The sequence below is a fragment of the Rhopalosiphum maidis genome, chromosome 1 (assembly GCF_003676215.2).
Source record: "Rhopalosiphum maidis isolate BTI-1 chromosome 1, ASM367621v3, whole genome shotgun sequence".
Classification (NCBI taxonomy): Eukaryota; Metazoa; Arthropoda; class Insecta; order Hemiptera; family Aphididae; genus Rhopalosiphum; species Rhopalosiphum maidis.
In genome coordinates this window covers 43,748,520-44,036,627 of record NC_040877.1, presented here as the reverse complement: position 1 = coordinate 44,036,627, position 288,108 = coordinate 43,748,520, and the positions used below count along the sequence as shown (strand labels likewise).

Here is a 288,108-nt window from a genome sequence, read left to right as displayed (position 1 = left end):
AGGTTTTGTTGGACATCCAGACCATCCAGTTAATATATAATTTAACAACATATTATATAGATAAATGCTGAGGTACGAGATTAGGTTTTGCGAAGAAACATTAACTTTGCGTGGAGTGGTTGATTTTAACCATAAGATGGGTTGGAATGGAAAATAAAGAATAGCTTCTCGTAGAGTGCGAAAAAACACGGAAAGATACCGAAACAAATAAATTGGAGTTTCGAGGGTACTATTCAGAAAGAACGAGATAAATGTGTGGTTCACAGTAATATGACGGGAAGCTAGTGGGGTAATATTAAGAATTGAGTGGATGAGGGTTTAGTAATGTGGTGGATATTCGATTTTTAGGAGATAAGCTGCAAAAGAAAGAAAGTGGGTTTGAACTCGTTCGTGTAGTTGGTCGCAAAATAACACATAATGATGTTAGATTACTACTGTTCCATACTTTAAAATCGACCGTAGTACCGTACCACACAGGAACAGCGGTAATAGCGTAGACACGCTATTATAGTTTTTTGTTTAAATATACATTTTTAAATGTATATAATATTTAATAATCTAAACGAGTAAATGTATTCTATAATATATGTACATTTTACTGCTTAGTTTTTGATTTGTACCGTCTGTTATTTGTTAGCATATAATTTACCTGGGTTTTTAAATTTTCATTAAAAAATAAATATGACGTACAATGATTTTTTTACACCGGGATTTTAACCTTTACTATGAATTTTCAATAAGCCAGTATTAAATAATTTAATAAAAAAATATGTCCTACTGCACGCGATACACATGGCATATCGATGCAATTACGAATATTAAAATAGCTTGGGATGATTATACGTGTATCGATAATTATTATTTGTACATCGTTAGTGGTATATTGATTTTCATTGTAGATCAAAGACGTGTAAAAAAGAATATTCAATTGGAAAAAAAAATTGAAACATATTATTATTATATTAAAATATAATACGAGTTGACCTGCAGTTGCAAAATGTCGTATGGATACACCATGACGTTTAACCCTTTTTTTCTGTTCACCAGTGAAATTGTATTGAATTATAATTTTCAAAGTGAATACAATAAAACGTTTCAAATACCTTTGTGTCTTCAATTTTAATGCGGATCATGTAGTATTAGTATATTTGGAAACATTTAAATAGAACGGATTAAGTGATACTGTAGCGCAATAATTAGTACTTATATAATACACAATGACCTAGCCATCTTTAGGTACACTGTAATGTAGTAGAATGCATCTTGCTTATTTAACATCTATTATACATCATATAGTTGTTATCTACGCTCTTGTTAAAGAATATAATACTATATATTTAAGGTGACAGGTTTTGAAAAATGTAACGGGTGCCTTAGGTGTTATAAACTCCAACTAATCTCCCCTAAAAAAGGTTTTCTAGTACCTATGCGGTCTACTAAAATAACAAGAACGTATGCATCGGATGAATAAAAACTATATTTCTGAATCAAAAAAGCAATATCATAGTAATTCGGGGGTGGAATTTCAAAATGTACAATTTTACTATTTAAGTACTTTTTATAGGAAAATATGATTTTTTTGTTCTGAATTATTAAAAAATAATAGAACCATTCTAAAATAGTTGAACAATTTATAAAAATACGCTAATTTAGTTTATAATATAAATTATTGATAAACTTGTAATTTTAATGCTTTAATTCGTAAGTTTAATTACTGAATTACATCATAATGCTCTACATTTTCAACAAATAGTAAGTAGATACGTTTTGGATATACTATTAATTTATTTTGCTTTCTATTTTTTTATATTCTGTAAGACAAAATGATTTTAACTGTATAACTTAAGCATCTAATATATACGTGTTAGTAATGCATAAGTATCATAATATATTATGAAAATGTGTCGGTCTGGTTCATGATTGGGCCATAGCCCATTTATTTTTAATAAATCCTGACGCTCTATACCTAATAACTTAGAAAAAAGTGCCTTTCAATACATTCATAAGTATTTAAAAAATGTATTATTTTATAATTATATTTATTAAAAACAAATTATATTAGTGTTTTTTTAATATATTGTTAAATGATCCTAAAATATTAATAATATAGTTTTTGTTTATAAATTTAATGATGTAATGTTTTCTTCAACAAACCGACAAGAATGCAAATATTGTTGACTTATCAACTATTTAAGTTTAGTTATTAAAATTTTAAGTTTTGAAAATACTCATTCACACTTATATTTTGTAATTTCTGCGTGTTACCGATTCTTTAATAAATACAATATAATATATAATTTATAGAGAGAGATAGAGAGACAGGTTTGGTCATTAATATTGGTGAGTAAATTAGGAATTGTTATTTCATGTAATAATAAGTTAATTAAGTTATTGAAAACGTTTAGTTTTATTCTAATAATAGACCAAAGTAGAATATGAACTCAATTCATTTTTAGTCTTTTATGTATAATAATCGACACAAAATCAACGCAAAGTTTTGGGTAGATAATAGACACTATGGACTTTTTTTTAGTATAATCATTAAGAAGTAACTAAATCCCTATTTAATTTAATTTTAACTTTGTATAGGTACATAATAATATATTTTATATTCTTAAGTTTTAATACCCAATTATACATACGACGTGTTAATGCAAAATTATGTCCATGGCTGGTTCATTGTAATTTTTTTAATTATAGCAATAAATAAAATAAACAAATACTAAATATAACTAGTTATAATACCTATTATAATCAACGAAACATGTGTTAAAGTCTTGCATAGCATAACAATATAATATAAATTATTACGTTCTTCAAGTTTATCCTTTCCCAATGTTTAGTAAATAATTTGTAATGGTTAATAATTGTATATAGTAATATAGATGAACTAAATTCTATAATATAAATTACATATTATATGTTAAATTGTTTAAACTTAACTTTCCCCACAAAAAAAAAAAAATAAAAAATAAAATAATGAATAGTTTAAGCACCAATGGTTGTTGAATTATAAGATAATAATACTGATATATTCATTACATTTAGCCTTTAGATTATGGTGGTTATGCATTGTAAAATAATAATATGGGGTAATGTGTGTTTTGTGTTAAAAAAAGTAAAATTTAAAAATTTCTTAGTACATTATAACTAATTGTATATATTTAAATACTTGTTTGTTAAGAAATTAAATTTACAAATGACATGCTCAAAAGATTATTTTGTGTAAATAATGAATTATTAAACTTTAATTTTTTCAAGCGTTTCAAAAACTGATTACATTGAATTAAAAATGTAATACCTATCGGAAATTCGTAGTAGCGCATAATATACATTGTTTATATTAGTCATTATACTTGAATTTCACCCATATTATAATTGTTCGCAATTATTATTTATAAAATTATATGTTTACTTATTGAAGATATGTATCAATATGTTTAAAAAAATTGTAGATAATTTTGGTTAAAAACTTAAAATAATTGAAAATTCGAGAAAATTATGATATTCAATATTTGTCAATACAAAAATAAAAAACATTAGATTTCATTTTTTTTTTCATATTTAATTTTATAATATATTCACAAGTAAATTGAAAATATCCTTCGATATTGCTACGCAAAACCACTTCGGGTTAGGGATTTTATTTTCTGAGAAATAAAATTGCTTCATTTTTTTTCGAGGTTACTTTTTTCACAAAATGTATAAAATATCAAGATTCTTGTGGTGGGTATATAGGTAATCCCGGTTTAAATAGAATATAATGGTCACATTATGATAGACACAAAAATAAAACAGTCACATCACTGTAAAATCGCTCCGCTCTGAGACTAAAATATGAAAAAATTATTCAAAAGTTTTTAATAATTTAAAAATTCAAGTCAAATCAACAGTTTTTTATAATGACGATAAAATCTTTTTATTCCTAAAAAATAGTTGTCAGTGACCACATTAAGCTACTCGAAATATTGCTTTAATAATTTTATATTTTACTTATTGAATATTTATGACAAAATATATGTTATTATTATTTAATTTTATATCGACTAGGATTATTTGATAACAGAATAGATTCAATTAATTAATATTATACGATACCGAAATCTGCGGTACACCATCGACATAAAACAAACGTTTTTAATAACAAATTCGTTATCAAAGCAATCGTATTATCGCTTGTCAGCAACAGCTAGTCAGTTTATTAATAAATCGCTTGCCAGAAACTACAGTCAATTTACTGATTAACATTTGGTTCTATTTTCTGTTATAATACCTATCATCTAAGTGTGATGTCAACAACATTGATACTCAGCTATTTAATAATAAAATAATGATTGTATGCTTTTCGAGTTACCCTGCGGTGTCCGATTTTTCGGTATTTCAAGAATATTATTAATTGTATACAGTTGAAATCGGATCGACTTTTTTTCGTTGTAGTCGATAACTTATTGTATACGGTTAGAACGAGTACTTATTGTAAATGTAAAGGCTAGGAAGAACACAAAAAAAAGAAAAAAAAACCGTCAGTAGGTATATATTATACCTATTAAAAACCATACCTAAGCTGACGACACGATATAGTCGGAAGTTTCACACTACTGACGATACTCGTAATCGTTGTAAACTTAAAAACTCCAGAACTTTTAAAAACATTTTTATAAATAGGTACACATACAGTTTATGTATATACATATAGTAATACGTATAATAAAAGATAACGACTTGCTCGTAGTATAGGTAACTGATAGTGGCTATAATGTTTTGCTCGTTGTATCCGATATATCTGGCTAACTATACTCTTTTTAAACGTATATTTTAATGTGCATAATGTGCAATTATATAATGGACTCGAGCAGGTTCTAACCAATTTTCGTTGTTAAAATTGTTTCTACTAAAGCTTTATGAAAACACCGTTTTCGTAAAGTTTTGTGATTTCGAAACTCATCTATGTGTAGACGTACAGACTACATTTATTGTATTAATAATAATTATTTTTCTAATTTTCTTTACAAATATATTACTTTCTTTTAGATGTATTTTTTTTAATTTAAATCGTTTTTTAGAATGTTCTATATTGTTATTATTATCTATATTATATCTCTCTCAACTACCAAAAAAATAAAAGTTACGCTACTTATGTATTCTTAAACTCCAGATTCGTTTTCGTATAATGTTCAGCTGTTACCAAACCTTAATAATTAATATTAGAGGTAGAACTATTAAGTGAAGAAAAAAAGTTATAAAAATAATTAAAAATTTGTATTTAAATATTTTTCTATGGATAGTTTAATGTTCGTTTGGGATTGCGATCAGGTTAGTTTTTTTCAGGCAAATTTCTAACCTTTTTACATAGAAAATACTACACAATTACTCACCAAAAAATGTACATGTTTTTTTACTTACTGCAAATAAAATATCAACCAGAAAAAAATTATTTATGATAATAAAATAATAAAAATGGTATATATATTTTTTTATGGTAAGTATATATTACATATTTTAAATAATGATTTTTATACATTCATATTAAAAAATTAGTATACATATCATAGATATATTACACCAGAGGATATGTGATTGTATAATAAAAATCAAAAATACCTAAGATATTGGTAAGAATATTTTTTCGAAACTTAATACGATTCTCGGTCGGAAAGTTGTCAACAACTGCAGGTAGTGTAGAAATGATTGAAAGAAAAACAATTGTTAAAACCCAATATTTTTCACACAAACAGATTTAATTTCGACAGTCATACTTACAGAGTTACACATTGATTATTTTCTTCGTCGTAAACACATAGCTAAGATTATTCAATGGTATTACAAAAATTGTTAGGTAATAGGAGCCAATCTTAAATTGTTATTTCCCATTTAATTGAGTGTGTAATTTATCAATTTATAATTATAATAATAAAGAAAATTCTTAATATTACATTTTAGCGTAAAGTTTACTTACGTAAAACAAATTCCTTTTGAATTATAAATTAAATGTACACAAACCGAAATTGGGATATTTATGTGGAGTGTGTGTGTTGAACTGTCAGCTTTACACAGTCGACGATGACGAAGGCATCGTCACCACCAGTTTATATGATAATTCATATTATTTATAAATAGCACTCGGCATTCGAAATACCTCTGGGTAAAACAAATCGAAATTACGAGAACACAGCCGTCAAAATACTAAAATAGTGTAGGTGTGTATCGGGCATAAATTTAAAATTTAGAAATTGATCAAATTATATTATTTTTATACAAATCCAATTTTAAGATTTTTTCATTCGAGATCTATATTAAAACATTTCAAGAAAAAAAATGTAAAATTATGATATTTAGTAAAATGTAATTTATATGAATTTGGGGCTTTCCGAGTCCATGACTTAGACGGCACTGGTCTTGTCAGACCTTTTTCTATTACCGTTTAAGCTTATTGTTTAAAATATTATGTAAAAATTATCGATTTAAAACAAAAAAATTTTTTTTTTTTATATTTTGTTGATTCTTTCTAGTATTTTTTGATGTGTATAAAAACATTTTGTAGATTTTTTCTAAAAAAAAAAATAAACAATGTAAAAAGTAATAATTATGACTAATTATGAAACCTCCATAATGGCAAAGTTTAAGCTGCTTATTATAAGATCAAATAAAATATATACAATAATATGTTTATTGTTATTATTATTTTTAAATTCCTATTAAAGCTTAATTAGTGTTGTTGGAAAATATTTATCATGCTTAATATATATATATATATATATATATGTATTTATTATACATAAAGCGGTCTAAATTAGAATTTTAAACGGACTGGCTAAAAGTTTGTTTATGAAATATACGTCTGTAGTAATGTTTTCGAACGCATACAAATGAAGCGTATAATAATATATAAATATACGACGTGAGACCAACTGTTATACAATAATAATGATAATAATAATAATGATATTATATTATAAATCGCGACGAGTGCGGACCACTGTTGTAGGGCGGCTACAGTGGCAATCATTCGGTAGTTGAAAAGTTCTCTGCATTATATTAATATGATTAAAGAAATGAAATACGGCCGGACGCAGCGATTTATGGCCGTCGTGAGTTCAACGAAAGCGTTTTGTCGAAAGTCGCAAATAAACTCCTTGTCCGTAAACTCTGTTTTTGTTCCCATTTAAACAAATAAAATATGTACGTAGCGTACAACGATTGTAACTCGAATGGTTATTGTTGGACGACTTGACATTTTCGGGGATTAAATTAATTAATTTTGGGGCTGTGTACAGAATATTGATAATTTGTCATTGATTCTTTTGTTTTATACAGAATTTTATTCTAAATTAAACACAGGATCGTTCATATAAAATTATGTCCATGTAATTATATATTATTTTATTCAACGTACGTTATTCTAGTGAAATTCTTTTCATAATTAAAATAATTATACATTTGTAAAATAATGAGTTAGGTTAATTATTTGAACTCGTACAGCATCTACAGTAAGATAATAAATAAATATAATTTTAATATTTTAAGTAAACAGGTGGTTATTTCTAAGCTTAGTTTGGTGGAGGCTGAGGCAATAACTATGCCTACCCCTTTAGAATTATTTCTAGCAACTCAATTCATTTAAACCATCTAAAATATAAAAATTTTAATATGAAACAATGAACGTAAATACGTAATTTTTTTCTAGAACAAAAAATATTATGGTTTTGTATGAATGGTATAAAATACTTAATGTTCGTATAATTTTTATTTTAAAGCATAAATAATATATTTTCACTAAAATTTAATAATTTACATTCTTATTGTGTATCTTAAGAATGAATTAATTAAATAAACGTTAAAAAAAGCATTTTATTTGATACTTTATTATTACGATCTCTGTTGATACAAAAAAACAATAGAGCAGTTACCTCTTACATAGATTAGAATACCTCTCCGAATATAATATGTAATATTTATTATATTAATTTGTAACATAAAAAATATAAGCTGATAAACCATATAACAGTCATTTGAATTTTATTAAATAGATATAAATTATGATTTAACGAGTCAGAATGTGTAAAGACAGTAAAGTGACAGTCGCAATTTTGCGGGCGATAAAGATAGCCATCATCGACTGTCGGTCGCAGAAGTCTATTCTAACGTCACTACGGTATTTGAAACCATATCCCCCACTCAATGCAATGCTTCAATAATTTTTTGATTTTGATATTATAACATATTATAGAGCAGTTTTATTAATACATTCAATATATTTTGATTTTTAGTACATACTAAAAATGTGGCATATCGCATATGCGTATTTAAGCCAATGAATATTTAAATGGTACCAAATATTTTGATTGCACAGCATAGACAGTGCCTTGTGAGATGGATTCTAATGGACATTGAGATTTAAGATACCAATACCTATTTAGTTTTTGAAATCATTTTAAAACTGTTTTTAAATTAAATGAACTCTATTTTACATAGAATCACATGCAATCCGTTACTTAATATATAAGTACACGTATAGGTACCATTTTTATAATAATGTTTTTTTTTTGCTTTACTATTTCTTGCTATTTAATGAATTTTCTAATTTATTTACATTAGGATTTTTATTGGGGATGATTCATATTATTCAATATATATTTGTCTGATCGCCCGAGTATCGATTGCAGCTTATAAAAGATAGTGAAATCGTGTGTATTGCTAACAATTCGTTGTTTTAGATTTGAACTTTGGATTTTAATATTATTATTTTGTTCGTTTTATTCGTGTGTTTATTTATTTATAATACATTTATTTTCGAATCACAATTCATAATTATCTATTAGTTAATAGTTTACTAATTACAACATATTTCGATAAAAAGTTAAAAGACAGTGTGCGACAGCTTGAGTCAAATTAATAAATGTCTTGTTAAAATATCGAAGTGTTATTGCAATAATAATACGCCAAACGCTTTTCAAATACCTAGTAAATTTCTACAGTCTACACACAGCGTGTCAACATTAATGTAAATATAACCGATTCAATCCCGATACTTCGTAGAAACATTTCGATCTCTTAAGACGTGTTTCATATACTTCTATAATAAATTATAGGTGACATCAAAACAAATTTCTAGTCGAAATGCGTCGCTTGTTTACAACTTTGTTAGCCTTAATCAGTATATAAGCACCGGCCATAAAGGTATACTCGAAAATTAAAATAATCACATTGTAGATGGAAAAGTATAAAACAACATATATATTATATATACGTATACGTTCCCTGCATTCAAATTGACGGCGATAACAACTTTTGCACTCTGTGTGATATTAGACCATTATATTATACGTTATGGTATTATAAGTTATAACATAACGACTACGCGGCCACGTTCGTTTATTTTTAACGTCGACGTGTTGAAAATTATAATTACATAAGTATACGTTTTGAAAAACTTTGACTCGTGTAGCGGGTCGGAAATAATAACCGTAACGGCATGATTTCATTTATATTGTACGTATATTATTGGTAACGCAGTCATATTTGCGGAATACAAAACACGTATACCATGGGTACCTTTCACAGTCTATAGTACAAAAGTGTAACAAATTATAATGTAATATATAACTAACTTATTGATGTCTAACTTCAATAATTGTCGTTCTATATAATATAATATGCAATTAGTCAATCCGATTGTTCGGATATAAAAAAAGTATCTATACGACTGTCAAAGAATAATAAATCTGTTACGCGAAAAAAAATCCACTCATTTTCGATTACCTATACATTATTGACATTATTATTATTATTATTATATATTATTGATTTTTCTATAGAATATTTAAATTTTAATAATATACGTAGGTATACATAGATAGAACTTGACAGCATGCGACTTATCTGTTCGAAACACAATTATGTATATATTATTGAATAACTAAAGAATCCCTTAAATACGACATAATTGTGTACTCAAATAGGCTTATTAGCAAATTTATCTTTGAATAACTTTAAAAAAAACACATTTAAATTAGATAGGTTTTTTATTAGTTAAAAAATTGTTTTAACAGTGTTTTATGAATAAAAAATAATTAATTTTTATTTTATTTAATAATGAATCTCATAATACTGTAGTCATAATTATTATAGTAATAATAAAACATTCAAATTTAAGTAAAGATACTGTGTATATATATATATATATATACTTGGGCTGGCTAAATTCTTCATAATAATTTAAAATACACATTTTTCTTGGAGTGTAATAATTTAATAAATTGTAGATAAACACATTTTTTTAAATTTTATATTAATTACTTATTTTAATTTTATTACGTTGCTGATTAAATATTTCTAATTTATGAAGATATTTTTTTATGTATCCCTCTTGAGACTGAACCCAGTGTTGTCATTGTTTTGAATCTCTCTAATAACATTTATGTCACTAAAATCGGCCGTGACTGAACACTATATGCGATTGGCTGTTGTCCATTGTACACAGAAGTTCTATGGATTCCATATTTTGTTCTTCTGCAGGTTTATAATAAACGAAAAAAATAAAAATGTTGTTAACGTTATGGCATATGACGACATAGGTACTCGTCTCGTCAAATTAAGCAACATCACTCAAAAGTAAAATTAATTTAACGCATGGAAGCGCTCGGTAAACCTACCACTGTCGATAAGCAACTACCGCAACCCTATAGAATCCTGTAGAATAGTAAGTAAGTTCTATGCATAACATAATTACGCGCATAGGTGAAACACGGCTCGACCATTACGGATATAGGCTAAACGTCATTGTATTACGCCGAGGCCGTATAGAAATCTATACAACCGTTAATCGATTAAATATCAATTATACCGTACGCAGGTTTTCTGCGATCGTTCTTGGCCGTCGACGACGTGACGAATGGATTTCTGTGAATGGTCTGCAACTGTATTGGACGCACATATTATTTTAAGCGATTGACAATGGATAATGATAATATTATTATGATCACGTGCGGGTGCTGCAGTTTAATTTATATTAGTATACAATCAATTACCCGACAAAACCACCCGTTAGGATAAGCGACTTTCATTGTTCAGAGTGCAGTCAGTGTGGTCCGGTGGGGAATGACATCTTCTATTGATTTTTTGGTTTTATTAATTATTTGTTTGAGAATATAAACATTATAAACAGTATAAAATATAATATATTATATATTATATAGTTTCTCGTCAGTTGAGCGCGTTTTCTAATAAAAAATATACCTAATACACCCATCATCTTTCTGCAATGTCACACCATATTGTAAACACATTATAATATAAATATATTATGTATAATTTAACGCCATAGGTGTGTGCAGATCTTCTTTCTGGCAGTGCGGGAGGGGGGCAGAATTATATTATATCAAAGTTGGTGATCTTGTTTTTTCGCATTATTTTTCGTTTATACTTTAATTTCGTTAGGTCGAAAAAATAAAATGTTTTTACTCTATTCTAGGAAATGAAAAAAAACCCGAAAACAAACAAAGGTACTTTGGCGAGGTGTCGTAAAATCGAAATAGGTACCCTGAAACCACCCGCGCATAAAAAAGTACACGGATAAAAAAAGTCAAGGCTAACAATATATATCTACCATCCGATTTTTTAATGGTAAGCGGGTTTCCTCATCCAATTTGGGCAGAACCATTAGGCTGCAGCTGAATTGCAGTAAAGCTATATAGTATTTACACCTGCCGTTCGCCATATAAAAATACAGCGCATAAATAAATTATAGTACAGCACGAAAACATCGGGGGAAACGTTTTATGACTGGAATAGACGATCTGGGCGTCTTCTGGTAGCATAATATAATATATGTATATGAAGTTAACCAATATACATAACTGTTTACATTTTAGTCGTTCTTGTAATTAAATGTATGTAGAGAAAAAGTAGAAAAATTCATCCTGACCTAACTTTCTGAAAGGGGCCAAGGGCGACGGATTTATTGGTTTTACAATGATAGGTGTTTTTTTTTCGTTTGTGTCTGTAACTTTTTACAACAGTAAAAATGCTCTAATTTTTAACTTTATAGTTGCTTTTTAAAGCAAATTGAATTTAGTTGATATTTGAAAGGAGAGTAGTGGAGTAAATTTCTAATATTTAAAAAAATAGCTAGGTAAAAAAAAAGTTTTCCACAAAATCATTTTTATATTTGATTGTAGCTCAGAAATGAATAACTACAAAGAATTTGAATTTTCACCAAATATTAATATGATAATATTATTTAAAAGACATTTTTACAAAATTCATCAATATTAATACAATTTGTAAATCGTTTTGTATAGATATTTTATTATTTTTTTTTAATTTTAAGATTTTAAATTTTAAAATGTAATAAATTATTCTTAGTATTTTTTTTATTATATAAAATTTAAAAAAAAATGTTAGTTGTAAGCTGCGTATTCTTTTTTTTTATAGAAGTTTAAATTTTGACGACATTGTATATTAAAATTAAAACGTATAATAATAACCATTTTAATTGTTATAAAGTTGTAATTACAATTTTTTTTATCGTTAAAACTTTAAACATTTAAAAATTACTAAATTATAATTTTTTACACATAATGAAATTTTAAAAGTATTTAGAATAATGTTAAGCTATATTTATATATTTTGTTATACCTCGTATGTTGGTATGTTTTTTTTTCTTGAAGGATAAGGAAATTTTGTATTATTAAAAAGGGTCGTTAGATCAGTTATTAATTTTGTATAAAATACAAAATATAAATAATTATTTAGGTAAAGTCGTACGGATATATGAGACAATTGAATTCGTTAAAAAAAATTCACAACAAAATGTTCACAAAGAACATATTATAAAAATATACTAGGATATTGTATCATGGTGACAAATATTTTATCACTAATATAATATAATATTAATATTATATTTTACTGTATGTATATTAACAAAATCATTAAATAAATCAATTATGTATAATAAGAGCTAGTTTTTCTTGAGGGGACAAATTGTATCGATAACTCGAAACTAAGTTTCGCAAAACCGACTATTAAAAGTTTTCCAAAACGACATTAGTTGAAGACTAAACCATTAGGTTTAATAATAATATAACATATACACCTAGAATTTAGATACTATACTATATAACCTATATGTATCCTGCTTCGTTGATTTTGACAGTGTATACCTTAATAATACATAAATAGGATCCGGTCGAAATCACCGCACCGGAACCAAACTTAACTAAAAGCTGTAAGTAGTTATAATGTTACATAGGCGCATATAAGTTTTATTCTAGTTATCCTTTATACGAGTACATCACATATTTATATATTATGCATAATATATGTAAATATATACGTGTTATATGGTTAGGTGAGAACTGCGTCAATGTCACTTACCGGTTAAAGTTTCATGAAAGGTGAATCATCGGTTTTATTTCTTCCGAGTGAGGTTTTGATATTATCATTTAAAGTTTGTAATACTGAAAAAATGCATATATTTTTGAAAATATGGTTGATACGACGCATACCAAAGTTATAAAACCTATGAATAATCTAGCATTACTGAATCGACTATAAGTTATAACATATTAACATATAATAATGCACCGTGCATTATATTTTATAATACTAGCTATACTGTGTTTATGTATTAGTTGAATATATTACTAGTACTACTTATATGTTGTATCTCGAAATACTATAGGGTGATAAGCAGCATTTAGAGAAAAAACTAAAGGTCTTAAGACTTAAAAACAAGGCTCTCAAGTATCTATAAAATATTATTTATTTAGTGTGTGTGCAAATTTGTTGCCTTATGAGTTTGCAAAGAAAAAATATAAATTATAAACGATTATTATTATTATTGCTAATATTATACAATTGTAATTTGTTTAATAGGTACAAATTTAAACCACTGCTTTGCAAAAAATAAATTAAAATATCATAAATTCATACAAATTAAAACTTTTTAATACCAATGTATTTTTTATACAAATCATATAAGAAATGTTTTATACTTTGAACGGAGAGATGAGGATAATTGTTTTTTCTAAATTTTTTATCGCCTGTCTAAATAATTTTAAAATAAACAAGTAAAACAAAAAAGAAGCAATTATCGACAAAATGGACTTTTTTTTAATTGTAACTCAAAAATGAATAATCTTAAATACTTGAAATTTTCAACAAATGTTTATATTTATTTTTACTTTTTTATACAAATTGTTTATTATTATTATTTTTTTTTTTATAAATGTCGATACAAGGGTATATACAATTCCATAGGGTAAAAAAAACTTGAAACTTTTATACAAAGTAGTTCGTCTACCGGTAATAAAATATTGAAAATTAATAGTTATAATATTTTTCTATAAGCGTTTGGTCTAAAATGGTAAGCTTTTGCAAGTTAGAAATTCATAAATATATTTTTTTTATATCTAAGATTTTAAAATGTACAATATTTCTCACATGGTTTTCCACCTTTAACAAAAAAAAAAAAAAAAATAAAATGTTCATTGGGAAGTCACATTAATTTTTTATGGGCGTTTGCAGTTAAAATTTTTACGATATTGGTTATTCATCCGTAAAATAACTATTTCCTTTCAATTGATTTTTGATATTTTGTTGTAATCCGAAAAAACCACTGTAGATATTTGAAATATTTACCAAGTTTTTATTTTATAATTTTCTATACGCTAAAAAGTTTTCCAAATATTTTGACTGTTATATTGTGCTATATTTAGGTATAAGAATTTTTTTAAATTTTATTACCCAGTTTTTGGACAGTTTGTAATACGTATTTACTGTCTTTAATATAACTACAAACACAACATAAACTGAAAAAAATTCTTAGCGTCAAAATATGCAAAAATATGTATTAAACTGTCAAGATATTATTCTCAGCGTATTTTTTGCTTACCTGGCTAGGTACAATCAACTATAAAATATTAAAATGTATGTAAATGATGTTTCTTTTTTCTTCTTATGATAAATAAAGGTTCACTTTTCAAGAGTCTACATATCTAGCACTCTAGCAGCAGCTAGCGCATACTACAAAAAACAATGAATTTACAAAAATATTAGTAGTTTGCAAATATAGACAGGTTTACCTATTTATTTTGTTCAATCGTATATCTATAAACACAGCGAGCCACAAGTTTACCTTTGTTTAATTATCGTATAACAAAAGAGAATTACATAAAAAAATTAATCAAAACGAGTTAGGAAAAGTAGGTACAACGCGATCATTCTGAATCGCATGTGATCATCTTTCGTACGTGGTACATCATTGAATTTGCACCGTAAATCCGTCAGAACATTTTTATGTTACCTACGTATACTTTCAGGACATAGAGATATATTACTATAATCTAGTACGATGTTCGGACTGGTCTGCGTAAAATAATAAAAAGACGGCTAAACGGAACAAAACGAAACGGATCAAAAGGATAACAATATACATACATATAATATCGAATGACGAGCGTGACACGGATCATTTGAATTTATTATGGTTTTGCATTTTTAGTACCGAAAAAATAAAAATAAAAACGTGACATCGATTGTGGTCCATAAATTTTTAATATAAATATTACATCATAATAATGTTTTAAAATAATTAACCAGAATTGCATTTGAGTAACGTATAATACTTTATTCTATAAATATAATATATTACGTTCGTTTTTCACAGTTTTTCGAGCTGAAAACTACATTATTATTTTGATATGCAGTGTATAATTTGTACTAAGAAAAATTAATTTAAAAGTCAAATCTTTGAGTATAATTTGCATTTTTAAATATTTGTATTTGAGCATACAGCATTAATAAATAAGTTTTGCTACCATTAACTATATAGCACGTTTAAGTATACTGTAAATAATTGCGTTGGTATACGCATTTCGGTTTGGTAAATAATTACCTAACAAATACAATTACTAATCTGTTGTTGTTTGTTTTTTCGAATAAATGTTTAAATGTATACAATATTATAATATATAATATAAGTTCAAAATTGTTCCTGGTATTTGTTTAAAATATAACGAATCGTTGGATGTATAAAAAAAAAAATTAAAAGTCGATACGATATAACAAAAACAAAACGTAGACAAGTGGGTTAGGTAACGCTTTGCTGTACATTAGGTGTCGAGTAGGTCACCATTATATGGGTATTTTAAATTTGGATTCAATGATATATCATTGTATACGATATACAAAAAACAATTGTGAGCGGAGACGGTCTGTCAACCTATATTACTAAGTATATTTCGTGATATGTTTTTTTTGATATAAATCATTTATTTTATTTTGAGTATTATTATTAATAGATTGATAACATTTTTTCCGAAAAAGTTGCATTTATTATATCATTAGTATTGTTACATTTTTAAAATAATATTTATACTATATTTTATCAATTTATATAACATACAATTTAATAACATCTTTATGTAAATACCGTAAAACAGTATAAATAGATTCATTCATCATTGTATGAACAGATAATAATAATATAATATACTAAATTATATCAAAAATGTCATTGCGTATAGTAAAATTAATAATAATATAAAATATATAAAAGCTTAAGTTCACACGAATAATGTTATTTTAAAAATTACAACAGAAAATTAACATTTTTTTATGCATATAAATAGCTCAAAAATAATAAAAATATTTTCAATTTTCAATTAATATAATATATATTTTCCTATATTTGTTTTTCCTAATTATAAATTTTACTTTTAGTAGTTTTATATTTTTGACTCTCTAAAGGTTAGGATAGGTAAACATTTTTAAAAATTAAAGCATTTTAAGCATTTTTTCTGCTCTAAAAAGTATTTATTGGCACATGCGCAAAAAACAACAATTATCGTTGTAAAATCAATTCATTCAAAGCTTAGGATCACGAGGCAATACAAATATTGTTGCATAAATATAATATTATAATTAAGTAATATTTCATACAATATATCATGATGAATCTTCTCACTATAAAGAATCAACTACAAATTGTGTGGAAATGATATTTCCTCTGCAAATCTACAAAATGTAATAAAGTAAATCTAAATATCTAAGTTAATCACGTCAGCGGAATATATTACCAATATGTATACGATATCGAGTTGGTACATTATAATATTATTATCATACACCCAATGATATGAATAATGCAATGCTTAGACTTAACCAAATGGTTTTTGTCTGCATTAGATTAATTTAGTAGACGAGTGAGAAATCTTCATATGATAATAATAATAATAATAATACCTAATAATAATAAGAATTATGATAATATAATATGCAAACATCAAAGGCTCGTATGTGCCTGGGTATAATATCATACACAGCCACATACGTATATATTCTGCGATGACTGTGGTGCGGTTTTCTAAAAGCGTGTCAGATCATCATGTGCGGTTATACAGTTACCTGAATAACTCTAACTTTTTTTTTGTACACGAAAGTAATGGCTTTGATGTGAAAAGTAACTGAAGAAATAAAAATCCATAAATAAATAAAATTGTGTCCACAAATATCTTTTTGCGGGAAACCGTAAGAGATCGAACCATATTATAACAACACAATATAATATACCACGTATACCATATAACACGCGCACATTATTCACAACATAAGTTACATTAATATCAGTAATATCACATTATTATTGCGTTAGAGTATACATAGAATTATAGCTACCTTATTAAAAATATAATATGATGGAGAAGTCACAGATTTTTGAATTTACAGTCAACAACTATAAGTGGTTGAATGACAAATATTATCAATTTTTATGCATTTTATAAACCGATATTCAAATCAAATAATATAAGAATATAACTTACCTTTTATCTATCCATATAATATTATTAAACCTAATCGCTATAAGCCAATAATCCTTCTCCAGCCTTTTAGTTTACCAATAAATATGTAAACGTAATATTGAGTCAATGGAATTAATTGCATTTTTAAATAAATCTTTATTTTAATTTATATAAAATTAAAACATCATAATTTCTAAAGATTGCAATACTAACAATAGTGTTAAAAATATTGTTTTAGTAGCCTGCTTCGTGTTTTTTATCTTTTTATTATTATAATCTGCATTAGTACCACAAAAAATATTTTATGTACATAAGTACCTACTCATTTCAGAAACAACAAAACTAATTCTTTGATTTTTTAAATTTGTGTTAGTGGTGAATTCTAGTATAAACAATAGTCACTATTGGTTTTAGTTTTCCGGTTTTTTAGTGTATTTGTATATATCTTATTTACTTTTTATTTTATTTTATAAATAATAAGTCTTATCGTGTGCTATATTTTATACTTACAAGGCGACTGCAAGTTGATACACTGGAATTCGTACAATTTTAATTAAAAGTTACAATAAATTAACTATATTAAATCAGATTTTATTAACATTATGTTAAGCTGAATATTTTAGCTTCACGAATGAATTTTAGACTTAAGTGCCTGAATAATTACTTATGTTTCTAAAATGATATTCTCCTGTAAGCTTCAGAGTGTTGATTAATTTTATAGCAGTTTGCTGTTGATGATATTATACTATATATAGGTATTACTGGCAAGTCAGTGAATATATTTATAAACTCATAAGTAATATAATTGTAATATCCACTTTACATGTGTCACCCTTTCCATTTTTGTCTTTTTTCGTAGTTAGATTACTTTAATGGCGTGTTCAGATCAAAATGTAGTATAGACTGTTCAATAATAACAACAAATATTTGAGTTTTGTTGAAACATATTATACTTACCAATCTTATTATTATTGCAAGTTGTTTCGGTAAATAATTTAATACAATATTAATGTGTGTAGTATACTCTTTCATGTTGTTCATTGTAAGTCACGTATTTTGAAATAGGTTTCATCATCGTCTGAAGCTGCACCATTTGTCTTGATGTCTGTTACTTTGCTGTTTCATTTCCTGTTTATACCAACCCAATGTCAAATATTTCAAATTAGAGATAGGTACATTACATTATAAGAGATTTATAATACACACTCTATATATTATTATAGCAGGTAAATAAATATAGACATTTATAATCGTAATACTGTACAGTTTGTCGTACGGTTTTACTAAGTGGTAATTTTATATGCCTTTCACTTTAATTTTTTTTTTTTAACTAAATATATGTAGTTGTAGATAGCGTAAGGCATCATTTGTCGAATATGATTTTCGTAATAATAATAATATGTTATATTAGTATAACTTTTTAATAAAAAAAAAATAAATACTATAGCACGAGTATAATATTAAATTAAACGAATTTATAAAAATGGTAATCAAAACGTAGATACATATATAATTATATTTAAAAAAATAGGAGGTACATGTTATCTTTTTACCGTTCTCTTTTGATTTCAGTACGATATTTTCAAGTGTCTACCGTCGTCAGCTGAAAAATGTCACATGAAACCTGTCGCCTGATCGTTTACTTTCTATAGTTTTCGAGATTTAATAGCGAAATGCGACAGGTGGTGGTCGGCAGAGACGCCCCAATTTCTTAGAATAAATAAAGCAAAAAATAAAACGATACAATAGTTTCACCATGCAACTACGGTTAATATTATGGTATACTATTATATATTATTATGATGAGCGTGTAACTCGCGATATTTAACGTAAAAATTCCAAATAGTAAGAAAATGTGATCTCGAGTGGTGTCTAGAGTTTATTATTATACTCCTATTTTATCTTTACACTATACAGAAAACGTCACAAAGGTCAATGAATTTTTTAACGAATGAATTCGATCGAAAGTAGATGATTCGTTATAATATGTTGTGTGAATTAATATTTAAAACTTTAAAAAGTGCCTATGCTATAATAAAATGAGTACATCATACTAATATATATATACCTAGTCTATAACTTATACACAATAACCATCACAAGTCTAAAGTTTTAGGAAAAAGTACGACGAGTATCAATAATATATTAATATACATTGGATTGTGGATATGACATACATTTATGAGTACAAAACTAATCATATACATATTTAAACGATAATCGAATTTTATCGATGCGTTAAAGTTTAGATGCTAATTTTTTTTTAAATTACTCGAAACAATTGTTTTGATAGTTTCATGTTTTTGACGTTTTGTGAATATTTTAACAGCGCAAAAAATGTAGGATTTACGCAATGAATGATCGTATAATTGTGATGAAAAAAAAAAAAAGATATAATAATAATAAATTGCAACTTTTTATTAAAATTTAAAACTAATTATGTGTATATAATATAAATGTATATGGATTTATATTTACAAAATGGACGTCAATTATTTTGATTTAGTTTTTGAAATTAATATAGTATTGTATCACGAGACATCACGAGGCGGTCTCCAGCACTCCGTCTCTCGATTACTTTTTCGCTCTATGTATATACAACCTTTTGGTTTTTTCGTGTATAATATATAATATTATATATACAACGCCTCGGGGAGCTAAGGTATAGCAATATAATATTTATGTACATAATGTTTATACATATATATATATATATATATATATTTATGTACAAGAGGCCGAGTTTTAAAAATACATAATATCATTATAAATACAAAATTTAATCTAGAGTTTGACAGAAGTGAATGTAAATTTACTGGATTACCTATGTATGTGTATGTGTGTGTGTGTGTGTGTGTGTGTGTGTGTGTGTGTGTGTACCTAGCTATTATATGGGGAGGAAAAAAATCAATATTACCGTGAATAAACTTATTATAATTTGATAACACATCGTGACCGTGGTTTGGCTGAAAGTATTTATTATTAACTGTATATTAGGTGTAGGCCCGATTTTTCAATCATTCAGCATTGTCAAATGACTATTCATCGAACACATACTTCCAAATAAAACAAAAAAATTTAACAAGTGTTTTTCAATATTAACCAGTAGATGATGATAATAATTATATATGTTAGGAGTTGTGCATTGTGGAACAAGTTGAAGAGTTCTGCCCTAATGCAATTGATTGAAATGTTTCATCAGTGATAATGACAATGTTATTATCACAGATCAATATTTACACTATTGTCACAAAATATAATACTATATATTCTGTGCTATTATTATAAACACTTAACTGCCATAGTGCCGTTATAAAATTCTGTGTTTCTACAATTCTGTATTATTCATCATTATGTCATCCAATAAAATGAGTAGGGCAACTAACTTTTCCTTTGAGAAAAAATAATTATTATTAAAATATGAAATTGAAAATGAATATGTACTGGAAAATAAAGTGTCCAACTCTGTGTCCACTGTCCCAGAACGTCAAAAACCAGGGCTAGTTAAAAATTAATGAGACATATTAAATTCAACTACATCAGACTGTGTAAATACTAAGTAAAAACTATAAACAGTATTTATTATTCTTCAATAAATATGAACTATAAATAGCAGCCCAGAGATGCTACGAGAATGTGTTTTAAAATACGGAAGAAACTTAACTTTAGAAACTTGATCATCCAAAAACACCTTAAACACCATATAATTAATTCGTAAACAAATTGTGTATACGTACGTTGTTGTGAATTTAAACACTCGATAATTTCAACATTGTTGTTTCTGACAATTTTCAGTTCAGTAATATTAATAATTACATAATTTCAATAAAATATCAATAATTGTGATAATAATAAACAAAACAGAAGACATACCTAACGAATATTTAAATATTATTATAAAAGAGCATTATCATTTATTATAAATTGTTGATAGTTATTAGTTAAATAAGTTTTTATTCAATAGAAAAAATACCGAATTACTCATTTGTGATTTATTCTTCGAATAAGACTTATTCCGACACTGAAAAACCGGAAAATAACATATTTTTATTATCCGGCAAGTAACTTTAGTTATTCGACGAATAAATCAGATTTAAAGCCGGGCATATGGCCTATATAGTTAGATATTATATTATTAATTATTATAATATACACGCGTTTGCTGTTTTGAAAGCTTTTGCAAAAATAATGATTCCCATTGTCGATATCCATGCGACCATGCAATGTTCTTTATAACGTTATTGTTATATTTTATTTTCGTAAACAACATCGTTATTATTCGACATCGGACGAGCTAAACATTTTTTTTAATTTGGGCTTGCAATATGTCACTCTAACCCTATCAATTTTTTTTTTATTAATCTTCTAAAGTTATCATAAAGATTCTAAGACTTATTGAATAAATACGTGCAAATTAAATATAAATGAATAGAAAAAATTGATTTAAAAAAATTGAAAATCGAGATGACTGTTTTAATGTACGTGGTTATTATAATAATACGCCTTCTACAAGCTCTTTGTAGTTTATATTTACCGTCATAATCCACGAAGTAAACTATATACTGTCTATTTGTAATTGAATGCTTAAATAAGCTAGACGGTTTAATACTGCAAAATTCAAAGAAGATATCTATATATTACATAAATGTAGATTTTTAGGTATTTATATAAAAATAATATACATACATATATATATATATATATTATATAGATATTTTCTTTGAAAGGATAATTATCATTTTTTAATTACTGTATTTGAAACATGGTAAGCACGTTAATGGTAATTGCATTTAAGTTTGAAAGGGAGCAATCATATTTTAATTAAAAAATCTTTTAGTAAATCATATTTGGGAAATTTAAATTTATTACAGTACCACCATCACCTACAAGTTTAAACTAAATCCCTGTCCCCTCATTGTACAGGTTTTCATGAGGTTTATTTCTAGAGTATGTGTATACGATGATCAAGTTATCTGTTTTTAACCAATCAATTTTTCCAGTTTTTTCACAGTGTTTTGTTCCTCTCTCTCTCTCTCTCTCTCACACACACTCTCTCTCACTCTCTCTCACTCTGTCCCATTCTTTAGCTATATCCCTTAATCTTTCTCTAGTACACCTTTGCGCATCGTGTGACGCGCACATCGTTACCGAGTCAGCCGCAGTCATGAAGATTCATTAATGAACACCCATTAAGGCTCTTTAAAAATTCAACGATATAGCTCCGAAGTATAATCTTATAAATTATGTTTATATATACATTATATAGGTATCACGTATATATTTTTTTCGCAGATTTTTTTTGACCCTCTTGTTTTTTTTTTTTTATTGAATGTTGCGTATTCTGTACTTCGTACTTGTTGTATACCACGTTAACATCAAAATGTTTACACGTTAAACTATATGTACAGTGCTTATATTATAATGTATACAAATATACGTACCGTTATTTACGGCTATAGTAAAGATTTATAAATAATCAAAAAAAATCACCGATACTACTTAATATATAATAGTTTAGTTATTTCCGTTTAATTTGGTATGTACAATTGATAAGGTTTTAAAAGTATAGTGTAAACAAATAATTATTATAATATTATAGGTAATGATATGTTCTTAATTAAATGGGTAACATATTCTGTGTGTGTATGATGTTGCGCACGCGTAAGTAAACAATCTATAGCCAAATCTATTGCACTAATGATTATACAATTTGGTACATATATAGTTAATCCTATAATCAAGGATATGTACCTCGAATGAGATGCCTAGCATTTAGTATGAAATATAAAACTAAAGTATATAACATAATGGTTTTTATATTAATATAATTGTGGTCAAAATGGTATTATTCATATAATAATATTAAAATGTTTTGTTTTTGTATCATCACAACATTTTAGTAGAAAGTATACTATATTCATAAAATATCATAAATTCTAAAGTTAAAGTACCATTTTTGGTTTTTAGTCATCCATAAAAAAATTTAAGTTCATTGGTTTTATTTTAAATAACGTCAAAAATGTTTATGGTTCATTAATATTTATTCCAATACACTTAACAGTTACGCGATTAAACGTAACACGTAGTTTAGAACATATATATCATTATAGAGAATCGAAAACTACGAGGTCAAGATTTCTGTACATTTATATTTCATGATTTTAGAGTTTATTTAATGTTCAATAATTCCATTTACATAAATTTGATCATTAACTTTGCCGTAATTTACGGCTTTATGTCATAATAAATTGAATATTATTAAAAGAAAAAAAGGAATTGCATTTAACGTTGAAAATGTATATATGATGTTGAATTGCTTATATTTCGAAAACGATTAAAACATATAATTAATATTCGAGGTACAATAAAAAATAAATATTAGATCTAAGCAAAGAATATATTTTATATTAAATATAAACAATTACTATTGTACTAAAATTATGTTTAATTATTTTCGTAAAATAAAATATTATGTGAATACTGAATATTTTGTCGGTGTACCTATATAATTAATTGAATTCAGAGTAAAATATAAATATGAATACACAAATATTTAATCGGAGCAATAAGACCACCACTTGGAAATGAAAATGAACATAATAATTATGGTTAACAGTTGAACTAAAAAACAGACGTTAATTTCTCTGAGATACTGATAGAAAACTATTTATATAGGTACTACACATCCAGTCAGTTGAAATAAAAAATAGAAAGATCTCGTTTCGGCATTCAAACGAACGTGTTTGGCAGGCGTGTAGCCAGGATTATGTGATGGTGAAATCTGAAGCGTCTATAATGAATATATTTTTTGCATAAATACGGCTAAGTGGGGTGTTTCAACGTTCAAAACACTTCCCTGTTAACGCTACTGGTGTTCGGATGCAAACAGATAAAGGAGTCTACTCAGGGGGAGGCAATAATAATGCCGCAATAATCTCAACGACAAAAACTGTACGATAGTGTGCGTCGAGTTGTTGACAGATATAAATATATAAAACTAACAACCGCTACACTAAATGCAAATTGTTCGAAAAAGTCGTCCGTTACGACCTTCTAATAACAAACAAGGTTGAACTTTGAGCGTAGTATACGACCCAAGATAACTAACTAAGAATGATCGTGGTGGGCAGAGAGAGACAACGATGCACAAGGTAAATGTTTCACTAGTCGAATTTATTTCTTTTTAAACAAATAACTATAGATACACAAATATTAAAATGTATGTACTATGCACACAGTTCTGCGACCTGCAGTATTTATAATCCGAAGCGTAATTATTTGTATATTTAAGGGTGACTATACCGGTGTTGGTGCCACACAATAATGTATAATGCATTACATAATATATAATATTATATAAACATCAGTGACATCACAATAATTTACATTGAAAAAAGTATTTAAAGTGATTTACTAAATTAATTATTAATATCGACGGACTTCGAACAGGACACTTCTTTTCCTGTGTTTAGAAAATAGTCCTGTTTTAATCTCAATGTCTTCATCATAGTTTATAATATTATTATGATTATAATCAGTTACACGGACCTTAAAGAACAACAAATCATACATTTTATAAATTTTACAGTTTTAAATTGAAATATTGAAATCATAGTTTAGATTAAAAAACACTAAATTTTGGATAACGATCATCGGGTATTGACACAAGCAATTGTCATTCCAGCAATAACCATGAGAATATAAGAGTATATGACTAGTATGAGATATGTTGTATTGGTATATTGCACGGTGCTATTATGAATTCACACGACCATTACTTTTTTTAACGACTCACCTTATTTAACTTTAAAATGCAAACAAAATTATAAACAAAATAAAAACAAAAAATTATTTAACATTTTTTAGAGGTACTTTTTTTTTATAGAGTTTAGCTAAAAATGGTTTCTTGTTTTTTTTTTTGTCATATAAATATGATCACTTTTGAATATATTATATTAATAGTGTTAGTGTATCATATTAATACAGCTGCAACCAACATATTATATTGGTGACTATAGACATCTTCGACAAATTGAAAAAAAACATCACAAATAACGAATCCCTTATGGCCTAAGCTGAGATTTTCTTATCATCATCAATACGTCATTTTAACGTCATCTCACGATGTAATACTTCAACAATTTGGATTTTTATATCCCTATAGTTATAGTATATTGCCCAATATTAATATGATTTTACGTTTTACCATCTATCATCTATCATCAGTTAAATTATATACTACTATTAGTACTTATATAATATAATATTATGTATAAATAAATTACATGTGATATGATTGAAATTTAATCTAATTTAATTAGAAAAAATTACATTCAGTTCATGTACAAGTTTACGTCAACATTTTATACCTATAAAACCCCTAAAAATTCAGGTCTAAGTACGCCACTGGTCGGCCCACTGCGGTGCTTTTGCTTAGAACAAAGCATGATCTGTTAATATTTACAATAATGGGTTCTCATTAATAATAATATTAACTTAAATTGTCAAAATGTTTCAATTGTTTTGAGGATATAAAACCATAGAAGACGAAAATATATTTAGGGCACATTATGACAAAGATGTATGTATCTTATTATTATTGAACTTTTGTCTACAATGTATACATTTATATACCGGACGATTCTTTTTTATTAAAGAACAATTATCATTTAAAAATCTATTAATTTTTTATAAAATATTTTATTTACATGATTTCTAGTCAAAATAATAAAACATTTTAATTTTTTTTTAATTTTCTTAATCGATATCATTTTAATTTTATTTAATGAAAACATACATTTTTAAATTTTTAATTTCATAATCTGAAGCAGAATATTGTTTGGAGTATTTCGATGTATACTGATCGAAATTTTAACAAGTAGTTAATATGTTTTAAATGTTCAAAATGTTAATCTATTACTCTTCTTATCTAAATTTTAAATACTGTAACTCGTAAATTAAAGAATATGAAATATAAAATGTAGTTGCCATTCAAAAAAAAATTAAAAATTATATTTAATGATAAAGATATTAAAATTTTGTCTTATTTTGACAGTAATTAAACTAATTTAAGTAAATATATTTTTTTAAATAATGAGTTTTGTTTAATAAATGAATAACCCGATATTAAGTTTATTTGTTACGCAATATGGATATTTATATAAAAATTTAAAAATATAAGATAAGAAAATATTTTTTTTAATAGCATCGTAGGTGATGACGGAGATAAGTGCAGGGTAACAGGTGTCGGCAGCAACCACTGCACCGTATGGGAAGAATAACAGAGGAGTTGAGTGGAAGTGAAGGGAATGAGATTCTTGAATTATTCTCAAATTTATCTTACTTGCTAATTGCTTATGTAGTTTTTGAATGTTAATATTTTTTTGTTATTGTTATTGCTTGGTTTTTTTGGACATGATTTGAATACAAAATATGAATAGCTTATCAAAAAACTATATAAATTTTTTTATTTGTGTTAGTTTTGTATGTTGAATGTTTAAAGCTCATTATTTTCACGTACATATATTTTTCATTTTAATGAAACCTTTTATATACCTACGAACTTTGTGTGAAACATGCATGTGAACTAAACATGAATTATAAACTCATTAATTTATACGTACAATTTTGAAACTTAAAAGGACGTAAATATATCAAATAATAATTTGTTTGACAGCTATTTAAATTTACAATTTATTTTTGTTTTATGTAGATTACACATGGTGTATAAAACGATTAAATGACTCTAATCATACGTAAAGCTTGAATGTGTAACTGGTCACTGTGTTGCCTAAGTGTAGTAGGTACATATAAATAAATTATATTATAATTATAATATAGGTATTTACATACACACGTATATTATTTACAAACTGTCAGAGGACGTGCAATATCAATAGCAATTAAATTGTACAATATAAATATAACATAGTGAATTTGTAAAATGCAATTTTAGTTATTTCTGAAACACTATTTTGTGGAAAAGTACACCAACATTTTGTCACTGAATAGTTTGAATTTATTATATCTTAAGACGTCATACGATGTAATTTTATAGAATATTTTTATATTAATGTCCAGTTTCGTTATACTGTTTTCTGTAATGTTGTGCTGTTAAATTTGTATTGGCGTTTAAATGTTTTAAGATTTAATCTGTCTCAGAACATATATATACTTAAATGTATTAAAATGTATATCTATAGATATTTCCCATTATCTATAGTTATTAAGTCTTACAAACAGTTATATCAAAAGCTTCGTTAAGAAATTGTATTAATTGGCATTAATTATTATTATTGTATTAATTTGATGTTATATTTTCATTAAAAGTTTTTAATAACTACCTCTATATGCTGTGAGGTAAATATTCAACAAGCTTTCGTTAAATGCTATTTTAATGTAAAAAATATTAATTAGACGTATAATATAATAAATTAGGTTTATTTTAGAATATAAAGTTAGTATGAAAACATGTCGTTTATAAAATATTCGTTAAGACCGTTAATATTTGTCAACTTTCCAACAGTAATTTTGTTTAGATGTAATGCTATGTATATATGGTAAAAAAAAAACTGCAATAAGAAATCACTACAACACAATTTGTTTATGTGAGTTTATAATAAAAATAATGAAGTATTCAAAACATATAGTCAAAACCCTAATTGAAATTTGTAATAGTAATATTTTAAAATTAAATTAGTTTTTAATTTTTTATTAAATTTATTTAAGCAGAATAAAATATACCTAATCGTTTAATAGTGATGCGTATAGATTAACAAAATTAATTCACATAACTTAAGCAGACGACGTTAGCGTACAAAAAGTTTTTATATACGATTAAGGCTATTCTAAAACGACTGAAAGTTAGTTCGTCGAAGATAAAAATTTATTACGCTAATCTTCATATTGTGGTGAACTTGAACTTGTAAGCGTTTTTTTTAGTATTGAATACAATGAATTCTACTCAATAACACTAACAGCCAATATTTAACGATTTCGGGATTTTTCAGACGTTATTTATTGAAATTTATCACTCGAATGTCCAATAGTAGCGATTTTAAAATCTCAAGATAAGATTTGACTCATTTTGAGTTCCTTCTTAGAGATTGTTTTTTTTTTTTTTTAACTCCATAAATAAGTAAAAAAAGAAAATATCCAAAGTATATTATTCATAAATCAGAAATTATATTTGAAGTATTTGAATACTTTTAAAATGTTCAGGATAATTCTTCAATTATTTAAAAAGTATTTAAAAGTATATCCGAATAAATGTTTAAAAAATAATCAATTTTAAATTGCCAATGGTCATTTAATTACCTAAGTTTTAAAACTCAGAAATAAAACATATTTTTTTATAAAATTATGAAATTATTTAATGAATAAAAAATATATTTTAGTTGATTCTTTCTTTTTAATTCTCTTTAAACCACTTTTTTATATAAATAGTTTCATAATTCCAATAAATTAAAAAATATTCAAATACTTGAAAAAAATACGTTAATTCAATATTAAAAATTTTCCTATCAAATGCTCAATTTTAATACTTTTTATTATTATCAACTGTAGCACATAAAATATTTTTGTGAACAGAAAATTATGTCATATTATATAATTCGAGAATAGTCTTCATGCGATAGGTCTCATAGAAATTGACTCAAGTAAATTCACAGCATATTATGCTGCATAATATAATATACAAATTAAAAATTATCTAAAATACTAATGTTCATATTATTTTTTATTATGATTTAATTTTTTAATAAACTATTTTTGATAAATAAATTATTAAAAACAAAAAATAAATAACAATTTTGAATTTGTTTTTAAATGGTTAATCAAAATACTGTTTTCTGGTAACGCAAGCTATAGTATATTTTATATAAATCCAGCTAAAATCATTTTAAATGTTATAAAAAACTGTGGGAAACATATGTATTTTTAACTAATAATTTACCACAATATTATTGTTTAGATATATAAATGTATATAGAGCAAAGGGTTATTTTCATTTAAAAGTGGTTGGTAAAATATAATACATAAAAAGCGGTAATATACGTATTATATATTTATGTAGATATGAACCAATGGTAGAGTAAAATTTTAAATGGAAATTAAAAGGAATGATTAATACAATTATTATACAAAACTCTGCCAAATAAAAATATTTGTAAATATAGTTTATATAAATGTATATATTTCAATTAGATATAATTTTAACGATAGTCATAAACAGTAAATAAATTATTTAAAGTAGTTCAATAAATGAAATAATTCTATGCAATGATATGGTATTTACTTCAGTTGTACTTCGATCTGTTATTAGTACATAAATCAAGTCATTGATCCTTCATTATTTTACTTAAAGTTAGTTATAAGTATACCTTCTGTGATTTTTTTCCCGTTTGTTAAATAATATTATATATAATTATAATTATTGTAAATTTTTGATTTAATTTAAACCACATAAATTATTATGACTTTACATACAATAACTTCTATGAAAAATATCATCTGATAAAAAAAAACCTAAATTGTTTAGGCTATTTTGTAACTTAAGATTTCTGACTATTAAATAATTTAGATTTAGGTACCTATTATATATTATTATAGTTATTAAAAGGAGACACACGCAATTCAATGCGTATACAGTGCAATTTTAATTATTTTTTATATATTATATTCATATATTTTGTATATAAAAATTAAATAAACGGTTTTTTTTTTTTGCTAGAATAAACAATTTATGTTTGTGTTAAAACTTAATTAAAAATATAAAAATACTATAAAATATTTATACATCGAATAATATAAAATAATATAATGTAATATATTATATATTTATATGGAATCAAATTGTGTTAACTGTTAAAATAAGATAATAATTTATTATTATATTAATTGTTATTTATCTTAAGTGTTAGGTAAATCACCGAATTAAAAATGCATGAAAAGAACAATACAATTGTATTATTTTAATTAAAATTAATATAAATATATTTATTAATTAAAATTTTCAATGTCTGATGTATGGCCTAAGCCATTTTACTAGTTAAGATTTTGACAAAACAGTAATCAAAGAAAAAAAACGCGATCAAATTTAATTTTCTCGGTACAGAAACATGGCTTGTTTTTCATTTGAGTCAAGATGTTTCACATTATACATCATTTTGAAAATTCTTTTAAAGTATTATTGTTAAGGAAGTATTTGATGAAAAATAAAAAAATGTTATTACCAATTATAATTTATTTCAAAATTGCATGGATTGGAATTTTAGACAAGAATGATCGACTTAAAGATGACCCACTGAAAAATAATAATAGTATATGGAATTGCACAGTGTTATTTTTATGGAATTTTCATAGTTGATAAATAGTAAGGAATTAATAATTTAGATTAAGAGATAAACGCACGTATAAAAAAATTACAAAATAACAATTTAATCGCAGAATATATGTATTGATATTTAAAAAACTTAAAGAAGTATGAATTGTAATCTTTAAAGAATCTTCAAAAAAATTATTATGAGTGTCAGTAAATAAGTACCTATTTTAATATTCAAATTTACGGTAGTTGAAGTGCTTTAAGATAATGTCTTTGATTTTAATTTTATAAATAGCTAATTTTTGAAATACTTAAAACATTCGATATTATTATTATTATAAATGTAGAGTTATATTTGAAATATATATTTTATATTATTATTACATATCTAAATATTTAAATTTATTTATTTATGCGTTAAATGTTTGTATGTCGAAATGTAAATACATAAATATATTGCAGGCGTTTATTATTTTCAAAATCACTGCATTGAAATTACAAAACACCAGCATGATAGTTAATGCAAAGAACTTATTTTCAAAAAATGAATATACTTAAATTTTTTTATATTTCAAATATGATTATTTTAATTTTAAATGCATACAAGTTTTAATTTATGAATAACTATATATGGCTAACTGTGAATAACGTTCATGAATTATATCTTGATAAAATAAGAATACAAAATTATTGGAAATTATAAGAAGTAGCGTTTAATAAGTTTAAAAGATTAAATAGTATAATATCGTTAATTAAAAAGACTGTAATAATGAAAAGTCTCTGAATTGCTTTAAAATATATATGAAACTTAATTCTTTTGATAGAATAATGGTTGAGATAGAAAACAATATGAAATATAGGAAGTGAAAGAACTGTAAGGTTTACACTGAAAATAAGACTAGGAGAAACAATATTATAGAAGAATTGATAGTTTTATATTTATTTATGAAATAATATTAAATTATAAGTTTAATACAAAAATATTTATTTTACGACGTTATTTGCAAGGTTTTCCTGTTTCTAAAATCATTTATTTAATTTTAATAACCTGAGAAAATAAATAAATTTAGTATCATATTTTTTTTTTATTTTTTTTAAATATTTATCATATTTATGTTGCAGGGATTGCATATTTGTCTATACACCAAGGTGTAAATTAATGTTTATAAATTTAAAATCCAAATAATCCTCAATTTTTATTTTATTTTCTATGTATTTTGTACTCAATTATTTTAAGTAACTATAGCTATTTTTATTATCTAAAAATGTGTACAAAGTAGTAAATAGCTCATTTTTGTACTTTCGTAAGTCTTTTTGAATATAATATGTATATTATACAATATACCTTACCCTGTATATTTTCTTGTTATACACCATGATGACGTATTATTTTTTTGTCAGATCACTTTTCCACCACTTTTTTTTATTAAATTCGTAGTTATTTTGGATAAAAAATAATAAACTACTATACTATTATATAATTAATAAATAGTAAGTTTTATATTATGTTCATGTTTGAATCTTGAATATTTTATTTATACTTAGTTAAGATTTATTTATACAATAATGATATTGTATGATAATTATTATCAACTTTTATAACTTTTAAGCCATAGGGCATAGACTAATTGAATAATAATAAATGTAAAACTAAGACCAAAACCGCTCAGACCATTGATACTTTTAAAACAATCTATAGGTACTCCACATTCTATATGGTCATATGAAAGAATTTTTCCTATGTGAATTTAATACAAGTACATTATAATATTATATTATACTGTGTTGTAGAGTTATGTGATAGTTAATAATGAGTTTGCACGTTATAAACACCCATAATATGTATGTTCATAATCTGAATTCTTATGCGATACGTTGTTTATAATTATAACGTATAATTTATATATAAACAAACTTCAAGCTTCATAGACTTAACTGTGTGAAATAGACCTAATTCTGGATTAAAAAGTAATAAATTATGAAACCAGTTCCGGGGTGAACATATTGTTTGAAACTAATATACCTATGTATGTGCATCGATGATTATACGTAAGTACAGCGAATCGCATAAAGGTAGTTATTTCGATATAGAAAAATTATATATTATATTATCAACGTAGACTGATTTTTTGTACAACTGTACAATGTAAAAAAATAATTAGATATCTTATCCACCTCGTTTTTCATAGTTAACGATGATGGAAAATTAATACAAAACATTGTATAACACTTAATAATTGAAGTTGTAACAATTTTTTTAGTTGTTATTTTTTTTTTTTATATAATAATACAAATCATAAAATATTTAGTTAATCAATGAGTGATATATTATTTTTTTTCTTATAATTAATTTAAATATTTTATTTGGTAAGATACACCGAATCAACTAATCCAAAAAAATATGCATACGTGAATAACCAAGTTGTACAATAATGATCTATTCTACAATTTAAATACCAACACAGGTATAATAATATAAAAGTAAGTAAATCGGGTGATCCATATTTTAATAATGTAAGAGATTCATGTTGATTAATTTATTATTTTAATAATCATTAACGTTTTTATGTATATTTTTTTACATAGTCTCAAGAGAACAATATTTTTCTAAGAAAAATTTAAATGTTTACTATTTTTTAAGTTATAATTTTTTTAAAACAACATTAATTTGATATTTGATATTTCAAAGCAGATATTATTATTATTATTTTTTTTTTTTTATGACCTCGATATATAAAAATTTGAACAAGTAGTTATAATTTCTATATAAGCATTTAAAGTTTTAAGAAGCGGAGTGGAGTTATGCAGGGGTTTCTGTTTAGGTATATACAATTAAAAATGAAATTTATCATTCAAAAGAAGTAAACACTTAAAAATGAAAACAATAGAAATTAGTTTAAAATTTAATTTTTCCCAAAAATATAATAAAAATATTATATGTTTATATTTATATAATAAAGATTAATACATTCATTGAAATAAAATTTAGATACACATATAATATGCGTATTTTATATTCTGCAGAACAAATATAGCAGTAGTAGAAATACACGAATCATCCATAACAGTCTAATAAAGTAATAATGTACACGTTAGAATTTTAAAAAGCGATTATTGATTTGTAGGTAGGTAGGTAGGTAGGTAGGTATAGGTTCCACGTATTATATGCACGGCACCTCGCACAGTCCCTAGCGAGTGATTTTATCCAAAGCTGTGCGCGGACGATAGTGCTCTAGTTCTCATTTATTTCGGTCTCCCGGGACAAATTTATCTGACCAAAAAGTTTGAGTACATTAATCATTTTCAGAAACCTACTGGCGCCCTGTTTGTCACTATTTGCGCCCGCGTATATATACATATTATGTGGCATATATGGCGTATGTATATAATACATGGCTGTATGTGTAATGTACGTCCTTTATTTCGACAACAATCTGGTAACAGACCGTTGGATTACGTTGTCCTCGGATAAGTGTGTTGTTCATGCCAGGTAAACAAAATAGATGATATTGCCCCGGGGCCGGGTAGGGCACGATCGGATATTATATTCGAGTGTGTGTTGCGGGGGTGGGGAGGGGTGCCGGACGACCGGAGAGACGAAAACTGCGGCGCAGTCCGATCGAGTGGTACAGTTGCGGCGGTGGCGCGATTATATATATATTGTGACGATGGAGGAAGAAAATATATAGGATTCGAACGTATCATGCTAGTGCGTGCCAAGTTTCGTTATTTTTCATCGAGTTGTTTACCCCGCTTTGGCGTGAGGACTGCGGCCTGCGGGCGCGTACTGACGAAAAAATAAGGAAAAAATACGAGAAAAAGTAAGGGGGAACGATACACTGCGGTGAACGCTGGCCGAAGGCAATTTGATTTAAAAGTAAACAAAAATAAAAATATGAAAACTATATCGTTTTTATAAAGACAGTGCCCTCGTCCGACGGGGTTCACTCTTGCCAATTAAACAATATAATGTTAATTAATTAATATTATGAGATTAATTATTTTGGGTATATTTACACTGTTATTTTTACACTAAACAATATATAAGTCAAAGAGATAGGTAAACGAGTTTAGTTTATTAGAAATTAGAAATAATAAATAATATAAGTACCTATATATTACTCAGTCTCATTATTTTAAGTTTTATTTATATCGATGCATACCGGCCAGTTTATATACATCTCCAATCGTTTGTTTTAATTTTCCACAATACGTATGTATGTATGATTAATTTTTTTTTTATTACTATTGTATATTTTAATATTTAATTGAGTTACGCCATCATTAGATAACATATTATAATAATGATTAACGTACAGTAGGTAATATAATTTCTGTAATTCTGTATTCTCAATCATTCCCGCCAAATGTTACCAGAAATTTCCCAGCACTTGATAGAGGAAATTTTAGTTATTTTCAAAACTAATTTTGGAGAGTATGTCATTTTTTAATTTTTGTTTGGAATATATGAGCTCATATTAGAAATGCATAGGTATTGTTGATATAATATATATATATATATATATATAGGATTATAGTAGATTAAATCATCTGCTGGGTTGAGTTGAGATAAGGGGTGTAGGGTTTTCATCCTTATGTATCCTTGGTCAAGTTTTTTGTTAATGTGGATTTTTCAGTTAATTTTTTGTAAAGTTTATAATTTATTTATCAAAGTTATCCTTGCGTTAGGTATAGGAGCAATAAAGAATATTTTTGTGATGACCTATAAATAATAGTACGAATTTCATTTGTATCATTGGAGTTTAGTTTTATCTTGTTTTACTTTAGGAACGTTTTGTGTTAGATTTTTATTTAGACTATATTGTGTATCAATTGTCGGCTGCGACGGATAAAAAATACTATGATAATAGTCAGTAATTGGTGATTGACATATATATATAATAAATATAAATAATATTGTTTTATACAAAATTCTTTGAAATAATTGTATTATTGTTGAAAGATAAAAAGATAAACAAAGATAAAAAAATATTATGTAAACGTTAGAAAACAAACCGCCTGAGAGTAAATTATAAAACATTTCAGTATTTCCCAGCTATAATAATATCATTATTGTTCTATATTTATGCATATCAAATTGAAAATTAATATAACCATAAACGTCTGCACGACTGACATGACAACATTATAGTTGCGCTCTACAATGTGTAACGGCGATAACAATAACTTACTAAATACAGATATAGTGCGGTGAGTATACTCAATCATCGTAATGTTATTATGGATATGTGTTGTGTATGATAATTTGCTGTTGGAATTTTACGTCATATACCTAAGTGCGAGTTCGATGTTCAGTAATCAGTAACATAATATACGGAGTTGATAATAATATAACCCGATGACAAATTCGATCTTATTCATCATATCTATATTAAAAAAAAAAGAAAAAGGTTAAAAGTCAACTCGAATAATATACACAAAGCCTGAAATGAAATTTTTGTTTTCCTAAGGGAAAAATAGCTTTTAGTGATAGAATATTTTCGGCAGAAAAAACCTCCAGTCTCGTGACAGCTTGAGCGTTCCGATTAATTTCCAAAAGTGTCACATTTTCTCGTGTATACTCGTCGGTCAGTCGTGGCACGCCGCTACAGTATAATAATATACCTTTGTCCTTTATGTATTATTTTATTATGCATATTGTACGTAATTGTTTTACATAACGGATCACTATACAGTAGCCGACGACTAAGAAGGGGTGACGAACGAAACAGAATAAAGTCCAAAAACAGAAATGTCCGAAATTGACGGATCTCGAGGACCCAAACAGAAAAAAAAAACTGTGCGATACGGTAGGGTTAAAAAACAAAAAAAAAAAAATCCACTTAGATTCGGGTTCGTGCGTAGTGAAAACAACAATGGACTTTTTCACGAGCAGTATTGTTGTTGTGCTACACACACACGCATTCGTTTATTGTATATAGGTATACGCCGTCTTTTCCGCCCCTCGTCTCGAGTGTTTTGTGTGCGCCCGCGAAATGACAATATTCTTGCGAAATATCCGCGTTACAGCACAAAGTTCGCGAGTCACGTGATTGCGTTTTCAGCCAAACGTAAACCACGTATAAACGCACGAGTCATTATATTATACAATGACGCGGAAAAGTTTTGCACACCCTACAGCAACCCCGCCGTTCGACCGAACCGACTCAGCCACGCACGCGTATAGCCAGCACTGTGCACGTACGCATATATACGTATAAAATAATAGTAATAATAATAATGCTCGTAAGTCGTAACGCGCGCAGATCGACCTGACGCGTTGTCGTCCTGTAATAGTTTCGAGTACAGGTGGCTCGTTAAAAATTCAACGAAACTTTTATACCGTTTGTTGTTTCCTCTTTTTCCTTCGGTTTTTTTTTATTATTATTATTATTATTATTATTGTCTCGTTTCAGCCCGTCCGTCCCTGCCGTACCGATGTCCTGCACCAGTCTATTAAGCCGTCAGTTGTTTTTGTACGGCGCGCGTTTTAAATTACATCGTTGCTACAATCGATTGACTGCGGAAAAAAAAGTAAGATTACGTCTTCAAAGAAGTCAGTGGGGACCGCACGTTGCCACCACCGCTGGCATATGAATTCACTGTCGGTTTTATTATTATTATCATCGTCGTCGTCGTCGTCATCATCATTGTTTTAAGAAGATGAAATACAATCTTAACGACATGTCTCGTGTTCATCGTGTACACCGTAACAAAAATTGAAAATACATCTCATAACAAATGTTACAAAGCATCGTTATGTTTAATATATTATTATACATGATATCACAACGTAACACTCCGGGTTTAGCATCCCGGCAAAAGTATAATACGGACTCGTGGGACCCAACATAATATAGTAATAATAATAATAATAATATATTGGACATAACACGTGTTTATATGTTTGATATTGTACTTCGATGGTTGAAATTTTCTTTTTATACCACCGTTGTTTATGTATTATCCTACCACGTCGTTGGCCATGACAAATTTGACTTATCTCTTTTTAAAGCCCATAAAATGTAAACTGTATAGATTTTTAACACGATCATTTGGATTGTTTTGACCGAATATAAAATACCGGTCTAATCATATCCAATCATTATAACTATTTCGTTTTCTATAAAGAATGTGTAAATGCAACACTATACAAAAAAAAAATCCTTATGCAAACATATTTTTAAAAGCCAAAATTAAAAAAAAATTGACTTAATGGCGTATATATATTTCACTGTATAGAGGATACCTGTGTACCTACCAAATTTTAAAACCGCGAGTGCGATAGACTTAGCTGTGTGGATCGTTTACACACAAACACACGTACACACACATACAGACATTGTCTTTTTTATTAAAGATAGATTCTATAGTACTTTTTTTTGTACTTAACCAATCGACTTTTTGAACACTCTCATATTATTTTATAATATATTTATGCACGTAACGTGTGGTTGGCAGTAACGACGTGCTAGCATCGTGTACACTATGGTGATAGAAACGCACGCGCTCAGTTTCCGCGGTGGATATTTATAACGTCGTAATAGGTGCGGCTTCCACGATAACTCTTCGATGGGTAATTTGGTGGATTAATTTATTAAATATAGACCCGAAGCTGCAGTGTTCTAGTATTGGCTTTCAATCTTCATTAACCAGACGGAACGTCACAAACCGATTTGGTACAATATAATATGTGTGTGTGTGTGTGTGCATATATATTTATATACTATGCTGTTTGTATAATATTATATTATAACATTATTATTATTATCCCGAATCCCGATATCCGATTCAACGATTTCCGAATCAGTCTAAACCGCCATCGACAGGTTTAACAATTCTAAATCAGTCACAGTTTATGAGCTATATTAAATTTAAATTAATATATTTTTAGTCGTGGTTCCTAAAAAGGAACGGTTCTTACCAATTAGCAATAAAAATATTGAAAATCTTCCAATGAAATATTATATATTTTAATTTTTAACACACGCAAGAATAATGATCGCCTCAGTAATATAGATATGTATATTGAAACGTATAAATTGTGTCTCGGGATATCTGTTTATTTCCAGTCAGCTAAACTTGTTTTAATATACAAACAAGAAAAAAAAGTACGAATGACAGATAAAAAAATGATTTAGTTAGAAGAGAGAATTGTCTTACACATTTTCAGCGTATTCAAATTGATCCCCCCCCCAAACACAAAATTTTGAAATCCATCTAAGTTGAGTCCTCAGTTTTATAATCCTTTGTCTGAGTTATGTCCTGACTTTTAAAATGAAAAAATAATATTTTTAGTTATACCGAAATTTATAATAACATTTTAGTCAGTCCCAAGTCTGAAAAATCGAAATGAAAATATTGATTTTGCAAAAATATTCGTAGACGTGATTTACGTGAGAATAAAAATATTTACGTCGTAATTTACACAAAAAAATAAAAATATATTACTCAATTTATAGCGATCCATTTAAAACACGTGATCAATATTATCGTTACATACTTTATCGGTCCAAATTTTAAAATATATTTATTACCTACATATTTTCTGCGCACTCGGTCATTGTGTTCGTTTCGTTGTCAGTTTTTTATGAGCAATTATATCTGTTGTTACGTATAATGGCTGCCAAATAAACGCGGTACAACAAGTAAAAATTCAACTTTATGTAAAAGAAATTTATAGCTTTCACCCAAGGTAGAGGATAAGAAACAAAAAATATTCATAGGTTAAAATTGATACTCAGTTTTTGTTAAACACAATAATATGCCTCAAATGAAAGCACACTTATGAACAAGACCTAATTTCACATTCATACAATTTTTCAAAAACTACCACCAATTTATATTAAATGCATGAGTTATTTTTCCAGTTTTATTACCTCAAACTTGATGTTAATTACTAACTCTACAGAATTTATCTGTAAAATCACCATCATCATACTGGATCGTTTACACTAATTTATATGATCATTACAGACTACTTATTACATATATAATTGAGAACTTAGTTACCATTTTCAAACTTAACACTGTAAGCAATAATATGTTAAAAGTTCATTACGGGTGGTGATTCGTAATCTGACTTTTCTGCCAGATGTGCACTGTACACTTTGTCATCTATGTCACGGTAGTCACCCAGCTAATTATAAATGCTGCTTTGCTGCTTAGTTAATAAAAAAACTTGGACTTTCTAACAGTCAAACTTGGCGAGAACGTGTCATTCCTATTTCCAAAACCAATGATAATTTTCCTAAATCCATTTTAAACTTCAATCCCAATATGCTCAAGTTACGTCCTCTAATCAAAACCATCTTCAAACATCGAAACATTATTTACTTCTTTTATTTCTGAGTTCACAGCTATCACGAAGCCCTTCCTGTCTCTTCTAAAGACTTTTTAAATAAAGATCAATTATAATAAAATTATGTATACTATATTGTATGTCTTCTCCAAAATATTATTATCTTTATTTCATATAGTAATAAAAACCTATTCTACTCTATAAATATCTATGTTGTGCTATTATATTTTAATCGTTGAATTATCATAGTTTTATACTAGTAGCAAACAAAAAACCTACATATTTTATTGTTTTATTTTTATAATTATTAATACCTATTTTAATAAAAAAAAAATAAATAAATAAAAATGTATGTTTATATTGAAGTTATATAAGTATCAATTACTATTGTATACGAGTTTTTTTTATTTATTTTATGAATCGTTGTTTGTTTTAAATGAAGTAAGTAGTTATTTTATGAAATGAAATGAATAATGATATTTTTTTTTTCGTGCACGATTTTAAAATTAAGTAGAATGAAAATAAATATTCATAATATGCGCAAATTTAATAAAAGTTTTGAGTAGGTAAGAAATTGAACATGTATCATATGTTCATATGTTATTTAAAAGTTGATTATAATTACACCTAAAAAATTTATCAAAGCTTTATGAAAATGTTTTTCAAATATAACATGTTAATGATAATGCTCACAGTGTAGGGAATAGTATATAACATGTGTAAATTTAGTGTGCTCAAATAAATTATGTATAACATATTACGTGTATTTGACTTTAACCCAAAAGTTTAATAAACGCTCACTTATATTACATAATATGTAGATTGTAGGTATACAGTTCACGTTAAAACATGAGTTATATACAGGCATAATTCGTACTTCCGTATATAATACGACGGTAGCGACGCGGTAGTTTACTTTAAAGGACCGTCCGGCAAACAAATCTACAGAAACATAATTTGCGCGATGTATTAGAGCTTCGTGTTGTGATTTATTTAGGTGTAAATCAGCCCACCTGTACAATAATCGAATCGCGTAAAATGTGTATGCCTGCAGTGAATAGTCGGATGGAGATTTGTATTCATTTATTTAAGAAACGTCTAAACAACAAAGTAGTATAAAATGTCGATGCCTACTCGCCCTATTCCCAATAAGTAATGGTTGTGGAGGGACTAGGAATTCTAATAATTTTACAACTTCAAATCAATTTATCATTCAAATGAAAAATTAATACTAACTAAAAAATAAATGTACAACAAGTAAATAAAATAATAAAGATAATAATTAACCCAGTACAGATTTGATTATTATAATGTTATTATGTTAATAATGTGTAATTCATATACCTATTTATATAACAATAATGAGATAACTAACAAAAAAGTGGATTATATATATTTTCAATATCCAGTTTAAATTCAAATTTTTAATTATTTTCAGTTAATTCGACACTTATTGATAAAATGATAAGTTACCTATTGTATAGTTGTATTGCTTTATAAACACAAAATATTTTAACTATTGTAGTATTGAATTAAAATAGTAGTAGGTTACCCTCATTTGTACTTCTATTGATGTTTCATATTATTTAATTTATGTTGATTTTATATTTAAATACATTTTAATTATTGATTTTTTTTATCATAGTGTTGCATAATAGTTAATATTTTAACGATTTTAAACGGATTTTAATGGAAATATTCACTTTAGATAAGACGTTATTCATCCGAATACAACGTTGAATTTACGGTATCCAAGTCGTTCATTTAAGTTATTATATTTACTTATAAAATAAATAGTGAAAACAACACATTTTTATATTCATTAAAAAGTGGTTATTAGAATGATTTACTGATTATAGATATTATTTAAAAAGATATTCGATAAGTAAAATCTTAGATTAATAGAAAAATTAAAATCAATATGGATTTGCTGCAGTTTTTTCGATTAAAACTATTCGGAAAATTACGAAATTATATGGGTAAAAATATGTATTGTTAAATCTTTACCTCTGAAATTATACAGTATTTTAAAATCGTGTTTTGAATATTGAAAATATATAAATAGGAATATTATAGGATTTGGTGTTTTTAAATTTAAATTAATTAAAACGAGGGTCAAACTGAATTTGTAAATAGTTTTTTTTTTAAATTTATTTTCATATTTTTATTTCAACTGTACTGTTAAATTCTAAAGTATAGATAATCGTTAAGTATTCTTTCCAGTGGTTATTTTATAATTTGTGTGATATTTTTGAGGTTGTTGCAAAGATGTGGAATACAACAAAATATAAATTATAAGACATTGTAACACATTTGGGACACAAGGATACTATTTTTCTCATTGTACCCACAGATATCGAGTCTTTAATCTGTCAATTATTGGCAAATTTCTGTTGTGGTAATGGAAACTAATGGTACGAAATTGATGTGAATTATGGGCATCTATATCACATAGACTATTCATCAACATTGACAAAGGTCTGTGGACAGAGCCGTTACTGACAAGATGCTATCGGAATGGTTTTTTTCCTCTTGATTCCTTTACTGGTATACAAGTCCTTTTAGGTCTTCCCACCCTACAGCAAACTAATTAAACTCAATATACGTGCGCTCACGTAAAACGCCAACTCGAATTTCTCCTGGCATAATACCAAACCATCGTTCAATTATTAGATATTGGCTAAAGATTTGGCTCGATTATTTGGGGTCTAACATTTTTTGAACGAAATTGTGGTGTGTGTGTGTCTGTGTGTGTGTGTGAGGAGGGTAATCGCCATTAAAGACAATTTTTAAAATATTTTACATTAATCAACGCATAAAAAACAATCATATCATATTAATATTTATTTAATAAAATATACGAGTATTTACTATTTAATAGTAAATGTATTTAATCCGTTATAGTATTAAGTGTTACGACTACTCATACTATTTTAACGACATTAAAATATTTTTTGAACAAATAATAACCAAAAATATAAAGTTGTATTTAACGTTACATTTTATACGATTGTTTGTGTGTTATGACTTATGGTTATGGATGTAAAATTAGTGAATATTCATTTAACAGAGTAAATATTACACATTTATCAAATCATGACTGATTTTGTTTGCTAAATCATTGTTTTTTCAAAACATTTTTATTCAAATGGTATTGGAACCTGCATGATTTCCATTTAAAATTTTTATCAAGATAACATAATTATATTTTCAAAGACGTGATTGTGTAATATTTACTTTTTGTATTTGAACATGTTTTAAAACTTTTTATTCTAGCAAACGTTGATTTGTTTATTCACGTTTTATCCGTTAAAATAATTTTAGAAATATGTAATTTAATGTTCAATAATGTAACGAACTGCCTGCATATTAATTATAATTTTGTTTTATTTATATTTTTTATAGAATACTAAAATCACGTATAATTTTTGGATATACTATTTTAGAATATAAACACGACTAAAACATATATTATAATAGTTATAATAGTTATTAACTATTAAATTATGTTTTTGATTGAAAAAGTTTCTGAACAGTTTTTCAGTTTTATACAAAATAATTTGTGATTATATTTTATTTTACGTAGGAAATTATGTCAAAAGAAACTGTGATAAATTTCAATACACTCATACCCGACCGTGGGCTATGTATAATTATATGATGATGTAATCTGCGAATATTTATATGGAAAGCAGACGATAAGTATGTATAACACATTTATTGAACTAATGAAAATAAGCTTATATTATTTAATATGAGACATTTGATTATGTATATTGGCTAAAAAACGTTAGAAATAATAAACTAAATATAATTTGTTGGTGACTTATAGAACGTAATTCAATATTATACGATGTGCGATTATACAATTATTGTTGATATATTAACTATATTAAAAAAGAAAAACACAGCTGATAGCTTATAATATATAATATATATATATATGAGTATAATTTATATATATATATACACACACGTATGGAGTATGAACTGTGTAGAATTTACATTAAATATTGTCTTACCCAACGGTTAGCTGACGTTGTAGATCAATCGATATAATTATGAATAAAAAGTTTCTGGAGAGTTATTAAATAGTTTGTATATTCTAATACATTCACCCTATACATTTACTATGCCTTGAAGTACTCGTATATAATTCATACACTATTTTATTATTTATATTGTACACACAATTTTTATTTTTGTATTTTAGATTCTGAGCGGGAACCATGAATGTATTGACTTTAAAATGGTTTGTTTTTTTTGTGTATGTGCGTTTATATACCCGATAAGTTGTCAAAAACAGGGTTTCATTTTCAACTTTGAGGGTTGTTTTGGAAAACAAATTGGATCTAAATTATATTTTAGAGAAGTTAAGTATCAGTATTTTTTTAAATAATTGGAAATAACGAACAAACAATCAAGGAAAAATGGGAAATTTTACACAAATCTAGTTTTTGACAAAATAATTTTTTTTGTTTTTTTGTCTAACTCAAAAACGAATTACTATTAGTAACTACTTTAATTTTTCACCAAATGTTTATATAATAATCATTTTCTATACAATGATATTTTTAAATATGCAATGTTTTTTGGCAAAACGTATTTAAACCTACTGTATTACTAATAGTAATATAAATTACTTTACCTGGTTTTGTAACATCGATGAAAATAAATAATCTCAAGGCGGGTACATTTAACATTCAATCGATTACGGCTATCCAGTGTCTGCAAGTAAAACAAATGATTTATTATATCTCAAGATGAGAATTTAGTATTTACTTGGTAGTAAATACTGCAGTATTTCATACAATCCAGATTATGGAATGGAAAAATAGGTAATATGATTTCCATTATACAGGTTTGAAACAAAATGTACTGTTATAATTGGTTGATCAGTGATTCTAAATATCAAAGATTTCGTTTGTCTATAGAATTTACTTATTATTTAAGTTTAAATTGTATAAAAATTATTTGAGCAGATAAAAAATATATTTTTTTTCTAATTTAGTATAATATTAGTAAAGGATAATGTTCATATTTATAGATATACATTTTAATTTAAAGAGCAATACAATGATGTAGTGCTCAATGTCAAAATCATTAAAAACTTTATAATACAACTTTAATTAGGAGCTATTTAAAAAAAATAAAAATTCAAAGTATTATTTTATAATTTTAACAGCAAGCGTTTATTTTTATAAGCTAAATAAAAGAAAATTTCATACAATGCGCGGCGTAGATCTGAAGAATAAAAACTACTAAATAAGTAAAAGAACTATTAGTAAAGTAATCACTACCTAAGTAAGATATTTAAAAAAAAACTACATTTTTTAATTTATTTTTGACTATTTCGTGGAATAAGACTTTTAGATCAAATATTAATTTACAATAAGTATAATTAATAAATATTAGAAAAAAAATGCTTAAAAAAATACGGTAAAAGGAAATTAAAAAAATTATAAAGAACATAAATCAACGTTATATACTTATTATGTATCCATGTTTCATAATAATATGCTTAATTTATAATTAAAAAAATGTCTCAACATTTCTATCATATCACTATATTAGTCGTATAAAATATTAAATTATAATATTCAATAATGATTAAGATTTTAGCATAACCGTTGGAAATTAGGTGTATTTATAAAAATAAGCACATATAGAACTTAATTTTCAAGACTGATATATTATTTGCTACATGTTTTTATGGTAATACTGTATCGTAATTATTAATATTTTTTTTGTATTGAGAATAATTTTGTATTATTATATACCAATATACTATATAGGCATGAGCCCGCAGACCACATGTTTGATAATATTATTACTTATATAGTATAAAATAACTTAAAATATTTCTCGAAATAAAATATTGGAACGTGTAGAAAAATAAACCCTATAAAATGACAATCATCGTTTATTATTTTTAAATAATTAAATACAAAATTATTCTTCTTAACTTTTTTTACCAAAACATTAAATTAAATTGTTGTAATCCTTGTACCTGTGATGAGTCTTTAAGAAAACACATAATTATGATATCTCCATTATTTCAGTAGATATCGCCATGGGTAAATTCTTACGGGACATTCTGTATACCTTAGAATTAACTAAGTAACATTTTTATCTCACTTTAGTCTATCTCTACATCTTCAGAAAAGAATTGGTTTGCTGTTTTAATTTACGATGTAAAGAAAATTGTGTGAGCTTGTGAAATAATTGTCACTGATAAGTAATACGCCAGTTAAAAGAACCGAACACTAGAAATTGATTATTTTTATAAAGCAAAATAATAATGATAAAACAATAATTAAATCGCAAGACCGAGCAATTGCGCCTAATTCAATTACTTTTTATTAAAATCTAAAATAAATACAACTCAATATCCAGTGAGTTTATAAGCAGATTATGTTTAACTGCAGCAGTGTAAGCCTATGCACATTATTGTTATTAAAATAAGATGTAAATAATATAGTAGAATATTGAAAAATAGTAATCAGAAAATTAATTTTAAATGAAAATACGCATAGAATGCGATTATTTGTTTTATTTGGATACAAAGAATAAACTTACGTAAAACATGAATAATTACGTAATTATATAGAATAAAATATATTCTTAGAATTTACGAGTAATTAAGTTGATTTAAAGCTAGATTAAGACTGTAGTTAGCACTGTGTGTTGATTTATAGAAAATAAATGAAAAAATTATCAATACTATCTCTGCTTAGGTTCATTTTATAGAGAATTTTATTTAACGTTTCCAAAAAGACATTTAAAATTATAGTTTTTGTTATAAATGTTATAAAAAAAAAAAATAAAAAATACCCAAATAAAAACTTGTAGTCATAACAATACATTAAATAAAAATTAAAAGGTATTTGAGAAAATTAAAATTTTTTTTAAGCGACAGGATTTAGATAAAGCGTATTATCTATAATCCATTCGTGCTCGACAACGTAATTTCAGAAAATAAATTGCATGCTGTTTTTATGCGATAAAATGAAATTGTTTTTTCATAAAACTATTTTATTTGAAGTATTTTTATACTTTTATGTTATATTATATTATAAATAAAGTGACAAGCTAATATTTTTACTCTTTATGCTTAACGTAAAATTGATTTAAATAATTAAAAACATTTTACAGAGTTTAAAAAAATTGTTGCCAGAAGGATAAATAATTAAGTATAAATAATAACAACTCATACATGGAATAATTAATACCAAATCAGTTTCACAGAATCTGTAAAAGGGGCCTAGCATATTGACTTACTAAACTTCATCTTTAATATAACCCGTCAAATGTGTCTAACTTAATTTATTATAACTATCCTAAGTTACATTAAATTAGAATCCATTAAAATTTAAACATACCAACTTTCTGATACAAACTTTCAAATATTTAGCAAAACTATAAGCATTTATTTCCCTTAAGAAGTGTGTTAATTTTGAATATCGAAGGACGTTTAACTATTAGTTAGTTAGCATCAAATTATCTTGAGAAAAATGACAGTATCAGGTTTCTCTAGCCATCCATTACGTTTATAATTTATCTATTTTTGTAATTGACGCTGTTTACTAATGCTTGAAATATATTTTAATCGTGAGAATACGAGTATATAAGACAAATAAAATAATCAAAATATGTGTTATGTGTGTAAGTGTGCGTGTGTAATCAAATAGTAAAGAAACTTTTTAAACTAGAAAAAATAAATCAACAATTTTTAATATTTAAGGTGATTTCTAGCGAGAATTGAGTAAAGTTTAAAAATCAAATGAAAAGACATAAAAGACTTTAAAGACTTTTAAAAATAATCAGGAAAAATTACGTAAAAACGAGAATATTAATTTACGAACTCCATAATTGATTATGCAGCTTACAAGATCAATTTTGTTTTAATTAATATATATATTATACTATAATATGCATATGCGTATATACTTTGAATATTTATATTAGTAAATATATTTTTAACACTTAATTTTTAAAATATTTTGACTATTTTGGTCTTTTTCAATTATGTTCAAATAATAAGTTAACATATTATTATTATTTTCATTAAACGCATGCGTTCATTATTTAATATTTTTGTATAATCGTGCATTTAACTATATGCTGTTTATACTAATAGAAAATTATTAAGTATTAATAGGTACTATACTTAAATCATATAAATAAATTTCAAAAAATATCTTTAGAAATGTATAAATAAATAACAATTTATATTATTCACATTAAACATAGGTATGTGTAAATATATGGATTTGTATGGATATAGTAAATTATTAGTGAATTTATTTGCCCAGTAGGTAGGTACGTAATGCAATACACATGCAACGTATGTTAACTGTTAAGTCACTTAATTTATATAATACTTAAAACTTATTTATTTGGTAAATGTTTACAGATTGGGTTAAATAATTCAACAAATCATAAATAATTAGTCTTATTTCATTTATGACGATTGCATCTGTGTAAACCAATACAATTTGACGCAACGTTTTCTCGGCGTATTTCATTCCATGACGCGTCTTCTAAACTTTCTATTAAGTTTATTTGATGTACATTTTTAAGTCAGTTTGATTCAAAGACAGTTAATGTTGCATTTGTATGTATACTAAGACGACTAAGACGAATGTATAAGCAAGTTTCGTGTGGCGCATATACGTTATTTTACATTGAATTACGTATATAGGTATATACGCGGAAGTTTTCTCGTCATATCTGAGCAATGGACTATTTCTATTGTCTGTGGCCATTCCACCTAACTTTGTAGATCTATATATCACATAAACTCTCTTACCATGTTGACGTACTAGAAATCGTAGTTGTGCGACAAGTGTAAAAATCGATAAGTGCTCGGTCGAACGACGGGATGTAATCTGTAATGAATAAATGTTCGAAAACTCAAAAGGGATTTTGTAGTCATCGTATAGTATTTTATCAGCAATGATGATAATTGACGTTTATGAGATAAATATATGTTTATCGAAAAAGAGGACATAATTATATAAGATTATTTTTCACTTTTATTAAATTTGAATTTGAATTTTCTTTATTTTTTTTAACTGGAACTAAAGTTTTGTATTATTTATTTTATTAATGTAAGGTTTTTATTTTTATTAATTTTCTTCAAATATTTATTATAAGATTAATAATTATAATATTATTAGGTACTTTTTATTTTTAATGCAAATAAACAAAACCAAATACATTAGTTTCGATACGTCTTGCTGCATAAATTAGTGTGTGGTAAATTTCATGTGTCAACGTATAGTTAATTATTTCGTTTATACCGATATAATTTATAACAAAAAATGAGTAAAAGTACCCAGTAATCAATGCTACAGAATAGATATTATATTTTATTGAATGAAAACCGATTTGTTGGGAAAAAATCCAAAATTGCTAAAAGCACTAGTCAACTATAATATCTTTTTGATGACTATATATTTTATTAACTTTTAAATCTCAATCATTATAAAAAAAAAAATATAAGAATTTACCTAAATATAGGTAATTATACTTATTGCGTTATAAAAATTTAAAATTATTCATTCCTTTAGCTAATTTTTTGCAGTGTCATCTTATTTCTAATCAAACATCTTTGGGCTTATAGTTTTAATTTTTATAAGAATACAAACTAACGTCGCTAAATTACGATACCATAAATTATTTTTAGATTTTGATAAATATAAATATATTAATTTTACAAAGATGTGTTTATTTTATTTTGTGGACGAATACACAACAAGTTGTTGATGAAATGTTTTAATTTTCAAAAATTGGGGTGGTTTTTGATATAAAATTGAATCTAGTTTGTACTTTATAATAGCTAAACTTAAACATCCCCAGTACTTATTTTTATAATTGAGAAAAACATACACAGATTTAATGAAAATAAGAAGTTTTCCGAAAATCTAACTTTTAACAAAATAGATTTTGTTTTTGTTTTTTTGTTGAATAACTACAGAAACTTGAAATTTCAACCAAGTATTTACATTGTTTTATATATATATCCCACATGGTATAATTTTAAAAATATTTTGAATTTTTTTGAAATATTTATTGACAATTGAAATGTTTGATTATTTTTATTTTTTTTTTTTTTGCAAAATTATTAAAAATCGAATTCAAGATTCCTCATAAGTTGTTCTTAAATCTATATACCCATAATTTGTTTTATATGTAATTAAAGTTAGAATTTTGACGAAATTTATCAAAATTGTAAATAATTGTAAACTATTTCGTATTAATAACTATTAAGTAGTTCATATTAAACCCATAAAATCTAAAACATATATAAAAATTTATTTTTTATATGTATTTTAATTTCAAATTTGAACAAAATTACTTATACCTATTTAAACCATATATAACGATGATAATTTTATTATTTTGTCATTAAAGTTTAAAAATATTATTTGTGAGACCTTACGTATATTACTTTTATGACATATATATTATATATTATTATGAACTTTACTATACGAAATGACAGTTTTGATTTATTTACTGCAAAAAATTAAGATAAATTACACCATAACAAAAATTGTTTTCTTTAAGTCTATAATTTAACTTATTACATTTATATAATATTATACTATTAGAATATATTTTGTATTATATTATTAATTTACTATATTGTTAATATACTATTTTTAAAATAGCACTAATTTTAAAACTGTTAACTATTGTTATGATAATAAGATAAGTATTGTTACCCATAGACGATTATTATTTTTATCTGATAATAAAGCGTATACTTTACAATTAACAATAGTATACAGTAAAATCCCGTTACAACGAACTCCAGGGGATTGAATTTTTTTTCGTTATAACGGAAATTTCGTTGTAACGAAAATTCGAATAAGCTCTTTATAAGCCCTGCTTTTTGGCAGGGGACTTCTATGATTTTCGTTATAACGGGATTTTTCGTTGCATTGGTATTCGTTGTAACTGGAATTTACTGTATTATCGATGAAACTATAATATATATGAAAGAGTATAATTATTGTTGTATCAAAATACTAAACCAACATGGTTTGATGTTTATATGAAAAGGTTTTTTTTCGTATATCTCAAAAATGCCGACGATTATACCGACTTTTTATTTATTTATTATTGTTCTAACCGCAACTTTTTCACCATCATGACGTCTGGCTAGAAAACAACAGGCTCTCAGTAGGCAATATTAATGACCGAAGTACACAATAATTTCAACAACTACCAAAATAACCAACGTCTCAAATCTTAACGTACCAACATTTCTCTTCCCAATCCATATTCTTATAATATATAACCCCACGAGGCCACGACACGTTTTTATTTTATTATATACAGTTTCCGTCTGAACCCCTATTTCCTTTAATTCCAAATACTTTACAAAAATAACGAAAAAATATTTTAAAATCAAAATATTTATTAAACATCAAAATTATTATTACTATTATAACATGGTTGGAAGCCCCTTGGCGGAGTCTCAGACAAAGAGTAAAATTTAAAATTGTTTTCAAAAAAATCTCCCCCATCATCCTTTATATTAAAACAGAATTACGCTTGAGCTGTATAATATATATTCAACTTATTTATCCAACTATAGAAAATCACTTTTAAAATATCATTACATGTTCTAAATTGTATTTATTATACGTCTCATACGATGTGTGCCAACTTATACATTTTAATTAGACGTATTGTTATTTGATTTTAATTAATATTCTTATGATTTGTTATAAATTAAATAAAAATTTACAATTTATTATTATTATTTATGAACATGTAAAATATAACAATATAATTGTACTTTTTTTTCTCAAAATTATCTATTTTACTTTATTTTATTTTATTTATTATAATATACTTATTCATTTTTTTTTTTCAGTCGACTCAAGAGTCAAGAACATTAGCTTTTAAGTTACTACCAGTCAGGGTTCTTTCTACATAGAGCAAAATCAAAAGTAGGTAATTTTATAACTATACAATATTTGTCTGTAATTTTATAAATGAATTTGGTCTTATCTATTTATCTTAATATATATATATATATAAGATTTATAATTTATTTCTGTAAAAACATATTTATTTTTACAATAAGGTCTTAAGACTAATATCCTAATATCCACAGTAGCTACTATTATTATACTTTATAAGTTCCAAAATGTATTCAAATGTTACTGGACATCATAATTTAAGTAGTCACTAGACATTATAATTTTAAATTTATTAATATTTTTTATTATTTTTAGATACCTGCAGTGTATAAGAAACTTATATGTATAAATTATTGTTTTTATAATTTTCACGAAATCATTATAATTTATCGTATAATATGTTATTTATAGTTTATATCCCGGTTTATATGAATAAAAATGTACAAAAAAAAATATTAAATTTATTATAACATATAGACATATAGTATAACACATAATATAGTACATACTATGCCCTATGAACACAGGGGTGTATTATTTTTGCTAGTTGCTGGACATTTATTTAACGGTTATTCATCAGTATAACCCATTATAGATATAGCAGGTACTGATAAATGCTCGGAACATGATATTTATTGATAATACGTTACTGAACAGTTAGCAACATTCGTTGGTCATTAATGTATTATATTTCTATAGTGACCTGTCATTTATATTTATTACGAGTTAATGGATCAAGTAAAACATTTTGAAAAAAATAAATAGAACTTCATTACTTAAAAAAAATAAAACTATATTATAATGTTGCTTTAAACATTTTTACTCTGTATTTTACCATACTACAGTGTTGCATAATATTGATTAAATAATTTATCTTTATAATTAATATAATATATACTTATGCACGGTGTGTAATATATAAATAATAATAATTGCAAATATAATAAAATAAATTATTTATTTCAAAAGTGATAAATTTAAAATTTATAATAGTTTAATAAAGGTAATTGGTATATTATTTTATTTCAATTCTACGACTAACTTTCAGCAAAATTAGCTGAATTTGTTAATTCATCCAATCATAATATGATTTTTTTTTTAATTTTTTGATTGTTTGACCATCAATAAATATTTATTTAGAAATGTTATCATAAATTGCATCATGTTGATATATTATTTTATATATAAGATATAATATTATACTGCAAGAGCTAATATATGTATAATTATAGTTATTACTATTTTAATTTTGTTTCATTATCATAAATTAGGTTAAGAGAGATTCATGTAATATTCACAAAAAAGAAAAACAATTTTACATGAAAATGATTTCATTATTTACAAATTAAAATTATCTATTGAAACTATTAGCTAATTTTTATTTGAGCTTTTAAAATATTTATTTAGGAATAGTCGTCTAATGGGCTAATTTATAATACATAACTGGTATTTTAAATTAATATTATTACAAGCATATTATTATATTGATGAAATGTTTTTATATCTGACCTATACAATTACGCAAGACAGTGTCTTAGGTTAAAATTTAAAAACAATCAGCACTCTGTATTATAGTGTAGAATACGCGCTGAATATACTTTTATTATTATTAGATGGGAGGCGATCGGCCGACGGTATAATATAATGATATAATGATAGTTAACGGGGTGATTCATTTAACGTAAAACACTCATTGTTTCACAATACACTAACGGTTTTGAAAATATTTGTTTTAGCTAACTTTAAGAGGTTTAAAAGCAACATTTTCGGGGAAAAAAATATAATATTTTTAAATTTAAATTTTAAACTTTTTTTTTAATGAAAACATACTTGCATTTTTAATATATTGAAGTACTTCAAAAAATGTTCCGCTTTGGAATATGGAATTAAAATGCTAGTATCGCCGAAAAATTAATAACAATAAACTGTACGAAAAAAAATCTTTTTTAAACGACTTGAAACTATGTAAAAATAATTATATTTTAAAACGTAGCGAATAATATTATACAGTGTCTTACTGCGTTTAACGGACCGCTCCGCATAATATCATATTAATATAATATTATATCTATACACATCGATACCGGTACAAATATCGCATTTTATTTAATATAAAAATAATGTGTGTTGTGTACGTCGAGGGTTGCGCAGAATCCGCGAGTGCCAACGCCGTCGCCGCCACCGTCGCCGCAGATGAACCTCACGTACACGGAGACACACACACGAGTGTGTGCGTGCGGCGCGAGCGGACCGGAGCGACGGCAGTCGGTACGCGGACACTAGACACGTTGCGCGCTCGATCCACCACCGGCCACCACCCCGGCGTCGCGCCAGACATCGTGTCACAGGGTCGAAACGATAAATTAACGTCGCGTTGACAATATATACATTCGTTGTCGCGTCTGGTTAGTATAGTATGCAAATATTATATTACGTACGTATATATTAAAATATGTATTATTATTATGATTTGCACGACGAAATTCCGTTCTCCAATAATAGTAGCAATATTAATATTAATATTAATAATAATAATAATAATAATAATAATGACGATGACGATTACGACGTATTCAGTATAATATAATATTTGAACATGTAATAATATCATCATATAAATATTATAGTGTAATAAACAGTTAAAGTTGGCACGTTTCATTACGATACGATACTATAACGATACCGTCAAGCGCGTGTAGGACATGTGATGTGTGGGTAGAGAGCTGGTATAGGTATTGTGCAAAGCCGAAGACCATAAAACGTGATACCATATTTTCAATATCATATTTTTCTCATTGCGGTCTACAAACGTGTTATTCACGACGTCCACTTGATGTATTATCGAAACGCTGTTAATATGATGTTTAGTTATTAGATATGTGTGTGTGTGTGTGTGTGTGTGTGTATACATAGTGATACGTTTTTGATTATTTGTAGCTATCACTGTCTATGTCTATCACATTTTTACACATACATATATCATAATTCATAATATATCTGTCACTGTTGTTTTTCATATTTCAGTTCTTTTTCTCCTTCTCCACAACGTATTTATAATATGATATGTATATGCATGTTCGTTTTGATATTTAAATCGGCCGAATTTGGCGAACGAATCACGCGACAACAGCAATGCTGCAGAACAACAGCCATCCGTATTGTCACCGAACGTCATGTCGCGGTCAGCGGGTTGCGCGTATACGATTTTAAAATCGAATAACTTACTGTCGGTGAGTGTTTCTGTAATATAACGTTTCGTTATTTTGTTGATTTTTGGTCACGGGCACACCTTTTATACGGTAGCTCGTATAGCCGTATGCTCGCTGTTGTATACGAGAGAATCACGTTCACATTGTATAACATAATAATTCGTGATTTTTTTACTCAACTTTGTCTTGAAAACAATTCAATAACCATTAGAAATAGCTAAATTAAAGTTTTACACTTTGTTTTCTTACGTGCAGAATTAAAACTAAACAGATCACGATGGAAATATCGTTGTTTTTACAACAAAAAACCAATCAATCGTCCCATTACTTAACTTTGGTAAACCCTCGTGGGACATTCTTATTTATTTTATTAAATATAATATATTTTAATAAACTGTTTTAAAGCATATATGGTGGTGTAAATCTTTAAATTTTCTTTGAGCTTGATTCAAAATGCTATACCTCTAAAAATTACAAAAAATTACATCACAAAATAAATTAAAAAAAAAAAAACAATTATAATAAATTGAAAATCTACTAGGTACATTATTTATTATTGAATTTTACTAATATCGGAACTTTTAATTTGATTTAAAACAAAATAATATTCAATAACTACATACTTTAAAACGATATCTTATCAATAATTCTAAGCCTATAATATATCTTTACATTTTCGTTTTTCATGTAACGGTACTAGTAAATAATGATAAATTATAGAGCTAAGATTTATTTAGAATATAAAATACTAAAATATGAATATTCTGCAGGATTTAACTTTGTTAAAATATATACTAAAATATGCAAAATGAATATGAATAAATAAACAATGAAATTAATATAAGTTTTATTTTCATGCAATCATTGTGGATGTGCAACATCGTCTAATTTAAAAAAAAGATTAATGTTACTGTTTATAATATAATCTAATTCGTTTTTTTAGACTAATTTAGAATAAATGCATGTATGTAATTTTTAATACGTTTAATTTTTTTTGTTTAAGATAAAATCTCTAATTTTATGGAATTTAAATTATTTGTGTAATATTAATAAAAGTGGATAAGTAGGTAACCGGTATTCTGTAGATTAGATGTAGAGTATACCTCGTAATAATTGAGTAAGTCATATTGTAATGGATGTATTAAATTTGAATTCAATGATAAATCACTTCATACGAAAAATGGTTTCGAGCGGAGAGTATCGGAAATGGTCTGTCAGTCTATATATTCCAAAGCACATATTTTTTTTATATATAGTAATATATTTTCATATTATTAGTATGATGGGTTGAATTAATTATCACCAAAAATATAATATTTATTGTATTATTAAATATTTGAATAGTACCTATCTATATAATATTTATATCACATAATATTGTTATCATCGTTTGATTCAATAGTAATTTTTTTAGTAGGAATAATTTCGTAGTATAAATATGCAATGGCTTAAAATATATATCTAAATATTTTAAAAATTTCTATCTTTGCGTGTAGTAAGTTATAATAATATCTATAAACAATTTTGCCAAAAATAAGTTTGAATTATATTTATATCATTGAAATAATTAATATATTCACTAGTATTCCAGTATCTAAAATAGTAACCGCAGCTAATTGTCTATAGGTAAATTGGATAATATCAAAAATAAATAGTATTATTTAAGTTTTATTTTCATTCATCATGTTAAAGTATAAAAAAAAGTAACTAGTTAACTGGCTTTAATATCATTAAAAAAAAAAAAAAATTGACGTAGAAGAAATAATTACTATATTCTTGTGGTTTATTTAACTTCATTGAGAAGGTGAAAGACTGTGTAATTACATTATAATTTAATATAAGAAAGCTGACGGTTTTGAGAAAGGAATGTCTACAGGAAAAAGCTGTTTTCTCGACCATTATTATTTCATAACGTATTTCTCTAGAGACATGGAAATTCCTGAACGAATTTCATTAGCAGACCTCATAGGATTCATAACAGGAAAAAAATTATGGGTCAATTTTTGCTCAACAATAATGCAACAAAAACTCTAGTATGATTTTCTTAATTGTGTCTTTCTTATACTTTTAGATGCAAATTACATCGGCTTATGAGTTGTAGTTTTATCTTTACTTATTATATTGTAGTATTTTTACAAGAAAAAAACCCTTAAAGCTAAAGAGTACATAATAGACTTTTAAAAATTCTACTGTGTGAATCCTACATTTACATATAATACATTTTCTGTCGCATCACAATTTCCGGAATCAGCCAGTCATACGACTGCACTGTTGCCATTTGAGGTACTAGTTTGCATTTTTTATAATATTTCCTAACCGCCTCTTTAGTCTTTGGTTCATGAAATGTATTCTTAAAATTTTTAAGCTTAAAACTATATTTAATTATAACTTTAAACGGTTTTTGAACAATTTTTATTTACATTTTTATCAAAACTTAACTCACAGTTTACTACTAGCCATGACTATTTAAAGTTTAGACAAGATGGAAAATACCGAAGAAGTAATTTTATCTCTAAACACATTTTCTATTTATTTGCCTTCGTTTCAAAAGTTTAAATGGGTTTAACTACATAAACTATTTGTTCAACATACATGAACATTTTTAAAAATTATCCTGTACCTACTTAAGTATTGAAATTAAAATCCGCGATTTTAACTAAAATGATTATTTTGTTTTGTTTTTTTATTAAATATTATACTCGGTAGATAAAATTGTACATATTTTGTATTACGGACGTCTATGATATTTATATAAATGTATAGTTCATTGATAAACTCTAAATAGCTTTTTGATTTACTTAGCTACTTACATTTTTTTTTTTTTTTTTCATAAATCGTAATTGCTTTTCAATAACATAATATTATATATAATGAACAAGTCAAATATATTTTCAATATATATTCTATGAAAACAACGGAAAGTTCATGAGTATGGAATGTGAGCTATAAAAAAGTATAAAATAACCGGTCACGTATCAAAGCGTCTTTGATACATGAACAATACAATGTAAACTTGGCACCATCTATGTCTTTTGTAGTTTTTTAACGCCCAGTTTCTATAAAAAAAAAATAGTCATTTATTCACATGAAGTTTGAAATAAAAATCATGAAAGCGTAAACTTTTGATCTCACTATATTGAATCGCGATACAATAACGTTTGTAGTATAAATATTGAGAAATTTAGAATACAAACCATTAAATCATTTATTTTTTAAGCAATTTGAATGAATTAAATATATTTTATAGAAAAAATAGTTAATTAATAAATTAACATCAATATTTAAAAATGTTATATATTTTACTGATATATTTTTTTTAAATTAAGTGTATTTATATTGACCTTTAATAATATGGTTAAATTTGCTGTGAAGATTATGAGTACGTAACAGAAACAATTTAAATATTATTATAATCGTGATGAATAAGCAGGGCTATACTCAGACCGATTTTTTCATGTCATTTTTCCAGTGCACACTAGCCATCAAGCCTATTTTTAAGTGGCTAGTGCTTAGGTTAATTTTTTTATATAGTTTTGATAAAATTACGAATTAGTGTTTGGTTTAATTTTTAAATAAAACAATTCCTTATATTTTTACACATAGTTACAATAAACTATTGTTGTCACTTCTGTAAATATACCGCCTGTAACTACATGTAGATCAATATGTAAAAATATCAATATTTTGTTTTAAAATTTGGTAACTACTAGCTATATGTGGTAAATCAGAGTTCTAATCGTATTAGATTTCTCATTTTTCGGTCAATACTTAAAATATTTCAATACCTAGGGAGGGTCACTAACAGTGAAGTATAGTAAGTGTTATACAGGTATACATTATTGTCAATAGTGAACATTTGAATAAATAAAAAAAAGTTTACTGAAAGGATTTGAAATTAAATTATTACTGCGCCGAGTCTCCATAAGAAAGTTTTATCGCACGAACAAACTTTTATGATCACATTTTCCAATTGCTGTGCTTTAAACTTTGGTGTAATGTAGATGAATTCGTATGCATTTTTGAAAGTTATGATAGCGTTCCGAGGGAATGGAAAAAACACTGTTTATCGAGCACATATTATTTTGTTTAGGCACCCTACTCGTTATTTTTCAATAATCAAAATATATTTAATTCAGTTTTGTTTTTCTAGTTTTCAAACACAACATTTATTTGATTTATATTTTTACCGACTGAAATATGCATGTGATGGATGTGAGAAGTGTTGTAGTTGGTGTGTGTTCATTTGTGTACGTGTGTCAATGTGTACATTTTACGCATACGTATGTACGACTAATCCCGAAATGTCCTCTGGGATCCGATTAATTTTATTCTTCATTTCCACCACTCTCTGTCGTCTCTTATATAAATAACGCTTTTAGTTTCGAGTCTCCATTTATCTATCGCTCTTTGGATTACGTGCACTGCAAACGATGCTTTACTGTTATACGCGGGTGGCGTTCTATATTACTGTAATTAATTATAGCAAACAATATCTACATATATAATATTATTAGTAATAATAATAATTGAAAGAAGCCACCTACAAACCGTGTTCTGCGAACACGTTTCTCAAAGATCTAAAGGTTATAATATTCTATATTACGTACAATACTTAGCTATACTAGAATAATAATAATCTTTAATCATTTAATCAGCTGTATAAGGATAGAATACCAATATTATAGTATATCTACTTATATTGTATAGCAATTAGTAATTTTTCATTACTAATAACATAGTTGGCACATAGTACAAAGCATATTGTAATCACTGATTTATAAAATACTTCATATTTTTTGAACGGTTTCATTTGAATACAAAGTGTAAAACGTTTTCATATCGAAGTATGAACTCAAATTAATTTGCTTCGAACACAGAGATTAAAAGCCAGAGACGGTTATTAAATTTCGTCTTTATATCAAGTAATATAAGAATTTTTAATTTATTTTTATTGTATTTAAAGATAGTGTCCAATTTTAATTTATAATATTTAACTGATACTCTTTATCTTCAAAGAACAAATAATATATCGCATTTATTGAAGTGAATTATTATTTATGTTCAATTTCAGTATCAATTTTGAAAAACGTTTAGCATGTAAATATTCAAATTTTACCTCTTTAATAAGAAATAAAATAAACATTCATTTTATCGTTGGTATTTCTTTATTATAATTTATAACACATATTTCTCTCGTCTTTGAGGTAGATTGAATATATTCATTTCATTAAAGTGTAACCAACTATAAAAACCAATAATAAACGCGTTTTCTTATCAGTACATATTAATATAATATTTAGCATTTATTCAATTGATTTAAAAATAAATAAATAAAATAAATTTATTGATTTAATACAATAATATTATTATCCAATCAATGAAATCCATAAAAAACCAACAACAACAAAAACCAGTCAATTACTTCAATATTTTTGTTTATTTTATTTAAAAACTATTCATATTATTGTGTGGACAATAAACATGTTTAATAATTGATAACAAGAATTAAATTTTCGTCTATTGGATGATAGGAGAGAATTACATTATTTAATGAAATGACAGCCAATGGGTTAAACTCTTAGTAGTGTTTACACCTAAATTTTAGTCGAATATAAATATATATATATATATATGTATGTTGTTTTTGTGTGTGTGTGTGTGTGTGTGTGTGGTAATGATTTTAAACACATACAAAACCCTCTACTAAGTCTCTAGGGGTTGTGTCTGTAGGGTTTAGCAAGTTCCCTGTACCATGTTCAAAATATACACATAATAAAGCTCATAGGAGCTTAAATTACAACTTTGATTTACCGAATTTTAAAATGAAAACGCGAATTGACTTAAAATGCCTAGCACATTAAAACTATCTATTTACTCATAATTATCATCGAAATAGTTTACTTAAATAGTTTTGTTTGTAAACAAAAATACAAACATTTAATATCTGATTATTATTAGTGTATTAAGTAAAATATTAACATGCTTACAATTTTAAAACCATATACGTTGTCATTTACTTATACATATAATATAGAATTAATCAACACTCTGATAAATAATAATGAAAAATATGATGTTAAACACTAGTTTAAAAGTAAAAAACAGCAGTTTTGAATAATTGTGTTCATAATACGAACACACTTTTTTGTCTGAAATCCGAATAAAATAATATCGTTTTTTGTTATAGCCATTTGTTTCAAGTTTTATTTCAATGTTGTCACGCATCATAAAATTATTATAACATAATATAATATGACTTATAGATATTTTTTACTGAAGCTTTAATTTGTAGTGAAGCAATGAATTTATTATGTATTGATTATATATTGATATGTGTTTTTTTAATTTTTTTTTTTTTATGTGTCGTTTTATTTTGTAGCAGAAAAATTACCTTAAATTTCAACTTTAATATCTTGTTTGGTAAAAAGTGCATCTAGTTAATATTTTTGGAAATAAAAAGTTAATAATTCCCAATAATTATCTTAATAATTGGGAAAAATAAAAGAAAATAGAGAATTTAACTAGAATTTTCACGTAAAGACTAGGTTTTATGAAATGTTCATACATTTTTTAAGCATTTTCTATACATGATAATGTTTTTTTCAAAAATTGCCGAAAAACAATATATTTTGCTTAATTAAAAAGCAGACATTTTAATACAAATTTTGTTATAAGTTATAATATTTATTATTAACTAAGTTTAAAAAAAATTGAATGTAGATTCACTTTGGATTTTTGTTGAGTGTTTGAATTTAGAACATAGACAATTGTTATAAAACATCATAAAATACACTTTATAATATAGGCAGTACAAATGGCATGGTATAAGCTTCATCGATTTTTGTATGAAATAAGTTATCAATGAATTCATGTTAAGCGTATAAAAATTACAATGACGAGATACACTTGACACTTGACAGCTACTGCATATTAGAACGATTAACTACTTCTTACAATTTACTTTACACATTTTCTATTAACCATAATAACGGTCATAAACTATTAAATATATCTAAATATATAAGTATATATAATAAAAAAATCTAAATATATAACATAACAATTCATCAATATTCATCGAATAATTTTAGTATTTTGCTTTAAATTATATATTATGAACAAATATTCAATCAAAATATTTACAAATTTAAATATGTCTTTTGATGCTAAATGCAGTAATTATTTTTAAAGATCTATTCTTTATATTTAACCACATGTGATAAAAATTATCGCGTTTGCTATTTAATTTATTAATATTATATAAATATGTTATATACATTATTAAAATTTCGTGTACTGTAGTTTTTTTTTTTGTTATAATATAAATTATTTAAAAATAAACAAACATTAAAATACTCATTTAGTATTTTCAGATAGGTACTGTGATTATAATATATATTATAACCGAATAAAGCAACTACAAACAAAAAATATCTATTTTAAAGATAATAAATTAAGTAAATTAAGCGTAATACAATACCACAGATATTTAAAAAAGTATTTATAAATAATTGTAAATATTGAGAAATCAGAAACAAAATACAAATATAAAATAATTAGTCATTACTTTTGTCTTGTAATTTAAACTAAAAATACAATATAATATGTTATACTTACTCATATTATAACTTTGGAAATTAATAACACTGTAGGTATAGTTTTATAGCCCAGGTAGTAAATTTAAATGACTTTTAATTAACAAAATTTGACAGTGCTATAAAACATAAAGTTTATAATCCATTATAACCGTCATCATCACAAAAGGTATCAAAGCTTTATATAACAGCAGGAAATGTATTAATGTAATAGTTACCATTTTAACATTTTTCGTGAATGTACAAAATGCATAAAAACCAATGGTCACAGAAAGGTTTTTGGTCACATTATTTTTGTTGTTCTCCACTTCTTATTCAACATAATAGAAGACTTTAGTGAAATTAAGTATCCTAAACACTTAAAATATAATGGAGCATAAAGATTTTTTTTAAAAAAAAAACCCAAAGAAGTCGTTTTACTGTGTAGAGGTTTAGAGTTTACCTCTGTTATGGATTCATTCAATTTGAATTCAATTAAATCACAATTCTTACGAAAAACAAAAGAAAAATTGTTGATATACTTAACAGTATTAATTTATAAGTATATCTTATTATTTATTTATATATTTACGAGATTTTTATTATTATTATTATTATTATTATTGATGTGATAACCGGTAGGTTAATTTATTAAAAATATTGAATCAATAATAACAGTCTTAAAGATATATTTAAATTATATAAGAATTTCACAATGGTATCTTGGAACTTGAAGAATATTCGGTAGGTATACATAGTTTAATTTACCTGAAAGTGTAAAAAAAAAACTCTCTGGGCAGATACAATAGTATATTTGTATGATTAATTTCATAATGCTTGCGGTGGTCTATGTGACCAGAACAGTCCACCGATTTTGATCTGTTTACGAGTCCCGCTGTGTGAGTGATGTATGTTAACTCTTCAACTTCATGTTTGTCAAATAAAACACATTATCATAAAAAATAAAAGACCTCGTGTTACCACTCACCGTTCGCTTTGAATTGACCTCTAAGATGGTCAAAATAAAATAAAATTTGGTCGATTTCGTGACCGGTCGTCTTTTACAAAAATAGGGGGATGAAAAAAATAAATGTTTGTAATATTAGAGTTCCAAAAATTTAGGTTGCTTTTTATTTTTTATTAGTCTAATATGATGATGATCTACTATAATAATAGGTATGTTTCATACTTTGTAGAAGTAATAGGTAGGTATCATTTTATTTTTATTTATTAACTTTTTTATATGCTTTTAGGCATTTTTGAACTGATATTATTTTTTTTTTGATTAATATTTTATTTTATAAAATTGTTATATCATAATTCTGTATTTACAAAAATGTATTATTATACCATTTAATATAATATCCACGTGAATGGATTAAATATTTATTTTATCTATGGTATTGGTATAAGACAGTCATACAGATGAGAAATTACATGTCATAGACTTCTGAAAGTGTTTAGCTATTTTTCGTTAATCGTTTCACAAATCTCAAGTACATTTTCAATTTAAATTTATATATATAAAATTTTGGAAAAATATTTATTTAATTTGTTATAAAAGTACCGAAAGTTAAAATTTCTTATTTCACACTGCTTCTATTTAAAAATTTGGGTATTATATATTTACTTATAATAATTTAGTGTACATGTTTAGGTGAATGTTGAAATTCATAATCATTATTGTCTATTTGATAAATATTGACATGACGATAAATAAAAAATACCAGTGTTCAATAATAATATGTATATATTTTATATTTAAATACAAACAGAGTCAATTATTGTCAATTAAAAATATTGTTTTTCAATTTAATATTATTTGTTACACACAACAAACTGTCTTAGATTTTTGAGTTGCAAAGTTTAATCCGACGCTTTTGCAATCACACTTTGTTGATGAACATTTTGTGATGGCGTATGGCTAGCGCGCGATGATATATATACCTAATTTTATGAATCATAAATTCTAGAATAATTATAATTTAGATTATACTTAATTTTAGTCCCTATCCTTAAAAGTTCACTACTAGTGGTGCGAGATTTGGATGAGTAAATGTTAAGTTGAATATAAATATAAAAATAATTTAACGAATCAAAATCATGGTATTCAGGAAACGTTGTGAAGTTAAGCAAACATAAATAATATATAATATATAATAACAGAAAAAAAGTATTGAATATTTTACCTGCATGACTCACTGTACTTTAGTCTGATGTAGTAGTATAGAAATCGGTTCATAGTATAGACGAAAATGAATCACATTGTAAGACTTGTATTTATTTGGTTTCTGGTCTTGGCTTCTGTGTAAGCCTTTTACCATAGTGGTTTCTGATGAGTGATGACGTATTACTCTTTTAATGGTGGAATTTAGAATTTGCTTTGAGAGAGGATTACATTTTTTTACTAGAAAACTGTAAACTTTATGTCTAGGCCTGAATTTAAATGCACTTAAAACCACACAAATATGATCTAAAAAAAATAGCTATAAATTACCTTAAAAATTTCATACATATATGTTTTTTTTTTTTATAAAATTTGGTATTTCAATTTGGAATTTATAAATAAGGTATAATTATTATTTATAATTTTATTAAAAAAAAAACTGAAAATGGGAAAATTGACTTGATGTTACTATGATGTTGACACGTATATGTTTTGGGGCAATATTATTCTTTCTAAACATACCAATATATACATCAAGATTTATGTAAAATTAAAATTCTAAGTGAGTCTATTTTACTTACCGACTAAATTTTGAACATTGCATTGAACAGTAATATATTGTTTAGTATATTCAAACACTTAAGATCTTCTATTATCCGGAAGAATTTGTATAGTATATTGAACAAATATGGATTAAAACCAACAATATGACCCAATAATGACAAAAATGCTCTAAAAATGAAAAAAACATCGAAATATGCAAAAAAATACAAAATAAATATCTTTCTTATAAACAAATTATATCACCCCCTTCCAAAAAACAGCCTTGAAGTCAATTAAGGACAAAATCATTTATAATATTATAGTTGGATTACTACTAAATTATAAATATTGCAAAATATTAATAAAATTATTCTCAGAAAGAAGATTGACACTCTCATCCAACCCTTAATTATTATGCCCTTGTACTCTTTTTACAATAATTTCTGAACATTCGACGAGTGAGTTAAGGCGATGGGTTTTACAGAACAAGTAGGACATTGATGGTAGGTATATTCGAAAAATTATGTTCAATTATCCTGTTTGTCATGACGTCATTTACTCCGTTTAGAATGGTTTTTTCGCATTTATTGAGCATAATTAGTTAAATTTTTATGAGTAAAGGTGGTGGAGGATAACGAATACATTATTGAAATATTTAGCCATACTATAGGGTGAAAATATTCTTGTGAAGTGTGTCTTGTGGAATCGTAAACGGTTTTGTTCAACACTCCTTCAATGTTCGACACAAGCCATGGACACTCCATGTGACTATCATGACAGTATGCCCAAAAACATGCGTATAAGTTCTCTCTAATAATTATAATAATAATAAAAATAATCCCCATCAAAAACCCAAATGTTAAAAAAAAGTTGGCGTTTTAGACCACTTAACAATAAAATCCAGCCTATAAAAGAAGGGATATCTACATTGTAGCCAAGTCTAGTCTTTCTTTAGTCCAGGGATTCTCAAACTTTTATAAACACTATACCCATTTTTATCAATAAATTTTTTTGGGTACCCCTTCTTAGTTACTAAACTAAAATATATATAAAAAAAATTTAAAGACTTACATACATGTTGGCCAGACTTGTACCCCTTAAAAAATTTGAGTACCTCCCCGGGGTACGCGTACCACAGTTTGAGAAACACTGCTTTAGTCAATAACCTCACTTCACTCTTACTCTCATAAGCAACAATGATCTTTTATTTTTGCTTAACACTTGGCAAGTTTCTCAATTGGCCTCTTTTGCGCTGTCAACACCTGGCACTGAAACCCAAATACGAACTTCATTTTTCAGTGTAGACATTTTTTTAATGAGGCATAAAACAAACTTGGCATAATGTAAATATTACTATACTTTGTTAGCTTGACTTATTTAGTTGAGTGGTCTTTAAATTGGCCTTTTTTACAGTTAAATTTTCGATAATAGTTATTATTATTAAAGGAAACTCAGCACTAATTTTAAGATTTTTTTCTATCCATATAATATCTCTGTGTAAACTATTATGTTTCTACCCATATAGGAAATATCTTAACATTTTAATTATGAACCAGTGAGTCAGTAGTAACAATGAAAACTTTGAAAGTCTCATACACTCCTTGTTAAAACGGCTTAATATTATGGACTAAATTGTTAACATTATCTTAAGATATTTTGGCTTAATTAATGTTTCAAAATTTAAAAACAACGGAAGTGAGGAATTAGAAATACAAGGGTAAAATAATAGAGTGAATTGGTTCATATAAAAATATACACTTTTTGCTTAAACTTAACCTGGAGCACTGCTTCCATGCTCTCACATATAATATGACTAATTTGTTTTTAACTTAAAAATACTCAAAACTAAAGAAATATGGGCATTTTAAGTGTATAAAATTATTTCAAAAAGCATTGAAATATTCTAAAAACGATATTGTGTCTAGAAAAAATTCTACGATTATATATTTTTTAATTATAATTAAAATACCAAAAATGTAATTTAGTCGATTTAAGTTAAAAACTGGTTTTTTTTTTAATGGTTTATCTGTTATTATTTTAAGATTGCTTAATCTTTTTGAAAATCGATTTTTTTTACTTTTAAGTTTTGATCTTCAGAGTTCAATCTTGATTTAATTGGTTACCATAAATTAATTTTAAATATTGAACATTAAAGCGTTTCAATGATAAATATTAATTTTAAAATAAGTTCTTAGATAATACAGAAGTTAAAACAAATAAATTATTATTTGAAAAATGTTATTGTGAACACTAAACAAATATAAATATTAATATTGTAATAAATCGAATTCAGATTAAGTTAGTAAATAATCATTTATTATTAATCAATATGTATTTAATATTTATAATATATAACTATTATTTTGTAATACGTGTCTTATATTAATATTGTATTTAAGTTAAACCATAGTCTATATATTATTATTATCAACACTATATGTTTTTGTGATTAAATATCTTATATAAGTACGAAGCTATACAGTCATTCAAATTAATAATGATAAATATTTTTTTCCTCTTACATACTGAATGAAGCCGGTCTGTCAAAGTTTCAACATTGTCACTAAGAATATTTTATGATATATTTTTCACCAAAAATATTATATTTATTATATTATTAATTTATAATAATATATATTTATATAATATTATATTGTCATATATAACTCAAAATGTAACAAGTTTCAGTAAATACCGTAAAACGGTACAAATATGTTTATAGTATAAATATCTTACAATAATTTAAAAGCAGCATTTCGTGAAATTTATTAAAATTAATAATAATATAATAAACAAACATAGTAGTTTTAAGTTCCCACGAATGTTTTTACATTATAACAAAATAAGAAGTTATATTATTATTTATGGTTTACAAAATTAATTTCGTCTGAATTTGTGGTTAAAATATGTTTTTTTTTTAAATATAATAAAATATCAAATATTGTATTACTATTTTTATAAGAAGAAATAATTATTTTACGAGTGACTATTGAATGTGAACTTTTAAATTTTAAATGCTCATAAAAAATTAATTTTCCTTTCCGGTAGAATTTTTTTGTATGTAGTACTGGGAATTTTTAAGTTTGATCCTCTCCAAAGTACAAACAAGATCCAATTTTATTATAAAAACATTTTTATGAAAATGGAAGCATTTTATTGACAATTTTTGTATATTCATCGAAAAAAAAAAAAAAACATCCTTGAAAATTAATACATTTTCATCACTCCACCCATGATCTAAAATATAAAAATCATAAAAATACAGGATATAAGATAGATCATCATTAATATTTAGATAATTATTATACATAAATATTAATGTATCTGCTTAAAAAGTACGTAATAAAAAAATATCATTCCGATTAGTTTATTAATTGTGAAAGTAATGTTTTTAAATATTTCTTTAAAATACAAACAATTTTATTGCTATATTAATCGTTGTAACATTCAATTCATTGATGATAATATTCGAAATGATTTATTTTATTTGGTTGACAGTTAAAAAGGGAAAATCCAATGTCAAATGCATTGAGCTTCCACATTTTGATTTGACATATTTGTCAGCCCGTCTGGAAATGAAAGGGTCCTCAGGGTAAGTTTTGGAGTTCAGTATTTTCTTCAATAAATTGAATAACGAATATAGTATAGATATAGTTTAAAATGTCATAAAGGTTATTAAAAGTAAATATTAATTATCATGCTGGACAAACACAATTAAAGTATAATTCATTATAATAATACTAGTATGATGAATTAATAATTAATGGAAAATGTATACTTGATTATAAAAATTACCATAACATGGATTTAGATGAATACATTTGACCACAAAATGATTTTCAATATGCAATATTTTATTATACGTATTTACACGTCTTACTATGCAAATATAATGTATATTTTATTTTATTAATTGTCTTAACTGGATACTTCATTTTAAAATTAGCCCCAAAAAATGCCCTCATAATGTATTATGGAAATCGAAAACTAAAAAAACAACAATTTAAGTTCTAATGTTTTTTATTTCAAATAACTTGGAAACTTTTAAAAACTGTAAATTTAATTACTATTGACTTTTGGAGTAATTTAAATTTGAGTAGTAACGTTTTATTGTGAAGTTAAAGAACTTTCATTGAAAAAAATTTAAGTTTGTGATTAATATGTTGATAATTACTGCTGAAAAAAATCATTTTTGTATTTATACAGCTTGTTAAGTAAGTTTGGTTTATTTAACTAACTTAACGTATACAAATATACTTTATTTTAACAATTCAAATTTCAAATCATTAGTTATTCTGTTATCCATGCATTCTTGTTTGATTTTAAAATGCACAATTTGTATTTTTAAATCTTAATTAATGTCAGTTATATCAATTTTTTTTCATATTTTATCAGTCAAATATTTACGGACATTCAAAGAAAATAATAAAATATTATTTCCAAACAATGCAATTATGTTACTTCTAGAAACAGCCACTTAATATATTTTTATTTAGTTTAATTCAGTTAGGTTTTGGATCAGTTAATAAATAGTGTTTTGCAAAATCGTGAAATAATATTATCACTAAAATAATTCCTAATACGAATAAACTTGTTCAACTTAGTTTCTGATTATTTTATTTTATAAATTATATATAACGGGCGATGGAACAATAGTTACTAAATATATAACTAATTTAATTCAATAAACAATTAATTTACATTTATAATCCAGGAAAATTAAAAAAATAATAATAAAGATTAACAAATTAAACTTAACATATAGTGTAACTGTAACATAATTCAATTACGATCAATATCAAAAGTGACTAAAATGTGGGATCGTCGTTACCCAAAGGACCATATAGTCAAGCGGCTGGTTTCTAACGTAGTTGGTGTTATGTACAACTACAAGAACAACAAAGTGAACTCAGGACCTTGTGGAACAAGAAGGAATTCTAAAGTTTACTTTAAACAGCAAAGAAGGAGTATCTATTGAACCATCAATTAACCTGCGTAAGAATACTAATTAGTTTTAACACACCAGTTAGCTAAGGTAAAGTAAAACTGAACGCGCGCATAACTGGGTAGTACATAATAGTTATGCGGAGGAAGGTCTATTTTCAGAATTTAAACTATAGTTGACAAAAAGCGTTTTTGGACTCGCTTTAAATGGTAAGAATCAACTAACGCAAATGGGTCCCAGAACACAGCTCCATATAATAAACAAATATTATAATATAACGTTAAGACTAAAAGTGGAGCTAGAAAATAGGATTAATTGTCTTAAAACCTACTATTATAAGTATACTAAAACTTCATCTTCTGTGAAATAGTTTACAATATTTAATCCTAATTCCTAAGGTTTAATACACACCCTTCTGCTATATTTAAAATTAAAAAGTAATACAATTATATTAATTTTTTTTAGATTGACGCATGGCTAAAATATTGTAGTGGTTCAATCTTAAATATTGTTAACATATTCCTACGACGTTTAATAATATATTATAGCGTTAATATATTCAATAAATTTAAGTTTTTATTTTTTTAATATCGTAATTTATTTTTATATATTTTATTCGTTTTTTATTTGTAATAAGGCATCAACTATATTATGTTAATTTCTAACTTTATTCAATAATTATAAATAATAATAACAATGCTTATTATCAATATTTTTTTATTATTTTAATATAATGATATTTTTATTATATTATATTATTATACTTTAATATATTTATACAAAACAAATACGGAAGCGAAAAGTTATTTTAATAAAATTGATTTATTTAAAATTATAATTCTAAAAAAACATTGTTTTTAAAGTTTTAAGAATCGAAATTAATCGGTTGTTTTTGCGTTATTTTTTCTATCTTTTTTATTGTAGTTTCAAATATTATGATAAAAGAAATATTGTAAATCAATGTTCTTATCATATAAATGTATTTAAATATTTTCATCGATTGAATTTTTAAATTAATATTATTATCTTTTTGACATAAATTGTCGGTTGATATTCTATTAGATAAAAGTTAACTTTTAACCACTCTGCACAGTGTTCACACGTATTATTTTAATGGATATAACTGTATGCTACAATGAAGACGGTCATTTTCAATACCACTAAATTATACGATAACACCAACTCGGTAGAAGGTTGGCTAATGGCTACTCTAATAACTATTTTTCACTTACCTAAACCTTGAAAAATCGACCACTATACGGGAAAAACCCACAACTAATTTCAAATACTATTGAAAAGAAAATGCATTTGAAATGATAAGGCAATATGCCACAAACGAAAACGTCTAGTAAACGAGAGGATTTTCATTGTAAGCCCCGATCGCCATTAAAGCTACTGGTGGCCATTCAAACCAAAGACACCGTTTGTTGATAACTCGTAATCGATAATATACGAGCACATTTCACTTCGACAGTCACTTATTCAAACTCCTTCAACCAAAACGCTTTAGCTTACAAGACTAAAGAAATGAAGAACTGAATACCTACAAAATACCGATTACCAGAGAACGAGACCTTCGATATTGCATACAAAAGCTCTCACCCACGAAAATAAGTAGACTTCCAACGTAACTACAAAAGCTATCACTTAAATTGATTTAATAGCTCAGCACTAGCTTCCGTATACTTTTAGTGCTGCACATGATAATTCTTCAGCAGTGACGTCACTCGCCGAAGACTAAGTATCAGAAAATAACCGGATTTACTAGGTAAACACGTATAGATATTTAAAGACTTACGGACCAATTGCCGAGGAATAATACCATCACAACTTTTCGACGATCAGTGTATAAAATAGTAATTTTTAAGGGCTATTTTTTTAGTTTAGCTAAACCCATAAACCAACTTGCTTATTTAAGTCTATCGTACGGGCTTACTGTGTAGAAAATTGTCACATATTTAACTAGTAACTTCTACGATATTAGCTCCATCCATAATAATTATAAGCTCCACAGCGTCTAGCCAATTCTGGGGGACAATTTTCGGGACTATCATCTATTAAGGTACCATCAGCCAGGACAGTACTATATGTCTCCGAAATGTGCATGTACATTGTACATGTGATTAAAACAATAGAGCACCGGAATACAGTGTGTAGTAGTACTCCGTTTCAATGAATTGATAAGTGTTCGAGGCACTGGATGGATCAGAATTGTAAATCTGATTTACAGGCAAATTCTAGTTTTAATTGCATATTCAAAAGTGAAATATTTTAAGCATAAAAACTGAGAATTTAATTATTTATAAGTGCCTAAATAAAAATTAGATTAGCTGAATTGTGGTTAAAATAATGTTGTTTTACAATATCATTAATAATTAGGTAAAAAAAATATTTTTAAAAAAAGACAATACTTTTAGAAACAATGGGTGTATCTTCATACTAAACTAGATTTTCTTGTATAAATATGTAAAAACACGTTGTAATGTATGAAGATAATGGTATTTTTTCTCTTAGCCTTTATTAATTTCAACAAAATGTTAAAACAGTACATAGGTCATAATGTTACGTATAAGTGCAAATTTTAAATTTATCAATGTTCATATATTATGTTATTGGTCTTTGAAGTGCATTCAAAAGTCATTAAATGCGTGACGAAATGTGTCTTTAATATGTTGATTGTGTGATTTGCGATAGCCATAAATAAAAAAAATCTGAGCACGTACACGAAATACGACCAACTTAAATCATTGTAGTTTTTCGTCTTGAAAACAAAAGCACATAAATTATTGAAAATTTCGTATATTTACGAGGTTTTTCAGTACATTGTTAACTGACCTTTGGATTTGGTCTTACCCAGCAGAAACTTTTATATTTTTTTTTTCTTTACTATCCCACGGTCTCTTTTACTCTCTACCTCTCTGACACTATTTCTCATTCTTTCTCTCTTTTGCGCCGACTTCCTCTCTCATTCGATCTCTGTTTCACTCATCTCTTTCTCGTATCTTTCCATATCTACTTCTATCTCTCTCTATCTTTTATTTTTCCTTCTTTTCGCATGGAAGATTGATTTTTCAATTTCATAACAATACCGTGTTGAGAACTGATAATTTTCTTACACACCAATTTGTCATATTTACCGGATGCCGTACAGGTTTTCTGATTTCCTTTATAAATCAATGTCCTTGTTGAGATATCTTACTCATGATTTGTATTTAAATAAACATAATTTTTAGAATTTAAATCACTTTTTTTTGTCATTTGATACTATTTCCAACATTAGAACTTCTAAAAATAAAATGATTAAAAACGATATCACACATCATCAAAGGAATTATATTTAACTTTTATAAAGTATATTATGAAAGTAAAGTTAATATATAATTATTGGTAAACTGTGAGTGTGAATATTTGATTCATATTTTCAAAAATTAACTTTATTTTATCGTGTATACATGTATATCAATGTATTGCAATAATAATACATTGTTTTTTTAATTTAAGTTAAAAATCTATCTCAAGAAGATTACATCTTGCTCAAACATATAAAAATAAGACTTACAACACTATAATGAAAAAAATAAGAATGTAATCGATGCTAAATCAAATCCATAGTAAGGGAAATCATAAACTCGATATATCACACAACCTCAAATTAAAAAAGAAAGAAAATACTACTCTAAATAGATTATGTATTACCAGCTGGATAACTCATGGTTTTCTGATGCCTAAGAATGTCCCACCCATAGTGAAACCTGTGGAATCACATTAACACCTTTCAACAGAATACCACAAATACTCAAAAGAATTCAAGGAAAGTAAAATATTTTAACATCTTAAACGAAGCCCATAGACCCATACCCAGAAAAAATTCGGTTATGAAAAATATTGTATATAGCTAATGACTATATAAATATTTGACTAATTACCTATAGATTTAAAATGTATTCACCACATCATCCATAACATACGAGTATGTAGCTTATAAATATAAACAATTAATTTTGTTGAATGTGGAAATATGTATTGTAATAAAAATACGATAAGATGGATATTCATTTAATTGAAATAGTAAAACGTAACTTTAATTACAAAATTACTCATAATATAGGTACTTGTATTATATACAAAAACGTAGAATGATAAAAACAAAAAACAGCTGCTTAAAGATATTCAAAATTATGAAATAATAAATTTGAAGATGAAAAAAAAGCAAAAAGGGTATAATGGAGTATTATTTCAAGGTGAAGAGAAATGTCATTTCATATTTTATGTATATTTTTTATTGTAAAAAATACCAATACAATTGTTATTGTTTAGTTAAAAATATAAAAAAACCAGATAGAAAATAAAATGTTTTTTTCTTTTCTAGGATCTAAAGATGCGATTCATATTGGATACTACAAGAACGAACTAAGAGTAAGTTCTTAATAATTATATTATTATTTGATCACCGCTATTAACCGTAAATTTTTACCTTATTAAAATAATCAATATTTCAATATAATATATGTATATTAATACATTTAAATAGTTTAAGCTAAGAGCATATTATTGTATATTGATAACTATAAAAATAGTAGGCACAAATACAAATATAAATGTGACATATCTAATGATATTTATAAACATACATTACCTAGTCACTTTTGGTAGCATATTATAACAAATACGTATACACAATACTTATATTTTAATAGTCTAGAGTAATATTATTACGCATAGCTAAATCATTTTAAAGTGTTTGTAAGGTTTATAACACGAAAAATAATACATGAGTTTTTGTTGTATTACACTATAATTTTTTTTAAATTTAAAAACTTATTCACTACACAATGGTTTAACTAAATTAATTAATCAAAGAAAAATATAATATAATAAGTATTTATTTGTATTATTGAAAAAACAGCATTGCTGTTTAAACACAGGATTGTTAATAAATACAAATATTGATTCATATTATACCAATTATACCAATATTACACCAAAAATCGAAATGTAATTTGGTTGTTTTATATAATTTAAAAAATTACAAGCCAAAGAATTTAGTATAGATAATTCAATTCAATCTTTGTCTTCTATTCTTAATTTAATCATTTTATACAATATAGTATATCATAATAATTTATAATTTAAAGGTGGATAATAATTAAAAAAGGTGTGGATGATTAGGTTAGGTGAAAATATAAAATGTAATCTTTTCAAATGTACAATTATATGCGTATGTTTTAAATTAATTTTTAAAAATTCAAATTGTATACATTTTGTATAATTTTCAAAAACTAATTATTTTATCAACCATTATGGAGTGTTAGGTACCTATTTCTTTTAGTACAAATAATAAACATAAAAGTTTTTTAAAAGCGTAAAATCCATATACACGTAATAAACGTACATACTTAAATAGTAAAACAATGAAAACAATTTTAATTTTAAACTTAATTATGTTTAACTTATTTTAAATCTTTTTTTTGTTCGTTTTTTTTGAAAACATTTTAATTCTTTATTATACTATATACAATTTACACATTAAAATCATAGTTCAGATTTTATGAATTAGATATCAATTTAATAGCATTATTAAGTAATGATATTCAATGGGTCTGAAGATCTAAAATCCTAAATATTAATACAGAAGTATTATGTTGATCGATAACCATATGAATTAAAAGTTATTTTGTTAGAATAAGTATCGTAATAAATTCTTCAATGGGCTATTTATTTTTCGTGTTAGTATTTACTATATAATTATTTTATTGCATATCATTATATGCATGTATAAAATGTATTGAGATATAATTTTATTAATGCCTGGTAAAAGTGTACAACTCTATAAACGTATCTATTGTAATTATCCGTTCACCATACCTCGCCATAGGTTACCTAGACAGTGCCAATATTATTAGGGAGAAATAGTCAATACATGCATGTATGCTATATTTTTTCAAAAATATTGTTACCCCAGTGTATTTTTTTAAAGCTGGTTTATGATACGACTATATAATGATATTATGATTAAGAGTACTAGGCAAAGTTCATCATTCGAAATTTAAATCATACAGAAACAAAATAATGGTTATATATTGATTAGATACCTATGTACTGTAACAATTAATACAAAAATAATCGCCGTTGTAGAATGAAAAACATAGAATTATGTAGACAATAAAAAAAAATATTCATAACTTATGAAAGATAATATACAATATTTTTAAACCTCAATATCACCGTATATTTGATTGACCTACTTGGGAAAGTTTACTCTAACCTATATATATATATATATATATATAGGTATTATGATGATAAAAACACTTAAGTAGTCTTTATTAATCATGATACTTTCAGGAGATTTTTTTTTTAAAACGATCATCAAAAAATGTAGTTTTGAAAATTATTAATATCTTTCTTTTATGTTGATTTTTTTTATCATGTTCTTTAGTTTCTTAAAAGTTTTCTTTGAGTTTATTAAATAGTTTTAATAATAATACACTGAGGCAAACACATTTATACTCATAAATTATACGTAAATGCGGTACATATATATGACAACAATAATTAACTGTTTTCGATCATACTACGTCATCGCTTTAATATCAAATTAGTAGTCGAACTAAATCTATGCATTTTTGTTTACACATGGTTTGTAATGTTTGTTGACGACTTTATCTAATGATAAGTTTGACACTACATTTCTGTTTCACTGGTGACAAGCATATTTTGATAGCATATATTAAAAAAAAATGTATTTTATTAATTTTTTTTACTATAGTAGAAAACAGACATGTATATGAATATTATGAACGTTGTTTTTAATGTATAATTAAAAGCTACAAGAGTAAATAAAAAATCAAAAATAAATAAACTACAATACAACATTCGAAATATGGTAGCTTTTTAAAAATTAAATATGTATGTAGTACAATTATGTTTTTAAAAATATATTCTTTTAAACAATATTTCTTCTTAAATTATTAAATACAAATTTTCGTATCCTAAATGTTTTTAAAATATGATTTATTATTATCTTACTAGCTTAAACACATTATATTAATAAATAATATAAAATTATTTCCAAACAACAATATTAGGTAACTATATTTATTTTACTATCATATATTTATTATTTATATTTTATACATATCTAATAGTATTAAGTATGTGCACATAAGATGCTTTGTAATAAATATTATTGATAAAATATTAATACCTATCTGCATAAATAATTTGAAATGAGCGAGAGGAGCTATAAGAAGAGACCAATTATTCCATTTGATGAATATTTTAATTACCCTAGAGCGTGGAAGAAATTATTTCGATAGGTATTTACACCATTGTCGTTTTGTACACTTATTAGATAGGTACCTACATTAATAATGTGTTTAAAATATAAGGGTAAAACTAATGGATTTGATAGGAGGAGTGCTTTTGTATGGTATTTTATGTATGCATGTTTATGATTTTAGTCTCGTTTCATCGTTTGCTGTGTATAATGCTACCAGGTCATTGGTGGAGTAAAATACATTATATTAAAGTTGTTAAAATGTATTTCAATATATAATTAATTGTCGGTACACTCGATATACGTAACTAAGTGTGCTTTATGCTTCTAAATAAATTAACATCAAAATATTCTTGTACTTCTGCGTTTGATATTAATATTCTATCTCCGATACACTGTTTCAGGTATTGACAATGTTTTATAGTTGCTAATATGCACCATTTTTATGCGGCGTAAGGTTTAGGTATATAATATATCTGATAACGTTGTACTATTCAGTATTATTCGTAAAATGTTACCATATATAATTTCATATTGCATTTGTAATTGCAGATCTCTGGGGTTCTAAGTGATATCAGCAAAACCTTATCACAAATTTATTGTAAATAAGTGATAAACTCGGTTTGATAAAAATATACTGAAGCTCACACTCGATTAAATTAATTTTAAATAAGGTTATCATTAGTCCACGACCAGAAAAAAACGGTACTGATACATAAATATGATGTCGAACTACCACCACCACCTCCACCTCCACAACCACCACTAAAATATCGCGATTACAGCTGCGGGCCAGTCTTCTGCACACCGTCCAGCGACGTTTGCGGTTGTGCTGCAGATCGCGGATAGACGGTCGGAAATTCGTTTTTGCATATTTCATGTCCGTTTCGATTCCCTCGGCAGAGTAATCCGAATTTAATATTTTATCCGTCGTCCCGGCTACGCCACCGTCACCGCGCTGTCCACACACCGACCATATAATACACCGTTGTTCCGCGAGCGCTGATAAAACATTCTCTCTCTCCTCTCTCCGCCCACGGAGGCTACGGCGGCACATCGGCCCGCCGTTAATTCGTATACATATATACATTACACGAGTAGGTACACGCGTTCCTCGTGCGCACATCAATTATTCACGTAAACCTCGAATTTTCACTATTAATATTCGCGACCTCTGATTCTCGAAAACCGCAGCTATATGTGTGTATATATATATATATATATCATATGCTGCCTCTCTCTCTCTCTCTCACACACACACACGCACACTCTTTCTCACTCACACCGTCACCCGTCGTCCCGTCACAAATCCCAGTGGTGAGTCGCATACCTTTATACAACGTGTACTGTAACGGTCGCCACTCGGAACGCTACGGTCGTATCGGCCAGACACCTGTATCAAGCCGCAATCGTAAGATGTAAAGACCGCCGCACTGCGCAACGAGCTTAATATTAATATTATACATTTTTTACCTAGTTATACCTATGTTACTTCAGCCATGGGAAAATTTGAGACTACTAAAATATTTAGGTACTACAGGTACGGTACAACTTGTTTGATAAAACTCGTTATGAATCTTACTTTTTTTACTCGTTCGTATGTCGATGGATTACAGTAGTAGATGATAATGTTATACTTTATTTTTCACTTACGTTTTCGAATAATATGATATAATTTTTAAATGATATATATACATGGCACTCGTTTAAAGGTTACACATATGGAGAAAATATATGTAAGTACCTAGCATAAATAAAAGTACATAATATGTATCATAAAATCGTGTCGTAAGAAATGGAGAATCGGAAAATAGAGAAACTTTATCAGATGTACCATTTTAAATCTTTCACAAAACGCGGATAACGTTAAATGTGAACCTTGTGTAGTGAGACGGAGAAAATGATTATAGCTGCAAGGTAGAAATGTCATCTTCGCACTTCGCAGAAATGGTAGAGAGACTGCATACAGGCATAATACTAGTAATACTACTTCCATTATATTATGAGGTTGGTATTGAATATTGATGTAATATTTACTGTGATATTCGATTCGTATTCAGATTCCTATTTTATGCACAAAACATAGTTTTGTAATACTTTCAATTACTTATGAATATATTATTATAAATCTATAGTTTTTTTTTTCAAAAATATAAAATTAGGGTCTTGCAAGATAAAAAAAAAAAAAAAACCACTCATCTATATAATATACACTATTTATTGTACGGTTTGATGAGGTTTGGTGAAACGGATTTATCTTGTAGGTATCAGGTTATACATTAATAATATACAGAAATAAAATATATGTTAATATAACTAAAAATTTTTAAAAAAAAATCAACAAGTGTTTCTAGAACAAATATCATTCTATTCGAATGTTATACTTGACTTTGTAGTGAAATCAAGTAGAAATGAATAAGCTATATTTAATAGATTTGCATTTTATGACATTATGAGATTCCTGTTTTTATTTATATAATTGATGTCTTGATAAAATAGTTCATAATATTGTCTTACAAAGTAGAGTTCATAGAAATAAATTAATATATTTTTGTTTAATCAACTACCTATATCTATAGTTATTATTTTTATTGAAATGTTGATCGAGGAACTCTTTTAAAACCTCTAACTATATAGTTATATAAAAATAGATATTGTTATTTGGTAGTTTTGTATCATAATAAAAATAATCTAGAAATTATAATTTCAAAAAAATATTTATACATACACAGATTTCCCCCCCCCCTAAAAAAAATCGATAACAATTACGCAGGTGCTCTTGTATTTTTAGTATATTAAGTAATTAAGGTATAAGCTGTAACCATGTACATAATATGTGTATAATTTTCAATTTTTTATTAATTATATTATTTATAATATAATTACCTTGATTGTTTAAATATATGTGCGAATAATTTATAATGATTAACTCTAAATAACTCTAATTTGTATGACTAAATCATCAAAATCATCATTTTTTAACGAAAAATAAATATTTATTAAATTATAGTTATATTCAATAAATAATAATAATAATAATAATACGATATAAAACATTAGTTTTTTATACCTACGTAATGGTGTTTAAATGAGTTATAAATATAGATCATCAGTATATATAATGTTTGATTAAACTTCATTATTTTGATTGTAGTCTGGAGATAAATAATATAGTTTAGTCAATAGATATAAAATATTAATTAATAATACATAATTTTATGAACAACAATATCTCAATTCTTAAAATCCTCTATTAATTTAAATCTATTTTAAATCCCTCCTCGCCACTGCCTTTTCAACTCTCATAATAACTATCACGCCGTGAAGTTCCATCTTTGGATGGTTTGTCCAATTAAGTCCCCTGTTTCTAAGATAAAAGATAAGCTAATTAAGTGCATTATATTTTATTTTACATTATTTTATTTTATATTGACTTATTACATGACTTGTGTTTACTGTAAATAATAATTCTTAATTTAAAAAAAAATGTAATTAAATCAAGACTTAGCCAATTATACTTTTTTTCAGCTGTTTATATTATCTAAATAGTCAAATGCTTTGTGAGTTAACTTTGTCAATATTATTCTAAATATATCAAACTATAAATTGGTTGTATCTTGTATATATATATATATATATATATATAAATATGCAAAAGCAATTACTTAAAAACATAAAAATTAACATTCAATGTGATACCGTTTTAAATATGTTTTTAATATGTATATTTAAGTTATTGCTTTGATTAATTATAACACTGCAATCCTTTATTCTTAAGTTACATCAATATGTTGTATACTTACATGCGTTATTTCTTTGTAGAACATTTGTAATTCTAACAAACATTAATTTCAATGGTTAGGGAACAAAATTAAGGATTTGTCTTAATTAGTATCCGAAACGTAACACAAGTAAAGTTACTTAATTATTTGTAAAACTTTAATACGATTAAAAGCCGAAAATTTACTAATTCACTAGACTTAATGTTGTTTAATTTTAACTTCTAAGTTACTCAATTAGTATAAAAATGTACAGTATAATAATGTTGTTTTTAATAAAATCATTATTGTGCATATAACTTTTCGAAGAAGTTTGATTATCAATATAAACTCAAATTTCACGCAATACTAGAGACTTAAACTATTATATTAAAATCTAACTTCAACAAAATCTGTAAATGCACGTCAATCGTTGTAAGCAGATGGTTAAAGGTATTTTTTTAGGTTGCATACGAAATGAGTCCTAATATTTTTTATATTAGTATGATACTGAATTATTTTAGGTACTAAACTAGCTCTTAAATAGTTTAGGTAGACACTATACAGTACTACACTAGTTGAGTCTTGGATTGTTGATGATGCTTATGCGATATTCAAAGTGAAATATCGACATATGCGTTATATTATTTATCAGACGTTCATGATAAACATTTAACGATGATACAAACATCAATAAACAAACGCAATGAAATCGAAATTTTTTAATGTCACACTTTTACGTTACCTATTTATACATTAGAATAACTCTGTTCTAAAAAATACAAATAAAAGCTTCAAATGTATAGGTATACGTCTATACTTTATATGCATCCAGTTATGTTTAACGTCGCACCGATTACCTTTAAATGACAATACTTAAATACCAATAAATGTCTAAGAATCAACTAGTGAACTAACATTTTCAGGAACTCATTTAGTTTAATACACGTGAGCGTGTATTAATTATTAGCTATTACTATCAACAGATTTATTATCACTTTATTGTTTATCATTTATCATAGATTAATAACTAGTAAAATCATAACAGTATTTTTTATGGAAGAAAATATCCATTATCCCTCTTATCCCTCTTGCACAATATTGCAGACAATTAAGAATCTTATGTTGTATAGTATAATAATAAAAATAGTATACAATATATAACATTTCGAATTAGAGGATAAATATGCCTTAAAATTATATATTATTGAATTAAAATATATTTTCTGTATAATTATATAGGTACCTAGCACCCTTTTTATATGGGAAGTTATTTTTTTGATGGTTTACGTTTTATACAAAAATTGTTTGTATTTTATAGAACTAAAATATATATTGTTTATACATCGTACATAGGAAGATTAAACTAATAGAACAATAAGATTATAATATTCATAACAATACGAGCGGAAAACCCGTCTGCGAACAATGATATTATACCTAGTACCTACTATATTATTTGCAGCTAGTACTCGTATTATACTACACGTCTCTTTGACGAATCAAAATTATTTATTTATTTATTCGTCCTTTTTGAATCGCTGTGTTCTAGCTATGTTGAATAATATATAAGTGTTATCAAACGTATACACAACTATTTTGACGGATGGTAGAGATATAGTAATAGCAAAAGTATCATAGGTATGAAAACCCATAAGATCCTCAACATAATTCTTGAGATATCATATTTACGTTGTCATAATATTAGTATAATAAATATTTAAAAATATCCATTTATAGTTTAGTAACGCACTAACAACAATTACACGACGTTGAATTATTCATATTTTATTCACATTAGATTTAGCAATTAAATTGTATAATAGTAGGTTCAGTATTTACTTCAAATGTAAACATTTATAAATAGCTGGCAGCATAGTGTTGCGTATATCATTATTTTCTTAATAATTGTATATATTGTTTGATAAATAATTATATGAGAGTCGCTTGTAATCTAGTATTTTTGTCAACTAGAAGCTAAAACTATTAACTAAAGCACTTATGGAACGTTTTTTAAAATTAAATTTATTATTTTTTAAATTATATAAAATTAAAATATAATATTATATTAGAGAAGATCTCAGTGTATCATTATGTTACATAATATTATGTAGGTATTTAAATTAATACTTTAATTTTAGAGAAGTTACTATTATATTAGTTAATTATTTGCAATGATTTAAATTTTATTTTTCATAGTTTTTATGCTTATCAGTTTCGTTTATTATATAATTTAATATTTATACATTAAATGTTTTATTTTATTTTATATATATTTAATTATATTATTTCTTATTATGTGTGTGTTCATAAACCATAACAAATAGCTAGAGTTGGACATATCTGTACGTGCCTATTGAATCGAACATTTTTGGATTAAATAAACCCCATAATTAGGAACGTGTTCTTTATATAATCAAAGAAGATAGGTTGAAAATCTGTCAAAATCACGTAATAAAATTTACCCTGTCGCCGTCTTAACAATTTCTATCACCCAATACCTATTAATAAACATTAAAAATAAATATAATAATTATAATTATTGTAGTGTATTTTGTGTTGTTTTTTTAAATTTTAAAAGAATAATAAAATTTAATTATTATACATAAATAAAAAATAAAAATAGGCAAGTTTCTATCATACTATAAAACCAATTCCAAACTTCTGTAATACGTGTTATATTATATAATAGCATTTTACAAGGGTAAATGTTGGTTTAATTTAGATTTTGAAAAAATAATAATTAATTATAGCACATTACTTTATGCACAAAAATCATATAATATGTAAACACTTAATAGTTAGCAGTGTATAGAAGAGTGGAGTTTCCTATTGTAGAAAATTACCTTTCTAGACACAAAACGCTATCTATTTTCGACACGAATAAATCCGTTTTCCGTTTTATTTTACAGCTAAGTTCTCTCATAAAATTGAATATTCTTAAGTACTTTTATGTTCATACACATATAATGGTAAGAACATTTTGAACGCTCTCATTATTCTAAGAATACAAATAACTCGACATTATTCAAGCATGGCTTGCACTACCAGGAGACGTCAAGGTAATTATTTTTAACGAAACCTTTATCAATCATAAAAACTACGAATAGTGGATGGTTTTTAGTTATATAAGACAGACATTTTTACTTAATTTAATTCAATGCTACCTACATGTTAAATGGCTTATATGTTACTAATAATATTCAAAATCAGATAATGTTAACATTGGCCAATAAGTAATACCCATGTACTTTAGCTAATATCATTATAATGACATAATTTTAATACCACTCGACTAAATATGTGAAAATAAACCAGTGTATCATGGTTATAATGGTTTAAGTTTTAAATTTTATACAGTTCAGTTACTTCATTGTCTACGATATAATATTAATATAATATGTTACTATGATGACTATTGTTTAATAGTTATAATATTGTGGTTATTAAATCATCGAATTAAATTAATACAAATATACGACTTTTAAATAATAATGAATTGTATGATAACATTTTATATTTTTAGTAAAGAAACTTGAAAATGTAATACAAAGTTCCTTATAATTTTATAAGTGTTTTACATCCCAATTAAAAAAAAAAATACATGAGAGTATACCTAGTCACAGTTTTTTTATGCAAATATATTTTAATCTCTAGCATTTATGTGGAAGTATTTATTTTGCAGCTAATTTTCGTACATATATATATATATATTTTATTTTAAAATTTAAGATTAAAGATTCAATACAAAATTTCTTATAGCTTTTTCTTATCAAAATTAAAAAAAAAATAATAATCATAAAGTAACATTAATTAACTTCAGTGTAAATATTGATCATACTCGATATTAAAACGTTAAAAAAACTATTTATCCTCAAACAATCTATATATTATGTCGACAAGAAAATATATTATTGGTCAAAAAGCTTTAAAATATAATTATACATCCCCATTGGTGGAACTAGGGGAGGGATCTGAGGGCTAAGCACCCTAAATTTCCGATTAGCCTCTCCCGAATGTATACCCTAGTTATGTACCTACAGTTTTGTATCATTACTCACAAAATATACTATTTGAAGGACATAATAACAGTCATTTTTATTTTAACCTAGAATTTAAAATATTATTTAATTGAACAGTTAAAGTTATTTCTTCTAGGTACATCAGTTTTTTTATTTTACTGTTTATTTTTGTATTTATAGTAATATTGCAATACTATGCAATACAATTATACATTTTCGTTTATTCATTCATATTTTTATTGAAATCTAATAAACTGCCACAAGCTGAACGTTCGGTGATTTTTATTTTTTTTTGTTTTACTATACATAAATTAGTGTATTTCTAATTAAATAAGAAGTTATTAATTATTATTTTTATTAAGTAATTTGGAGCTTGAGCCCCCTCCCCCCAAACTAAATGTTTCAAGTATTTCACATAAGTTGTATTGTAGACATTAAATAACGCAATATTTCTGTAGTTACAATCGTTTAAAGCTAAAATTTTGACAAAAAAGATAATAAAAAGGTTAAAAAAAATGATGTAAATTGTATTTAGATTGGCTGTTTTCGCTCATAGATGATTTTCATATTATAAAATGAGCTATTGTCGAATTCAAATTTATCACATTAGTTATTGTGACCTACTCAACGACGAGGTACACTTGATAATCTACTTTACAACCGAGCAAAATAGAGTGTATATCTACTTGCGTGCCTTTGGTTTTTCGATAATTAAAGAAAAATAAATTGACTTTAAATATTAAAAATTAGAAAATAGCACAACCACTTTAATAAATTCAAAATTGTTCGATACTTAGAAGTATAATTCATATTTCCAAGCATAACGGTTTTATTGTGTTTTTTTTTTTTATTTATAACAGTGTAACTATTATAAAAGTTTTGTTAATCTTAGCGTTGAATCGTTATTTGTCAGTGATTTATTTACTACATATTTCAAGTTTACATTGAAACATCACAGGCTTATATTAAGGTGAGTAAATTTAGACTTTAAATATCATATACTCGTATATGCTCGTATATATTTATGAGAACCATAGAATATTCTTCCTGCCTTTAATTTTTTTTAACAATTATTTAACAATATTTGTATAGTAGATTCAATAAAAACTGTTGTTATAAAAATTATATTCCCAAAAAAGTACTCTGTCACTTAAGTTTAAAAATTTCTAAATTTATTTTAATCGAATGCCTATGAACAATATTCTAGTATAATTAAATACTATTTCTTTTATATTATACCTATTTTATTTTTATTGATATTATATTTAATTTATTAATAATAATAATGCGTGTATATTGATATGTAAAAATTGTTTTTGTTTTTATTATTATTATTTATGTGATATTTATATAAATATATATATATATACATACTTTCAGCTAATAATGTCGTATTATTATATAATTATTATGGCCGTATTATATTATAATATCAGATAATGAATAAAAACGTTAATGAAGGAAAATAAAAATGGTTGCCATAACATTGTATAAATTACAATTACCACCATAATAATCTTTATTAAAACCACAAATATTTGTTTTTTCAGTATATAAGGACGAAATTGTATTATGAAATGTGTATCAATATTTATACTGGTTACAAGCGTTTTTCATCGTAAGAATTAAATAAATAGTATACTTTGCGGTATTATAATAATATGATGTCTTGAAACGTTTCATTAAATGTAGAACAATATTTATGGACAGCTTATGTACCATAGTATCGAGATATGTATATATATATATTATTTATTTTATTATAGATATATATTTTCGCAGTATTATTTTATAGCAACAGGATATTATTTTAATAATATAAATATACTGAGGTAGGTATCGTAGTTTAAGATAAACTTAGTTATTTATCATTTATTATGGTTATCATTAAATAAGACTCAATTATAATGTTATATTATAATTTAATGAAGTTGTATGGAAGTTCTAATACATAACTATTATATCATTATTATTGTAATTATTATTATTTTTCTTTCGTACATTAAATAGGTGGAATTAAAAGCGCTCTTAGAACTTAGATGTTCTAGTTACATTATACATATACGATACAAATTGCATCGTTTAAGTAACGAATTTATTTTTTCCGGTGTGTGGACTATATGTGAAACATATTAATATCTCGTTTGTATATCACGAATTACACCAACTTTCAAATCATATCGAAACATTTGTATAAGTAAACTAAATTATGTTGAATGTTTGGCATGTACAACCAAAACTCTTGTGTTTGTTTCTCTTAATTAAATAATTCAGTACACAGATAAAGCTGATAAAGTTCTTTGGTTTGATGTATTTTACCGTTTCCGTAATCATCTATCGACGAGAGGCCGAGAAGGGGGGGAAATAATTTATCAGTGGCCATAAATCGGAAAATGAACCTTAATATAACAATAAGCAATTGATAATATTAACTATTGTGTATTGTATATCATAATTGTCAAACGATTTAATTTGTACTTAAAATTGCTAATCAAATATTAATACTATTATACTATCTATACGGTTATCCGTATAGTAACGAACGATTAATTATTCTGAACAATACATGTTTTAGATCCCAAATAAACTGTCATGTTTATATCATGGGAATATTTTAGACTTAACATTTTTTATTTTTACTGTATTAATGTAATTTTGTGTTTAATATATCATAAATATCTATCTATTTTAGAAATAATGTAACAACATAAAATAAAGATACAAATATAATGTGGACAAAGCTAGGTATATAATTTGTAATAATAATGATAGATATATTATTATGTATACTATTTTATACTATTTTGAAAAGTTTAAGACTAAAAATCACAAATATCTTTATAATAGGAACAATATTAATTAATGTCGACTATATGTAGATATGTTTATAATTACCTACGATTTTTCAGTTTTTTTGTATGTACCCACATGAGTGAATTTTTATCATGGCTTAATAGGTGAACTATTTTATAACCATAAGACATTTTCTAATTTTTAGTTTTTTTTTATGTATATAAATATAAATTAAAAATTATTGACTGGGTAGAAGTGATTGAAAAATTAATACAAAGCTCTCCATATGTTGTTAATTTCTCAATTAAAAAATATCTTATAAGCGTTTAAAGTTAGAATTTTGACAAAATTCATAAAAACTCAAAAATATACAAATCATTTTTTAGTTAGAAATTGTATAAATATTTTTGTATTTATACCTAAGTTATAAAATATTAATAAGTACAATGTTCTCCATTAGTTTGAACCAATGTATGAAAAAAAGTCTACTGAAAAGTCAAATTAATTTTTTATGAGAATTTCAAGTTCTATGTTTACTACAATTGGTATTCACCTATAAAATAGTTATTTTTCCTTAAATATTCTTTTGATATTTTATTGTTTTTCATAAAAAAAATAACAAGAGATACTTAAAAAAAACACAAAATGTTTATATTATTATTTTCACTATATGATACAATTTTCAAAATGCTTACTCAGTTTTAAGCTATTTATAGGCATACCAATAATTTTGGTTTTTTAATTTTGATAAAAAATTATTGTCAGTTAAAATTTTAGAAAATTTAATGCGAGATTCCACATGAGTTGTTCTTAAATCTGTATAAAAATGCATAGGCACAATTTTTAAATTTTTATTGGAGTTAATATTTTGACGAAATTCATCAAAATTGCGAAAAAATGCAAACTATTTTGTAAATATAAAATAATCAAAACTTTTCTTTTTACATCTAAGTATTGAAAATGTAATATAAGATTCTTTATAAGCAGTTTATACTGATACTATAAAATATAAAATAATATATAAAGGAATTATTTTTTACGAACAATTAGGTTTAAATTCGAATGACATTTTTATTTAAACAATATAATATAACGATGTTTATTATTTTTTTAAATAATTTAAAAACATTCGTAGATACTATAGGTAGGACTATAAATCTATTTTTACTGTCTTACGTTATTTACAGAAATATGTTATTAAATATTCAAATGTTTATAGTTACACAAGTTGTTATAATATGGTATAAATATATATTATTACTATAATTTTATACAATTAATATCACAAATACCATATTTTTGGAAAAAATTATTTCAACCTAATATCTTAATATAATATTAAAAGTATAATAAATTACTTTAATAGCTATATACCTAACCTATGATAGTGATGTAGGACGATTTAGACCTTTCCCGCTCAGAATCGTAGTTTTCTGTAGGTACCTATATATAATAATATATCTTCGAATTCAAATTTAACACATCTATAATAGTGACCTACTTTACACCCTTTTTTATTCTTGCATATAATTTTAATAATAGTAAGAATTTGTTAATTCATGGGTTATACGTAGTGAATAATTATCGATAATGATGTATACATCCAGTTAAAATAAATTAACTAGAATAAAGTAATCTGTTAGTTGTAACTTGTCAGAATAATATTTTACTCGAACAACGATTTATAATAACATCAATATCGCACTCAAAACATTCGTTTAACTTTGAAAAATTAAAGTTCACTAAATAAAAAATAAAATTAAGTTAAATACAAATTAAATAATCCAGTATTCACGCAGGCTTGTAGAAACAGAGAAAAACCATTTAAAATTAACGATTGGACATTTTTCCAGTAGACCGATTTCTTGTATTTCTTAAAAGAAATCTACAATGGCTTATGCTAAGTAGTAAGTACCATTAAATATTAAAATTTGAGAAGAATAATAATATAGAGAATTTGCATAATCAATCATCATCGTGTTATCAAAATCCATACAAAAAGATAAATAGTTTTAAATATATTCGAAACATGTGTACATCAAATTTATTAGCTTAGTGAATAATTATTATAAGTATAATACTTGAAATGGAAAAACTTCAAAGCTATTCTTTTTTGCTTTCAAAATAAAGTATACGCTATATATATTTTCAACTTGGAGTGCGGCTCATTCTCTATATATTGCATGCAAAAAAATATTTACTTAATCATAGAGTTTTATTTCAGCAAATATCAACAAAGTGACAACAAACTTTTATTCTTCGTTTATTTTATTTTAGTTTTTTATTGTACAACAATGGTATTTATAATGTATTATCATATTGTCTGTATATGAGTGCAAATTTTTTCACTTTATTTTCACTGTGTTTTTTCAATATAACTTCACTTTCAAAGAATATGGAAGCATTTTAATGTGCCGTACGTTTTTAGCTATAATATTAAATATATTAATATAAATTGAATTAAAAATAACTGTTATTAAAAATATACGTCTCAGTGGTTGATTACGGGGTCTAACGTTGACTAATAATAATTATTATCCGTGTATTGTTTAGTTGTCATATTTTTTTACTATTGTATTTATATAAACTTTTGAAATAGGTACTTGTATAAAATACGAGAATAAAAACCGATTTTATTGTATGGTCTAAATATTTACTAACAAACAATTGTTATACAATTTTAAAAATAAATTCAAAGACTTATTACATTATATTTTAAAACTTAAATTCAAAAAACAAATCTAAAATCTTATTTTAAATTAATTCATATAGAATAAAATACGAAAAATGCTTTAGTTTTAGCTTATGAAAATCTAACAATATGAAACCAACTAATGAAATGTAATATATAATAACAATTCTAATAACAGTTTTATTTTTGATGTACTTACACGTTGTAATAGTAAACTTTTAATAAAATTAAATACATACAATGCATATTTTATAAATATGTATGTATACATAAAGTGTAAACTGAATGAAATTAATTTTATAACCAAACATAACTAATTAAAAAAAAATTGATAATGTACCTATCAATTCACAGTACTTGAACATATGATTTTGTGTTAACTGTGCAATATTAAGATATTTGTACATTTCATGAAATATAAATGTTTAAAAAAGTGAGTGAGTAAGAAGTACGTATCTTATTAAAAAAAAAGGTTTACGAATAAATAAAACGAGCGCTTGACAATTTTAACAAAACAATTTCCATTTTATCATTTTTTAATTACAACTCCATCAAAAATATTATTTACGATCACTTAAAATCGTTTTAAACGCCATATTTTAATGTAATATATTATTATTATTATAAGATATGTGATCAAAAGTAGCAAAACATTTTTTTAATCAATTTTTGTGATACTATTATATCATAAAAAAATATATTTTAAAATTATTAAACACGTTTTAATCAATAATATTTACTATTACGGATATTAGAGTTTACTATTTATGTCAGTTGAATACTACTTGAAGTATCTACAGTACTCAATAGATAATTAACATAAAGTTAAATACCTATAGGTGTTAAGTAATGTAAGTTTTCGTTACGTTATAATTTACAGGATGATATATCACTCATGGTAAGTATTATAAATGTGTTTCGTTGTTTTGTTTAGCTATTTTTTAACACATTAAATATTAATATATGAAGTTTTCTGAAATACGTCGTGCTAGCTGCGAATAATGATCAAACCCAGCTGGTGTATGAGCATCTTGGTAGAATTATTTACATAATTTCACGTGCTATCCAATTAATTTTAAATAAATCGTGAAAACGGAAATTATACACATTTTATGTTCTCTGCAGTTATATTTATTTTTTTGTTGAACTTATAACTAGCACAATATAAATGTGCATGCATTTGTGTATATTATTAGATGACAATGCAGTCATTTTTTCTTGTTTTGTCTCATGACACAATTAGTGTAACCTTAAGTAAGAATTCGCTTTGACTGATTATAACTTCTAATGAAATATAAACATACAGTAATACAGTATAAAATTTATTTTTGCTAATGGGTTTTGTAAACATGTCAATTTTAGATATTCGTTTTGTATAGATTAGAATATAATTAGGTAAATTATTCCAAAAATACATATGCCACGAAAGAAATAATAAGAATTTCAAAATTTTTGTTATTTAATAAAAATATATTATAACACGTCTTGTTCTTTGAAATTCTTAATATTAATGTTTACTTATATATTTTTACAATCTGTCCAATGGTATTATAACATTTTGTTGTAGGGTGCCGTCAATTGTGTTTAAAATATTATTGCTAGTTGTCTTTTAGTTGTACTGTCTTTTTCTGCCATACTTGAAAAATTGACATTTTTATCCAATTTATAAATATATTATGATTTATAAAGAATGTAATGTGTTCTGTTTGCTCAATTGTTGTATGTGATGGTATCGACAAATGGCTTTGTTTTTGTAGCGAATATGGTGGAAGAGAGATTTGGTGTACTGGGCATGTTATCTAAGTGACGGATATATGATTAGGTAGCGATTATGTTCTATGTCAATAATAAGACTTTTTGGTTTAATTTAATCATTTAAAAAATATGATGTTTGGATTTTAGTATTATTGGAAATTGATTGATTGTTCATTTTGATTTTGTTGATTGAAAAAAATTTGTTTTTTGGCAATCGGGCCATAATGAACCATTTTTTTAAAGCACACGTAAGGTAATCAAGCCACTAAACTTTTATAACAAGCAGAACCAGTGATCGAGTCACTATTTTCAACGATTTTTTTTTATTATTGAATCGATTACCCAATTACCGAATTAGTGGGTCACTAAATTTTAATACATTATAGACTTTAATGAAATAATATCTAATTTATAATTTTCTTTATCGCTATAGCACTCACGAATCTTGACTTATCAAAAGCTAATAAATTATCCAACACTAATTAATATAGAATTATGATCTCCAACATTGATTATATATTTTCATCAAATTAAAAGGATAAGTAACTATTTAATAGCAAATAATAGCCAAAATTGTAATTATTTATTATAAAGATTATGAAAGATCGCGATCGTAAGTTGCAAACTAAAATATATATTATATATTGGTATATTATTCAAGAAAGGAAAACAAAATGATTGATTTTTAATAATTATAAATATTAATTCGTTCACGAGAGATATTATGGAAAAATTCGTTAGCGACGTGCCAAAAATACATATTCAGCTAAAATATATATAATTTTATTCAATCATTAATTAATTTTATATATTTGTATATTTTGTGTTAAAAATGCGTGCTAATAAAATGTAAACAAATATTGTATGCAAATCAGGTAGATAAATTTGGCCTAATTACTGACTACCCGATGAATCGAATATGTAGCAACTATAATACTTGTAAATCCTCGTGTAATAGTTTTGAGTAATGCTCTAATAAGCCTAATGCATTTAATGATAAAAGATAATAATTAAAATGTTTTACACAAATATATATAATATTTGTGTTATTTTATATTATGCAATGAATAAAAATAATCCACCAATAAGTTATATTTTTTTACATTTTTTTTATTTGATAATACACATGATTACATTGATTTGATACAATATTATAACTTATTTGACAATATATATATATATATATTGAATTAAGGAAAGCATTTGTTATAATCTTTTAAATTGTATTTCCACACATGTCGGTGGTTTTAGCAGTTCTAAATGCAGACGTTTGTCGAGACCTTATTATTAATTTCGTTCAATGGTATACTAGCTGGCTTAAAGAGTTTATTTGTAATAATTGTAATCCGTTAATATGTTTTTGGAATTATCACATTTTTCCTGCTGCCTGCAGGAAGAGAATCCAAAAGTTTACTGGTTGTCATTATTATCGATGGTAAAGTGGTTACACAGGGAACCCTTGAAGAGGCAACGAAGACAGTGGCACTTGAACGTCGAGTGTCGGCGGTTGAGTTGGTGACCCTTTCACAGTGGTGTGCCGTGGGTGGAATTTGGAATGACATACATTTTGGCCTGAAGACGAGTTGTCTATGATCATTCGATGAGTTTTTGTCATAACATTTTCCGATACGTGATGCAGAAGTCCCTGCGTCGAAGTACAATTTGGCCAACATCAATTTTCTATGGAAAAAAGATCCATCCCAACGAATTGTGTCGAGTTTTTCATTACTTCTCTTACATTAAAATGTGTCTTACATAAAATAATTAATAATTTGTACTTTAAAAATAAAACGTAGTATATATTATATATATATATATATATTACTTTTGAGGATTTCGATTTGAGTTTTTTGTAGCTATGTTATATTTTTGAATTGGTTTTTCAAAGTCTCATAAATGAAAGAATAATTTGTAGCGTATGTGTTTCTCAATATGTACCTATAAATAATATATTATATTACTTTCTGATAACGTAATTTGACTTATAATTTTGTTGGTATTCACACTCAATGTGTTATAGTCATTTTTAACTATTGTTGTTTTCGATATCAATGCCTCAAGTTTTCCGTTTTGTCCTTTGGCCTAGAATGGCTTTTTATTTTAACCATTGGTTTCAGCCAACAACTTATTACATTTTTTATGTTTGTAAATTATTGACCGTTTCTGAAAATATGCCCTTATTACTATCAGATTGTACTAAATTCGTTATGAAACATCCAGCGCAACTGGAAATAAGACCAAAATCATTTGTTATATTAATTATATTATTGATACTTTATTCAAATGTTGAAACGTTTTTATTTCTTAATTGTAAGTCTACGGATGACTATTTCAATAAATTACCTATCCTCATTATCATTTATCTTAATGTCTATATATATATATATAATATCGATTTATGAATAATTGAAATCATATTTGTAATATTATATAGAAAAGTTAATATTGTACTATCATCAATTTTTCTTCCATAAGACTGGTTTTTTCTTTTGCTGTGTTAAATTTTTTCAAAAAAACGATGAGTAAAATATCATGCATATTATCTATTAGTGCAACTACCTTTGAATTGTGTTTTTTTTTATTCTTTTATTATTTTTAAAAATGTCTGTGCGTTAACACAACTCATGAAATAAATAAATAAAATACTATTTTAACATTTAAAGCGCTTTTTGAGCAGTACTTTTACATCAAATAGAATAATTTTTTATCATGCTTTGGCAATGTCATTTGAACTAATATTTAATTCGTACTTAAATATAATTTGATAAACATGTTTGTTTATTCATAGTCCTTAGTTGTTATCCCTACCTATTTATTATATTATTATATATGTGCAGTTGTATTCAAACAGGTCGTACATTTTTAGTCAATTAAATAGAATTGTCTGTATGTATAGTGAAATTGATAGATATAAAGTCTTCAATAATTAGAGCTAAATAAATGGTTATAGTTAGTACATATTACAATTATTAGATTAATTGTATAGAATAAAATAATTTATTGGTGATTTAGATAATTTTTACAGATTAAAATATTATTTAACCTAAATAATTATTTAAAATTATTTATAATATTAAATATTTCAGACGAATTCATGAAAATAAAATTATTTAAAATATAATGCCTACTACTATAAGTCTTTAGTTAAATCAGTAAATCTAACATAAAAACGTACTCAATGTGTATACCATTACAAATTATTAATACAAATATAATTTTAAAATAAAAATAAAAAATAAGATCCAAGACTTTTATAAAATGTATTTGTTTTTGTATATTTTGTTGACGTGGTTTTTCAATGAACTCGCTCTTAAAACTTCTTTGATTTTATTTAAAACCATACTTCTAAAAAATATGGTAGATATTGTATCACCTGTTTCAGGAAAATTTTAATTGTTCGTTGAATTAGGTGTATACATATATATCTATATTTAATAATGTTTTTTTTTCAGTATTCTTTGAGTTGTACTTCCTAAACGTTTTAAGCCCAGGGACATAAAAAAAAAATTTATGTTCAATTCCCGGTAAATTTTGTTTGTTGTCAAATGTAACTTTTTCAATTTAATAGTAATAACTTATTTTTTTACGGTTTTTGAGTTATATACCGAATTATGTATATATTTATGTTATAAAAAGCAAGTAGAAAGCGCCCGTGGTATTCTGTGAACCGTCAGTTGCTCCGACTTTTTAAATATTATTCTGGTTGAAAATAACCAAAAAAATACGATATTCAAACACAAAAATCCCATTAAAAACCCAGTAAATAAAATGGTCATGTAATATCTCTGTAAAAATAATAATTATGAAAAAATAATTCTTGAAATTAAATTTGACGACAAAAAAGTTATCCGTAATATTCTATGCTAGTATGGCTTGTGCAAATATTTGTGTGACACTATCAGCATTTTCTTGTATCTGATTTTTAGTTTTAGCTAAAATTTGGCAAATGTATAGGCATACATATTTAGGAGTATATAGATAGGCAATTTAAACGTTCGTGCATGTTTTAGTTTGTACATACAATAAGCCGATAACTAGTAATGTTTTTCACCGACAAGCATGTTGCTTAATAATTTAAGATAGTTTAAAAACTGTATTTTATATATAAAATATCGAAATAGTTTTATCTTCATATTTAATATCGAAATTTATTGTAATAACACGTCAATTTTAATTACACGATTTTTGGTTAACGTTGGAGAGGGATACTGTTGAACGTATTATAAGTTGATGTATACAGGACTTAATGTTAAATTGTACAGAATTTAAATTAAACATCAGTTTTAAATTGTTTATTATTATTTTTAGTTGATTAAATGAAAAATTAAATTATTAATACATTTATTTGCTAATTACGAACAATATCGATTTACAAAAGCACGTATTGCATATTCGCATTGGGTTATTAATATTATTTGTTTGACATTGGAGTTTAGTTGTATTATTGATTTCAATTAATTATAAAACCAATTAGAAATTTGTTAAACTAACGTTAAAAAGTAAAAATTTTCAACTACTTACCAAATACGTATTATCTCGTAAATCTAATACTAATAAATCTGGAAAAAAACTTAACTGCTCTACTGTTGTGATTAAAATAAAGTATCGAAGCATTTGATTGTATCTGATTCTCAGGCCTTCTTCTAAAACTTTATGACATCCTTCAACCTCGTTTTTACTGTTCTACAAATTCTATTAAGATAACCATTCCTTTGCCAACAAAGTTCGTTATGACATTTCTCTGATTTACTCAATAAACTTGGATACCCCACTAAGAGGTAGTTATCTAATCTTCTTTACTTTTAAAAATATATACCTCTAACCAACTAACGTCACCTTATTACGGTTGTGCATAGTGATAAGATGATCATATATCTATAATCTATACATAAAAACATCAAACTGCTTTTTTATAACTACATTAAAGCGTATCTAAACTATATAGGTACTTATAGGGTTTAATATGTAGCAAATAAATTCAAACGCAAGCCAGTCTGTTTATACCATTTTTAACCTCCTAAAATTAAATATCAGTAGGGTTTCTGTGATACAGTACCTGCGTTTTTCATCAAGCTTATATTTTAGTCTATTATTATATAACTCGTTTAAGCCAGTTAATTATTGAGCCTTTTTGCACAAATAGTATATAATTATATTATAATAAACTTAATAAAAAAATAATTTTCACTAAAATAGTCTATATTTTCTCTTAAAATGTACATTTATTATATTGTCTATACGCGTAAAGGATAATTAAAACTTTCCTCGTAAACGTGTCTTATATCTATGTACTACAACTAAAACAATAAAGTAAACTGCTGCTGAACTGTTGTTGTTTGTAAATCATGTATAAGCATGTCTAAAATATCTAGAAAATCGTAAATAAGCTTTGTCCGTGAACTCAAGATTAAAAAGAATCTCACAAAAGCGTTTAATAACTGTTGAAGTTCAAAAGTAGAATGTTAAAAGTTCATACGTTAACTTCTAGTTTTAATTTAAATTTAATTAATTAATATTGGCTGACTTTATATACATAAGTTAGGTACCCGAACCCGACCAAACTACACGAAACAGAACATTTTTCATGTTTTTATTTAAATGCACGTTTGACATTTTTTTAATAGCAATTTAAATAAATTCACTACTTCAAAAATAATAGTAGGAATGTGTGGTGTTTTGTATAATAATATATATCACATGTTACATAATTAATTAGTTTCTTTTTTTTATTTCATTAATTTATCTTTTTTAATTAAAATTTACCAGAATACGAAAATATTATAATGTACTAGTACTTGTATGTCTAAACTCTAAGTGTACTAAAACGTCTAAAACTGAAAATAATCATTTCTCGGAAATATAATATTGCATATTAATATTATAATAATATTTATGAAACATCTCTTTATATTTTATATTATAATAATTGTTTATAAGATTATATTAGTGACATTATATAATAATATTATATGATGCACATTGTGTTTATATGTATAATGTATATGTTACATTACAGATGACGCTGTAGATACTAGAAATATAATATGAATAAGAAGTACCTTATGGCATTCCTCAACGTCTCTTCTATCTCTTGGGAACGTAATCAACAAGTGTCACGTTGTTTATTATTTTTATTTTTAGCTAAGCACTCGTATTGTATCTAAGCTAAGCAAAATATGACTCTAACATCAGTAAAAAGAAGAAAATATTACATGAAACTAGTCTTAATCAAAAACAATAAAGTAGGGTATATTTTAAACGACTGCTGGATTATTTTACTTTAAATATTAGTAATAAAAATAGTTATTGGCATTGGTTGAATGGCCTCAATAGTAGAACGTGTAAAATATTATTATAATTAGAATAAAATAATAATATATCAAATTATATTTTAATGGGCTTCTGTATGTGGGATTATAATAAATTGAACGCGAAGGTGAATAGTTACCACGAGAGTTTAAATACGGAGCAGTCATTCTTTGTCTTGCCCCAAAAAACCAAAGTCTCAAAAAATGTATTTGACTTATTATGTTTAGAATTTGCATTACGATTACAGTGATTATGTACGTATTATTTTCAAATTAAATATTTACTTATTTACTCATTCTTGATTACAATATGCAATTTTAAAAATATTCCATAAGTATACCTTCGTGAAAATAAAATGAAAATGGCCATATTTCAATATCGATTTTGATATATTTTAATTTATAAACTGTAATTTTTATTATTATTACTATTATTATTATTTATAGAATTTAATATTTTATTTAAAAATAATATTTATCTGTGTTAAAAGTGAAAAAATATTTTAAGCCTATAAGATTCGTTACGTCATGTAAACTTTTACTACCTATGTAATACTAAAAGAGTAACAATACCTATAGAACCGTATTATAATATGCTGTACAATTTATCATCACCGTTAAGTAAAATAAATATACTATACTATTCACTATAGACTAGATGATAAAATTTAGACAAAAAAATGGAAAGTACTTGAAAAGTTTCTAAGTTATATTGACAAATGGTTTCCTATTTTACGCATATTTAGCATTATGATCTAAAAGTTTTTTTGTGGAATATGTGTGTATACATTATAATATATACGAAAGAGGTTTTTAGTCTTCAAGCAAAAACTTTACTTATGACTTTATGTACATGGAAATAAAAATATAACTATTGCATGTTACTAGGTTAGCTATATTTTATTGGCATGGACTTCTCTGATAATACAAAATTCCAAGTTAAGCCTTGGCCAAATCCTAGACCTTAAGAACTTAACGTGGAGAATCGAAATGTTCTCATGTAATTTAATATATATATATATATAACTTAAAGTAGATCGTAATCTGTCCGTAAGATCAAAAATCCTAACTTTTCGGAATTGTTTTTTTCGAGTTGGAGATACTCGCAAATCGTTTACAAAATTGTTTTTACCAGTCGAGAACATCGATTTTGATTTACCCGAATAAAATTATATACTTGCTAAGGCCTGTGATTGAAGTTTATGCAACTCGAATAGGATGACCAACCAACCGTTAAAAGCAGAACAAATGTATTTTATAAGATACTAGGATTTCAGGGAAAGGATTTGCATTTTTTTTTATATTAATAAAATACCGAGAAATAAAGCAAAGTAAGCTAATTTTTTTTTGTGAAACAAAGAATTGAGATTTAAAATGTTGTGAATTATGTTTTTATTTTTGTTCTTTTGTTCAATTCTTTAATATATTTATTTAGTTTTTATTGCTCTCCCTGTAGTTTATCTACTATATTATATAACCATATTGTAGTTGTAGTACAACTGATTTTTAGAGACATATGGAAAACATAATATTTTTTACAGTATATCAACGCAATTTTGTTGTATTTATTTATCTCGTAAAGACTCGCTATATATACTCATATAAGCACTTACCGACCAAGTATTAAATTGAACAGCTACACCATAAATGGTTGACTGAAAGCGAACGAATCAAATTGTTCATCCACGTATTTCTAAAAGCTTTTACACGACCTTTATACTACGACGTGGTAATAGGGGTTTTTCTTTCTCTGATTTCGCGGTAGGCGGTAGGTATAGATACTATTTAGTAATTTTACATCATGTTATCGCGTGTAGTGGAGAAACGTAAAGTTTAGTTATTTGTTTAAAATTTTAATCGAATAGTGAGAAATATTTATTGCACTATTGTTTTACAAGAGTATAATTTTTCGCCATTCAAATATATTTCTGTCAACATTTTTCTCCAGATAAATGATGACGTGTCTAAAAAGTACTGTATCATTTTCAAAGATTCCAACGTCGAACCTATGAGAGATAATTTCCGAATTTTTCGCTAGCTTTTCAGAATCATTGGTTTTTTGGTACAATATAGTTTATCGTTACTTTAAAAACCACTATACTGTGTTACAGTTACTGAAGCGTGTAGAATTGTTGCCAACTTTTTTCCTCATATTGAAATTCTTAAACAACCCTTTTACTGAATTTTTCTGTTAGTATTTATTCTGAGTCTGAAAAAAAATTATATTTATCAATAAAAAGGTACTCAAAACATTGATATGAACTACTTCCCATAAGAAGTCCAACTCAATAAATTATATTGCCATAATATAGGTTGCATAATCCAAGTTGTGATATAAATTGGAAATTCATAATTTTATTTCTTGCTAAATTCTGAATTTTCACCTTAGGCTGAGTTCTGATAATTGTATTTCTAATTTAGTTTTTTTAAGAATTGCCACTGGTAAGAGTAGATATCTAGATGATATTTAATTATAACGAGCTGAAAATTGTTATGCATGCTCTTGGCTCATATTGCTAGTCTTATGCCAGCCTAGTAAAATTAATCGATACTGACTCTTAGTGTCTGATTAAAATAATGGAAAAACGGTATTTCTCCTTACTTTCCATATAGCCATACTCATAATATAAGTTTTGGTACCTATTTAAATCTATTTTTTGTATTTTATTCTGTTTTTATTCTGTAATTATTATCAATATTGTTGATTATTCTTTGACAAATATTTTGCTATTATTATTATTTCGTGTGAGAGTTTTATTACTACTATAAACAGTAGTTATAGAAAATAGTATTATTCGAGAAAAAAATATATACTATTCGGGTAAAGGAATTGTTTAGGAAAGATAATTTCGGGCAATATTTCATTCAGCAAAAAAAAAGCTATTAGGGAATTTTGACTTGGGATAAATACCAGTAACCACGTTTTGTACAGCAGGAAGTTGAAAAATATGTTCTTAAGATAGGATTACTGATAAATCCATGTTCCATGGTAGTTTGTTATTTTTTTACTGACATACGACTGATGTGACACAATTCCATTTCCTTAGATTTTTGATTTATTTCTTTTTTAGCATCACTAGTGTATTATTGTATATTTTATGTCTTGTCATATGACAATAATGTTGTAAATAGTATTATCTTACGTGTTTGTTTTTTGTTATTTTTATTAATGATTTTATCTATTGATAAAATTCATTAGAACACAATTATAGATTATATTAATGAATTATAAGCTAATAAATAATACACTAAATATAATAATGATAATATTATATCCTATAGGATAGTATGTCACAGAACTTTATCGCAAAAACCGTATAAAATCTTAGCATTATTTTGTATTCGTACATAAAATTTTAATTTATATGTTCACTATGTTGTATGTTGTATCATATAACTTATATGTATACACATTACATATATACATATATCAAAAAATAAATTATAAAGTAATAGCATTTTTGTAACCATAAGCTCCTGCAATTTCATATAATTTTAAATACGATTAAGATTAGATAATTCGCATTGAACTTTACAACTACCCTAAATAACTATAATAATGCTAATCAAAATGTGTAAAACGTTCATTATAAATCAAATCGAAGTCATTAATTAAATTTGAATTTAAAGCATATCTGTTGTTACTAAAAAAGTTTCGATTTTATACCCACGATATACTAAACATTTTAACATTTTCTGGGCTTTATTAAATGTTTTACAATATAATATGCAAATTACAGTGACTAGTATAAAGTAAATAATAAACTATATCCATTATCTATTATAATCTGTAATTTTGTAAATGTATAAATAAATTGGGAAATCAATAATATATAGTAAATCATATGAATGGGTAATATCTTCATGAGTATTCTGATAACGAATTCGTATAATTTTTAATTATAGTAATAACTAATAATTCATGTGAGCTGTCAAGTGTGTTGACATACTTTTTATTATAAAGTACATTAGTAAACGTCCAATGATATTTTGTTTAAAAATAATAACAATAAAAGTTACAACAAATTACAAACCACTTGAAAGGTACATAAACAAGGTAATTCCATACGTATATGCTAAAATCCCTTTTAAAATTTAATTTTATGAAAATTAATTTATTCAATTTATTTAATTTGTAAATATACAAGAGAACCATATTTTAAAAATATAATATACATGTCCATGTAATATTTGATCCATATAAAGGTATGCTTTAATTATGTATTCTGACAATTTTTACAAGCTTTAAAATAGCAATATCCTTAAATTTCAAATTATCATTGTCCTCCTGTTATCTTCTAATCCTATTAATTCAAAATAAAATCCTTAACACTTAAGACAAATTATAGATAACTCAGACATTTTTAGAAACTAGTAAGTACTTATTTCATCTACAAATTATAATATACATTAATATTTTTGAAAAATCAATTTTAAAAATGTTTTATTTGAAAAATTACCAATTCTTGATTAAAAAAATAGAATAATTTTTTATCGCAATAACACAAGTATAGGACATTGACCAAATGGTAAAAAAAATGTTTAAATGTATGGTCCGAATTCGGATAAATTGATCATTAGAGGAAAACAATATAAACATATTATAGACATGTAGTATTTTGTTTATTTTCATTAAAACTACACATTTTAAAGCACACCGATATTGCGTAAACCACTATAGCCGTACAAATAAAACCGTTTTCCAATGTACATTTTATATTCTGCGCCAATAATACTGTATTACCACTGCTAATACTACAGAAACAACATTTAAAACCAAAAGAAAACTTGCCACAAACATAGTTCATCCGGAACATTACTTTCAAAACAGAGACTTTCATCAAATAATAATACATATTAGTGTACAGCAGTAAAGGTTGTGAGCACATTCCACTTGAATAATAAATCCATTATCATATTATTGTGTCGATTTAAAACTGTGCTACCATATGATTTAAACGATTTAATACAAATAATTATAACTGTATCTTAATGATTGGCAATTTTTATACATTGTCCCACGAACATTGTAATCCGGTAAGTTTAAGTATAGGGACGAATACACGAGTATTTTTAATCTGTTACGGTCAATGCCGCGAATGCAGGTTTAGTTAGTATAATGTAGTGTATTGTATTTACCTATATTCAGAGTACGTAATAATAAACAGCAGTGCTGATAAATTTTAAATAAAATCCGTTGTGAGATTCTTATAAATATAATGTAGAATGGTCGAACACTAATATTAAAATGTTACATGCTTGCGACTTAAAAATTCAAAATATTCGTATCTGTATCTCATATATTATTATACGCGTATGCATAACAATTATAACGATTTCCGCACAGTCTCTGCGCAAAACGTAACGGAGACGACGACAACGATGGTGCGACGGATATTGCAATATTTTCGTACAATATTATATGCTAAACGCAAACCACGGGAAGCCGCAATATGTATACTATGTATTATATTGTGTGTACGCGTATCAAATGTATACACGCCTCCTCTCGTCCTATACTTACCAGCTGTGCTCTAGGGATTTCGGTGACTCGAGAAGATTTAATAATAACAATATACTGAAAATCGAATCGAAAGGTAAAACGAAAATAGTGAAAAATTCAATATACAAGGTGATTCACCAAACATGTTCATCTACTTTTTCTTCTCCAATAATGTAGTTATTCAAAATCTGATTTTTGGAGTTATTTTCAATATACCAACTTAAGTGCATAATATTTTCATATTTTTATGGTCTCTATTACTATTTAAGGAGTGTTCTGTAAAGATACAAACTTCTGTTTTTCAAATTGCGACCTTCCTTTTCTACTGTAAATTATTATGTAACCAATATATTTTCTTAAAACGTTGACGTATCAAAATAAACATTTGAACAAAATAAATAGCTTTAAGTTCTTTGCATTTTGTATACTAAGGATAATTGGTCCATGGTGATTCTAAAATTTTAGTAATTTATATTAATCTATTAATATTTATAAAAATGTTCAAAGTGTAATAAACATTAGATCCGATATCATATAATTTTATATTTATGTAAGATAATTTTATCTTTAGTGTAAATATTTTAATAAATGAAAAACTATTTGTTCAAATTTTGAACTATGTACAATTATCCACTAAATAATTTACAGTAAAAGGGAGGAGTTATTTGGAAAACAGTAGTTCATATCACTACAGGGCCCTCCTTTGTACAAAAAACATCAATAATTTGAAAACACGGCCTTTAAGTATATTTTAGTAAATCATAATTTAAATAAATGTATTATTAAATAAGAACACAGGGGTAACCATACTTTGTGAATTACACCGTATGTTTAAATATAATATTTATTATAATTTAAAATCATTAAAATTATGTTTGTTTAATTATCATTAAAATGACAAAACGACAGTAATCTCGGATTTTGAGATAATTGAGATCTGAACGACGTTACTAAAGAAGAATAAATTGTCAATGATAATTTATCATATACCGTGACTATCCTGCAACAGAATGGGTATACTAACACCACTGGTCTCCAATCTTTTTAGGACAACGACTCAAATAATTTCTCCACGAACATCTATCGTGATCTACATGGTTTTACTTTTATTGGATCAATAAAAGTAGTTCTAAAAATCAAAGTTTGTTAACTACTTGTATTACTTATACTTTATACTATAAAGTCCATATGTTTACAATTAGTATAATTTTACAAATGTATTTTTAATAATTAGGCGTTTGCGAAGTGTGTGCTTGTTTCCTGCTCTGGTTGGTAATAGCATCTTATGGTTTATGTACAGTACAAAATAACATTAATATCTTAAAATCTATATAATTAATAAAAATTCTCACGACCGACCAAACATTGATTTGCGACCTACAGTTTGAGAAACGCTGCGTGTAGTACTTGTGTGTATACGGTACTGCAGATTATGACAGGCCGAATTAGCTGCAGGTACTATATTATACACGTATGATTCGTATACGGCGCAAAGTTAATTATTTGTCCTGTGTATCTATCGGAGTGTACGCGCCAAGCGGGCATCTGAATCGACGATAATTATTATTACAACGATGAGGATTACTGAGATTCGTTCGATTATTAGTCAGAACTCTGGTCAGAACGGTGATCCCAATACTGCGTACCTATTATGCTTTATTATTATATTATATGATAACATAATTGTATTATGAATAGAGTTTATAATAATCTATCAACCTGGTAGCTAGGTGATTTGACAATAATATTGTATCGGAATTGCATTTAATTAATAATAATGTGTCGTAGGTATAGTGCATTAAATTGTCTATGGTTGTAATAATAAGTATAGATTATAGCGAATCTATCAATTTGGGACAAATAAGTCATGCTACAATGGATTGATAATGGTGTGATTGCCACTGAACGCTGTCTGTCATAATATCAGTCATCTATCTTATTTCATATATTATACAATCTTTTTTTTTATACTTAACATAACTTTATGTTATTTTTTTCAGTTAAATTATTTTATTTCAAATTATGAACTATTTTTAATAATTTTTTAGATATTATAATAAATGTTTTATAAATGTATAAACTAAAATAACTTAAATTTAAATAGCCGAAACGAAAAACATTCCTGATTTAGCTAATGCATATTTTTACCAAAATATTTTTAAAAAATAATTGTTATTCCTTAATTAAAGTCTACCTACCTCATTATTAATGTGTCATATTTAATTAATGTGACCGGGTGGTTATAAAGATAACTAATAATGAGTAATAACCAGACAATAAAAAATATGTTTCTCTAATGAAGTACAATTTAAGGATATTAGCCAATTATTCTTAACAATAATACAAATTACGGTATTGATAATTTGAAATTTGAGTTACTATATAAAAAAAAAAAATATATAATATATATTATATATATTTTACGTAGTACTCAACAGGGATTTCAACATCAATTGTGTATTTTAAATAAAGATTTATCGTATTAAAAAAACAATTATTTTTATTTTTTCTTAAATTTGAATGCGAATCATAAGCTTTGTATAGACATTGTATTACTACAAAATGCATTTTATCAGTTTTAAAATTTAAATTAAACTTTACATAATACTATTCTTACAACATATAATATTACATTATTATCTCAATAAAAGCTTTGATAATACTTTAAACGATTCTCATCATATAACTTGATTGTTTATAGAAGGAGGATCGGTGGTGATGATTGGTGCGCCTAATCTTCGAAATCCTGGATCTAACGGGACCTTAACCAATGGCAGTAGAGCGTTTCAATGCCACCCAGAAGGAGAATCCGAGGCTACCATAACACTCACACTTGTCGGCTTGGGCATAGTTGCAAATACGGTGCTTATGGCTCTTATAATATTCAACAAACATTTGCGAAGGTAATAATTATTTATTAAAATTGTAGACACATAGATATAACATCAGGATTAAAGTACGTTTTTCCACTCGAATAAAATATTTATGACGTACGTCTATTGATTCTCTTGAAATATATAGTAAATGGGTACAATCTCACTTAAATTAAATGTTATTCACTTAGTGATGACCATACCTCCCTGAGGACGCGCCTGATTATTGTGTACACGCGTTAAATACGAACATAATAATAATGTATGCGGCATAATATAAATTTAATGAACGGTCTACACACGTCGCGATAAATTTCGAAAAGGATTTTGGCAAGCGCTCAGATATCCCGGCAGAGCATCGCGATGGTGGATGTCGACATCAGCCGCATTATTATAATATTCGGTATGGGGCTAAATCACGAAAACGCACATGGTCTGAGTACATAGCTTAATATATACATATAAATAATTTATTTATATTATAAACTATGATATATATATATTATTCTGAAAAACGAAATGATGGGGTTTTTGGAGAATGTGTGTCAACTTTTAACATACTGCTCACAACGGCCCAAGCTGTTCGTTATACCACGACACCCAATTATGGCACCAGTCACCGACCATATTATACTGTGATAGGATTGAGACAGATTATGGATTTGTGTTTCTTAAATGTAAAGAATGGAATAGAAGTGATTATGTTAATAGATAAACCTGAAGTATTCAAAGATTTGTATTTTATTGTGTGGAAGCTGAGGCAAGAAAAGTGCAGACGCGTATCTGCGTCTAATAAAAAAAAAAAAAAAAAAAAATACTAATAAGTGTAATTTTGGCTTATCGACGCACTCATAATTAATCTTACAGTTAATGATTTAATTAGCGTTACTTGGAGTTATCACAAATTACATTATGCTATATTTATATATCATGTCTTATAAACTTATAACAGAAAGTAAATAATTAGATAACAAATTGGAATGCATTAAATGGCGTTATCGGCACTGCGGAGCGTACGGTGTAATGGATGGTTGCGACCGTAAGAGAAGGAGTGATAAGGGATATTATAGAAAGACTCATGATCTCTTGATGGAAAGATCGGAATGCGAAAATGAATAGAGGAAAAGCGGTCTGGGGCATCTATATTGACCCATCAAATGGACCTTGAATAAAACGAGGTCTACTTGATGTAATTAACTTTGTTACGGTTAAGCAATATCTGATAGCTGTATAGGTATATTGAAATTGCATTTGCGATACACTCTGCTTATCATACAGGTATAATTATAGTTACCTAGCTGTTATACCTAGGTACCTACATTAATTTAAATTTTAATTGTATTATGTATATAATTTATTATTAATGTATAATGTATATAATATATTGTTGTCTCTTGATTATTGCATATTATATAAAAGCGAACCCCAAAGATCCCTATTCGTTCATAATCAACCACCCACGCCGTCGAAGCTGCATATAGTTATGTGCACGTGGTATATTATAATATTATAATATGTATACATCTACAGTTAATACATATTCTAAGGGATTGCTACGAGTGTGCATATTATACTAATATCGTGATGCTCGGACTCGCAAAGGGTATTTTAACTCGAGTAGAATAGTGGCTAATCAACATAGATATTTACACTCACCTTCTCGGTGGTACGTAAAAATATTTTATAAAATTTAAATGTTTCAAAAAAAACTATTCACGGATTAAACTATGACAAAATCAATAGTTATAATAATAAATATTGTAAGAATTTTTTTATAATAACATTCGATGATGACGTATTATGATTATTAACATGACGTATCGTCGAATTAAAAGATTGATCCGTTTTAACCAACTAATGTGTATGTATGATATTAGACAGAGACACTTGAATAATATATATATATGTATTACTTGTATGTTATATATTCAGTAGTGCGCAAACGTCTTCTCGCTTAAGACTATAATATGCAACGTAATCGCCGGCGACAAAAAGCTCAGTCGCGCCGTCAAATACACTCGACCATCAGCCGCAACACATGCGGAGAAACTTATAATAATGTATCATTATATTATTAATATCTCATACCTTTGCGGTTGCGGCGCTCACTAGTGATATTACGTCTGCCCCGCCCGTATCCGCGTCGTATAAGTACGCACAACTGATATAATATTAGGTATGTACTACAATACACGTACCTTTATTATTATATTATATGCGTACATAGGTACACACTACACGATTTACCATCGCCGCAATGCGGTGGTCTTGACATCACACGGCTGCGTTCGGTTAATATTTATAACACAATATATCATAGTAATTAATAACGATAGTATATATATATATATATAACAAAATAATAACGTACCGCGGTCGTGTATAAACCTATATATTACATTGAATTGTTTAATACACGCGGGTGATTCTTTAAACTTTCCATGTCTAAACTCAATTTGTTCCATCTTCCGCGTATCATTCTATGTAGGCATCTGTGTTATAGGTGTACAGCAAGCGTATGTAAAAAATTGTAAAAAATAAAATTCTAATTATTATTTTTTGTCATAACCAGAAGAGATAGATATATTTTAGTAAATTATGTAAAAATTAAATAGGCACATTTTAAGTGTTTAGTACTTTCCAGCGAAAAACTGTTATTGAATAAGTATTATAGTATTCGAGATTATATAAATAGATTAATTATGTCGTCGATTCGCATAATGCTTTTCTTCAACTGTCAACTTCTAATCTAGTCTTTCGAAAACCACCATATTTTGTTCGTATTAAAAAAAATGTAATGCCGTGCGTGTGCGTGTGCATGTGATGTATTTTATTGATAATATTATTTCATTAGCGTTAATTTAACTTTGAAAAACTAAGCAGGGGCTCTTCATTGTGCTCACTTCGCTCACTAACTGTCTGAAGGGCGGAGGTCAAGATCTTTCACGACTCCCGTTGATCACCTAGGGGGCTTCGTCCCATGGTCCAAAGGTTGCCCCTTTACATATTTAAATTTAATATCTGTAATAATTAAGTATGTGCACAACATTGATCATAGGAATATAGTCTATTCAATAATCAATGGTACACTGCAGTAAGTAGATAGATATAATAAATATTGAAATACCAAAATACAAAATGTTAACACAATTTTATATGAATACACTCTAATATTAGTTTCTACGGCAATTTTACGAAATTATTTTTAAAAACTTTTTTGTATAATCAAGAAATGTAAAAGTGTTATTAGTGTCCCAAAGTTATACAACATTTACCGGCTCTATGAACAGTATAAATTAAAATACGACTCGTATGATAAGGATTAAGAAGACCATAAAAGTTGAAACATGTAATTATAATGAATAGAATTTAAAAAAAATTGTATAACATTTTTATTTTTAGTAAGTTTTTATTTGTTGAACAGCCCGCATACTTATTATTCTATCTAATATTTTTGGCCCAGATAAATATTTTATTTGATATTATTTATCGTACACAATATATTCATTTTACAATCCGAAATTCAAAAGTAGTGGGACATTAATATGGACATTAGTATAAACCAAATCTAAAATAGGTAAATGCACTAAATATAATCTACTGGTTACCAATCTAGTTTATTTTTTTTTAATTTCGTGAACTTTTTCTGGTGGCATATACTTGAAATGCGTTGGAAAAATAATAACATTGACGGAAAATTGTACTCGTTTTTACGGTTGTTGCGGAACAATAAAACATCGTGGTGTCCTCTCGTGTGCAAATCTCGAGGTATAATAATAACGTTTTATGGTTCAGTTTTAACGTGCACAATTTACGAGTTTTTCTGATTTATTTCGTCCTTTAGAGTTATACGAATCTAAAATGAAAATTTTTCGAAAAAAAAATACACAAATATATGTTTATTAATATATGAGAAAATTATGTAGTACTCGTTCTGAATGACAGTAGGTGGTGAGGACTTAGTAGTTAGTACATATACGTTCATCATTCTCCTTTATTTATTATTTTTATTTAAAAACCATCTGTGAAATTAAAAAAATAAAATAAAATTTCACAGTGGAAATAATAAAAACAACTGGTATCAGTGTTCAATCAAACGCATGCGTAGAATTAAAATTATTTTTTAATAAATAGTAAAAATGGTAGATCATAAACATTATTCAATATAAAGTAGTGTAAATTTAATAAACAAAAACATTAATTTCATGCTCAAAAATATTATATTTATTGTAATATTCTTATATAAAACAATAATACATGAGTTAAATCTTAGAAAGTATAGGTACATATTGTTATTGCAGTTTTTCTAAACTTAATTGTTACAAGAACAATAGGTTATGTATTAAATATTTATATCTTATCAAAAGTACTAGACGCTAAACACTGGCCATATATTCGATATTTCGATAATATGAAAATAGTGGGTTAAATTACGTAAAAACGATTGATCAGCAACTGAAACCATAAATCATATGTCGAACAATATGATTTACATTTTAGAATAAGCTTTAGAATAAATTGTTTTTCGTTTCACCAAATTCCAGCCGATCGAAAATTCGCAACGTTTATATATTCAACATAAATACATATTTTTTCTAATTGGTTTTAATTATGTATACATCAATAACGAGAACATTAGAAATGCTTAGTAAATATTTTAAAAATAAATATACACTACCATAAATCAATATAAAATAAAATCAAATTAAAAAAAAAAAAATCAAGGAACTCTGTTTAATGTACCTATAAACATCATTTTGTGTGTAACTCGTTGTCGAATAGATGTGTTTAATATGAATTTAATGATTGTCTTTGTACACGAACAAAATTAAGACCGGTTACTTAAATAGTTACATATTAATAAATACTTTTAAGATTGATTATATTAGACTATAGAGATTTAAATTAAAATAATTTTAGAATAATAATAACATTGGTCCCATAACTAAACCAAGTGTAAAAATAAAATAATATATATTAGGGATTTAGGGATTAATAATTTAAATTCGGTAACATATTTTTGTTGAATTTTAGTCAATATAATAATATTATAAAATATAATTTAGTGGTTCATGATTTTGTTTATTTTTTACTAGCAAAAATAAATGTAAATTATTTACAATCACCAAAGTAATATAATATACAAGAAAACAAATATCTTATAATTTTCATAATTATATAATAAAAATGTTATCAGTAAAATATTGGTAATGGCTAATGATAAATGGTTTTTAATCGATGTCGCTAAATAAGACTTACCAATTTATTGTTATAGTTTTTACCAACAATATTTAGGTATTAATCTATTATTATTTGTCAGCTAGTATTATGGCGCTTATATTGTATTTATATATTCACAATAGAATATTAATAGACAGCAAATAATTTAATTCTAGACTTACTTATATACATGCGCTTGTATTGTAAACAGACAATAATTGTGGTATACTTGCTACTATTTTATAGGTAATAATATTATATTATAAAGACCAAATGATATGCATTCGAAAACATATTTCGTATGTGCGTATTTTATTTACGCGTCTCGGTGTTATGAGACTGCGTAGAAAAAATGTAAATTTCCTAAATTGCTGACAACGCTACTTGTATTTACACACACACACACACACACACACACACACACACACACACACACACACACACACACACATACCGGACGTATATTATAGTAGTTACCATCTAACCTAAATACTAAAAACACTATACCACTGCAGCAGTATTATTGTGTCTTGAACACGGGACGTAAAGACGTAGGACGTGCGATAGAAAATCCATTATTTAACAGCTCCCTCGTGTCCAAATCAAAACAGTATATATTATATGAGTCTGTATATATTTCTGAATGTGTGTGTGTGTGAGTTACAGAGTATATAGTATTTGCCGCATTGTCGTGACTAATAATAATTCACGACTGCAATCTTTCAAACAATGCACCAAAGTTGTTAAAATTTTCACTATTTATTTCTTTTAAAGACTAACAGGCTAACAATAATTATCGTGTTCGTATATTATTATGTATTGCTACTTCAATTTTTTTTTATTTTTACGAAAAATCATGTACGAATAAAGATAACTTTTTATCGTAATATATATTGCTATGTTATAAACAAGAACGGAAAAGAAAATGAACTATCGCGGGTTTCTTATTTTTTCTAAATCTTTAAATCATATACGTAAATAGTATTCCTGTTTATATAGTTAAATTATTATAAAGCAAATGTTTTAAATATATTCGTTATAATTAACAAATAGATTATTCACATTGTATGATAATAAAGATAAATAATTTAAAAAAATAGAATATATTATTGAAAAATGGCCATTTATAATATACTTTATTAAATTATTCAAGCAACATTAATTATCAACCCAGGCTAGTTATTTTCTTAAAGTATGCTATATATTTCAATAAATTCTTATGAAAGCCCTATAATGTAAATTGTCATTAGAATGTCTGCTAAATGCTCACATAAATAAAGAAAAAACTGTTTTCTTCATTACATTTAAATTTAAAAATAACCAGTTTGCTAAAATTTATATGAACTTATAACTATAACGTATCAAGAGTACTTTATTTATACAAAATACGAAAAATGTCAGTTGTCTGAACTCTGAATAGTTTTTAATGACGATTTTAAATTAAAACGATACATTAAAAAAAAAAAAACAATTAACGCATTAACGACTAATACACATTATTACATTTATACAATTATAAGTATATACAAGTACATTGTACACGTTCATGGCCCTTTTTTGCTTTTAATAAGGTATTAATGTTATAACTTTAGTCTTAGGGATTTTTTTAATTTGTTGTATACTTAATGACCATATTATCAAATACTTACAATTTTTACACCATTTAACGAGTTTACTGTAATAATATTATAATTAATATTTCATAATATTTATTTATAGTCTTATAGATGTACACTTATATCCCTTAAAACGTATGGTGTATCATAGTTAAATTGCTTTTTCTATTAACGTCTCGTCTTTTAAAGGTTATTGAAGTATATTAAGGACTGAGCTTTTGGGATATAAACGAAGAGAAGTAAATTAATAAATACGAGTGATTAATTTAATGTCAAAATTCTGATCCTTATAAACGTTAGGCAATTGCAATGATTTAATATCGTTTTTATCTGTCGTGCAATTGAAACGGTTGAATATTTTATGATGTTATTATTTCCAGATTGTCAAATAATTTTCCGCACGAAACAACTGCTGGAATTCATATTTCCTGGTATTATGTTTATATTATAATAATTGCAATATAATCCTACAGACCTTCCAAAGTAGTTTACGGAACTTCCAATGGCCATTATTTGTCTAAAACAATAAACATAATACTATATTATTTTTAAAATATGCAATAGCGATAACGATTGACGAATGCTTAATGTAATAAAATATATATATGATACCAATATAAACAGCGTTTTTAAGTAATAAAAATAATTGTATACCCTTTTTAATTCAGAAAATGCATTTATTTTTTTATATTTCGACCAAATGTTTAAATGAGTAGGTACCACGAAAATGTCAGTTTTATAAAGTAATAATTTTCTATTGAAAATCAAAAAAGTGATTATTTTGGTACATAAAATATAATATAGTAAGGACTAAGGATAATAGTCTTTAAAAATAGTTTTACAAAAACATAAAATAGATGTAATATCGTATATCTATAATACCTAACCTAACAATTTTTATAATTTATTAATATTGATAAATTAATGCAAATTACTAAAATTATCTAATTAGGTACTATAGCACGCTTATCTTTCAAACCCTTTATCATGGACCTATTATTGTTAGTACTTATATTTCAATAACTCAAAAACTACTCTATCAAATTTTGATTTTGATACGTAAAAAATTTCAAAAAAAAATATCCACCTTATCATTTACTGCATAAAATCGTATTCTAATTTAAAAAATAAAATTATTATAAAAATCTCAAGGGTTTTAAAATATAATATTTAAGTATATTTAAAATTTTCAAAAAGAAAAAGAGAGATGAACGTGCTTAATGAATCACTCTGTAAATAATATGTTATATATTATACTTCATTGAAAGCAGGTTTTTCGATTTTCTGTGTTTTAAACGCATCAGTCATTGCAGTGAGTACTGAGTATTCTCTTCCCCTTACTGGTGTAATCATACTAATGATCTATTGCTGTGGAAGAGTGGTACATTCTTTGGCACTACAGCCAAAGGATTTAATCAAGACGTGTGCACGTATATTTACCAATTGAAATGGGGCGGCTTGCCGGTGTCTGCCACTATTATTGAACTAATATTATATAGGTACTATGTATTGTTTAGTTGCATCCAAAAGCTATGTTACAATTTCGGAGTGATTCCACTAGATTACTAGAAACTAAAAATTAATAAAGTATAAATTCCCATACGTTTTAAATATTTCTAATATCTGCATAAAGTATTTTATATATATATTACTATACAATATATTATGTTATAAATTAAAATAAATATAATTATAGAGTGAACATTTTTTTTTATATATAAAATTGTTAATAATCCTTGCAAATGGGGCAGTATGCAAATTTAATAAGCATATTCAGTCCTACTTTATCTTTTGCTGTAATGTACCTATTAAATTTCATTATATACGTCATACACTCGTATAAACTTTGTACGTATAGATTATCTGAAAATATTTCAATGGACTTTTGGATCGTCGTGTACTATAGATCTGTCGACTGATGCGTTTGCAGTAGGTACAGCTGAAAAAATCAATCAAGACGAGTGTGTTTATAATGTATTTATAATATACTATGTAGGTATACCTGCTAGCTGTAAAACCCGACTTCGTCCGGGTTGATAATGGATCTATTTTTTTTTATTATCGTCGATTACCGTTTTGCTTCAGTTAAAATATTTAAATAAATAATAATATAAAACCTTATGAACGCGATAAAATTACAGTGACTAATTTAATTATTTTTCACTTCTTAACGCATTTTGTTATAAGTACCGTACAAAATACTGCAGTGAGAATGTTAAGAACTGACTTAAACCCAATAGCTTACTTTTACAAGCCTTAAAAGTTGGCTATACTATGAGGATAACTCACTTTTTGATTTATATTTATATTTTGACTTACTAAAATTGAATATTTTTTTGTGTATATGTACACAGAGTTGCTATTAGTCATAGAAATAAAATTTAAATTTAAAAAAACCGATATAGACTAGTAGAACTATCATGGATTTCTATGGGGTTTTTATTTCTAATAAAATAATATTTAGTATATTAAAATATATTGTTATTATGCATGAACAGTATATAATAAATAAAATATTAAAATAACAAGGTTTGATATGGAGAATTATTGTCATATTGTGCTGTGCTCGATAGACGCGATTGACAAACGACGACTTGTATATTTTATACAAAGCAGAATTTCTAGCATTGAACAATTTTTTCAATTCATTATGGCTTATGGCAGATGTATCTTCCAAAAATCAACGAAAAATAATTTGAAATCGTTAGAAAAACTGCCTTATCCAATGAATTTAAAAATATTTTGAGAATTTTAGAGACAAAAAGAACTTTAGAAACAATAAGTATTACATAATTATTAGCTTCATTGACAATATCAAATTATTCAAAGCTATTTAATAAATTATTTTGAAATAAAAAAATTATAGGTACAACTTTTTCAAAGAAAATAGAAAAAAAAGAATATAATCGAATTTTAGAATTTAGTGCTTAGGAAATACAAAACAATATAACCCAACTGACTGGTGTAATATTTAAAATATTTTATGTGGCGCAAATAAAAAAAAAAGTTGTGTATGGCTGATGAAATTAGTTAAAAGTAGGCACATATTTAAAGTTTGAATACTGGAATATCATTTTTCGGGGTACCTAAGTATCTCTGTGCTATTTTTCTGAAAGGCATCATCGTATATAGGGTATATAGGTTTAAAATATATTATAATACTATGTGTCTGTCCTCATTTTATGAATTTATGTAATAGATGGAAAAATATGGTATTTCCTGCGGCAACTGTCATTCAGAATAAAATGCAGTAAGAACAGACACATTTCGCTACTCGAGCTTCTATAAGGGGTAGTGGTGACATAAATTCACAAAATGAAAAAATAATGCATTTATGTATTATGCTTAGCAATATTTATTAAAAATGTGTAGATTACATGTTTTTATTTTATCAGATTTTTTAACATTTCAAATGCGTTTATATGAAAAATATTAATAGTTATTAAACTCATCACTATCATTATATTTTATGGTATGGCATTTTTGTTTTGAACACCGTACTAATATATATTATGTACATCAATGATCGATCATGCCTAATTATTTAATTTTTAGATTCCAAGCAGGACGATTATTGTTTTAATTTTTTTTTTTTTTTTTTGTTTATGTTTTTGTGTATACGAATTGATGTAGAAAAACAATACTTTGATATTAAATTTTGGGGTTGGTTCTGATAACAAATCTCAATTTAGATGGTGTTTTTAGATCTTTAGGTACAAATTTAAAATTTTACTTTTTTATAACTTAAAAATAATCATGAAAATCAAAAAAATAATAAATTAAAAATTACAATCTCGACTAAATTAGATATTTAAATGAATAATAATGTCTTTTACAGTGATTTAATCAATGACGGGGTACACTCGAGAGTAGTAACTCACTTGCCTAATTTTTTTGTTTGCTAGTATACACATAACATAATAATTATAAAACTATAATACTAGTTATATTTCCCGCAGTACATGTAAAAATATAATATATAATAAAAACGGGAGACGGCCAATGAATATTTATATTTTTTCCAGTAATAATGATTGACGTTTTTAAAACGAAATATCTATACAATATGTGCATAAAATATATAATATTATTTACTTAGGTCAAATTTATATTCACTTCGATTCGATTTGCATTACGTCTGTCTCGAAACCCGTGTGTGCCTGGTGCCGGATATTGTCAATATAACTGGGCACAGTAATATATTTGTGTAGTGACATTTTAAAAAAAAAAAAAAATATATTTTTATAAAACGAGGGAAGATATATAGATATGGGATATATTCTACAGTAAGCTGGTATACTTACCGCTCGTCTAAAATTGCAACACGCTCGCATCAGCTCAGGGTTATCCTTAAGAGAGGAAGAATGAAAGGGTAGAATCACCCTCATATACTGTGTAGTTTTTTAAAAGGTCATTAGTTTTTTATATTTAATTTTTCTGTAATTGAACTGTTTATGTATACAGTGTATACTATACATAAATATTAACACAATTTCGCATAAATTATATGCATAGTATAATAATTGGTAATAATTATATTAATAATAAATTGAATTGTTACGTTTTATTGTTCTTATAAGTTTATATATTATATTTTATTATCTTAATATGTGGTTAAAACTGTTCATCCATAACCTCTTTGAGAATGTCGTTTCCGTAAGTATTGTCTGTATATAACAACACATTTTACTAGGTATAAGAATAATCTATTTCACTTACTTTTAAATGTATAAGTAAGAATATTTTACGGAAACTTCACAATGGCTATTTTTTGATATTTTTGTTTTAAAACAAAGTGTGCACATTTTAAAATTGTAATTTTTTTGTAAATGTATTTAAAATGCTTACTATTTATTCAATATTAAAATATCTTTAAATTTCTTACGAAGTGTTCACTTTAAATGCTCAATTCACTGTCATAAATAACAGAATAAAATTGATAACTTTGGGCGTACGTACAACTTACTGTATGTTGTGCGTTAAATGACATATGGGTACATGGGGCCGGTACCAAATTTTCTTAAAACGTGTTTATAAAAATATGTATATTAAGTATATAAATACTTTATAATAAGGAATTTAAAATGATTTTCAAATATAAAATTTTAACCTTTAATTTTTGCCCCTCCTAACATACTTAAATAAGTTAATATAAATAAAAACCTATCGGTTTAAAATTTCTACATAAATATTTAAAATGCATATTCCATAGTTATGAATAGAAGAGATGTTCAGAAAAATATCCCTTTTAAGAATAATACGAAATCAAAAACATAACGGTTCACTAGTAAAAAGCTAAAAAAAAAATCACCACTGTAAATAATAAAGTGAAATGTTCTTAATTTTTTTACAATTTCAGTTATAAAAATATATAACCGTATAATACCACTATATACCTATCATATTAAGTACTTTATACAATACAGACATAAATTAATATATATTAAAAAAAAAAAAAGTCGACAGAGAAAACAAAGATTAGTATTTAAAAAAATATCACCTCGATCGTGGTCGCGGTCAAGCCCGTACACTTATATATACAATTATACAATAATATTATTGATGTATTTACTAATTAATACAGCCATACTATAGTATAATATTATATCGCACTCAACTAAAGCCCCGAGAAGGGTTGACTAATGTACTTTAAATGAAATGGAAAAATCAATCACAATAATATATTGAATGCACATACGTTGTTGTTGTTATTATTGGAATAATAATAATATCACATATAAAGTATATGTATAATATGTACGTTTATTCTAATGGTGTATTTTATTATACCTACATAATATTATAATAATATGTTATACGTATATGCGCGTTTGTACTGCACAATGCGCACATGTACATACAGCCCGGATATCACTCGGGTGTGTGACCTTTTCGACACTCTCTGAGCCGTTATATTCGTAATAGTAAGTATATTGTATAATATAATAATATATTGTGTCGCCGGAGCAGTCGTCGTATAGTCGTTGTTATAATATTGTGTGTACGACTGGCAGCGGTGTCACCGACAAAAGCGTATCAGAATATTACTCCGGACACAATGGAACCGACCCGGTACTTAAAATTCGATTTATCATATAGCCCGCGCGCGCAATCGTCATTTATCACTAGTCCAACATGCTACGCTGCTGCTGCAGCTCCATCATCCACCGACGGCGTCGCCGCCACCGCCCATTACCTATTTATATATACTATTATTATATATACATATATCGTTCCAGTAACATTGTATATGCCATATTAATGTAAATATATAGAGGTAAGTATTGCTATATTGTATTATTATCTATATATATATATATATATTTGGTCGAAGTGTATGTATATAATTTGCGCGCAACTCATCTCTTGGAAAGAACGGACCGCGAGCGATCGTTATACATTATTGTTTCCGCCGCATTGCATACACGCGATTATAATATTAATTATTACCATGTGCACGAATTCAAAAACTAATCCTGACCTTACCTGTTATACACCCCCAGGAGCCATCTTATTCCTGTAGGAGTTCACCTACCAAAACTACGCAGTACGCGTAAATATGTGTAGTATAAACAGTTATAACGCAGTTATATATCTACCTAATTACTCGCATTACGCCAAGTGCAAAGGTCGAGCAAACTTGTACAAGAGTGTTATTATAAAAGTAAATAAACGCGAGTGTACGAGTAAGATTGTCTGCGTCTGTATGGGACTACTACATTATTTCGCTTTGTCAAACGATAGCGGATCCTACCACCCTACCCCCTCTACGTTATTACCATAGACTGCAGAATCGCGTACAGTGTGCTAAATTGATTACATGGGTCAGATATTATTATATGCGATTGGCAAAAGACGCAGCTTTGTCGCCGGGTCGCGTTTATCCGTCCGTGTTTGTGAGTAGAGATTTTTATTCGTGTACATATATTTTATCGTGTTTTATTATTTTATTGGAATTTTTTTTTTTTTTCATTTAATTGATTATAATATGTTTCAACGTGGGTAATAAACTTTCTTAAAAAATGCATAAGTACACAATAAATATATAAATACAATAAAAATAGAATAAACAAACTGTCTGATTGATCTTTCAGGAAGATTCCTTGTGGTAGGCGTGATTTTAGCCAAGGTTTAGATGATTTTTCACCGATTATGTAATGGAAAACTTTTTTGATTTTATATGTAGGTTATTGTTGAAGTTTTTTATTGGTTAATTATCCGTGTTGACAGGTGGGAAAATCCCATGTAATTTTTCAATTGTTTGTTTGGGGCGAACCATTAAGTATTATTCTTAAGGGATTTTGTTTTGAATAATTAGATTTTTTTTTTTCAAGCGACAAAATCATAAAGAACACGTGTAAGTTAGTAGTGGTCTTATATATATATATAACAGCGAGGAGCATATTCTATATGCAGAGCTCAAGTATGGTTCGGTAGGAGGTAAAGGATTTTTATCTTTATATATTATACTCTATTACAATCCATTATATTATATTATTATTGTACACGTTACAGACCTAATAAGCATAATATTCATAAAAATATTATGCAGGTAGTAGGTTTTTTAATATAATATACGTAGGTATATTATACTATTATTGATATTCCAGTCAACACTGAGCACAAAACATTTTTAGTTAATATTCTTTTCTTCTCTCATTTTTTGTTTGACCTCGTTAAACTGTCTCTTTAAAAATTATTTTTTTTTAGAATAAATTAAGAGTAGTATCGGTGTGTAGTGGGTACAGAAAACAAGAATAATTGTTTTCAAATATATTTTACACCATAGCTGGTCACGTGACATGTAATACATTTTATTGACTGGTTACTGTAGTGATACAATTACAATTTTAAGTTACATAAGAAAACTAAAATCCAAAATACTTGTCGACGTTCATGAAAAGTGTCACTTCTATGTGACATTTGTATAATGTGTTTATCAATGAAATAAAATAAGGTGCCGCATTGTGTAGAAAACGTATTATACATATACATAAATTAAATTATATATAATTCATACACAATTTAAGTATTTATTTTATTTACACATTCCTGATGTACCTAAGTTGTAACCGATGTTTTATTATATAGGTAATAAGTATATAGTGAATCACCAAACATAATCACTTCATTCTAAAATATCTAAACTTAGATTTTGGAATTTTAAAATATAATTGAATATAATATTTTAAAATTCGTTAGATGTTTTTCAATAATTTTGAAGTATTCTGTAAAGATATAAGTTTTTATTTTTAAAATGATGAGAACCCTCTTTTACTCTAAATTGTTTGGCAGAAGACTTTTCTGAACATTTTCACGTACCTATTAAAAACAAAACTCGAACGAGTAGTTTTTGAGCTGAGTTAGTTAACTTTATGTACTAGGGATAATAGGTCAGCGATAATGGACATCTCATTAGAAAAATAGAAGTTTGTATCACAACTGTAGACTCGTTAAGGAGTAGAAAAACATCTCATGCATTTTAATAAATTAATTATTCAAGTTGAGCATGTTTGGTGAATCGCCTTGAATATATCATGATATTCCAGTAAGTACGTTGAACGTGATATACTGCAGAAATGATAAACGTATTTATTTAAAGCGAAAAAGTATATTTTCCATTGTGCGCACATCGACCTAAGCATTTTCATACCGCAGCCGCCACGTACAAAAATAACAAAAACGATAAATTATATATAATGCATATATGTACGTATGTGTGTATTTGGTAATTCATCAATCATCGATAATCATTTTTTTTTCTTTCGTCTTAAGATGTTAAAGTTAAAGTTGAGTTTTTATTGGACAAGGTTTTCAATCTACTATATTATGTATATACATGTATGTATTATATACTAAACTATATTATATATATATATAATATGTAGGTTTGAGGGTGCACTTGAATTATTATCAAAACCGTTCTAGTAGAAGTAGTATTTTCGTTGAAAAATGACCCATTTTCAATCCTCTAAATGTTTCGTCTGGTTAATGTTTCTAGCACAGCAATTTAATCAGCTAAAATATGTCGTTGTTCTGACGAAAGCCTTTTTTACTTCTACACGGAAATGTGTTTAAAGCATCCTTATAAATACTCTATTATTTAATTTGGTGTGCTGAAGTTCTTCGAACTTCTGGCTGATCAAAATGTCTTGATAAAATATTATAAATATTGTTTTATTTCTAAAAAAAAAAAAGAATGGCAATCGATTTTAAACTCCCTCCTTTCCGTAATAACTTAAATTACACACAATTTTAACATTTTTAAAGTTTAATCGGTTTTTTATTCATTCAAAAAACATATCTTTTGAATTATTTCGGGTAGGATTATATTTTCAAATACAAGTTATTTTTATAATACTCTCAGTTGTTCGGGGTCAAAGTATAATGAAAGTCCGTAATATCAGCAACAAAAAAAAATGTAAAGAAAAAATATTGCAGGAAATGTTTTGGTCCGAAAACTATTATAAAAAGGTTGGCTTATAAGTATTGTTCAACACAGTATTCTGCGTAAAATTGTTCACTTCTCTGAAACAACTATCAGGTATATACTTTAGCAAAGTATCTTAAATTAATTTTTTGACATTTACAGTTGTAAACATAATGCAGACTTTCCCAATGTTTAAATTGCAGGACAAACCAGGAAGTAGATTAATTTGTTTCAATTTTTTACTGAATACATTTTTAAGGATACTTCGTTTAATAAATGTAGTACACTGCAACATTTGCAATTTAGGAAGCGTCGTTGACTTTTAACATTGTTTAATTTTATCTCCATTTCATTTTAGAATGCATAAATATAATAATATTTTCATTATTGTATATTATATCGTGCAGCACAGATAAAAATACTATACAATGAAAATGTCTAAAAGTTTTTATTTTATTTTTCATTTCAACGACGACGATTATAAATGTATTTATTATTTTAAAATATAACACACTGTACTACACTGCAATAATAATCGAATTGGTATTGACATTAAACGAATTTATTAATTAAATTATAAAGGCATACTCTACGTTTTATAAAATTCCCGATCCACTTTAAATAACAGCAAATAGTATAATACGTCTTCTGAAATATCTATTATATTATTTTACATTCTTTTTTTGTAAAAATGTTAGTAAGAAAAGTTTTAAGTAATAAGTTTTGAATCATCTATAGGAACTTGAAAAGTCGTACACGCCCGCCAATTGAAACGAAATAACGATTTCAAAATAATGCACTATATATTGACATAAATATAAATTCAACATGATATAGAACCAATTAAATATGGCTGTCTAGATATTTATTTTTACAACAAGATTATTAATAAAATATTTTTCAATTTACACTAAAAGAAGGATTTTTGATACAAAGTAAACTAGTTTACTGAGATAACTGCAGTAATATGCTGTATTTAAAATTCTCTAATAACTATATATTCGGCGGTCGGCACATGCACGGTACAACAAATACAAAATAATATTCATTTTTTACTTGGGTGTTTTCTATAAATATGAAATTAATTTAAAATTATTTATCTTATTGTTTACTTATATGAGGATGTCACAGCTATAGTATTTACTTGCCGGTTTCGTCATTTTGATCAAATTTTAATAAGTTAATCTAATATAATGTATAAAATGGTTTGTATATTGATCGTAATATGATTTATACTATATAACACAGTATAAAATATTATAGTAATATGCAGTAACGTGTTGAACAATTTTCAAAACTTAATTTATTTTTGTAATTTTAGTAGAATAAGATTGTATAAACACATTAAATATTTTTATAATATATAATATTGTTAACTGATCAAAAATCCTTATTAATTATTATACTGGAACCATGTCATCATCAAGCTAATCTTAACAATTTATATGTCACTATTGGAACTTCTATAGTTCTATGTAATAATGTAATATTGCTTAGTAATTTCTCATAAACTACTGAGCCAAAATATTTTATAGTTATCTATCGCTAATTGTTTTTGCGATATACTAATTTAGGCTGAACATAAATATTACTATTTTCTGTTACACTTTTGAGACTAAAGATGAACATCTTATAGATTGCGACATCATCTCTTTGTGCACAGAACTGAAAAATGCATTATATATTTAAGTGACTATAAAAGTGATACAGTGACCATACACATAGATATTTGAAATAATATTAGATATGCCGTTAACATTAATATTAGTAAAGCTATATTTTAATTATTTTAGTACAAATAATTAGTGGATTAACTAAAAAATTATTAATCATACCCATAATGTCTAATCAAATATTTAACTCTTAACAATTCGTTACCAAATTTATTTTTTTTTTAATTTTGTTTCTACATTAATAATAAATATTATAGTTGTAATAATATGTATATTTATTGTATTTTCAGTACCTATAATAATATTAAATATTTTATAAATCCCACTTTGTTGATACTATAATAATATACCCCACTCACCTACATTAATAACTATTGTTTTTGTAAGTTTGTAACACTAATTAATAATTAGCAATTCTTGTTTTTTTAAGTATGGCGTTTTATTGAAAAGTTTCAGTAAGTCTATGAAAACATGAAAGCTCGGATTTTAATTATTTTTCACATTTTGAATAAAGACAACTTCAATATTGTATACGATTCTTGCATCTCATTATCACCTCAACTTTCACAGGTTTTGCTTAAATTTAAACTTTATTCACACAGCAAACGTAAGAATTGTAGTTTTAACAACGTAATAAAATATCTAGTATCTGATTTTCTATTATTTTATTTAAATTTCGTGTACATTATCATAATTTAAATTCATCAAGTTACTTTTACTTTATAGGTGAAAATCTACCACATATAATTACGTTAGTTGCAAATTAATTCTTTTAAGAATATTAGGCGTGACAAATAAACGAGTTTGTTTGTAGTAATATGAGCTTAAAGGTTTGAAGAACTCCGTACTTGTTTTGATCTTTGAGAGAGAAACTTAATCCGGTCATAAATGGTTTATTAAATACTATGGAGGATTATTTAAACGGATGGAGAAACACTATAAACATTAACTAGGTACATAAAAATAACGAAGAAAAAAATACAGGATACCAATTCACCTTATATTATAATATTTTTACATGAGTATGAACTTCATGAGACAGTGATATTTTTCATCCACGCTTAATGCACCTTTGTACTCTCACCGGATGTTAGAAATATCGAAAAATGTATTTACGATAGTGACTTTTTTCAATTCCATCAAAAGACTACAAAAGGCTATCGCGTATACATTCGGGAAGACATTCGCCATAAAACGTCAATGAGATAACTATTTAGTGTACGACGATAAAAAAGAAAAAGAAAAAAAGGAATTACCACGACGTCACTGAAAACGAATAGGTTTTGGTAGCCACTTTTATGGAGAGAAAAAAACATTTATTACCCTCTATTTTCTTATTCTATTTTTCTGACGGTTTTTAAAACATCTCTTCTATAAACGAAGATGTTCTTTAGAAAAGTTTTAACATCTTCACCTGTTTTAAAGCTGCTTTTCAAGCTGATTTAAGAATTATTACTTCGATTTTACGTTTTTATTACAATTAGTTCAGTTTTAACAGTTTTAATGGGAATTTCTCGTAAGTGCACTTACATAAGTACTATACTATAAGTACCTACTATAACAAAAACATAGTTTATGTTTATATTAAAATTTTGAAAAATAAATTTGAATGAATTCATCATCATTAAAATGAAGTGCTTCCATAGAATAATACACAATTTTTCACTAAGTCAATGTATTCAATATTCTGTTATTATTTTTGTAATATAATTATTAAAAAAAAAAAAAGAAATCAATTTAAACATTTCACATTTTACACACCTACTTAATTATAACTACCCAAATATGTACGATTACAGTAACAATATTTCTATACAACAGTACTTTTCTGAAGTTGTTAAACAACTTGAAAATTATATATACTTAACTATAAGCATATAATGGCTAACGAGTAAAATATATTAAAATATTTTTTTCATTATTTATACACTGTACTTTATTTATTAATTTTACGCGTACTACAGGTAATATTAAACCACTTCAAAGATAATACATACATTATATATGCGTATAATATATTCACTACCACTGTTCTAACTTGTAAAGTCGTAAATCCCAAATAAAGTATAGCATAAGATCAGTTCATTTTATATTTTTTTTTTCTTTTTTTTGTGTATCCTTTATAATTTAAACAAACATTAGGCTAAATCGATACAACCACTTACAACGTTAAACCGTTTTTTTTTTTTATCAACAAATTTTCTGGTCTTGTAATTAAATATAATTTCACACATGTTGTTAAATACGTAACGGAACATTATTGGTTCTGTTGCACTAAAATAATAATAATAATAATAATAATAATAATAATAACATTATAGTAGCGGTAATGTGAAATATTTGATAATTTTCGCCGTACGCGGGTGGTTGTGTACTTAAAACAGTCAGCTCAGCTAAATGCAAAATAAGGTCATACCGGTATGCGTATGCGCGAAATAATAATAAACAAATTTGACGACAATTACAAATAGATACATATTGTAGTATTCAGTTTTACGACCACGCTATTAATTATTTCAAATTGTAATAGATTTCTACAGTAAATAACTTAATGGAATTAATGGTAAGATAATACGACTAAAAAATATCTAGGCTTAATGAAAAACAAATTTCGTTGTTGAAAAAATAAAAGTTCGTTGTCATATAATAAAAGTATACGATAATCTTTTAGCTGCACAATTTACATATTTTTAAAAAGTGTGTATGTAAATGCAAACATTCTATGTACATTATATAATTTATAATCTAATAATTTTACGTTAATAAGAAATGAACATCAAATGTTTCTGTCTTTTTAGCATATAACTAATATAACTTTTATTATCATATCATTTTTAATATTAATATCAGACGTATTTTCATAATATTTACTTAGATTTTAATAAAAAAAAAATAAAAAAATAAATATATTTATTACATTTTTGTTACAAATATAAATTGTTTGAAGGTAAATCCCCTGGAAATATTTTTTCTCTGAACGTACCTGTTAAGTTTATATATTTTATTTTGTGTAAGAATATAATTTAATTTTATGTTTATTGATTATCGCTTGTCGAGTTATTCTCGTAATTTTTTCAATTATTTTTAAAATGAATTCCATATATTGTATTTTTCATTCAACTTCTTAATTGTTTTGTCTTATTATGTTTTTTTCGTCAAGAGCCACAACAAATATTCTATTCTATACAGCGTGTTCAATAAGTTTTGAAATCGTCATTATACTAATTGGAACTAAAAAACAATACTATGGTATAATTAATTAATTTAATACAAGTTTATATAGCCCGTGTAAGTATTAAAATATGCATACAGTAATTAAGAGTTTCTAAACTTATCGAACAGTTGGTATAATATGTATAATAATTTTTTTTTAGTTTGCAATATCGTCTATAATATATGTATACATATGAATGCATTTCAGAGTGAAAGACTGTTGCCATCCAACCCTATTACGTTAGAGTATTTGATATTGATAGTACCGTTAGTAGCAGCACTAGACGATAAATATTTAACATTTTAGACCGTAACAACATTTTTGCTTACTTAGATTAAAACTAAACTGATACAAAATTGTTTTAGGGCATAATAAAAAATAATAAAAATTGAAGATAATACCTAATATTGTTTTTATTATTTCAATTATTAATAACACATTATTATTATAACACTTAAAATGCATTTTAAAAATGAACCGTTATCTCAACAGTTTTAAAAAAAAAACAATTCAGAGATGCTGTTAGAAATATTATTTTCTTTAATTTGTATTGTTTAAATTAGGCCTTAAAACCGATTTGTATCGATTAATTTTTATTCTATGTGAGTATGTTTATAAAACAGAAAACGCCAGTATTACACACTTACAATAATTTTGTACGACTAAACATCAGTTAATATTTAGCATTCTTAATAATATCCTGTATGTATATCGTATATACAACGTAAAATTTGTATAACTCTGTCTAATATTATTATCTATGTAAATCGCACCACAGTTGACGCTTCGATTTATATCACGAAGATTATTCTATCGTTATACAGGTGGTCGCAAGGATTATTATTCCACCAGGCGATGGTAGATTGCGCGAGGGCGGCCATATTGATACCGTTGGCGCACAGCCTCCTCTATTGTGTGCCGGTGAAAAAATGTAGCTTGGTGGAGACTGCGTTCCTGTTGCTGGTTACCGTATCCACGATAAACATGCTGACCATCGTCCTTAATGATTCACCAGTATTCCCAGAGGACGACGAAGAAGACGGCTATCAGGTGAGTTTAATTCAATCGTATATTATAAACCGACTGCAATGCAGCATACGATATAACACAACTGATGCTAATAGTTATAAAAATGTTAGAAATATAGAAAATGTCAGTACCAACCGTATGTTGGACATTGGGTAAAATAATAAGATGATAATCACACAGTAACAGATAATTAGATGCATTATCTTTATTAGATACAATCGGTTTACCAACCAAATTCCGACATTAAAATATTCTTATATAAAAAAAAAAAAAAAAAACAGGAAAGTCGTTATTTAGTATAGTAATTAGTGGGTTTTTTATTGTCACTTATTATGTCAATCGATGCTTATTTTAATTTTAAATTCATTAATTTATAAAATTTTAAACGTGCCTAATATATAGTACATCATCGTTTATTCTATAGATATGTTATAATTTATATTAGTAATACGGTAAGTTAAACAATTTTTTACATAAAAGGCATTGAATATCGTATAAATACTATAAATTATATAATAATAGGTATAACAACTATTATAAGCTATTATAATTTATAGGTATTATATATATTATATATTACCTCAATTGTTTAAAATAATTTTTAAAAAAAATGTGAGTTTTCTTGTATACATTTTTCAAGTAATTTTTTTAAAAAATACTAATATAATTTCAAATAGCTGTTTTTTCTTCTAATTTTTCATATTATTTTAAATACTACTAGAAATTCTCTAATCTCGACTTCTCCTTTCCTAAAGTACTGGCCATACAATTTTCTACTAAAAAATACCATTAAAGCTGATAAATCGAACAATTTTTAGATTCAAATCGTAAAGACAAACACAAAAAAAAAATAAGCAAAACATCGTTAAAAATAAATAAATATGTAAATAAAACGTTTCAAAAAATACGAAATAAATAAAAAATATTGGAAACAATATAAAAACTATATATTCATAACTAAGCTTAGAATCTAAAATAAGTATAGTAATCGAATTATAAAATATTAAAAAATATCTATTGGATAATGTATTGTTGTGTCTTTACAATAATTATTATGTTGTCTAAGCGGGAAATGATTTAATACTTAAAACCTTCGACATTATAGATATGTATTCATAATTGTTCGTTATTATGATCACCGTGGGGTTTACACTATTTATGGCGTCCATAATATTATAGTTAATTATATAATTTATGTTTACAGATCAGTAATGGTAAAATATTATATTATATATACCATAATATTTGAAATTGCTATTGCTAATAATATAATTTTCGCATGATAGATTGCTTTCTGATTTAAATACTTGGTTCATATTTTGAATTTAATAAACAAAAAAAAATAAATAAATAAAAAGAGAAATATTTTAATAGAAAAAATACAAGCTGAAAATATGGTTTACTGACTAAAAACAGATTTCACTTTAATGGAAAAATAAATAGCATAAAAGCAGCCCGGATACAGACGTCGGATACTGGGAACTCGTCTCGCTTCGGTCAACTCGGTTTAGGATAGTATGATGTGTTTTAGTATATAATTTCAATGAATTACTATTATACGTATTATGTTAGTAAAACACTAAACCGATTTTGGATGGATTGTGATGTACATTACTTTAGAAGTTATCGGTAATCTATAGTTGTTTCTTATACGCTTACTTATTATGGAAAACTATTTGCGTAAAAGGAATCTCTTTGAAATTCCGTCTATTCTCGATTTTCTATTCACAGAGGTGCTACGTGATTTTTTTTTTAACACTATTTTCATCCAACAAAGTGCTCACAAAAAAGTCGATAATAATAATAAAAAAAAGTGATTGTAAAATATCCAATACACTATCATAACCTCGTTTCGCTTAGAATCAGAAATACTAGGACGTGCGTTTCGATGAAAAGGAAATTACCTACGCGATACGTTTTTAGACTTTATGGTGATTCAATTTTCATTAACTTGAGTGCATTAGTATATAATATATATAATAAAGGGTAATGTGTTTAACTGACTACACTGATTTTCTAAGTTAATTTTTATAATTTTAAAAAAAAAACATTTTTATACAACATTTTTAGTTTTTACAAAAAAAAAAAAAAAAGATCTATATTTTTAATCAGCTATTTATAAAATATACATATATTAAATGTATAAATGATTTGTTTAACTTTATGAAAAAATAACGAGTAAATACAGATAAAAAAAGCCAATAAAAATATTATACCTCTTAACAAACTACAGCTAAAAACTGTAAACTATAAATGCTCACTACTGTATTATATACATCAATAATAAGACCGCTCTTAAAATACGTATGTCCAGTGTCAGCTGCTGCCACATCTCAAACCGAAACTAAAAAACTAAAAATCTACAGACAATGTATAAAATTAATTTCTAATAATAACTCTAAAAATCCGTGGGTTTATGCATGATAAGAAACTCCAAAACGACACTGAATACTATTCTTATTTATTTTGATCAAAGACCAATTCATAAAATGCCACTCAAGATTCCACATAACCGAATGAATTACACAATTAAAAGAAATACAAAAAAAAAACAATCAATTGCAATTACTCCACCCTAAACATATATTTCCTTCGTCATAAATATTAATTTTGTATAATTTTTATATACAAAAAGATATTTTATAGAAATTCTAATATTTATTTATATTATATAAAAAAAATTTAATTTTAACTTATAATTAATATATTTAAAAGCTATTGTAAAAACACAAATAAATGTTGAAACAATTAAATTAATAATAATAATAATAAAAATAAGGTTTCTTAATAATTTTAATGAAAAAGACCACCATCGTCGTTAATTTTAGTTCTATAGGTAGACTTTGAATTAGTATTAATTAATGTAAAATATATATATGGATAAATTTTTTTGTTGTTGTATAAGTCTATTGTTAGAACTTATAAATACATTAAAAATAATTGTTTAAAATCACAAACACGGACTTTGAAAATTAGTCTGGTCAGTAAAATGGATCACATCGTTGATATTTATTGGCACGAGCTCTGCTAATATCATTATAAACAATATATTTTATTAATAACATAATAACATCAAACAAATACGGTAACCTATACAAATGTAATAGAGTTTTAACCGAGTGCGCCTGTGTAACGAGCGGGTTTGTGTTTTGCCGAAAAGTTGTGTCGAGCAATATCTATCCCCTGGTGAATAATTGCAAACATTGTTATAACTTAACAACCCTTCAGGTCATCAAGTAATTAGCAGTCTTATACGATCAACACAGACAACCTAAACTATGTATATACCATTGTTTCAATTAAGACATAATGTTGTTTTACACATATAAGTAATATAAGTACCTTTACTGGCTTTGCTATATTGTATGTGTAACCTATACACGCATGCATGTTTCAATCGAACGAATTTTTAATTTAATAAGCACACATCGTATACGCAAATGTTCTAAATTCGAATGAAATCCAATTTCACGCTTATATATAATATAATATATTATGCGCGCACAATATTTACCCTTGGTTATCTGCAAAATTAGACGAGGTGGCGAAATATCTATTCCGCATTTCCGCACGATATAATCATTACCAGTCGTTGTAGCTGTCTTATGTATACCTATATACAAACATTTTATGGTCTACGCCCTATCGTTAATCATATATAATACGCAGTTTTGTTTAGTCAAACGAGTCTGGCACAAATACATTGTAAGACTTTTTATTGTATTGTTTGTATTTTTGTTTTATTTGTTTTAACTTCTCGTTAAAAAAAAATCAATCATTTTATTGTTTAGTACAGTTTTATTATATTTGAAATAGGTCCCGTGTTGTTTTAAAAACACGATTTTTCGTTTACAATTTTGAAATAACAAACACTGAGCGTACCTATATAATATTATTGTTTAAATCGGGTTTACCAATTCGATTATGTCACGGGTAAGATTTTATTGTGATTGACAACGTAAATACGTCGTGTATCTATTACAGATATAAGTGATAGCTGCATAATAGTTCAGTATAATAATAGCTCATAAACCAATCTTGCAAAGTATTTGAGTAAAATGTATTTAAATACTTTTTTGGACGATTTGTATGTGAAAATCAAGTATTTTTACGTGTGTAGTTTTCAATAAGTATATTCAAAGAAATTAGGTGTTACATTTCAGATTGGTTTTTAATAATCATTATGTTATATCATTTAATATAATAATATTTATTTATTATTTAATTAATATTAAAATATTACAAATTTTTATTTTTTGTAAGTAGTACGGCCTTCTAAATAATTCTAATGATACGTCTCGATGTGAAATTATGATTTTAAATTAATAATTAGGTACATTTTTTTTTACAATTAAATAAGAAAAAATAAAAACAGTATTTAAAATACGTTTTAATTATTTTCTAAATGGATGTCTTTTGTATTTGTATTTAAATATGATGTTACGAGTATTTTTTACAAGACTTTCGTAAACCATTCCTAATGTTGCAATTAAAACAACGAGAACGCTACGTGTAGGTACACACATAATACTTCCATAAAACAATATACAACAAGCTTATATTTTACGTTTCTCGTTTTGCTTTACAGTTTTGTCGATTTTAATATTAGATTAAATTTGCCCTTACAAAACTTAAATTCGAAAAACGTCCGTTCTCTCTCGTCGATTCTATAGCAATATATTATAGTTCATATTCAAAACGTTAAATCGAATTAAATTTTTTTTTGAATAATTTTCACGTTGTTAATAATAATTGTTATTTACTTACTGTTATAAGTATAAATATCAATAACAAAAAAAAACGCCACGTGTTATTTATAGAGGTTTATGGGGAAAAAACCTAACGGGTAACGGGCACGCGTCACGCTAATGTGTTATTAGTTGAGATGCGCAACATACTATAATAATGTAGTCGTCTGCGGGCGCTAAAGGCATGCACGATGCACGGACACGCAATATCGTATTTGTGGGTAATGACATCAAATTGTTTTCGTGTCAGGTGTCTTCGGTGCCGCTGTTGCTGGACTCGCCGCAGTGCGTCGTGTTCGGCACGTTCATGATATGGTTCGCGGCCATCACCATCAACCTGGGCCCGACGTTCATGAGCGGCGCACTGGCCGCCGGCGCCGAGGTGACCAGGGACAAGCCGGGCTGTCCGCTCGTGCACGGCCCGTTCCGGCACTACATACTCAACGCCCTGTGGATAATCATCAACCTGCTTTGCGTGCTGCTCACGCTGTTCCACTTGCGCAAGCTGCACAGGGACCTGACCAAGGCAAACGTGGAGGCCGTCAGGGTGGCCGGACTGGTCACCACGTTGGTAAACGTAACCGGCAACAACTACTCGGACCCGCGGCACGCCCCGAGGGTGAGTGACCATATATTATTGTTATTTGCAAGCAGAATACGCCATAATAAACGGATCTATCAGGTGTCACTCGTCCGCAATCGGTAAGATGTAGAGACGGCAGAGGGATATGGGCTCGTGCGACCGCCGTTGTGTTTTGCGACCAATAAGGTTTCAGTTATCGTCATGACGTATTGGTCCAACGTACATGATGCGTTCACAATAGAGATGACATAGTACGTTCGATACATTTTTTTTTTTTTTTTGAGCTTTTATCGCTTTTAAAAATCCGTTCGTTTTTTATGGCGCATCCTGTATGGCCGTGTTATTGTTCTTATGAAGATTTAATATTATTATCACATGACAAACAATACATTTGTGTACTGCATTATGATATTATATATTTAAATACCAATTCAAATAGTTACTCACGAGTTATTTCACGTGAGTACTGGTGGTGCTATTTTTGTTGTGTTATTACAAAATTATAGTATAGAAAAACCGACAAGAAAACTTTGACCGTTTTTATTTTTTCGATATACCAGTGGTAATATGATAATACCGCGTATGCAGAAAAGTTATTTTACTTTGAAAAATATGATGTACCTAAGTATAACATATTTTAAAATAATTATATAACTTTTTCGTACTATCTATATTGAAAAATAAAATAAAAACAATATAGTACGGTCAAAGTTTTCCCCTCTTTATGGTGCAAACTAAATGTTTTGACTATAGGATGATTCTTTTCCGTGCATTTTTCAACAAACGATATATATTTCATGGACATGTGGTGTCCTCTAATAATACCCGATTTTTCCTATACATAAAATGGACTGAAGAATAGCTTGGATAATATTATAGCCATTATAGAGTTAAGGTATTGCAAGAACATTTGAAAATGGCGCAAATGATTATATAATTATTTTTAAAATGACCACTATTATACCGATATAACGAAACGTTATTATATTAACATAGCCTAATCTATATTATGTCGAAAAGTGTATAATACTAGGCGTACATTACAGATTCCTATGATTTTTATACAATATGTACATATCGTGAAATATGAATTAAGATAAGTTTCTTACCTTAGTCTTCTTTTAAATTTGGTTTTAAATCAAAATTAATGCTATAATTAATACGTCGGTATTGAATCAAGACCACAATATATTACAGGGTCGTACACTAATAATTCATTACATATAATTTTTAATCGCTCATTATGAAATATATAGGTATACGTTATTATGCTTTATAGACAGACAACCATAATCACATACTAAGACGATTAAATATTATTGAAATATATTAAATTGTAATTGCTTAACTATATTATTGTATAATAGTATAGTGCATATACTATACTATAGTGTATATAATTGTATTGTATAATGTATATTGAATAACATAATTAATTAACTATACAAAAATAATAGTTATTTTAAATTAATAATTATACTAAAGAATATATATTTCTATGCAAAAGTTACAGTAAACGTTTTTTTAAAATACCACAAGGCATGGGGGTGATTGCTAGTTTCTATACACATATTATATACCTTACCCTTGAAGACGCTTCTAGTAGACCGTCATAATGCGATAATGTTACATACATACAGCGAAGTTACACTTGATTTTTTTTTTTTTTGGGGGGGGGGAATCTTTTATCAAATAATATTTATATTATATTTCCTCGTTATTATAATATATTTTACCCAATATTTATTTGAATCCTACAACCGGATACACGTATAGTTATATTTTTATGGGATAACGATCTGTACAATATCGGAGACTCCGATAAAAGAATAAATAATAATATTATTATAATGTATTTGCATGTGTTCTTATTTTTTTGTATTCTATCGTATTTCAGACGTTGCAAGACGAACGATTCTAAATCTTATGTCGTACATTTGGTTTTTATAGGCATTTATTTCGAATCATTTTATATTGTTATACATTTCTAATTATATTGTTATTAAACAATTAAATACATCAGTTCACTTAATCGAATTTTTTTTACCATTATTGAATTATTGCTATAGATTTTACATAGGTCTTCGTTGTATATTATAAAGGCGTGAGCTTACTAAAATATACGAATAAGGATTATATGATCCGTTTCTGCAAACAATTGTTATCCTTATAAATATTTCATTAATGGCTTTGTTAACAACAAAAGAATGATATGGCTACGTCCATTATTCATTTGTTTATTATTTTAAGTTATTTTAACTTGGCACAAGAATATCATGTGTTAATTTATTTTTGACGTTATATAATCAAAAACCTAAGATAACCTATTGTAAAATATGCAGATTTTTCTAAAAATGTTATAAGTTTAATTATTCATACAAAAATATAGGTAATCGCGGAGTAATAGCTAAATAAAATATTTTACCATATTTATATTTAAATATAACTGTGCATAATATTGTAGAATTTAAAAAAAAATATGAGTGTAAGCAAAAAACTTTGAAAAATAAGACTTCCGAATTGGACATCTTAAAATATAAAATTATTTTGTTAACTTACCCAAATAATGTGTACGATTAATAACGAAAATACCACGTTATTTTGGCGTTAAGTTAATGGGTAATGATTAATGACATATAATTATGAAAATAGTGTTGTTTAAAAAAATGTAGAACAAATTAAGTGAAATAATAATACCAAAAAAATTTTCCGGTACCGGGAATCGAACCCGAGCCTCCTGGGTGAAAGCCAGGTATCCTAGCCACTAGACCATACCGGATTAATATGGAAGTTTGATGAAACAAGCATATTTAAAATTATAACTACAAAAATTACAGAGTGAATTTATAAAAGTATTATTATTTTTATTATCATTACAATAAAAATATTATAAAATATCTACATTTCTGTTTGCGTGGTATAGTCTTATAGTATTTCCTAGATTCTTACATAATTACAACCACCCGGCAGCAGCTGGGTAGGATCAATAATGATATGGTATAAATTTCGCACGTCCACACAAAACCATAACACAATTTAGGTACAAATATTCGGGAGATGGTAAACTACAGTAAAAAAATAATTAACATTATAAACAAACTGCAACAAAACCAATATTTATTTCATGTTGAATAACCACTTATTTTTGAATTAGGTATATTTAAATTTAAATTAAAAATTGTTTAGCCGTTTAGCACTATTAATTGTGTGCCGTTTTGGCTAAACATTTTTGTAAGTTCCATATTAAATAAAATATTAAACGATATAGCACGTACTAAGTAGAATTATCACTTGTGATAATATTTTATTTATTAAGGAGCCGATATTTAAATATATATAATTGAGTTTAAAATTAAAATAAATTTGGATTTTCCTTACAAATTTATGTCCAACATAACATAATATCAATTAAACGTTATATGTATAGTACATACTACATACTAACACATAGGTATATATATACATATATATATTATGCGTGTTTATACCTATATATGTTATGGTATTGGTATATACCATAACATATATAGGTATAAATATCTATAATATTATGTAAAATAAATTTCCATTATAGTATGAACAATGTACCTACGTTCTACTTATTTTATCGATTTTGTTGCAGATTGTATAACGTTAATTTTTTTTTACCACAGTTGACATATCGACTTCTAGAAAAGCTGTAATTTTGTCGCAGTTTACATATACAGGCATACAGCCAAATACTCTTAGGGTTTATCATATGATTTAATAGGTAACTAGTAATTAGAAAGGTATTAGACTAAATAAACCTAGCTATTGCAATATAACCAATGGCGTTGTTAATAAATTATACGATTCCAGAAAATTCATCACCCGCAGTATGTCTATTGTGTTTTATGTAAGTACCTAGCGAAATTACGACCCTTTGCACAAATCGTCCTCCGTGCGTACTACTTAAACGTAATAATATACTTATGTATAGGTAATATGTTTTTAACTTTAAATGGGATATATATATATATATATATAAACAATAAACAGTTAACACGTATACAATGTGCATGTTAAATAAAATATAATGCAGGTAGTTCATTACAAAATGCGAAAACCTACATTGGTTTCAATTTTATTAACAATAAAAAATCGACTACAATAATTTTATTCTAGTAGTTTTTTAATAATATATTTTAGTATATAATAGCTAGGTACAATAAAAGTAGAAGAAAATTAAGCAAAATGCAATAATATAATATGATTTTCAAATCATAATATCATAATATATTAACCATAGTAAGTACATTATACTTACTATTTCATATCTATATAGTATATACTATATATAACTATAATAATATGTAATTTTGTGAATTGTGAATATATTATATTCACAGCTAAATAATAATAATTATTGTCATTATTGTGACCACTATAAATTATCGGGTGACGAAACGTTTTCATAAGACGTAGGCAGTTCTATCTAGATAAAAAGTGCACGGAAATATATTCGTCAAAATTGTATGATAATTTATAGGAATATTATAAGCAAATATATTCAATTACAAATTACTATAAAAAATAATTTTTATTCTTCCGCTGTACTGCACGGTTCACGTTATAGCAAAATTTCCAGTTTAAACACGTTAGGTTTGGTAGTCATATAGATATATAGTAGGTGAATACATAATAGCTATTACATAACCTAAGTTAAGGGTCAGGCAAGGTAGAACTTTGTGCTTTAATGTCGACCACTTAAACTATATTTTGGTACATTTCATTTGGGTAAGCTCGAGCGACCGTGTAACATGGTGAAGGTACATTTTACGTTAAAAAAATACACACACGCTGTAATAACATGAAACATGACTTAAACATTTTCACGAATCAAAAAATAGAAATATTTACTTTGCATTATTATATACACGCACGCTGAATTAAACAACTATACAAGCGACCGTGGTCTCTATGCAGAAAAAAGTAGAGATTTAGTTTTCTCCACTCGCCCTCTCCGATGCTGTATAATACTTATTTATAACGAGCTTTTAATAAAAAAAAAAAAAATCCTTAATACACATATACATATATATATATATATAAATGTATATCCCATATATATGTGTAGGCAATCAACTCGACACTGGTATAGCTACCTGCTATTTGACAATCCATATATTATTTTATAGTGATTAATATAATTTAGTATACAACACCGCCGGCAGTTACGCGTCATACATTATTCGTATACATTTTCTGTGGACTGCAATTTACATTATATTTTAATATTATAATATATAGAAGCATCTGTTATTGCAGCGCACGACTTTTTCACGATCAAAATTCAAAACGTGTACTTTTATAATAAATCTTTATGCAAATGTTTCGGGATTCGCTAAATATGTATATATATATAAATTACTAAAAATATGTTTATGAGATAAAATTTTAATTTAGTGTATAACGTTTATTATTATTCCAATATGCTATATTATAGCGTAATATGAGTGCGTGTGTGTAATTACTTAAAATCATAACTTAATTAACCATAATTAAATCGTTCTATTGTTTCATTGTAAAACAAAGTTTAATTTACATAATATTAAAAATTGAAAAAAAATAATCATTGAAATTGTTATATTGTCGTGTCTGCGTATATATTGTATAGTTATTATAATATTAATATAAGATTTATATGAACATAAGCCGCGTGTATAAAACAAACGGCGTGCTCAAAGCTTATACATATATAATGTAATCTTAAATACTAATTTCACCTTGCCATCGTTTTGTAAGCATTTAATTAAAATCAATTATTGTGTAGATATTTGATTCTAAGATACAGTCTACTGCTGTATGAATCTAGAGTGTTATATTTTGTTTTTGTAATATTATATATTATATATTGTTATACGAAAAATGAATAGTATTAATATTACATGTATGAATATGACACGCTTACATTGTTTATATTATATTATTAATAATACAAAACCTGACATTACCATACGTATAATACCTAACGTTTACATTTTCAAAGTCTTTCGGATTTCAAAAACAATCTTACCTAACTTAACCTGTATATTGACTATTCTATTATTGATATTAATAATTGTTACTTATTGTATACCATTTAAATTAAATACTAATATTATTTTCTTAGTGGGTATACATTTGGTACGTTACATTATTTTATATTTGTGAATAATTACTTTTTCGAGGAGCTTTTAATTATCTCACGCTTACTGTTATTATTATCATTACAATTTTCCATCACCATAATTATTTATTTGCGCTTTAAAAGTATATTATTTTTAATTAAGTTTCGAGAAAATAGTAAAAGTATAATATCACAAAACATAAAATAACACCTAAATAAAAGTTATACAAGCACAGTATAACTAGGTATATAAAACTACATAACGATAAAATAAGTTTCAAATATTTTTTTTAGTCGATTTTAATATATTATGTTCTTTAGTAAGGACCAGCATTTTTTTCCCGGAGAAGATAGTTTAGCATAAAGTGTAACGGCCCTATAGGTTGGGTTACGTATACTCGACCTATATAATCAAACAATTTTATTGACTATGTACACAACTACACAATACAATTTTTAAACTTAAGACATACCTTTAAACATGTTATATTCTATATAATACTATACTATGTAGGTTTAATCCTTGCCCGCTTCGCTCGCCAATCTCCTGTCATCATCGTATCATATTATTATTATCTCTTTATTATACAAAAATGTACGAAAAAAATAATATTCATGTTTTTCTTATAATTCTTATAAATTGTATTTATTTACGGTTTTGTTTGGTTTCCATAATAATCATTTAACGCAGAAACTATTTTTTTTTTTAACTTTTTTGCATAATAAAGAAAAACTAGTCTTCATTTTTTTCTTATTACGAAAACCCTGTACTTTACATGTTAAAAATGAATGATTACGATATGCGTTTTTTTATTATTCATTTATACTGCATCTATTATAAAACCATGGTTTTCAAATATATCTAAGTACATTTTTAAATACAGTTTTAAATTTACTTAAATCCATTTAAAATACAGTTGCGCAGCTTGTACACACGTATTATACCTATATATCTATTATAATACATCATGTGAAATGAATTTGTATAGCTTATGCACAATGCACGTTCGTATAATAGTGTCGTACACACTGATATTTTATTTTTTAATGGAGAAAAAAATATAGATGAATACCAATAATTATGTATATGCTCGTCTGTCTGTATAATTCTTAACACGTGCTTATTTTTCACAAAATTTCGTGATAATATTCACGCGGCAGATAAAATAATAGTAATTCTGTACATGTCATCATTCATATATGTTATTATAATAATAGTATAATACAAGTTAACCATCGTGTACAATATACAGAATTTCGTTGTGATATAAATAAACTCCATCGCTTGTTTGGTATTGCCTCTAGCTGTTCGGACGATATGTATATTATTATTACCTATACAGCGATAACAGATTATACTATTTGTTATAAATTGTTCATCTCATCGAATGCTCCACGACTTCAAATAAATAAATATATATATATATATATATATATATATATATTTATACATTCTTTATATACTACTATATAATACGTTTCAGATTCATAGAAGAACACGATATTACGGTAAAACGAATAACAATACTCATATCGTCTATAGAATATACAAAAGCTAAGGTATACGCGGGACCGTTTAAATTATTTATTTAACGCAAACGTGTATTGGATCGTTTTCGGCAATATCTATAGATGCGTAAAGATATTTTGTGATAGAAGTTCTTTATAAACATAATATATTACACGTATTTCATTCGTGTATTTGAGCCTGAAGGTACGACGGCTGTATAAGACACACGCCAAGGTAACTACATTTCAGTTGCACAAGGGTATATGCATATCTAACAAGCGCAATAATCACAATATGTTATGAATTCAAATTAATTACTTAACTATGAAAACTTGATAGTTTCTATAGTATTATATTTTACAATACTGAATCAATTATTCTAATAAAAAATAATTTCTAGAAATAGCTGTATATACTAACGTATAAACAATATATTATTATTTATGTTTTGAAGAAAATTATAAGCATGTAATATTTATTTTGATAACTTCTTATTATACTCAAAAATGTTTTTGTAGTTAATTAATATTGATGACTTTAATTTTAAACAACTTATCTCAGCCTTTATATCTTTAAACCTATTATCTTATCTTAAGTTCTCGATAAAGTGTAATTACTTAGAAACTACTCATTCAAACTTTGATTAAGATACATCAACGTTTTCAATACAAATATCCACAAATGATATACAATAAAAAGTGTGGTAAATATTTGATAAAGAAAAATTAACTATAAATAAAGTATGTATTGCCATATGATGCACAAAAATTTAAATATTTTAAAATATAGTCTTTAAGAACACTTTAAAATTTTAAAAATCACATTTTAAATAATAATACAAATTATTAATTATAGAAGCTATAAAATAGGTGAGCAAGATTGGTGTATTATTCTACGTAAGTATTACCAGCGCGGTGTATGCGAATACATTTTTTAGTGCTTAGGTCTGCACGTGAATTTAACGTAAAAATATATTATATATAACATTCTCGGAAACGTTGTGATTTCCAATAGTGCCGTAGAAGATAGACAACCATGCCTCTTATGCACATACAGTGAATGTTCATAATCTATACATAACATATCCATAGGTATAGGTGTAGATGATAACCTAATATATATATATATCAAATTATTTCTATGAATTAATTTTGAAAAGAATATTTTATTGGTATATACATTATACATACACGCATGTTTTTAATATATCAAACAAAGTGTATGAATCCGTTTATTATTTATAATAATTGTTAATATATTAATGTTTATAATTTACTAAATGAACTCACCTAAAATTATTATGAGCTATTAAAAGAAAATTATCAAGGTTGTGGGCAACAAGTACAATAATAAATTAATGAGTTAAGTTGTTTTTATTTTTTTTAAACGTTTGTTTAAAAATTTATAGTAACATAGCAACAGCGAGAGAGCAGATAAAAATGAAAATATAAGAACTACAATGCTATTGAGTGATAAGAAAGAAGATGGAAGAACATACGGCTTTTTAACAATATATTTTCAATATAAATACTGGTGACAGTTGAAACGTCTTCTTTGGAATTCATCTACATTTTTTGTATAGTACTATATTTGCAATAATAGAATGACAACACGGCGTCCTGGTTAGGCAATTTAGCTACACCAAGATCGTTGGTCCATCATTCCAGTAATAATATTATTTTAGTTACGATTCAGTATTTTTGAATTTGTAGATGATGAATGTTTTATTTTTCTATGATAAACAGCGGTGATCGTACAACACCCAGCTCAGTTTCAGCATACTGTACACTTGCAGTGTGCTATACCATAACAAAAGTGTATACTTATAGTTTATAGGTACTTTATACCATAAATCATAATATAATAATAGTAATGACAAACATTATTATAATAGATGTATTGTTGTATTGATCTTACACAAAATAATAATTATAGTAAAAAAATAAAATTGTACGTCACCAAAGCTGCTATACACCTATATACGTATATGTAGTATTATTATGGAAATATTATTATAGAAAATAAATTTGTCAAAATATATTGTCAATATAATTTATTATAAAATTCGGTTAAGGCAGGTAGGCTGAATAAAGATAAAGTAAAACAATAACGCTTTATTGGTGTCGATGTGTGATAAATGACAATTTATAAATCAGTCTATTATTATATTATATTATCGGATCGTTAACGATTATATTGTTTTCTCTTTTGTCTAATCGTGAGAAAATATAGCTAGACCAATCAGAATACTAACTGCGTTATTACAGTTTCCAGCATTATATTTTAGGGTTGATCGCCAAAATTATAACCCACTTTGCTAATCTCAAAATATTTATTTATATACGAAACATTGAAATTATTAGCATTAATCTATAAATAAATCACGATAAAATATTATATATATATATATATCACAAGTATATCTAAAACATTATCTAATGAAATACTCATTTGAATTGATGCACTGTTGAGAATCTTTATTTGTTGTAAACGTATTACTTATAACTAATATAGTCTTTAGGTGGCTCGATGAAAATAAGATACATAGATTATAATATAAATATTTAATACACACTACATAATACTAACTATGGTTGTAAAATATAATCTATATGTTATTATCTATAAATAGAGTGCTCAATGATAAAATTTAGGATAATAGTGGTGAAGATCACACACGTTTTTAATTTTTATATAATACTCGTAATAATATACACATTATAGTAAATTATATTATTGTATTACTCAATCACTTTCATTGATTTTTTTTAAGTACCTGGTGTAATTTTTATCAAACTTAGTGCTTCAATTATAGTAGGTATTCATCTTCATAATCGTTATAATAATAAAATCGTTGTTTGAAGGGCAAAAAATTAATTTACTCGTCAACTATAAGTACTTGTATGCTATAATATTATACTCGTATAATTTATTCTCAAATAAGATTTAATTTTTTTTTATTATTATCATTATTTTAGTTCATTATGATTGGTTACTGTTATTCCACTGTTTTAGCATGATTTTATAGACACATTGTTGTATTAGAAAAATACAATGCTTGACATATATATTATTAAAAGTTTCATTTATTCACAAGTTTCTGACTGTATTGTCAATACTTTTACAGGTCATTAAATATATCATGTTCATGTTTAAATATTTCAAAACAATTATCGTAATTGGCAAGTAAAAATTAATTGGTTCGTTCTGTAATCTTCTAACATTTAACTATATTATTTTTCTCAAAATTTATTTCACTACAAAATAATTTGAGTGGATAATTTAGAGACTTTTATTTAAAGTTTTTATTAATAAATTTACTTTAGTAACACTTTTTTTTACATTTTTTCTCTTATAACGAACTGAAACGAAAAAATCTAATAACGAGTTTACTTTTCCAATTACAAGTTTCCAGGCCATGTATTTTCGTGCAGATGTATATTCAAAAGACAACAATCCTACAAATTAATAATCAACTTATTAAAAAAGTTTTTGAACAGACATTCAAACTACAGTAAAAAATAAATAAAAATAGACTATATTATACAGGTACGCTTTATGTATTATTCTTACTGCTACTTATTTCTAAACTATACATTTTTTTAAATTTAAATAATTAACTTGTTTTGCTAAGTTTTATATAAAATAAAATATTAAAATATAATAGTTTAAACAACATTACATTTCAAACTTCTTAAATAAAATTATATTAATTATTTATCACAATACCCGTATTAAAAAAGGCTTTATATATTGTGTATGACGCCAATGATTAAATTTATTCTGGCATTGATTTAAACAATTTAATTCAATAATTTTTGTAATGGATCTCAGCAAATTATTTATACTATAATAAATTGTACATTTAACTAGTAAAAAATATGTTGTGCCTTTAAAATTTATCTTAAGAAAGTAAAATAAATAAGACAATATGAGAAAAGATAAATGATACTTGATATTAAAGTATATAGTTTTAAAATTTACATATTTCTTAAAACTGTATACTCTTTGTAAATTTATTATTAGTAATTATAAGATTAAAAGTTTTCTACAGTTTCTTAAGAAGGATTGAAAGGCTGTCAAATTGTCAAAATTATTGAGGTACATTTAAGAATCATCAACCAAAAACTTGTTAAATCTCATAACCAACCATACAGTTTTATGCTTAAAAAAAAAAAAAAAATTACTAGCACAAATTAATCGATAAAGATGCGTTTAATAGTGTCTTTATTTATTAATAAATATATATTTTTGCATTTATTATTATTTAGTGAACTTTTTTTTTATTATTTTTTTCAAAGTTTTCTGATACAATCATTTAAACTGAGGAATATACAATTGTAATTTTTTTACATTTCTTTAAACAGATAACATAAGTTGATAAATTTAACAGAGTACGATAACGAATTAACATTATAAAATAATGCTAAACATTTTACTGTTATGTAAAATATATTATATTTACAATGATATAAGGTTATAAGCTAATCTAAAATGTCACGCGTCGTGAGGTCGACCACGTTGAAGATTACATCTATAAGGATGGATTTTTAGCCCGAATTTGTTGAATTAAATGACGTAATATATCAATAAATACCTAGACTTTTGTAAGTTTCACCGAAAGTTTGCTTTAAATTCTTTACGTAAGTTTAATACAAATAAATAAAATACACACTCTAAAAACCTTTTAAGATGTGAAACTCTAACTTTGTTAAACTTGTCACCAAGTGGTCATTTGAAAATTTGTAGTTCGAGGTTTTGTGTTGCCAATTACATCAATCGAGAGTATCTGTACTGCGAAAGTCAAAGAACAAATAGAAACAATTACCTTAAACTTTATCTAAAGGTAAAACTTATATTATAGAAACTATTATCATTATCAAGTACTTAATAGATAATCAAAAAATGTAGGATTTCTCAAAAACAATTTATTTTTATTTAGACGTAAATAGTAGAATAGTTCATAAATGGAATCAAATAGATTATTTTTTTATTCGTTTTTAGTTTTTTACAATAAAAACAATGTTTAGTTTATTTCAATTTTAATGTGAGTTGAATTATTAAAACCAATTAATTAGTTCTCTTTAATTAATTTATAAAGTGGGTTTTATTTTTTTCATTGCATTTATTGTACATAAATATAAAATTAATATTGTAAAATAGTAAAACATCACATTAGGTGGTGATGTACCGTTTTCTAGTTAGCTACTTAATTTAATGATGAAGCTGATTCATATACCAAGTGTAATATTGTAATTATATATTTTTTTTAATGATTAAAATAACTACAATACTATTTTCTTTTTAAATATCTGAAATGTATCTTATAAATTAAATATATTGTCTGAAAAATATCAACAATTTATTTTTCGGTTTGTTCACAGAGAAGTTTGGGTGCGGTAGAAGAGCATCAGAGGATGCGCAACTACTTGTTGCGCATCGAGAGGGAAGGAGTCCAAAAGGTTAAAATGTTCGTAGTCATCACTGCGGCGTATGTGATCTTCTGGGGACCGCTATTTTTCGTAACGTTGGTACAACATCCGCTTTCCGGCAATCGTTCCGACTACGAGGTAAGCTGATTTAAATTTATTTTTTTTTTAATACTACGGCTGTGTCCGTGAATTTTGTGAGAGATCAAATCTCGTGTCACAGAATATGTCACATATATTATACTTAAAAGAAAAGATTGCTAATTTTATATTGAATCTCCGAACAATACTTCGTGATATACCTGACGCTGTCTGTATATATGTCCAAACGCTGTACGATTTAGACAATAGACATATTTATTTTAGAACGAATGATTCTGCAGATAGTTGTATTTGAGTACATTAAATCGCTAATATCGAAATAATCAGACAACCGACAGTATTAAATACTTTATGAGAATAATTAAAATAATCGTTGTTGTGCAGGTGATGTGAATTTTTTTAAATCTACACATTTGTATGTATTAATAAATAATAACAAAACATTGCGCTTACTTATAAAATTGATGTGACTTTTTGGATCACGTCGTTATACACTGTTACAATAATTATACTGTTAATATCCGTGTCATTTGTTCCAAGTATGAATATTTGGAAAAGAACGGGTTAGAATTTTCAATAATATTGTTTTTTTAGGTTTTTATTTAATTCATATATTATGGCATGCCGCTCAAACAGACCCTTTTTAAGTATATAGATTGCGATTCAAACGACCCTTTTTACGGTCAACATGCATTTTGGCCATTTTTTTCCCCCTTAAATTTGCTTTACCTTTATTAAACAATAATAAATACAATATTTCAACTATGTAATATAAAAATTAAAATTAATTTATGAAATATTATTTTATATATAATCAATAATATTTCGTTCATGAGCAGCGTCTTCTAACAACGCATAAAAAACCATCCCCACTACGCCCCTCTATCGTCTATGCACCATTGGCGCGAGACTCGCTGTCGTATTGTTATTACTATATAATTTATAATTATATAGTATAAAAATACATGTATATCCTTCCCCTATCACTCGTTTGAGACGCGAACCACACGTCACATTCCGTAAAACAACATTATGTATTTTTATAAAATATAATACATGGTACATCAGTACACATACATTAGTAGTTGTATATATTAAATGTGAGCTGTATAATTTTGTGAGATGATATTGAGACTAAAACTATACCTGAACAACTGTAATACCGTTATATTATAGATTTATAATCTAAAAACATTTTTGACAAAGATAAATGATGAACCCACACTTCCGAACAACGATTAATTAAAAAAAAAAATTTAAAAAAAAATACTTTATTAAAATAAACGAATTCATATGATCTTCATAAATAACATTTCCGTTTTAATAATAGTACAGGTATTCTGTTTTTAAATACTGTAATATATTTATATTGTTATGCCACACATACGTACAGTTATATGTCGTGAAAAATAATTCATTATATTTATTTCCGAAATGAAACATTTGAGTCTATTTGAGTTTTTTTTTTTATTATTAATTATGAATCAAATTCGGTTTCGGTAACTGAGTCATTTTCACTACATAATTTATTGGATTATGATTCCCGGTAAGATGAAAATAAATACACTAGAGTCTAGTATATATATATATATATTTGAAACACAACACACGTATAAAATCAAATTTTCGCCAAGACAAATTGTAAAGTGTAAAGCACGATATATTGATATACCATCATAAACGTTCAATTTATTATTATTATAACGTATAGAACCATGTTATAAATTCGCAATGCGCTATTGACGTACTGAAACTAAACTAAATTTCCCCCAAGAATATTAGAGGTTAGGAAATCTCAAGAGAGTGATTCGCATCTTATACAGTATACTTATAATATGTTCATAAAACTATGGATAACTCGTTGTTTTCAAAAAGAGAAAAATCAATCATTTCGAATTGGTTTTAATAAATATTACTACACATATCATGGATGTGTATATAAATATTTAATGATAATAGATAATAATAATATAATTCTATAGGTGTACAATATAATATTGTGAACGTTGGAAAATAGCTAAAATATTTATTTCACCGGCCATTTTGAATTTTATATTTTTATAGGACGTATGATATTAAATTTGCCCTAAAATATCGTATTCTCGTAATAATAATATGTTCGTTCACTTACAAATATTTGTAATTCGTACAGACTACTCTCTGTTGCTCAAATTTTCTTGATAATTCTAAATTTGTTATGTCTCTGTGAAAACAAATAAAACCAACAATTTAGATTCATCCCAAGAATCCAAGAAAAATCTGTACAAGGCTATGGAATTAAAAATATTGATAATTTCTTATGTATATATTATATAATAATTATAGCAATAATAATAATAATAGGTAATATTCGAAGCTGTGCATTTAATAATTCAATACGATAAGAATTTTTTAATATTATGCTAAATTATTATATTTTTTTGAGCAAAACAAAAAAATTATAAAAATACAATTTTTTAACAAAGGTCATTTTTATAATGATAATAAGACAAATTAGTTTGCATTATAATTATAATTATTATATTATTATATATTTATAATTTATTGCATTAATACTTATTTGATTATAAACAAAAAAATCTATTATATTATGTAATTTTTTTTATCAAGATTTTTTTTTATTTAAAGAAAAGTTCTATTATACCTAAATCGATAAATTATAACAATTTTAAAACATTTTTTTCTCACAAATAAAAATTAATAGAAATATTGGAATCAAAACTTTTACGAAAAAAAAAAATCGTTGACTATTGGCCAATAATATTAATATGGGTGGCATCTGTAAATTATCCAAAAAAAACTAGAACATTTATTAAAAAAATATATGAAAAAAGTAATAGTGTAATGTTTTAATATAATATAATGCAAAATCCTCGAGAATAATAATATGCAAAATATAATAGTTTGCAATAATAAAAATAGTTGTACGTGGTATAGTGTACTATAATCGTTGTACCGCAGATTAAATTATTTTAAAATTACTGTTTTATTTAATCTGTAGTATGACAATGAATTTTAATATGAAAAACAATATTGCCGATGAAACAAAGAAAAACAAACTCAAAAATAACAATAATTATTATTATGATAATATACAAAATACAACTAGCTGCTCCTGTACGGTGTTGCCCGTGACAAATTTAATGATGCTAGTGAGCTCAATTAAACATAAAAAACAAGTTGAAAATTACGTACAGTTATAATAATAATTTATTTATTTTATTTTACCAATGGCAACCCTTACAATAACAAAATAATCGTTTTTCGTTAGCCGACTAATCCTTTGTGCAAACCCCTACTTAAAACGCAAAATTTTAAAATTTTGCTTCGAGATGCTCATTATCGGTTATGAGATTATCTACATTTACCAAGTCTAGTGCACATAATTGTGCACATTAGCGTCACCGACAATAGTTAATACGATACCGTGGCCGTACTGTTGTTGCTGCAGGTGACGCTGCACGTGGCCAATGGCCATTCGTTCGTCAACGCCATGCTGTTCCTGGTGCTGCACAGGGGACTCCGGCAGGCGGCCGCCGACGCTTGCTGCACCAGCATGTCCATGGTGGCCAGGTGGCTGACGGCCGGGTGGTCGCCGGAACCGTACACGCTGGACGCATCGTTGCCGGGCATGTCGCCTGAGCCCGTGTTGGCCGCTCCACCGCCACCGCCGCCCTCCAGTCTGCCGGCGTACACTATTCGGCATACTTCGATGAGAGTGAGTCATATAGTTTATGCGCACGACGTACAGAACAATATTACAACAATATTATATTATATAAGTAAAATATTATGCAAACTCGGTCTGACGATTTTTACCGATAGAACATAATAAAATCGACAATATTCATAATTTTATAATAATAAATAACCTACATAGTATTATATCTTATTGTAGACGAGCAATTTGATGTTAAAATTTCATTTAACAACGAGAAAAATGAATTCTTTCAATTTTTTCAAAACTATGTTTAATAACTTTTTGAGGATAATGAGAATATTCCACTCGTTGTGGCCTCTGTTTCGTGGGTAATGCTAAATGGATAAATAGCTCTCATTGTTCTCAAAAATATTATAACTAAGTCCTAATAATATGAACACGATCCTTCTTTTATTCGATCAGAGTTTAAATATCAATAGCTTTTGTCTTAAATATATAGGGCCTGATATTACAATCACCCTTGTCCATTATTATATTATATTATTGAGATTATCGCCGTAGTTATTGCAAGAGTTTGGCATGATATGGTGTTGTGAGGAAAAAAATCAAGACGATTTGTTCAGTGTGTATACTTGTTGTACTTTGTCACATTGACCTCGTTTATAACTGGCGTGTAATTGATTTTCTCGGGGTGGCCATAATAGGAGGGGGGAGAATTATTGAATCCAGGAAGAAAAATTTTTTCGGTATCTAAAAGCTGAACAATTTTTCATTTTATTTTATATACTCCATCCGTGTACGTAATGTACATATTACTTTATTATATTATCATGCATTTTTCTATATTTTTGTAATTAATATGTCGTATAAAAAGTCAAGTATAAATTAATAATATTTTTTTTACAATATTAACCTAAGACAAAAAAAAATAGAACACCTACACTAGGCAGTATGCTTATAACTCTGTGCATATTAATATATTATCATCAGTTAATTATTTTTTATAGTTTATGTATATATTATGAACAACATTTTTTTATATTTTAATCACTTACAACGGCGGACCACGGAGCTTAGAACATAATATGTCCCCGATGGTTGACCTATACCCTAAGACTGCTTCAATATTTTATTACTTATAATATATCGTAAGACCGTGAGAGGAGTTTTAATGCTCAACATTTATTTCAGTAACAGCCCCTTGGAATGAATATATTTTTAATATTATCAATTAAAACAGTATAATAAAATAGCACAATTTCAAATAACCGATCAAAGCGTTTCGTCAAACAACGATTATCTGCTGTAGATATTAATGATGTTATATACTTTGCGTACTACTATTTCATTCGTCTCGATTTTCATAAAAAATATAATATTATGTATTTGTCGTGCGATGATGGTCGGTGGTCGCAGAAACAGATAATGACAGCTATGAATGAATGGACTTAAAAAAACATACGCTTTTATAAAATATATTATTATAATATTAAAGTAAAAACGTATTGCGGTCGAACGGTGAAACGTTTGAAATTGCTTTCGTCCAATTTTAAAGAGTCTAATACTTGACCTTAACCAATCGTTGCTCACATTTCTCGGCAGACCAGTTTTACTCATTCTCCTGATAAACTTATGTATACATATTATTTAAACAATATTAAATATCAGTAATATCACATACCTCGTGCAAATATAAATATAATATACCTTAGCTCCACAATGTATCGGTACGCAGTGTACGGTCAATATGCGGTGGATATTGAATTTGAAAATGGATCCAGTGACGCGTGGCGAGAGATCCAGCTTTCACGTATATATTATTATGTACTTATTTTACTATATTTGCTGTTATAATATCATAGTATTATCATCCGCAAAATTTTCACTTTATCGTCTTACTTACCTCCCCACTCATACATATACAACATAATAATACGGTGTATGGTATACCACGAACTGTAGAGCTGTATAATCTATAACCACTGGAAAAGTTCATAGCAGAAACTCTAACATGTTTATCACTAGCCATGTAGTATAGTTTATTTTTTGTACGCGATACTACATATTGATATATTATGCTAACACAACTCCAGAGACTGAGACCTTCAAAGAATCATTTCAATTTCACTTGACTATAGAATAATAATAACCCACACATTATTTGTCTGAATATTGTTTGTTTCAAAATATATATATTATAGTTTACTCAAATAACATCTCTGCGTGTATCAGAGATAAACAAATCTGTGCATGGATATAAAAGTTACATTAATTTATAATGTTACTCAATATTAATTGTTATTTCGCTATAGAGTTCTTATAGCTTTTTACAAGAACATTTTCAACCAAAATGTATACGAAGAATAACGTATTTAAAATTTAAAAAAGTCGTTTTCCTATCATAATGATAATTTATATAAACATAATATTATTAATATTACATTTTCTAGATTTATCTCCTAAAATCATTAAGTACCAGTTTTATGTGGAATTTGTGATGTTTAAATTTGTTAAGATTATTATAATACGAATATTTTCGGATATTTCAAACAAATCTGATGACTAAATTTAAAATATCTTTCATAAATAATATGTTAGATAAGCACTAACACACACATATTCTAAAGGATATTTATAACATTTTCTTGAAGGGATGAAAAATTAAATTTTTGATTGTCTATTTTATTTAAAGATACGAATAATAAAATTACAAAGGTAAAAATTTTTTAAATGTTCCTATAATATTATTGGATAATGTCTTCTTGTAAGGAAAAGTTATTGATAAACAGTTATTTTCTTCTTCTTTATGACATGCGATAAAATAATCTTATGATACGAATTTAACACGTTTATTTCATAGCATTATGTACAAAATTAACTATAAAAAATAGCATCATCTGATATTTTAGTTATTATTTTTTCTATTATTCAATATCGCATTAAAACCGTAGTATCGCAACTATCACAAATCTAATCAATGTTACTTAAATAATTAATTAATAAAATAAAAAGCTGTATTATATTATATTAATTTAAGTATTGATACTTACAAAAGTTTTTTAAAAAAAGGGGGGTTAAAAGAATATCCATATCACTCACTATTAATATACCTCCACATGTACATCTATGTGTATTGTCGGGTAATACACATATTATCTATCATATAAATAAAATGTGATAAATGGATATATGTATAGCGGCCATCCTTGTGTAATTTGTCCGGTGCGTCGTCTTCACATTGCGGTGACAAATAAATTCGTGGAATTTCAATTTGACCAAACACAGTACCTATATATACCTTCTACATTAATTAACAACTGATTATAATCAAAAGGCCCGTCCGTTGCCCCGTGGTGTTTATAAAATGCATGATGTTTTTTATGCACAAACACATATATTTTAACTAAAACAAAAAATTTATTTTTTTAATTAACCAGCACTGACCTGCTGATCCACCCACGTATGGCCTAATTTTATTATATCCGTGGGTTTTCGTAAATTAGCATTTACATTTTGTATAAAAGTAATAAGCTACCTTTCAATATATTGTGCAAAAGACAATTTTCACAGGAATCATAATATTTTCATTATTTAAAAAAACTAGTATTATAAACGAGCTTGTGTAAAATAACTGTGTACAAATTTCATCAAAATCAAATAAAACAGATGATGAAAAAAATGATATACTTATTGGAATATTATAATCCAAGGCAAAACATAATTTACAGTTAAACAACTGTCGATGAAAGTAAATATTGTATTTCTTTAAAATTGTTCACATTTGTGAAAATATACTATATAGCAACGGATATAATATTATAGATATGTATAATATTATAATACATATTATGAAAAAATAAAAATACCAAATACATAAAATAAATATATGTTTGTAATATATTTGCTCACTCTAAAAGAAAATTACCTTTATATATCCAACCAGTAACCTTTGATGCTCATTTTTTTATCTTTTACATAAGTCTTTATTTTTGCAGTGTATTATTATTTAAAATTGCTTATACTACTTATTGTACTCATTGCATTTTATGAATATATACTTGTTGCTTTTGATTTTGATTTTTATAGAAAATCGTAAAATGTATTTTTGTTTAAGTTTCTCTTTTCAAATTATATTGGATTTTTAACATCCTAGTCTTGTCAAAAACAGCTGAATCAATCATAATATATAATATTATTTATAATGATGTAAATACCCTAACATTTGTAATATAAAATGTCGAGTATATATTAGGTTAATACAAAACGGGTTTTAACATTTTTATGTCGAAAATAATAAGAATTTTAATTTCTCAAATTTCACAAACAGCAGTGGCGAAGCGTCATAGGAGACAATGAGACAACGTCTACCCACTAAGAAATTAGAACACAGGACAAATAATTTTGTTTTATAAAATATTTACAAATTTTAACATCAATTATATTTTAAAAATGATATATGTTTTAATATTTGTTAAAATTGGTTTTTCGTTGTACAGTTATAGTCTTTGGGAATTATTAAAATAGATTAGATGCGCGCAATACGGCCATGCGGGTCATTGCAAGTATTATATCAAAGAGACGTTACGATGTAACGTCTCCCAATTATGGGCGTGCGGATACAGGGGGGATTTTAATGTAAGTGGGGTTTACTATCTTGGCTATGAGACACGTTTCGCTATTCGGATTTCCTCAATTATCGACATCGCCATCGCGTTGTCACGCCATCGTCCCCTGTAAATCGCTATTGCTGATAACCGATAGGTACCTACGTGTTTCTTAATATTGTTGTTTTTATATTATAGTTTGTCCTCGTGGTTGATGATTTAATTCATGTCATTTTGAACGATGGAATTATTAATTACTCCATACGAAAAAATGTATTATCGAATAGGCAAAATAAAAAGAGAGGAATCCAAGCGTATTAGTGTTATTTTATTCAATGTCTCCCCAACTAAAAACTTAAGCTTCGCCACTGACAATGAGTGTTATACTATATACTATTAAATACTATTGTTTTATTTTATATGAAAATAAAATAACCACAATAATAAATAAAAAAATACTACCAATCGTATAAACAATAATTGAATAGAAATTTTAGACGTTCTGACGAAGTTTCTGAAATTCGATTCCAAGATTTTCAAAATAGGTTTGGTTCTTTACTGTTTTAGGTTCTAGTCCCAGTGGAGTCACTATCTATAACTTGTGATAACTATGTTTAAAATAATATCTTTTAGTGGTTAAAAATTGTAACTATCGACCACACAATATAATTGAACATAACTTTTCTCAAAATATTTTCAAGTATAGTTGCCTTCGTACCACATGGTAAAGCTTATAATGAATACGCCATATCACCACTGATGCACTGCAAATAACAATAGTATAATATTATTGTACAGTGATATCTCTAAATACCAGACACTCTCAGTTACTAAAACTTTGTCCACTATTTGGAGGAGCTTAGTTGGTAAAAAGTTTGATGTTTGTTCAGAAATTCAGAAATAAAAAGTAGACTAATTGGATATGTCAGTTACTTAGGGGTGTCCATGAGGAAAATTTTCACTGTAAAGCGGACTATTATATACCCGCATATTAAGTTGTCATCGTCTTATTTACGTATAACATACCAACATGTAAGTTTAATATAGTATCAATTTTGTGTGGTAAGCTTTTATTAGCAAACTTATCTTTCAACGTGTCGTCTCATTATATTTTTATGATATTATTTTAATTTTTAAATCATTTATAATTAAATGTGTAAAGTATTATTATATTTAAAAATACTTATAAAACTATTAAAGTTTGTTAATACGTAGCTAAAATAATAAAATCATCTGTTAAATTAATCTAAAAACTGGAACTGTTCAACGTTCATATAATTATATACAGTATTATATATTAGTATGTAAAATAAGACTAGAACGCCATTTGCGGGTAGTCCTGTTAATGTTTAGACAATATTATTATGACACTGTTACAGGGCCATTGATTTATTTTTTTGTTCGTATATGTTTCACAGACTCGGTCGATGAACCGTTTCCCGGCGGCACATCACCGAAGCCTGCACTACGACTACCATTCATCGCATCCCAACCTGCACGATATGGCGGGCATCAATATGGGCCGGTTGTACAACAGTCACGAGTACCTGCCGAACGATTACCGCCGATACAACCACTACTACCATCACCGGGAAACGCCGCCGTGCTCGTCGCCCGAATAATTTTATTTCGCGTCGTCATCATTGTCGTCGTCGTCTTTCCCGCGTGTTCGTCGTTCCTGTTTCGCGGCCTCCGAGCCGTCGTTACCCGAATAAATCGTAAAAATAAAATCCATAAAAAAAATCTTCCGAAATCATTCTTCCACGCGTGAGCGTCTAGGACTTAGGAGGCGGCTGTGGTAGCGGTGGCAGTTTCGGCGTGGGCGGGCAAGTGGGTCAGTCATATAGTGGGCCCGACTACGATGCCCTCGCATCCGACCGCCCACGGCTCGGTGGCGGATATCGAACAAATAACCGACCGGCCGGTGGCGAACCGAAAATCCGCTCGCAGAACGGCGTAGGCACACACTCGATTTATGTGCACACTATCGTAATTACTATTATATCGTCTTTATACGTCGTGCTGTTTCCGCGTATTCATAATACCGACGATGACCAATTCATTAGTAGGTACTTATATATAAATATTCGCGTTTCGTTCCGTGCGTTGGTTTTTTTCGGATTTATCTCACACGACGCATCGCCGCCCCGAACCTCCCACCACACCGCTACCCCCGCGTATCACTCTCAACCACTTTGGCCTACTTTTCGACAACTGTCGCCGTCGTCCCCGAAAATACCGCTCACCGGGCGTTCAGCCCGTTTTCGAATATATACGTTTTTGTGCTAGCACGTTCTCATCATTATTTTTTACTATATTATATAAAAAAATACCATTACCATTATTATTATTGTATGTCTATATTGTATCCATGATTTACGTTTTGTGAAACATCAAAGTAAAACATCTATATCTATATACACTTGAATCTAATCTATAAGCTTATTTTGTTTTTGATTTTCGACAAAGATCGATACGTTAGTGTAAGTATCTCCTATACCTATGAAGGTTTTCGACCGCCAAGACCCACCACACCAATACTCACCTGCGCCCTTTATACTACGTATATATATATATACACTACTCCCGGCGTCGGTCGAAAGTTTACCGGAGCTTTTCCGAAGCTTTTGACACAGTCGATGTTAAGAAAAAAGGTATATGTATAAGTAGAGACCTATTCCTAGAATACCGCATTACTTATATTTACAGGGTGTTCGGCCGAACACAATCACCCCTGTTAAAGGTACTGTTGTTCATGTCAATATGAAAATGCATCTGTTATGTATCCAGAGTGTAAGTCATAATTTAATATTGTCTAGAACGTTTAGAATATGCTGGACATTCCAGATTTAGAATATTATTTTCCTTCAACTATGTATTGAAAATTGAAATGCATCAACGTGCATTGTCGTATGGCGTATATCCTATATATATATATAGAGAGAGAGGGACATAATATAGTAACAGAAAAGTAGCAGTCCCGTTTTTTCTTTAATAATGTATTTATTCGAATTTTGTGTTTAAGCATTTTTAAATAAACTCAAAAACAACATTTTAAAATTCATTAATTTATTTTTATTACTCGAGGAGTGTTCTATGGTGATATAAACTTCAGTTTTTTAAACGAGAACTACCTTATTTTATTTTAAATTATTTTGTGGATAATTTATTGTTGTGAGCATTTCGTTGTAGGTACTTACTTAATTAATGTTTTCAGTATAAACTTTATACTAATAATCCTAAAAATGGTTTCACGAAAATAAAACATATACATAATAATAGATATTGTATTTATTATACTTTGACCATTTTTTACAAATTATTAATATTGGTAAATTAATATCAATCATATTACTATGGACATATGGAAAAAGTTAAATAACTTAGTAATTACTCGTTTGATTTTTGAATATTTATGAAATATTTTTGGTATTTACATCAACAATTAAAAAAAAAATAATCTTTTAAATTATTTAGTTTATAAAAAAAAAAAATTAAGATCTCAGATCTCATTTAAAAAACAGAAATTTATATCCACAGATGTCCCGTGGAGTAGCCTTTCTTAGTAATAAGTACAAAAGATTTCAATTATTGTAAAATATAATTTTTGAGTATATTTAATAATTTCAAAAATCAGAATTGGAATATTTAAAAGAAAAAATATGAGTAAGCTTGCTTTTTAAATCACCCTGTACAGTGTACAATATGGCATTATACCTGCTGCCACGCATTTATGGCCAACTTTTGAATAGTTCTGTGCTCGAAATTCTCCGAGAAACGCGAAACAACTAGGAAGAATACAATACCGATACCGACAAGTTCTGTTTGTATATTACGCGTATTACTGTAATACAACATACAGTACGACAGGCGTATACGATTCATGTGATTATGCGGACTCGACGATGGTGAAAAAACTCGTCGTGACTCTCCGCGTGACAATCGATTTGCGTAACGAAGGTAATGAACGTATAGGTTCATAATATATTATGTATTTATGTCTGTGTGTGTACACAACGTTTGCGGAAATCGCAATCAACGCCTCCCGAGGAACCAACCGATTTGCTGTTGCTGCTGCTTCTGCTCGATCATAATGGGTAGGTATATGTGTAGTATAAGAGTTAATCAAAATACTAGCTATGTTGTTCATGCTAATTCTAATTTATGACGTAACGCGTCGGTCGGGAAAATGCTGTTCGTTTTTTTTTCTTCGTGTTAGCCGAATATATTTGTATCATTTCCTCAATTTACGCCAAGACGATATTATGTGATTGTGTATAATATGCGTTAATGCGTTATTATCGATGTATTTCCCTGTTGGCATTACTTAAACCTACGCATTTCTGGGCGAAGAAAATCATCTCTGATTAATGTTTATAAACAGATTTATATATTATTAGCTCATGAGGTTATGTCCAATAGAGTAATAATGTAAAACATATTTTATCAATTCAAACAAAACTAAAACAAAATTAACCGTGAATTATAATTGCAATTTAAATTATGGAGTAGTTATTATTATAATTTATTTTTCAAACTATTTTTTTTTTTTTATAATCACAATTTCTTAATGTGCATTTAGTATCAGCTGATTTAATGTATATTAATTGAAATCTATCGATTAAAAATCCATGATAAAAATAAACTAAACATATCTATTATACAACTATTATTATAATATGGTCAAAGGTTAATCAAACAGTTTTTTTATTATATAAATTTAATCTATAATTTAAATTAAAAAAATACTTATTAAAAATATAGTTCTATATCGTCTTTAAAAATATTAACATTGAAAAAGTTTGGATAATTGTTCACAAATAATTCTAAAAAATACAGTCATTCTCTTAAAACTGATTAAAAATTATAATGATTCTAGTAACACCAATCCCGTGGTCAAACCTTAGTGATCATTTTAATTTCGTAGAATAATATAATTCATGATTTGTATAAATGTTTATCATTGCGCTATTGCGTTGTAATTTCACATTCGATCAGTACACCTTTATTACATAGACGCTGAACACCATGCAAACGTTATATTTGCAAATAGTATAACGTTAAGATAATTTTCTTTGTATTTAAGTAGAAAAGTACCTAATTCGAATACTTTGAAACAAATGTTGTATACCAACTTGACTTAGTGGCTCTAACTTTTTATGACAGAACATAAAACAATATTATTTTTATATTATTTCCTCTTTCGAAGAAACAAATTCTAAACATTTTAATCATAAAATTACTTTTTTATTTTTCTTTCATACAAACAATATCAAAATATCAAATTGTCTAGTCATAAATTGTAATATATTTTGTATTTAAAGTCTCGGTAATCTGACATAAGTATAATATGAGACCGAAGTATAGTCGAATTATTTTAATTTTCAAACAACGAATAAAAATCATGTAATATATTGTTGTCTTGCATATTATTATCATAAAAAATACATAAGTACTATAATTATTATTATTGTATTAAATCATACATTTTTTTTTAATTTTATTTATTTCCTGGGTATGAATATTCCTAAATGCATTGCCCTACAATTTTTTTAAATAAATTATCTATTTAATTGGTTTATTGTGATTGTTACTTGTATTGGTTTTATAAAAAATTTAGTAATTATGATTGAAAAATGTCCCCGGATTACTAGACGTAACAGATTATTACGTAGTCGATTAATCGAGACGCTTACACACGTTTCATTTCCTTAACTTTAAATATTTCTCATGTACGCATCTAGTTTAATCGTATATCCTTATTAGTAACATAGGCTTGTATAAAAAGTTGATTGCATTTTATTTCATACGTCATAAGGCGTAACGCTTTGAACTAAACATGTCTAGTCTTAGTACGTATAATATAATATATATATATATATATATGTATAATGTATACATATTATATTATATCTTATATAACAAAGAAAATCGGTATTAAATCAAATTTTTGTTTGTAAATTTTCAATCGAAATTATTATAAATATTTTATACTTAAGAATTCTAAAGGTCATCTTATACCTCACTTGTAAATAATATGATGTATATCCATGCCCGAAGAACCAATTCAATCATACTTTCTAAAAAGTGAGATGTGTACTTACTCATTACATTATTATTGTTATCATAAGTATTACAATAGTACATTTTATCATGCATTTATCAAATAATCAAATATACTGTATTTTTAAACAATGTTTATGACGAAGATTGTTTCGGTAAAAGTATTATGCAATTTTCATATTAAAATACACGAAATGTACATTAATTCAATGTCAAAACAAACGTGACGTATCGTTTATAATATGTTGATAAAATATTGAAGGTAAACACAATTTGTTTTTATTTTCCGGTCTTTCAAAGTCTCCGAGTATACATACTATACACATTGGGAATGCATTCGGTAGGTTCTTCAGAAAGCTACAAATTTCACGCATTATCGTAATCGAATAAATAATAATACAGTCGTTATCTCACGGCTTGCGTTCGATTGATTTTGGTCTAATGCTTTTAGCATTCTTACATTATTATATTATTATATATAGAGGGAGTACGTGTAAATCGATTGTCGCCACTGCAGGTCTGCTGCAGGAGACCACATCGATTGTATATATTATATTATATGTTTTTTACGTGAGTTTTGAGAGAAAATAATAATAATAATAAAAAAAATGTTCGCATAAAAAATAAAAAAATAGTGTAATAGACGGTCGGAAAAAAAAACACTGGCGACAGATGGACCGGGTTTTGATAAATGGAAGAAGAAGCACGGAAACGCTTTAAGGGTCCACCGCCGCCTGCAGTCACCTACAGCATCACCGTCTCTTGTTAGGGCCTTAAGGGTGTTTATGTTCAAACTATGATATCTGTCCACGGAGAACGAGGACGATGAGTGGGCGGAGATTGTGAAGAACAGAAGTACCTATATATATTATACATATATATAATAATAATAATACATCTCTTTTATAGGTATACAGAGTGATCCATTTCATAAAAACACTAATTATTTTCAGAAAAAATTAAAAGTTTTGGAAATATTTTGCTTACATAATCTTATAAGTCGTTAAAAATATATTTTTGCAAAAACAATTATATTTTTTATTATTACCATTTTTAAGTATTTAATTATTTTAAATAATAACATAATACATAAGTTTTAATTTTGTATTCCCAAGTAAAACATCAATTGGAGTATTTCAATGAACAAAAAAAAAAAAATTAAGGTAAGTAGCTTTTTAATAATAACTTTATAATTATTTAAACTTTAAAGTTTAAATGAGTGAATCAAGATTTTGTCGAATACCTATGTACCATTTCTCATCAATCTTTTCATCTAAACTTAAAATAACATAACTTATAAACTACGAATACTTATTCAAAATTCGTCTATCAAAGTACTAATTAAAATATATTTCTAAATACATTTTGTCATTAAACATTTATTTGTTTTTTTAATGACTTAAAGTTATGTGAAAAAAAATATTTTCAAAAACGTCAATAGTCTAGTAATAATTAGTACCTTTGTCATAAGCAAAAAAACAACAAAAAAAATAGTGTCTTAAAATTTAATGAATCACCTAGTAAAATAAAGTGTATACCTATAATAACTAATAATATTATATTTATCTTAAACCAGTAGTTTGTTTTATTTCAATAAATATATATTCCTGTTTTCCAGAATGGGATTCCATTTGTATACATGTATTAACAAATGCGGCATTTACAGTATCGGTATTGTTGATTTACAGTTGACTGTATTTTTAAATAATAGTTTTATTTTACAAGTCTTATATAAAAATAAATAATAATAAAGTAAGAAGTCGATATGTCAAACCTTCAAAAAGTTTAACTTTTATAGTTTTTTAAATAGGTAATTTTCCTCCACGATTACTGGGAAATCATAAAAAACGATTTTACGTAAATGCATTTTATCTATGTTGACATTAGTTTGAAAGAGAAAACAAATATTGCACTGACATCCCTTTGAACAGTGGCTTTCAACCAATGTGTCAACAAATAAGTCTAAATGTATCACTGAGTACGTTAAATGACATACAATGTATAAACATTTTTTACACGATTTACAAAAATGAATAAGTATAATTTATAATTTCTATGATGATTCTTTATTGACATAGGTATATAATTAATTTTTATGTTACATATATATATATATATTTTAAATTATAAATTACTAATTAAAGTTAATTATTAAATATTACCCATTATTCTTATTTTTTATTGTGTCGCAAACTATAAAATATTCTAATAGTGTGTCACTACAATAGAAAAGTTGAGAAACACTGCTCTTAAAAATGTTTATATTTATTATTTTTCCGGAAAAATGAATTCAAGTCACAACATAATTCTCCTTATATAATAAATAAATAAATAATAATTTATACTTCACAATTGAAAATATATTTTTTTCCGTGGCTTTGTGAGTATGTTTATTTTACGATTAATGTTTTATTTCAGAAATCACTCATGGTGTACCAGTGTTGAAAAAATAACCTTTAAATAAAATAATATGGCAAAATCAACAAGTCCTTTCATAATTTTATTTAATCATTTATCCAACATTTTTAACAAACAATTCGTTGGGGAAAATCTTCAGAAAATTAATTTTGTTTGTTTTTCAAATAATACAAAAAAAATTTTCGGAACAAATTATAATTGGACACATTTTAATCCCGAAATTTGATTACCAATTACCATACACCCTATACCCTATCTATTTAATAACAATATTGCAACTGTATGTAATTTATTAAACTGTAAATTATTGTAGATTTAACAATTTCTTGTGTGAAATTTGATTTTGAAAAATAAAAACAACTTAAAAATATGCATAGATATATTAATGCAAGACTCAGTTTTATAATTTTACGTCAAAATATTTTCAAAATGTATGTATTATTATTATTTATATGATGTATCATAATTCACCGGTCACTAAAAATTCAAGTGTTTAGTATTCGAATGTTGAGAATCGATTTTTAGTTTCTGTAAAAATATATATAAAGGATGATTCTTTTATCAAACAACATACGTTATTTCAAAAATAATTAATGTTTTGAAAATATTTTTTTACATAGTTTCAAATTGTTATAAAAACATCGTTTTTATTAAAAAATTATATTTTTTATCCTTATAATTTTTTAAGTTTTTTACTTTTTTGAATTACAACATAGATTTTTAATTTCATATTTCAGAGCAGAATAATTTTCTGAGTATTTTGATACATAAAATTCGAATTTAGGGTGAGTAGTTTATGAGTTATACTTATTTAAAGTTTATACAAGCGGAGTAGTGGACAAACATTTTGCGGGGTAACCCCGTACCACTCCACTCCGCGCTACTAAAATTTAAATACGTATAACTCATAAACTACTCTACCTAAATTCGATTTTTATGAAACAAAATACTCCGAAAATTATTCTGCTTTGGAATATGAAATTAAAAATCTAAACTAATAAAAAATATTTAAAAATAAATTTTTTTTAATAAAAACGATGTTTTTATAACAAATTGAAACTATGAAAAAAATATTTTTAAAACATTAATTTTTTTTGAAATAACGAGTGTTGTTTGATAAAATAATCACTCTGTATAATATAAATAACAGAAAAAGATGTAAAAAAAAATACCACAACGTCAAACAGCTTCCATGATCCGGACTTTGTGAATCACCATTTTGTAGAAAACGTACTAATTAATTGAGAATTAAAAATAAAAAGTAGTATGACTAATGTTTTTTTAATGATAAGAATATAATAGACTCATAATTATCGTTTTTTATTAATACATTATAATTAGCGTACGTATTCAAATGGTCTAGTAAATACTACAACAGTTTATAAGAATTTATGTTATAATTGGAAATTAATAGAATAAATTAACGATAAAAATTGAGTAATTCTATAATATAAAGAAATTAAAAACTAAAAGGTAGGTATCTGTTCTGATATACAATTGGAGTGTATCTTGTTATTCAGTTTATCTCAATATCTTATCACATATTTAAATTAGTATACTACATACTACATACTACAGTAATTTATATTACTATTAATAATACATGGTATAAAATAAATGTATTAGCTTAAAATAAATCTATATATTTTGAAAATTGTATTACATTAATAATTGGCAAAATATTACAATACTAAAGAATTATACTTGAAAATTTCAAGGCTCCACGAATTACAAACAACTAAAATTGTTATCCTCTGTTTGAATAACCAATCTTATCCAAATATGAACTTCAAAAGTTTATAAAATAATGTGCTTTTATATATTTTCGTTTCAAACAGACTACTTATAAGAGACTTTGTATTAAAATTTAAGCCTTATCTGTAAAAATGAAACTTTAATTTTTATTACTTTGAAAGGTAAAACAAAATCGAACACAAAAAATAGAATTGTTATACGTAATTAGGACTACGAGAATTAGGAATAAATAAATTACATTCATTAATTCTATTGATGTGATTTTCTTCTTGGGAGTAATCTCGTTAATAATACATTATTTTGCTTTGAACCTATTGAATACATTTAAAAAAAAAAAATCGCAAACATTTTTTCAAACACTAACCGTATAATATTAAGTATCCCTACATTTATATGAATAATGTCCTTATTTTATTGTTTATGTACATAAATGATATGACGTGTGCAGAACGTGTTTTTCACAAGATTGATCGGTACGCTATTATATTTATTACACACAATTCATTTATTTAACACAATATAACCAGAAAACGAGTCTCTGTCTTTTGCCTCTCAAAAAGTCAATATTTAATGTTGGTAATTTCTTGGATAAGTAGTATTTTTAATATCTCATTCTGTCTAATATCTCTAGTCCACACTCCACTTATATATTATTCGTGGATATGTATAGACGTTTGATTTCAATGCCTGTAACGAATACTGCCAACAGCACGACAGCAACGTGAACATCGTTTTTCATATTTTAATTTAATGTTTGAAAGCGTTATTTTTTCAAGCATCGTTTTTAAGTGACACACCGTCAGCCCACTATTTTTTCTTCATATCAACGACAATTCACAGCTTTGAGATTTTCAATTATATTATATGCTTGTTTTCAGCTTTGGTAAATCCTGAGAGTGGTGCGGATGATGTGGGTCACATGATACATCATTCTAAAAGATATACTTTGGGGCGATGACGGAATTCACTTAATCAAAAGTTAGAGTGACTCTCGAGTTATCCGCTTACCCCTGTAATTCTTACTACAAAGTGTGACTTTTTTTTCCTACGCACACTCTTTATATTGATTGATGTACCCAGAGGACATTTTTCCCACGTTGTTCCGTTTTAGACGTTCTTAGAAATTTACTCTTTTGATCGATCCATAAACGTCAAATTAACCACTGTTATTACAGAAACTCTTAAAAATAATAATATTACCATTATTCATATTTTTTTTTTTTTTTTTACATAGAATATACTATGGAGTATATAGGTAAGAATATGTTCAAATTTATGTACGTAAGGTTTGCGTAAAAACAAAATTAATTTCTATTAAATTTTTTCACTCTACAAAAAAATATCTATTATAGTTGATAGACATTTATTATGCCCGATCAAAATTGTTTTCACGTATTATGTTACCAGTGTAATATCCGTTATAATTGTTTGAAGTAACGATAACCGATAAAAAAAAAGTTCCTGTATAATATAATATGATCGATATTAGTGACATGCAGCAGTTTTGATAACAGTTTCATGCCCCGTGAATATATTACGTCTATAACAAACTCGTAAAACGTTTAATCTCTACAACAAATAACAATAATGTTACATTTCGGTATAAAATAACAATAATAATATAAAATCAGCCACAGAATCATCGGTGTTATCATATTACGGGGCTCGTAAGTCTGGACGGTTTTCAATTGGAATTTATTATTTAATTGAATCGTGTACCGTGTTGCGACTATATATATATAGTATAGTATAATATTAGTCATATTATAAGGTCAGGAAATGTTTTAATTTCACAAAATTAGTATTACTATTATATAGTTTACCTATATAAACCACAGAACTACAATACCGTAAACAAACAAGCATTATTTTATAAACATAATAATTGTTAAAAATTTAAGCCCGTTCACTAATTGGGTTACGAACCATATTATTAAATATTATGTAATACACATACGAGTATATTATGTACACAACATATTATTACGTATTATTTTCTGGTAAAAAATCGTTATCCCCGTTAACATTATTACACGCGTGTTTAGTGTTTATAAAAATCTTGTGAATATTATATTATAAAGACGATTTCCAATATTGTTACCAGCAATAATATTATATTGTACAGTATATAAAAGATGATCTATTAACTATGATCACCCCCCTTTCACCGTTTATTCGAATTCTGACATTAATAATTTTTTAGTAGACGTAAAAAAGTTAAAAACCATGTTTTCAAATACTATATGTATTTATTAACATTTAAAGAGTATCCCGAGGCGATAAAAACTTCTTTTTTTCATATGAGAATCACCCTTTTTTTCTTATAAATCATCTATACAGATGATTTTTTTTTTTCAATGGTGTTACGTCTAAATAAAAATTTCGAGTAACAGTGTCTTAGCTAAATTATAAACATATTAAAGATAATAATACTTAATAATAGTTTTGCATTTAATATAAAATAGATGTAATTAATAGTCTAAAGCAGTTATTATACTGTTTTAAATTTTACAAATTACAAAATGTTAATACCCACAGTTAGTAATACTAATAGTCCTTATATTAATAATTATTACAAAAGTTTTCAAACCATCGTAATTAATAGCCCCTATATCTTTAAATCTATTATTTAAGACTTTAAAAGTAAATAATATTACCCTTAGCGTTAGCGCCTACATCAAGTTCAATAAATCAGTCATTACCGACTCATAAAAATGTCGATTTGTAAACATCAGAATTTTGTTTAAAACCCCATCTGCTTTATTATATTAAATAAAAAGTTATGATTTCATTTTAAAACAGAAATCTGTATCAATGCAAAACACTTATTTAATGGTATAAGAAACCTAAATTATTTGAAATATGGTCCAAATCAGAAGTTAAATAAATTTATTATCATAGTAAATATCGCGAAGGGCATGCCTGCAGGTGAATCACTCTGTATATTGCACTGCAGTCTTCGTAATAATTTATAGCGTTAGTTTATATACGTATAATTACAATGATAAATATCGTAGCACAGCTCGTTGTACTAACGTTGTCGGTAAAACACAAATATAATATGACTGTGTACATAGAATTTAGCGTTTCTCTTAAAGCATCGTGGTTCTACATTCACTATGCATACAAATTAGACGTCAGATCATGATTATTATAATGATGTTTTATTATTTTGTTAATTAATTTTTTTTTTTTTTTTTACATAATATTATACCATCGCAATTTTCATATAAAACTGATTTGTTCTTACAGGTTACAATAGTATACAACATGAACGTAAACAATATTTTGCTGTGCACCCACATGCACCTATAATACGATTTATGCTTTCCGACGACACGTTTTGCAAGCAATTTCGTTTGTATGATATGACTTCGATTATCTTTTCATCATAATTTTCCATGGTAGACAGCGACAAACGCTGGATGTGCTAAAAACTTCGGTTCAAACAAATATCACGATAGAAGCTTCAACAAACTTTATGTTGTTTGTGTGTATTCGACAGCGATATTTGTTAAATATGGTGAGTTTAATATATCTAACTTTTATAGGAAAGTTCCAACTCAGATAATATTCTCTTTAGAAAATATCTTTCTCATCAACATTTAATTTTTGTCAATTTTTTATTTTACTTGATATTTAAAACGGAATTTTCAAATAAAATATCTAATAATTTATTAACACTAATTTTATTGACTTTTAAATTGTATGTATTCTTACACTATAATACTTACAACGAATTCAAAAAAAACTATTCATACTAATTCATTTTAAAATATCAAACATTTTAAAACAAGTTCCGATTAATTATTGTATATTTCAACGTTTGTAATGGTATAAGATAACGATATTATAATTTATAATAATGAAGCTATTAATGTACAGTATTAGTGTATATTAAGGTAATTTTATAAATTATTAATCTCTCATTGTCATCGAGTTATGCGTGTGTCTAATGTTATAAAATACAACAATTTTCTCACACTTTTAATTATCAAATATCAATAATAATGATTTTAAAACATGCACAAATAGTTTTTTGTTCGAAGTACGAGTATACAATACACAACAAGCTATCATAAACGAAATGGTTACATTATTATTAGTGGTATTAATTAACGTTATATTATGTACAATTATTATTATTTCATATGTACGTATAAGTATTTGCGTTTAAAATAATATTGTTTTCGTTTCCGCATTAGTATTATTACTATTATTACAGTGCTAACGTATAAAAGCGATCGAAAAGAGAGTCTGGATTTGATGGTTGTGTGATAAAAACGTCAAAACGACGCCTGGCGCATGTAATCAAATCGCATTAAATTTACAGACGGAATGGCAACGTATAGTTCCTTCGTCTCTTGGGTCGTTCGCACAGCGATTATAAATGTTCTAAAACAGTAAAACCTAATACTATTATACGCGAAATCCTTTATTATAATTATTATGCAGTCGGTCGGTCGTCTTCAAACTCACAGCCAATTTCAACAGGAATGGACAAAAAAGACTACGGTTGTTCAACAACTATATTAGTTAATAATTTAATGTTAACGTAATAACATTTAATTATTTAAAAAATGTTCCTATCTCTATACTAAATATTCCGTATAAAACTTAATGTTAAATACTAATTTAACTTAATTAACTACTAATTTGAATTCCAATATAGATACAATGTACATCAAAATGTTAAACAAAAAAAAAATCATCTGCTCAACAATATAATATACATAATAAAAAAGAAATGTTCTCGTTTGAAAAATAATTGAAGTTTATATTGACATTGAACGTCCTTAAACGCTAAACAATCTATGTATCTTAAAATACAACATGTAAAATACTTTCCTGAGATGGCTAGGGTACTTTATTTAGTTCAATTATGCGTAATATTTAAGTACTTATAATAAAAATAAAAATTGTAATATTATTATCATTATTATAGGATAAGAAGATAGGGGTCGAGTAAGAAATGAAATAGCACGGTGATCACTGATCAATAAATTAGCCTGCAATATAATTTATACATATTTATACACCAGAAGAGCACTTGTGCATTTTTAATTTTTATGTGTTACAACTGATACAAGTGTACACACTACTTATTCAATTCTTAGGGAAACAATGTAATTTTTCACGGATAATAGCAAATTAAGAAATAATGTTGAACCACAGTGTAATGGTCCTTTATTAAATATTGTATTGACAGATTATTCACTGGTATTTAACTCTCAATATAATGTAACTTTACTATTAATATAATTTACTGTCTGCAGCGTGGTCCTATACAGAGATAATAATATAGGAAAAACATTTAAGACAAGGATGTATTGTTCGTACGGGCTACATTGTTTGTCAATATCTTCATACTACCGTAATATAATCAACTTGGGAAGAGGCAAGTGAACGTTAAGAGCTAAGCTTTTTATACATTTTATAACAATATATAGCTACCAGTATTATTTTTAATAGTGTCTAGTATAATCAATTATTGTACTTATACAATTTAAACATTTCAAATTTGATCCTAAAGCGTATTAAAATGATCGATTTAATACTATTGTTCACACATTGAAAAATTAATGTTTCTAAAATGGATACCAGTAATAGTATGTATTTGGGGGGAGGTATATGATTCCACTTTTCAGGGAAATGAAAAAAGTTTAAACTTTAAAGTGACTTTAGTGCCTTACACGCTCAACGATTACTGTGTACACAATGTGGTAAATGTGTTTTTTTTATCCTCACACAAATATATTTACTTTATTAAAAACATTTAATATATTGTAATATGTAAACGGTAATCGTCGGCCGTGTAAGGCAGTAATGTCCGTTTAAACTGTTTTCATCTACCTGTAAAAAGGACTCAGAACCTCCAAATACGTATTTCTAAAACCGAATATTTTATTTGAATAAATATATAATAAACCTTACAGTCGTCCAGAATCGAGGCCAAAAAGTAATGGCAATAACGCCTAACGACCGAGAAATTGCCTGTACCTTGATGGAAAATGTTACATGTCCTACAGCTACAGTGATTTTATTCTTTCGGCGTGGGATCTATTATTATTTATTACTCTTATATATTTGTTTTTATACTGCGGATGTACTTATAACTATATAATATATATAGCTAAAAGGTATATATAATTTATATATTTTAATCAATATACTGGTTAATCATCAAGTATACTCACCCTCTTTTTAATTACTGAAAAACTAATCTTTTAAGTTTTTATTAGGAACTTACATAAAGACTTTTAAAAAAACTAATAACTTACAATAAAGGCGGGAAGAGGTTCATTTTAAAAGGAGAAATTGTTTAGTCACTCCTTAAGTAGTACAAGAAATTTCAAAAATTTTAAAATATCGTCTTAAAGTCTTAATTAATACTCAACAATTTCGAAAATCAGAATTTGAATAAATTCATTATTTAATGAAACAATATGGGGGTGAGCATGCTAGGTAAATAACATTGTATACATATTGACGAGGGTATCCTATGCGGAACGCCGGTGCCCCGCCGCGATTATCATGTGCAAGTACATATATATGTATGCATTATTTATAGATCGGAGTAGTCGGTATAGATCGGCAATCAATAGATCGATTGTCGCGAGCAGACAGATAGATGTTGTATTGAGAAATCGCCCACCGCCAGTCAGCTCCGCACAGCCAACCCGCCCGGTCAGGCAGTTCGCCACCAAATACCGTTGTACAAACGGATTTATCGTGCCCAACATGTAACCGCCGGTCGCACGAACATGGTGCTAATTATTATAGTAAGTATAATATGTGATATTGTAAACTCGTGTAAATGGTACAACTAGAACAGTATTATTGAACTTTTAGTATTATACAGTGTGATTATTTTAACAGTAAACACTTTTATTATTAGGAAAAATATTGGCGTTTATGAAAATATTTTTCATGTATTTTGAAGTCATTATAAAACAATATTTTTGAAATAAATATGTCTTTACTATTAAATTTTTAATTTCATATCCCAAAACCGAATATGGAACAATTTTTAAGAATAATATCATCATGTAAATATTAAATCTAAAATTATTTTATAATAAATACAAATAAAGCAAAAAAAAAAAAAAATTAAAAAACAATACTTTTCGTTCTTTCTGGTATAATGATAATATTTAGTGCTGTTAAAAGAATCACGTTGTATTTTATATATACGATATACCGAGTGTTTTGAACTTTGATGATGATGATGATAATAACGATGGAATGATTAAGTGATTAATAGGATCGGTTATTTTATATTAAATCTACATCTTGATTTTTCAGTAGAATATAATTAAGCATACTATTATATATTATAATGCTTTTGTAGCAATTAATATTTAAATACTATTTTAACTAAAATAAGGCATTAAAATAAAATTATCGTTTAGTTCTCGGGCTATATATTATAAGTATACTTACTTGTATAATAATTGTCAAGATACAAATAATATGCTCAATTTATTATTAGAACTTATCTTCTAATCATAAGAACATTATTTTTATCTTGCATATTTATTAAATATAAATAAAGCATTGAAATCATTATTAATTTCGTTTAAGTTTAAATACAATTATAATTTATTTTGAAGATTTATTAAAGTAACAATCTCATTACAAAATAAAATGTATTTTATGTCTTATAGTTGTATTTAAAAAAATATATTTAATAAAATAAAAAGCACTACATCGCAACAGGTTACAGAATCTCGTTGTAGTATCTTATTATTAAGTCAATAAATTAGTATAAATCAGTATGTCGTATGTACATGTGAACGGTATAAAGCGGGGTAAATTTATACGTTCCACACTACATCCTTGTACATCATAAGGATATTAGTATACGCTATAATTAGGAATTCAGTAAGTCATTTAGGAAATTAACGTAGATATATAATAGTATATAGGCAGATATTCTAATAATAAATTGAAGACAGTTCGACCTCAAAATGTAAATTATTTTAAAATGAAGATCAGTCTAATTGATAATATAATATAGACCGATAGAAAATCTAACCTAAGCTAAAGCATGTCTTGCTGAAACATGCGATATGAATACGTACCCCAATCGTACTTACGCGTGAATAAAAGCAATACCCACTGTGCAATAATGTATAGGTATTATATAGACATAGCTTACAAAATACCAATAAGTTATATCCATACACCGTATATGTATAAGTCACAATGGATGTTTTTTCAAATTGTAATATGTCTCATTGGCCGTAGATTTTCAACTTGAAAATATCCGTGAACCATATTATTATAAATTAGGATTAGGTTAGTCTAACACATTATACAGATTAAAAGGTGATTTAACCAATCATGTTCGATGTACATCCCCATATTTATTTATTTAATAATAAATGTTTATTCAATTTCTAATTTACGGAATTTGTCTACTTAAACACCATAATCTAAAATTCTTGAGAATCATATATTACTTAAGGAGTGCTCTGTGACGGTACAAATGTCTGTTTTCCAAACAAGAACCATAATTTTTTATTGTAAATTATTAAATGAATATTTTTTTTTTTAATTTGATATAACTATCTCAACATTTTATTAAAGAGTTTTTTAGTTATTAAAATATTTATATTTAGAATAATGGTCTTTAAATATGGTTTTACAAAAATATAAAATATATTGGATCTAGTATTTATTATAGTCAAACCATTGTATTAAATTAAAAATATTGATTAAATGTTCAAATTATCATAACCCAAAAATCATGCTATTATTCTATGTACACAAAACTAACTAACTCAAAAGCGAGTTGTTTGAATTTTAATTTTGATACTTCTATATTTTCAGAAAATTTTTCCCTAAATAATTTACAGTAAGAAAGGAGAGTTGTAATTTTAAAAATTGAAGTCTTATCTTCAAACACTCTTTAAATAGTACAAAAAACATTAAGAATTGAAAAATATGATCTTTAGCTGTACTTGAAAATTCTGAAAAATCAGAAACTAAGAACTTAAGAAAAAAATTAAGTGAGCATTACTCTGTGTGTACACGTTTAAACGAAAATTATAGATAATATTTTCCCCGAACGAATCAATCCTCGTTAGGTACGACCTTGACAGTGCATCCGAGTCTGATGAACCTTTCATTGTGAATGTCCCCATCATAGAAGGCCACTAACTATTATTGTTATACATTATATAGTTGAATATTGTGTATATTATACATATATATGTATGTAAACTTGAACATGACTGCCACAGGATACAGTAAACTCCCGTGACAAATTCGTTTTTGTTATATTTTTTTTTTTATTATTATTTTCGTCCCCTCACTCTCACCAATAACGCGATAGTTAATACTTTTTCTCTTTATAATATGTACATTGTATAATTCAGTATAGTTTCCGGGAATGTCAATGAATTAACATAATATTATTTTATAGTATAGATATGTAATATGTATTAATAATTAATGTTCTAAACTGAAATAATGCAAATCATACATACAGTCATAGACTTCATCCTTCAGGAATCAAATGAACTTAACAACAATAATATTGTAACGACCGTTAACGAACAAACAAAACATACTATCATTAAACGTATTGTTATAATTCGATCTTAATAAATGAAAACAAGTATAATGGGTTGGATTGGATACTTTTTATTATGTAAACATTAATCTTATAAAAAATATATGGGGGAAGCAACAATTTTTTTTATTATTATTATATTATAATTTAAATGTATTCATTATTATATAATATGCTGTATAAACATAACGCGTTATCAATATTAATATAGTGTGCTATTTATGCAAATCGACCGTCCAAGAATATATCTTATCGAACGGAAAGGGATGAATTCAATAATATATATTATATATTGATTATACGATCAACTATTTAGCCATTTAGCAAACAATTATTCCGAATTCTATACATATTATATTACAATTCAATGTAGAGCGAGGGAAAGTGGAAAATCCACGGAACGGAATTCAACTCACATATTCCCCTTTGTGGCGAGAACCCTATTAGAATAATTTGAAAACTATATTATATTTTAATAGTAATAGTTTATAATAATAATTACGCACCGTAGCTTTATGAACTGCTATTATTATTGCATAGTTGCATACAATCTTGTCAACGCCGCGTAAATATACTATACAATATTTGCGTATATATTACGTATGTAACTAGCGTATGTTTTTATCATATTTGTTTGCAAAATAATGTTCTAACGTTACGCGTAACATAGCAATCACTTTTTTTGTACGAAAATCGTCCTTTTTCGAGTTTTAACGATTTTGACGATTTTGTTCTATCGCTAAACATTACCTATAGGCTAAAATAATAATAATAATAACATGTATAATTTATTTAAATACTTATTTTTTTTTTTTTTTTTTTTTAAAGAAATACATTTCCTTGACACATTATTTTCGTATTAAACGATTAGTGTTGTATTATACCATATCCGCCGTTAAAATGCATGTTCATTTATATATATTATATATGTGTGATCGGTCGTCGTAATAAGGTATTACGCGCGCGCGTTAAAACGCCGTGAAATTATTACTGCTTTGGATAAATTAGGTCGTGTTTTAATAATACAAATAATATAATATAGTCACGTCTCCTGCCGCGTAGTTTCGTCGTTTGATGGGCATTACAAACACATTAATTTATATTCCGGTATAACCTATATTATAAAATGTGTATAAAACGTTATTGGGCGTATAAGACAAGGCCATGTAAGGATTTGAAGTCCCAGGACCAAATTTTTCAAAGGCCTCAATATGAAGAAATAAAAAATATCATATATAATTAGTTTAATTATATTTTTATTTTCATAAGACATAATTAAATATAGGAAACTCATATAAGTATCTAAATATTTTTTTTCCAGCAAGCTATCACTGAAGCAAATTTTTGTCTATAATATAACCTAAATGTAAAAGTATCGCAAATCGCAAGTATCTGATTTTCTAAATTAAATATTCTTATTCATACTATAGATATTATAGGTATGTTTTTACGTACAATATTTTTAATAAATACATAATAATTTGTTGTATGCAGATAGAAGCCCTAAAAAATCGTATTTCTTATGGCCTGGGGACTTTGATCCTGGCTTGATTTTAGAGTACTGTAGAGGATTACGTTTGCCAAAAGAAAAACAATTACATTTTTGTAATACACTCTCAAAAGAATCACAAGTTAAGTACTAGATCGATAATCATTGTCACGCGGTCCCTTTTAATTATCGTGTAAGCTTTTTGCGCATGTAATAGAATATTATCCCGTTAAAACAATAGGTAGCTGGTATTCGGTAGATGGATTTTCTAGACGAGTTGCTATAACAGTCTATATATGCTGAAATTCCCGATTTAATGTAATAACAACGAAGATAGAACAAACAACTCTTTCCGCCGGGTGATTGATTCGATTTTAATAATAATTTCAGATTATATACCTACCCAACCATCACTCTCGACGAGGCGTTCAACGACTCATATAATTTCGTTTAACCTGCGTGTGTACCAGCTATACTGCTATACCTACTATCTGTGTACATAATATACATAACATTATTATTGTTGGTATGATGCAAAATCAAAATGCAAGAATATTATAATATTGTTATACGATAATACGTATAACATACGTAAAACATCGCGCGTAAGCACTCGAAGTAATTGTATATTATTTTTTTATAACTCGGAGGCCGTTCTACGTTATCGTTTATTTAAACGCAATTTAAAACAATTTAATATTAATGGAGAAAAATATGTTTGGCTCATGAAATGGTCTGTTTCCTTGCTCGTCTCGTTCTCGGAAACGTTAAGCTCTGCAATATACGACGATTCCAGTATACCTGCTCGTATATATAATAATAACATATAATATATATTTTTAAACACTCGTCCAACTATAATAATATAAACCAACCATTAATAACGCCGTTCTCCGCGTTTCGTAAAAATATACTCATACACCGTACGTTATTGTAATATTGCAAGATGTTGATACGTGTGGGTAAGTTATTAGCACGCTTACCACCCCGTTTTTATATATTTGAACCTATGAGTATATTCAAAATCGTGGTATTTATTTATTTATTTTGAAATTTTGATCACGTTATTGCTCATAATGATCAAAATATTTTCAAACGCTTTAAACATTATTTACGGCATTTATAATGGAGGATGTCCATATATTTTATATTATACGCAAATTATTCAGCAGATGAATTTTTTAGTGAAAATACTAACAAAATCCGTATTAGTATACCTGAATTCTGAGTTATTATTCTATTTCATGTATGCTCGCCAATTTATTTGATTTATTGTGAACAAAAATCGATTACCCAATAGGCAATCGAACCGAATCTGCGTGTAACACAATATTATACACGTATTATAAAATGCATGTGCATATTTTATATGTAATAATATATAATATATCACAATAATGCGATATTCTTATAATATTATATACGGTACTACGCTGTAAAAAACAATGAAAACAAATTAGTTACGCGTGCGAGTGGTGTTTGGTCATTATTTTAAGGTATTATTTTTTTTTTCAATGTCTATTGGAAAATATCCTAAAAAATATTATTGTTGTGACAACTCAACATCCTTATATCATACGCGTGTGCACTGAACCATTTCGATACACCTGCAAAACCTATACCTACAACCTATGGTATATAATATATTATAATAATATGCATTCGTATTTCGTAAAATGTCGACGCAGCCCTCAATATACACAGTGACTCCTTGATTGTGAACCAGGCTTCATCTTATGAGATAAGTAGATACAAGAAATATTTGGTTGTTTTTCTTTTTAATTTCGAAAACAAATACTAGAATACAGGGTTAGAATTTATAAGTTGTATAAAATAGTATGATTTTGTTAAGCTATGCAATAAGCCAATAAAAAGCTAAGTAAATACATCTACCAACCATACAACCCTAATTATTCGTGTTTATGTATGTAGAACAAATAATAAAACTTAAAGTATGTAAAATAAATAATAAATTATGGTTATCAATATCAGTATAAGACGATTGATGAGTACCTATCACTAATCAAACGTATAAAAGGATGCAATAAAAAAAAGCTTATGCGTTGTAATAAGAAAATTTGATTTGCGGCTATGTATACTAATATATATTCATTATTATGTATTTATTTATGTACTCAAATGTATGTTGTCAAAAAAAAAACATGAATTTTAATAATGATAAAAATAGAAAATATTTTAAAATATTTAATACTTTTCTGTATGATTAGTCAACGAAGTAGTACTAATCGTCAAAACACATTCGATAAAATCAGGAAAATAAACTAAAAATTGTGAAAATATACACTTAAAAATAAACATTAATCCCATCAATAAGTATAATAAATTCAATTTATCGATGACTTTTTCCTATTTGTTAATATGCATAATATAAATCGGAATCAAAGTTTAATAGGTGGCAACTACTGTATTTAAAAACTAATTGTAGGTATTTCCTATTAGATTTGGCATGGTTTACGATAAAAAAAATTACTCTGCACACCATATAAGCTATATAGGTAGTTTTAAATATTATCTAATATTATAATATTATGTGGATCGGGTAGTGCTCGAATCGTAGTCCTGATAAAATCGCTCAGACCATAGCTAAAACATCGTAACACAAACAAAAACACTAGACTATAATATCTTTACATTATTTTAACCAGATGTGCACGCGCACGCGTATTACATAAAAACAAAAAACGGGAAGAGTTCCGGTGTGGAGTTACTATTGAATTCGGTTTTATGCGCGATTGGTCGTTTCCGTATAAATAGTACCTAGTCAAATATTAAAATGCAATTTATAACTATTATACATTTTGTAAATATTAAGTACTATTTAATAATAGTAATTATTATTTATTATTTCAATCGTAATTTATTTTTTATTACTTTTTCTTAATTTTAAATTTACTAAATCTTAATTTGTCTCTTTAGCTTTAACATATTTTGTATTGGAATGAACCCGTATACATATACGTCTATAAATACGAGTATAATGTATAGATAAATATTCCCGTTTTAATAATTGAAATCTTGGTAACATATAATATGACAGAAAAGTACACAGAGAGCAGTTATCTTAATTTTAACAGAACCACGCATGTTTATAGATGCTTTAATCAAAGATATTTCATACGAAAAATTACAATAAAAAATAGGCCCTGCAGGGATCCAAAAACCAAATATTTTATCTTGCGATTTCACAATTTTCTCACCTTAGATTTTTGTGAAATTACTAAAAAAAATTGATTAATTAACAACACAGTACACAGCAGTTACTATGAATATTATGGTTCAAGATCTAATCCAATATATAAGCTAGATTTTTCTATAAAAGTTAATTTGAAATTCAATTTTTTATAGTAATATGCATGCGTAACTGCGTAAATACTTAAAATAAAATTTAAAAAAAGTGATTTTTATAAGGTAAACACCCTTTATTTTGAAAAGTATTATTTTTTTTTTTAAGAATCTCTATATAGTTGAGTTGAAATAAATTGTAAGTAATAACAAAACGGACCGTGTTATTACAGTACTAATAATATGCAATTTAATAACATATAATATATAATATCTAAGTATCTATTATACGCGCGATGTTTGTACGCGTATCGTCATTTGTGTATATTCATTCAAGTGTGACAGTATATTATTATATTGAAGAAATATTGGTGGACGACGGCACTCGTAATGATGATGATGATGATGATGACTTTCACTGGCAATTTTTTTTCCGTTTCCCTTCCGATTTCTGCTCTATTACTTATGCTGTATATTAATCTACATTTGCTTAGCGCCACCAAAATTGATGATGATCGTTTTGTTATTGTTTTTTTTTATTTTTTTGCTAGTCCTCGAAATTTCTCCGAGTCTTGAGTAATTTATTTTTAAGAATATCTGCATAAAAAGAACAATACATGAATCATCTCGACCTACCGTCAAACAATTTACATTATTAATTGATTTCTTGCCCGTGAAACAACATAATTTTTGAAAGTGTAATGTAAAATAGTACATCTTTGATACGAAATTTATAATATTGTTCCTATTAGCTAGGTATTTAAAGTAAATATTATAAATATCACGCGCTGTAGGAATTTCAAGAGAATTCGTATTTATTTATGCAAACATTTTCTTACAAATTTTTACAGTTATCCATGATAACATAATATTATAACTATTGTTTACTATTTTTTACTTAATAGTGTGTGACTGGGGTTCAGAAATACCTGTGGTAAAAATCCATAGTTACGTTATAACATATTATTATTATAATAATATTTTTGTAACATGATATTGTTATATGAAGATGACTGCAGTGTATTCGTGTACTCGCAAATGTATAAAAGGGAAAGGCCGAATGAGGGTTTTGAGTTTTGACAACCGGATTTTTGATAAATATTAGGATCAAAAACATTGAACTGAATATCTAGTGTATGGCGTATATAAGGAAACCCATTATTTACCTCTAAATAAAGAAATTTCTAAAAGAAAAAAATTTTCAAAAAAATATTATCCGATATATTTACATAAATCTCAAAAAAATCATAAATCCCTATTAATTTTATGTATTTAGATGACAATTTAATAATGGGATTGGTGTTCATCAGTGATTCTATAATTTATCATTCATAGACTATATGATGTGTAAATTTATAACGACTATAGTGTATATAAGATATGGTTATGCAGTTGTGGATTATATATTTTGTCACTTTTATCTTTCATACAAACGCAGTACATTCAATTTTTACCATAGAGTAGGCCGTAGTTTAACAGTTTTTATTCGTTACTCTTGAACATTTTTACGGTATTATATAAATTCAAAATTCAAGTAAAAAAATATTAATTGATTCGAAGTACAAATCTTTACATTTACTAATTATTATCAAAACCAATAACAAGACAAGTATTGATAAAACCATAAAACACAACAATACCCTAATGAAATGCATTATTATTTTACTTTTTCGTGATACCTTATTTGATTCGTACAGTACCTATAATAATTTCCCACCGTTTGTCAAAATATTAAGATTTCTTCTTTTTCTCTTAAATATGATTAGGTATATCGAGACTAATACATTCTACTTATGTAAAAGGTTAAAAATACCGGATGATGAGAATATTAATTAAATTTTAATCTTCATTGTGTATTAAGGGCATCCCTAAGGTTAGAGCAATGTATTTATGTTATAACCTGCAATGGTTAGTGTAGCCATGTAGGTGGCTTCAAATAGACAAATACACGATATGAACGCATAGAGTTCAAACCCTGCAGATCCGTGACCGGAAATTACCATCCGGCCAATCAAGCTAGACAGGTCAAATTCGAATATTTAAAGTATTTATTTGTACATTATTCGTATGACATGGAAATTGTTTTACATCGCGCACACTCATTGAAACCGTATATGATGCGCATATTATATTAAAAATTAATTTACCGAAACGTGTTTTATAATACAATATACCTACATAATAATATATCATACACGTACGTCTAATATTATCGTTGGAAATACGCAATTAAAAATTGCATAGCAAGGGTATTTTCAAATGCGCGTCCAACTCATCAAGGCGCACTTTAAACACATACACACACGCCGCCACACGGTGCTCATAATGTTTTAATAATTTATTATATATATTATCACATATTATGACGCCCTGTCCATAAATAACCAACATTTTGGGCTTGGGCGATTTTTATGCAATGTAAATATTATTATTACTGTGTTTTCGATAAATATTACATGTACATCATTATCGGATTGTCGTCGACGCTACTCAGATGTTTTGGTATTTTCATAAAACTCTTTTTTTGTACATATTTTGCGTTGTACAATGATTAATAATATATTCGTATTTGTAGTATGTACCATTAAATACACGATGATGACTTTGTAACTAGTGGACGCGCGTTATGTGTAGAATTTTGTTATTATAAATAATTGGTCGACCCCGTATTCTATGCGTAAGGATACCCTATAATATTAGTTGGAACGCATCGGCGTTGTATAACGTGATCCAGTTGATTATTATAGTCCAATAATTCACATTTTTATTGCATTCATATAGGTATTTATATATTTAGTAAATAAAATCCATAAAATGTATTTATTTTGTATTTGCCTTCACTGCAATAGCAATAAAATATGACGTCTTATCATATTATTATATTCTTTGATCTATTTTATAATTTTATATTATTTATGATTTTTATTTTACTCAAACATAGTATTATATCAACCTACTGATTTAATCAGTTTTACATTTGACTGTGTCGACGGTGATACTTTGGTCGATTTCAGCAAACGAAACATTACATTAATATTTTAATTATTTGACTGTAATAATATATTACGGTACAAAACAAACAAATACGATAATTCTATAATTCTATAATAAATACATAATATATTATATATTATATTACCCGTGTAGTGTATAATACATTGTTTTTGATCTGGCACTGCAGCAGATACACAGTGTTTATAAGCCGTGTGATATTATGAACATATTTTAGACGTCCGCATCAGTGATAACAAATTAGTTGATATAATGTTATAATATACATAGAATTTAGTGTCGCACACGAATTTCCTGCGAAATCCATTCAATCGCAGTCCAGTCGGTTTCCGTCAGCAGTGGTTCTACTTCTGAACACGATGACATTATTAAATTATCCAGATACCGCGGTGTACGTGCAGCTGCGTTGTATACAATATTATTCGTGCAGACTATAATAGCATGATATTATATCATTTTATAGTGCTATGTGTGTGTATGTGTACCATATATTATCATTTATATCTGTCTCGTATCGTCAAATACGTTTTGCATGTATGGTATTACAACGTATGCAACAGTACCTGATTTCATCAAAAGTAGTGTGGATTTTTTTTTTTAAATTACATTTCACGACAAAGAAATCGTGGTTTTGTGTGGCACACCGGTCACTTGACCAGACTTGTGGTTTCGATTAAATCGCCTCAGAACACTCCTTAAATAGTACAAGAAACCTCAAGAATGTTGATAGTTTATTTAAAAATTATAATTCGCATAAGCCATAAATTAATTATTCAATGAAAAAATGAGAATGGACATGCTTGGTGAATCAACTTGCATAATATAGAAACTCCGTGTGCAATATATTAGAACATTATATTGAGATATGCGATGTCCTGCTTTAAAATGTATATTCCTGCAGTAGGTGATGTTTTAGAGATACCAAAGGTCACATTGAGGGATATCACTTTTGGGAAGTTGAAACGAAACATTTATAGTACATCACATTGCGATGTCTCTTAATCATTGGTTAATATTCATAAACTATTGCATGGATATCACATCTTTCGTCTACTTGACATTTTTTTGGATGACTGATAACATACACAATAGTGAATTTATATAACATTCAAGTGCAGTCACAATTTATTATTGTATTACATATATATATATATATTGTATACTTATAGGAATATAGGAGGATTCGTGAATTTAAGTTACATAAATATTAATAAGACAAATTGTATTGATTTTTTTTAAACTTTTTAATTGTTAATCAAAATCAGTAAGTATTTCGATTATTATAATATGTAACAGTACATTAAATTAGATATTATACTAAACTCTTATAATTATACAATATTAAATTTAATAATACATTTCATTATATTATAATGTAAACTAAATCTATTGGCTTACACATAACAATTAAATATATTTATTCAGTTTGCAATAAATTAATAGCAACTGTAACTTGATTTTTTTTCAAATTTCAAGTATTATTTGTTTATAACTATTCCAAATCTGATAAATCAATTAGGTAATTTATTTTTTTTACATTTGTATTCACAAAATAATTTCCAATGGCATCTGATGACAAAGCACTAGTGAAAATAAAAGAGATGTTTTCATACTGATTGACTTCGAAAAGATATTTTCCATTTATATACTGCATAATTTTTGTAACAGATACAATAACGTTGTTATTAGTCAAAAATAAATTATCATTTCCATATTATGTTATATACGAGTAGTAATATATTTATATGTGGATACAAATCATAAGGTATTTTTTAGTAAAGAGTATAAGTAATTGACGAAGACAATTTACTATTTTGGCTCATCGTAGTAAATGAATGTAAAAATTGAAACTAAATTTCCATTTACAACGAATTAATGTATTTTATTTCCATTACAAAGTTCAAGTTAGCTGAAACCGAAGTTCTTCGGCCCGTGAATGTTTATTATTTTTTTTGATTTTGTTACCTCACAACACCCTTTCGTGTATAGTATGCGCAGGTGTTATTGATGTGCGCACGCGGCGCCGAACCAAAAATCGTGTATTCCAGACCGCCACGCAACGACACTGAAATGACGGTGCCGGCGGCCGAAGTGGACGACGACGAGACGACCGCGGCGAATACGACGACGGCAGCGCTGGCCACGTTGGCGTCGACCGGCCGCCGGTACGCGGACAGCAGCAAGAGCATGTCGTCGAGGAACAACCACTATTACGGCGTGCAGTATTACGCGCCGCCCGTCGTGCACGACACCGCCGTCGCCGACGCCTTCGGCCGCCAACTGCAGCAAATGCAGCAACAGCACCACCACCAACGGCACGCGCTGCAGCAACCGACCGTGGCCGCTGCGGCGTACCATCAACGCGATGGTGACCGCGCGCCGTGGGAACAGACAGCCACCATGGTGCACGCCGACGGCGGACCGATACTTATGAACCCGTTACAGCTGCAACCGGTCTACGACGACCCGTCGACGGCCCGGTACGCGCCGCCCAAACCGCACAGGGCCCAGCCCTTGGCCAGGATCGTCAAGTACACGGAACCGGCGGCGGCGGCCGTGGCGTACCAGCTCCCGTACCTGGCGGCCGAGGCCGACGACCGGGCGCTGTTGGACAACCTGCCGGCACTCCAGTTCGCGCTCCAGCACGCCACCGGCAAGACGCCGCCGCCGCCGTTGGTCACGACGTCCGGTCACCAGCAGTACGCGGCACTCCAGCAACCGCCCAACCACCATCACCACCTCCGTCACTATCCGGTCAAACAGACACCCACTGCCGCCGTGCACCCGGTCTACCCGCAGCCCGCGCCGTATCCGCACATGCAGCACCGCAACCACCAGAGGCTACTGCAGCTGCATCCCGGCCATCATGCTCACCTGCAACACCGGTACGCCACTTACGGCGCTGCGCAACCGGCCGCCCGGTACACCCAGGTGCCGTTCCTGTACAACCTGCAGGCACCGCCGACCGCGCAGCGACACCTGTTGGCGCCGGCCGAGTACGATCTGGTGTCTAGGTTCAACAGACTGATCAAGCAGCGCGAGCAAGACGACCGGCGTCGCGTCCAGGAATCAACCCGGCGGCGGCGGCCGGAGGACGGTGCTGACGTCAGCGGTGACGTCAATGTTGGTAACGACGGCGACGACGGCGAGGAAGAGGAGACGGCCACCCGACCGGCGGTCAAGACGAAAAAGTCCAAGAAGAAGAAGAAGAAAAAGAAGAAGAAACCCACTACCCCCGCGCCGCCGGCTCCTGTCGAAGAAGAACTCGACGAAGAGGACGGTGACAAACGGCAGCTATCGCCGTCACGGCAGCACAAACAACTACTGCAGCAGGACGACGACCGGGCCGACGAGGAACAGCCCAACACCGAGGAACAAGAATCGCAAAACGTGCACACGAGCGAAAAGGTACGCAACGCGTTTGATAATACGCTTTATTAAAATATTAATTCATATCTCGTTGTTGTTATATGTTTAGACAAAAATATTTTTCCTAAGTTTCTTTCGTTTTTCCATTACCATTATATACTAAAAAATAATATTAGCTCTCTCCAAACAACTATATATGTAACTATTATAATCATAACTTGTCTTTGGTTTCTGAAATAAGACACATTTTTGAACGCATTGCAGTCCTTCATTCTACCCTTTTACCGTATTACCGTATGAATTCGATTTCATATTAATTCCGAAAATGTATATTAATTGTATAGGTACTCGTATCCTTGTATACTCTTTCGATAAAAAAATCGGCTGTTATTGCGAGCGATAATATTTATTAATTACTGTTATCCCACAATTTTGAACAAACTTTATTGCCAGTGTCCGGGCGGTTATGAAGAAAACAAGTCTTATTGCAGTGTGTTCATTAACTACATACTATATTCGTATATTTTACCTTTATTGTTTCAGTTACCCGAAGGCTCGGTCGTTCAAGAAACCGAAGATGAACTGCAACACACGTTGGATGAACCGGTGAGTTATTATCATTGTTGTAATAATATAATAATGTAGAGTTTTATTATTATAATATTATTATACGCATTCAACCGTGCTGTAGTCTAACCACACGGGTCTGGTTAACGTTGCATGCTTGTAGTTCACGGTTTCTAGATTTAAAATTATATACGAGAAACACTGTAGTAGTGTTTATATACTACTAGGTCATGTAAGCATGTGTGTGTGTGTGTGTGTAATGAGGATATAATATATATATTATTATAGCTTAGTCGATAATATAAAAAATCTATCTTGAAAACATGATACACAATAGGGTCTGATTAGTTTTTTTTTTTCATTGAAAAAAGGAAGATGGTGTCTTTAAATTTTTAATCGATGACAAATTGTAAGACAATAAAAACGATTGAGAACATATTTTCCAGATTTTTGATTGCATTCTCCAACAGTTTATTTTTCGCTTTTATACACGTGCAATATTCTCCTTTGAAACCCATTGAAAAGTTCAAAAAATGGCACTTATTAAACTATTAGACAATCTGTAGTGTTAAAATGTCAATTTCTTTCGAGGTGTACATTTGTAAGTACTTATAATATCAAAAAGCGTAAGCTGAAAATAAAACACTTCGTAAAATACTCCATTCAGAAACATTGTACATAAACAATATACATTTTCTTATTTATCTTCGTCTTCGTATCGTGTACAGGATTATAATTAGAAATGATTATAAATATTTATATATTTCGTTAAAGAACCACAAAGTAATATAATTGCATATTTATAAACAAAAAAAATAGAAAATCTTTTTCGTTTTGAATTACGCCAATGGAGCGAAGACAATATAGGTCTTACAGTGATCGTGTATATTTTTCTGTCAACGCATTTTCTGTATCAATATCGCTGACATTAGAAATTGTAATAATTCTATGAAGATACGAAATATATTGACTTATATTATTATTTGATAAGCATTTTATGAACGGGAAAAATCTGAAAATCTCCCAGACACCGAGAAAACAACAATATAAAAAATATTGATAGAATTTTTTTCATAGATATTTTAAAAACAATGGATCATGTTGCTCATAACGACGTACAAAAAAAGGTTGGGTTAAGTTATTAATTTTTTATTTTTTTTTTTTAACATTATTATTCGTGTGTTTTCAATTTTTATAATCATCGAATAACGTAACAGATTTTTATACGATAATAGTCAATATGTATGATGTATAACAATATGTGTTATAATAATATAATAATATTAAATATTTACTAGCTGTATATAACTATCAGCTGTCGCCTATAAACACGTTTATTGGAAATTTACTCCTACGAGTTCTATGCCAAAATCCTGGCTTAGCTATTATATATTATATTTTATTACGTACAGCCATGAACCTGCATTACGCGTTATTACGGCACATGGACATTATGCGCAAAATGTTAACGCGTAAATCGCAGCAGTACGTTTGTTATCGCCATATAATAACACTTTTGGCAGACAATACAGTTTTTTTTCCTTCAAATATTAATTGTCGATAATGGGGAAAATCGGTTGGCGAGGGAAATTTTTGACAGACGGATGAAGACGACGTGATCGTGGTATAGACTATATTATTTATTTTATTAATTCATTTTCCTTGCGCTATTTACCGCTTGTGTCGGCGAAAGGCGTAGTAATAAATTAATTCATCATATAAATGTTGTTGTACAGTGTAGGTACACGTTTCTAAAAATGAATGATACCATAAAAATATTATAATACATGAATCACTTATCGAAATATTGATTCATAGAGACCTTTCATATTACACCACCACGTTACGAATTTTGAAAAAAAAATATATGGGTAAATATCGAACATAAAATGGGCGTGATTTATTTCGAAAACGTACACCAAAGCCTTGAGTTTCCAGGCGCACTCCCCCCCCCCATTTTATTGTCATCTCAAGCTTAGCCAACCAATAGAGTTGGATATCAATACAAATGAATAAAATTCTAAACTTAAATAATTATTTACTGTTACAAGAGACACAACGCCGCTTAAAATAAGGGCGCAGCCGCGTAGACTGATTTATTCGTATAGAAGTCGATACGGCACTTATATGAGTATAGTGTATACAATATAGCATAATTATAATCCTCGTATGCTGGATAATAATAAAATACATACGGTTTATGATTTCAAATCATTTTTCTAATTGTTCCGATATACACGAAGGCCGTTCTCGGAATCCATTTAAGAATTAACGCGGTTAATTTTTTTTTGTTTTTGTTTATCATAATATTATTATGCAATTTAAAACCGTATATTTTATGCAATATAATACGTGCATAATTTGTTTGTTAAATAGCGGTATTTAGATTCTTTCGGGGGTCGCGGAATTATGTCCATCCGCTCATAGTAAATCCCACCAAATGGACCACTGTTAAATGAGGCTGCTCATTGTCGATGGTTTAGGAGAAGTCACTCTTGAAATTAAATTTTAAACTGTTTATCCTAAAACGAATTATATCTTAATCCCATGAGCTGCGAAAATCCTAAAAAAAGTATGATATAATATGAGTCAATTAAAATATGATTATTATCCTCATTATGATATTATACATTTTATTAAACTATTAAGAGATAAGAAATATAATCAAAAACTCTATAAAAATATATTTTACTTTACCAACAAACATACACACACACACATATAATATTATAAATATGTAAAAGATGGTACTATATTTTTATTCTTCATCGGTGCATAGTTGTTAAATATTTAATACGAATTTATATATTTTTAACTATTATTCATACAGGATACATTATTATGTTGTAATATGCTGCGTAAATATTTCTTTTACGAACGATTCGTGTAGCGCAGCGTATACAATATGCATAGTAGTTTCTACGGAAGTCCGTTACATTTTTAAACGAAACTTGTACTGCATTTCGTAGAACACTAAAAGTTATACATTTTTAACCAATATATCGGATTTCCACCGCCGTTACACTATAGCATTCTGACTGTATAGTATAATATAATATGTATACATGTATAACGTATATATTATATAACAATAAATAGGCGTTGATACTTGTATTCATTATTTAATCGATACTCAACTAAAATGTCTGATGTAAACTCTGCTGCAGCAGTAATTAAATCATCACCTACGAGTATACCGACAATGAAAATTCCTACTATTATATAATATCATAATATATTATATTTTATTCACTACAAATACAATATAACGACGTGTTTTGAATATAATCTGATTGTGTGAACCGAAATATTATAGAAATTAGGTAATACTTTATAGTAAACTAAATCGCAATATTGTAATATTATAATTCTATAAACATTAACATTTTTGTAATAATATTATATTTTTTTACTATGGTTGTATACTTGTATTGTAATAATATTTTACATTTTTTAATCAAAAATATGTATATGAATTTAATATTCCATAATATTTTTTTGAGAATTTAAACATATAAAAACAAAATTTCGATTGAGTATTTAATTTGTTATAATTACCTATTTAAAGTTTACCTATGAATATATTGAATTGTAAAAATGAGATAGGTAAACTACAAAATGTTGATCAACTACTCGGAGCTTAAAAAGACTTTAAATACTTTTATGAGTATGTTAACTGTAGTTAAAGATTCTCAGAATGTAATAATATTCTACGAATATTCTACTTGAATCTATTTCTTATAAATCTGAAGAAATCGCTCTGCTTTATAATATATTTCGAGTGTAATTATTTACTTCTGATCTACTAACTAATCATATACAGTTTTCCGCCAGGAGCCATTCTCAAAATCAAAGATTAAAGCTTGTTTACCGTTTCAAAAGGTATAGATAATATACAGATACAAAAAAATAAAAACAAACACACACATTACACATCATTGTAAAACCAATACATTCGTCGTTCCGCTCAGAACTGAATGTTATTTATAAATGAATATTACTTAGTAAATGATACCTAACAGTAAATTTATTATAGTATGCAACAGATATCCCTCTAGTTACGAAGAAAAAAAACTAAAATCTTCATTGGCGTGTATAGTATAAGGTATTACCACTATTATAAAAAATATTTTACCACCTAACTCTCATTTATGTAGTGTTAAAAAAGCACTTATCATTTTTTTACATGACGTTTTATCTGACACCATAATAATATTATATGAATAAAATAATATAATAAAGTGTACAATAAAAATAGCTATACCTATTTTTGATTTTTCGTTTGTTTTTGTTTATATCAAGGTTTCTATCCTATCTACTACAAATTATAATCTTACTAGGCTAAATTATTTAGGCGATAAGAACTATAAGTGGGTTCCTCCAAAAAAATATAATAATATAAATTTATATGAATGCGTATACCTATAATAATCCATATTTTTAACAAACTATGTTAATTGTTACATAATATCCACTGTTAAAAATACTTTTTTGTTACATTACACATTTATAACCAATAATATAATCGCATACCCACAATAATATTGTCATAAAATATTTTTTATAATTTCGTTTCATATTCGATTGTGATTTGTGATGGTTCAGTCTCAGCTCAGTGAACAGTTTGGCGGCGACTTAACATTCGAAGACGGTGGTGGCGAACGGGTAGAATTCCAGCTACACGGCATCACTGGTCCCGATTCGTACAAATTTGGATTCGACACCGGCAAAGGGTATTTTCATACTATATTTTATTATTTAAGCAATCGTATTTTATCTGTGTTAATATGAAGGTCGGTCTTTTCGACCACCAGCGCAAAACACTCACATTGAGATTATAAGATATCAGCATGTAACGATAACCATATTGTATTTTTTATAATCTGAAATTGTCTTAGATATCTGTCTGGCCCGTGTCTCACGTATACAATTTGAGTTTAAACTTAAACGTTTACAAGAGAAAACAACCGTTATTCACGTTTCTTTTGGTCGTTCTGTAGGGAGAGTGGAGGTAATGATTAAATTTTAAGCTCCATCATCTCGATGTCAATCAAACATTAAACTCGAATAGAATTTTTTAAATCAATATTACGCACAAACATATATATATAAATAGATGTGTTCAAGTCGTTTATCTTTCGTTAAAATTATTTCTACTGAAGATTGTATAAACTTATCATAATAACGTTGTAGAAAGTATTTCAAAAATAAGTAACAGCACATTTAACGTAAACCGTTAACGATTATGACATGTCAATATTATATCGAAACATAATATATTAATATATAATCTGCTCGGTCTATAATGGTATCTATAACGAGTTTGCTAGTTTGACGATGAACCCTGCACCCCTTAAACACCCACACACTAACAGCAGACACGTTTATTCATTGCGTCGAAATCGGCTCGATATAATCAATTATTATTATCATGGGCATATATTACTGATTTCTCTATACATACAACTACAACGACGAACATAATAATGTATAATAATAAAATAGAATCATTATAATATTATATCTTCCAGAATAATGATTACGTTATTATACAATAGAAGTGATAGTATTAATTATATTAATCCGAACAGGTCCAACAGACAGTTCCGGTATGAGGAAAGGGACAACGGAGGAAACGTCCACGGCCATTATGGATACCTGGATAACGACGGAAAGATGCAAGTGTATAACTACAGTTCACATCCAGAACTCGGATATCGCGCGCAAAAGGCTGAAACCCTCGAGGTGTGAAAGCAGTTGACTATGATGTGATGTGATTATTATATCATAGGTAAAATAATATAATTGTTAATAAATTGTTTATAAACTAATTGTAAGTATCGTAGTGCGTATACGAATTATATGTATTATATAATATTACAGACCCCTATTGTCGTTGTAATATGTGCCTATCAATAAACGATTCGTTTTGAAATGCGTAATTTATACAATTACATAATATGTGTTTGTGTAACGTGTATATGGTATACACATAACACATTATTACCTAAAGTACCTTACATAGTTTTAGAAAAATATTCACTTAGAATTTATAATACAAAATATATTTTAGTTATGCACTTGTGCACTATTGACTACTGCAGTCATCGCGATGCCACGCGACGTGACCTGACCTAACCCACATATATCGCCGTTACGTATTCCAGTTCAGCGACTGACAACGCGGAAATCGATTAAAACAGCTCGTGCGAACGCGTCATCTATCTACGACAATAGGCGTTAAATTTGAAATATATATACTGTTAAATATCTAGCTGGTAGGTATAATAGGTACTACACCGGGGTTTCTATAGTCACGGTGAGTTACGTCAAAACGTTTTGCACCGGTGAGCGATTAAAGATGTATTCGTGAGACGACGGACGCCACCGTTCGACAGCGCTGTGCATTTGCGCGACTCGCTGAGCGCGTCTAAATTTCCGGCTATTTAGTTTTTTACTCTGTCGTTTTCATCGTGGTTGCCAACAAAAACCGTGCATTCTTGGAATTTTTTAGTCCCCGGTCGTCGACCGTTTACATAACAGATTTGCTGCATATAATATATTATTTTACCTAAGCACAGAGAAAGAAAAACAGACAAACATACAACGCTTGTTGGTTTTTAAAAGCATAAATAAATTTTCTTAATTATAAATACATTAGAAAAAAAATACAATAAACAAATAGATGCAGCTGTTTTAATGTTATATTCTACCTTAAAGTCAAATTTGATCGTACATATACATATGTTGTATAAAAATAATAAAATATAGTATTAATACGCTAAACATAATATATTGCGGTGTGGTATAAACCAATTTTACTGGATTTATGTCATTATCTGTAATACGTAAATTATATGGTGAACGGTACCTATCCTTTTATCTTAAAATAATTTTAGCGTACCCACTTCTAGTTTTTATTAAAGTAATTTAAGTTAAAACTTTCTAGAAACAAACTTTTATTACGTTTTTGCAAACGTTTCTTTACTTTTTTTTTTTTACAACTTTTATCTATTCAAACACTTCAATCTATTATATTGAGTATGGAACTCATTTAGACGATAGTAGCAAAAATGTTCATAAAAACGTAAATATATGTTTATATGTGCTACAATATAATTACATATTTTAAAACTAACTTATAGGTACACACAATTAGTTAAAAACGAATTAGATTGTAAAACGTGGCATAAAAAGACGATTAATCTAAACACTGATTTCTCTTACCATCTTGATTTAAACGGTACCTACTCAACAACAGCAAATTTTCTGCGCTATCGTCAGCTGCCTTTGCAACGATAATAATAGCAGTAACTCGTTAAGTTTAATGTTTAACCATCCATCATTCGGATCGTTCCGACGTCAAAACTGATCCTAAAACCGGAAGTTGTGGGATTTTCACGATGAGCTTCGAATTCTGTTCTTAGTCTTACTATGGATTATCCAGACCTTTGAAACATATGAACCCCTATGACAGTATTTTGGGTCGGACGAGTATCTTTCAACATTTCGATGAATATCAGGTTAGAACTTATTCCTACTCATACGTTATCTTTTTTTTTATTATTGAGTGAAACATTATTATTTATTGTACAAAATTTAATTTGATAAGAACTCTGTGTAAAAAAAAATATTAATTAATGAGCTAAATTCAAAATCACGTAGTGCATACGGTTCGCTTTAACCAGAACAGTTTGTATGATACATCCACCTAATATATAACATGGAAGCCTAGCTAACTGGACGTCCTCGCGATAACAGACAGGTCGACTAAAATTATTTCAATATATATGTCATGTGCGTGACTGTCCTTGCACCTAGGTATATGTATAACAGTAGGTTATTTATTATTAATTAGTCGTAAAAAAAATGTCAAACTACCTACAAGACAAATGCGACGAGATACCCTCTTTACAGTTTACACGCGATACGCTTATGATATGGACATTCATATTGTACTTACATCAGCACATTATATAATTATATGCACCACATGCGTGTTGGTCACTTGCCGCCAATGACACGACGGCTATAATACTTATTTCCGACCGGAAGAAATATTACGAACGTACAGTTGGTGGTAGTATTTGTGTACCCATTACCCATATATAATATATATGCGTATATAAGTACATACCGGATTCGGGTATTTTAAAATTTTTTTTTAAATAAATCACTGGTACAACACAATAACAATGATTATATTATTGCCCATGTGACGTCCACGATGGCAATTTCCGACAACGCGTATAAAAACGAAAAACTCACAGTACAACAATATTCTATTCACGACACATCATCGTCATCACCATGTTATTAATGCTAAACAGTGCAGGACGCTGCGGCCATAGTACTACAACAGTCGTGACGCTGTCGGTCGCCGTTCTACTGACCGTCGGACAAGTTCAAGTGAGTAAAATGTGTTATTATTATATTCTAATATTATGGACGTGTAATCGTGTATAATATTGCGTTATATTAAAATACAATGATAATAATATTGTTTTATCATGTACACACCGAAAGGAAAAACCGAGTAATTTCAATGATCGAGGAATTGTCCGCAATAAAATCTTTTGATCAGTTGATGTTTCATCATTTATAATAGTTTTTATACAGATTCTTACGTAACTCGCCACGAAACTAAATAATAATTGAAAAAAAATGAATTTTTATGTATCATTTACCTATACATCTTTCAATTTTCAAAACGCGTATTTTATGTTTACAGCATATAGTATATATTATTACCCTATTCATACATATACAATATCATACTGTGAAATATAATTACTACATATTTAAAATGTCATGATAACTCCTATAGACATCTTTCTTTTCATACAGTCTTAGAACCTTTTCAGTATTGTGAAATAAACTAAAATTACATATTCAATATCTATAATATGTCAATATAATCAGTAAAATTGTGACTTGAACAAAAAAAATAACGACAATCGACTAATAAGTATACATAACGTGGTAATATATATTACTCCCCTTGGGATAATAGCGAGAATCCTATTTTCATATATTTCGCGAGAAAATGAGATATGTTATATATTTTTCAAATGTAAAATATAAAAATAATATTTTAATTTCAAATAATGTATTATTGTAGGTAACCATAACACGGAACCCTGTATAGGCTATTTAGCTACATTGCTGTCAGGAGTAACGAACCCATTTTTTCCAATGTCTCATTCTCATATAACATTATTGCAATAATAATATAGTTTTTAGTCTTGATGACAAAATGTCATGTTGTATCATGAAATATTGTGTGTTTAAATATATTTTATAATATTTAAAAATATAATAATTATATCATCGTTATGCGATCCTAATCGTGACTCGGAACAATCGGGAGTTTCTGTTTTTCATTATTTCTCCGTGTGTATACGCAGATTATAGGTATTATATTTGTATCTATATGTGCCTACGACACATATACCAACGTAATATAATATTATGTGTATACATAATAATATGTTGAGTGTTGACGAGGGATATCTTTTTTTCGCTTCGTCCTTTGAACCTTTTATTTTTTTTACCGATTGACATTTTTCACGACGAATAACACGCGTGTTATGTAAATCGCTCCACGTTCCGTGGCAGTACCTATATCCTATATCTATACTGCGACAACAATATTGTTTCCGTATTATTTTTCACGCTTTAGCTCGAACGTTGAAAATTTCCTACTACGCGTCTCTTGCCAACCCTATTATATATAATTAGTCTGCAAAGTCTTGCAAAAACACAAACTTTTTTCCCCAATAAAAATATGAGTATAAAAAATTGTATTTATGCACGTTCATAATATTGTTATAGACTTATATTAAATCGTTTATACAACGTTACATTAGATGAAATTGTGTATGTATTATAGGACTTGCAGTTAAATACATAAAGCTTATTATATGTAGTTTTCAATAACTCAATTATAAATTGTATAAAAATATTGTAATATTTGTAAGTAAATTTATAATTTCCTATTCATTAATTTTCTCAAACTATCAATTTTCTTTTTTTTCAAATTTTTTCCAAGTTATAATACTGAATTCATATAAATATGTCTGAAAAATAATGTACTTACACACATATACGAATGAAGCGTTGGTCTTAAAAGCAAAATATGAACGGTATTTCTGGTATTTAACAGATTTATTAATCTACTGTCTCATCCACTTAATAAAATATTTTTTTTTTTTTTGTGAAGTAGATGTTTGCTTCATGAAAAGTATAAATATCGTAAGTAATACGGTTTTTACATAATACGGATGATCATTTTTGTTAATTTTGTATAATGGATAAATATTTTGTGCACTTTATGAAAAAAACATTTTTTTTAAAAATTCTGAACATAAAAATCAATAAATATTGGTTTATATCATAATTTTATTTTAATAAACATACATTCCCAAATTTTGGAAATCGTACACCTATTTCAAAAAAACAGCATATTATTAATCAACACAAATAATTATTTATTTTATATATTATTGTAATATAATTACAATTTATTTTTATTCTTATCAAAAAAAAAATTCTATATTTTATGTATAGTAATATTACTTAAAAACTTGTGCTATTTTTGAGCATAATATGTATGTAATTTAATAAATTGTTTAATTACAATCATAAATGAGTTATAACAATAATACTCTTTAATATAATTTTATTTATTATTGCAATTACTCGAGTTTTGCAGCTGCTGTATATAATATGCTAGTACGACATGACAGTTTTTTTAAATCATGCACATTTGCTATTTTGGCAACGATTAATTTCATTTTTATATGTGAGTTAAAAGTCCTTATCAACCCAAACTAACAGTTTCTGTTCATGAGAATAGAGATAATTTGTTATGTCTATACGCGTCTTCAATTGTTATAATGTTATAATCCGCTTATTTAAAACAATATACTTAGCAACTATGACTACTATGCAAAGTTTATATAATTTAATACAATACTTGTGATATTTAGAAGAATCGTCGTTCTTCTATCCACTTTCGATAAACCTATAAATTAAATACCAATTTTAAAAATGTGATAATTTATATTGAATAAATAAATATCAATAATATGCAGCTATGGTTCAAAGTGATGAATAGCTGTAAACAATTTATTCATTCATTTCATGGACAAATATATATATATATTTAAATTAAATAAATTAACATTTTCAAAAAAATTATTCACTAAATAGTATACAATTAAAAAACAGAAATTTGTATTCCCACAATAAGACACTAAAAAAAAAACCAGACTATAAATTATTATTGGTGCGGGTATTAAAGACTTTAAGTCCCTGCAGTCAACGCCAACCATAATAATATTTCAAAAATATCGTGCAGAACCTTAAGTGCAGAACGGTGGACCACTCCAGGCGTCATGGGGAGTTTGTCGACATAGCTGAACAGTGCAGTAACACGACTTCAGGCGACCGGCCGGCGGCGGTTGACGGCGATTATTCTACTTACACGTCCAGCAGCGACAACGATAGTCGGTGGAACGGAGACGGACGGCGGAACAACAATCGCGAGTTTAGCGTAAGCCGTCAAGACTTCAGCCATAACCGCGGGGGCGGCAGCGGCAGTTACGACCGCGACCCGCCGTCGTGCAGCGAAGTCCGACCGCAACAATATTCGGTGAGTGTGATATTTTTTTCATATTTTCTTTTATTTTACATCTATAGAATCGAAAGGCGTTTTAACTGCATAGCAGTAGATTTAGAATGGCAGGTGTGCGCGCTTTTCACACGCCCGAAAAATTAATGTGACGGAACGACGTTTATTTACTGTTTCTTATCGACAATGACGGCGTTGTGGTCCGTGGTGTATAATTACGAATCAAATACTTATTTTTATTTTTTTAAGTTTTTTTTCTGACTGGGGACATATTATTATAATACATATTTTCCTATAAATGGCAATACATGTATGTGGTTTGTGGTTTTATACTTGGAAATGTAATTTTTAAAACTCATTTGGTTTTACACTATCAGACAAAAAATGATTAAAAATGAAAATTATAAACTTAACATATAGTCCCTAAACTTTTTAAGTACTATCTTATACATTTTAGTTTATAGAAATGCTTTGTTCAGCCCAAGAACGCTCGAATGTTGTTACAATGCTGTTAATGTCTTACAGCTTAATTAAATTAAATTATAAATACTTTAGGTATATTATGTAAATAATTATACTTTAATAAAATAAATAATAAATCATTAACATTTCAAATGTCTATCATAAAATCAATTTTTTATTTTGAAGATTTACTTTATACCTATAAATTATAATTGAGGCATACATTTTACATGTATTTTTTTAAATTAAAAGGAAGCAACACCTAAAATTGTGATATGTATCTTATAAGTACAGTAATATAATATATTTACTCTGAGTAGTTCACCTTTGATTTCTTTATTGTTTTTACATTTTTAAGTAAAAAATACTTCTTTATTGCTATTTGAAAATATTCATAATTCGCTTACAAATCAAATATCGTGAAAAAACTAACGCTTAAACAAAGATAATGTTATTAAATTTAAGTTTGATTATAGATCAATTCAAACTTATATTAAAACTAATGGAACTAAACGTGAACTTCTGAAAGTATGAGTTTGCTATGATGTGTTTTTTTAAGATGGTAATGACAAATGTAGGTGTATCGCAATATAAATATAACATATATATTTAAAAAACAACTTAAGCCCCTATTAATTAATTTGGCCTATAAATCATGTCGTGCACAACTCATCTATTCATCTACTAGGCAAATTTTTGCATGGGCATTTAAACTAACAAAATATATATAATAATATTAAATAAAAACTTTGAGTGCAGTAGTACATTTTTATGGAATTACGTATAATTTTCTACTCGATATAAGGTGTAAAACAAAATTGAATGTTTATTATATTTCCCGGATCTATAAAACTATACTTAATCAATAATTATTCAGATTTATTCTGATGAAATATAATGCTAGTACCTAAAATTAGACTTCCGAGAATTGAGCCATAATATTTTTTTTTTATTTAATGAAACACGGTAATTGGGCCAACATATTTTATTACATTTTAGATTTTTATAAAATAATTTATAATTTATAATTTTTTATGCCGCTAAAGCATATACGAAACAACATTCCAAATGATCGTATACCTTATCAAAACAAATGAAATACCCGATAATATCATTATATAAAATTTTATAGAATTATAAGCTTCACAACAATGGCTATTATGCAATATTATTGTTATATCTATATATTGTATCATATAATTATGATTAGAAATCGAAAAATATATCTATCATGTAGCTTAAATATTTTTAATGTTTTTTCTCTCGCCCGGGTATTATATAGGGGAATCCAGGTAGCCGATCGAAAAACCATCGGCAAGGAAACTATCCAAGTGTCGATTACGATGCGGGACAATCCAATTTCAACCACAGACAACCACAGCCAACGAGACGATATCGCAGGGATGTTAGCAATGATAAAAATAAACGTCAAAAGGCGGCGGTAACTGGCAGTAATAGCAGATTGTTGGGGAACAATCGTTTCAGAAACTTGACGAAAATTGGAGGAAGTCAGTCGGGCAAAGGGACCTTCCTCGACAAAATGGACGCCGTAAGAGTATTTAACATAATATCATCAATGTTTCTGAATCTTTGTATCTTAATATGAAGGAGGTGACACATTAACACAAAGTATTCGAAGTCATCGATAAATGTTTGAAATCAAACGTCTCTAAATATTAATTATTATTTTAGAAACACCATATATTTCACCAACTATACATTCTAATAAAATATCATAATTCATAACCATAATAATAAATGATTTGTGTACAATATCAATTGCTACTTGACCTTAAAACATGCATAAATCGATACGTCATAATAATCAACATTGTCTATAACTGAATCAAATTGTGCATCTTGGAAATTTTTTTAGATACTACAAAATATACTTACTCATTTTTCACGTACTAAGAACTTAACAGTGTTTCTCACTATGTCATTAATTTTACAATTTTATTTAATAATTTTAGTAATCTTAAGATATGATTTTGAGAAATATGTTACCTTAAAAGCACGCCACACCACCCACGCCTTCGTATGCATCGTCTCCGTCTTAGTGTCTTACATACCTAAAATATATCAATTTTGAATTTGACCGAACCAATTTTGTTTTGTTATCTTATATATTGGGGTGAATTTATCTCTTATAACATGCAACTATATCATTACCATTGCTTTCAAACGGGTTTATAATTTTCGTACCAGTATATTATAATACGAATATATATACGTATATCATATTAACGCATACAGAAATATTTACTGCATCAGAATTCAGAATATTTAATATATAGTATATAATACCTACATATTATACATAATAACTAATAATATAATTTTTAAATTAGTATTTCTCAGATTTTTTTCTATATAAGTTTCTGTTTATGATCGTTGACTATAATATAATACGAAGTGCATAATGGATCATGTGTGGGTAATATTAGACCGTTTTTTCCCATCAATCCAAATAGAAGAGTACATTTGGAACGCGTGGGTATCCATAGACTATTATATATGTATAAAATGTACGCCCAATGTTATGCATCACTTCGGTTCCTTTCTGTTTGTCAAAAATGTCTTTTTTTAACGATCACCCTACTCAGCACAATATTTATACGTTTCGTATTCAATCATTTGACATATTAATAGTGAACCGATACATTACGAACTTTATTCTGTCACACATATGATATATTTATATATGAAAATATAATATAATCGTATAACATAGAAATAGTCAATAAAGAAATGTATAATTTTGTCCAGATTAAGAGAAATTAAGTTAAATCCAGATTATAAACTGTATTTTAGCCATAATATTTTATTAAGTCCTTGTAATTTTGTTCACATTATATTATTGAAAATTATAATATTTTTGTTTACAGTGTACAATACATTGCGTGTTCAATGAATTAGAAATGGTAAGTTATTTTTTTTCAAATCAATTCGTTTATCAAAAATACTGTTTGATTCAAATCAATATATTTTAATTTTATTTATACTAAAATATCTATTATGAATTATTTTGTGTGAAAATAAAATTATTTAATTTATTTATGACCATCAAAGCGTATTATAAAAGAAAGTTTATTATTTTTAACACTCGAACGATTACAATCCGTTATACTATCTATATTTATTATACAATATAGTAATTTAGAAATTGTTTATATTTGTCGGACAGTTAAACTCAAATTCTCGTCCGGACAAACATTCAATAGTAAATATAATGACCAATCAAATAAAAGACGTCGAACTGAAGGAATTCATACAGGACTCCATCGACGAATGTTTCGACGCCCTCGAGCTGGGTGAGTCTAATATAACTTTACAGATCGTTTGCAAAGAATATAATTTTATTATTAACATAAATTAATTTATCGTCACTACTGATTTCATTTACACAGACTCTCATAACAACAAATGTGAATTTTCAAAAAACTTTGCAGTGTGCATGGAGAATAAAGCTCAAAGAGTAAATATTTTAAACGACTACGATTTATATAGTTTAAAATTTAAATATAGTTCTACCAATGAGTGATATATATGAATATATGCTTACTCCATTTTTTTTCCTAACAGAATTGCGACGATTGGGATGAAAACTTGTCCACGAACAAAATTAACTCTGCCGGCTTGCAAGACGGAAACAACCAGCAAGACAAAAGAAAAGGATATTAAAAAAGTTTCTTCGTAGAATTAATATTAATGCCATTGATTAAGTTATTTAAACAATTTATTAAACGTTTAAAATTCGACATTATTCTGTTTATATACATAATAATAATATATATTGTGGTGCAAAACGAATTTCCCTCGAACGATTGACGCGTATACAGTCGCAATTCCCAACTTTCCAGCAGCTGCACTAGATAGCAGATAAGTAGCGTACTTTACATGCAAATACGCGTAATAAAATATTTTCAAATATACCTAGTTTCTAATCATATTCACAATGTTTATAAAAAATGCTTATAAATATTAAATACACAATCATATTCTTGATACAGAACATAAACGCTATTCATGCTATACGCTTAGAAAATTGATTACATTTTCCACTCAATATATGTGTGATATTGAGTGGCTATGCCTATAAATAAAGTTGTCGAAACATAAGCAAAACATTATTCCCAATTACAGTTTACTTACTAAAAAATTTGTTTAAATTAAAATATAACTTGAATCAGTTTTATAAATTATGGTACGATATGAGTACGTAAATTTTCAAGAATTTTTTTTTTTTTTTTACATGACTATAAAATATGATTTCAAATTTTATTTTATTAATTATATTGAGTAAACTATTTGACTATTGACATTTACGTTTCACACAATACAAGTTCATATTTTTGTATTTTCAATATTTTCATATTTCATTTCTCATCATAATTTATAATGTTTGTATACTTATCCTTACCGTCTCCGTCGGTATTATATTTTATGATAGTGTTTCACTCAATTCGTCGCGTTTAATATATCATATTTTAGCTATAAATAATCACTTGAACATAATGTATAATATAATTCTCGTGCAACGTGTAGCGTTTATACGATCAGCGTTTTAAAACTTTTTTATCCTTAAAACCCTTTATATTGATGTCCACTTTTATTTTTTTCTATATTACAAACATTTTTTTGCCCACTAGCCGCTAAAAATACTGAAGCTTTGTGGAACCCTGGGATTCCACGGAACACAATTTAAGAAACGCTATGCTTATTATTCAATATACTCATCTATATGAACGAATCTTTTTTGAAAAAATATATTTTAACGATTTCATTATTCGTAATTCTGTAATAATGTATTCATATTACACTCTGAATACAAAAAAAAAAAACAATAATTTTTTTGTGTAAACAATTTTTATTATTTTGAAAATAATAAAAAAACGAGGCTTCCATGAATCTTTTATATTTTATAAAAATTAAATGATTAAAAAAATATCATTCAAAATGACACCAAATTTTCAACAAAAAAAAAATGTATTAAAAAAAATCTAGTTTTTAAGAAAGTCGAACACGTCGACAACAGTGATGTCCGTGAGCCCATTGCACTATGAGTAGTAGGAATTTCCAGCCCTCGCATTATCACGTATCTCTCCTTGGTCCTTACGTTAAAATTAACTTGTTCGACGTCTTCAAATAAGAAGGAAAGGTTTTGAGCCCATGGACATGGTCTGACGAAGAGATCTTAAACTTAAACAACTTAAAGTGAACAACAAAAATGACTTGCCGGCTAAGAGCATTGAAATGAAAAGTATAATCTTTAGAGACCTCATTGGGTGGCGAAATACTCCAAGAACCCGCACCATGCCAACGACAACGTGTTTTTCCGTGACGAGGAAATACGCAAAACGAGTTGTCTTGGGTATGTGATTCGTTTATATAAGTTTAACGTACTTCTATACGCTGCGGAAAAATTCATCGTTAGCTTTATGCGAGTTGTCCGAGTGCTGCACACGGATCAAGCCAATCACACAGCTCTCCAAAACTGTTCTTTACCTCAATGCGTTTAGCATTTTCGTCGTTCACCATAATCTCATTTTTGCCTCGTGACCGTGATCAATTTACAATCAGACTTTCCTTTATCGGAAGGATGATGGTCTGAAGTGAATCGAAAGTGATCCGTCTAAGCGCACGATTAACAAACTGAAAACAATAAATATTCCACCTGGCACCGACCACCAGAATCTCTTAATCATCGTCTTCAACAGTTTCTTCTTTATCGGTATTCATAATAATGGTCGTAATAATGTTTTCGATGATCTCATCGAAAACAGTTATTAGTTCATTATTTTCGTTTTCTGCCATCATTACGTAATACGTAGTGTATAATGCATATATTATCAAACTGACAAATTGAACTTTAAATTTCAAATGGACTTAATTCGAATATTGCTCGACACCGTAGCCGATAAATTCGAAAATCTCCCAAACGTGGGTACACCATCATTTATAAGATATTACCATAGAGTATACTTTATGGTTATTACTAGCCAGCAAGTACGTTCATCATTCTAATTGGTAGAATTTCGCCCCATTTATCTTTTCAAAGTCTATTATTATTGATATATTACCTACGTAGGTATAATATTATTATGATAGTTTAACGAGGATATCAAGTATTTTGATTTGTATTATAATATTATACCTACTGTAATAATTTCGTAAGTACTTATTTTAGCCTTTAGATGGTATTTTTTTAATATAATATTTTACTTCTTTCAAGTTCCAATGTACGTCTATAGAATATAGACTACATATAATTTCCACTAAAAAAAAGGTTTTTTTAAAATTATTTTGCGTTTAATATTATAATGACAAACAATCAATATAAAGTAATATATTTTGAAATGTCTTTATTTTATCATACGATTTTCTATTTTTTTTTTTTTTTTTTGTTTAAGATTTATCAAATAATTAAAAATATAAATAGAACGCAAGTAGTACGAAATAGCCTATTGATCGTCTCTCGCAAATCCTTTAAATCGTATTTACCTGCCCGCTCTAAATATTATTATTTATTTATTATTTTAGAGTTATAGATTCATCACTCCGTGGTGAATGTATTGATTTGTGTTTTTTTTTTCTGCAATCTTTGGAGTAGTAATAGAGCTTTGACTTCAGCCCCTCTTTAAAAAGGAAAATGAATCTAGTTGGTACTTTGGGGTAAAATATTTTCAGTAGTTTTCAAAAACGTCAGAAAAAACTCTAAAAAGTAACGGAAAAACGGGAATTTTTACGCATAATCAGTTTTTGACAAAATCGAATTTTATTTTACCCTAACTCAAAAACCATTGTAAATACTTGAAATTTTCAACAAATGTTTATATTAGCGTTATCTAATTACAATTAAATTTTCAAAATATTTTGACTTTTTTTAAGCTAATTATAGACAATTGAAATTTTCAATTTTTCTAAGTTATTTTTTTTTTTTTTGAAATGCCTGTATAAAAAATTTGGCAATCCAAAAAATCTTTAAAATGTAATACAGTAGGCGCCGCTTATAAGATTCACTACTTTAACACATATTACATACTTATTATTAAATAAATTTAATATTCCTGATAAAAAAAACTAAAATTATAATAGGTAAATATTACATATAAAAATATTATAAAAATTATACATTAATAAAAAATTATAAAAGATGTATGTATAATGTATTTATTATTTATTTTGAAAAATTATTTTTGAAAAAAATTTATAATTTTAGTTTGTTTTTCATTTTGTTCTAATATTCCAAAAATATACTGTTCGTAATCAACACTAATATTATTTAATTTTTCAATATCAGTTTATTTCTAAATTATAACCAAAAAAGTTTATTTTCTACTATTTATTTTACGAAATTTGAGTCTTATAACCGATTTTTTTTAATGTATTTTGATACGTCCGGACCGTTCCAGACGATTTTAAGTCTAATAAGCGACTGAACTTTATATCTGTGAGTCTTATAAGCGGCGTCTACTGTACAAGGTTTATTATAAGTTGTACTTATTGTAGTAAAAAAAAAAATCAAAATTTTTCACAATTTTCACAGTCACAATTTTTGTTTATAAGCATTTAAAGTTCAAATGTTTACAAAATATATCAAAATTGCGAAAATTTGAAAGGAATTTAGAAGTTATAAAATTCGTAAAATTGTTGTGATTAATACCTACGGTTAAAAAGAAACCAATAAAAGGTTATCCATAAGTTTTGCTTCAAGTAACTGTAAAAAAAAAATGCTAGCGTCAATAGCTAAAGAAAAATTTTTATGAGTGTATAAAATTTAATTTTTTACGAAATCGAGTAAAATAACGATGTATTACAGTTTAAATATAGGTAATAATATAATATATCCTACTAATTATTATCCTAGACTGACAAATCAACTCCGTTCAGAATCGTTTTTCGTATACAATGATACCTGTCATTGCAATCAAATTTAACACATCCATTATAATAGTGACCCGCTTGCCTCCCCTTTTTATTTTTTAAAGTAGCCTTCGGCTAATGTTATGTTAATAGGTTCATATTGATAACATTAATTGTGTAAATATATACTTAATCATATATAAATAGAATAATACTAATAATAATAAAATAAATGAAATTAATTATTATAAAATACTATGTTTATTCATAGGTATGATTATTAGTTAGTATATGATATATAGGTATATATATCACTCCAAACATTTTACCTATTTATTATTTGTCAAACCTTACAAATTACATAAAAATGTTGAAGATAATTATGTGTATTTATGATATGTACCCCCACGGTCATCGACAAAAACCTATATGCAATATGCCGATATAATATACCCATTCTCTGTTCAATAGATTGACATATATGACAGTATTGACAGCCTACCAATTATAAAATGTCTGTAAAAAAATAGTAGATATGTTCTTAATTAATAGTTAGTAATTACTTAAATAATTATTGTTTAGAATTTTTGACGAAGCTTTTATTTTTACCTAATTATTGAGAAAAAACATCAATTATTTCACAGGTCTAAAAATAACTCCAAAAAAAATAAAAATATTTTAAAAATGTTTTATCATATTGTATCAAAATGCTTCTATAGACAAATATTTGATAAAAAGTATAATAGGTAAAATAATATACAATTATTGGTTTTTAAATAACAAACAAAATAAGAAAAAAATATCTCGTCGAAAACAGGTTTTGTGTACAAATTACATTCATCCTTCATTTTTTGTAAAATTATTTTGAGAAGTAATGGGAATTTTCAATTCAAACATTTCAAAAGTTACAACTAGATCATGCAAATGATAAAATAAAAAAAATATTATCTCATCGCCATATCATTGTTATCTATACAATTACTATCAATGATCTTAGTACGTGTTTTATTATCACAATGTACCATAATATTCAAATTTAATTTAAAGTAATTTAACAATTATGTTCTGTTTTCTTTCTACAGTACATGGAAACCTCAAACCTGTGTATTCATAAAATTATTTTAAGTTTAATCTTTGAAGGTAAAAATAATAATATTATTATCATGAGTACCTAAATCGAATTATTTTGATAACCACTAAAAGTCGGTAGGTATATTATTGTAGTTTTATTACTTATACGATATTATACAAATCATTAATTGCACTTTGTACTATTCTTATAGATTATTACTAAGTCGTTGTGTGGAGCATACTTGTCTATGGTGAAGAAGTTCTCTATTTAATTAATACTATCTATAAAATCTATACAAAAATGTCAAATCCAGGAATACTTTTCGGTGAGAATATAATATCTACTATTTTACAAAAAAAAAAATGTTATATTCAAAATAAAATATGTATGTTCTACTGTTTGATTAAGATTCTAATTTTATTTTTCACTGATTAATAGTGAATAGAGTTATTATTTACTGTATCTTACTTTACAGGCATCTATCTACTATTAGGCCTTGATAAAAATTATACATCTTCTGTAATCACACTTATATAATATTATAGCATATTATGTGAATTGTATAAAATATTATAAGTTATAACAAATAAAGGTTACTTATATTGATTATATCATTTTTGAATCTATAGCTTACGAATTTACATTTCCAACTTGGTGTATGATATACTTATAATCATGTTTTTGCAGGAATGTAGTTTTTAACTACTTATTAATTTATGAATAAGTATATGTGTCATTAATGTACTCAATTTAATTTTTAGATGAATCCATGCTGAAGTTAATCAATTTTCAAGATAAGGATATTGTGACAATTGTTGATGAATGTGATAGATGTACCAAAGTCGGTTTTTTACCTGAAGTAGAAGCTTCTTATTTGGGTCTCTTAATTCATGTTATGGATCTTACTTCACTTAATTCTATAGACAATCAAAAAACTATTGAAGCTCTTGTAGATAAGGTATTAAGTAATAACTTATAATATCTTTATGTATAGACTATAAAAACTATACTCTATTCGGAATGAGATTGTGTTTTCATCGAGCGGCAGTCAGACAACACCCGTTTGTCCACCCTACAAAGTCAACTATCTGCAGGCCTGCTATGTAATAAAGCCACGTTCATGCGCACAAGCTGGCCTCTGAGGTACGATCTCATTCCAAATAGAGTATAGTTAAAATACTAATACAAATAATTGTATTATTTGCAATAGAATAGTGTCTAAATATAATTTTAAATAACCCTGATTTAAGTAATATGGAGAAATAATGTAAAAAACAAAATATAATATTATCTTATACCTATAAAATACAATCAAATTAAAGTAATTTCTAGATGTAGGTATTTCTCCAATTCAATTTACCTAAATCTGTATGAAAAAAATTTATATTGTATACAAGATCACTGAATTGCTAAGTCTTACATGTAAAAATTGATTTGACTATTTATACTAAAAATATGACATAAAACATTTTTAGGCACTAACTTTTACTAAAAAAATGTTAAAAACTGACATTGAAAGTATGGCATCAAATCATTCTTGTGAAATTTACAACTACTTCACTAATAGTACATTAACTCCTCAAACAGTTTGTGTATCTTCCGTGCGTGTAGCTGATGCTGTTCAAAGAATAAATTGTCAAAACGAACACATAGACATTGCTTCTGGTGAGTACGCAAAAAATTATATAATAATATTTTTACATTGTGATTTTTAATAATAGACATGTTTAGTTGCAGGAGGATTTCCTATGGGCCAAGTGCCGTTGAGTTGTCGAATAACTGAAGTAGAATATGCAATTTCACAAGGAGCAGCAGAAATAGATATTGTAATCGATCGTGGTCTAGCGAACACTGGTGATTTTAAAAGAATATATCATGATTTGCGTTCCATCAAAAGTGTGTGTGTTAATGGTGATGTTACGTTAAAAACAATTCTATCTGTTACCGAATTGGATTCTTATGATACCGTGTATAAAGTAGCTATGACAGCTATGATGGCTGGATCAGACTTTATTAAAACATCTACTGGTATGAATTATAAATGTAATTATATAACATTACATAAACTAAACTAGCCATATATAATCTTGAACTAAAATCATAGGTGTGTGTAAACTCCAATTTCAAAGTCTACATACGAATAATCCACCTACAGTAACCCAAAAAAAGTTCAAGGGCAGCATATAATGGCCTTACTGCCCCTGTCTGCATGTCTATAACTAAAATTATAAGCTATTAAGAGAACCCCACACCTACACGTGTCTTAAAAACGTACATGGATGACCTATAATCAATCTTAAAAATAAGAGCATTGATTTTTTACAATACTTTAATTTGTAAATAAATTACGAGCATTTTTAAATATTAATATTTTATTAACTCATAACTCACTCAAAAATTTAAATAGAGTAAAAACCAACAAGAGAACAAAGAAAATGTTCTGATCTTCAAGTCTGATAATAGATCATTTCTCTCTAATATTTTAGCTTAACGCATAAAATTGATTCTATTGAACAACAATTTGACATGTTGTATATTTGTAAGACAAAGAAAACATATGCGGGTGTGTTGCCTCCTAAGAATAAGTCAGCACACTATTGTTTTACTGTTTCTCATCTGTGCAAAACATATTAAATTAAAATATCGTCGTTGACTTTAATATTATGATGAGTTTATCTATTATCAAAATCAAAATTTAAAGGTATGCAATTTGAATATTATCTTGTGCATCTCCAAAAAGTTTATTGATGTTTAAAAGTTAAAAACATATTAAGATTGTAATATTTTACAGTTATAATTTTCTTAAAAATAAAAATATCAATAAACCCTATAAATTGCTTTAGATAATATTCTTTACTTTAAATTTAATAATAGGTTAATTCATTATATTTTTAAAGCTGGAATACAAGATTGGTTCTACTAAATGTAAAGTATATAATATGTAGTGGATCAGTGAGAAAAAATAAATAGTATACTCGCTATCTTCTTTATATTTTATATTTCTTATTTATCAGTGTTTTGGTTTATCTTTGGTCTGGCACTAGAAACAAAATTATAATATTATTAATTAGCGAACAAAGCTTAAATAAATATAATTTGTATTTCATGTTACACTATATACAGTATGTTTCATAATGACAGGATGGTTCTTATCGATTTTTGTGATTTACTTAAGCACTATATGGTTATGGTTATTGGTTATTCTTGTCAATATTTTTTGTTTGATGTTATTACTTATTTTGAACAGGAAAAGAAGCTGAGAATGCCACATTGTCTCATGGTGTAATTATGTGTCAAGCAATTAAAAAATATCACGATATAACAGGTTACCAGGTACATAATAAATGGTTTTTTATTGGATTTTCTGTAACAAATTGTAAGAATTTTTTAAAAACTTTTGTTAAATTGTGTGTATAGGTTGGCATTAAACCAGCCGGAGGAATTAAATTTAATGAACAAGCACTCAGTTGGCTCGTATTAGTGAAGAACCAATTGGGAAATGATTGGTTGAAAGCAAGTTTATTCCGTATCGGTGCTTCCAGTCTATTAGAAGATGTTGTCAAAAGATTAAGCATTGTTTTGAAAAAATTGCAGACAAACTATTAAAAATATTAATTCAAATTGAGTTATTTTTAAATTTAATTTTAAATGGAGTCTGTAACAAAAATTTTGATATAATAAATTACAGATATTATAATACAATATATATTATATATAGCACCACAAAAATAAAATAATACTACTACGAACATTTGATTTTATGAGTTAAATTCATTTTTATGTTCAACAAATATTAAGTTTTAGTTCTAATATTTTAGTTTTATAATTATTAGTGAAAAATATTGAATTCTGGAATTTAGTATTTTCTATTAAATACCTATTGATAGAAAATATAAATATAAATCTCTTAAAGACCATTAACCAAAGACTATGTTTAGATCAAAATTTGTTAATTTAACTATAGGAATAATTCAAGCTATTAGTTTTATTAGTTGGTTATTATTTTTAATTACTTTTGAGTTTTGTATGATACATTATTAATCAAAAAACCATTTAAAATAGGTATTAAAACAAAATATTTATTTGATTAACACATACACTTTAAAATTACATATTAACCTTAAGTACCTAACCTATCCTTTTTATATATACAGTAGATTTTTAATCTTGTCTTTGTCCAATTTTGTCCTGGAGCATTAGATTCTTCACGGTGAATAAATGTTTTAAAGGTAAAAGATAGCAAAACGAATCACTTTTATAGATTTGATCAAACAACAGGCATTAATAATAGTTCTTGAATAATTTTTGAATTTTTTTTTTGTATGGTTCAACACTGTCAAAATTGCATGACAATTTTTCTCCCATCAGGTTAGGTCAATAGTCTCAGACCAAACAATTTTTAAATTTATTTAGCCAACCTTCATTACCTTAAAAATCATCTTTGTGTGTGATTTTTTTTTTGTAAAAAACATTAGTCTTCAACATTTTACCAAAAATAAGTGTATGTTGATTACATTCTTACAAAAACCATAAATACAAGGCATACTTAAGTTTGTGAAACTCACCAGTTTAATAACTGGTAATAATATTATCACTGTTTTTCTTATATTATATTATGGCTTACTCCGAATTAATTAGTTAGCAAAGTTCATTCTATTATTATCAAATCTAATTGTATTTGATAATACACAATACACTAAATCTGTTTAAAACATAAAATGCAAATTTGTATTGTTGTAAAAGTGTACTGTACCTTTTATATATTTACAATATATTTTGGAGTTCTTAAATCTATTTATGTGTTTCAAAGATGGGTTTTAACTTTTTATTTTGTTTTTTTTTTTTTATATATAATAATATGTTAATGTAACTGATCAATGATTTGATATTTTGATGCATAAATTAAGATAGTAGTATAATTTATCATTGTGAATCTAGGACAAAAGTCTTATGCAAAGAAGTTACTAATAAATAATAATAAAACTATGGAACAAAATATAAGCTATACACCTGTCTTGTTTTGTATATCTTTCAACATTTTATTATATAGTATTTTTTATGTTAAAAGAATTTAGTACAATGTATTATAATATATTAAATACACATTAATATTTTTATTTAATACTATTTACAAAAATTAACGTTGCAAAATTCAAACCAATTATACTGCTTCAAATATTTTTCTTTCTCCCTATCCATCTAATGGCTAACTTTCAGGTACAACTTCAGCAACAACTGTTAAATCAGCAGTGACCTGTTGTTACTTACTGAGTTTGACGACATGACATTTTAAAATTCAGATAAAAATTTTTTTGTTCTATTCTATACTGGCAAATGGAGAATTCAAAGAAGGTGACGACTATTTTTCATTTAACTAGAATATCTTACTCTTTTTTAACTATAAAATATACATTAAACAATTAATAAATAGTTTTTAGTGATGACTACTATGATAATTATTAATTTTTTACAATTTTGTTTTAAATTACTCCATAAGACCCAAATTTACCATAATTTCAAATGAAACTGAAAAACTTGAACCTTTTTTGGTAATATTTGACAAATACATTTTTTATAGTTCCTGTTTTATAGTGATTTGATTTTTATATTTTGGTATCTATATTGAATAATATTTAATACCAGCGGATCTCGATATTTTATTTAATAAGATTAATTATACCTTGTTTAGGCCAATAATCTATGTTGTGACTTTATATCTTTAATAAAAATCAAAAAAAATCTGGACCTTGTTGATTGTTATCGTCTAAAGTCCAAATTCGAAATGCAACATGGGTCATGCGCTATCATACTGTGATAGTGTGATAACATCATTGAGTTTCAGACCTAGGACTATTATAGTATTCACAAAATTACAACACAACAGTCTAGCCTTAGCAACTAGCTACTGGCGTCTGGCTATTACCTTCTACTTACTATTACTTTACTACTTTTACTACTTTACTAGCACTTAGAAGTTAGCTATAAACGTTTATGTAACTTGTAAGTTTAATTATAGACAATCGGACGCGTCTTCTCACCTAGTATCGAATATTGTAGTTTTCGAAAATTAGACGTCTTAGTTCTTAGTTATTCATAATCTTAATTTCTCATTATCCTGTTTGTTAAGATGTTATAATAGTGTGGCCTGTTTGGTTTTGAATCATCTCGTCTAATCGTACAGGTAACTTAATACATTGGTATATCGGTCTTTTTTGACCCATTAATACAATAACTTCAAAATTTTAATTTTTCAGTAAGCGCAGCATAAAAACTATTAAGCAACAATTCAGTAACTCTGAATATTTCTTCTACTTATGAGTATTGCGTGAATACCAAGTACAAATTGTCAAATTAAGTGCTATAACCGTGATATAAAATTACTTGGTGAGTAAGGAATATTTTATACTGGTATTATTTATTTAATAAAATGTAAAAAAAAATATTAAACACAATTTTTGTTAGAAAAGCTAATACATTTTATAATTTTATTGATACTACATATTGTTTGCGAAGAAGGTTCTGAACCAATGTTTAGTGAACAAGACGGCTATAAAATGAAAGTTCTAAATATTATTTGATAATCTTCTAAAATCATATTATGTAGCGATCAACTCTGATCTTTATCGATAATGTTTATGTGAATTAAATTGCATTTCGTTTTAAGAAAAATTGAAATTAATACTCTACCCTACTAAATGGGTAAATAGTAAAATATATTACAAAAAATAAGAATTTTCTCTTACATTTATGATATATAAGTGTATATTTTTCCTATTAAATTTATTTATCATAGACAAATTTCATAAGTCTCAATTAATTTCAATAAAATCTGGAAACACATAGCCCCTAAACTGGCTAAACTGGTAACTACCTTAAAATATCTACTTTAATGATAAATAAATTAAGTTCAATTTATATTTATAAAAATTTAGGAAATTTAGTTTTTAAATAATATTTTTAGATATTTACTATAGCAACCAGTATAACATATACAGGTAAACTGGTAAACATCTATGTATAGAAAAATATATCTTGAAAGATATTGAGTACTTTTAGTATTTAGCCATGGGTACAGATACAATAATGTTTTATCTTTTTAGTTCCAAACTATAATATTAAAGTGAATAAATACATTGTACTATTAATTTTAATAATGTATTACATTTGTAAGTTATACATTAATTTTAAATGTAGAAGAGTCACTTTTCTAATTAACTTAGTTCATAGGTCTATGGTATATTAACAATTATATTAATCATGTTAACCTTATATATCAAATCAATTTTATAAACCTATCTAACATTTTAATTATTAGTTTGAGTTTAATAGGATGTCAGTACACTATTAGTTTTCTCTCTCTCTCTCTCTCTTTGACCTTTGCACAATATAGACAAAACGCATTTACACAGAATCATTTATTTTAGTTTTTGAGTAATTTTAAAGTAAAATTACCCATTATAAAAACGATAGAGAATAATATTTTTGAGGAAATGACATATTGATTTATCTAAATATTTTTTTTATTTTAAAAATTGAATACAAAATCAAATAACTATAAAATATAAAACTGATATGTTATTCCCTCAAAAGTATTATTCTCTATAACTTTTGTAATAAATGATTTTACTTTAAGATTACTCAAAACTCATAAAAAAATGATTTTAAGTTGAAAGCATATTATCTATGTTTGGTGTGGGTTTGAGAGAGAAAACAAATATTGCGCTGAAATCCTCCTAAGTGTTTAACCTCAATTAACTTAACTATTGGATTGTTTTATTTTCTGACATATAACTATCAATGTGTATCAGACAATACATATACATACAGTATTAAAATGATTAATAGCATTTTATAGGCATCTTATACTTTTGATACATTAAGACAAGTATGAAGTGTGAGTAATGAGTATACTTATGAATATCATACTATCCAATAGCTCACTACAGTAGAATCCCTCGGCTGGTCCGCCACTCCAGTTGATCCGACCATATTATTATCGATATAAATAATTTAAAAATACATTTAGATTTTCTAATTTATAGTAGATATATAAAATTAATTGCTAGTTTAATATTTCCTTTATTAGGGTTCTGTATATTCTGATAATCCGACCTTTTTCGCGTTGTGACCACACCCTCAGTTCCGAAGGTGATGGATTAGAGAAGTTCTACTGTACTTAATTTTGCTATTTCATATCCATACAGTATCTAGGCTTTACATTTTTTCCTTAAATTAAAAAAAAAATTCAATCTGTATTTTTGCAATAATACTTTGAACATAGGTATTTTAATGTTTAAACTAAGTATTGAGTAAGTAGTATGAAAAAAAAATTAATTTGTTTGTACATATGTAACTGTTTTTGTTTGGCTTCATTTGAGTCAACAATAAACTAAAAAAAAAAAAAATAATAAAAAAAATTGTTATGATTTAAAAATAACATCACATAGGATATTGAATTTATGAAAGTTAATGGTATTGAACAAAACAATGATATTAGTGAAAACATAAACTTGTTAAAACAATGTATTGTGTAGGAAAATAAAATAGACTGTTCATTACTTTATACTTATGTTATATTTCAGAATATAATATCTCTCATTTGTATGGGGTAACTAAAAAACTAGTTGAATAGATCATTAGGATTTAGGATCATAAGTATATTTTAGAATTTACTATTAGGGACATCAAAAACATTACTTTCTCCCCCCCCCCCCTTATCACAAAATAAAACTATTAACATTATAAGTTTTTGTATAAATAATGTTTTGATAAGTTTAAGGAAAGATAATAATGTTAATTAATTCGAACTATTCATAAAAATGTGTCTGTCCCATTCCAGTTTTAAGAATTTTTTTCTAAACAACTTGCATAGATATTTAAATATTTTACTAATTGAAAATGTATGATTTAAGTACAAAGTTAAAGTGTAAGGTTTTGAGAGTATTAAATGTTAAATAAAACCTTCTTTGTTGGTTTAAAATAATAGAGGAAAAAAAAGGAGTAAGATTAAATTTCTTATTTATTTAAATTAGTATATTTTCTAATTATTTTCATTTTAATTTAAAAATAATATCTTAATAATTTATTAATATTTAATGAACACAAAAGAAAATTAATATTTTATTATGAAACAATTAATTATATAAGAACAATAGTATCTCACTTAATAATGTTATTATTACTATAAAATATAAACCATATTGTTTATGCTCTTACTAACAAAAATAATTAATAATAATAATCTTATAGCTTCTTTTTTTTATCTGAATCAAAACATAATTATAGTATTGCTGTGTTAGTGATTTTATCATAGCTATTGATATTATTATTATTAAGAGAAACAGAATCTCAATTGCCTAAAAACTCCCCCAAAAAAATTTACTTAAAAATGATGAAAAAAATCTACTTAAAGAAGTGTAAAAAATTAAATTTTAAAATAATTACATAATAAAATAGATGTAAAGTGTATTTTAAGTAGTCAATAAAATAAAATCTATTAAGATTTGAGTTACCATGTATGTAATTTAAGTGAATTTCATGTACTATACAAAATATAATTATAATATTTGATAAGTGCAGTCATTGCTTAAATAATAATACAAATATTTTTAAAAATGTAAAAATTTACATGAAAATAATCTACAAAACAAAAATTACCAAAAATACCTATAGGTAATATAATAATGTTATAAAAAAATGAATTTTTAGTTTGATCAACATTATATTATAGGATTAAAGGGAAACATTTTGAAAAGTCATCAACATCCTATCCCTATTTTTTATTTTATTTCAAGTTTCATATAAGTATATATTGCATTATAAAGCCCATAATTTCATTATTACATACCTAATTATGTAAATATTTATATGAAATTAAAAGTTCTGATCACAACAATTTATTATAGTCGTGTTATTTATTACACAATTGTAATGTCTTATTGGTCAGGATATAATAATTAATAATTAGAAGGGCATGAATATGCCCTTGTTAAATATGTACTCTCTACATCACTGCATGTTTAAAAAATATGAGGTATGTCTCCCACGCTCCCCTCCCCAAATTCAAGCACTGAATTCACAATGTATAGTACACGAATTATATATAATTTACATTGTACATTAAGTATACAAATTTCTTGTGCTAACAACCTTATATAGCAGATTTTCCAATAACTGTCGTTACAAAATATAAACTTTAATATGAACAATGTAATTTACTTAAAAATGCAGTATTATTGAGAATATATAAATACTTGAGAAACAATTTAACGATTTAATATTCAAGTCTTAAGCCATGACGATTTCGAGTGATCATACGAAGTACGGACGGTAATGAAAACTCGAACCACTTAAAAAAATATATGTTGTTGGACACTGTTGTTCACACTTGTCCTGGGACTCGCTAATGTTAATCTACTTTTAATAATAATGTTTTACTAATTTATCTCTTGTATTATTCTTGTCTCGTAATATATGACTCAATGGTTGTTATAATAATATAATATGGTATTAGTATATTGGTGTCATATGAATTATTCGTTTATCGATAGCGAACGTTTGGTTAAGCAAACACGGATACACTTAAATCTTTACGATGGCATTTAATGTTATATTGTTATCGCATTGAGATTGTTCCTTTCAATCCGTCAATCGATTGTTTTACTACGTGTCTGACGCAGTTATGACATTGTATCCCATATTCCAAGAATGGTATTCAAATATAAATAAATAATATTAAAAACGAAAATCACGTTTTACCAAACATATGAAATCATTAGTATTTTAATAATATTATAATAAATATATATTATATATATTTTTATGGCAATGGACAATGGCGAGAAGTGAGCCATTTCAACTGCAGTTCAAGAACTTAATTTTGTCTCCTGTCTCTAATTGTCTACCTCGCAATCTGCATACAATATTTCTTGTCACGTCTCTGCCTCCACCGAAACCGAATTTATTGATAATAAGGATATACTGCACTTGTCAATCTCGGTATTTAGATTCGTCAATCTGTTTCATTATATAGAACGGCATGAGAGTAACCCACCTCTCAACTAATTGTATTTGATACATTATTAACAAAACATATCAATATATTATTATATTATGTTCGTGTATATAATATTCTGATTTGGATCTTGATTTTTTCGACGCAGTAAGAAGCATATTTTAGTGTGACAGAAATAGGCATTTTTCAATGCTTCAACCGACATCGGAAAAACATTTGACATAGGCATAAATGCATAATAAAGAATATATTGTTTCAGACGTTTCCGGATATTTTTTTTAAGTACTCGCATGTTGTATGTCAATATGTCATCTCTTATTGTAAACGTGTAGCTGGTAACTTGAGTGTTTTTTCTTTCATTATATGCAAAGCGCTATGAAATAGGTATAGCTTAATTTATTTTTCGAACTTCCAAATCATTTGTAGTTATACAAATAGTGGTTTTTTGCGTGTGATAGGGCTATTAATTTTCATTTTGTTAACCAGTTAACCGCAACTATACCGACACATTCGAGTATTTGGCTTATCTTAGGTCTGCATTTCATTCCATTTATTCCAGTAGCACATTAGCCATCGAATTTCCTCTAATGTTGGAATTACACTATTATATTTTATGAATCCTCTCTTTATAACTACAGTACGACATGATGAAATCACTTATTTATTAAAATATAATTCGTCTATGAAAACAAATATTTACCATTATTTAACAAAAACAAATCTATATGTGTATTTGACAACATATGAGGACGTCATATCTCTTTTATTCTGAGTATTACCGGGTAACTTATTTATCACTTGTGTTAATAATAAAAAATTGTATAAATCACAGTTAATTATCATTATAATTGTATTGCTAACACAATTATTATTCTTTATAATATATGCATTATCAACAAGTGGCGTCTACCCCCGCAAAGAGCCAAAGAATAACAAAGATTATAATATTATATTATACATGTAAAATACTAAAATTTATTATCGATGTAATAAAGTTTTTAATAAAACCAATGTTGCTATACATTTTTTTTTTAAACGATTTAACTATTACGTAGTTTTGACAAGAAAAGAAAAAAATATAAGGAAAGCATTGACCATTGTTTGCACTTTAACGCCCATAAAATACACCACCTGCAAATCACTGATTTAACATTTTTGAAGACATGTTCGTCTAACAGGAGAGTTTAGTTTTGAAAACTACTACGTTTATCGAAAAACCTCCTAGTCTCTAACCAACTGCGTACGAGAGTATATTTCTTTTTCTGGGTTAAAATTCTAGATTATTAATGTGATTTTTATTTATATTATAAATAACACATAATACAACGGTCTCGGTGGCGCCGACTGGAACAATATAATATACCTACTTATATACTGATTGCTGTAAGGACGGTCGTCTGGCATACCTTAATAAAAATACGACCGTGTGTTTGCGTTTAAGCATTTTCTGTACGTACTATACGTACATGACGATTGCTTTGTGTCGATATAATGGTTCCCAAACTGGTCCGAACTGATACTCTACACTATATTATGTGCATAAAATAATGTATGTAATATTAACAGTATGATTTGTTTATGCGCGTGGTTTGAAAAATTGCTACATGGACACTATAATATTTAAACGATCAACTATTTAATTCTTATTAATACAATCAAGTGACATTATAAAAATTCTTTCTTGAGGCAATTTATCCAAACAATTTTAGCCTGGGTACCTATTTTTATTGGGATGTAAAAATATTTTTATATTTATGATAATGCATTATTTAATAAGTAATATTATGTTAATTTTTATTCAATAGGTTTCATATTCAGGTATATTTTACAGATTTACTCTAGAAGTTAGCACATATATATAATACAACGCATGTTGTGTTGTACATAATAACTAATAAGGGAACTGGGTTACTGGGAAGATAATATTATACTATTTGTGAGTAATATGTTTAGTAATAAATAAATAAAACACACATAACAACTTGCAACATTAATATTAATTGATATTGTAAAATTACAAAGAATAAATTAAATGTAGATAATTACATTTATTCTGTGATAACGCTAATAGCAGCTTTATGCAAATTGATAGCTGGATGAAAATATTAGCTAACAGAATAATATGATAAAATATAATGTCTTATTAAAATTGTTAATATTTTTAATAAATAAGACATTTGTATGATAATCTATAATAAATAATAACAGATGGCCTATAAAAGTATTTTTGGATCTAAACTCCGAGGACCACATTTTTAATACATTAATACGACTGGGCGCTTAAACACCGTCACTGATAAGCCGGTAGACGATACACGTCCGTGCAAAGACGTGTTACGACGACGGCCGCGTCGCACCGCTGTCCGCTAACAGCGTAGCCCCGCGTGCAGCAAAGTACCGCGTGCGACGGTTTCATTCGAGTACGGTCCACCGCCTCGTCTACACCGTCGTTGTCGTTACTGTATTACTGTGATATTATATAATAATAAAATTAAATATTTTTTATATATTTAAATATTGTTGTATGGCCGTATAGGAAAAAAAAAACCCAACAACAATAATAAATAATAATTGTACCTACACTCCCGTCAATCATCGTTACGCTGTTGTTGTTTCAGACCAATGGCGGACTCAAGATGCTGTTTCGGCTGTTCGAACGTGCGCAAGGGCGCGTGGGTGATATCAATTTTTGATATGGTGAGTAACAAAAAATATTATTTACTATATTATTCGCGTAGTTACTTCTTATTAAAACCATATACCTACCACTTTCGTATCAGAAACATTTTTTTCAAAATCCGAGATCGGAGATACATTTTTCTAACATGAAGTGTAGTAGTCTCAACGTCCATCATTAGTCATCTAGTTAGTTAATCCTTATAAAATTCGATTCATCATTTTAAATTAATTGAAGTGCATATGTTTTGTAAAAATATTAAAATACCGGTTGAATGATATTAATCTTGGTAAAAGGACATAATATATAGTCCTGTGAATAAATAACTGAGTATAAAAGCAACCGGTTTTGAAGATGGATGATTTTTGGGATATTTAAAAGCTGACAGGTAGTTGCAGTCAATGATTTTTTTCATTTTAAATTTATCCTAACTATGCCAATTTACATCATGGTTGCCGCCCAACTATTCGAATGAAAATACTAGTGTTCACCACACAACGTTATATTTAAGTTGTGCACAACGATTAAAAGTATTTCGTTTAGTGTTCGGCTACAAATTAAATTTAGACACCTCCCGCGTTGATCCATTTTTTACTAGTATTCAGTACCTAACACGTAAAACTTTTTATAATAACGAGTCTACAGTTACAATATTGTACTTATCGTTCAAACTTTTTTGCTTTTATGAATGAAACTATAATTTGTCAGATAATTTTCATTACCTACTCTGCTTAAATCAACAGAGTTGTCGTTCGTGAACAATCATGTGCATCCAAAGTGTATTCAAATATACAAATACATTGTGAACGATGTACCAATTAAGTATACAATGTGTACATTTATCGTCAGTCTATTGTTACACACTTCTTAGTCCATTCTATAACATAACCATTCTAATACCTACTGTTTTATTTTTTGCAGCACTCTTGTCTTTTTTCATATTATCAAATCAAATAATTTTTGTTATTAAAACATCCGAATAAGCAATTCAATATTCAGATAGGCTCGTCTTATTACACATACACTATAGAAAAAAATGTTTATTCATTAGTTCTCTACTTAATCATTAGATAGGTCCGGTTTAATATTACACTGCACCACTCGATATTAAATACCACGCACGTGAACAACGTATAATTAGGTATGTCACAAGTCGCGTGTACCGTGTATGCCACTTGTATATATATATACATATATATTTATATATTTATCGAATGCTATATGTGTACTTTTGATACAAAATTCGTTTTCCTTAATTATTGTACTCTCACAATATGTCAAGTGTAGTATGTACTTACCTACTTAATTGATACTATAATAATATAATTTATATAGTTATCTATGATTTCATCGAATTTATATAATTAGTAAAATGGGCCATTCTTAAATAACATCGGAGAGTTTACCCCCAAAGTATCAAATGTTTTAATATGTTCTCAGTATTACGACTATTACGATTTAACCGTACACCAGTACAAAGTTGTACCTGTCAATTTGTCTTTATTTAGCGTTTTTTAAAATATTATATTATTCTACCGTTTTGGACTGTTCAAAAACCCTTTTGTCATACGATAATGTCTGCTGACCTCGAAAAGTGTTTCAGTCGCATAATCGTTAAAGATCGGCGTTACTAAATTCAAATTAATCGTGTTTACTTTAAATGAAAAATAAAATAATTTAACAACCATACCTATATTGTGTTTGGATTAATAGTATAATATTAAATTGAAGACGTTAATATTAAATTACATGATATGTTCTTTAACGTTAAAATAATATTTTTCGAACAACGATGACAAATGAATACACTAATTAGCATTTGACTATTAAATAAATACCAACCATACAAAATATGTATTTTTAATATATTACTTGTACCTTATGTTTTAACCAGAAATGTATTTATTTTATTTAAATTAATACAATTATAATCTCTTTCATGTTTTATGTAATAAATAAAACGTTTTTGAGAAATCACTAATTATCATTATAAAATTCCGAATTTAAGAGATGAAATCGTTATCCAAAATGTATTTCAAGCGGTATTATGATTATATATTATAATTATTGTGTCATAATATTAATAATACGTCTTTGGTCATCATTATACTGTGACACTGTGTTATCTTACAAGCTTTATAGTTGTTGTATATAGGTACTAAGTAATTGCTTTAATTATACTTAAAAAAAATCGATTGAATCGTGTATTTTAATAGCATTAAAGCGAATTAACAGTTTCTCCAAGTGTTTTTTTTATCGTATACTACAATATTATAAAAATTATATCATGTGTCGAGTTTAGCTAATATTTAAACAAGTATAAATCTACGGTAAAACAACTCATTTTATTTTGTAACGCCATTTATTCTAATCATTTATATAATTATATACATATCGCATTAGCTAGGTATACAAATAGGTATATACCTTTGTATAAAGCTTGTCTATGACTAATGTGTGTGTGTTTTTGTTTGTTTAGTTAATTTGTATAATACTCACGATACGAGCTATTTCTACGCTAAGCATTACACCATATTCGTATTCATTCAAACTAAAACAGAACTCCCTGTATGGTAAGTGTGCATTATTAGTTTATTTTCAACCAAAATATCTAATATTTTAATGGTAAATTCCAAGTATATTAACCTCCATTGTGTTGTCTCAATCCTACAAACATAAATTATTAATGTATCGAAATTGATCAAACTTAAAAGTTAGAACATTATCTATGTTTTAGTTTTTACATACATTTTTTTCGATGTTTTAATAATTTTAAAGCAAGAAATAATTATGGATATATCACCATTTAAAAATGTACATGTCACAGCATATTTACCATTAAAATGTTAGGTATTATTATAATAATAAGATATGTTTTTTTTAGACAGAAATTATACCCCTCAAATTTCATTTTAATCAATCTCTATATAATATATTTTGTTTTTATCGTTTTGTTTATAGCTTAATTTATAACATTCATACATGTGAAGAATTTTTAATGTGATTGCAATCAGTGGTGTTCCCATTTATTTTTTTGAGAGTATACTATATCAGCAAATATAAGCATTTAATACAATAAGAATATTTTTCTTATGGTCTATAAGAGTTAAGCCGGTAAAGAGCGTGTCATTAATATGGAAAAAAAATTGAAATTGAGAGTATAGGCAGTATACCCATAATATTGAAAAAAAATCTTGAGAGTATATGGCATATATGTAGTATACCCTATGGTAACACCCCTGATTGCAATGTTTGTTCAAGCTTTATAATTTTCATGTTGGCAACTAAATAATTATTAAATTAATTATACATAATAATTAAAAATACTTAATATTACCATAATACAATTTATTATTTATTATGTATTACAATTATTAGAAATAATATAATGCAAAAAACAAAATATTAAATTTTAAAAACAGTTTCTATTAATTTATTATTAAAATATTACATTAATTTCTATTAATATAAGTATAAATTCAGTATATGTACTTTTAAATTTACTTAGTTCCTAATTTTTTATCATACACTTTCCTCCCTTTCAACTGTTGTATCAACACTATTTAATCTCAATATATTCTGCATATAGACTATATATTATATTTATTTAAAAATCTTACATTACATTGAAAATTTCAATAAATATTAGTTACATTTTTAGGTACAACTTAACAACCTTGAAGTATTTTATAACAAAAAATAGTCTAATAGTAAAATTATGTCTGTTTTAATCATGTTTTTATTTTTTTCAATATTTGAAATAGTTATAATATAAACAAACAAATAAACTGTTACTAAATTATGAATTTAAATACTTTTAAGTGTATGTCAAATATTTTTATAATGTTTCTGTTCTTTATATGGATGAATATTATCTTATTAAATCAATAATATTTTAAGAAATCAATATAAATATGCTTTATTTTGTTGTTATAAATTCTGAATTTTATAAAAACAAAAAAAGCCATCAAGTAAATATAACCACTTTGCTGTTGTACATAAGGCGACAAGTGCCAAGTATAATTTGTCATTGAGTAGGTCTCTGTAATGGATGTATTAAATTTTAATTTAGTGATAAATCATTGTACAAAATGCAAAAGAATTCTTAGCGGCAAGACAATAATTTTAGTAGTAATAATAAAATTTACTATTTTTTTAAAAAAGCAATGAGAAAATTTTACTTTAACTTTTTATGCCATACTAAATCTTAATTTAATGTCTTAAAGTTGATGATCAGAGCATTTTTTTTTTTAAATAAAAGATTTTCAGACATTTAAAAATAAATATACAGATCATTGTTAAATCAATGTTAATAGTAAATCATGATCCAAGATAATGGTTTAAATTTAAATAACACTTAATTAAAAACAAAATAATTATAGTATATGCATATAATTAGTTACATACAACTTAAATTATTCTCTTTATTGTATTATAGATGATGCACCGCCGTCCCTCTCTAGTGACCACCGTCTTCAACAATTGGAAAAAGATTTCAACATATTTAGTCAATTATTTATTATTTTCTTATTTTTTTATGTTAACTTGAATCTGAAGAAAGCAACTTTTATAGTAAGTTCTTGAAATATTTCTATTTAAGTGTAACATAACTATTTACAATCAAGGCATTTTAAATTTAATTTCTTTTCTCTATATTATGTATAAAAAATATACCTTGAGTTATAGAAAGATACCTAGCACAATATGCTATTATACTAAAAAATGTTAGGTTTAATATAGCATCTACAAAATATATTATTATATTAATCTATTAACTTCATAATATATCATAACTATTCTATTTTGAAACTTTAGATTATAGATTACTGTGATATTTTACATTTATTTTATAAACAACTAAACCAAGATACACAAAACTACAAATACAACTCAGTAGATATTTTTGATCAGTGTGTGTGTGTGTGTGTGTGTGTGTGTGTAACACAAATATTGTTCCCCATCTTACATCTATTTTTACATATAAATTATCTCGGAAAGGTTACCAACTGGCGAGCTTTAAGCATATTTATGTAATAAATTTATAATTTATAAAAAAAAAAATGACACTTCACAATGAGAACAATATAGTGCTTGTTATCTTTGTTGATGTTAATCCAGTATTTCTTATATAATTTAATAAATAATACTATGCTGTGTACAATCTACTTTCTACAATGTTTTTATCTGCTTTTTGTCAAATATGACTGTCATACAAAATTAAAATATTAATAATCTTACACCTTACTATCAAAAAAAAAAAAAAAACCGACCTCGTTGGTCTACACAATTGATACCATCTGACAATATAGAAATGAAATAAATAAAAACCACTTACAAATATAAAAAATTAAACAAGTGAATCAGAATACTGATTAATTTGTACAATAATTATTGAGAAGTTAGTTTGATTTTTGCCATTAATTGTGCTTGCTTAAATTACTAGGGATTTTAATATCTACTGTTCAATATTTATTAAGATTAGAAATTATTGCCATGAAACAGCTTTTTTAATGTCCTAAAAATGGTTAGGAAAAACTTATTTTTAATAAACCTAAATCTATTAAACCAATGAATGATGTGTCTCTACTCAAATTTTAAAATATATTATCAATAAAAATATTGTTAATTAATATTATGGATGCTTTCACAGTTAAAATGTTAATTAGTATTTACTAACTATACGAAAATAGTGTTATTATTGAAATATAATATTTTTATAGAACGTATTTCAATAGTAACATTAGTAACACTCCTTAACAATTTAAAATAATAAAAAAACATCTACGTTTACTATGATAATATTTGTGTAGTAATATGTATTATGAATTATAAAGTATAATTATTATAAAAGTTAATATTATATGATGTTGTTAATGTTTGTTATAACAGTTTTATTTTATTATTAAGTCATACTTTATTTAAGTTAAAAATCATACTCGGCGGCAACTATATATTTGTTGGGTAACAGTCAAGCAACATTTGTTTGTCAGCCCCTACTCACAAGTTGACTACTGAGTACAGTTTTTAACTAAATAAAGAATAAACAATATTTAAAATAAAATAAATATTTATGTTCAATTGTATATTTATTTTTCAGCGTAACGCTCAAAGTATCAATCAGTGGTTGGTGATTAACTTAATATTTTTTGTATTCTTTGCTCTCTTTATTGGTTTTACTACAATCAAAAACGCATCACCAGATATAATTCCTATTGGAATTCCTGTAAGCAGTATGTATCAAATGTCTATTTAAATAATATTAAGATTAACTTATTAATGATTATTAAAATTGTTATTTGTTATTAGTTGTTGTAGTATACCAGATTTATGTGGTGAAATGTTTTTATGATGACGAACTTAATGCTATAACTCCACCTACATTGCATGCCACTCCATACGTGACCATAACCAGTCAGACATTGCAGACTCCGGTCTATCCTGTGCAAGCTGGACCTTACGTTATTCAACAAGTGCATCAGCCTATTTCACAAACTCCTTATCCTCAGCAAACATACCAGTATCAGCCACAACAGCAAACTCCATCTCAATCTCATGTGGCTATGCCTGTGCCAAGTCAACAAACCCTTCAGGAGTATTGTAACCCTCCACCATATTCGCCAAGTTATAATACACAAGAAGGCTCTTCAGCAAAACAATAACTATATATTAAAATTATTCAATCCATTATCTTATACAATTAAAACTTTTTTATTATGATATATACGTTTCTGATTATCTTGTATATGTTATGTGTTGAAAAGTACAAATTGTTTATTGTGTACAATATTATTATTTACTACTTATTTTATTTTTAATGAACCATGTGAAGTACTATGTGTTAACAATTTTAGCATTAAATGTGTATCTACATTAATCTCATTTATTGCTTAAAAAGGATATAAGTGCAGTAAATTGAGCTTAGTTTATATAATTAGTTCAAATATTTAATTTAAAAAAAAAAATGTACACATTTTATGTGTACTTGCAGTAGTTATGTATTTAAAGTTAATTTGTTTTTTATAATAATTAATTACGTAATAAAAATAATCTAAGGCTGTATTATTTTCTATAATATAACCATCTTAGATATTTTGTAAAATGTTTAATTTTATTCAAATTTTGTATAAGACTGTCTAAGAACAAAGTTGTAATATTTATGTTTTTTATATAATCAATAAAAATAAAATATACAATCACTAACTATTGTAATTACTTGACCAATTTTGAAAAAAAAATTCTATGATTAAAGTTTTAGTATTATAATTTGATGATTTAACTCACACACGTGTTAAGTGCTGTTTTTACATTTTCAAGGAACCCTTTAAATTTAAAGAAAGTATGTAACCCAATATTTATAGAAATTCAATTTAAAAATCAAGATATTTAATACTATAACTATAGTATCTAATAATAATTATATGTATGCCTCCTAATGGTTGATATTTTATTTATAGTGTAAAATATAATATACATATTTAAATAATAATAATAACATGTAAAAATTATAATTTTTGTACTAAAAATTCACTGTTTAGTAATATATAATAAACTTATATGTGACAACTAAAAACATTTTTTTTTAAATTTATTAACATTATTAACTTTATTATGTAGATATATGATATTATTGTGCATAAATTATTCAAATCAATAATTCATGTACTCCAATATTTATTTTATGGTAACCACGAAGATAAAGCATTTATATAGGTGCATTTGAACAAATAATATTCTACAGATTTATTGTAAAATTTGCCAGCTATAGGAGGAACTTAGGTACTTGTTTGATATAGGTGTTCTTAATAATTTAGTAATACGGACACAATCGAGTATGACATGTTCATCACCTGTAAATTATCAAGATCATAGTAAATTACAATATTTATTTATAATAATCATGGGCAAGAGCCAAATATTCTTTAAATTACTACTATTATTCATAAGTATTGCTACAAAATATGACGTAAACATATAGAATACTATCATGTCCGAGAAAATCAACTGAAAATTGGAATACAATGTGATCAGATATTTTTAAGATACACTAAATTATTTGTTTTTTTTTTTATTATCATTAAAACAGAAAAATGCTTTATAAATTAAAGTTGCTTGAAAAAATAGTGTTATTCAAATTTGTACTAAAAAAGAGAGGATGCAGTTCAACACTTTTGTTTAATATACACAAAAAAATTTAAAAATTTAAATTATGTTATTTTATTTTATACAGTAAAAATAACCAAATTAAAACTAAAGAAGTCAAAATATCTATCTGAAATGCTAAGTATTCCTTAAATCATGATCCTGCTGTATAGATATATGTATAGACGTATAGGTAGGTAGGTATTTTATTTTTAAAATTTTGATCACGAGTCTGAAATACATTCAATTTTATTACCCTGGAGAACATTTCCAGATTTACGATAGAATTTGGTGATACTTTCATCACTCGCTTGTGAGCAGAGTTCATGGTCATAGCCAACAACAAAGTTTTTTTAAATTTCAAATCCATCTCCGTCCAATTGCTGCTATAAAGTCCAAAATTCACCGTGGATTTCTAGACAATTTATAGAATAACGATGAATAATTAATAAATGCGATAAATAAATCGCACAAAATGTTTGATGAATTAAATAATTTTTTGTTTTACCCCGTCTTCTATGTGGTTGAAGCCGTAACAATAAATATACAGTTCAATGGTGAGCGAAGCCAGTCCACAGACAAATTTCAAAATTGGCGCTGACACGATCGAATAACCCTTGATATACGCCTGGATGATAAGTGAAATCGAAATAAGTTCAAGGAATTATTGTAATATATTATTGTCCTTGTTAGGTTCTTATAGTTTTTCACGATAAATCGTGCCTATAATCTAACCAAAAGTAGATATACTCGTGTCACTCACCAACGATGTGAGAAATATCAACGTAATTATTGAGTATGACCCATCAGCTATTTGGATCAGAACCATAGGTCGAACGACGTCGAAAAACGCATCGTACTGTCTACAAGTAAAATGGGAAAATATAATTTATGATATTTTATGTAAGTAACTATCTCCCTACCCAGGGTATAATGTAAGGTGATTTTGAGCATTGTTTGTGATATTGAGAAAATGTTTGCGCTGTTGAAAATACATTTTTATGTTGTTGATAATGTTATAATAATATTACGGCCTACGGGTGAATGTTAGAAAAAAAGTTCGAAAGTTAAATTTTTCAAAAACCTATGCCATAATTTTGTGGGAATATTGTTAGTGAAGTGATTTTCAAATTTTCAATATTACATATTAAATTATTATACTAGTTAGATCTTAGATGAATTATTTTAAAGATTATTTTTCGAAAGTCGATTACCTATATTTGCTTATACCGGACATAGACATAGTTCCCAGTTCCCATATACCTGTACTGGCTGAACTATAGTACAGAAAGAAGAAAATAGAACAAAAAAAAAAATTAAAAAGTTATAGGTAAAATTAAGATTTTGAATAGGTAGTTTTGATATTTTAATTTTTAAATACTTTTCTGTTTAACACACTACATTATATTGAATTCGTAGGTATAATTAAAACTTATTTTTTATGCTTATATTAGGTAGGTAGGTACACAATAAAATTGTATATTAAAAACTATTTTGAAAATTTTTTGGTCAAAATATATTCATTTTTGCAACGTACATTAATTATATTGCTATATTAATATATTTTTTGTTTATTTATAAAAAGAATTATATTTTTACATTTAGAGTAGGTAGTTACAAATGTGACCTTTGATAGATGGATAGAGAGAATTTAATGCGTTTTTGACAAAAATTCTTAGAATAGACATCCTGTCTCTACCTACTTGAAGTATCGTGTCTGACACTCGATACTTTATTATGATAAATAATAAATATATAGGTAAGTACTTCGGTGGGTACCGACATAAAGAAGTATGTAGGTGCCTATATAGAAACTATATAATAAGTTTTAGATGTCGATGTATTTTTGTTTTTAATTCTATTGAGTCTAGACAATGCTTTACTGTATATTATTATCAAATTAAAATATGTTTTCATTTTTATTAGTTACCGTGCGTCCGTACTACATGTCCACATAATATAGTACTTTTATTATTGTATGATCATTTAATTATCAAGACATTTTATTTAAAATTCTATAGGTCAGTGAAAAACCAATTTATTTTTTGAGCGCGTCATATGGTTAGGTTATGTGATTGTATTCTCATATCTTGTATAAATTGATAATGGTACTAATACCATACCTACGCGTTATAAGTTTTATGTTAAAACTTTTATAGTTTACTTTACCTTTAATTAAACAGGGCTATTATTTTTACACTCCACAATTCTGTTTTTAGAAAGAATAAGGTAAGAGGAGTGTAACAATAATCTACAATAATAGATAGGTACTATAAAATATAAATTGGTAGGTTATATAGTGACTAGGTACTTGTATTTCCACAATATATAAGTAGGTACTTACTAATACAGTAGTACATTTCTTATATGAAACAATTATTTATATAATTATACAATATACAATTCATATTATATTATTATGAATACCTATTGGCTATTATCCATTATAGAATATAGTTAGTTATCGTTTATTTGTAAATATTATATTATAATATCATATTGTATATAATATAATCAGTAGGTACTTACTCGATTATATTTTTATTGTCAAGAATGTGATTTGTCAAGTCGTCATAGTTGTCATCTGATATCGATGCTTTGCTTATCGTGGCTGCAACAGGAAAAAAAACTGATATTGTGTATAATATATATAGGTACTTATCCATTTATCGTTATTCAGTAACTATTCATAAGCGATCAGGGACATACTTTTAACGTGTGATGGTTAATATGATATAATTATTTCTTCCGACGTTTCTTAATTGTTTTAGAAATAGGACTTAATATTATAGTAGATTTGTGGATAGTGAGTATACTTATATATTGTACATTGTAATTGTTGTATTGTAATAAGCCGTTAATAATTACTGAAGTATATACTATACTATATTTATTTAGAGCTGTAAATGAATGTACAAAAATATATTATATATTTGCAATTTTGCATCAAAGATTTGTAAGATTATAATTTATGATACATGAAAACATGCATTTTAAAATTCTAAAAATTATTTCTTTTCTTATAATAAAAACTAAAAGTATTATTTAAGAAAATGTAGGCAAGTGGGTATCGTTTTGTTGTACATTAGGTGTTAAGGGGGCCTTTAATATTTTATGGGTGTGTTAAATTTGAATTAAAAAATGTATTATAATTTATAGGTATCATTGTAGAGTACCTACCTACATTTCATAATATGTTTTTTTTGTATTACTATTAATCTCATTTATTTCGCTTTTAGTATTAAAACAGGTTGTTGTAGTTTTTTTCCCAAATATTGCATTTAATATTATTATTAGTATTTAATTATTATAATAATTAAATAATGCCTGTGTATTATGTATATATAATACATTATATATATATGTGTATATTTATTATTTATACCATATAATATTATCTTATATAACATAATTTAATACATAATATATTTCTGTAAATACCGTAAAAAATAAAAATAGGTTCATAGTATTAATATAATATAATATTATAATTATAGACACATAAAAGTTTTGAGTAATCGATAAAATACTACTTAGTATTATTGTATGACATACCCACGAATAATGTTTTTTTACTATAACAAAATAAATAAAATTGTTATTTATCATTTAATAAACAATTACCTCTTTATTTGAACTTAAAATATCTATAAAAAAATAATTGTCTTTATACATTTATTTTAGATTTTATAGTTTCAATACAAATTACTTATGAAGAATTATTAAATTTATCCAAACTTATATAAATAAAGAAAAAATGTATTTATTTCAAACTACAAAATACTAAATAGTTTGTTCGTTCTACGAGATCTTGACAAATGTTATCAAAATTCTAACTTTAAACGCTTATAAAAAATTGTGCCTATGTATTTTTATATTTATATACCTATTACTGTACATAGTACATATAAAAACAACTTATTGGTATCTTGTATTACATTTTAAAAATATTTTATATTATATCACATAAAAATAATAAAATAAAATATATTCGGTTAAAGTTTCAAGTGCCTATTTATATTTACATTTATTCATTTTTGGAGAGTTTTTTTAGTCTTTAATCATTCGCGGTTATTTTTAAAACAAATAAATCTAATTTGCTATCGGAAATCAGAAATCTCTTTTAAAATTATTGAAGATTGAAGAATTTTTACTACTCCGAAAAGGTGACGACAAATATAAAAATAAATTATTTAAAAACACACACATACATTAGGTATTGTAAAAAATATTTGTTATGTATGAAATCTTTGATTGATTGTTTGAGAAGAAACACTATTATTAATTATTACGGCATTTTAAAAACATATTAAAATATAATAATACATTAATATGCTTAAAATTATGATAATAATATCTCTGTACTGATTTATCGTATTATAATAGTGGGTATGTATATATATATTGATTTATGATATCATATTAATATTTATTTAAATTATTTTAAAGTGTGCAAAAACAATGGCAGTCAAATTGATGAAACATAATATGCATTATACTATGCATTTTTATGGTATAGACTATAGAGTATAGCCGATAGCCCATTAAATTTTCAATTAATGCAGATAGTGCAGATATTTTAATACGTAAGTAAATATTTAAATAAAAACTTTGTATTAATCGACCGGTTGCCAGAATGTCCCAGCAATAATAAATAACTGAAATATGTAAACTGCGCGTTTACGTATGTCTATTATACAGACGTTTAAGATTAACAAAATACACAATTGATAATAAAATAATTTTTGGGAATTTTTTTAATAACCCCTCACCCAGAAAAAAAAATCGATTTTACCGTCCTATGTACAAAACATTACTGGGACGTGAATTTTTTTTTAAGACTGGCATATTAAATATTCGATACTTAGTACTCTCGATGTATAGGATTTAGTTATTCAATGAAACTGATTTTGGGCCAAATTCGATTAAATTCATAGAAAACCACACATGATGTATTGTACATTATATAAATTCACATCAACATAATTAAATTTCACACCATTAGCACAAAATATCACATTTTGCGAGTCTTAGTTTTGTGTAAATAATATGTGAGCAAAAATGCCGGCCAAATAATAATTTCTGCGTTTAGCATAATACTCACCCACGGTATCGAACTGTTGACGCGCCGATAATTTACTGGCACTCGACCGGCAACGGCCAAGCGTCTCGTAACCGGTGGACATGGTACGGAACAGGGCGTCGAATACAAAACACATGGTGACCAGGTAACAGTCGAACGACGTCCAGCAGAACACGTTGACGGTGAGTATGATGGACTCGACGACGTACACCACTGCCCAGACGGTGGGCATGTCGTCGTACTCGGACGCCATGAACCACGGTATGAGCACCCACACGAACAGCGTGCCGAAGCTGAGCGCGACGAACGTGCGGAGGATGGCGGACAGCGTGGCCCGGCACCGGCGCAGCTCGGACGGGTCGCGGCCACCGCAGCCGGTGAACGCGTACCGGGTCGCCTCCAACGTGGCGCACATCCGGTCCGCGTTGGCCACCACCATGTAGCCCTTGAGCAGGCACATGAGCCCATTGATGACCAACACGCCCATGTTTGCGAACATCTGAAAGTCGTGACGGGCCAGGTATAGCCGGCACACCTGCATCGATTGCAGCCCGAGCGTCAGGGCCACGACCACCAGCGCGGCCATCCGGCATCTGCGGCTGTTTAGGCCGCACTCGGCTGGGCGCAACAGCTGATACATTCCGATCGACTTGAACAGCTCCACGTCCATGACCGTATCGCCATCGGCATCCTTTTCCGCGGGATTTGGCGCCGTCGTCCTGTCGTCATTGGCGGTCCTTCTGGAATTTACCATCGTTGCCGTTGTCGTCGAATGCTGACGGTCTCAGGTAGTTATCCCTGCTGTCTAGTTGAAAACTTCCATTCAGTACATCAAATTGTGTGTTAAATATAAGAGTAATAAGTTAACATACAATTAAGCTTAACGGTAAGAACAGGAAACAGGTATCTTTCAAACTGTATAAACATTTTTAAACAATTATGTACTTAAACATTTATTTTGTAGTATGCATAATGGAGCTGTTGGAGGTCAGTAAATAATAACTAATACAATATTATAATATTTATCCAGTTAAAAATTGATTTGCAAAAAGTCCATTATTCTACTTAAATATTATAAATAGTTATTGCATATTTATTTGTATAATTCTTCATGTACATAATATTTAATTTATATAATAATGAATGTGACTTTGTTTGTCCTCTATAGACTCAAAAACTACTGGACACGTTTTCAATAAAAATGTATTAATAAATTCCTCGAAACCCGCGAGACTCGTAAGGTGTTTATAGGTAATATTTTATCTATACCTATGCTACTACTGGGATGAACACACGTCATGCATTTTAGTTTAGTTTAAAAAAAACGAACTTTTTGTTTATTTAAATTTAGTACTTTAAAAGGTTACCATTATAATTACAGATTATGTTACTGTTATAATATTACTATACAAACATGACATATACAATTATTTACATACATTAAAAAAAAAACAAATCTCAAAAGTTTAAAATCAATTTTTATGAACACAAATTCATAATTATACAATGATTTGTAATCATGACTTACTTTCTTAATTAAAGATATATTTGTATGTAAACACGTGAAAACGAATATCAATCTCAACGATATTGAATTTATGTCAGATTTTAAGAATTTGCTAAATCTGTTTTTAGTTTTTGTGTTTGCATAAAAATATTCCCAGAATTAAAAAATGGAAAATTGTAAAATTATTAATCATCGTATTTTGACTAAAAAAAAAAAAAAATGTAAAACGATGAATTGATAGATTCATTTTAATCTAGACGAGGTTAGATAATAATGATAATCATAATATGTAAAAAAATTAATAATTTATAATAGGTACATTGTAGATATTATATTGTGTTCAAATTCTGTGGTAGATTACTTATATAAAATTTGTATATAATCACTAGGTATTTTATAGTTGATCACCTACTGAATAGTAACACAAATAATGAAATAAATGGATAATGCAACAGTTAATAATTATGTTGAACACGTGGAATATCTCCACACTTTTCTATGAACGCTGCAGCACTGACTTATTTGTATTTTATTGGAAAAATTAAACTATAATCCGCCAAATTAAGAATAATAGTTACTAATAATATAATTATTATAGATATTAAAAATTATATATTATATTATATTAAAGTAAAAAATATTCTTAAAAATAAAAATGGACCACTCACCCCGTCGCGCGTCGTTCATAATCATTTTTTGTATACTTACGTTAATTGATTATTGAATTCAAATTTAACACATCCAAAAGTATCATTACAATAAGTTACACAATGATAAACTGCACACGAAATCTATTATGAGGCAGAGTATAGTTCCTCGATTTTTATACGTCAAACAGAATTTATAATTATTTTTGTAACGCAAGATTGAAACATTTAACTTGCATATTATTGCAATACTATACGAATATTCAGATGATCGACACAGTTAATGTCTATATAGTATATACATACATATTATATAAATAAATATATTATATTTTAGTCTTCGCCACACACGATTATATTCGTCGGAAAGACTTTAAGAAAATAGTGTACAGTGTGTGGACGAGACTTTATATACTTATGTGAAGTTTAAGCCCGAGTATTTGCAGCACGTCTTAAGTACCTCCTACCGACTAGTTTAAACCCGGTGATCAATTATTAATCGTAAGCTTAAACCTTTACGCTTCCGGCCGAGGCAAAAATGCAGGTCTAGTTCATGGAATTTTATCCGATTTTCAACGGAAACCGTCTTCGGGTGTACAACGATTGCATGCACGCGTTCGTTTATTCATACGTACATAATATATGTTATAGTCTATGGATAAGTATTTTATATTTATATTCAATTGCGGCCTGCAAGTTGCAACGACGTTTACGGTTCGGATTTAGCGCGCGGGCAAAACGATCGTAAAGTTTTGCACACATTGCAGTAGGTATAGGTGTATTACTGGTATTAGGTAGTATAATATCATTGTACAGATGACATATGAATAAGTGATATTATAATACACGGTTATAATACCTACCTTAAATACATACCTATGTATTATATATAAGTATGTATGTACCTATAGTACATACACGCAACTTCGATAATACGTAGGCTATATCATTATTATATTATACATTTTGCTTTGGAATACCCGCGGACGAGTGCACAATTACCAGTTGTGTATTTGTATAAAATGCACGTAATTCGTAACTACAGCTACCCGTACAAGACAAAATAATATGCATATACATGCAATGTGCATTCGGTATAATAATTATATTATGTATTATAATCAGGTAGTTGCCAGTTATGGGTACCCACCTACCTATAATGCTACGAGTACTCTAATTAATTCCTATACAACGCGACTTAAACCGATAAGCGCACGCAATATAATAACGATTCTGAGCATTATTGTTTAGAGTTTTAGATAGATGATGGTATTTTTTTAACGAAAATCTCTCGTATAGGTACGTATTGTATATATAATATGTATTATGTCTCATTAATTATCAATATAATATTACATCAGCAATAATATCGCACTGTGACGTTATATTAAGTAGGTACTATAGTGTTCAGTGCTGTACGAGTATATTGTTCATTTATTCGTATAATTTTTATCATCGTAATAAGCTTATACAACAGTAATAATACATATGTAGTATGATATGTATAAATAATATAAAATATATTCATAAAAGTTAATGGTACCTAATAGTAAAAAGTATATTATAATATATTATAATTATCAGTGGCACGAATATTGGGAGTGCTGGGTTTGCAATTCACAGAGGCCCCTAAATTAAAAATCTCATATACGATATTTCTACTATAACCTATAATATACACATATTATATTATTTGTTTTAATATCATAAATAATTATGTCTTTACTCTTTTAGAGAATTTAGAGAACAATTCAAATTACGAGTACCTACCTATGTGAGAAAGCAATACAGACAATAATACACTTACACAGTGTAGGTACCGGAAAGCGAGTATTGAGTATAGACTATAATTGAAAATTTGAAGCTTCTTTTATTATTATACATAATTATGTTGGTATGTGTACTGTGCAAGTCATGGCTCGTGACAACATTATGTGTTTGATGATAATAGGACATATAAAACTATCTATAGAATTTTCGTATTACTCTATCAGATAATAATGAATTGAATACAAACAAAATCGTTAATAACTTTGCTGCCGTAAAAAAAAAAAATAGTTAATTTTTGTTTGATTTTATAAAAAAAAAAAATAGATAGTAATAATTATATTAATTATGACGTGAGAAAATAATATTTTTTTAAGTTATAATAAGGTATGACTATTTTTTATTTTTATTATTAGGTAAGGGCCCTGGTTCAGAAATTTTCACATAGGCTCCTTTTTATCAAGTCGCGCCACTGATAATTATTAATTATTATTATTATAGGTAACAATATTAACAACAGCTATATTGCTATAATGTAATAGGTAAAGTAGTAAATGTTAAAGTGATGAAAAACAATAATATGGTTATGTCATTATTTTTTAATTAATCCCAACATTATATATTATTGAAGCATTATTAAAAATCACAAAAAAACAATATATGTAAAACTGTGGTGGCTATAAAATATAATAGGTTTCATTAAACTTGAATAATATGTTTTGTCAGTTATATTATTAAAATTGTATACGATCACGAATTATATTTCTTTTATTAAAATTATTTATCATTATCCATCAATTGTTTTAATGTTTAGTAATATTAGTAGTTTTTTTTTATTAAATTAATTAATTTCAATATTTTTTTCTAATTTTTCAATTAAAGAAGAATTTTTCGTGTTTTTAACTATTAAATGCTCTAAATATACACACCAAGATAGTAATAATAAAAATGAAAAAATTTTCCTTTATCGTATTAAAATATTAAACAATGAACCTAATTATGGAAAATTGGTGATAGATGAAAATAAAAGCGATCGAGTTGTGGTGTCGTAGTGATAGTGATGCGTATAGACGTATAGTGTATAGTATATACAGTGTAAGTACAGTAAAATTTAGTATATTGATTTTAACCGTAACTACGTTAACTATCAGCTATGAATTATAATACTATAGATAATAACATATTAGTATCACTATATTAGACTATAATTAATATTTTATGTTATATTATACAGGAAACGTGCATTTTATTGTAATAATAGTGCAATATGTATACTGATATCGTAAAATTAATTGTTCATGATACTTACAAGAAAATTAATACTTAATAGTATTATAATAGTTATTTTAAGAGTGTTATGATTATAAGTCTACATTATTACTTTAGTCTACCTATTTGTCAAATAATCTTCATAATGAATACCTAATTTCGATATGAACTACAATTGTATACATAGTATAAAAAATTGTATCCACTCACGTATCTATAATGTATTGTAGTATAGATAATCTAATGCATTACCTCAAGTATGTACTCAGAACCACATATGCATGCATTCTTGTTTAAATGCATGCAATTTTTAATGCGTTATTGCATCAAAAAATAATTAATACCAAAATATTTTTAAGATAATTTCACATTATACGGGATGTTTCATCAAGCAGCTCACTCTCTTTTTTAATTTTATAATGCAATTATTAAAATTCTAATATTTAAATTTTTTAAATGTGGTACTTAAAAACCTAACTTTTAAATTTTTGAGATGTTTTGTACAATTTAAAGATTTTCCTGTGGTAATTTAACTTCTTATTTTTAAATAAGAAAATTTAGAAAATTGTCGGCCTTTTTTACTGTACATTTTTTAGTGAATTTTTTTTTTTTTGTTTAATTTGATGTACCTAATTTTGGTTTATTCTCATTCTTGTTTATATTTGTAATAAAAATAGAAGTCCTTAAAAATGGTTTTATAAAAATGTAAAATATATGTAACATTGGATTTAATGTTTATTTTACTTGGAATATTTAAAAAAAACTATAAAATATATAATGTTGATAGATTAATATTAGTTAATAAAATTGTTATGTTACCATTTACCTAATACCTTCTAAACTCATTATCATAAACCTGTTATCTTTATTGTATTAAGTTAAATAACTCAAAAATTACAAGTTCAACTTTTGAGTTTGATACATCAACATTTTCAAAAAAAAAATATATTCATTAAATAATCGATAGTAAATAAGTTATTATTTGAAAAAAAAAACATGACGAAGTATTTTAATTGTAAATTGTTATGTAGTACAAACAATTTAAAGAATTTAAAATAAGGCCTCAAAGTAAAAATATAAATTTTAATAAATCAACCTGTCTTATTATTATAATATACCTATACTAATAATAAATGTTTACAGATTTAGTAATAAATCGTAAATGATATTTTTTTCAAAATTGACTTTATAGTATCATTGGATTGAGTGTTTGTAACATTTTGTATATTTACGATTATTCAATAGTAGATCATAGTTTTAACAATGTTTTTTCTATTACTCCTGGCACAAATTCCCAATGCTATTGATACAATTCAATACGATTAAATGGTATAATTTATACTAGACACTGGTCCAAGCAATAACATTGGCTGGTGGCTAAATAATATGTCAATCGGTGAATAATAAACGACAATATATATAAATTTAAAATATATTTTTGAATAATGACGACACAGCAATTTTATCCTTTCGTTGTTATATTATAGTTATTCGACAACAAAAATGATACACGAATAATTATATTAGTTAAATACGTGCATCATATAATATATACCAATAAGCCAATAAAGTAATACTTACTAGCTATTCGTGAATTTAATAAAATGCATGTTGACAGTTTTTTTCTTTAAATTGTTTGAATATTATGTGGTAAATACGATTATGTAATTTTGTTTCTGATTACTGTTTCAGTATGTTCCATTTTATACAATCCGGGCTATGACAAAAAGCCTACTTATCGATTCTGAGTTATATAAAAAAAATGATGACGTTCGCAAATACTAAATTAGATAAAATGAGCTCTTTAACTTAAGTATTAACGTCTTATCAGTAATCACGTTCGAATGGCGACTTGAGGTTTAAAGAAAATCTTCTGATGTTTGAAGATATCAAATATTGTACATGTTATATTATATTGTATATATATATATAAGTATTGTATTGATTGATGCAGTTCTTGTACAATATTGTATGTTATGTAAAAATATGTCTTAAAAAAAAAAAAAAATTGAAATAAGCAGTAAACATTAAATTTCTGTTACTTGATAATTATGTTTGCTATTTTTAAAATTAAGAAAACACAAAAACAAAAAAAGAAAACTGAAAAATTATTGATATTTACTAGTAACTTATAATTTATAATTTTTGGTTTTTATCTTCTTCTCACGTGTAATTTGGCGAGTACGAAAATTGGCAATTGGTTAAACATAGTATTTAAAGGTATTTTTGGAAGAATAAGAATGCTGGCTTGTGTTATGAATATACACAATATACATAATTATACAATATGTATACGATTCCATGCAAAGGCTAACTCAAATAGTCGAACATTAAAATTTATAATAATTAAGCGAATGCTTATTAACCGTTTTATGTGGGCTCAAGAACCCAATAATTTAAAAATAAAAATTCTTACAAAAAAATAAAATAAAATAAAATTATATAAACAGGCATGTGATTAATTGTTTGATTTATATTAAGTATTAGAATAATAGAATACTATATATTATATTATATTGTAGTATTTTTTTTTATTAAAATAGATATTAAATATTATATTTAAGTAAAAGTACTAGGTATATAAATAAGAATGTGCTAAATAATAAGAATAATGTTGTTATTTAAATTACAATTCTGCAAGCCTTTTCCTATTGATGCTAAATTTTAATTTTTAAGTAATTTTGTTTATATAAATGTAATTTAATATCTAACTAATACGTCTTAAAATAATATGGGTAGTCTTATTAAAATATACATTATATTAATCTTATCCACTTTATCATGAATGTTTTATATTACCTACCTAATTTCTAATTATTTTTCTACACATGCATGCAAGGTTAAAATATTTATTAAATTTTCATTTTTTTTATTTTAGTCATACACATTTTATACTTAATGGGCCGATAGATCATAGATCACCTGCAGATAATTTTCGCTCAGAATCATTTTTCGTATGTTATGATTTATCATTGAATAAAATTTAATAAGTGTTAGATTACAGTTACTTACTCCTTAATGAGGAGGTATATTTAACACCTATTTAACGGCGTTATGCTATTTACTGTATATTCATCAATTAATACTTATAAAGATTCACTTTCAGTTTTACTTTAATTTAATTTTTATGCAACATAATTATAAGTTAATTTTAGGTACGGAAATATATGCATTATATATAGGTACAGTTATAATAAAAATAAATCAAAAAAATATGAAGAGAAATAACAGTTATTCATAATTGGTAGGAATAGTTATGCCTATTAAGCTACTATACTTATCTATTTAAGCTAGTATTTAAGATTTATACAATAAAATAAAATATTACAAGTTAAACTTAAAGATACATTTTTTAAATAGAGAAAAAACACTTGAATAATCTAATACACACAATATGTAATTTTTTTAGATACAGATAAATTTAATTTGATAAACCCATACATTTAGAAGTTACTTTAGATTTGATTGTAATCTTACTGGTATAAAATGATATAACTTAAACCGAGATTATTTAAAATGATATTTTGATAATATCATAAAATTAGAATTTAAATCACTAATAATATTATTATATCACTCGAAAAATGAATAAGTAATGGTGGTACACTAGTACCTAACCAAACCTAAAGTTTCTGATAATGCAGTTTCGTGCCTCCAGATTTTGATTGCTTCTTGTCTATAGAGTTTCCATCTTTATACTGCTATAATTTCAAATAAAATTCTACAAGAAATTTTTATTAACGCATGTTTACAAAAGTTCCTTTTAATCTTATTATCTAGGTATACACGTGCATGTAAATTGATGGACACCATTATGATAAATAGGATATACAAAAGGAAATTATATACAATTTTCTGAAGTTTTGATTAAAACAGTGTATATATTATGCTTATTCGATGTATCCAAGTTTACAGGCAATGTGTTATTGTTAATATTTATTATGTCACTATATTTAATACCAATATTTAGGGATCGCGCAATTTATTACATCTATAGGATAAGTATGTTTTTATTATTCGTATAGTCTTTTTAAACATTTTAACACCAAATATATTGGAAAATGCATAAGCAAACACATGCAATTGTCGACATTTCTATTTTGTTCGTCTTGCATATTATAAATGTAACAATATTAAAATTAATTGTGCATTGCTTCCAATCTCTTAATATACATATTTATGTTCAGATGTAGATCAATTATATTATACAGAATGTCAAATGTCCATCCTTATTTTTTTTTTTTTTAATTGTACTATGTCATATTCGTCATACAATATTTTACCATAAATTCTTTGATATAATATTGTGTATAGACGATCGCATTATATTTTGTTTTATGTTTTTTTAGACATTTTCATTTTCATATTAATATTAATAATATTACAGATATTTATAAAATAAGATGTATATATATATATATATGTGTGTATGTATGTATATAATAAATATACATCTCAAGAAATCGTACTCGTATAGTTATTGTAGATGAAAATCCCAATCACGAAAAGTGGCGGCTGACTTCCTTGCTCCTAGTGGTAGGTATAGCAAAAACGTAAATTTCCCATGCACAAAACGATATGGTATGTGTTCGTTATAGAAGAACTCTTGCAGCCTTCTACGATGTTTTTATATCCTAGAAAATATTATTATTTCCATTATTTCTTAAATAAAACAATATTTACGTAAATTGAAATAAATAAATCCAACCTGGATCTATCTATATAGATTGAATTTATATAGGCATAATATAGCTATTTATATAAGGTTTATATGTTAATGAATTTCAGGTCATTAAATGGTTTCACTTGTAACATTAATTTTTAAAATACAACTAAAAAAAAGAGCCGTTGCGGGACGCCTGGCAGATATAAAACATGAGCAATTTTCTTTTTGTAATAATGTTGAAAATTATTATTATTATTATTATTATTATTATTTTTAAATTATTATTATTATTATTAATTTTTTGCTGAGCTTCAGCGAATTGAGCCGACGAGCCACTAGTGGGGCGTTGTCACGCCACAGTGGTCTCACTATAAAAAAATACCGTACCGCGCCAATAGATGTTTCACATCAAAAAAACAACGCAATATTTTGTAATTATATAATATAAAAAAATATAATAATTATTGTAATAAGTAATAATAATAAAGTAAAATAGATTGGTTATATATTATTCGTATATTATTAGTTTGTATTTCTCATCTATTAAAATATCACTAATTCAGTTGAGTTCCGTTGTATAATGAGCATAGAAATAGGAATAGTTGGTACCACATTTAATATCGTCTTAAGATGTTTTAAAAAAAGCTTATTAAAATACTTACTATTAATTTAAATCAAGAAAAATTATTAAATATAAATTTAAAAAAAAATAACTCTTACCATACATGATTGGAATTGGTTTCTAAGTGGACTGACACACCGGGACAGTGCACTGAAGACTGAACTTGTGAGTTAACATATGAGCCTTAATAACATCAATAATAGAGTGGACTTGGATTCCTGTTATCGATCGATGGAGTTTACGTCCGAGCTGTGTAGTGTACATAGCGCTTCAATTAGAATATTATAGGAAACCTACAAATTACAATAACAAATTTATAAATATTTGTCACTTGTTTATTTAAATAAAGGTATAATAAATATAGACCTTTTGAAATAAAATATATTAACAGATATTAATTAATTTCACAATTTTACAATTTTAATTTCATATTTTCATGTAGGAAAATATGACTTATTAAAAAAAAGAGTTTATTTTAATTTAAGTACATAGTCAGATAGGTAAATAACTATTATCTATAAAAACAAAATTAATTAATATGCTATGAAAATACTTTTAAATTTAAAAATAATGTATTAATATTATAATGTTTAATTATAGCTTGACATTTTTAGTGACAAATGCTAAAGCAGTAGATTGCAAGATATAACATAGATATATATGTAGCTAGAATGAAGAAGGCATCAAGTGTTAATACAGCACTGCAAAACCGATATGGTATTATGTGTATAAATAAATGATCATAAATATGAGTAAATAAACAAAAAAAAAATATTTTTTTCCATCTACATTCGACATTAGTAGCATTTACTGAAATACTGAATAATAATTTAAAAATAATTTTTTGTTTCATACATTTACACCGTTTTTTCTTATCAAAATGTATTACATCATTGATAGTTCTTACGGCAAGTATAACGTTGTAAGCTTTTTAGTCAAGCTTTTTTGTTTAAAGATAATTGATTTTTTTTATTTATATCAATTATATATACTTTGATTTGTTATTAAAATATGAATAAATTGAAAATCATATTTACACAATGAATTACTGTTTCTTATTTATTTATGAGTATTTAAATCAATTATTAAAAATTAACGACTTATAAAAAATTTTCAAAGCTAATTGCAAGAGATATTTAAAAGAAGATGCAGCAAAATAGGTTTTATAAAAGAATTTTTATCGAGTCACAAAATATAAGATCATGGAAGATAAAGTATTAAATTGAAAAATGTATTTTGTCTATACCATGTAATGTAGTTGTTTCCTGTCACTTCTAATTCTTCATATTTACGCTTTTGTTCTGTTTCTATGAATTTCTTGTGGCATTTGCGGTGACATATTTGTCTACAAACTGTACATTTATACATTTTTTTGAAGATCTTTATTTTTATGCAGTATATACATTATGTAAGATAACGAAAAAATTAATTATCTTTACAAACTTATGGCTCACATTCATTTTTTAAAGATTATATGCATACGAGTTCTATATAAGTTCAACGAATGAATAATATTAGAAAACTGCTTCGAATATAATATTAACTGAACGCACTTAAAATAGTGTACTTAATATGAGTTACTAATAGTTTCACAGAAATAACGTAATTAATTATTCTTAATTCAGCTAATAATATTTTATATACTAAAAAGATCACATCACATTCAATCAAAATAAGGCAGTATTATCATGGATACATTACTTAATTTCTTTGTTTGGAGATTTCAACGCTCGGCGATATCAATTCCAATTCGTACCATTTTCTAAGTGACAATCTATTCAGTAATAACCAATTACTACCTTATAATTAAAATAATCCTGAGCGATTAAATAAAAACGATTTCGGATCTTATCTAATCCGCTAAGACCTTTGCAATAAATCTCAATGTCATTTGTAACACATTAATATTTTAACTTAGTAAAACATCTTCAGTGTAAATATACCTATAAGAATCTAAATTTTTAAAAATCAAGGAAATTACTCTTCTGTATACTAGATTTTTACTGTACCTTGTTCATCGAGTAGGTCACTGTAGTAATGGAACTGTTAAATTTAAAACCAATTATAAATCATTGAATATGAAAAACGGAGATTGTGGTTTTTTCATTTATAAGTATATTATATAATATATATTTTGTTTTACCATTAGTAATAAAATAGTTTCAATTTATTTTTGTCAAAAAATAGTGGATTTATATTTATTATTTTATAAAATAATTTCTAACTTGTTTACACTCATGGAGTAAATAGAAAATATTAAAATATTTTGAAAATCGTATTATGTAATGAATATAATAATATACGTATAAATTAATGATTAAAGTGTCTAAAAGTATTTTTTTTGAATTACAATGGAATAATTAACTTAATAGCTAATGACTGCAATGTACAAATGCAATATAATACTTCTCATAGATTGTTCTTACAGTAATTTACAAATAAAAAAAATATTAAATGCATATACTAAATTGTTTTTATACCTACATAATGTTTAAAATTTTCATTTTAATGAAATTAAATATTAAATTTAAAATCAATATTTAAAAAATATATAAACCCTAAAAAAAGCTATAATTTAAAACTTAAATTTACGTTTAGTAATAGTGGACTGATTCAAGTTCACACAATTAATATTTTTTTAATTACAATCAAATAACAAAGTTTGTACGAAGCTCAATCGTTAGATACATTTGATTATTCAATTTTTAAATATAAATGTTAACTATATGAATTTTTAATATTTTTAATCGCTATAAAGAATAAGGTATTATAAGAAATCTTGAATTAATTTTTTAAGATTTTTTCCTTAAATACAGTAAAAAATAAAAAAATTTAATAGTGACACCATCATGTCTAAAAAGAACTAGGTAATCTAAATTTTTGTTCGAAAATTCAAATACCTACCGTAATTAATTTTTTAATTATAACAAAATAACAAAATCAAATATACACGAGTACTATAGAAATATTCACATAATAATATGTGTTTAAAATGTTTAAATATAATGAATCACGAATCACGATTCATATATTTAAATGAATAATATTGCTTAATTACATCATACTATTATATTTGCAAAACGTAATCTAAAGTAATACAATTTATAAATTATAATCCGTAAACTGAAAAAACAAAACATAAATAAGTAGTTAAGTCTTTAAAACATCTTCAAATTGCTCCTATTGATTGAAACAACCGTTTGCTATTTTTATATACTATAGATTCATTCACCAGATGCTTAATTACTTTAACTAAGTAATGTGGACACTATTGTGTACGACATATTCATCACCTGAAATGTTTTAGCACAATAAGTTATTATAAATACAATTATTATATTATTTATAATTTAATATGGCATAGAAATTTAAAACCAAAAGCATATAAATAATGTGCATGTTAATAGTTATTTTTAATCTAAATAAAATAGATAACTCAAAATAATAATGAGTCAGTTATCATAATATAAATGTAATCAAGTATAACTTATAGTATTTACTTTCTTTTCTTTTCACCAATACAATTTGACCACAGCTATTTGACATAAATGCATGCATTTGTCCTAAATCTTTGTGGATTTAAAATAATAGCTTAGCGTTCAAAATGAGTGATTGATAACTAAAAAACAGATGTTATATTGATTGATAGTTGTTTTGTTTATTTACACCGATGTGAATACTTTAAGACGTAAAAAGGTAATTATTATAAACAGTCACTAGAAAATATCGTATACTCAAATATATACTGTCCATACGTTTGGATGGTGTAGTGAGTTTATGCATATATTTTATGGTTTAATTCAAAATAAATATGTACGAATTAAAGCATTATGGCATTTCTATTATTAATATTAATTATTGTAGTTAATTAGGCGTATCGTGTATGTATGCACTTGTATTATTGTTATAAATTGAACAAACGAAATGCGTTCTAATATTGTCGTAGGCGTGTGCATATAAAATATGAAATAAAATAAACAATTTATTTATACCCTGGTGAACATTTCTAGATTTACTATAGAATTTGGTGACACCTTCATCTTAAGTTTATGAGCAGAATTTATGGCCATGGCCAACAATAAAGTCTTTTTAAATTGTAAATCCTTGTCTGTCCAATTGCAGCTATACAATCCAAAATTCACCGTTGATCTCTATACAATATTTATCACAAACAAACGAAATAAAAATAATTAGCTTCATGTTTAATTCACGAAATTGAGTTTTTTTATTTTACCCCATCTTCTATGTGGTTGAATCCATAACAATAAATGTACAGTTCAATAGTGAGTGAAGCCAGTGCACAGACCAATTTAAAAATTGTTGGGGACACGATCGAATCACCATTGAGATACGCCTATCGACAAAAAAAAATCGCAATAAGTTTTAGAAATAGCATATTTTATATTATCATTATTACTATCGTTTATAAATAATAGTCAACACTTACTATTGAGGTGAGAAAAATCAATGTGATTATCGAGTATGAGCCATTAGCGATTTGAAGAAGAACCACAGGTCGAACGATTTTGAAAAATATTTCGTACTTTCTATTAACATATATAGTAATTATTTTACGCTTAAGTATACTTTAGTTGAGCACATGTTTTTAAACTATTAAATTTGAATGATATCAATGGTTTGAAAGCTTTGTTGAACTAATGTTTTTTTCCAAACAATGTGCGTAACGTTAATTTTACCTGTTTATGTATACTAAATAATAGTATATAACAATTAACATTATACACCGAGGTTAAAAAACAACAGTATAAAAAACAACTATATTAATATATTATAGTCCGTAAATTTACCTATAAATTCATTTTTAAGTTGTATACTCACTCGATTATTTTTTGATTGTCCTTAATGTGGCTAATCAAATCATTGTAATCGTTCGGAAAATTCAATAAGTCACTTTTAACGTCTGCTATACGGATAAAGTGAAAAATACAATTATTAGGATTTACATATAAATTGTAATTTTCAGTCGGGAAATAGGATGGCTAAGAGGTGGTTCGTCATCTCCAAGGTTCAAAGACAAATATTTTACAAATATTATGTGAATGGTGACTATGACTCTTCACTTAACATACTCATTGCACACACACATATATATATAATATTATAGTTTTGTAGACTACGCTCTACCAAACTCATACGTAGTTTTCATTTAGTAATACCATTATTTTATTTTATTGTTCTGTAAACTACAGGTATAAAAAATATGCGCTAAAATTTGGTGTAGGTATCATTTTTATTAACGAAGTGAATAGTACGTGACGTGCCTACGTGTAATAATTATCGCGTTAAACGTCATATATTTTTTAATATAATTGACATAGACGCCAAATATTTATCCCTTGTAACATAATATTATTATATAAACAATTACTATAGTACCTAAATAACATGAAATGTGGTAAGCAATTTTTGTTTATTTCATCTTTTTTTTTTGTAATTAATCTAGTAGCTAATGGTAGCTGAAAGACTTGAAGGTAGTTTATATTTTTTATAACAATTATCTTGTATTATAATGATTATAATTTATTATATTAAATGTATGATAATAATAACATTTAAATTGTATTCATAAAATAAAAGAGCATAGATATTTACTAAAAAATCAAAAAATAATATTAAACTATATTATAATATTTTATTTATTTTTTATTGTACATACTATAATGTGCTGTCTATAGAACTACAAAAGTTAAACTATTTAAAAAATCAAAAAATACAACATATTAGTATAGCTTTCCTGAAAAGTATTAAAAAATGACGCTTAGAGCAAATAGCCTTTTGACCGACGATATCAGTACAGACATTGGTCAAAAAATACTCACCGGAATACCGACTGTGATGGAGCGGTTGGTGGCCGTGCGGGTACAGCAAGCGATGCCTGTGGCCGAGCTTCTCATAACCGGCGCTAATGGTGCGGAACAGCGCGTTGAACACGAAGCACATGGTGACCAGGTAACAGTCGAACGACGTCCACAAGAACACGTTGACGGTGAATATGACGGACTCGACGACGTACACCACTGCCCAGACGGTGGGCATGTCGTCGTACTCGGACGCCATGAACCACGGTATGAGCACCCACACGAACAGCGTGCCGAAGCTGAGCGCGACGAACGTGCGGAGGATGGCGGACAGCGTGGCCCGGCACCGGCGCATCACGGACGGGTCGCTGCCACCGCAACCGGTGAACGCGTACCGGGCCGCGTCCAGCGTGACGCCCATGCGGTCCGCGTTCACCGTCGTCGTGTAGCCCTTGAGCAGGCACATGAATCCGTACACGAGCAACATGCCCATGTTGGCGAACATCTGGATGTCGTGACGGGCCAGGTACAGCCTGCACACCTGCATCGACTGCAGCCCGAGCGTCAAGCCCATGACCGCCAGCACGGCCGTCCGGCACCGGCTGGCGTTCAGGCCGCACTCGGCCGGGTACAGCAGTTGGTATATGCCGATCGTCTTGAACAGTTCCACGTCTACGGCCGTGCCGCCGTCTTCGCGGTCGTACTTATCATCTTCGTCGCCCGCGATCTCCAGATTTATGGCCGCCACGTCGTCGTCTGATGCTGCTGTCGACGGTGCTGTTTTCGAACGGTTCCTGTGGACATGCGTATATCGTCAACGCGTAAATACGGATGGGTGGGGGGAGGGGGGTCAACGCAATCCATCCCAAACGGCGAAGAAATCACCAACAGCAATAATTGGTGTTACGTGACGGGACTAACAAGAATTTCTTGAATAGGAAATATTTTATAATATATCTAATGCTTATTGCACTGCATGTGACATCGATCTGTATATGCTTGCGATTTAATGATATTAGTTTGAATAAGTGTTTTACGAAAATGTATTATTCGTATAATTAACATAATATACGTAATGATAATGGGGATAACATTTTTACGGTTGATACCTATTTTTTGATCATTATAACAAAAAAAAATAAATCAATTCAACATAAATCGTTACTTTTTCCTTTATGCCCAATTTGAATTTCATATTTTTTTTTTGTATAACATAAATACATACTGGAAATATTCAACATTCACAATATATTATATTAATAGATATTTGAGGTAAAAAATAAATAAATTTTTTTCAGTACTTAATTTTAATTATTTAAAATACAAACAAAATAAAAATATTTTAAAATTTGTTCAATACCAAATATTTTAATAAAAGTTATAAATTTAATCTTAGGTACTAAAATATTGCATCAATAACAAACAGTTCAGTGTTGAGAAAAGTTAAATGATAAAACGATATACCAATTCCCAATATTGTTTAGTGCAATTAATGTATATGACCTATTTGAATCCCGGTTTTTTTTACTTGTGATCCTGGCGCAATTGATCCCGAATAAAACGGAGATATGATGAGGTGATGCTACACAAACCACTTATACCCAAGTTGCCGTACGATGTATTAACAGATTGCTTAACAGTTATTGTTTTGACTTATCTTTTTCAAAAGAAATTTCAAATTGTTTATTTAGACTGCCAAAGTGAAAAACAAAACTTACATTTTATGCGTATGTATACTTGCTTTCTTGATCGGGCTTAAAATCTTTAGCGACGTGTCTTTCAGTCTGTTGAAAGAACTTTTGGAGAATGAAAATAAAGTGTGTTGTTTGCACAATACGTCAAATAACAAATAACTATTGACTGCAAACATGACCCTCTTTGTCCTAATGTTACCTTGTGTCACCTATGGAATTATTGCATTGTACTGCAGGGTGTACATAAATACATAATATAACACACGCAGGTAGTACACATTTTAAAAATAAATATAGATTATAGACTCTAATGCTTTATACGTATAAAATGGTTTTTGAGTTATTATACAGGGTGAATTACTAATCATGTTCAGTTCCATCTCTTAATCTGGTTTTTGGAATTTTTAAATATACTCGTATTTACCTAAACATTATATTCTCAAATTGTTGAGATTTTTGTAATAATTAAAGAGTATTATGTGGACATACAAACTTCTATTTTTCAATTGAGGAACTCCATTTTCTACTGTAAATTATTTAGCGGTCAATTTTTCTAAAAATGACGTATTAAAATCAAAGAGTAGTTTTTGAATTATTTAAATTAGTCCATATTACTGTGTTTAAAATATATGGGGGTCTTTGCTGATTTGAAAATTGTTGTAATTAGTACTAAGAGGATATTAACAGTTTAACACATTCATGATTTTCTCTCTCAGACCCAATATGGTACTGCCGCACATAACACAGACAAAACGCATTCATGCAAAATCATTTTTTTTTTTATGTTTTATAGTAAAATTATAATTTTAAAGTAAATACATTCATCGCTCCTCTCAGAATCTAAAATATGGGTGAGTATGCTTAGTGAATCACCTTGTATATTATGATGTGTGTAAATATTTATTTATTTAATCCGAAACCGTTTTATTATGGATCCCAGCATATTGTAGTATGCGATATAGTTATTAATATTATATACCCGAGAATACGAATTTTATTTTTGATCCCTGGGACAATTTTAATATTTAATAGTTTTCTCAACACGCAATCTTTATTTTTTAAAATACGATTTTTTATCACATTCAATTGAAATGCAATATTATATCATGTGTGCGTAATTTAATTATTATATTTTATTATCTTATTCGACGCAGTAGGATTGTTTACGATAATAATATATAACTAATAATTGTTTATTTCAACAATACAAATAATTGTAAAAATAAAATGTTGAATGCCTCTAAATAGTCAAAAATGGGTAAACATATGAGCATAAATAACGTTTAAAAATTGCTTAAATAAATAATTGATAATAATTTCAAGACTCTTCGACAACATATTCAGATTATTAATAACTGCGTAAATTTTCTTCAAGCATGAACTATAAAAAAAATATTAAAACATATAATTTAATTATATAAATAAACTAATAATAAACCTATTCTTTGATAATTTGTGTTCTACACTAAGTTTTTAAGATCTTGAGTTTAGTAGTACTGAAACTATAGAGTATGACATATTCATCACCTGAAAAGTATCATAATAATATATTTAAAATATTAAAATCTCAAAAAGCACAAAAATTTAGCATTAAAATATAATATATATATACATATAGGTACTTTTATATGTGTATTGTGCATACTTTTTTCTTTAAATGAAATAAATAATATTTATAAATTAATAATATTAAAATACTAACTCTAGCAAACATTTCTAGACCGACAGCGGAATTAGGTGAAATTTTCATCACTCGTTTATGGGAGGAATTCATCTTCATGGCCAATAGTAAAGATTTTTTAAATTTCAAATCCATTTCAGTCCAGTTGCTACTGTATAATCCGAAATTTATTACAGATTTCTATGTAAATCACACAATTTTATTACTAAGTTTAATACAAACATCATTATTATCGGTAGAATTAAATTAAACTGTCTTACCGCAGTTTCAATGTGGTTGAATCCGTAACAAAAAATAAAGAGCTCAATAGTAAGCGATATTACTCCGCAAATAAATTTTAAAAATGGTGCTGATAAAACTGGAATACCCATAAGATACATCTGAATAATAAAAAAACAGAAAATAGTTAAACCTAATCTTTAGTTGATAACTCATAATAACTAAATCAATAAAGTATATCGTATAAGTAAAGCGTTTTCACATATTAATAGTATATATTATTATATACGATTATTTATGAAATTTATTAATCATAATAATTGAACTAGTTCTAATTAAAATATTAATTTAAAGCTAAGTGTAATAATAATTTGATTTAACCTATCTTGTAACGAAACAAAACCAATTACACTCTTAACTTTTTTTTATTATTAGTCATATTGAAGGATAATCACAATAACTGTATAACCTGTATTTTAAAAGAGAACTTTAAAATAAATAGATTGTATGTACATAGTAATTAATAGTCAAGTATAGGATTAGGATATCCGTTATTCTTTGTAAGAAAATACTTACTAGGGAGATAAGGAATATCAACGATATTACTGAATATGAACCGTTACCAATCTGGACTAGGACAACAGGTCGTACGACATCAAAAAATACGTCATACACTCTAAAAATATAAATATGTAGATTAAATTAAGTAATGCAAGAGAATATCTCTGATGTATATATATTAACAATATTGGCAATTTATGTTTCTATTATGAATATGAAAGTTTCAACTAATTATTGTCAAAAAAATTATTAATATTGTATAATTACTATTATAATTTTACATGAAATATTATTACTACATATTTTTTTTTTTTAATATATAGATTAATACCAGTGTAAGTATCATAGATCTATGAAATAAATATTAAATGATTTAAAATTATTCTAAATAGTGTAACAATTTAATTTTGTAAAGAAAATAATAATAATTCTTTTTTGAACTATACCTACTATACAACTTCGTCAACATTTGAACCTTGGAATGCTTATAAAAATAAATCAACCTCATGTATTTATTTTAAAAACACGTTAAGGGATTGCATGACGTACAAATACCGAGTATTAATAGAAAGAAAATAGATTTTCCACAATCCGATGTGATAGTTGATAACACAGCATTACCATGTTCGTCAATATTTTTATCTTATTTATTATTTTTTATTGAAAGTTAAAAAAAAAATTGTCAACGATTTAATGTGAATTATAATAATAATAAAATTACGCACTTTTTATTATTTTTTTTAAATTTAAGCAGTACTTACATGCACGCTACGCCTTTGTTATAAGTATTACGTTTTATTCAGTTAAAATGTTAAAATTGTATTGAAAATGTTAAAGGTCTTTTGACAATATTAATATTATTTCATTACAATTTATAATTATTTGTAACTCTTCATTTCAAATTCAAAATAATTAATTGATTTTCAAATAACTTCCTAAATGCAAACATCTTACATTAATTAATTTTTTTATTATTTATTGCATATTGCTTTATTTGTATAATTGAATATTTAATTTTAATTATATGTCATTATAAATTAAGGTACTAAAATTATCTGTATAAATTGTATTTATATATAATTGCAGAATAATGTAAAAAAAGTTAATGTATTACTTCAAGATATACATTATCTGGGCGAAAGGAGTAAGTTTTCAACTTCGAAACGTCACGTCTATGATTAGGTGATTTCCAAAATAATATATGCACATAAAAACGGTAAAAAAGTCAATTGTATTTTTCTAATATTAGCAACGGCCACTTGTTGACCTTTTTCTAAAAAAAACTAATTTTAATTCTTTTTAAGCATGAAAAATAATCATGAGATAGTTTCAAATAGGCTAGAAGGTTGAACTGAACTTCACGCTACCTTTTAAAACAATAATAACTATTGCAATTTTCATAAAATTTACTACTAAACTACAAAAGAACTCTTTTTTTCGGTGAAAAAACTACATTTTATATACATTGTCTGGGGAATAAGTAGGTGTTGAATTTCGAAACTACACATTCACGATTAAGTGTGTTGTCGAAACGCATAAAAATGTCAATTTAATTTTTTTCACATAGCCTGCAGTCACTGGTTTAGAGTTTTATATAAAAAACTAATTTTATGTATTTTTAAGAATGTAGAGTGTTTGTGAGACTTTTCAAACAGGTTGGAATGTATAAAGGAACGTCGCCCGATCTTTTATAACAGTTATACATTTCATTGTGTTACTTGATCTGGTGGGGGACAAATTTGGCCTGTTTAAAAATTTGGCAGCCTAATTTTAAAACTAAATTGGAATTTGACGCACTTGCTTTTAATCGAATGCTTACTTGATTAATTTTTGATTGTCCTGTATATGACCAATCAAATCATCGTAATGATTCGATTCCACATCATTTAATTTCATTCGAACACCTGCACAACAGTTTTAATTTTAATTTGAAGTCACAGAAATGATAGTATTCAAATTATTATCTAATGGTTATTGACACTGATACCCAATATCAATACTGATTATAATTAGGTTCCCTATAGGTTATTTATATTTTACGCAATATTATAATATTAATTCCGTCCCTTTTGGAAGTGCTGTGATTTTTAATTAAATTGAATAAAAAATGAACAAGAATACTTGATATACCACTTAAGAAATTAATCAATATGTCATATAGAGTGGGAGCACGTCTAATACCTCTACCACAAAGAAAACAATTTTTCTCACTGATTGAAAAACGAGAAGAAAATCTCTGACGACTAAAAAGGACTTCAAATCAGGTATGATGTAATAAATACAGTGAGTTATAATTAGGTAGTTGGATAAGTAGCTATTAGGATCGCACATATCATATTATATAAATACGACGAGTGAGTGAGGCAGACAAGATCAGCTGAATTTCGCTTTCAGGAAGCGTTTATGAATTCGTTCAATTGACTCGCATTCTGAAAATTGAGGTATGGGTTCCAAATAGTGATACGTCAACACTAAAAAAACGTATTGGGAAAAGTAAATGAAAGTAATTTTCTATGGTAAATATTCGTCGTAGGTGGAAATATCCATTTGTCTAATTAATAATTTGTAGTTTTAAAGAGGGCTGCTATTCAAAGCTCCACTCCCTCCCCGCTACCCGTTTGGTGGAGCTTTGGATGCGCCACTGAGTCAATAAGCGGTCGGTCGTACCACTTAAGATCACAATATAATAAAATAGTAATAACAATAATAAGCATTAAACAAGCGTTGATAATAGTATGTACTCGTGTCGGGCGTTTCCGGTGGCGATGGTCGGGCGCGACGACGGCCAAGCGTCACGTAACCGGCCGACATGGTGTGGAACTGGGCGTTGAGCACGAAACACATGGTTACCAGGTAGCAGTCGAACATGGACCATATGAACACGTTGACGATGCACACGGCCACCTCGGTGAAGTAGATGAGCATCCAGACGGGACGCGAGTTGTACAGGGCCAACGGGACGGGGAACTGCATGTTGTGGATGGTGGTGCGGTACCGGGTGACGGTGCCGTCCAAGTTGATGATGGCCGTGAACTCGTCGACGAAAAACGGCAGCGCGATCCACACGATCAGCGTGGCGTAGCTGAGCGCGACGAACGAACGGAGCATCGCGGACAGCGTGACCCCGCACCGGCGCAGCCAGCTGGGGTCGCGGCGCCCGCACTCGGTGTACGCGTAACCGGCCGCGCCCAGCACGGACCACAACCGGTCGGCGTTGGTCACCAGCACGTAGCCCTTGAACGCGCACATCATGCCGTATATGATGACGGCGGCCATGTACGCGAACCGCTGCAGGTCGTTGAGCGCGTAGTACAGCCAGGGCACCTGGAACGCGTGAAGCGCGAACGACAGGCCGAGCACGATGAGCAGCGCGCGCCTAAAACAGGCACTGTAACCGCCGCGGTTGGCCGGGCACAGCAGCTGGTGCAGGCCGATGGTCTTGAACAGCGTCTCGTCCACTGCCGTCGCCGACGCCGGCGAACGCATGATGGCGGGCAGCCCGCAGCAGCCGCCTGTCTGTGTCACTATATCCAGTGGCGGCTATCCAATGGTAGAGGTACAGCACCTGTGCTGCACACGGTTAGTTAGACGCGGGTGAGCGGTGAGGGTTGTCTATGTAATATGTGGATAATACGGAATGGCACTCTGGAATATTTTAATAGTATAATAGTAACCGCTTTATTTTTTTAACAATATGCAATTACGTTTTTTTTTCAAGTAGTCGGAATTTCGTGTTCAATCGATTAGTCCTGTGATATGCGTTTATATAATATGTTGTCTTCTACAGTAGTATTCTCTACACGGTTAATTTAGTCTATTGAAATATGAACGCAATCCTTCCTAAACACTTCCTAATTACTTTAATTAACGCAAAGATACACGGATCTCATTATTTGTTTATCATCATCATATGATTTTATCTATATCTAGATAAATGTAGGCGTGTATTAAATCGTGTTTATCTTGCTGAAATTATATTTTTATCAAAAAATGTTCTCGATATGTAATGAGCAACAGTGGTAACTACGGAGTTTTTACGAGTACAGTTCCAGTAAAGCCAGCAGATCTCACAAATATGGTTTACGTCGAAGGGTTTGAAAATTATTTTTTTACACACGCACGACATCGATTGCGTGATTTAAATTGTTAATTCATTTTTTTTTTAAGATTTCCTAAATTTTAACATTCCGACTAAATTGCATTGTTTTATTATTATATTTGTAGATATTCATTTATTAAAACATTTTAATGTATTTAATTAATTCGTTAGTCACATCTCATTAGTATTCGCTTACATCATAAATTACTATTGTATATTATGTAGTAAAAATATGATTATGGTTAATTTAAATTTACCTTAGAACAAACAATTCTGCAATTGAGACATTGGAGAAAATCGAATGAGAACTTCTAATGACAATTGATCACTGTGCGAGCAACGATAGCCGACTGACCGTCTAGATTTTTCATTGTATAGTAATCATAAACAAAAAACAAATTAGGTTTTGAAAAATTACATAATTTATTATGCAATGAAATTAATTATTTATATAAGTATTTAAAGTTCGCACAAGAGGAAAAGACTGAGAAGTGGACGCAGACAGAGGACAGTTTTCTAAACTAATAAAGTATTAATAATAAATTATTCATACAATAAACTATTGATTGAACAATCAAGTATTTTTTTGTTTATAATAATATACATTTTTCATTTTAGTATTAAAAATATTGTTATATATATATATTAATAGGTATACAAAATCCAACCTCTCATTATATTGGCCATTAATTATTTCAAAAATAACAAAATGTTGAACAACATATAATACGATTTAGTGTAGTTTTATACAATGCTGATGACATAGACAATTTCTCATTTCTCTGAATTATTTATATTTAAAATTTAATTACCAATACTATTAAAAAAATAATAACAAAATACCTATGTATAAGAAATAAACATTACAAAATCATAATATTTGTATTATAGAATAATATATAACTATAACCTGCACTGACGATAAAACCGCACTAAAAATAACTGTTATTTTACTTTACTTTTAAATAAATCATTAATTAAATTTAATAAATTAAATCTATAATTTGAAAAAAATTGTTAATTTGTTCTATGATTTTTCTTCTCTTGTAAATTTATAGCAAACTTAACTAAAAATTTTGTCTGAAATAATAACATAATAAAACAAAATAAAAATATTGAATATGATATTATTATTAACACATATTTTAAAAAATAATTCTATGTTCCTTACATATTAACCATTACGTTTATCGTGTATGATTTATTAGAACAGTAAAATAGTATATGGTTTTAATAAATGTACATTACTTATATACCCGCTAATAAAAAATAATAAATGTAAAAAATGATGTACACTGCAGATAATTAAAATCAAATGAAAAAAAAAACAATTGTTATCTATATTAACTATATATTATAGTACACAGTACAAGCTATTATTACTACTGCCTATTAATATTATATTTATATACCTATAGGCGCCAATAATTATATTATACAATGGTATCACTCCGCATAAAAACCTTATTTTTTTTTCTCTTAGAACGATGATCAAATTCAATGTTTTTTTTGTTGTATAAATTGTAATATTATCTAACAAAATGGCAGTAGTTGAAAATAATTAAAAACTTTGCTATTGAGCATGCTCAGTCTACTGCAGATATTTAATAAAACTATAAATCGGTCTTCGTATACTAAATGCACGTCGAGTAAATGGTCATTGAGTTGGTTGCCGTATATTAAAAATTAATTTTTGTGAATATATTACCGAGTTTTTCGAAGAAACTATTTAAAAAATACGTCATTATCAAGTATTGGGTACGAAATTTTTTATTATAAATATTGTAATATCCGTATGATTTGATCCAAACAGCAACCTCATCCTACATGACTACATCTATATTATGTACGCCAAAGGGATGTTATAGTACAACCATAAACATTTGATATTAAAAAAAAGTATATGAAACGAACAACAAGAGTGGAAAATAAAATAAAATTAAAAAAAAAAAAACATTGGGTTTAATGGTTATACACCAATCTAGCTATGACTTTGGACCTCTTCTGCCTGGAGGGCAGAGTGGAGTAGTACGTCTGCGACGGCTGCGGTCGTGAGATCGGATACAACGTGTTTGGATCGCTGGTTCTAATGGTCGTTCGCTGTTGGAAGTACGACAGCGGATGACTTTCGGCTTCCTCGGATTGCTGCTGCTGTTGCTGCTGCTGCTGCTGCTTCTGCTTCTGTTGCTGTCGTTGGCGTTGATAGTGACGATGGTGATCTCGTTGCTGCTGATAGTCTACCTCGGCCGACGAGGACGAAACAGATGACGATGACCTATCCGAGTACGGTTTTGTGTGCGTCATAGTTTTCGTTTTTGGATCCATCAGCACAACGTGGTGATGGTGGTGATGTATTGTTTTGATCCGCCGGGGCATGAAAATTACGATCCTGAGAATAAGAAGCCAGGCGTGACATCACCATTATTTATTATAGTACCTATATTATGCACTATTCGATGATTGTCCTGCTTGTCCTAACACTAGCCAAAAGTATTTCGTGATGTGCCCTTATTTAGCGCGATATGCTCCAGTGAACATCACAGATAGACTATCTACAGAATTTAGATTTCTAGTAATTTTTGTAGTCTGGCATATTATTTTACTGCTCACTGCAGAATTTAAAATTGTTTAATAGTAATTAAATAGGAGGTACATATCTGCAATTTTTTATATTTAAGGATCAGTTTGAAAATCGTTATCAAACATAAATATACTTTTTCTTTTATCTCATAAATCGTATAACAGCTAATATCACATTAGTTTATATTTAATTTATAATTTATCTTAAGTGTAATAAGTTATAAGGATATTTTTATACCTACTATCTACATAATAATATATATCATTGCATTGATTTTAAATACATTATTATTTTATTTGATATAACATTTTTAAGCTGTTAATATATTTTTTAAAACAATATTTTACTGTAATTTATTTTAGATTCTGAGAGAAGCAATTAACGCAATAACTTAACAACAGTGTGTATTTTCTATTTTTATTTTTTATGTATAATATATACAAGATAAATAGTAAAAAACAATATTTCGACTTTTAACTTTGAGGACGATTTCGGATGAAAAATTGGATCTAGTTAGTACTTTTGTCAACATTTAAAATTTGAAAGTATTTTTGTTTAGAAGTAACTTATTAGAAAAACAAAAAAAAGTAAGTAAAAACGGAAATTTTTATACAAATTCAGTTTTTAATTAGATTAATTTTTTTTTTTTTGAAAGAATAATACTAATAAAATAAAATACTTGATTTATTTACCAAATATTTACATGATCATTTTTATACATAATATAATCTTTAAGTTATTTTGACTTTTTTTTTAACTATATTTACAGACATTTAATTTTTTTTTTTTTGTAAATGTCGATAAAAAGTTTTTCACCAGGTAAAATGTTTAGAAAATTTAATTAAAAATTTAAACTGAAACTAAAAAATATAAAAAATTATTACATGAGCTTAATTATTTTTGGTTATTTTAGATTCAAATTTAGACAAAATTATTTATTAAAACAATGAATAACAATATTTTTTATTTTGTAAGTTTAAAAGCATTATTTGTAGAGACATACAATTTTTATGTATTTAATTATATTTTATGCACACAATGATATTTTTAAATTTAATATTTTCGGCAAAAATTAATTTAAATTACTATATTACTAATGGTAAAATAATTTACTTAATTATTTAATAATAGTACCAAAAACACATAATATACTTAGTAATATAGGCTGATAGTCGATAGACCGTCTCCACTCAACATTGTTTTTCTCGTATAATGTTATATCATGGGATTTAAATGTAATACCTTTATCGTAGTAAGCCACTTGATACCTACCATACAGTAGAGCAATATCTACTTGTCTACATCTTTAAAACATGAAGTCATAGTGTGAAATAAAAATGTATTAACAAATTATTATCATATTTATAAAACTGTCTTTCATAGAAAACATGTCAATATTATTATCATAATATCATCTTTGGCCTATTTTGTATTCTTGTAGTCGCTACATAAGCATAATGTTATGCTAATTACGATTGACAATCATGAATATCGTTTAGTCCAAATATTTTAGAATTAAATAGTAAATTTAATATTTACTTAAAACTATCATTTTTAACTGCAGTACAGTTATTAGGTATTCACTAACAATATAGTTTTTTAATTTAAGTTTAAATTCACAACTAGTTTTTCGTCATTTACGATTTACATTATCTGAATTAAATGTATTAATAGAGAACTTATTTTCAGATATTTGGCACACCTTGTCGACAAAGTATTATATAACATAATGTTTATTAAACTACTAACGTAACGTGGTCACGTGTCATTGAAATGCAATCAAGCGTTCTCGATTGATTGTCTACTACACCAGAACTCGTCACACTAGAGTAAATAATTCGTTTTTATTTCGAGACTTATGTCGGATTCTTGAATATATAATAGATATTAATGAATAAAAAAAAACAATAATAATAATAATAAACATTCTAACCAAAATTATTCACCTAAACGTTCTTTCGTAATACCGACAATTTGTATATTAAACACTAATATCGCATACTATTTAGCTATAATAAGAATAATAGCCATAAATAAAATGATAAGTCTTACCAATTTCTAAATTTATTTATGTTTAATAGAATTATATTAAAATTATTAAGTTTTAACAAGAATTACTAAAAGTAAAAAGTTTACTTAGTTGTAGGTAATAGTTGTAAATTGCACCCACAAGGTTATTAAGTAAAGAATAATTTATAAAGTATTTTTCATGTAAATTTATTGTATGATTTTTAATTCTTTATCTACATTATTATACGATTATTCAAGAAAATATAGATATAAATAATGAAAATAAATAAATAATTAATATAAATTACAAATTTGTGTGACATGAAAAAATTAAGCTAAATAATATTTAATTTTAAATATTATAAACTCGGAAAAAATTTAATACTTTTCTCCAATGCAGAAGGTTTTCAAAAGATATTTTTAGTAAAACTACTTCATTATTCATTAAGTTGAAACTTCTAATTGAAAATGAGTAAAATAATGTAATAACTTCATTTATATTACTACATTGTTAACTTTTAACTACTTAAATGGAATATTTTATTTTTTAATCGTAAAATTAAAAACAAAAATATTTAATTTAAACATAACGTGTATAATAAATAAACTTATAAAAGAAACAAGTTTGTTGGTCTTGCGGGGGTGACTCCCTTCAGTATATTATAAGTTACTGGTTACAACATCGATACCTATATCATATTATTTTCGCATTTACATAATAATGTCCATTATTCTATTAGTATCCTGATTCGTATAATTATCAGTCTTTAATTTCTAAAATAGTGTTATTATTTAACTAGCGTTAAGATTTGTATAAATAGGCCGTTACATAAAACAGCATAACAAATCACACTTTAAAACTGTTGATGCGATATAGAAACATTAATATAAAAATATTTTTTAAGTTTTTATTTATTGTAATTAGTTTCCGCGGAATATTATACAATATTTATTAGATTTTCAAAAAACATGGAATATAACACACTATGCAAACACCAAAAAATGATTACATTCAAATAAATGGTCAATATTATTGAATTAATATTTGTTTAAAAAAATAATCTCTTATTACAAACAAATATGTTTTAAATACAATAAAAGCATATAAATTAAATTAAAAAATATTAATTATAAATAAAAGCATCAGTTAAGTAAGTGATTATTGCTCTACGGTAGTAATTTCGAGTGGGTTGCTATAATAATGTATGTGTTAAATTTGAATTGACGGTTAAAAAAAAAAATTGAAAATTACAACTGTGCAAAAATACTTAAAATATTTTGAAAATATTACCATATATATAAAATTATAATATTAATACTTGGTATTTATTTTAGGATTTTTACAACTATTTATTTTTAAATTATAATAAAATAAAGAAATTAATTTCTTTGAAAATTGGTTTAGCGCAACATTTGTGATTTTTTCTTAAACTATTTTTGCGTTCTCAATTATTTTTAAAAATACCAAAACTACATAGTCTCAGAAGCTCAAAAGTTGACTACAGGTAGAAAAAAATCCATGTAAAATAAATGAAATTATTTAAATAAATCTTGTTTATATTACATATACGTTTATTGTCATTCACCTACTCGTAAATTAAAAATATTCTACAGTTGAGCTTTTAAAGATAATAAATAAAATGAAGTAGGTACACACATTATACTTGTATTTATTTACAACATAATAATTTAAAAGTTATTTTGTTTTATTATTGGAATCATCAGTTTCTAAAAAAAGTGCATAAAAGTGTAAACGATTTCCAGGTTATTCAAAATAATAATAATAATAATAATTAATTATAAAAAAAGTTCAAATATTAAAAAAAAAAACATATTATCCAATAATATGCTCAAAACGTTAAAATAAGCAAAATTTACTTTGCATATCTATTTATAATATAATGCACTAGAAGTTAAGTTAACCTAACTTAACATAATCCACGAAATCATAAAAAAAAAAAATGAATGAGTTAATGGTCACAGTCTTAGTAATAATACATTTTTAAATAATGTTAAAAATATTATTTATAATTTGAATAATTGCATATTTGTTAATTTTTTTTTATAATACAATCAAACACATTAATGTGAATAAATTAAAAAATTAAAATTATTATTTAACAACCCTTAAATAGATTGATTTAGTATATTTATTTAAAAAAAAAAAAACAATTTGTATAATTCAATTAAAATTATTTTTATTATTATTTTTAGAATCGACTAATAACTATTGTTGAAACCGTAACATAATAGCAAATAAAAAATGAAACATGTACATATTTTATGTTATTATAATAATTTATAAGTCATCTTTTTTTTTAATAATATTATTTAGAATTTATATATATTACCTCATAATGATACGATACGTTTATGAATTAAATAAATAGATTTATTTCATTAAAACATCATTGATCATACTGACTAAATTATGTATGTCATGTAATATGATATTATATTAACATTACAACCATGCGGTTGAAAAATACCAAATTACCAAACGAAATAAAATTGTACTAAGCAATATTACCTATATTGGCTATAATATTTATTTTATTTTATCATTAATATAGTATAATAAAAAATATTAAAATTTTGAATATGAATTTATAAGGAATGAAATATAAAATTAAAAATTAGTATTTTTGTATTTTAATTTATAACTTTAATAAGAAAGAATATTATATGAAGAATTGGTGTTAAATTTATACAATTATATCCCGATCTACCGGTATCTATCAATCAACTAGGTTTAATAATTATTAATAAATTATTTAAGATTTTTAACCAACTATTATTTAAGTTTCGTATTCTATATTAACATAGGGAATTTACAATGAAAAATTTTTTTATACAGTAATTAATCACATTTTATGTATACATTAAGAATATGATATATCTATATTGTTATCATTTAAGAAGATTGATAAAACATCAATATTATATGTAAAAATAAACTAAAACAATTATTACGTTTTTAAATTTGAACATGTGTTAATATACATTTAATTAATAGTATAAAATATTTCATTATGAATTATTGTTATTATTTTTAATTATGATTCCTACGTATGTTTTCAACTAAGTAAGAAATATTAATTAAGTATTAAGTAGATATCTATGTTTTAGATTATTATCAAAAACCCGAGATCACGGTTATAAATGTCATATTATTGTTTTATAAATTACACATCGAATTATCAAAAAAAAAATAGCTTACCTTTTGTCTTCACATTCGACTAAATGTGTCAAATGTTGTACGATGATCACGATCTGCCAACATAAAAAACATAGTCATAATAACATATGCGGGTAATTCAACGTGTTTTCTGCTGTTGTACGTATGCAATAAAAATGATCGTTACATAAATCGTGACAGAATTAAAACTAATAAAGAATTTTTGGAAAATAGATCCCATAGGTAAACTTACAACGGCCAAAAATTGCACGATCTCGAGACGCGCCATGTTGACGTGACAACTATCGGAGATCTATATGGCTCGACACAATACACATTTGCCGGACTTCGAACGGTTATTGCTTAACTTAATTTTAAAAATCACTTTGATTTGCGTTTAACCATCGCTCCCACAGAGGGTGTCACGGACCACTAACCATAGAAATCTAACACCACCACCACCTTTTCACTACGCTATGCGTTCGCTTCGTATTGGATGTACGTACCACTCTAGTACGTCGGTTATTTATTTTTTTTTCCATTCTTACTCATTTCACTAGTCACACTTTATTAAATACAGTATATATGCATCGTTATTTCTTTATGTCACGTACGGTGACTACCGGACCCGTTACGTATATGGGTTTTTCGATATTTATAATATATAATTGTACATACTCGTTACAAGTATCTATTTCCAAAAAAAAAAAACTTAAACTCAATACTTTCTTTTTATATGCGTATTGTTGTATTGTTAATTTTAATTCAAGATCGCGATGATTGTTTTTTGGGTTTATAATTGTATTTTAATAAATATTCATTGAATTCAGTGATTCGTGCTTATACACGTGTGTGAAATATGTTTTTTATTTTACCCTACTGATACAAATAAAAAGTGTAACTTTAATTTAATATTATGTCTATTGTTTACGTTAAAAAAATAACGATAACTAGATACGCATAGATGCGCGTGTTGTTGCGAATAATGTGCCCTGGTGCTCAGTCACAAAACAAATAAAAAAATATCGCATATTTCTTTAGTCACAATGCATTTGCATTCTTCGAATACGGCAGTATATAATTAGTGAGAAATTGGAAAAATGACGTATCAACTACATGATTATATATTCAATTTAAAACCCCAATTAATTGTCTCGAAACGATATTTTAAATTATAACATGGAATCTATTAGACGATTTTCAAGTTTTTGAATTATAGTTCGTGATGCTCGAAACGTTCAACACTTTTTATAACATTTTGTAAAAATATATTAAAAGCTTAAACTTATTATACTACAGGAATGTTTAATAACTTTATGATATGATATAAATATATAAGAAAGTAAAATACAGTTAAATAATATTAACTATTGAAAATACATTTACTTTAAATCAATAACTCATTAGGTTAAAGCTTTGTCCTTATACATATCCACCTAGTTACTAAATATATTGTATATTCCACTATACTTATTATCTTACCTAACTACCTAAACTTAAAATGTATTTAAGTATATATGAATAAATTACTTATAATATCGAAGTTAATAATTTAAATATTCACATAAATTATTTTTGAAAATTGGTAACCTTCGATATTTTAAAGTTTTAGCCGTAATTTAGTAGTGAAAACTAATTATAACAATTTTACCGTAAAAAAAAGTTTTACATTAAATAAATGTTATACATTTTTAAATTAAATGCAAATTTTTTCAAATTAAGAAATACCTAAAATATATTTGACCATGCATTTTAATGCTAAAAACGATAAAATTAGTTTAACACTAAACAATTTTACAAACCTTCACTTTTCTATTTTATGTAATATAATATTTGAAAACTGTTAGTTTTTCATATGTTATATTTAACACAATTCTTGAAAAAAAAAGGTTTGCAATTTTTTTTAAATTAAATTACCAAAATAATGTAATAATGAGAACTATGAAAAATAATATACCTAACAAAAGTTTGGGCCTACGATATGTAAGTAAAAAAAAAATAATAATAAATTAAGAAAACGTATATATGAAAATGTCAGTTAATCTTTCAAAAGACACTGTCGATTTGGGTAAGTCGGTAAGGCCATTATCTGCATGAGAAAGTTTAAGTGTATTATATATTTATATGGAATCATATTGAATCGAAATTGAGCAGCGACAACTGAATGGTTGTCTACTGATGATGTATTATTTTCAACAAAATTAAAACGAAAAATACCAAAGGAAAGTATAATAAATTTCATTCCACGATATAAGTTTTTAGTAATTTTATTCATTTTACCTGCTAAGACAGAGTTTAAAAGAAAAACATTTTACTGGATTTTTTAAAAAATTAGATTTTCTGTTTTATTCTTGTATGTTTATATTTTTATTGTAACGTAAAAATGACTTTAACGGCGCAAGAAGTAGGCAATTTAGTGCCATTCAATAAAATATGTTCAACGGGGGACTTTAGTAGCTATTAAATACAATTTTTAAATTTAACTTCCTGTTGAGAATACAGAAGACATTAATAAATTATTATTTTCCCTATGATATATATGATATAAATATTTATTTATTTATTACTATTAAACAGCTTATAAACACAACTAAGAACTATTTTGTTTAAAATAAATATTTCAAGACTTAATATGACTTTGTTAAAAATCAGACTATAAAAGCTTTTCAAGTTTTATACTACATTTTATTGATTATAGTAAGTTATACGTGTTACTAATAAATTGTAAGAAATCTGCATTTAATAAATTGTTTTAACATTAATCAGAAGCATTTGATAATAATTTAACAAAATTTATATTTTAAATTTTAAGTGAAACATTTTTGCTTTTTTAAATTGCTATACATAATTAAACAATAAAAAATTTACAGAAAATTCATTATGAACGTTCACCCCTATTTTAAATTCTGGGAACAATAAATTAGTTTTTCAATGTTTTAAAAAATGTTTTTTTTTGTGCCTGAAAAAACTTTTTACAGACGAAAAATGGTTTCAATCTTTAACTCTGGAGATATTAGTTGATGATAGTAAATTTGATTGTATTGGTTGCTCAAAAAACTAGTTTTTACAAAATCAATTTAGATTTTTTATTTTAATTCTAAAATGAATAACTGTAGGGTCTTGAATTTCATTAAATATTAATATAGTATTTTTTAGACATGAAATTAAAATCATTTTCAAAATATTTTGTGTTCTGTATGAGCTATTTATTAATAGGTATTTGATATTTTCGATTTAGCATTATACATTTCTGCAATAGTAATAAATAATTATTAATGTTATGATTTAATAATAATTATAATATTTTAACTTACCAAAAATGTTGTTTCTACTCTTTTATTTTATTGAAAATGGTAAACAATATTTTAATAATAATAAAAATCAACAGCATAATAATATTTTCTAATTTTTTTTTTTTTAGAAATATGACATTTTTTACCGTATTTAAAATTTAAACATGTTATTCAAGTATTTTAATGAACCATTGTTACCGCAATATTTTAGAATATCAAAAATTTATAGCCACAGTTTTTTAATAAGGGTTTAAAGTTAGTTATTTTACAAAATTGTTTATATTTTTAATTTTAACTCCTAAGTCTTAAAAAAGTAATAAGATAATATTTTTCAAAGTCTTTTTAATTTCAATTTAAAAAAAATATTTAGTATAAAGCAACACAGATATTTTATGATTGATTTAAGTTCAGATTTTTGCAATTTCAGATATTACTTTTTACTAAAATATATATTTACAATCTGTATCATTTATACAATAAGCAATTTTAATAAGTAGCAGAGACTAACATAATCAAATATGACATTTTTTACATGAGAAGGGAGACTATCCATTGACAAAAATCTTCAGAGCACGATTACTCAATTAATTCAGGAGATCTCTACACCATCGTCTTTTGAGACGGCATGGAGGGTTGTCGGGTAGCGTGTGTGACGATAGATGTAAGATGAGTGGATTTGGATGGTGTAGTAGTTGCGCATGAAATTTAGTATAGTAATTTTTGGCTAGGATCAACTGTGTCAATTTTTAGGTCTTTATGATGTGCTTTATTTGTTTTATACCATGGAGCTGAGGCTATAAGTCGGAGATTGATAGATTGGAAGGCTTGAGTTGATCGGATTTGGGAGGGTTTGACGATATTTTATGTGAAACAACAATCAAGACTATTATCCTTAGTACAGCCCTAAAGATTGATAAATCAAAATCTATTTCTTCAAATTTCAATTTCAGTAAACATTTTCAAAAAAGTTATCTATTAAACAATTTACAATAGAATTAGGGTTCTTATTCGTAAAACAATAGTTTATACCATCCAAGTATATACCTTAAAAAAAAAGTCAATGTATTTAAAAATATAGTCTTTCAGAATTTTAAAAACCCTATAAACCAGAATTAAAAAAATGTATTATTAAATGATAAAAGAGAATGTGAAAATACTTGGTGAATCGCCTTGTATATATTATAATTTTTCTGATTCGTATTACTTTATTAAAATAGTTTATGCTTCGTGTAATATTGCACAAGATCAACGCATGTAAAATAGATTATGTGTAAACGTCATACACACCTGTAAAATAGTTATAAATTTAAAATTTTAAGTCGTTAGTAAATAAAATATTTGAATTTAATTTAACATAAAATAAGCATGATATGTAAAAATTATGAATAAACATAGTTAATACATTTCTAAAATAACAAACGTCTGTACTTGATTAACATAATATGCATATTATGTTAACTTATAATAAACACAGTCATACCTACGAGATCCGTTATCAATGGTGTCCGAGAAAAATATACAATACAGTAATTGTCAGTGAGACTTCTCATCCAATATTATTACTGATAAAATCATAAACTCATAACACATACATAAATAAATAAATCAAAATTGTATTAAAAAAGTTACACACATAATATTTGATTAAGTCCAAAATTGAAATCATAATCAATATAGATATTTATTTTAATTCTTGAGTGATGAACTGATAAATTAATAGAAAATTGTGTATAAAGTAATATTTATAATGATTAAAGCACTTATGTTAAAAACATGAAGTAGACTTCTGTTTATTTTATTTACTATGCATTTTGTTATTTAATATTTTCCCGTTTAACATCATTATTGCACCTCTGTCTCTACCTATATTAACATTTTCAATGTAAAAAAAAAATGAAAAAACAATACTTTAACTATTGTTTTTCTTTATTAAACTTGCAATAATAATATTTATTGTTGGTATTGACCGTAAAAAAACCTATTATATTCATGACCTTTTAAAAATAAATCAAAGGACCAAGGTAAAATATATAAACACTTTCACTTCACAATATTACTATGGTAGCAAATACAAATAAATTAATTAGTATTGACTTTAATATATTCATTTTAATATACTAATTGCTACTCAAGTGACGAGTAGTATGTTAATTAATGTCTTAATTAAATATTACATACATATTACATATACTATGTTGTACTTATATTTATATATTTATACCTATGTAATTTATTATGTGATAATTAATTATAATGTACTCATAAGTATATATTTTTGAAATTAAATTATCAAATGAATGTAAAGCATAATTATTTATTAATTGTGATATATCTCTTATTATATAATATGAATATATATAAATATATCCTAACCTTAAACTTGTGATACCCCCCCCCAAAAATGTGTACATATAATTATTAAAATACAAGCATTGTTAAAAATTGTTTACATCTCTTATTGTTTAATATGTAAATATAATTATTAATTTAAAACATCATGACAATATGAAAATACAACCAATTATAGTAAGAATAAAAAAACAGGCAGTGTTAAAAATTGTTTGGATAGTGGATACTTGATTTATGTAAAAATCAAGATTTGAATTGTTTAAAAAATATAAATAAACAATGTTAGAATTTTTAATCTATTGTTAATTATTATTAATAATTTAATATGTTTTAAACAAAATTACTTCATTAAATTGTTATACACGAGTATATAATATGTAAATGTATCGACCATGAATTACAATTTAAAATAATAGTAATTTATATTTGATAAAATGAATAGTTACTCATTTACAGATATGTTTAATCAGCTTACTCAAGGCATGTGTATATATTGTCCTGCAAAAATACTTATCATTTATTATTTAAATAGTTATATAAATTTTTAAAAATCCTCAATTATATAATTGGTATTATATTAGTCATAAATATCGAATGGCGAATAGTTATAGATGATAAAATTACATGAAATAAGAATATCTAAAAGGTCGTACTTTACAATTGTGTACTATTAATGCGATTCTTCAAAGGAGTTAAGAAAAATAAATCCGACTACTGGATTACTAAAGATTGATGGTGAACAACCAAGGTACCTATATAAACAATATATTAGGAATAACAAGAAATCATTTTAGTGTTGGAATTTTTAAATACATCATTTTTTATCAGGTAGTATAACATATTTATAAAATTAATTAAAAATAATTTATCTAGATTAAGAGTTACTATAAGTTGCATTATTAAATAATTATTGATACATGCAAAACAACACCGATTTGATTTATAAGAAACTTAGGGTAGATGATTTTAAAATGATTTTTTATTTATCTACTTTATTTGAACTTTATAGGCATAAACATGAAACAAGATTTAAATATAATATTAATACACGATTACCATAATGTAATAAAGGTTTTGGCTATAAAATTGTTTTTTAAAAAGATTTGAAATTATGTCAAACATTAAATATCAATGTAAGCAACTATTCAAATTTGAGATCTTTCAAAAGTTCGGAATTTTAAACATAATATACTTAAATAACTATTATATTAAGTATATTGTTTATTTTAAATTGATATTAATATTATATTATTAAATATAAAAATAAATGCTACAATATTTAAAATATTAATTAATTATTTATAAAATATATTATCTATAATTTTTATATACAAGAATACTACTATTTAAATATAATGTTAATACACGATTACCATAATGTAATACATTTTTTATTATTTTCTAATTATATACACTAATTTATATGTCCACGAAACCATTAACTTTAAGTGTTATAAAATTTAATTTTAAGTGCATACAAAGTAAAAACAATGTATAAATTGTAAGAATAAATTTTATTAAATTCTAAAGGTATAACTTAAAGATTAGATGATAAAAATTCCAAAATTTAGAATTAGAAGAACCAAAATAATATTGTTAACTTGGTAACATTATCTAAGGTATTGCTTAATCATAGAAAACATAAATACTACTTAAAATAGTTTTAAAATAAATAAATATGTAAATGAAAAAAGTAAATCCGTCTCGCCCATTTCTTAATTTTATTAACAAAAGTATAATATATTTATTTAAATATAAAATAATTTAGATAACTCCTCATAAATACATTATAATAATATTGTATAATAAAAGAAACCGGTATAGTATATATTTCGTAAAAATATAAGTCTCATATAGTCATACCTATAAGTTACAACTTACAACAATAGTTAACTTGAATAAATGTAATAATCTTTAGAGCTTACTCTCCGCATGCACATATAGGTCTTTCTTTTTTATTTGGACTATATTATGATATATACTATACATATATTCAAGTAATAAAAAGGTTTAAATTTTACAGTTATAATAAAGACGTGAGGTTATTTAAATTAAAGTTATCTTATGATATGCTTAAGTAATATTTATTTTTTTTTTTTTTGTTATTTATTTATATATTGGTTGGGTAACAAAACCAAAAAAAAGAAAAACATAGATAATTGTATACAAAATAACATTAACCATCGTAAAACTTAACTTCTACAAATAAAATAATATTAGGTATAGTGATAGTGATTACTGAATTATTATTTTTAAAGTATGTGCTATAATAAATTTATGAACAGAGAAAATAATGTTAAATTGTTATCTAAAAACAAATTGTGCATAATGTGTAAGAATGCAAGACCTACATATTATAACACACTTGTATGATGTCTTCAGGAATTAGTCACACAATACAGAAAATAAAAAAGTATAAATAAAAAAATAAAAAGCCAAGATGGAATTATAAAAAAACCAGTTAGGTTTTTATCAGAAAAATGTGATATGAAGATGTATACCGTGTGTATTAATAGTATTTTATAATAATAGTGAAGACGAAGAAATGTATGAAAAAAAAAATATTGCGTGCATTGGGTTGTACGGTAGATGAAATCCAAGAAAAATTCATAATTATAACATAATATTGTAGACATATAATATTATATTATATATATATAGATATATATATATATATATATATGTATATGTGTAATATAAGTGTGAAGAGCGCAAATATAGATCGTCAGGAAAGTTTTCAATGAATTCCAATGATTGACAGTATAGTCGGCTATTAATTTCTCACTTTCTTTTCTTAATAATAATTAAAACTATTTTAGTATTATCATAGTAGATATCATAAAATATATATTTGTTTCGATGTATACAATAGTAATGCAAAGGCCAAACGTATTTGGTCATAGTGCATTACATAGTTATAATAAGACGTGTATTATAATGGTCACAATATCATACGAATATGTATTATATATTATCGTGTAACGTGATCGTATAAAATATCTACTCGAATACCGTGTCATACTCTGCGGCAGTTATTTGATTCGAAAATATTAATCATTCGCTTTACTATAAAATGACGTTATACGGACAAAACAATATTATTATTATAAACACAATCGGTTATTATTATTAATCACGAAACGGATTATTTCGGTTTGACCTGTCATAGGTAGAGGTATTATAGGTACGTCACATTTATATTAGGCAGCCTGCAGGATTTCTCGACGGAAAATATAGGTAAATAATAATATACACGCGCATTAATCATTTGAATGTAAATCCGCTCACTGTAGGCCGTAGAAAATTGTATCGAGTACATACCTAGAACCACTATCGCACGCAACACTGACGCCGATCCTGGTGTTCATAATAGAATCGTATATAAATATAGTATACTATTGCTTTTGTGTAGTGCATACACACGCGCACACACCGAAAGCATAATAAATACATAATATTATATATATATACAGATATATTATATATGCTTTATTACATCGCGGTGACTTTAAGTAAACCGAGACGACACCGTACTATGTACATAGTAAACGTACAACTATGGAAGTATACAGATGAGTGTTACGACAAGTATGTTCACCCCCATTTTTCATTTAATAATGCGGTTATCCAAAAAACATTTTTAATTTTTAAAGACCATATTTTTCAAATCGTTGAAATTTTTTGTACTAGAAGTCTCCTTATACAAAGTTTTGTAACACATCCCATTTTTAATGTAAATTATTTAGCGAGGATGATCTTTTGAAAACGTTAACGTATCAAAATCAAAATTCAGACAAGTATTTTTAATGTTATTTAACTTGATGTACCAATAAGGACAATTTATTATTGCAGGTCCATCATAATGGATGTGAAATTAGTGGGGGCTATAGTGATTTGAAAATTGTAGTAATCATTATTAATCTATTAACATTTATAATTTATAAAAATTGTTAATATAATATAATCAATACTAGATTCAATAATACATATATAATATAAATATTTTACATTTTTGTAAAACTATTTTTAAGAATTATTATTCTTAGTATAAATATATAAGTAATTGAGAAACTACTAGTTCAAAGTTTAAATTGAAATTTTCAAAAAAAAATAAAAACTAAATAGTTATTACAGTAGAAACAGTAGAGTTTTTATTTGAGAAACAGAAGTTTTGGTCACCGCAGGCCACTCTTTAAGTAATACAAAAGAATCTTAAACATTTAAAACATGATATTTAAGTATAATATTTGAAAATTCCAAAAATCGTGATTTAAATAACATTGTTGTTAAATAAAATAGTAATATATATCCGTGATGTAATAATATTTTATACTGAACGTGAAAAATGGCAAACGGCGAAAAAATAAGCACATTTACTGTAAACTTTTTAAACAAGAATACTAATTATTATTATTAATATTATTGTCGGTATTGTGGTTTTAAAATGCAGTTGTTATTGGAATAAAATCTCTCTTGCGAGATGTATAGCTATACAGCTAATGTATTTAATATTATATTGCAGTGTCGTGGGTCGAATAGTAATAATATTATATAAGATATAATAATATACTCTTCACATGCAGTGACTTGGCTTGGATATGATTATTTGAAAAATAAGGGATGATGGATTATTGATAAAATAAATCTGACACAAAGTAGCTATGAATAATAAATATAAATAATACTTCTTCAAAATAATAAACCAATACTTTTTATTTATGTAAATAAGTATTTGTACATAATATATACTGTGATTTTTAATAACAAAAAATATTAAATTTGTATTATATTAATTATCTTAATATTACATAGGTATTTAATTTATGTTTTATTTAGAGCTTGAAATCAAAATCATAATTTTTAATTTTAATTTCACTTATCTGTATTACATTTTTCTGATTTCAATTTAAAAATAATTTAGTAATATATAATATAATATATAAATACATTTAAAGTTTTTTTTTTTTATTATTGCACAGTATATACTTAAGTAATAAAATTATATATATTAATATACATATTTTAAATAATATTAAACAGTTACGTAGGGTAAATGTTATTCTCGTTTGGTATTTTTTCTTGTGCTTCTACAAGACAAACTAAAATAGTTTTTTTTTTTTTGATAACTATTGACAATCACGAACCTGTTATACCGATAACCACGTAAAAACCGTTGTTTATAAACACATTATAGGGAGATTATTTACCCTACGTGACCATTGACGGATTAAGGTTAAGTAATACATTTCAAACCACGTATTTTATTTTTCTAAGCTAACATGTAGTGTATACTATGTACCTATAAACTACTTAGTCACTAAGTCTTAGTGATGCACTGCAGTCATCTTACAAGCGTTTTAGCTATTATTTACTAGATATATAAGATTTGTTTTCACATACGCATAAGGTTACAGCCTTTTGTCATGCAGATGTTATTCATATTTCTATTGTTCAAACAAAATGCTTTTTCGTTTTATTATTTTTTTGTATTATTTCAAAATATTCTACATTATAATAATTTTCCTTGAATTTTTTAAATAAAGAGCACTATTTTTTAGAATTTTATTTTTAAATACTGCTATAAGTAAGAGTAAAAACATGTACTTATATCTTCATATTATTTTATACAAGTCAAAGTAAAACTAGTTTAAATTCGAAACAAGATAGTTTACACGATAAAAATGTTTTCTTTAATGTGATTTAATATAATATTTTTTAAATCACCTCGACTTAAGCAGTAATTTTTCAGCAGTTAAGTATTTATCTGACGTATCTATATTGTTAATAGATTAAAATATATGTACAATTTCGATACACTTTTAATTATTATCAAACATAAGATATTTTATGTTATCGAAACCTGTTTTCTATTCGACCATTTCTACATTAGATTAAAATCCAACAAATAAAACACATTCATATTCCCTTCTCTTAACTTCGTTAAATTAAAATAATAATAATAAAAAAAAAAATGGTACCCGTAAAGAAACGCAAGTTACCTTTCCTTTCGCTTGTCAGGTCTTCCGTATCTTTCGCACGATGTTAATTGGCAATGTTGTATGATTTATTTTTTCTTTCATGATCTTTCTTTTTTTCACCCTCAACTTTGGCAAGTGACTTTAACGAAGCGTATGATAAAGCGATAGTCAACATATAATAAGATTATAGAAAGAAAGTATATTCTCAATAAAAAAACAATGAAAACGTAAAAACATATTATCATAGATATCGTTTACTACAATATCAATGCATCATGATAAATATTAACATATGATTACCGATCAGGTAAGGTAAAATATAATATACGATTTGTATTCGTAGTATATTAGATAAGTGATTGCCAATCTATAATACGGATGGCTATTATTATAGAATTTGAGAGAGCGCTCATTCCAAATGTCTAACTTTTAAGTGTTTCTATTTCTACTTAACCCCGGTGAATATTATTATCATTTATACTTGTTGACATTTTTAAAAATAACAAAATTAGTTTGGTGTGTATTTCTAGGTATATATATATTAATAACCAGACAAGGAGTAATATTTAAAAAGTATACACAATAATAATAAATTTAAAGAAGTATATACACCACCGGTCATGTATTTTGTTTTGGAAGTATATATACTTAATCGCAAGTCCCACGTAATATAATATAGTATAAATGATATTATAATTATTTTAAAATTTAATGAAACATTTAATATTCAGCTATTGCTTTTGAATATTTCGCTCATGTATTTTCACAGGAAATTTTAACTATTTACGATCAAAACGCGTCAGACTGAACAAAACATAATATAATATTATTAGAATTACACAGGATACACTGCCAAGTCATTGTGGCGCACTACGTCAGTGTGTGTGTGTGTTATATATATATATACATATATAGGCATTTCTTATTGTCTTAGTTTTGTTCAACACAATAATTAATATTATTCATTTCCAGATGTTTAACATGGTTGACCAATCTCATTATGGTTAATCCGGGGGCATTCCCCTTAAAATTTACATTGATGCAAAACAGTTCACAGTATTAAACACGATTTTTGCAATGATTTTACGTTTTTTTGCAGTCAGTCATAGGTATCATCTAACATTCTACATGTAATATAGATATCTAAAGAAAGATTCACAAACCGGTGCGCATCATTCATCCGAAGTATTCAAAACACTGTGGTGCCATACTATATAATATTGATAGGTATATAATAATAATAATAATAATAAATTATACATTACACAGCTGACGTAGTGACGTTATTCTGTGAAAATCTAATAGTAAAATAACATAATATTATTGTATACGCAAACAAAGCGGTTAAGAGTTTTTATTTTTGTACAAATAATTTTCCACGAAAGCGTTACATTTTTCCATTTTAATTACCAAGACCTATTTACGTATACATAATATACATATATACACCTATAAGTTTAGAAAATAATCGGTGTACGTCGGACAGTAAACAATAAAAACATAAACATTAATAATAGAAATACGCAGGTAGGCATGCGTTTATGGTAGGTCGTGTTTGTAATTAGTGGTGTATATATTGTATATAAATTAGGTATAAATTAAATTAATCCAGACTTATATTAGCGTTTGGGATACAAACAATTGAAAAAAATGCACACATTTTAAATTTCACATGCAATAAATATATTGTTTTACGTGATCATATATGACAAGCACACGTTTCGCTTTTTAAACGTTATTAGAGCGAGTTTGTCTGTATACTGCAACTATAGTTGCAACAATGATAAACACGAATTTAAAACAACGTTATGTGATATACATAATATACAAATAAGTAATAACTTATTTCTGGAAATAATTACTCATTAAAATTCGTAAATGATCGAAATCATAAAAAAAAAACAAAAACCACGAATTTAACAGCTGATAATATAAAAAATGTACTAAATTATTATTATAGAGCGCAATAGATTATCACTCTATTCGGTTTCTATGATATCTATCCATCGTGATTATAAAACTCCTACGTATTTCAGTGAGTATAAGTAGTCTACTGCAAAATGTCTCATCAAGTTTGTCCTCATGATGCACGCCCACAACCAATCATCCTACACACTATAATCTATAGTTTATTAATTTATAGCTGTATAATACAATATTTATGCTATCGCTTTTATCTGAGCTTCAAAACTTATATAGCTGTGCGCCTGTGCGAACGCTTAATGGAAATTAATAAATTAACTTTTAAAATATTTACATACATTTCTGGATAATTAACATTGTATATCTGTATGTGTAAAGCAAACATTTTATTTCTAGTTTAGGTAACTACTATGCCGATAATGTGTTTAAAAATATCGTAAATATGTCTCTTGTTAGTAAAAAAATTATTTTTAAAAATATGTATCAGACGAAAATGTGTTGATAGAAACATTCACAGTAAAATAGTCTTTATGAACTAATATATTTTATGAATATTGTAACAATGATAATATAATAGATAATAATAATTTAAATAGGTTTAGTGTTTTAGATGGATAGTGGATAGTGGTACTATTTATCGGTTTTATATTTTTTGCTTTTTTATTTTATCGATTGTTTATAAAAAATAAATACTATAAATATTTTTTTTCTTATTGATAGATTAAGTACTTTAAATGTTTTTGTATTTTTGGGAGACAATTTTTGTATATATATATATATATATATATATATGAATATTTATTTACATAGAAACTTAAAATTATTTTTTAATTGCGTATTACTTACTTATATTATAAAATAATAACTGAACATCTTTATGCAATTTACCTAGAATATTGAAACAAGTATTAACTTTCTTTCTTTTTCTTTTTAACTCGTTGATTTTAATTTCAAGCACCAGAAACATTAAAACAAGTTTCTTGTCTCTCTAAACTAAATTACGTATTTGTTCTACCTAACTAATCGTATAATTTAAAAAAATAATTTTTAAAATTTTTAACGAACATTTAAAAAATCCTAGGAACTGTAAAAATGTAAACTAAACTCCACAGAGTCTCCACTTAAAATCATTTTTTGATTACAAAATTATTTATCATACATTTAAGATGTACCCCGTAACCTTATGCTTAAGTGAGCGAATAAGTGAAACGTATAATAGCTGGAGTACGCTACATATAGTTCCGGTTTAAATAATTGAATATAACTTTCCTAGAAGTTTATACAATATAAAATTTATTTAAAATGGACATGTTTTTTATGTTTAAAATAAACAGTTTTTGAAACTATACAAACGTTTTGATAGTTATTGATAATCTTTTAAATAAAAATGATTTACAGTTAATTAAAATTTCTAGATATTAAATGTATACCTATAAATTCATAAAATTAGTTATTAAACATTAAATGTTGCATTTAGTAGATGCATATTGCATATGTAGTGAATATACGTTAATGAAATGTGCGATTTATTATAAATAGATAACAACAATATTATTATATGGTTTATAATGATCAAAATGTACAGCAAAAACAATTTTTACCTGTTCCAGTGTTCATTTACAAACAGAAAAATTATAGTTTGAGATGTTGAATGTATATTTAATTAATTCTTATTTTTCATACGCGGCAAATATTATTTGTTGAGATTATAAGTTGTTAAACAAGATGGAGTGCATTATTTTTAAAAGATTTAAATGATAAACTTTGTGGTGATAAACGATTAGATAGATTCTCTAGCCACGATTATATTTTTTTTTTAGTAAATGTCAATTTTTGTAACAGATTTATTGTTAATAAAACCAGTGTTGATTGTAAAGATTAGATGTATTGTGGTTAGATAGTGTTGAATATGTAGTAGATAAGCAATACAATATTATGCTGACCATCGTTTTCATATAGCCATACATAATTAAATATAGGCGATAACAATAGATATACTTGGTAGTTATACTTTAGTGTTAATGTATTAAACTGCATTCTAAAATAAATTCATCATCTTACAACACTTTCATTAAATACACTTTTAAATAGATTTTTCAAAGACATTTTTAGGTATTTTTAAAAAGTTTTTTGCGATTACTTAAAGAATTAAAATCCCAGGCCTATCTAATAAAATCGGTGGTTTGTAACTACAGTGTACTCTCGATTATCTGTTGTCATCCGCGGAATCATCTACACACCTTTATGTATACAAAAAATATATATATCTTTACATTATACACGATTATCGGTTTAATTGAGTTGTTATAGCCAATTACTCGATAACGTCGTAAAATACAATGCGCTTATTTAATACATATAAATACTTTTTGGTAATTGTTGATACGTTTAATTCGTCATTTTAATTTTTTGCATTATCCGCGGAATTTGCGTATTCGTGGACGCTCTGCCACCCTAATTTCGTGGATAATCGAGAGTACAGTGTATTTATTTTATTATTTTTTAAATCTAACTTGATGTCTTTACTCTTTGCTATCATTACAGTCTTTGTTTTTAAATTTTTTATGAATATTAGAAAAAATAAAAGAAGAACCAAAGTAAGTTATTACGTTTAATTCTTATTCTTTAATATATTATAATTATCTATGTATATATTTTATTGAGAATAATAAGAAAAGTTATATCGAAATTCCTTATATGGTGTTTACATTTTTTAAAAGCAATATCTATTATAATAAAATATTATAAAATATGGCTAGTATAATATATTAATATATATGTTATCGGAAGTAATGACAGTTTAGGAAATGATGACAGTTCCTAATATAGTAAGGGAATGATATCATTCGCTAGGAATTGACATCATTTTCTTAGTTTATTAGGTGCAATGTTATCACGTATCGCTTTCCTACTCTTAATTTAAAATTTACATAAATAAAAAACAATTCCGTATCGCCAACACAGTAAACTTAGTAGTATTTACTTTTTAATGCAATATTATTGGTACTTACAACATTCAATGCATTCAGTAAAAATAGATTTAAGGAAGACACATACATATTACAATGTAATATGCATCATTGATTGGTATCGTTAGAAAATAATAACATGTACTAGGCATTGATATAATTTCTTAAATATCAATATTTCTAGTAATATAGAAATTAATTGAGAGTTATTCCGAGTAATCCTCATATATTATTATCTTTATGATAAATTTAAAATCCCATCTAGATTTAATATTTTTATTTCAATCCATGTATGATATAAATTAATACATTTTAACTGGACGCGGAAAACTCATTCATTGATGAGCACCTTAAACTTTAAAAATAAGTGACGGTGTGAAATAAAAAAAATCGTTAGTGTAATACTAAATATTAAAATAGTGAGTATCATAAAATATCAAAGATAATGAAAGATATTTTCTGAATAAAAAAATAACAGATAAAAATGTACTAACTAAACTAAATTAAACAAAACCTTACAACAATGCTCATTACTGAATATATCATAACAAGGTTATTTCAGTTAGTAAAAAAAAATATTATTCTAAAAACTTAATTTTGTAATTCCAATCCGTAATACTTCAGTCATAAATTACAACGTCTCCTAAAGTCATTAAGGACGTCTCACGGTTACGTTTAATCCACTCTACATTCTAGTTGACACAATATCACTTTATTCTCGCATAATTGTTTCCTCTTAATGTGAAGAATATCTAGGTTAACTAAAAAATCACTTTACGTAGTAAATTGTTTTCTTTGGTGTTATCACTTTATCAGATGTCGAACCAAATCATAATAATTGAGTTATAACAAAAAGAATTATTCACGTTATTAGCCTTGTTCTATATAATAATATATCATTGATATAGTTTGTGGCTAATAATATCTTAAAATGTCAATGAAATTTTCAATTTAAATCACCTTTTTCACTAACTTCTTAAATATTTATTATTATTAATTAATTATTTATTTTAATTTTATTATTATTAAATTATTTTATTAATTATTTATTAAAACTACGAGTATAACAAAAAGTTGACATTATTAATTGTATTATAATTATATAGCTCAAGTTTGTTGATTTAACGTCCAAGACTGGAAAAATTGTTGAAACTATTAAAAATGTAAAACTAGGTACTATAATTTCTAAAATTATGATTTGAAAAAGGATTGTGGGAATTTCATAAAAAAAATTATAAGACGTTTGAGAGAAAATTTTCAGTTTTTAAATAATTTAAATCAAGTAAACTATGACAGCAAATTAATTTTCTCTTTTCTAAATTAATTTACACTACAAAAATAACATACATAGTTACAAAAATACCAGTTTTATGTAAACATAGTTGTAAACTATAAAACTCATTAAGACTTGTCGAATTTTAATGACCCGTACTGAGAGTCAAAGTTGTTTAATACAGTGTAGAAAATCATACTCCAATTATTGTATTACGTATTATATTATTAAATTACAGTAATACATAATAAAATATTTTTACTATAGCTTAATGGATATGTTCAAATCAATTTATCTAATCTCGATTTCTGAAAAATTAGAATATATTGACTAGGTATTTAAAGTTCCGCACAGAGAAAATCGAATATAGAGTCATTTTATTATTGTTATTTTATTCAAATATACTATTAATATTTTAATTTATAATATTATATTCTTCGCCATTACTGCAAAAGAAAAGATATACGTCTCGTAGTAAAATGAATTATCAATCAGCAATCGTTAAAATATCTCGTTCATTTTGGATAAATAATTTTCCACGCTTATAGTTTTCGCACTATGATTAATAATTACTTATGCATTTCTATATAACCAACTGCAATGGAAAAATATTAAAAATATTTTAACAATAGTTATAATTTATATGAATGCATTTAATTAAATTCAGATTATTCTCAACTTATGAGTGATAATTAAGAAAGCTAAAATTATGGACAAAACGTAGACGATGAATGCTGATGCGTCCTTAATGCATTAATGTTATAGAAATGAAATGCTTGATAGGATTTACACACAATGAGATACTTCTTGTCGTGAAAGACATATTTTTAAACACTCACGGATGTGAAAATAGTAATGTTTTCCAAAACGGCGTATAGTGTAGGTATTTTTGTATTACAGATATTCAAGCTGCATTTAAACGCACCCAACAACATTAAAATATCTCAAAAAAATTATAATTTTCCTTTTTTTTTTTTACATATACGACTGTCCAAACTTCAAAATTGTTTATATTTTACCGCAGCAGTTTTTTACAAGCAACAATATTGACTTTATTAAAAAAAAACTTTTAAAAATATGTTTTAATAAATTTATCGCTTCGATTCGTGGCATAAAATACGAACAGCGCATAATACACTCGCGAAAGTAACGTACAATAAAGGAAAAAACTTAACCGAAAACGAGTCATTGACGTGTATACAGATATAGGAGTTGAATGATGTACCAAATACGGAGAGAAGAGGATTAGACGCACATCTCGATAAGACACCTTCTTGTAATACATATATAATATATTATTATGGTTTTAATAACATATTTCATTAAATTAAATTATCTGGCAATTAAATAATCGGATGACGACTTTCGCTATTCCTATATAGGTACTTAAATGATACGCAGTATATGTGCGCTGCAGAATCAGCTAGAATGAACCGGCCGCTCAAGGTCGGAACGAATTTCTCGAAGGGACTCGACTCCTCGACGTCGGGTCGTCACGCCCACGAGTCACGACGACGGTGGCGGCGCCGAACTAGGTGGAAAAAAAAATTATACGGAAAATTTCCACCGGTAGACGGTCTCATATAATTGGAACGATAAAATATATTATACTAGATGGCATGTACATATTATATGTAATGGGTATACGTACAAGCCGCGCGTGCCGTCGACGAAGGGGAAAGTGTCGGGGAAACGGAGATAATGTATCGTGATAATATGTTTTGTGTAACGTGTAGTCCGCATGGAAAAAACTGGCCGGAA

The 288,108-nt window shown here is 26.6% G+C and overlaps 9 protein-coding genes and 1 non-coding gene across 19 annotated transcripts; 5 read left to right on the top strand and 5 right to left on the bottom strand.

Moving 5' to 3' along the window:
* Positions 1-54,618: 54,618 nt before the first annotated feature.
* On the top strand, positions 54,619-159,156 carry LOC113561286. 4 transcript variants are annotated; one of them, XM_026967614.1, is made up of 9 exons: positions 54,619-54,773; positions 69,360-69,453; positions 75,176-75,222; positions 107,618-107,819; positions 129,767-129,992; positions 134,970-135,338; positions 148,327-148,512; positions 151,925-152,191; positions 158,157-159,156. In XM_026967614.1, the coding sequence occupies exons 4-9, from the start codon at positions 107,635-107,637 to the stop codon at positions 158,358-158,360; spliced, it is 1,437 nt and encodes a 478-aa protein (XP_026823415.1). In that variant the 5' UTR covers positions 54,619-54,773; positions 69,360-69,453; positions 75,176-75,222; positions 107,618-107,634; the 3' UTR covers positions 158,361-159,156. The 4 variants fall into 4 exon arrangements, with proteins under 4 accessions (XP_026823415.1, XP_026823416.1, XP_026823413.1 ...); XM_026967615.1 differs by lacking the exon at positions 69,360-69,453 and adding an exon at positions 55,499-55,598; XM_026967612.1 differs by lacking the exon at positions 69,360-69,453.
* Positions 138,010-138,081, bottom strand: Trnae-uuc. The gene has a single exon. It is a non-coding gene; the product is annotated as a tRNA-Glu (tRNA).
* Positions 159,157-173,414: 14,258 nt separating the features above from the next.
* Positions 173,415-194,223, top strand: LOC113548986. Its single transcript, XM_026950111.1, has 5 exons — positions 173,415-173,756; positions 186,348-187,766; positions 188,271-188,333; positions 192,900-193,027; positions 193,886-194,223. Exons 1-5 carry the CDS (start codon positions 173,739-173,741, stop codon positions 194,043-194,045), a joined length of 1,788 nt encoding a protein of 595 aa, XP_026805912.1. The 5' UTR covers positions 173,415-173,738; the 3' UTR covers positions 194,046-194,223.
* A 2,356-nt stretch (positions 194,224-196,579) lies between these two features.
* LOC113549219 lies at positions 196,580-204,519 on the top strand. The gene is made up of 7 exons (XM_026950415.1): positions 196,580-196,703; positions 199,657-199,950; positions 201,674-201,940; positions 203,280-203,315; positions 203,579-203,705; positions 203,802-203,869; positions 203,977-204,519. The coding sequence occupies exons 1-7, from the start codon at positions 196,605-196,607 to the stop codon at positions 204,073-204,075; spliced, it is 990 nt and encodes a 329-aa protein (XP_026806216.1). The 5' UTR covers positions 196,580-196,604; the 3' UTR covers positions 204,076-204,519.
* Positions 204,520-209,263: 4,744 nt separating this feature from the next.
* Positions 209,264-213,022, top strand: LOC113548159 (deoxyribose-phosphate aldolase). 2 transcript variants are annotated; one of them, XM_026948884.1, is made up of 7 exons: positions 209,264-209,397; positions 209,541-209,654; positions 210,091-210,287; positions 210,805-210,994; positions 211,061-211,357; positions 212,577-212,662; positions 212,747-213,022. In XM_026948884.1, exons 2-7 carry the CDS (start codon positions 209,630-209,632, stop codon positions 212,933-212,935), a joined length of 984 nt encoding a protein of 327 aa, XP_026804685.1. In that variant the 5' UTR covers positions 209,264-209,397; positions 209,541-209,629; the 3' UTR covers positions 212,936-213,022. The 2 variants fall into 2 exon arrangements, with proteins under 2 accessions (XP_026804685.1, XP_026804684.1); XM_026948883.1 differs by having other exon boundaries at positions 209,281-209,463.
* Positions 213,023-215,180: 2,158 nt separating this feature from the next.
* On the top strand, positions 215,181-229,739 carry LOC113561179. Of its 2 annotated transcripts, XM_026967451.1 has the most exons (7): positions 215,181-215,510; positions 215,584-215,713; positions 222,962-223,040; positions 225,500-225,593; positions 227,459-227,592; positions 229,118-229,250; positions 229,327-229,739. In XM_026967451.1, exons 3-7 carry the CDS (start codon positions 222,966-222,968, stop codon positions 229,677-229,679), a joined length of 789 nt encoding a protein of 262 aa, XP_026823252.1. In that variant the 5' UTR covers positions 215,181-215,510; positions 215,584-215,713; positions 222,962-222,965; the 3' UTR covers positions 229,680-229,739. The 2 variants fall into 2 exon arrangements, with proteins under 2 accessions (XP_026823252.1, XP_026823253.1); XM_026967452.1 differs by lacking the exons at positions 215,181-215,510; positions 215,584-215,713 and having other exon boundaries at positions 222,753-223,040.
* Positions 229,740-230,645: 906 nt separating this feature from the next.
* Positions 230,646-243,130, bottom strand: LOC113548321 (odorant receptor 22c-like). Of its 5 annotated transcripts, none has more exons than XM_026949133.1 (7): positions 243,014-243,130; positions 236,264-237,047; positions 233,689-233,770; positions 231,923-232,022; positions 231,668-231,787; positions 231,416-231,574; positions 230,646-230,867 (listed from the first exon to the last, which is right to left on the bottom strand). In XM_026949133.1, the coding sequence occupies exons 2-7, from the start codon at positions 236,994-236,996 to the stop codon at positions 230,820-230,822; spliced, it is 1,242 nt and encodes a 413-aa protein (XP_026804934.1). In that variant the 5' UTR covers positions 236,997-237,047; positions 243,014-243,130; the 3' UTR covers positions 230,646-230,819. The 5 variants fall into 5 exon arrangements, with proteins under 5 accessions (XP_026804934.1, XP_026804937.1, XP_026804935.1 ...); XM_026949136.1 differs by lacking the exon at positions 243,014-243,130 and adding an exon at positions 238,418-238,639; XM_026949134.1 differs by lacking the exon at positions 243,014-243,130 and adding an exon at positions 238,458-238,639 and having other exon boundaries at positions 236,264-237,157.
* Positions 243,131-249,968: 6,838 nt separating this feature from the next.
* On the bottom strand, positions 249,969-254,665 carry LOC113561082. The gene is made up of 7 exons (XM_026967291.1): positions 254,658-254,665; positions 252,561-253,333; positions 251,560-251,644; positions 251,168-251,267; positions 250,955-251,074; positions 250,713-250,871; positions 249,969-250,013 (listed from the first exon to the last, which is right to left on the bottom strand). The coding sequence occupies exons 1-7, from the start codon at positions 254,663-254,665 to the stop codon at positions 249,969-249,971; spliced, it is 1,290 nt and encodes a 429-aa protein (XP_026823092.1).
* Positions 254,666-255,679: 1,014 nt separating this feature from the next.
* Positions 255,680-260,180, bottom strand: LOC113549847 (odorant receptor 22c-like). Its single transcript, XM_026951321.1, has 6 exons — positions 259,436-260,180; positions 258,514-258,598; positions 256,710-256,809; positions 256,175-256,294; positions 255,936-256,094; positions 255,680-255,760 (listed from the first exon to the last, which is right to left on the bottom strand). The coding sequence occupies exons 1-6, from the start codon at positions 260,178-260,180 to the stop codon at positions 255,707-255,709; spliced, it is 1,263 nt and encodes a 420-aa protein (XP_026807122.1). The 3' UTR covers positions 255,680-255,706.
* A 2,082-nt stretch (positions 260,181-262,262) lies between these two features.
* LOC113549703 (oxidant-induced cell-cycle arrest protein 5-like) lies at positions 262,263-268,909 on the bottom strand. The gene is made up of 3 exons (XM_026951134.1): positions 268,816-268,909; positions 268,605-268,657; positions 262,263-263,182 (listed from the first exon to the last, which is right to left on the bottom strand). Exons 1-3 carry the CDS (start codon positions 268,849-268,851, stop codon positions 262,756-262,758), a joined length of 516 nt encoding a protein of 171 aa, XP_026806935.1. The 5' UTR covers positions 268,852-268,909; the 3' UTR covers positions 262,263-262,755.
* Between the last annotated feature and the right edge of the window lie 19,199 nt (positions 268,910-288,108).

Excerpts from the sequence above, each read along its gene's own strand:
- LOC113561286 (XM_026967612.1), top strand. The coding sequence starts at position 107,635 with ATGATTGGTGCGCCTAATCTTCGAAATCCTGGATCTAACGGGACCTTA. Across the intron at positions 107,820-129,766 it reads TTCAACAAACATTTGCGAAG|GTGGTCGCAAGGATTATTAT; the intron begins GTAATAATTATT and ends ATCGTTATACAG. Across the intron at positions 152,192-158,156 it reads TTCGGCATACTTCGATGAGA|ACTCGGTCGATGAACCGTTT; the intron begins GTGAGTCATATA and ends TATGTTTCACAG.
- LOC113548986 (XM_026950111.1), top strand. Across the intron at positions 188,334-192,899 it reads AACACACGTTGGATGAACCG|TCTCAGCTCAGTGAACAGTT; the intron begins GTGAGTTATTAT and ends GTGATGGTTCAG. Across the intron at positions 193,028-193,885 it reads GGATTCGACACCGGCAAAGG|GTCCAACAGACAGTTCCGGT; the intron begins GTATTTTCATAC and ends TAATCCGAACAG.
- LOC113549219 (XM_026950415.1), top strand. The coding sequence starts at position 196,605 with ATGTTATTAATGCTAAACAGTGCAGGACGCTGCGGCCATAGTACTACA. Across the intron at positions 196,704-199,656 it reads TGACCGTCGGACAAGTTCAA|AACCTTAAGTGCAGAACGGT; the intron begins GTGAGTAAAATG and ends AATATCGTGCAG. Across the intron at positions 203,706-203,801 it reads TTTCGACGCCCTCGAGCTGG|ACTCTCATAACAACAAATGT; the intron begins GTGAGTCTAATA and ends TCATTTACACAG.
- LOC113548159 (XM_026948884.1), top strand. The coding sequence starts at position 209,630 with ATGTCAAATCCAGGAATACTTTTCG. Across the intron at positions 209,655-210,090 it reads AAATCCAGGAATACTTTTCG|ATGAATCCATGCTGAAGTTA; the intron begins GTGAGAATATAA and ends TTTAATTTTTAG. Across the intron at positions 212,663-212,746 it reads ACGATATAACAGGTTACCAG|GTTGGCATTAAACCAGCCGG; the intron begins GTACATAATAAA and ends TTGTGTGTATAG.
- LOC113561179 (XM_026967451.1), top strand. The coding sequence starts at position 222,966 with ATGGCGGACTCAAGATGCTGTTTCGGCTGTTCGAACGTGCGCAAGGGC. Across the intron at positions 223,041-225,499 it reads TGATATCAATTTTTGATATG|TTAATTTGTATAATACTCAC; the intron begins GTGAGTAACAAA and ends TTGTTTGTTTAG. Across the intron at positions 225,594-227,458 it reads AAAACAGAACTCCCTGTATG|ATGATGCACCGCCGTCCCTC; the intron begins GTAAGTGTGCAT and ends ATTGTATTATAG.
- LOC113548321 (XM_026949133.1), bottom strand. The coding sequence starts at position 236,996 with ATGGTAAATTCCAGAAGGACCGCCAATGACGACAGGACGACGGCGCCA. Across the intron at positions 233,771-236,263 it reads TCAACAGTTCGATACCGTGG|CCACGATAAGCAAAGCATCG; the intron begins GTGAGTATTATG and ends TTCCTGTTGCAG. Across the intron at positions 231,575-231,667 it reads TCAACCACATAGAAGACGGG|AAATCCACGGTGAATTTTGG; the intron begins GTAAAACAAAAA and ends TAAATTGTCTAG.
- LOC113561082 (XM_026967291.1), bottom strand. Across the intron at positions 251,645-252,560 it reads CCATCACAGTCGGTATTCCG|CAGACGTTAAAAGTGACTTA; the intron begins GTGAGTATTTTT and ends TTATCCGTATAG. Across the intron at positions 250,872-250,954 it reads TCAACCACATAGAAGATGGG|AGATCAACGGTGAATTTTGG; the intron begins GTAAAATAAAAA and ends AATATTGTATAG.
- LOC113549847 (XM_026951321.1), bottom strand. The coding sequence starts at position 260,180 with ATGCGTTCGCCGGCGTCGGCGACGGCAGTGGACGAGACGCTGTTCAAG. Across the intron at positions 256,810-258,513 it reads GACAATCAAAAATTAATCAA|AGTGTATGACGTATTTTTTG; the intron begins GTAAGCATTCGA and ends TTATATTTTTAG. Across the intron at positions 256,095-256,174 it reads TCAACCACATTGAAACTGCG|AAATCTGTAATAAATTTCGG; the intron begins GTAAGACAGTTT and ends TGATTTACATAG.
- LOC113549703 (XM_026951134.1), bottom strand. The coding sequence starts at position 268,851 with ATGGCGCGTCTCGAGATCGTGCAATTTTTGGCCGTT. Across the intron at positions 268,658-268,815 it reads TCGTGCAATTTTTGGCCGTT|ATCGTGATCATCGTACAACA; the intron begins GTAAGTTTACCT and ends TTATGTTGGCAG. Across the intron at positions 263,183-268,604 it reads GTCGAATGTGAAGACAAAAG|GATCGTAATTTTCATGCCCC; the intron begins GTAAGCTATTTT and ends TCTTATTCTCAG.